This window comes from Leopardus geoffroyi, chromosome A3, assembly GCF_018350155.1.
Source record: "Leopardus geoffroyi isolate Oge1 chromosome A3, O.geoffroyi_Oge1_pat1.0, whole genome shotgun sequence".
NCBI lineage: Eukaryota > Metazoa > Chordata > Mammalia > Carnivora > Felidae > Leopardus > Leopardus geoffroyi.
In genome coordinates, this window is record NC_059336.1 from 89,817,124 (window position 1) to 90,068,737 (window position 251,614).

Here is a 251,614-nt window from a genome sequence, read left to right on the forward strand (position 1 = left end):
GTTTTGTTTTGTTTTGTTTTGTTTTTTTCAGCGAGAAAGGATATTTCAAGACTACACTCTGGGTGTTAAGGGATACTCAGTGCTATGTAGTTGGTCATTGTCTTTAGATTTTTCTCAGTGGCTAGAGCTAAATAATTCATGAATTCATACTAATATTTATAACTTTAATCCAGGACTATAGCACATTTACTTAACCTCTTTTCTATTAAGACTGCCTTCTTTATTTTATGTTGAGAATTCTGATTCTCAAGGATACAGGGGATGAAAATGACTCATTTGTTTTATCCCATATTACACATCAAGAGTGTCAGAATAGCTCTTCTAATACTACCATCAATATGATTGCTGAGAACATGTAAAAATTTGCCCATGTTTTCTCTGTTCTCTCTTACCATCTAAAAAAAGAGTTGTAGTACCAGGACAACTGGATACCACATACAAAAAAATGAAGTTGGACCCTTACTAGACACCATAGATACAAATGAACTCAACATGAATCAAAGACCAAAGCATAAAAGCTAAAATACTAAAACTCTTAGAAGGAAATATAGGTACAAATCTTTGTGACCTTGGATTGGGCAACAGTTTCTTAGCTATGCCATCAAGAGCACAAGCAACAAAAGAAAAAAATATATGAACTGGAGGTCATAAAAATTGAAAATGTGTGCGTTTCAAAGAATACCATCGAAAGAGTAAAAAGACAACCCACAGGATGGGAGAAAATATATGCAAATCAAATATTTGATAAGGGACTTGTATCTAGAATATATGAAAAGCAATTATAACTCAATGGTAAAAAGACAAATAATCCAGTTTAAAGATAGACAAAATATATGAATAGACATGTCTCCATAGAAGATCTATAAATGAAGAATAAGCACCTGAAAAATGTTCAGCATCGTTAGCTGTCAGAGAAATATAAATGAAAATCACAGTGAGATTGTGCCATTAGGATGGCTGTTACCAAAGAGGAAGTGGACAAATCAGAACCCTCATATATGCTAGTGGGATCACATATTGTGTAATTCCATTTATGTGAAATATAGAATAGGCAAATCTATAGGGTCAGAAAGCAGATCCTTGGATACGTAGGGCTGGGGGTGGGGAAGTTGGAAATGACAACTAAAAAGTATGAGATTTTCCTTGGGGGTAATGAAAATGTTCCAAAATTGAGGGTAGTGAGAGACGCACAGCTCTGTAAATATACCAAAAGGCACTGAATTGTACACTTTAAATGGGTGAACTGTATGGCCTGTGAATTATATCTCAACAAAGCTGTTTTTGAAAAATAAAAATAAAGAAGATAGTTGTATCACATTTACATTGCCAGAGTACACATCTGTTATATGTTAATGTTCTATCTCCTAGCTCTCATTTATTTGTAGTTTTACAGGTAATTATATATTGAATCCTCAACTTCTGTCCTTGTATCAATGCCTCTCTAATTATTTTGGTGGCCTGACACTGATGTATCTCTGATAGATTTTTCAGTAAAGGCTCATGAGAACAATATCCCCCAGTTTTTATATGTTGTTAATAGTTTGTCAGTGTCCTTTATATATGAAAGTTACCTTTCTGGATATAAAAATCCTTTCATACTTGTTTTTCCTTGAGTGTCTCTTATGTTATTCCTTTTCTCTCTTTCTCCTGGCCTAAAGCATTACTGTAAAAAATCCTGATGCAAATCTAATTTTCTTTTCCTTAAAAAAGTCACATATTCTTTTTTTCCCTAGATGTCAGAGAATTTTAATTTTTCTTTAAAGTCCAATAATTTTACGAGAATATGTTGGATTTTGTTGTTCTGGGTCAGTAATCTCAGCTATGTGGTATGCTCTTTCAATATTAAGTTTTAAATCTTTTTTTATTGAAAATTTTTGTTGTTGCTGTTTGTTTTGTTTCATTTTTAATCTGCAGGATGTAGCATTTGTTGTTTGTCTTTGCTTTGGTTTTCTCCTTTAAGAATTCCTACTACCTGTGTGTTTGATCTCCTTTACCTTTCTTTTGTTCTTTTTATTTCTCTTCATTTGTTGTTGATTTAAAATTTTTACTTCTTTTTTATTTGCTATTTTTCTTCAGCAGCATTAACTTTCTTGTGTGTTCTTTCTAGTTCAGCCTTCATTTCTGAAATGAGTTTTCCTTTCGATTCATGTTCTTTATTGAATTCTGTCACCTCATTTCTTTTAAAAAATTTTTTTCTAAAGCTTATTTATTTTTGAGAGAGAGACAGACAGAATGTGAGCCGGGGGAAAGGCAGAGAGAGAGGGAAACACATAATCTGAAGCAGGCTCCAGGCTTTGAGCTGTCAGCACAGAGCCCAATAGGGGGCCTAGGGGGCTTGAACTCTCAAACCTCAAGATCACGACTTGAGCCGAAGTCGGATGCTTAACAGACAACCACCCAGGTGCCTCTCTGTTACCTCACTTCTGAGATTTTCCTTTCTCTTTCTTTCTTTCTTTCTTTCTTCTTTCTTTCTTTCTTTCTTTCTTTCTTTCTTTCTTTCTTTCTTTCTTTCTTTCTTTCTTTCTTTCTTTTAGAGGGAGCGAGCCAGCAAGGGAGAGGGGCAGAGGGAGCGATAGAGAGAATCTTAAGCAGGCTCCATGCTCAGTGTGGAGCCCAATGCAGGGTTCAATCCCATGACCCTGGGATCGTGACCTGAGCCGAAATCAAGAGTCAGATGCTCAACCGACTGAGCACCCAGGCAACCCTCATTTCTGAGTTTTTCCTTTGTCTTCTTTTTTTCTTAACATATCTGAGTTTTTCTAATTCTGATTTGAACCAGGCTTTCTGTGTGTGTGTTTTCTATCATTTTCTTAATGATATCCATTCTGAAGTAGTAGGTTACGATTTTTACCTGTTTTGTGGGCAGGTCTTTTTGGCATGCTTTCATTGTCTTTGGGGATGTTATTGTCCTCCTTATTCTCTTTTTTCTTATAGTAATTTTGTGTGGGGTTTCACCTTGATACCCCTCTCTTTCTTTTTTTGTGTGTGAAATTAGTTTTCCTGGACTTAAAAAAAAGATGGAGTTCAGGAAAGCTTTTCTGATTTCATAGAGCTCCCTCTTCTGTTGTTTTTGTGTAGTGTCGAAAAATATGGTGGCTTGCTTTCTGGGATTTTTTCTGGCACGGTTACCCTCCCCCATTTAGGCCTCGTCTTTCTATTTTTATGCAATATTTGGGACATACTTATACCGAAAAATTATTCAATGTGTATCTGAAATTCAAATTTAACTGGGCATTCTGCATTTATTTGCTAAATCTGGCAACCTTAATTATGAATATTTTCCATGTGCTTTGGTTTTGCTATCTAGTTGTTCCTCTATTTTATCTGGAGATTTGTAGAGACTGAATAATCATGTTCGTGCTGCTGTTGCCACCTTCCCAGAATCCATCCTGTAATTTTCAAATGTAGTCTTCTACATTTCCCTTTCCCTTACACATATATTATTTCATATCTACTCAGATAACTCATGTTCCAAACCTAGTGTATATTTCTTCTATAGTTTTTATTATATTCATATAATAATATACACATATGCATTATATATACGTTTTTCTTTTAATTTTCTAAACATAAACAAGATCACATAATATACATTTGTCTTTATCTTGCTTTTCTCAGTCAACATCATCCTGAGGAAATCCCTCCTAGTCACCTTATAGAACTCTATTTTCTTCTTTATAATAATATATTATTGTATTAATATAATATTTATAATATAATAATATAATTTATAGTATTATAAATTATTATAATAATAGGTAATATTATTATAATGACAATACTTAGAGATATATATGGACTGTAATGAACTCTACCATGTTCTTAGTGTTGGGACTTCACCTTGTTTATGGATTTTCGTTGCTTATAAATGCATCTGTAATAAACATTCTTACATAGGTCTTTACCTAGGAGTGCTTTTGTGTCTGTGAGAGAGCCTTCCAGGAATATATTTACTGGGCAAAAAGTGTTCCTGATTGTTGCAGGAACGAAGATTGGGTCATCCAATATTCATTGCATCCCACTTCCAGAATGCTTTCCCATAAAGGAGAAGATGGAAAATTAAAAAAAAAAACAAAATCCCAGGCTTTGGTTAGTTCATTCAAGTAAACATACTTGTGCAGAATTAGATGCTAGGAGTGAGCTATATGGGAAGTAGCCATACAAAGCAGGTGGTGGAAGCATTTGTTTCTTTTGGGAGAAGCTGTATTGGAGATTCTTCCTGCTATCTTGTCCATAGCCTCATATATGTCTATAAAAGCTGTAGCGATAGCTGTAGAATTTCCATTGGGACCTTCCATGGTGAGGTCGGGTGTTTCTCCTGGCTGCATTATCACCCCAAATTCCTTGTCTATTCGTATCGATAATATTCTACAATAGATCTCTCTCCATTGAAACATGCTAGAATATATTCTGTTGGCTAAAACAAATAACTCTGACCAATACCAGCTGTGACTGCAGGCAATACTACCTTAATGAAATGAAAAGGTGGGATTGGTTACTTGACCCGGTTGTAGTTGAAAGCTGTGACAATCTGTTTACTATCAGAAGATGGTTTGCTGTCATGGTGCATGGTGCCCAGTGGTGAGCAATGACTTTAAATATCATCTGTGGTACCTGGAGTGAAGTCTATATTGAAGACAATGCCTTAGTGATCAAAGTGGCTACTGTGATCGGCCATGTGAAGGGCCTACGGAATACAAAGGCTGTGGCTTAGTCTGGCTATTTTCAAATGTGCTTAAAGAAAGAAAATGAAAGTCTTAGGGCTTTAAAGTCTTGCTTCAAGGCACGGTTAGAGAACCAGGGAGTTCCTGTGACTGCCCTAAAAGAATCTCTTCCTGTAGTCCCACGTGGCTGAGGTTAACTGGGTTGCTGGATTAACATAAACTGAACCCATAGTCTTGTCTAATCTTTTAGGTACAAGTTAGGGCATAGATTAGGAAACAGTGGCAACATGAAAATCCGAGTGGGGAAATTTGGGATCTGGTTGATACCAGGTGTCTGGAACCTCACTGAGCCTATCTTGATAGCAAAAGAATACCTTCTTCTTGCCTTTGTCTGCTGTACTTATTCTTCCTCTACTTGAAGCCTGTCTAATGAGTGACCTCGCCTGAGATAATTTCCTTGCAAGCAGAAGCCAATTCTCATACCCCTCCTACCCCCTCTCATTACATCCGGACATATGAGAAAAGTCATATTGTCCCATGTCCCAGGGGACCAATTAAAGTCAGATGGTACTGAGCAAAAAAAAAAAAAAAAAAAAAAAAAAAAAAAAAAAAAAAAAATTATAACATCTTGCTAATTTATTTAAATAAGACATGGATAATATATGTGGTCATGGAGTTCAAGAGATAAGGGACACAATTTTTCTTTGGCCTAAATTTGCTTAGTTTTAGAAGATCTAACTGCCTGATCAGCTGATTGAAACCTGATGTGGCGTATGCTGTATGAAGTTGAGATACCAGAAACTCTTTGATATGATATAGAAAAATCCAAGGACTTTAGTAGTTTGAAAGCTTTGAGTAGATTTATTAAATGTGGATTTATCATTCACTCACCCCTTTCCTGAGTTGAGAAGGCTCAGAGAACATTCCCCTTCATTGTGGTGTAGAAAAATAAAATGGTGAGAAGAGGCTTGTGTTTTCACAAGGAACAAGACACTGTCTTCTGTAGACTGAGGATGGGAGCAGGGGTGGATATTCGCTATTGAAATGTACACCTTGATTTCAATGGTGATAATCATATCCCAGAGTGGTAGAGGCCATGGAATGGCACTTACCCAACAGAGAAAGGTGAGTATGGCTACCATAAAAGGCAGCAGGGCTAGAGTGATAATCAGAATATTTTGACCTGTAGGAAATTTTGATGGTGGTTAACATGGGATACTCAGGGCCAAAACAGACAGCCCAATAGTGTTCTCCTTAAACTGTGTAAATGGGGGGAAAAAACCCCAACAACTTTAGGTGTACTTTAAAGAGAATCCTGACTTAAGCCATCACAATGAAGAGCCATGGCCTCTTTCCCTTTTTCCATTTCTGAGTCAGTTCAATGTCCCATGGCCCCTGGAAGGAAGGAGAGATCAGGAGCCCTTGAGGAAGGACCCTGTGAAAACTCTCATTCCTAGACTCCCCCAAAGAGACTCGTGCCTATTTGCCATGGTAACTTAGCCTGGGGAAAGAGAAACATATCCAGATCTCTCAGGAATTAATAGTTACTGGGATCTGAGTCAGAGTTAATCTCTAAGGAACCTGAATTCCATTGTGGTCCACCAGTAAGGGTGGGCTTATAAGAGCTAGGGGATGAAATTTTGGCTACCATTCTTCTCATAGGGGCCCAATGGATCATCAAATCCATCCTGTATTTATTTTCCTAGTTCTTGAGTGTATAATTGGAGTAGAAATATTCAGTTACGGTATAAAAATATACATATGCATTGCTCTCTTACCCATGAGATCCTATCGATTATGGTGGAAAAGACCAAATGGAAGTTCCTGGAGATTGCCTTCCCTACCCAAATTACAAGCTGAAGACAATATTGCAAAAGATTTGGGGGCATTTTTGTAATTAAGCACCATCAAAGACTTGAAATATTTATAAGTGGTGATTCTTATCACATCTCCATTTTGCTCACCTATTTGAAGTGGGTCTTGGATAATGTTATTGGATAACTATAAGCTTAAACAAGTGGTAACTTCAATTGTAGCTGCTGATTCAAATGTGATCTCTTTACTGGAGGAAAAATCAACCCAGCCCTGGTACCTGGTAGGCTGCTATAGATCTTTTTTTCCATCTCCCAGTAAGTAGAGACTAGGAGAGGCAATTGCTTTCACCTGGAAGGTCAGTTGTATATTTTCTTCGCTCAGGACTACTTCAGTGGCATTGGATCATAATTTGGTCATTATGATTACTCACCATCCTGCTGGCTATTGCTTTGACCTGATAAATTGATGACATTCTTTCTGACAGGACTAGAGAGCAGGAGGTTGCAGTTATCCTCAATTCTCTGATTATGTACTACAGAGTGGCTGGGAAATCCCACAAAGATTCCAAGGTGTCACCTCAAGGAAGTGTCCAGGGATATAGTGGCCTGGGGAATGTTGAGATGTTACCTTCAAAATAAAAAATAAGTAGCCAAAAAACCCCCAAAACCAAACGAAACCAAAACACCTTGCATCAATACCTTTAAGAAAAAGGTACAATGAACAGCAGATCATTCTGGGTTCTTGAGGCAACATATGCCACATTTACTGAGTTACCTGTGCCCCGACCCATTGACAAAATAATTTGGAAGGGTTACATGATTTGAGTCAAGTCCAGGATAAGAAAAAAACCTTCAGCTTGTTGAAACTGCTCTGGCATCTAGCCCTTATAACCCAAAGTATCCAGTGCTACTTGAAGTTCTGTGGCAGATTGAGAGGCGATATGCAGTTTGTGAAAAACCTAGATAGAAGAGTCACAGTGTAGCAACCCTCTAGGGGATCAGTAAGGTGAGATAGTAATTTTGGACTCACAGGAATAGAAACGAATTGCATATTCTGTGTTGTCCTCTCTGGTTTATCATATATAAATTTATTTTATTTGGATACACACACAGACAAACAGATGCATATATAAAACAAAGTTTCTGTCTCCATATGCCACATATTAACTTTTGTAATTTCTTTTTCTGATTATAAAAACATCACGAAAATGAAGCTATTAATGGATTAACTTACCCATCAGTGGAAATGACTCATCCTAAGGAAGAGCTTGCCATGAGGAGTCAACTACAGGTTATAGTCAGCTTCCAGAAGCCAGCTGGGAAAGGAAATTAAAGGTTCTCCAGTAGGCAGACATCTTTATCAGCATCAGTAAAACCAAATTTTTTCTGAAATTCTGTTTAGAATCTTTTGACCAGCCAATTCAACGCAATCTCCATTGATTTCATTCAACAATGTTTACCAAGCACCACCTTATAGGCCAGATAGTGTTTTAGGCACTAGGCACAGAGTGGTGTGCAAAACAGATAAAATCCATTACATCATGGAGCTTGTCCCTCCTAGTCAGGGGAAACAATAAACAAACACATACATGTTGGGTGGTGATAAGTTCTAAGAAATAAAATAAAGCATTGGTGAGTGTACTGGGTTATCAGAGAAGAGCCCTCTGATAAAGTTATCAGACTCTGTGGAAGTGTGTTCCAGGCCATGGGAACAACAGATGCAAGGGTTCTGAGGTGGGAGTGGGCTTGCATATTGAGGAACAGTGAGGAGGCCAGTGTGGCTCTAGTGGGTGAGCAGGAGGGACGGGCAGGAGTTTAGATCTGGAGGTATGAAGGTAGGAGCCAGATCATGCAGGCTCTTGTAGACCATGGTTAGGACTTTGGATTTTATTCTGAGTTAGACTGAAAGTCCTTGCAGGACTTTGAATAAAGACATGAAATGCTCTGATTAAATTTATTTTTTATTTTTTTAAAAAGCATTTTTAATGTTTTTATTTATTTACTTATTTTTGACAGAGAGAGAGAGAGAGAGAGAGAGAGAGAGAGAGAGAGAGAGAGAGAGAGTAGGGGAGGGGCAGAGAGAGACAGACAGAAACACAGAATTTGAAGCAGCTCCAGTCTCTGAGCTGTCAGCACAGAGCCTGATGCAGAGCTCAAACTCATGAACCGCGGTATTATGACCTGAGTCAAAGTTGGCAGCTTAACCAACTGAGCCACCCAGGCACCCCTCCGGTTAATTATTTAATTGGATCCCTCCTGTTCCCCCGTTGAGAATGGTCTATCACAGAAACTAGATCCATACCTTTAAATTTCATCCTCAGCCACATACAGGAATGCAAGCTCTTTTGATTTCTCCTTGATACAGGGCTTTCATCTGCATAGTTCTGCAAGTCTTTGGTTTGTCCTCTATGCTGACCTCCTTCCTCCAAACCTGTGCTATAATGGTAGACAAGCTTCCCCTCCCCCACAGCCTCTCACATCATCCCATCCTTAACTGACACCCAGCTTGCTCCTGAGGATACAGCTGTCCTTGCAGCTTCTGCAAGGGAGATTGACAGTTTCCTATGTTCCTCTTACAACAGGGCTTGCTGTGTGGCTTCTACACTGTATGGTTCAACAGGAAGAAGCATAGACCATGTAGTCAAGCATACTGGGCTTGAAGCTACCTTGCACCCCCTCTTAGTGGCTGGATTATATTGGGAAAATGATTTAACTTATCTGAACCTTGATGTCCTCATCTGTAAAATGCTTTGCTGAATTGTTGTGAAGATTAGAAGAGGCAATAATTATAATATACCCATCGTAGTCCCTGGCATTCAAAAAGCCTTAGTCTTCCCTTCCCTCCTGTCCCTTTGATGCCCACATGGCCCTCTTTGTGACTTACCTGGTTAGTGTGCAGGAAGAATGTGGCACTTGACTCACCTTCTTTTGCATTCAGCTATGTCTTCATCCCAGGGGTTTTTAATAATTACAAGGGGAGACTTGTTTCAGGAACTTAATCCTGTGGCCACACCTTGGGCCTTTTAAACTCCTATAGCCACATCTTGGACCTTTAAAACTCCAATATTTTGGTTTCCAGCCAAGACCTCCTATTTTTCCATTCATCCCTTTATTTGTCTAATCATCTTGTGCATATAGTCTCTACATGATTTTTCTCCAAGTCTGACAGCCACATCCTGGGGTTTTACCTTCTCCTGCATTTGGCCTAGACTTCCTTCCATGGATCAGTGGTAGGTTTTAGTTTCAAGCAGCAGAAGCTAGTGCTGGCTAACTTCAGCAGAAAAGGAATCTACTAGAAGGTTATTGTGGGGCCCTTAGAACCAGTGGGAAAACTAGAAACCAGGCTTGGAAAAGGGGTGACATTGTATGTTAGGTTCATCATTCGGTAAATATTTATTTCCTCTCTTCCATCAACCTCCATAGGAGGAATATGATGTTGGATTTATGCATGTGATGTGCTTTAGGCAATGATGTGTGGGGAAAGTGACAGGGTGACTGTGGCCTTAAGAGGCATTTGTATTTCCACTCACTTTTGAGAGCTTCCAAACTCCCTCATGGAAGAAGCATTCTTTGAGTAAGCCACTGGTCCCAAAAGAATGAAAGCCATATGTACTAAAGTCACCCCAGCCAACTCATCCACTGCAGCCTGAAACAGATATCCCCAGGCAGCCAGCTGGAGCATGAGCAAGAAACAGCATTATTTATTATCAGTTGCTGAGATTTTGTGATTGTTTGTTACCTGCACTGAGTAGCTGACCAAGAAAGGCAAGAATCAAGGAAGGCTGGGAAGAGAACCCAGGGCTGAGGTCATGCTACGTGTTCCATTGGCTATTGCTGCTGCAGAACTCTTGACTCTACCACTACAGATATGTTCTAAGCCAGTGCTTTTCAAACTTCAATGTGGCTTGGAGCCATCTGGATATCTTGTTAAAGTGCAGATTTAGTAGGTTTGGATGGGGCCTGAGAGTTTGCATTCCTAAGAAGCTCTCAGGTGATGCTACCAGTCCCATACTATGCTTTGTGTGGTAAGTTCTGAATTGTTTCTGCTTCACTCCCTTAAGAAACAAAGTCACAAATGGGAGCATCCAAAGGTGTAAATCTAGGTCACATGTCCATGCCTTGGCTGCTAGGTGGCAGGTAGAGGGATGACTTTCTATAGGGGGTGGGGAAACACTGTATTGTCCTTGATATTTCACAGAGAAAAAAAAGGAGTGGTTCTCAACCATTATGATGGATCAGCATTACTTGGGGGTTGGTACTTGTGCTAGTTTAAAGATCAGATTCCTGGGTGCCAACCCAGACTTCCTAAATCTTATTCTCTGGGTGATGGCAGCTGGGATTCTTCATAAAATAGATACCTCAGGTGATTCTGATCAACGTGGTCTGCAGACCACATTTCAATTAACATGGATAAAACCCAAGAAACATGAATTCAATCAACTTCTTGCTCCACTCACCTGAATAAAAGATTTTTATCGATACCTGTCTTTTCTGTGAGAAATCCATGTACTTCTGAGGATAATCCTTCCACCTGAACCCCCTGTCATCCTCTCTGCTTTTATCAATTGTCTTTTTGTCTTTCTTTCTATGTCTTTCTTTCCTTTGGGTCAATCTTCGCATACTAATAAACTCAAATGTCTTGCATTTTGAAAACAACAACAAACTCCCATGGTTCCTTTCCTGTTCTAGTGACCCCCTTATTCTTCTTTCCCCTTTTCATGGCCAAAATCCTCCTTTCTACATTCAACATTTCACCTTCCTCACCTTCAATCATTTCCCAACTGTTTCATCTGTAGTCTGCTCCCACCATTCCATCAAAATAATTTCTTGTGCAAGTTACCAATAATTTCATAAGGCCAAATTCATTAGACGCTTTTCAGTTCTTATTTTGTCTTTCTGTTGCATTTGATGCTTTTGACCTCTCCCATATTGAAAATATAGTTGGCCCTTGAAAAATGTGGGGGTTAGGGGAGTCTACCCCCAATGCAGTTGAAAATCCATATGTAACTTGACTTCTCAAAAACTTAACTGCTAATAGCCAACTATTGATCAGAAGAAGACTTACTGATCACCTAGTCAATTAACATGCACACACACATATTTTTAAATGTTTATTTTTTGAGGAGAAAGAGGGGGGAAGGGGTAGAGAGAGAGGGAGACAAAGGATCCAAACAGGCTCCATGCTCTCAGCCCTGACCCCCCTTCTCCCCTCCCCCCCACCCCGACACAGAGGGCTTGAACTCACGAACTGCAAAATCATGACCTGAGCCAAAGTGAGACTCCATCAACTGAGCCACCCAGGCGCCCCAACACATATTTTGTACATTATGTGTATTATGTATTGTGTTCTTACAATGAAGTAAGCTGGAGAATAGAAAGTGTTAACAAAAAAAATCATAAGGAAGAGAAACTGCTTCTGTAGTACTGTACTGTATTTACCGCCCCCCCCCCGCCCCCCAAAATCCATGTAGAAGTGCCTGTGCAGTTCAAACCTGTGTTGTTTGCCAACTGTATTTGATTTCCCATATTTTATATTACTGCTATTTTTGTGTTCTCTTCCTATCTCTGGTAGTTTCTTCTCAGTCTGTGTTCTCCTCTTCCTCTTTTGGAATGTGCATGTTATTCAGGGTTCCATTCGTGGCCCACTTCTGTTTTACACTGAGTTGTGACTTTCTCCAACACCTATGTGCTTGTTGTCAGCAACCCACCCCTCCCTCTTCCCCGAGTCCCAGTCTTGTATCTACAAGTCCTAACTGAACATCCTTAACTTGATATGTCTTAGGCTACTAAAACTCAATATGCTCCAAACCGAACTCATGACCTTTCCCTAAAGACCTGCATGTTCCTACTTCTGTATTTCCATCATCAGCTGGGCTGCCCAAACCAAAATGTGGGATTGATCTTATTCCTTCCTTCTACCTCTCCTTCCCATACCCAGTCACCAGGTCCTATGATGTCACCTCCATGTAGCTTTTGCATCTGTACTCTCCTCCCTCCCTCCCACTATCTGCACCTGCATTCATTATCTGAAGTACTGTTATTACTTCCTTATTGATCTCCTTTTCTCTACCAGTGCCGTCCTCCACATCATCTTGTGTTTGGGTTCCTAAGGAAAATGGGTGAAAAGATACAGGGATATATTGGTGGAACTCAAAGGTACAGCCATTTGTTTAAAGGCTGATGAGGTTGAAGGAGGACTCCAATTTCTTCTCTGGAAGGTTCAGACTCAGGGGACATCAGCTTATCTTTCAGACTACTGACTTGGAATGTGGAAGCTGCTGAAAAGACTGAAACATTTCAGCCATTAAATTAAGAGCAGTGGCTATGGCTTGAGAAAAACACATTAGAGCATATTGTTTTCTATCCTTTTCTTTCTTTTTTAAAATTGCTTTTTCATAAGTGGCAGAAGAGCACAGGGAGTCAAAAGTAACAGTATGAAGATCAAGGGGATCATATAGAGACATCATTTTGTTAGTTAAAAGGGTTGTCAAAGAACAATAATAGGCAAGATTAGTGGTAGGGTGAAGGATACTGAAGAATCAGAAAATCAATCTTGTTCTGTTGTAATGGGCATACGCTCTCCATTTCTGTAGTCAGCAGCTCTGGAGAATTCCTGAGAATCTTTGGTTTGAGGTCTTGCAATGAATGGATTAGACATCCAATATCCCAGAAAAAATAATGCATGTATTTTTTGTTGAGTAACATGAATCCAAGGATCAAAGCCTTGTAGTTTTACTGTTGGGTTGTCCTTAATGGTGCCTGATGAGATTTTTCCATTGAGGATCAAGGGAAAAAAAATTTTTTTTTTCTGATGCTTTTTTCAGAAATCTCTGGATTTCAGATCCTGCAGAAACTGCTTAGGTAGGTGCTTTGGAAATGCAGCTTCCACCTATTGTTGGTAAAGCAGGAGTTATAGTGTGGGTCCCCTGCAGCAATTAGTCATATCAGCTTGTTTTAAGGTAGAATCTATATTGGAAATAATTCCCAAGTACATGAGGCAGCCTGTTATGAACTCAGAAGGAGATAACTTGTGAAGCCTACAGTAGAATGATGTCCTTGCTATCAAGGCAAATGGAAGTACTTTGGGCCTTGGAGGTTGGAGAGTTTCCGAGAACTTTGATACTTAGTTTTAGAATTCCATTAGTTCCCTTCATTTTTCCTGAAATTTGTGGATGATAAGCATAGTGGAGTTTCTAAGTAAATGGTAAAGGTTTACAGAATTATTTAATAACAGTATCAGTGAAATGTGTGTCCCTGTTACTGGGTTTCTCCAGTCAGGAATACAAAATCAAGCAACTTTCTTTTTCTATCATTATATCCATAGCTCTCTAGCAAGGAAAAGCCTCAACTTGTCATAAGAAGAGTGGTGTTTGAATGTACTCATAGTCCATTTAGAGATGTTCACAGGAGCCCTGAGGCTTTGGGCTCCAGTCCATGTTCTATCTTTATAGTTTTGCTAGAATTGGGTCATAGAGAGATAGGACATACATCCTTGACAGTACTCCTAAAAATTACCTTGCCAATGTTGGTTTGATATCACTACCAATTTATCTCTGCAATTGTGGATAGGTACCATGAAGAACTTTTGCTGGATTCTAATTATGGCTGTCTCCTTAGGTAATAGCAAAGCATCTCAAGATTCTTTAATTTGCTATTTCTTTTATAGGGGTTCCTGAATTAATCAGGAAAGCTTTGTTTCCAAAGCATTTCAAAGTCATTGACTAGACTAAAATTGTATGTACTATCAGCACAAATACTTACTCTTTATTCTTTATTAGCTTATAGGTCTGGGCCAGGGCAATTTACTGGATTTACAGAAGACTTGGGATTGCATAGCCAGCCAATTACTAGGTAAGAGGCTTTGGGCACGTTATTTTTCTGAGCCTTAGATTCTTCAAATATGAAATGGTATTAATACTAATCTCACAGAACTGCGGGCATTTAATGAGTTACCGCACAATAATCAATGAATAATACCTACCACTAAGTCCTTTACGTTGGTTATCTGCTTTGATTATCACAACCTTCCTATGTGAAGGCCTCTTATCATTTTATAGAGGCTCAGTCACACCAATGTAAGTGGCGATGTCAGGATTCAAACTTCCATTTTTCTGGTACTAGCTTAACCCCTCTACCGCCCCACTTTTTCGCCGCTAGGTTCAAGTGCCCATCCTACAGCCTGTCGCATGGCAGGCACTCAACCTTTAAAAATTTGTAACTTGCAAGTTTGATTATCATAGGTTTATCCTAGAGTCTGATCTCCTCCCGGTGCAAGGGGAAAATTCAGTTTTGACTTGGTCCAACCGAGGACGAAATTCTCCCCTCCCTCGAGAAGACCCCAGTCCGAGTTTATTGTGAGCTTTCAGTACTGTGAGCAACGTCCCAGCGTGTGACGAGGGCTACGCCACTCCCTCGCCAGCTCCAGCCACACCTCGGGCCACCCCGCGGGGCGTCCTTAGCAACCCGCGCTCTCACTCCCTGCCCCGCCCCGTCCGCGCGTCGCGGCGCCGGGTGCGAGGCCGCGGCGGTCTTTGCGCCTGCGCGCGGCCGCAACCGCCAGTCAGCTCTCTTCCCCTACCCTTCCTCCCCTTTCCCCTCTCCCCCTCCTCCTCTGCCTCCTAGAGCGAGACGCCAACATGGAGCCTGAGGACCTGCCGTGGCCCGGCGAGCTCGAGGAGGAGGAGGAGGAGGAGGAAGAGGCGGAGGAGTCTGCGAACCAGGAAGAGGACGAGGTGGTCGAGGTAGTGGAGGTGGTGGAGGAGGTGGAGGAAGGGGAGGGGCGGGAGCTGGACTCGGACTTTAATTACGAGAGCCAGCCACGGGAGAGCACGGACGACGAGGACGACGAGGAGGCCAAGGCCTGGCTGCAGGCGCACCCCAGCGGGAGTTTGCTTTCGTCGTCGCGCCCGAGCCACCGCTTCTTGGAGGACGAGCGGACCGGCCCGGAGAAGGTGAGCCAGGCGGGGGAGAGATGTGGGCTGTCGTCGGGCAGGGTGACGGGTAGTCCCTGAGCGCTCCGCCTGCTTTCTACCCTGCTGCCTCCTGCTCGCTGCGGGTCACGGTGCCCGACAAATAATAAGCGCGCTTTTAGAGCCTTGTAGGGGCCATCTCGCGTCCTGGGCCCACACTCTTGTTCAGGTTCTGGTTGGCTACGCCAAGTTTCCCATTCTTGCTGGCAAAGACCTCTCTTGTTTACTCCTCTCGTTGGGTCCCGGGCTTTTTGAATTACACCAGACGTTCTGAGAGCCAGTATTCCCAGTGGGTGTGGTGAAGCAACGCTTTGGGAGGGAGGTGGGGCTCCTTGTGCCCTGCGGGAGGGGAAAACGGCGGTGTTGGAGTGGAGAGTAAGGTTGCCCAGGGACTGTTTTGTTGGGGAGACAATTAGATTAGTATGCCTGAAGGGCAGGAAGGACTCTTCTTGAGGGAGTAGTGTGGATTATGGACACTACATGATTAGTCTCTAGAGGCTCCTCGCCTATTGTACTTCACCGGACCCTCGTTTGTAGCAATAAAGGGGTCCCCAGTCGGTAGCAGGAGGTTTATGCGGCAGTTCCAAACAGTCTGGAAAGCTAGAAAGCACAAGGTATTACACAATGGAGAACTGATTTTATGGTTGGCTTCTGAAGACCGGTTTGAAAATAACTACATTTAATTCATTAGCTTCTCAGGGAGAAAAAGAAAGTTTGCTCTACAATTCAGATATCAAATCATCAGACATTTATTAAAGTTTCTGTTGTGTGCAGGGTATGTGTGAGGACCAAAAGAAGCCCAGGGGTTTATTGTCTAGGACTGCTCCATAGACAAGATGTATGTAAACTGTGCAGAGTGACAAAATGCAGCAAAGTACAACAGTTGAAAAGAGAAAAGACTTACATAGACTTGTGCTGTTCAGTACAGTCATTACTAGCCATATGCGGCTCTTTACATCTTATTTAGTTAATTTAAAAATTCAATGCCTCTGTTATACTAAGTGCTCAATAGCCACACTTGACTAGCGGCCACTATTGGAAAGTGCAGATACGGAATAGTTCCTTAATCATAGAAAGTTCTTTTGGACATTGATGCCTATAGACTGTTGATCATTAAAGAATTATTGTTTTGCCTGGTAAATATTCCAGTGGGCACTTACTCATTGAGCACTCATTAGGGCATTCACCTGTTGTGCTGGTTGGAACCTTGGTGAACCCAAACATTTTTTTTTTTTTTTTTTTTTAATCTCTGCCTCACTAGTGTTCACATACGAGGGAGGCAGACAAAATTCATTTGGCCACATGAATAAAAGTAAAACTGATATGTACTAACATGCTTTGAAAGCATACGGAAATGGAATCTGATCTTGTTAGTGAAGCTGGGGAAAGCTTCCCTGAGGAAGTTCTGATAGAGCTAAGATCTGAAGACAAATTAAAGTTAACTAGCAAAGAGAAAGCCTCTCAGTTGAGGGAAAGGCACATGGAAAGGTAATGTGGGAGAAAGCATGGCATTTCCAGGAAACTAAAGGCCAATATAGATAAAAGATTTATCTCTGGAGCTTTGGAAAGTCATTGAAAATGGGGTATATAGTAAAATTTGTGTTTCAGAAACATCACTTTGTAGCAGAGTGGAGAACAGCTTTGACAGCAGGATGGGGAAGGGGAAGTGGCAGTATGTCAGGGATGCTAATTAGTAAGCCATTGCAGTATTGCCAGGCAAAAGATGATCATATTTTGCAACAAGGAGGTGTTGGTGGATATAGAAAAAAAAAAACAGACCGATTGGAGAAATATTTAAGAGGTAAAATCATTGTACTTATCCATTAATTTTACATTATTATTACACTAATAATGGATTAGGTGTGGAACGTGGAGGCAAGAAGGTGTTTGGTGTTAGATTATTGGATGAATGATTGTGTCAAATATTGAGATATGGCCAGGTTAAAGGTGGGAGTGATGGGAGGGAGGGGTTGATGGGATTGGCTGAGATGAGTGTTAAGATTGTTTTTGGAGATCAAAGGAGAAGTCTGGATTGGAGATTTCAAGCTGTAAGTTATCTGCATATAGACCATAATTAAAGCTACACTTGTGGATGAGGTCTTCTAACTTTTATTTTGTTCTATGATTTCTTGTTTGAATCAAACTATTAGTATTTAAATTTATATCTCCAAGCCTAGAAGAGGAGTGTATTAAACCACTTTAACTCTTATTATAGACAATATGAAAAATTATTATCCCGTCTAATAGTGATCTATATATAATAGACAACCCTACTTCTTAGAGCCTAGTGTTTCTCCCCCACTCCCTCCAAAGAAGTGGGATTTTTTTTTGTTTTTGTTTTAAGAGAAATCAGGTATTTTACTGCTTACCTTGGAGAATATATGAAGGTATAGAAGGTGTTCAGTATTAAATGTAGTTTTAAGGGGCGCCTGGGTGGCTCAGTTGGTTAAGCATCTGACTTTGGCTCAGGTCATGATCTCATGGTTTGTGAGTTTGAGCCCTGCATCGGACTTTGTGCTGACAGCTCAGAGCCTGGAGCCTGCTTTGGATTCTGTTTCCCCTCTCTCTCTGCCCCTCCCCCACTCATGTTCTGACTCTCTGTCTCTCAAAAATGAATAAACATTAAAAAATTAAAGTAAAGGTGGTTTTAAGATGATATAAAGAGTATTATGATTTTTTCCCTTAGTTTGCTGACATTAAATTTTACTGGCATAAGTTGGAAGATGTTTAAAGGGGAAAGAGACTTTAGTGTTTCTTGCTAGAAATTTATGAACTATAAAGTTTTTTGAAGATAAGTTGTGTAGTATTTAATGCAGTGTATTAAAAGGATGAGACCAAATGATAGGAAACATTTAGTTCTGTCTAGTGTCAAGTTAAATGACAAAATTGTAAGAGTTTGATTCACTTATTTCTCTCTTATTAGATCATAAGGATGTACTAATGGTAATGTATAAGGTAGCAATTAAGTTTATAGTTGTGAGACTGAGCTAAGGCATGAGACTTTGTAAGTTCGGAGTGAAATGTGCCCAGCCTTACAACCAAGTCTTTTTAAGGAGTTTAGGAAGTGAGTGGTTCAGAGCTTTTACCGTGTTGGTCTTAACACTGGTTCTGCAGGCCGTTGAACATGGATCATTTCAAACACCTCTCCTTGTAATTCCTAAACTTAAATTTCTGAGCTGTGCTAGGGAAGATAATTCGGTTATATGGATTGGTATCACCAGAAATTCTTGGTCTCCATCTTTTAACTGGGTCATGAACAGTGTTTGGAAATCTTTGTGTTTCCTCCCTCCGCTTCTTGCACATCTTCACTCTTAGCCTCTAGCCCTCTCTTGATGTTCAACATCAGGCCTGAACCCCTTTTTCACTTTCCTGACCCCTGTCTCCAAATTTGTCTACAGTGTATAATTTATCTTTTTTGACCTATTGACACATATTTTATTCTTTTAAATTTTTTATAATATTTGTTTATTTTTGAAATAGAGAGAGAGAGAGAGAGCGCGCATGTGCGCGCATGAGTGGGGGAGGTGGGGAGAGAGAGAGACACAGACAGACAGACAGAATCCGAAGTAGGCTCCAGGCTCTGAGCTGTCAGCAGTGAGCCCGACACAGAACTTGAACTCACAAACCCGGAGCTTGAACTCACAAACTGGGAGATCATGAGCTGAGCCAATGTCGGAGGCTTAACCAGACTGAGCCACTCAGGTACCCCAATATATATTTTATTCTTAATATTAATCCTTGTTTTCTTAGCATAAAAACTGTGTCATAGTGTTTTCTCTTAAGGAACTGCTGGATTTTTTTTTTTTTTTAATTTTTTTTTTTTTTCAACGTTTATTTATTTTTGGGACAGAGAGAGACAGAGCATGAACGGGGGAGGGGCAGAGAGAGAGGGAGACACAGAATCAGAAACAGGCTCCAGGCTCTGAGCCATCAGCCCAGAGCCCGACGCGGGGCTCGAACTCACGGACCGCGAGATCGTGACCTGGCTGAAGTCGGACGCTTAACCGACTGCGCCACCCAGGCGCCCCAGGAACTGCTGGATTTTATTGGGATATTTTATAAATGATAATGGTTTTGCTTTTTTTTTTTTAAGCTTATTTTTGAGAGAGCGTGAGTAGGGGATGGGCAGAGAGCGAGAGCGAGAGAGAGAGAGAGAGAGAGAGAGAGTGAGTGTATCTCAAGCAGGCTCCGCACTGCCAGCGCAGAGCCCAGTGTGGGGCTCAAACTCATGAAACGGTGAGATCATGACCTGAGCTGAAACCAGGAGTCCAATGCTTAACCGACTGAGCCAGATTAAAATTTCATTGTATGGGTATACTATATTTGTTTTTCATTCATTGGTTGATAAACATTTGGTTTTTTTCCTACCTTTTGGCTGTTATGAAGAATGTTGCTATAAACATTTATGTACAAGTTTTTATGTGGACATGTTTTCATTTCTATTGGGTGTATATTTAGGAGTGGAATTGCTGCTGGACATGTGGTAAGTCCATATTTGTCCTTTGAGGAACTGTCCGATTGTTTCCCCAAATGGCTGCTGCACTCTTTTACATTCCTACAAGCAGTGTACTAAAATTCCAATCTCTTTACATCTTTGTCAACATTTGTTATTATTTGACTTTGATTATAACCATTGTGGTGGATGTGATGTGGTATCTCATTGTGGTTTTGACTTGGATTTCCCTGATGGCTTATGATATTGAGCATCTTTTCTTGTGCTTATTAGCCATTTGTATATCTTCTTTGGTGACATGCCCATTCAGATCCTTTGCTTATTTTTATTTTGGTCATTTGTCTATGTACTTTTGAGATGTAAGAATTATTTATTTATTCTTCATATTTTCCACAATGTGAATTTAATATTCTTTTTTAAGGTGTCTGCTTTGCAATATTTTTTCCCAGTCTGTGGGTTTTTCACATTCTTGATAGTGTTCTTTGAAGCACAATAGATTTTATTTTATTGTGTTGTGTTGTGTTGTGTTGTGTTATGTTATGTTATGTTATGTTATGTTATGTTATGTTATTTTTTAAAGTAGGCTCCATGCCCAGCATGGAGCCCAATGCAGGGGTTGAACTTACAACCCTGAGATGAAGACCTGAGCTGAGACCAAGAGTCAGATGTTTAACCACCTGAGCTACCCACATGCCCCAAAAAGTTTTTATTTTTGATGAAGTCTTATTTGTCTTTTTTTCTTTTGTTGCTCATGCTTTTGGTGTCCTAACTTAGAATCTGTTGCCGAATGTGAATTCATAAAGATTTACCTGTATGTTCCCTCTAAGAGTTTTATAATTTTTGCTCTTACATTAAGGTCTTTGATCAGGGTCTCAGCAGTGGGGTTAAAATGTTTATTAAACCATGTTATAAACAGACATAACTGTCTTCTAGGCTTTGTGTTTCCATTTATAGAGTACAGGCAGAGTATATAATTCTTAAGGGCCCCAGGATTTTCAGAATGATAAATGATCATTGGCTTCAATTTAAAGTCACCAGCTGCATTAGCCCCTAACAAGAGAGTAGCCTGTCCTTTGAAGCTTTGAAGCCAGGTGTTGACTTCTTTCTAGCTATGGAAACCCTAGACGGCGTCTTCTTCCAACATAAGGCTGTTTTGTCTACATTGAAAATCTGTTTAGTATAGCTGCCTTCATTAATTTTCTTAGCTGGGTCTTCTGGATAACTTGCTGCACCTTCTATATCAGCGCTTGCTGCTTCATGTTACACTTTTGTTATGGAGACCACTTTTTTCCTTAAATTCATGAACCAACCTCTGCTATCTGCTAGTCTCATAGTTTTCTGCAGTATCCTCACTTCTCTCAGCCTTCATACAATTGAGCAGGGTTGAGCCTTGCTCTGGATTAGGCTTTGGTTTAAGGGAATGCTAGATTGTATGCTAAGAGTGTGTTTAGTTTTGTAAGAAACTGCCAGAGTGTCTTCCAGAGTGATTGTACCATTTTGCGTTCCCATCATCATTGAGTAATGAATAAGAGTTCCTGTTGCTCTGTATTCTGAGCAGCATTTGGTATTGTCAGTGTTTTGGGTTTTGGCCCTTCTAGTAGGTGTGTAGTGGTGATCTCACTGTTTTAATTTGCATTTCCCTAATAATATATGATATTGAGCACCTTGTCGTGTTCTTGTTTTCCAGATATACATCTTTTTTGATGAAGCGTCTGTTCAGATCTATTACCCATTTTCTTTTTTTTTTTTAATGTATTTATTTAGTTTTGAGAGAGAGAGAGAGAGAGATAGCACACGTGGGGGAGGGGCAGAGAGAGAGGGAGACAGGATCCAAAGCAGGATCTGCACTGACAGCAGAGATCCCAGTGTGGGGCTTGAACTCATGAACACAAGATCATGACCTGAGCCGAAGTCAGATGCTTAACCAGCTGAGCCACTCAGGCGCCCCTATTACCCATTTTCTAATTGGGTTGTTTGTTTTTGTATCTTTGAATTTTAATAAGAGTTGTGTATTTTGGTTAATAGTCCGTATCGTCTTTTACAAATATTTTCTCCTGGTCTGTCGCTTGTCTTTTCATTCTTTTGACATTGTCTTTCACAGAACAGAAGTTTTTAATTTTAATTAGCCCAGTTTATTAATTATTTCTTTCAAGGATTGTGCTTTTGGTGCTATACCTAAAAACTCATCATCATACTCAAGGTCATCTAGGTTTTCTCTTATATTATCTTTTAGGTGTTTTATAGTTTTTATAGTTTTGCATTTTGTATTTATATCTGTGATCTGTTTTGAGTTAAATTTTGTGAAACATGTAAAATTAGTGTTTAGATTCATTTTTTTCATTAGATTCATTTTTTTGGATGTAGATGTCTAGTAGTTCCACTACCATTTGTTGAAAAGAACATCTTTGCTCCCTTATATTACCTTTGTTCCTCTGTCCAAGATGAGTTGACTGTATTTATGTGGGTCTGTTTCTGGGCTTTGTTCTGTTACAGTGATCTGTTTGTATGTTCTTGTGCCAATACTACACTTTTTTGATTGCTGTAGCTTTATAGTGAGTCGTGAAGTCAGATAGTATCAGCCCTCCCACTTTGTCTTCTTTAATTTTGTATTGGCTGTTCTGGTCTTTTGCCTTTTCTTATAAACTTTAAGAAAAATCTGTCAATACCCACAACATAATTTGCCTGGAATTTTGATTGTGATTGGAATCGTGTTGAATCTATACATCATATTACGAGGAGCTGACATGTTGACAGTATTGAGTCTGATAAACCATGAACATGGAATATCTGTCCATTTAATTAGCTCCTCTTTGATTTCTTTTACCAGAGGCTTATAGTTTCTTTCATATAGATTCTGTACATATTTGGTTAGATTTATACCTAAGTATTTTAATTTTGGAGTGTGCTACTGTAAATGGTATTGTTTTTTAAATTTCTAATTCCATTTGTTCTGCTCTCTTTTTAATGTTCAAGAATGATTCACAGAATCTCTATCCATCTACTTTTTTGAAAATGGGGTATTGAAGTCTAATTGTTGAATTGTCTATTTCTTCCTTCATTTCTTTCAGTTTTTCTTTCATTTTTTACTGGGGGCTCTGGTGTTAGGTGCATATAGATTTTTAATTATTATGCATTCTTGGTGGATTGACTTATTTTTTTTTAATTTTTAATTTTAACATTTATTTATTATTGAGAGACAGAGAGACACAGAGTGTGAGCAGGGGAGGGGTAGAGAGAGGGGAAGACACAGAATCTGAAGTAGGCTCCAGGCTCTGGGCTGTCAGCACAGAGCCCATTATGGGGCTCGTACTCACAAACCGTGAGATCATGACCTGAGCTGAAGTCAGTTGCCTAACCAACTGAGCCACCCAGGCACCCCTGACTGTTTTATTATTGTGAAACATTCCTGTTTGTATTGAGTAATTTTTTTTTGTTTTCATATTGTTTTTAAAAAATATTTTTAAATTTTAATTCCAGTATAGTTAATATACAGTATTACATTCATTTCAGGTGTACAATAAAGTGATTGAACAATTCTATACATTACTCAGTGCTCATCATGATTAGTAAGTATATTCTTAATCCCCTTTACCTATTTCACCCATCCCCCCCACCTACTTCCCGTCTGGTAACCATCAGTTTGTTCTCTATAGACAAGAGTCTTTTTTGGTTTGTCTCTTTTTTCTTTGTTTTGTTTCTTAAATTCCCCATATGAATGAAATCATATGGTATTTGTCTTTCCCTGATTGACTTCTTTCACTTAGCATTATACCCTCCAGATCCATCCATGTTATTGCAAACGGCAAGATTTCATCTTCTTTTATGGCTGAGTAATATTCTGGTGTGTGTGTGTGTGTGTGTGTGTGTGTGTGTGTGTATCTATACATCTTCTTTATCCATTTGTCTATCAATGAACACTTGGGCTGCTTCCATAATTTGTCTATTATAAATAATGCTGCAGTAAACATAGGGGCGCATTTATCTTCTCAAATTAATGTTTTCATATTTTGAGGGTAAATGCTCAGTAGTGAAATTACTGGATCATGTAGTAGTTCTATTTTTAATTTTTTTAAGAACCTTCATACTGTTTTCCATGGAGGCTGCATCAGTTTGCATTTCCACCAGCAGTGCCTGAGGGCTCCTTTTTCTCCACATTTGTTCACCAACATTTGTTTCTTGCGTTTTTGATTTTAGTCATTCTTAGAGATGTGAGGTGATACCTCATTGTGATTTTGATGTGTATTTCCTTCATGTTGAGCATCTTTTCTTGTGTCTCTTCACCATCTGATATCTTCTTTGGAGAAATGTCTGTTCATGTCTTTTGCCCATTTTTTAATTGGATTATTTGCTTTTTTGGTGTTGTGTAAGTTTTTTATATTTTTTGGGTACTAACCCTGTATTGGATGTGTCATTTGCAAATACCTTCTCCCATTCAGTAGGTTGTCTTTAGTTTTGTTGATTATTTACTTTGCTGTGCAGAAGCTTTTTATTTTGATGTAATCCCAAAGAGTTTAGTTTTGCTTTTGTTTCTCTTGACTCAGGAGACATATCTAGAAGAATGTTGTGTGGCCAGTGTCAGAGAAATTACTGACTGTGAGCCCTTCTAGGATTTTTATGGTTTCGGATCTCACATTTAGGTCCTTAATCCATCTTTTTTTTTTTTTTTTTTTTCCATTTTAAGTTTATTTTGGTATGTGGTATAAGAAAGTGGTCCAGTTTCATTCTTTTGCATGTAGCTGTTCACTTTTTCCAACACCATTTGTTGAAGGAAGGTACTATCTTCTATTACATATTCTTGCCTCCTTTGTCAAAGATTAATGGTCATATAATCAATTTATGTTATGTTAATATTATATTATTTCTGGGCTCTATTTTGTTCCATTTATATATATATTTGTGTGTGTGTGCCAGTACTATACTGTTTAAAAATAATTTTTTTTAATGTTTATTTATTTTTGAAGGAGACAGAGACAGAGCGTGAGTGGGGCAGGGGAGACACAGAATCTGAAGCAGGCTCCAGGCTCTGAGCTGTCAGCACCCAGCCCGGTGCGGGGCTGTAATTCACGAACTGTGAAATCATGACCTGAGCTGAAATTGGACACCTAACCGACTGAGTCATTCAGGCGCCCCTGTATTGTTTTGATATTGTAGCTTTGTAGTATATCTTGAGATCTGGGATTGTGATACCTCCAGTTTTGTTTTTGTTTTTGTTTTCTTCCTTTTTTTTTTTTTTTTTTATTTGAGAGAGTGCATGTACTCATGAGGGAGGGGCAAAAGGGGGGAGAGAGAGAGAGAGAGAGAGAGAATTTTTTTTTTTTTAATATTTATTGTCAAATTGGTTTACATACAACACCTGGTGCTCATCTCAACAAGTGCCCTCCTCAATGCCCATCACCCACTTTCCCCTCGTCCCCACCCCCCATCAACCCTCAGTTCTCTGCATTTAAGAGTCTCTTATGGTTTGCCTCCCTCCCTCTCTGTTTGTAACTTTTTTTTTTTTTTTTTTTTCCCTTCCCTTCCCCTATGGTCTTCTGTTAAGTTGAGAGAGAGAATCTTAAGCAGGCTTCATGTTCAGCCTGGACCCCAATGTGGGGCTCAGTCTCATAACTATGAGATCATGACCTGAGCTGAAATCAAGAGTCAGACGCTTAACTGACTGAGCCACCCAAGGACTCCTTTACTTTTCAAGATTGCTTTGGCTATTTGGGGTTTTTTGTGGTTCCATACAAGGATTAAGTGTTCCTGGCATTTTGATAGGGATTGTATTGAATCTGCAGATTGCTTTGGGTAGTATGGAAATTTTAACAATATTGGTTCTTCCATTCCATGAGCATGGAATACCTTTCCATTTGTGTTGTACTCAATTCTTTCATCAGTGTTTTATAGTTTTCAGAGTACAAGTCTTTCACCTCCTTGGTTAAATTTGTTCTTAGGTATTTCATTATGTTTTAATATGTTTTGTCTTGATATTACTATAGCCACTCTATCTATTTTATGATTGTTTGCATAGTAAATCTTTTTTATCTATTCTTTAACTTATAACCTGTTTGTCTTTTTGAGCCTAAAGTGTGTCTCCTTTTTTTTTAAAAAAAATTTTTTTTTTCAATGTTTATTTATTTTTGGGACAGAGAGAGACAGAGCATGAACAGGGGAGGGGCAGAGAGAGAGGGAGACACAGAATGGGAAACAGGCTCCAGGCTCTGAGCCATCAGCCCAGAGCCCGACGCGGGGCTCGAACTCACGGACCGCGAGATCGTGACCTGGCTGAAGTCGGACGCTTAACCGACTGCACCACCCAGGCGCCCCTAAAGTGTGTCTCCTATAGATAGCATACAGTTGAATCTTCTTTTTCATGCAGTCTAACACAATATATGCCTTTGATTGGATTGTTTGGTTCATTCACGTGTAGTGTTAATAATATGCTTGGATTTATTTCTGCTATTTAGCTTTTTATTTTCTGTATATCTTGTATCTGTTTTTTTCCTTTAGTCTTTATATTGCCACATAGAAACTTTATGCCCATACAGGTCCATTCCCTACCCCTTCTTTAATGCTGTTACTATTAGGCATATGTCTACATGTGTTATACTCAGCAATATGTTGTTATAGTTAAAACTTTATAAAATCTTAGGTTTTTTGAAGAATCTGGCAGAAGGTAGAATAACAAAGATATATTTGTAGTGATTGTTATATTAATCTACTTATCCCTTTTTTGTACTCTTCATTTCTTCCCTTTTTTTGAGTTACTATCTGGTGTCATTTTCTTTTTTCATTAAAAAAAATTTTTTTTTAATGTTTATTTTTGAGAGAGAGAGAGAGAACAAGAGAGAACGTGCCAGGAGGGGCAGAGATAGAGGGAGACGCAGAATCCAAGCAGGCTCCAGGCTCTGAGCTGTCAGCACAGAGCCTGATGCGGGCCAAACCCATGAACTGTGAGATCATGACCTGAGCTGAAGTTGGAAGCTCAACGGACTGAGCCACCCAGGCGCCCCATGGGGTCATTTTCCTGTTCCCTTGCACTCTGTTCCTGTTGATCTCCTTTGTGCTGTCATTTTCAAATACATTTCTATGTTATAGGCCCAACAATACAGTTAGATATATATTGTTTGATATAGTTGCTTTTTAAATCAGTGAAAGGAAGAAAGGAGAAGTATGCCATTATACTGTCTTTTGCAATTACCTGCAGTATTGCTTTGATTAGCCCTTTTTGTTGTTTTCTATAAGTTTGAATTACTCACTGGTGTCACTTGCTTTCATCCTGAAGAACATCCCTTAGTATTTTCTGTAAAACAGGTTTGTTATCAAGAAATTTTCTCTTTTGGGGCGCCTGGGTGGCGCAGTCGGTTAAGCGTCCAACTTCAGCCAGGTCATGATCTCGCGGTCCGGGAGTTCGAGCCCCGCGTCAGGCTCTGGGCTGGTGGCTCAGAGCCTGGAGCCTGTTTCCGATTCTGTGTCTCCCTCTGTCTCTGCCCCTCCCCTGTTCATGCTCTGTCTCTCTCTGTCCCAAAAATAAATAAACGTTGAAAAAAAAAATTTAAAAAAAAAATAAATAAATAAATAAATAAATCAGTGAAAGGAAGAAAGGAGAAGTATGCCATTATACTGTCTTTTGCAATTACCTGCAGTATTGCTTTGATTAGCCCTTTTTGTTGTTTTCTATAAGTTTGAATTACTCACTGGTGTCACTTGCTTTCATCCTGAAGAACATCCCTTAGTATTTTCTGTAAAACAGGTTTGTTATCAAGAAATTTTCTCTTTTGGGGCGCCTGGGTGGCGCAGTCGGTTAAGCGTCCAACTTCAGCCAGGTCACGATCTCGCGATCCGTGAGTTCGAGCCCCGCGTCGGGCTCTGGGCTGATGGCTCAGAGCCTGGAGCCTGTTTCCGATTCTGTGTCTCCCTCTCTCTCTGCCCCTCCCCTGTTCATGCTCTGTCTCTCTCTGTCCCAAAAATAAATTAAAAAAAAAAAAAAAAAAAAAGAAATTTTCTCTTTTGTTTATCTGGGGCTTGAATTATTTTTAATTGTGACAAAATAAATATAAAATTTACCATTTTAACCATTTTTAAGTGTGCAGTTTGATAATGTTAAATATATTAACATTGTTGTACAACCAATTTTCAGAACTCTTTTCATCTTGCAAAACTGAAGCTTTGTGCCCATTAAACACAACTTCCCATTCCTCTCACCCCAGCCTCTGGTAACCACCATGTTTATGTTTCTATGAATTTGACTACTTTAGTTACCTCATTTAAGCGGAATCTTAACAGTATATGTCATTTTGTGACTGGCTTACTTCACCTTAGCGTGATGTCTTCAAGGTTCACTCATACTATAGAATATGTAGAATTCCTTTGTAGGAATATCCTTCCCTTTTAATATTTAATTCCCTTAATAATATTCCATTGTATGCACTTACCATATTTTGCTAATCCATTTATTTATCAATGGATACTTGGGACTGCTGCCAGTTCTTTGGGGTATATACCCAGAAGTGGAATTGATGGATCATATGGTAATTTTATTTTTAATGTTTTGAGGAACTATCGCACTGTTTCCCACAGTGGCTTTACCTTTTGCAGCTCCATCAACAGTGCATGAGGGTTTCAGTGTTTCTACATTCTTACCAGCACTTATTTTCTGTTTCTTTTTTTTTTTTTTTTTTTTTTTTTGATAGTAGCCACCTTAAAGGGTATGAGGTGGTATCTTGTTGTAGTTTTGATTTCCATTTCCCTGATGTTTAGTGATGTTGAGCATTTTTTCATGTGGTTATTGGCCATTTGTATGTTTTCTTTGGTAAAGTGTCTATTCAGATCCTTTGCCTATTTTTTAATTGGGTTATTTGTCTTTTTATTATTGAGTTGTAATAGTTTTCATTATATATTCTAACTATGACTCTTTTATCAGATATATGACTTGCAAATACTTTTTTCTCCCATTCTGTGGTTTGTCTTTTTACTCTGTTGATAGTGTCTTTTGATGCGCAATTTTTTTTTCTTGTCATGAAGTCCAGTTAGTCTCTTTTTCCTTTTGTTACCTATACCAGGAAATCATTGCCAAATTCAGTGTCATGAAGCTTTTGTTCCATGTTTTCTTATAAGAGTTCTCTTGTTTTAGGTCTTACGTTTAAGTCTTTGATCCATTTTAGTTAATTTTTGTATGTCATTTTGGGTAAAGTAGTTTACACTGTATAAGATTTTCACCTTTTTGGTTAATTCCTAAATATTTTATTCTTTTTATTTTATTTTTTTAAATCACCGTTGAACCTTTTTTTTAATGTTTATTATTTTTGAGAGAGACTGTGTGAGCAGGGGAGGGGCAGAGAGAGAGAGAGGGAGACACAGAATCCGAAGCAGGCTCCGGGCTCTGAGCTGTCAACACAGGGCCCGATGTGGGGCTGGAACTCACAAACTGTGAAATCATGACCTGAGCTGAAGTCGGATGTTCAACTGACTCAACCACCCAGGAGCCCCCTAAGTTGTTTATTCTTTTTAATGCATTGTAAGTGGAATTGTTTTTGTAATTTCTTTTCAAATTGTTTACTGTGTATAGAAATGCAATGGATTTTTGTGTGTTGACTTTGTATTCTGATACTTTGATGAATTAGCTTATTCTAAGCGTGTGTGTAATCTTTAAAGTTTTCTCTATATAAGACTATATCATCTACAAATGAGATATTTTACTTTGTCCTTTCCAGTTTGGTTGCCTTTTATTTCCTTTTCTTGCTTAATGCTCTGGTTTGAACTTCCAGAACTATTTTGAATAGAAGTGGTGAAAGTCTTTATTCCTGATCTTACAGGAAATACTTTCAGTCTTTCACTATTGAATATGATGTTTGCTGTGGGTTTTTCATATCTGGTTCTTACTATGTTGAGGTAGTTTTCTTCTTTTTCTAGTTTGTTGAGTGTTTTTATTATGAAAGGGTGGTGAATATTGTCAAATGCTTTTTCTGCAGCAGTTGAAATAATCATTTTGTTTTATCCTTAATTCTGTTAATGTGAGCTATTATGTTGATTGGTTTTTATATGTTGAACCACCCTTGTGTCCTTGGGTTAAATCCCACTGGAATATGGTATACAATCCATTTAATGTGCTATGAATTCTGTGCTAGTAAGTTGTTATGGATTTTTGCTTCTGTGTTTATCAAGGATATTGATGTTAGTTTTCTTGTAGTGTCTTTGGCTGGCTGCTTCGTATCAAGGTAATACTAGCCTCATAGAATGAGTTAGGAAGTGTTCCTTCCTCTTCAATTTTTTGGGAATGTTCTAGGAAGATTGATGTTCATTCTTTTTTTTTTTATTAAAAAAATTTTTTTTAAATGTTTTATTCATTTTTAAGACAGAGAGACAGAGCGTGAGCAGGGGAGGGGCAGAGGGAAAGGGAGACCCAGAATCCGAAGCAGGCTCCAGGCTCCCAGCTGTCAGCACAGAGCCTGATGCGGGGCTCGAACCCACAAACCGCGAGATCATGACCTGAGCCGAAGTCGGACGCTCAACCGACTGAGCCACCCAGGTGCCCTTGTTCATTCTTTTCTAATTGTTTGGTAGAATTCTGTAGTGAAGCCATCTGGTCCTTGGCTTTTCCCTGTTGGGAGGTTTTTGATTACCAATTCAGTCTTCTTGCTAGTTACAGGTTTGTTCAGATTTTCTAATCTTTCATGATTCAGTGTTGGTAGAATGTGTGTTTCCAGGAATTCATGCATTTCTTCTTTGCTGTCCAATTTGTTGGTATAGAATTGTTCATACTGTTCTCTTATAAGCCTTATTTCTGTGCCATTCCTTGTAATTTTTCCTCTTTAATTTTCTGATTTTATTATCTTGAGTCTTTTTTCTTTTTTCTTAGTCAATCTAGTTAAGGGTTTGCCAATTTTGTTGGTCTTTAAAAAAACTCAGCTATTAGTTTCACTGATTTTTTTTTTTTTAATTTTCAGTATTTTGTTTATCTGTGCTCCATTGTTTATTATTTCTTTCCTTATGCTTGCTTTAGGTTTAGTTCATTGTTCCTTGAGGTGTAAGTTAGGCTATCGATTTGATATCATGATTTTTTTTTTTTTAATATACACATACTACCCTTTTAGCATTGCTTTTGCTGTATCACATAAGTTTTGGTATTTTGTGTCTTCATATTCAGTTGTGTCAAAGTATTTTTTATTTTCCCTTGTGACTTCTTGTTTGGCCCATTAATTTTTTGAATATGTGTTTAAATTATACATAATTTGGAAATTTACAGGTTTTTTTCTGTGCTATTGATTGCTAGTTTCATTCTGTTGTGATTGGGAAAAATACTGTATATTTCAGTCTCCTTGAATTTGTTAAGACTTGTTTTGTGGCCTAACATGTTCTGCCCTAAAGAATGTTTCATGTGTACTTGAGAAAAATGTATATTCTGCTGTTTTTAGGTGGAGTGTTCGGTATATGTGTGTTAGGTCCCATTGGTCTACAGTGTTACTCAGTTCCTCTGTTTCCTTATTGTTCTTCTGTATGGTTGTTTTATCTGTCCATTATTGAAAGTGAGGTATTGAAATCTCTTAATATTACTGTGTTGCTGTGTATTTCTCCCTTCAAGTCTTTAAAATTTTGCCCAATTGATTTAGCTCTTTAAAAATTTGCCCAATTGATTTAGTATTTGAGTGCATAAATACTTGTAATTTTTATATCTTCTTGGTGATTTGATTTGACCCTTTTATGATTATATAGTGTCCTTTGGCTTGTAATAGGTTTTTAAAAAAATATTTATTTATTTTGAAAGAGAAGGAGAGAACATGAGCAGGGGAGAGGCAGAGAAAGAGGGAGAGAAAAATCCCAGGTAGGCTCCATGCTGTGTGCAGAGCCAGACACGGGGCTTGAACCTACGAACCATGAAATCATAACCCAAGCCAAAATCAAGAGTCAGATGCTTAACCAACTAAACCACCCAGGTGCCCCTTGTCTTGTAACAATTTTTGATTTAAAATCTATTTTGTCTGAACTTAGTATAGTATACCACTCCTGTGCTTTTTTGGTTACCATTTGCATGGACTATCTTTTTCCATCCTTTCATTTTTCAACCTGTATGTGTCCTTAGATCTAAATTGTTATTTCATACACAGCATAAAGACTACTGCCTTTTAATATTAAAAACTTAGGGAGGGACTCTTTCAAACTTTAATTTATACCAAAATCATTTAATCTCAGAGGAAGAGTTGCTGATGACACTTGCTTAGTTTTGAAGCATTCATCTTTTAAATCCTTCAAGCATTTAGGTTATATTCAGAGGTAATGGGGGGAAGATTAATCAAACATATGGGAATATATTAAGAATGAGTTTTCTTGATGAAGTCTAAACAAGTAGGTGATAAGAATAGGAAAATCTGGGGAAGGGATTTTTTTTTTTTTTTTTTTTTTAATTTTTTTTTTTCAACGTTTATTTTTGGGACAGAGAGAGACAGAGCATGAACGGGAGAGGGGCAGAGAGAGAGGGAGACACAGAATCGGAAACAGGCTCCAGGCTCTGAGCCATCAGCCCAGAGCCCGACGCGGGGCTCGAACTCACGGACCGCGAGATCGTGACCTGGCTGAAGTTGGACGCTTAACCGACTGCGCCACCCAGGCGCCCCAAGGGGAAGGGATTTTTAATAAGAACTTTTCTTTTAGCATTTAATTTTGACTTTTAGGTTTTCTTTATACTGATAAAAGTGAGGGGGGAGTGTTTTTTTTCTCACACATTGGATCAGTTCTCAAAGTGCTGGTTTCTTAATATTGTATCATTAGTTTTCTACAAATATCCTAACGAATTGAACTCTCTTTATCAGCTGTTGTGAATCAGCTCTTTCCAAAGGTGATACATACACCATGGTCCACAACCAGCCTTATTGAGCTACAGTGAATAGCCATTTTGAACATTCATTTTGGCATTCTTCTTTCCTAGAAGGCTCAAAGAAGACTAACTGAGCCAAAACATTGGCTATATTGTTACATACTTAGGGATTTCAGATTGCCAGATTGCATTTGCAAAACAATTTTCTTTGCTTTTTATTCTTTGTCCCTTAAACATTGCCATTGAAGCAAGATGGGTATGTACCATGGTTCTTTACCTTTAGAGAAAAACCTCTTGGAATAGTTGATATCTTAGAAATCTCTGTAGTTCTTGAATAGATTTTAAATATGCTGGCCTTTTTGTGACCAAAAGCACATTCTTGTAAGTCCTCTGTAAAAATGTTTTGTTAATATAGTAACAGTGTTTTAATTCTGGAAAAAAATATGATAACTTGAGGTTTCCTTCAGAGGCTCTTTCACATTTGTGGTTAATATTTTGTTAGAATTCATCTTTTCTTGACTCATAACTGCCTGTTTTACTTTTATAACTTCTTCCCCTTTTATGGACATTGTATCTTTATTTTTTTGAGGATCTGACTTATTCATTTTCAAGTTTTTGAAAATATAGTTTATAATCGCATTTTTAGCAGGAGTGTTTTTTTGTTTTGTCTTTGGGTACACCCTTCTCTATCTGGTGTTCTTGTGGTTGTCTCTACCTTGGCCCTTGTGGCTGCTTTTTTAAAAGAGAGGTTTTTTTTTTTTTTCAATGTTCATTTCTTTTTTTTTTTTTTTTTTAATTTTTTTTTTAACGTTTATTTATTTTTGAGACAGAGAGAGACAGAGCATGAACAGGGGAGGGGCAGAGAGAGAGAGGGAGACACAGAATCTGAAACAGGCTCCAGGCTCTGAGCAGTCAGCACAGAGCCCGACGTGGGGCTTGAACTTACGGACCATGAGATCATGACCTGAGCCGAAGTCGGACGCTTAACCGACCAAGCCACCCAGGCGCCCCATAATGTTCATTTCTTTTTGAGAGAGAGAGTATGCGATAGTGGAGGAGGGGCAGAAAGAGAGAGGTGGGGGATCCAAAGCCAGCTCTGCGCTGACACGGGGTTCTAACTCAGGAACTGCGAGATCATGACCTGAGCCAAAGTCAGACACTTAACTGACTGAGCCACCCAGGCGCCCCAGAAGAAGAAGTCTTATATTGAAGCTTTGGGTTTTTATTGTCCAAGGATACTGGAGAAATCTCAGGAACCAGTCCCTGAGCCAGTTGGTGACTTTGACCTAAGTCATTTTTGTTTGATTGCCTTGGATCTGTTCCGTTTGCATTGCTTCAGCCTTGGGCTACAGTCACAGCTTTTATTGTCTTTCACAGGTGAGAGAGCCCTGCTGTAACCCCTGTCTCACAAAATGAGCCTTAAGTTTGTTCCCACCGTCCATACTATGAGTTGATTTTAGTCCCCATTTGTAGGGTTAATTTCTTAGGTGTCTTAAATAGTAAGATTTTAAAACCAATAACTTGCTTGTTTCTGCTTGCTGCTTTTACTTCTAGGACTATAGGAGGTTAAGGAACTGCTGTGGTTTATTGGAAAGTATGTTGAGTTCTAACTGGATAACCTTAAGACTTTTTGTAATTTTTTTTTTACTTAAAATTTTTTTTCATTTATTTATTTTTGAGAGACAGAGACAGAGAGTGGGTGGGGGCAGAAAGAGAGAGGGAGGCACAGAATCCAAAGCAGGCTCCAGGCTCTGAGCTGTCAGCATAGAGCCAGATGCGGGGCCTGAACCCACCAACCGCGAGATCATGACCTTAGCTGAAGTCAGATGCTTACCAACTGAACTTCCCAGGTGCCCTGTTTTTTTGTTTTTAAGTGAAAGTAGTAATTTGGACAGTGGTTGTGAAGTTGAAATGTTATATATATGAAAGTACTTTATAAACTTAGAAATATAGCTAAAGTTTAGATTTTATTATTGTTTAACAATAGTGATTGTTAATCACCATTGTTCATCACTATTTAAATCTGCTTTTGATTTTCAGGTTGTTCCATTGACCTGTCATGTATGGCAACAGTCACTATATCAAGACAATAGTGGTATACAGATTTCTGATGCTAATGTAGTCTCTGTGAAAAAAACAGCTCAGTGGGATTCTGGAGATGATCAGGTATGTCTTATGTAACTGGGAAATTATTTTTCTTTTCATAAGCTGCATGAGAAATTCTGATTCAGCTTTGAAGAATGGTAAGGGGTGAATTACTTTAATATTCCATTTTTCTAATAGATCTTTGATAATCTTAGTTATATAGGATAGCATTTCACTTTTTTTTTTTTTTGTCTCAGGACTCCTCTCCTTTATATTCTTCAAAAGTATTTTAAGTATCTTTTATTTATATGGACTATCCATATTGATATTTAGCTTACTAGAAATTAAAACATTTAAAAATATTTTTAAAATAAACCCATTATATATTAATATAAATAATGTATTTTAAAATGAAAAATAACTATTTTCCAGGACAAAGAATTAGTTGGGAGAGTGGCATTGTTTTATATTTTTGCATATCTATTTATTGTATATATTGTATGTATGTATATGTAAAATAACGAATTGGCTTTTATGACGGCTGAGAATTCTCAAGATTCACAACCTGGAGACCCAGGAATGCTGATAGTATAGTTGTAGTCTGAATCCAGAAGCCTGAGAACCAGGAGAATTAATGGTGTAAGTTCCAGTTTGAGTCTTGAAGGGCTGAGGACCAGGCCAGCTGATGGTGTAAGTTCTCTGAATCTGAGTTTAAAGGTAGGAGAATACCAATGTACTAGCTCAAAGACCCATCAGGCTGAGAGAGTGAATTCTCTCTTGTTTAGCCTTTTGTTCTGTTCGGGGCTTTAAATGGATTGGATGAGGCTTGGCCACATTGGGAAGGGCAATCTGCTTTACTTAGTCTGTGGATCAAATGTTAACCTCATCTAGACACACAGACATACAGAATAATGTTTAACCAAATATCTGGGCACCCGGTGGCTCAGCCAAGTTGACACGTAAAATTAACTATCACAACTGGATTCTGTTATCTGCTTCTGCATTTAGTCTGTTGGGATACGTTGAAGTATATGAAGAAAATCTGGCCTTACATAGATACATAGAAAAGGGAGGCCCACATAGATGCCTGAAAGAGCATCTATGACTTCCAGGTATCCTTGGACCACACTTTGAGAACCACTGATCTAGAGCATAGTTATAAATTTAGAAGAAATAGAAAAATTGTGAGCAGATAGGGAAAAAGTTCATACATGTTTGTTGGAGGAAAAATGCACCCTTACTCAAAATGGTTAAATATTTAAGGTTGATTATCTAATAAGTTGGGTATCAGATTTCTTCTGGTACCTTCAATTTCCCCTAAATTGCAGTGATTATTTATTTGATGCAAAATATGGAAGAAGGAGATTTGCTATCATCAATGGCAAGGGGTTAAAAGAAACCTTAACAGAAAATGCATAGCACTCGGGGCCATTAAATGGAACGGGGATTGCAGTGGATTAAATTGTGTGCCCCCAAATGTGCTGAAGTCCTAATCCCCAGTACCTTAGAATGTGTCCTTATTTGGAAATAGGGTGATTGCAGATATAACTTAGATGAGATCATACTGGAGTAGGGTGGACCCTTAATCCAATATGACTGTTACAAGAGACAAGAACAGTATGCGAAGAGAGAGACACCCAGGTAGAAGTTGGCCCTGTGAAGACAGAGGCAGAAGTTGGAGATAGACTTGCACAAGCCAAGGAATGCCTGGGGTTACCAGAGGGTAGAAGAGGTAAAGAAAGATGCTCCCCTAGAGGCTTTGGATGGAGCATGACCCTGCCAACCCTTGGTTTCAGACTGCCAGCCTCTAGAACTGTGAGAGAATAATGTTGTTTTGAGCCGTCCAGTTTGTGTAACTTTGTTATGGCAGCCCTAGGAAATGAATATAGGGATATACCCCCAAATAGTTTAATATTCTCTGAGGACATGTTTATGGTAGAGCATGGTTTAAAAATAGATATCCTACTTTTTGTTCCTGTCTTATGAAATCTATGCCATGAAAAAAAATACATACACAATGGATAGGTCCTGTAGCTCTTCATTTCTGCCTTTATGCCTGGATTCCTTAGCATAGCTGGAGCATTATGCCACTTTCTAATTTCCTCTCCTCTTTTGTCCTTTTTATTCTGCTCATTCACCTTTATTGCTCTTGTCTAAGTTAGTTTTCATTATTCATTAAAAACTATAGCTCTTGCTACACTGTTCTCAGTTTCTTTCACTTCAGCTTACATTACTCATGTAGTGCCTAAAACTCTTGGATCTTTGATCTAACCTGCAGAGATCTTTTCCTACATTCCTCCTCCTAAACCTCTCTTACCCCCATTAGGTTATTCATCTCATGTCACAGTCTAGACCATGTCACCTCCAGCAACTTGAATACAAATGTCTCATCCTCTCTTCTCCTCCAACTGCTGTTTGATTTAATATTCTGCTCCCTGTTAAATGAAATTTTTAAGAGTTTTCTCTCTATTTCCTGCTATGTTAACCTCATTGATGTATAATTTAATATAGTAAACTTCACTCTTAGATATACAGTTTGATGAGATTTCACAAATATATACAGTCATATAACCACTATCACATTTGAGATATACAAGACAGCCATCACCTCAAAAAAGTTCCCTTGTGCCACCTTGTAATCAGTTATCTTCCCCCATCCTTAGTCCTTGGCAACCACTGATCTGATTTCTGTCCCTATAGTTTTGCCTTTTCAGAATTACAGTGTATAGACTTTTGAATCTGGCTTCTTTCACTTAGCACATGCTTTTAAGATTTATCCATATTGTATGAATCAGTAGTTCTTTTTAATTTTATATTGCTGAGGAGTATTCCATACAGGTATAGGTTTTTGGGTAGACAAATGGTTTCATTTCTCTTGGGTAGATACTTAGGATTGGGATTGCTGGCTGGTAAAGTAATTGTATGTTTAATGTTATAAGAAAGTGCTAAACTATTTTCCAAAGTGGTTGTGCCATTTTGCTTTCCCCTACAGTGTGTGAGAGTTCTAGTTGATTTGTGTCCTTGCCAGCTCTTGGTATTATCAGTATGTGTGTACGTATATATGTATGTATGTATATATTTTAATTTAAATTCAAGTTAGTTAACATATGATGTAGTATTGGTTTCAGGAGTAGAAATTAGTGATTCATCACTTATGTACAACACCCAGTGCTCATCCCAACAAGTGCCCTCCTTGATATCCATCATCACCCATGTAGCACATCACCACCCCCCAGACCCTGCCACCTTCCCTCCAGCAACCCTCAGTTTGTTGTCTGTATTTAATAGTCTCTTATGGCTTGCCTTCCTCTCTGTTTTTTTTTTTTAATGTTTATTTAAAAAAATTTTTTTTAACGTTTATTTATTTTTGAGACAGAGACAGAGCACGAATGGGGGAGGGTCAGAGAGAGAGGGAGACACAGAATCTGAAACAGGCTCCAGGCTCTGAGCAGTCAGCACAGAGCCTGACGCGGGGCTCGAACTCACGGACCGCGAGATCATGACCTGAGCCGAAGTTGGACGCTTAACCGACTGAGCCACCCAGGCGCCCCTAATGTTTATTTATTTTTGAGAGAGAGAGAGACCGAGCATGAGCAGGGGAGAGGCAGAGAGAGAGGAGACACAGAATCTGAAGCAGGCTCCAGGCTCTGAGCTGTCAGCACAGAGCCTGATGCGGGGCTCAAACTCACAAACTGTGAGATCATGACCTGAGCCGAAGTCTGATGCTTAACCAACTGAGCCACCCAGGCGCCCCAGCCTTCCTCTCTGTTTTTATCTTATTTTATTTTTCCTTCCCTTCCCCCATGTTCATCTGTTTTGTTAAATTCTACATATGACTGAAGTTACACGATATTAGTCTTTCTCTGATGTATTTCACTCAACATAATACACTGTAGTTCCATCCACATTGTTGCAAATGGCAAGATTTCATTCTTTTTCATCACCAAGTAGTATTCCATTGTGTGTGTGTGTGTGTGTGTGTGTCCGTGTGTGTATATGTATGTGTATACCAGACACTCCATATCTTCTTTATCCATGCATCAGATGATGGACGTTTGGGCTTTTCCCATAATTTGGCTATTGTTGATAGCACTGCCATAAACATTGGGGTGCATATGCCCCTTTGAATTAGTGTTTTTATATCCTTTGGATAAATACCTAGTAGTGCAGTTTCTGGGTTATAGAGCAGTTCTATTTTTAATTTTTTGAGGAACTTCCATACTGTTTTCCAGAGTGGCTGCGCCAGTTTTTTTGTTTCAAATTTTTTTGCCATTCTAGATGCATTATGGTATCTCATTGTGGTTTTAATATGCATTTTCCTAATGACTAATGATATTGTGCATCTTTCTGTGTGTTATTTGCCACCCATGTTTCTTCTTTAACATAGGGTCTTTTAAGATCACTTCCCTTTTTTAAAATTTTTTTTTTTTTTTTTTTCAACGTTTATTTATTTTTGGGACAGAGAGAGACAGAGCATGAATGGGGGAGGGGCAGAGAGAGAGGGAGACACAGAATCGGAAACAGGCTTCAGGCTCTGAGCCATCAGCCCAGAGCCCGACGCGGGGCTCGAACTCACGGACCGCGAGATCGTGACCTGGCTGAAGTCGGACGCTTAACCGACTGCGCCACCCAGGCGCCCCTCACTTCCCTTTTTTTAATGGCTGATTTGTTCCACTTGTTGAATTTGGGAATTCTTTATAAATTCTAGATGCAAGACCTTTATCAAACATGTTTTGCAAGTATTTTCTCCCACTTTATGGTTTTTTCTCCAAATTGTATATATCTTTTAAGCGCAGAATCTTCAATTTTGATGAAGTTGGTGTATCGATTTTGTTTTTTTTATGGTTTATACTTCTTGTGTTCTGAGAAATACTGGCCTAATCCTATGTCACAAAGATTTTTTCCTGTCTATTTTTCCAGCACAAGATTTCTCAGCCTTGGCCCTTTTGACATTTTGGGCCAGATGGTTCCTTATTGTGCGGGGCTGTCCTGAATGTTGTAAGGTGTTTAGCAGCATCCTTGACCTTTCCCCATTAGACATCAATAATATTTCTCCATGTTATAAACATGAAAAATGTCTCCAAAAATTGCCAAGTGTCCCGTGGTAGAGGGGAGAGGGTGGTGTCAAAATTTTACTGAGTTGAGAACCACGGTTTCTGAAGTTTTATAGTTCTAGCCTTTATATTTACATCTCTGATCCATTTTGAGTTGGTTTTTGTATGTGATGTGAAGGATCCAGCTTCATTTTTTTACATATGAAAATCTAATTGTCATTCCACCACTGTTTGCTGTCAATATGGTCTTTTTCTCTAGTGCTTACTTGGCATCTTAATCAAAAATGGATTTGGGGCGCCTGGGTGGCTCAGTCAGTTGGGTGTCCGACTTTGGCTCAGGTCATGATCTCATGGTCCCTGAGTTCGAGCCCTGTGTCGGGCTCTGTGCTGACAGCTCAGAACCTGGAGCCTGCTTCAGATTCTGTGTCTCCCTCTCTCTCTGCCCCTCCCCTGCTCAAGCTCTGTCTCTGTCTCTCTTAAAAATAAAAATAAACCCCCCCAAAAAATTAAAAACAGATTGACTGTATATGTTGGTCTATTTCTGGACTCTCTATTCCATTGATTTATGTGTCTGTTATGCCAATCCCACATTCTTAATTATTGTACTGTCTTGAAATCAGGTGGTGTGAGTTCTCCCCCTTTGTTCCTCTTTTGAAAAATGGTTTTGTTTATGCTAGGTTTTTTTAAATTCCTATATAAATTTTAGAATCAGGTTGGTCATTAAAAAAACCTCAAATTTTGATTAAGATTGCTTTGAGTCTGTACATCAATTTGTAGAGAATTGACATCTTAATAATATTTGAGTTCTCTAATCCACAAACACAGCAGTTCTTTTAGTTTTAGTTAGGTGTTTAATTTTTTTCATTAGTGTTTTGTTGTTTTCGGTATACCCAGCTTAACACATGTTTGTGTTACACTTACTTTTTTTTAAAACATTGTTTTTATTGAAGGGTAATTTTACTGATGTTTTTAAAAATTTCAATTTCCTTTTCATTGCAAGTATATAGAAATATAAATGACTTTTTATATTGACCTTTTATCCTGTGACCTTGTTAATCACATTTACTGGTTTTAGTAGTAGCTCTTTTGTGGATTTTTAAAAGTAATATCAACTATATTTTTTTCCTTTTAAGTATATATGCCTTATGTCACTGGTTATTTACTTATTATTTTACTTAATCTCCTTTGTGTTCTCACCTCAACTCAGTGAAAGCAAGTTTTGCCAACATTTGTATAATTGAATACAGTGAGCACTTTTCTGTCCTCATCTTAGGTACAATAAATAGCATTTGACACTGTTAAACATTGCATAACTTAATTAAAATTATTTCCTTTCTTAGCTTCTACCGGTTTTCTTTCTACTCTTCTGCTATTCTATTTCCTTTGTTGCTTTATCTTCAGACAGAGAGACAGAGCACAAGCGGGGGAGGGGCAGAAAGAAGGGGAAACATGGAATTCAAAGTAGGCTCCAGGCCCTGAGCTGTCAGCACAGAGCCCAATATGGAACTTGAACTGTGAGATCATGACCTGAGCTGTAATCAAGAGTTGGATGCTCAACTGAGTCACCCAGGTGCCCTGAAAAAATATTTAAAAAAAAATTTTTTTTTTTTTTGAGCTAGAGAGAGAAGTGGGGGGGGGGTGTAGAGAGAGAGGGAGACATAGGATCTGAAGCAGGCTCCAAGCTCTAAGTGTCAGCACAGAGCCCAGTGTAGGCTTGAACCAACGAACCGCGAGATCATGATCTGAGCCGAAGCTGGATGCTTAACTGAGTTACCCAGGTGCCCTAGAAAAAAATTTTTTTGACACAGTGTTTTTAAAATTTCAAAATAGAACACTTTAAAGTGCATATGGAGTGCATATTTGGCCACAGGTGGATTCCCTAATTCCAGGTGGATTTACTCATTTCTGTTACCTCCCTCGCCCTGTATACATTTGAGTTTTTGACTTTTGCTTGAAGTGTTGGGATGTTTTGATTCTCATCTAGATCTGGGGGTTTAAATATACCTGTATACTTAAAAATCCCAAATTTGGGGGCACCTGGGTGGCTCAGTCGGTTGAGTGTCCGACTTCAGCTCAGGTCACAATCTTGCGGTCCGTGAGTTCGAGCCCTGCGTCAGGCTCTGGGCTGATGGCTCAGAGCCTGGAGCCTGCTTCCATTCTGTGTCTCCCCCTCTCTCTGCCCCTCCCCCGTTCATGCTCTGTCTCTCTCTGTCTCAAAAATAAATAAAATGTTAAAAAAAATTAAAAAAAAATCCCAAATTTGTATCTCTAATCTTCATTTCTCCCTCAAAATTTGTTTATATTCACTGCTTATTTGTTATCCCTACTCATATCTGTCAAAAACATTAGGGATTTGAGGGTCTTTTTATATTGATCAAAAAGGTATAACACAAGCAATCATTGTGTGATAGAAACATAACAACAGAGTATACAGAAGCTTGTGATGACCACTGGATGTTGTAGGTAAGTGTTGAATCACTAAATTGTACACCTCAAACTAATATTACACTGTATGTTAACTAACTGGAATTTAAAAACTAAAAAAAAAAAAAAAAAAAGAACCCGAAATATGCAGAAAGAAAAGGAATGTAGAAGAGGGATGTTTTAAAACTTTATTTTATGATGGGAAATTATAAGTACGTTTGGGGAGAGGTATGATTTAGTATAGAGGGAAAATGGATGAAGAAAAGCAGGAGAATCATTATAGGAAGGCAATCGAAAAGAATGAAGGGGTCCCTGGGAGGCTCAGTCGGTTCTGTGTCCAACTCTTGATTTTGGGTCATTATCAGGATCTCACAGTTTGTGAGCCTGAGCCCTGCATTGGGTTCTGCGCTGACAGCATAGAGCCTGCTTGGGATTCTCTCTCTCCCCCTCTCTCTCTGCCCCTCTGGCACTTGCACTTTCTCTCTCTCAAAATAAATAAACTTTAAAAAAGAAAAAAAGAATGGAATAAGATGGGAAGGTTGGTGACAGACTTCTTTTAAGTCACAGAATGAAAATGGGGTTGTAGATCTGGTGATAGGAAGATAAGGAAGTTCCATCTCATGCCGTTCACTTAATTGAAGTCGATGAGGTCATCATTTGAAAATGAGGAAGAAGGAGAGTTCAGTTCTGAGGAGAGACTCAGCTGATGTTACCTTTAGAATCTGTCTTTAGCAAGTCAGTTCACCCGGAAAATACAGTAGGATTTCCAGGCAACGCTGAGTGCCCTTGAGGTTTAATGTCATCAATTTAAAGGACAAACCATCTGGGTTTGTGCTTTACTCAGCAGTGTGCTGCTGCTTGGATTCAAATAAGGAGAAGGTTCGACTAGAATTGAGCTTTTGCTAGGCAAATAGGATGGTGGGAGAAAAGGGCAGGAAAGTTAAAGATGTTTGCAAGGCAGCGGTTATGAGGATAATATGAAGATGACTGTGAACTCTCAGAGTGGTAAAGAGGAAAATACAGCTCAGAAAGGAATTATAAAAAGTGTAAATGGGGGCGCCTGGGTGGCGCAGTCGGTTAAGCGTCCGACTTCGGCCAGGTCACGATCTCGCGGTCCGTGAGTTCGAGCCCCGCGTCGGGCTCTGGGCTGATGGCTCAGAGCCTGGAGCCTGTTTCCGATTCTGTGTCTCCCTCTCTCTCTGCCCCTCCCCCGTTCATGCTCTGTCTCTCTCTGTCCCAAAAATAAATAAACATTGAAAAAAAAAATTAAAAAAAAAAAAGTGTAAATGTGGTAGGATAGTTGTTTTAATGAGGTTAAAGAATTACTGAAGTGGAGCTAGAGTAGAGTAAGAGATCTGAGGAGGCCAGAGTGTGGGCGGGAGAACAAACAGATACCTCTCTTATAGGAGTGAGGAATAAACTATGGGACCAGGCTCAAACCAGGCTCAAGGAGGCTGAGAGATAAGTTAGGGACTAGAGATTTTGCTGTAGTGAGAGTCACACAATGACTAGAATTCCCCTGCTTTAAAACCCTTCTTTGGCCCACTATGTTCTATAGAATGGAGTATTCTCAAAAGAAAAAATTTAAAGTTAAACGCCTTTTATTTTTAAGTATTAAAAACATGTTTCCAGCAGTGATTTGGTGCTCTAGGTTGGTCGAATTTACTCAGCATGGAAGGGATTGAGATAGTTTGGAATGCTAAAGGTCTGTTACATAATCCCATAAATCACAGATGAGTAGTGTTAATATTTTAGAATCTTATGCCTTAATGTTTTTTTTTGCTGCATATATTTATATAATTGATAATAGGTAGTGGATAGTTGTGTATCTTTTTTTTTTAACATACTAAAAGAGCTTTTGATTAATGAATTTTAAATAATGGAATTAACTTCAAAGATGAAAATGTTGTTTGAGAAAATCATTCTAAATTATAATACATCTTCTTTTTGTAGATTCTAGGTCATTTTGGAGTGAAAACATTTATATTCTCTTTAAAAAACATTTGAATTGGTCAAGAAAGAAGAGTCCAGTAACAGACTACTTACAAAATCATGAAAATCAATAGATTATGTATCCAAGTATGTAGATTGCCATGATATAATGTCATTTTCTCATTTTCAAACAAACAAACAAATAAATAAATAAATACCAAATGAGTTTATTATTTGACCAAAGATTTTAGATAAAGGGTGAACAACTATAGGAAGAGGAAACATAATAAAAAGGAAAACCAATAAATTTAGAAAATATAATAAAATTGCTAAATTCAAGATAAAAACAATGGCTACATTTCTGAAAAATCCAGTCAAGAGAAAAAGCCCTAATGAAATAAGCTTAATACAAATGTATTAAAGCTTATAGAGTTGGACTAGTACTACTAAAGAGGTAACTGAGAAAGTTAAAATAATACCAGCTATCAAAAAGGTTTCTGGACCTAATAGGTTTACTGGTGAAATATTTTCTATTTTTAAAGAAAGTTTAATTTCCTTGTATAAAATAAATATAGAACGAAAGTATAGAACAAGGTTAGAAAACAAAGCAAGGCATTCTAAAATCCTGATTAAGACTATATATGAGTGAAAATGTTCAAGACCAGACTAGCAAATATGATTAAAAGTCTGATCTACCACTGCCAAGTAACCAATGTTGCAATTGAAAAAAATTTGTTGCAATATGTTATCAGACTTAATTGGAAAAAAAAGATAACTATAATATACTTTGATCAAAGTTGAGCTCATTCCTAATCAGATTAATTAAAAATGAAAATAAAAGTGTACTTTCATAGCCTGATAGGAAGAATATCTTTATTAACCAATACCAAATTTAAAAGGAAAATGCCGATAAAATTGTTTGCTATTAGTCTGTAATTCAGCATTGCTACTTAGTATAGTATGGCCTGTGGATTGGTGCCAATCCATGAATTGGTTGTTATTGGTCTGTCAAGAGATAAGTACAAGAATATAAAAGAAGTAGGGAAAACTGTTCCCTCCCATATATATTTTGAGAAGCGTTGCTCTCAATCATGCCTCTATTGTAAGAGTAAACATTTGAAAGAGACACATGTATCATTATTCATGGATGATGTGATAATGTTATATAATGAGAAGAGCCAAGAGTCCTCCAGAAACCAGCATAGCTAATTAAGAATTCAGTAAAGTGGTCACATATAGAGCATCTTGTAGCTTTTTTTCAGTTTTGTGATCAGATGGTAAGATTTCATCATGTAGAACCATATGTATTTATTGTTTTAGTGATGAGAACTGTTAAAGAATAGCAGAAATGCCAGTGATATAACGTGTTAAAAGATGGGTAGTAATGGGAAAAAGGTCTAATGTAGTTAATATTGTGAAAAACATATAGAAAGAACAGTTTTAATTTTTCCAAACATTGTGATGAGAATGTCATCATATAGGAAGCTATGTGCTACATGAGTGGATATTTAAAGCTAAATATTATATCTGTTTTTTAATATTTATCTTTGAAAGAGAGAGAGAGAGCGCGCGCACGAGCATGAGCCAGGGAGGGGCAGATTGAGGGAGACAGAGGATCCGAAGCAGCTCTGCACTGACAGCAGCAAGCCCGATGTAGGGCTTGAACTCACAAACTGCAAGATCATGACCTGAGCCGAGGTTGGATGCTCAACTGACTGAGCTACCCAGGGGCCCTTCTTTTATTTTTTTAATGCATGTTTATTTTTGAAAGAGAGAGAGAGAGAGAGAGAGAGAGAGACAGTGAGAGAGAGACAGTGCAAGCAGGGGAGGGGCAGAGAGAGAGGGAGACACAGAATCAGAAGCAGGTTCTAGGCTCCGAGCTGTCATCCCAGAGCCTGATGTGGGGCTCGAACTCACGAACTGCGAGATCATGACCTGAGCTGAAGTCGGACACTTAACCAACTGAGCCACCCAGGTGCCCCAAATCTAAATATTAACATATATGGTAACTCAGTTAATTACTTAGCATATTTTCCTTTAAAATTATTGTTTTAGAGAACAGAATCTTGGCATTGTCTTCCTCAAGAGATGGATTCTTCCCACACTTTGGATACAACCCACACCAGTTTTAATATGAGAGAGGAAAGGACCGAAGTGACAGGCTTCCCCTCTCTGGAGGAAGGTATATTGACCCAACCGGAAAATCAAGTAAAGGAACCCAAGAGAGATCTCTTATGTTCACCGCTGCTAGGTAACGCCTCTTTATTTTTAACTAGTAGTAATACCTCAAATTTGTAAAAATACTTTTGGAGGGGGGGCGGCTACAGGTCCTGTATCTAAATCCTTTCTTGAGTTGAGGAGCTTTATAGAGCCATCCTCAAGGGTATTAGCTTATTTCTGGTTTTCTACACTGGCCAGCTGGACTAGTTATGTTAAATGCGCACTCTCCCCTCATTTTGTTATGTTCTATTCCTCACAGAAGGCAGAAAGGTGATCATTTCCTCTCTAGTGGGTATACCTCCTCAGCCCAGAATTTGTGGATTTTTCCTTGGGGTAAACTGTATATTATCCTTTGACAACTTCTCTCAACAATGGAGACTCCATGATCCTTAAAAAAGCAAATGTTTGGGGCGCCTGGGTGGCGCAGTCGGTTAAGCGTCCGACTTCAGCCAGGTCACGATCTCGCGGACCGTGAGTTCGAGCCCCGCATCAGGCTCTGGGCTGATGGCTCAGAGCCTGGAGCCTGTTTCCGATTCTGTGTCTCCCTCTCTCTCTGCCCCTCCCCCGTTCATGCTCTGTCTCTCTCTGTCCCAAAAAGAAATAAAAACGTTGAAAAAAAAATTTAAAAAAAAAAAAAAAAAAAAAAAAAAAAAAAAAAAAGCAAATGTTTATGTTTACCTCATTAGATACCTAGGAGTACTTAAGGCATATGTTATTCTCAGTTTTCAGACCCCCAAATTAAGATTAAAAGGTTAAATGACTTGTTTGAGGTAGATCTTATTGGTTTCTTCCATTTAATGTGGAACTGACTTATTAGCTCTTTACAGAGGTAAATTTTTTTTTAAGTCTATTTATTTATTTTGAGAGAGTATGTGGGGAAGAAGCAGATAAAGAGGGAGAGAGAGAATCCCAGGCAGGCTGTGTGCTGTCAGTGTGAAACCTGACGTGAAGCTTGATCCCACAACCCTGGGATCATGACGTGAGCCAAAACCAAGAGTTGGATGCTTAACTGATTGAGCCACCTAGGTGCCCTTTACAAAAGGTAAACTTTAAATGCTTTTCAAATCATAAAGGTAGGAGGTAGAATTGTACTATTACTACTTTGGGTCAGAAGAATGTTTAATGAGTATGGTAATTTAAATTTTTTCATGCCTAAATGATACTCAGACAAACATTATTTTCTTCTTTCCTGCTTTATTCAGGTTTTTTTTTCAAAATTTGAGAAAAATGCATCAATCACATATTTTAAAATTAGCCTCTGACAGGGGAATGAGATTTAACCACGATGTTGTCTTGTGAGAGTTTTGTAGAGGAGCACAAATAGGAGTTAATTCAGCAAGTTCTTTTCAAACATAAGCCAAGGCTATCCAAATCAAAACATTGGCGCCAGTGTATTTTATGATGTGGATCATCAAAGTCAGTTTTAGTTTCACATTTTAAGAAAGATGTTGACAGCATTAGAATTCCTTTGTGAGAAGAGATGAGTATGACTGTAGATGAAAGAAGACTTTGCTATGATCAGGTGTTTGAAGCACTGTCAAGCTAAAGAGGAAGGAACTTACCGTTCATTCATTCATTCGTTGAACAAATATCTAAGTGCCTATGGTGTGTTTGATGCTAGGGGTATATAGATGAAAGCTACTTCTACTTATGGGAAGACAGTTTAGTAAACAGAAAAATAAGAGTACCATGGGATGAGTATTAGAATGGTCTAGAGCAGGGGTCTGATTTTGTACCTTCCGTGAGCTAAGAATAGTTTTTGTATTTTTATTTTATTTATTTATTTATTTTTTTAATTTTATTTTTTATTTTTAAAAATTTATGTCCAAATTAGTTAGCATATAGTGAAACAATGATTTCAGGAGTAGACTCCTTAATGCCCCTTACCCATTTAATAGTTTTTGTGTTTTTAAAAGTTTGTAAAAACAAACAAAAAGAAGTATGTGTGATGGAGACCACATGTGACCAAGAAAGTCTAAAATATTTATTAGTTGGCCTTTTATTAAAAACGTTTGCTAATTCCTAGTCAAGAGGTTAAAATGAGAATACATAACTTATAGGGAAGCTGTTTTCAATTTGATATAAGAAAGAACTTTTTTTTTTTTTTTTTTTTTTTTTTTTAATTTTTTTTTTTTCAACGTTTATTTATTTTTGGGACAGAGAGAGACAGAGCATGAACGGGGTAGGGGCAGAGAGAGAGGGAGACACAGAATCGGAAACAGGCTCCAGGCTCTGAGCCATCAGCCCAGAGCCCGACGCGGGGCTCGAACTCACAGACCGCGAGATCGTGACCTGGCTGAAGTCGGACGCTTAACCGACTGCGCCACCCAGGCGCCCCAAGAAAGAACTTTTTATTTAAAAAAAAAATTTTTTTTTTTCAACGTTTATTTATTTTTGGGACAGAGAGAGACAGAGCATGAACGGGGGAGGGGCAGAGAGAGAGGGAGACACAGAATCGGAAACAGGCTCCAGGCTCTGAGCCATCAGCCCAGAGCCTGATGCGGGGCTCGAACCCGCAGACCACGAGATCGTGACCTGGCTGAAGTCGGACGCTTAACCGACTGCGCCACCCAGGCGCCCCAAGAAAGAACTTTTTAATAGTGCCATTTAATAATGGAAAGACTATATAACAATAAAGTGAGCTTTATGTCACTGTAAAATGTCAAGCAGAATTCTCCAATAGAATTTCAGCATTGGGTAGGAGACTTTATGATGTGGCTTCTAAAATGTTTTGTAGGTAGAGTTTTTTAACTCCAGCTTGTGATTTATTGTAGAAAGTAGAACATCTTTAATTGTAGCAGATCTGTGGATCTGATAGCTAGAGGAAATTTCATCATTGCTGTTTTGTTACAACGGTCATGAATACAGTCATTGAGGGGTGTATTGGTCTCACCAGTGGCAAATGTCATGATGACTGGTGCCAGAACAGTTAGATGTCTTAAAAAAGTGATCCGGGATGCCTGGGTGGCTCAGTCGGTTAAGCAACTGACTTCGGCTCAGGTCATGATCTCACAGTTTGTGGGTTTGAGCCTCACGTCGGGCTCTGTGCTGACAGCTCAGAGCCTGGAGCCTGCTTTGGATTCTGTGTCTCCCTCTCTCTCTGCCCCTCCCCAACTTGTGCTCTGTCTCTCTCTGTCTCTCTCTCAAAAATAAATAAAATGTAAAAGAAAAAAAAAAAAAAGAGTGATCCAAGCCATCAGTAGTTGTCTAAATGTGAGGAAATGTGGGGTCTTTGTTAAAAACCTTCAGGATTCTTAGAGGGGTGAAGGACTTCTGTTACAAAGGTTTAAGAGCGAGCCTCTAAACCAGGGTCAAAGAGGAATTATACCAAGTAGTTCTTGGTAGTAAAGGTTATTGTTATCATTCTGCTTCTCAGTTAAAAAAACTATTTATTTTGAGAGAGAGCCTGGGAAAGAATCCATTCTGTTAGCGCAGAGCCTGATGAACCCATGAACTGTGAGATCATGACCTGAGCTGAAATCAAGAGTCGGGTGCTTAACTGGCAAAGCCACCCAGGTGCCTCTGCTTCTTATTTTTAATAAATTCATTCGGTAAATAAATAATTCTATTTTGAGTGCCTACTAAGTATAGCAAATACTTTGCTAGGCACTGAGGATATAGCTGTGAATAAAGTGGATGTGGAGTTGACAACGTAGGTGGGAAGCAGGCAGGCCAAAGATGAAAACAAGAGTATGACAGTTATGATAGGGAAGGTGTACAATGTGGTATTATAGGTATTCTGAAGTCAAGAAAGTATACTGTAGCAACAGTATTATATTCATGGTGAAAGAACAGTTGAGTTTTAGCAAAATATCATGTATCCAGTTAAATTAATATTAGATACAGTGCATTAGATAAATGTTGGTTTTATAGTTTTATTTTTACTACAACTTTATTCTTGTTTTATAGTTACATAAATGCTATAAAAAATAAGGAGTTTATACCTATTTTGTACATATTTAAGCACATTTAATAACAATTGTTTAAGTTGACCTTCAGAAATCCACAAGAATTATTTTTCCTTTTTTTTAAAAAAATTGTTTTTAAGTTGGAGAGAGAGAGGGAGAGAGAGGTAGCAAGCAGGGGAGGTGCAGAGAGAGAGAGGGAGAGAGAGAAAGAATCCAAAGCAGGCTCCGCTCTGTCAGCACAGAGCCTGACGCGGGCTTGAACTCATGAACTGGGAGATCATGACCTGAGCGGAAACCAAGAGCCGGACGCTTAACTGACTGAGCCACCCAGGTACCCCAAGAATTATTTTTCTTTTGAATCAGCAGTTCTCAAACTTTTTGGTCATAAGACTCCTTTACATACTTTAAAATTATTGAAGACTTCAAAGAGCTTTTGTTTATGTAGGTTATTGGTATTTTCCCATATTAGAAATTAAAACTGAGAAATTTCTGAAATATTTATTAACTCATTATAAAATAGCAGCTCCATTGCCGCATATGTGTTAAATTACATATTTTTTTAGAAAAATAACTTTTCTGGGGTGCCTGCGTGGCTCAGTCGGTTAAGCGTCCGACTTCGGCTCAGGTCGTGATCTCACAGTCTGTGAGTTCAAGCCCTGCGTCGGGCTCTGTGCTGACAGCTCAGAGCCTGGAGCCTGCTTCTGATTCTGTGTCTCCCTCTCTCTCTGACCCTCCCCCCTTCATGCTCTGTCTCTCTCTGTCTCAAAAACAAATAAACATTAAAAAAAATAAAAATAAAAAAAAAAAAAAAGAAAAATAACTTTTCTAAAACAAAAATATTTAGAAGAGTAACATTGTTTTACTTAAAACCCCTGTAATATTTGACCTCATGGAAGACAGGTAGATTCTGATACCTGCTTCTGCATTCAATATATTGCTATATCATAGATAATGTAGCTTCTGGAAAATTCTACAGTACCCTTGTGAGAGAATGAGAGTGAATAAGGCGAATGACATCTAAATATTATATTGAATATAATTTTGACTCTAGGCACCTCCTAAGAATATTTTTGGGATGCCCAGGAACCTGTGGACTACACTTTGTTATAAGATGGAAAGAAACACTTGTAATGGATAAGGGTACTTGCTAAGAAATTAGAGTGTTTAGGGCTAGTTTGGGCTAGAGCATCCAGTGAGGGAGGAGGGAGCCACAAGTTCTTTGCTAAGTGGGAAGACCAAAGAGTAGGTTGTAGGAAAAACAAATAGAGGTCATGTTTTGGAGACCTGTATTACAGGTATTTCATCAGTTTGTAAGATGTGAGTCTGCAATAGCTAGCAGCTTGGTTCTTGAAAGTTCTCTGAAGCGTGTGCAACTCCTTGGGCAAGTGGGTCAGGACCCCGTCATGAGACAGGTGGAAGGGAAAAACTCGGTCACGATATTTTCTCTAGCAGTGAATGAGATGTGGCGGTCAGGCGAGAGTGAAGTATACCAAATGGGTGATGTCAGTCAAAAGATGACATGGCACAGAATATCAGTATTCTGACCAGGCCTCAGAGATGTGGCGTATCGGTATGTGAAAAAGGGGTCCTGCATCTATGTGGAAGGGAAAGTTGACTATGGTGAATACACAGATAAAAACAATGTGAGGCGACAAGCGACAACGATCATAGCTGATAATATATTTCTGAGCGACCAGACCAAAGAAAAGGCATAGAGTGGACGATTCTTCTTTGGCCATTGTTTGGTACAGTCTCATTTCCAAATCAAGTGTAGTCTTATAGTTCCTAAGGACAAGAATTAAAATATTCTTTATAGATATAAAAAAAAGAAATTAGAGTGTTTAGGTTCAGTTCTCACTCTGACACTTAAGTTATTTGTGGACAAATTAATATTTCTTAAATTTTGTAATCATGTTTCCTCATCTGCGAGATGGGTATAATAATATCTATCCTTCAAGGTTTTCTTTTAAATGTACTTTAAATGCTGGGACCTTTTCAGGCTATGAATAAATGGTAGTTGCTGCTGCTGCTATGTTACCATTCTGATGCTTATAGAAACTTCCAGATGGTGGCATATTTAGGTTCTTTATTACATGGGTAAGCTAAGAAATTAACTTTCAGCATTCACAACATTTTTATACTTCAAACTTTGCAGTCATACAAGACAACTTTGCTTCTCCTGATTTGCCTTTGCTGACATGTTTGACACAAGATCAAGAGCTTGGGTCTGATTCCTTATTTCAACAAAGTGAACTAGATTTTGCACCTCTGAGGTAGGATGGTTTATTTTTTTATTTGCATGTAACCTTTTTACTCTTTCTTTTCTTATTTTAAGTTGTTGCTAATATAAGTGACTTCAGGCTAAGGTGAGACTTTGGAGTGGGGTTAGATATTCTGAGCACACACTCTGAAGGTAACAAGGCCCTAGGTTAAGACATGATGCATGTTAATTTGGTATAGTAACATATGTGTAAAAATGAGCCAGGCAACTGCAGCTTATTTAAAAATAATTTTTAATGTATTCTAGTATTTCAGGCATAGTTTATTTTTAAATTTTTATTATTGAAGTATAGTTGACATATAATGTTATATTAGCTTCAGGTGCACAACATAGTGATTTGACAGTTCTATTCATTATGCAGTGCTCACCATGATAAGTGTTGTACATCTGAAACTAATGTAATACTGTGTCAACTATAGTCAAACAAAAAAGTTAAAAAAAAAACTATAGATGTTTACAGAGTAAAAACCTTTGCCCTTCAGCTATGTAGTATCTTAAAATTACTTCTGTGAAAAGCGTTCTGTTTATAATAGTCAACCAGTAATTAGGTTACTGTTGTGTTTTAGGAGTAGATCACATCTTAAGGGATTTTTAAGAACACAGTACATGACTAGTAAAAGGATCAGTGAAAGTTAAATGAGTATTAAATTAAGGTAGGTGATAATAAACATTTAAAAAGTTATTTTTAATCTTTATTTTTGAGAGAGACAGAGTGTGAGTGGGAGAGGGGCAGAGAGAGAGGGAGACACAGAGACTGAAGCAGCCTCTAGGCTCTGAGCTGTCAGCACAGAGCCCGCTGCAGGGCTCGAACTCACGAACCATGAGATCAGGACCTGAGCTGAAGTTGGTCGCTCAACCGACTGAGCCACCTAGGTGCCCCGATAAATTAAACGTTTTAAATAGTAAAGTTTGAATTTTTTATTTAATCTTTTTTTGGCAGCATGAAAAAATTCCTAGTTTTTGGTAATAATTGTTTTAGGAGAAGGCTGAGAAAATATCAGGGTCATAAGGATGGGAGTTCATCTTCTGTTTATAAGAAGTTTGCCTTGTTCAGTCATTAGCCACTTTAAGGGAATTTAAAATTAGAACTTTGTTTTGCAACACACTTTTCAAATAATCTTGATTTCAGTATCATACTAGTTTTGTATTTTTCATGTTAGTATTTAAAAAAATGTTTTTAATGTGTTATTTATTTATTTTTAACTGTATATTTTCAGGGGGATTCCTGGTAAGTCTGAAGATACTGAATGGTTTTCTCGACCGTCGGAAGTTAGTGAAGCTGTATTCCAGGCAGCCTCAGAAGTAGCTTCAGACTTAGTTAACAGTTGCATTAGTGTATCTCAGCACTCACTTCTAGGTAGTGCAGCTGTTGGGTCTCAGCGCTCCTTTTTACCTCCTGAAGAAGGGACTAAAGAAGAGACTGTTTCGTCTGATACAGATGATGAACTGCAAACCTCCGAAGACTTCGATAGTTGTGATGCTCTGTGTTCATATGTGGCATGGAAGACACAAGAAGTTCAGGAGCCAGAAGCCAGTTTAGCTGATGAAGGTCAAGTTTCAGTTTCAGCTTCATCTGATACAAGCGATGAATACATGACTTCTAAACAAAGTGACAGTTTTGATGATTCTTACTCATATGTGCAGTATCGGAAACAGAAAGCTTTACAGCAGTCAGGAAAATATTTAACCAGTAAGGATCATGATTCTTACTCAGATTCATCTGACACAATTGATAAAAATAAAATTCCTGAGGGAAGTGACAATTTTAGTGCCCCCTTTTCATGTATGCCATGGAACAAACAGGAAACTTCACACCATCCAGAAACATATGTGATCAGTAAGGACCGTGTTTCTTTTCCACATGAAGTTGCTCCTCGTTTTAATAACAAAATGTCACATTCTGTATTGTGTTGTCTGTTGGAAAGAAGAGGAGAGGGCATTCCCTTGACAGCTAGTAGTCATTTTTTTGACAGTGTTTATTTAAAGGCTCCAGCTGAGAATGAGGTGAAAGACATGATAGATTCTTTGGAGGGGTGTGAAAGAAATGAAGAAGGTCAGGGGAAAGAATTATCTCAAGGTTTTGAACTGAAGGAGAGTAGAAGAACCTTAGTATTTTCAGAGGTGCATCCCAGATCTTCAGAAATACAGTCTATTGAGAGTGTTGTAGTTCCTGATAATTCTATACAAGTTTCAGAAATACATATACACTGTAGGGGACCAGGTACCTCTAAGATGGAGGTGTCTGGTGGTCCTCTTCAGACTCTTAAATCCAACTTGGATGAGACATCAGAACAACTTTATTTTCAAGGGGAAAGAGACCAAAAGGCAACTTCTGCTTTTAGTGGAAAAAGTGTTGATGCTTCCGAAAATGTAGCCTTTGAGGCAGTTATTGCCTCTATTGAGCCTTCCAAGAAAGAGAGTACAGTAAATGAAATCCAAACTGATATCAATAAGTCTTTAATAAATAATAGCCAAGAAAGTGAATCAAAAAATCCATATCTTTCCCTATTAAATTATAATGATGAAAGCTCTTTCTTTGATAAGCTTAGTCATCCATGTTATGAGTCCACTCCTAGGGTGTTTGAATTAGCAGCTTCAAAACCATTGTTGCTTAAAAAAGATAATGGTGATAGTTCCTTCTATTGGCATCCTAATTTAAAGTCACTCCCCAGTGCTCCTCAGGAAATGTTTATTAAGCCACTTTCTCTTATTCCAGAGTGGAAGTCATCTGCTTCTTTGTGTGAAAAATCTCACAGCCAGGCTGTTGGTCTTGGCAAAGCACAGTCAGCTTTATTTCAGTGTGATATAGGCAATGAACCGTTTCTTCCCATTGGGAAGATAGAGTCTGTTCCTGTTCTTGACCTTACAGAGAAGGTAGGATCTTCGAACATTTTTTATCCGTTGAAAGTATGGACTTCAGATTCGTTGGTTTTACAAGATTTAAAGCAGCAAACCTTGGAAGAAGTTGCAGATCCCTCAAACTATATTTTGGGTAAGAATATAAACTCTAGTAACATCATTGAAAGTCCATCTGCAGGATGGACTGTAGGAAGCAGCTTTTCAGCAAACTTGGTGACATGTGATGCAAAGTCACAAGGTACTTTACCAGTGACCAGTAACGCATCATTAGTTGCAGTTGGCCAAGAGACGTTGCTGAAAGCTGGTGTAGGCCAAGGTAAAATTCCTCGGCCTATGGGAGCCAAGTCCAGTTTCACTATACATACAATTATGCAAAATGACTCCTGTTTTCTAGAGGGGCTGCAGGTGAAGGCTGAATCTGACATCTGCACTCTGGATGATGATACTGAATCCTGTAACCTAGATGAAAATGCTGTTGTACGCAGTACAAGAGTTGCTGATCTACAAAGAGAGGTAAGACAATAAAATGATGGTTGGGGGAAATGTAGTCTTTTCTAGTATCATTTCAGGAAATGGTATTGTTACTTGTTTTTATTTTACTTCCTCTGTTGCCCAGGTATGTGACCAAGGTGACCTGACTGGAGAGTACATTGAGCTAGCAGGTTTAAAAAATGTGCTTGATGATCTAGAGGTTTGTGACAGCTTTCTGCACTGGCAATCTGCTTTACAACTGTCATCTAAGCAAGAAAGTGATTTTCAGGAGCTTGTAAGTTTTTCTGTTTGACTTTTCTTGTGGGGTAGGGAAGGAATATTTTAGTTGAAAAATGGGGATAAAAGTAAAGGGCCCATTTATATCTTCTGATACCAACATGTGGCTTGCAATCTGGTCTTCATCTGACATACAAGAATACGCTCCGTTAATTTGTTACAGGTTGGCATAAAAGAACTACTTGTGTTTTGTAGACCATATTAGTGAGTTCTGTGGTGTCTTAGGAAAGGCCATCCTTTGGAGCTCCCAGGCCTTTCATCTTGAAACGTGGTGGTTCATACCAGCAAGAACCTTTGGGACAGTGTTAAGATTAGACTCACTCATAGAGATAGTCGATTGTACATTTTTTTCATTCTTGCCTCAATGTACAAGCCTTGGAATAGACCCTGGAAGATTTAAACATTTCTGTTTAGAACCTCCTGAAAGATTTGACTTAGGAGGTGTTTTGAAAATTTTAAGAACCAGTGTTTCCTCAGGAAGGATACTGAGGTGCTTAATGTCCACACTAGCTAGTGTCCCCAAAGGGAACTAATGAGTTCCTTTCCAAATGAGTGACATACCTGTGCATACACACATTCCTTCCCTCTCTCTATATATATCATTATTATTGTTATGTGTGTTTATTAGAAAATAACTTTGAGGTGTTAAGAAAGTTCTGTGTCAGTCTTTCTTTTATACAGGGCTTCATTTCCTGGATTCTTGGATCCCTTGACTTTAATGTTCCATTGGTCCCATTGCCCATCCTCTTTTGTCTGATACTGTCAGCTTCCTTATAATCTATCCTTATATCTTGTTAGTCATTAAATATAGTTATACAAGAGATGTTGTATACTTTTAAAAAAATTTTTTTTTCTAACGTTTATTTATTTTGGGGAGCTAGAGAGAGCAGGGAAGGGGCAGAGAGAGAGGCAGACACAGAATCCAAAGCAGGTTCCAGGCTCTGAGCCTGTCAGCACAGAGCCTGGCGCGGGACTCGAACCCACAAAGTGTGGGATCATGACCTGGGCGGAAGTCATTCAACCGACTGAGCCACACAGGAGCCCCGAGATGTTGTATACTTAATGTTACTCTCCTTTTCCTATTTTTCCACGTATAAAATTAGTATGTCATTAGAAAGTTGCTAGTTTGGGGTGCAATCATTTTTAGACATTTAGGTTCAGGCATTTGATTAGAGAAAATGAAGAAAGTTATTGAGATAAACTTTTCCTTTTATTTATAATTATTGAATTTATTTAAAATTGAAATATAGAGAACCATGAGGCTAATTTTATTTTCTTTAACATTCTAAAGTAGGCATTGTTTAATTTTCAGTCTAACAATAGTGGGATTGAAAATGATAGCTAACACTGTGTGCTCAAATACTATGCTAAGAGATTTACCTATACCTCAATTTACTTAGTCCTTTGGTCAGTCCTGTCAGGTAGGATTGTTAATATCATCCCTATTTTACAATTGATACTTAGAGGAGCTTGCTCATGATTATTTAGCAAGTAGAGGAGCTAGTATTTGAAACTAATTGTATCTATGTATTTAACTATTATACCATAAACTGCCTTCCTGTTTATTCTTTAGTGAAACCAAAGCCAAGATTTTTCATTGTTTTGGCAAGAGTAAAGGTTTTGCTAGGGGATTGGTCTAAGTCAATTTCAGTAAGAATAAGAAATAAGTATGATCAATTTTAAACTTACAGTTTCTAATTTTTTTGATAGACTACCTATGTAACTTAAATCAACTTTTATCTGTCTGTCTGTCTATCTATCTATCTATCTATCTATTTATTTATATAGAGAGAGCACACATGAGTGGGGGAGGGGCAGAGAGAGAGAGGGTGAGAGAGAATCCCAAGCAGGCCCTGTGCTGTCAGCATAGAGCCTGACGTGGGGCTGAATCCCATGAACCATGAGATCATGACCTGAGCCGAAATCAAGAGTTGAATGCTTAACTGACCCAGCCACCCAGGTGCCCCAACTTTTTATCCACATAATATATATTTAAAGAAATGTAGATATGGGTTCAGTTAATAGTGATGTGCTAGGATTAACTCTGACCATTATTCCAAATTTTATTTGCCCCCTAGCTGTAGCCTTAAGTATAGTTTTTCAGTTTAGGGAGGATGTTCCCTGTATTGTCTTTCACTCTTAGCTCCATTCTATGATCTGGGAGTTGCATGATGCCAATATTAGGGAAACAAGGAGCTCGATATGGTAGTAATCTTCCTGCATGGCTCAGCTTGCTTTCAGAGGGTTTGCCTGCTCCTTGGTTTCTTTCTTATTCTCATCTGTGTCTCAGAAGAGTCATTCATACTTGTTTGCCTTACTTTGATACTTAACCATCATTTCTCTAAAGGATTATTTGGGCATCTACTTATGTATGATGTACCTTGGGGCCATGAAAGGAGTGGAGATTTGGAGTCAAAACTTTGAACAGTTATTTGTTAGCTTTGTGCCTTGGGCAGATGACTTTGGAGGATCATTCTACTTATCTACATAAAGAAATAGAAATAGTAATAACCTCATGCATTGTTACGTTGGATGGGGTAACATATATAGTAGCACTGCTTGGCTGTTTGTTCCCTTCACTTTACTGAAACTAGACTATTACACTCTCACCAGTGGTTTCCTCCTATCCGTCATTATTTTATTCTGTCTTTCTCGTTCCTAGTAGCAGCATATTACATTCTTTTAGCTACTGTGAAAAAATACTGTTTTAGTATTCCTTATTTTGGCCATGTAACTAAATATTATTTAAGGTTTACTCTTTAGATTTATTTTTGTTTTGTTGGTTTCCCCTCTTCCACCAAGGACCTGATTTCCTCTCAAGGTTTAAATGCTGTCCTCTGTGTGATGGTTATCACCTCTATTTTTAGACCCTAATATTTTTCCTGAGGTAGATCCATATGCAATCTTGGATGAAATTTTCTTGTGAACATTCTCATCACTTCAAACATAACTTGCCTATATCAAAAGAACTCAAAGTTTTTTTCTGAAATCAGATTGACTTGTAGATTTTCTTCGTTCTTATAGAGGAGTTAGCATTTCTTGGTTTCTTCATCATCTTCGATTCTTTCTTCATTATTGATTAAAAACTGGGAGATAAACCAATATAGATCTTTTTCTTTCTGATTCCTCCCATTTTCAATTAGTAATGGAGATCTCCTAATCTCTTAAATAAATATTTCTCATCTTTCTCATTCTACATTTTCTTTTGTATTACCTAGTCTAATATCTGTATGATTTGAAGCTTTGATATAATGAATTTTTAAAAAATTTATTTACTTAAGTTTAATTTCAGTATAGTTAACATACAGTGTTATATTAGTTTCAGGTATATAATATTCTGTACATTAGCAATTCTATACATTACTCAGTGCTCATTGTGATAAGTGTACTGTTAATTCCCTTCACCTATTTTACCCATCCCCCCAACCCCCTCCCCTCTGGTATACATCAGTTTGTTCCCTTTAGTTAAGAGTTTGTTTCTTGGTTTGTCTCTTTTTTTCTTTGTTCATTTGTTTTGTTTTGTAAATTCCACGTGAGTGAAATCATATGATATTGGTCTTTCTCTGACTTATTTCACTTAGCATTATACCTTTTAGAGCTATCCATGTTGTTGCAAATGGCCAGATTTCATTTTTTTTTTATGACTGAGCAATATTAATGAAATTTTACTGTAGTCAAGAGTGGAATAGAAATTTTTTCTTCTTATATTTGGAAGCTCTATATTTGGAATAGAAAAACTGCTGTTCAGTACATATATGTGCCTGGGGACACACACACACACACACACATGCACACACACACAGTCTCTATCATATGTGATATGTATGTTAATAAGGTATACTTCAAAAAGTCTCCTTTTAGAGTGGGGTAATTGAAAACTAAGAATTTTGTGCTATGTTTAGAGCAGAGTTTCTCTTACTATTGTCTTTTTTTTTTTTTTTAACTATATTCTTTGTTGTGGGGGGCTTTTCTGTATATTTTAGTATGCTGAGCAATATCCCTGGCTTCTGCTCACTAGATGCCAGTAGCACCCCCCCCCCCCCACGCCCAAAGTTATGACAGTGAAAAATGTCTCCAGGCCTTGCCAGATGTTCCTTGGTTGGGGAGAGGTGGGTGGGGGCAAAATCTCCCACAACTGAGAACCACTGGTCTAGAGAAATGTAGACCAGGGCAGAAGAAGTAGAATATTTTTATACCCTGCCAACTTCCTAAGACTGTGTTCATCATTATACAATGAAAAAACCTTGATAAAAGAGGATAGAACAAAATTTATGCTTATGTACATCTTTAGACTCTCCTGAGAGGGCATCAAAAAGAGGGAATAATATTTTTAGGAAAATAAAACTAAAAGTGGTATATTATTTTTATATGAGAGTGAATTTGATGGAAAATTTTGTATGTTTATATACTGACATCACCAATGATGGTTTCTAATTTCTAGTAAGGACTTGCTGGGATCTGATGAAACTTTGAGAACTTTTTCAGCATTTAACCTTTACTTCATTGTCAGTTTTGTTCACTGCTGCTTCTTCTCCTTTATTTTTGCTTCATTATTACTTTTGTTTAAAGAAATTTGAGGACATATGTTTTTTGGTATTTGATTGTAGACATAGTTCTTTGTTGCTTTAATTTCTTCTAAACATTTGTGGATTTCTGGAAAATATTCCTGTTTTCCTTCCTTTTCTCTTTCCTTTCACAATATATGTTTCCTTTAAAAAAAATCTTTGAGCTTGTCAAGAGGAATATACCAAAGTTCAGATTCTTCAGTGATCATATTATGATATGGAACAAACTTCGAGGCTTCCTATCTGTAATAATATTCTATGCAGACAGACTTCCAGACCCTCAGAATAATTTGTAGAGCCTTCGTAGAATTGACCAAACAGGATATGACTTGTATATGAATTCGGGAGGGTGGAGAATATGAACTTAAGGAACTGGCATAACTGTTTAGTATTCATTTTCATGAAAATTAGGTTTGTTTTTTTATCAGATGAAGTCTAAAATTAATGTTATTGTCTTAAAATTTTATCTCTTTTTATAGGTAGATCATTCCAATACGGGCATTAATCAGTCTTTTTCATCTGTATTGCCTCCATTTGTTCCTCATGAGCTAACCAAAGAGTTGGAGTATCACTATTCAGATCTCAGAATGTTGAGGGTATCTCCTGACACTGTGCAAAAGACTCTCAAACATTTAGCAGGTATGTAGAAGGGGAGATATTGGGTGTTCTTATGGCCATCTTGTTAAAAATATCATGCTATGGCTGATTTTTTAATTTTGAGCTCCTGCGATAATGTTAACTTTGAAATAGGTGTATTTAAATCCCCAGATCTTTTATTAGATGAACCATTTGATTTTTCATTGCATTCTTTATGACAGTGTTTAGAACTGAATTACACGGAGGAGTCTGATATTAGAGTCAGTTTATTTCTGTATTCCTTTTTGTGACTTGAAGGGAAAAAAGAAACTAATTGAGCACAAGAAAAGAGTGGATCCAAATAAGTTTGTAAAGAGGAAACTGAGAAATCACTTTTGAGGTAGAAAGCAAGATTATTTGCTGAGGGAAGCAGGAAGTGGTAAAGAAGGGTTGGAGGTTTGAGGTGGGTGGCTTGGTGCAGGTTCAGAATTTACATTAAAGTGAATAGGGGTTGGAGCTGACCAAGGGCAAGCAAAAGAATTGGCAGATAGTTCTGAGAAGTCAGCTGAGGTGGGAGATGATTTTGTGAAGTTGTCCGCCTTAATAGAATCTCTGATCTTTGTCTGCTAAAGGACTGCAGAAGGTGAGTTATAGGATTGATCCCTGGTTGAGGGATTTATTGATTGGGTGGATGTGATAGATGGAAAGCAGTGGAAGGGAATCAGTAAGAGTTGGTCACCTTGGTTTCAGCCTGCTTGGTGAGAGAGAGAAGAAAAACCACAAGAGTTATTGGAGAAAATAGAAGGTACAGTGATTTATTTATGAAGTTGAATAGATGAGGTGGATATATTTATGGAAAGAGCTAGAATAATAGGTAATTTTGGTCAGATTGAGGTGGTACATTTTATTTATTTATTTATTTATTTATTTATTTATTTATTTATTTATTTATATCCAAGTTAGCATATAGTCCAACAATGATTTCAGGAGTAGATTCCTTAATGCCCTTTACTTTACCCATTTAGCACACCCCCCCTCCCACAACCCATCCAGTAATCCTCTGTTTGTTCTCCATGTTTAAGAGTCTCATGTTTTGTCCCCCCCTGCCTGTTATTATGTTATTTTTGCTTCCCTTCCCTTATGTTCATCTGTTTTGTCTCTTAAAGTCCTCATATGAGTGAAGTCATATGATATTTGTCTTCCTCTAATTTCGCTCAGCATAATACCCTCTAGTTCCATCCATGTAGCTGCAAATGGCAAGATTTCATTCTTTTTGATTGCCGAGTAATACTCCATTGTGTGTGTGTGTGTGTGTGTGTGTGTGTGTGTGTGTGTGTGTGTGTGTGTACATATACCACATTTTCTTTATCCATTCATCCATCGATGGACATTTGGGCTCTTTCCATACTTTGGCTATTGTTGATAGTGCTGCTATAAACATGGGTGTCCATGTGTCCCTTCAAAACAGCACACCTATATTTTGTGGATAAATGCCTAGTAGTGCAATTGCTGGGTCGTAGGGTAGTTCTATTTTTAGTTTTTGAGGAACCTCCATACTATTTTCCAGAGTGGCTGCACCGGCTTGCATTCCCACCAGCAGTGCAAAAGAGATCCTTTTCACATCCTCACCAACATCTGTTGTTGCCTGAGTTGTTAATGTTAGCCATTCTGACAAGTGTGAGGTGGTATCTCATTGTGGTTTTGATTTGTATTTCCCTGATGATGAGTGATGTTGAGCATTTTTCATGTGTCAGTTGAAGACGTCTGGATGTCTTCTTTGGAGAAGTGTCTATTCATGTCTTTTGCTCATTTCTTCAGTGGATTATTTGTTTTTTGGGTGTTGAGTTTGATAAGTTCTTTATAGATTTTGGATACTAACCCTTTATCGGATATGTCATTTGCAAATATCTTCTCCCGTTCTGTCGGTTGCCTTTTAGTTTTGCTGATTGTTTCCTTCGCTGTGCAGAAGCTTTTTATTTTGATGAGGTCCCAGTAGTTCATTTTTGCTTTTGTTCCCCTTGCCTCCGGAGACGTATTGAGTAAGAAGTTGGATGCAGCCAAGATCAAAGAGGTTTTTGCCTGCTTTCTCCTCGAGGGTTTTGATGGCTTCCTGTCTGACATTGAGGTCTTTCATCCCTTTTGAGTTTATTTTTGTGTATGATGTAAGAAAGTGGTGCAGGTTCATTTTTCTGCATGTCGCTGTCCAGTTTTCCCAGCACCACTTGCTGAAGAGACTGTCTTTATTCCATTGGATATTCTTTCCTGCTTTGTCAAAGATTAGTTGGCCATACGTTTGTGAGTCCATTTCTGGGTTTTCTATTCTGTTCCCTTGATCTGAGTGTCTGTTTTTGTGCCATGAAGTGGTACATTTAAATGAGGATCAGTTTGAAGGGTGACTGGATCTGTTGCATGGCCCTGGGATTGGATAGTTGAAACTGAATAAAAATCACTAGGATAGAAAGTAGGTGATTTTGAGGCTAGCTTATTGAATTAGTTAGTTATGTTTAATTATTTTCTGGTTAATATGGGATTTGGTTATTAGGGAAAATCTGTGGACCTTGAAGTCTTCAAAAAATGAATGGGAGGGACTGGGAGTTGCAAGAAGAAAGTGATAGATGAAGGATGGTAGAGAAGTTGTGTGTAGCCTAAGCCTCAAAAAGAAGGTTTTCTTTTCTTTCTTTTTTTTTTTTTTATTTGAGAAATATAGAAAATAATAGTAAAGAAATCATTGTGACAAGTAGTTAAATGCCACTTCCATCTCTCCTTGTTTCCAGAGTCATGGTGTATGGAAGAGGGCTGAAATGGCATTAGTATTAACAAGGGGAAAATAAAGTTTCTTTTTTTTTTTTTTTTTTTTTTTTCAAGACAGAAAGTTGGAGAGTGTTCTATGAAAAATTTGAGAAAGATTGTTTCAAAGAGCACAGAAGAAAAATTGGGAGGGGAGGAATAAATAGTGAGAGGAACCAAGATAAGAAAATAGAGCAATAATAGAATGTGGGGACAGGAGACTGGCAATGTTGGCCTTTGTTTGGACCAGGGATTTTAGTGATGAGCATAGTTGAAATGACTGGCCTCAAATATCCTCTAATTTTATCAGCAATAATTGTGATGTCAGAACTATCTGAGTCCCAGATCATTTCTCTCCTGGTCTCAAACATGAGGACCACTATAGGATTTGAGAAGGGAATCATTTCTAAAAATGTCTTTTTGGGTTCTCTTTTACAGATTATAGCATGGTTTGGTAAAGCATTCTCAGGTTACAGTCTGTACCACCTCATTTTTGCCTTTATATCCTTTGAAATTGGCCTTAAGTTCTGTTAAGGACATTCTGTTCTGGGGTTGTTGTGTTTTTTTCTCCCCACTTTACATTTCAGTTTGGGAAGTTTCTATTGACCTACTGTTAAAAATCACTGATTCGTTCCTTGGCATATCCAGCCTACTGATGAGCCCATCAAAGGCATCCTTCATTTCTGTTATGCTGTTTTTGATTTCTGTCATTTCTTTTTTTAAAAAATTTTTAATAATTTTTTATGTTTACTTTTGAGAGAGAGAGGGAGACAGAGAATCTGAAGCAAGGTCTATCCTGTGAGAGCAAAGCTTGATGCGGGGCTTGAACCCACAAACTGTGAGATCGTGACCTGAGCTGAAGTCAGATGCTCAACCTGCCGAGGCACTCAGGCATCCCTGTCATGTCTTTTTGATTCTTTATTAGGGTTTCCATCTCTCTGCTTATATCACTCATCTCTTCTTGAATTTTGTCCACTTTTTCTATTAGAGCTTTCAGCATATTAGCTATAGTTATTTAAAATTCCTGGTCTCATAATTCCAAAATCTCTGCCATATCTGAGTCAGATTCTGTTGCTTGCTTAGTCTCTTCAGACTGTTTTTTGTCTTATAACATGCCTTATAATTTTTTGTTAAACACTGTGCTTGAGGTATTAGGGAAAAGAACTAAGGTAAATAGGCCTTAGATGTGAGGCTTTAGTTTACTGACTAAAAGTTAGGCAGTATTACTGTTTGCTGTAACTGTTGTCAGACAGTAAAATTTCCTCTGGTGTCTTTGTTTTTTGTCTCCTCTGTTGTCTTTTGGTTTCCTTTGACACTCCTTAAATAGAGTCTGAGCCTTGCTTTCATTCTATCATTTGTAATGTCTTGTTATTATAGAGGAGCCTTACTGATCTAGTGGTAAGGCGTGGAGGGGAGAGGTTTCATTATAATAATCCTATGATTAGGTGTCAGTCTTTTAGTGAGCCTATATCCCTAGGCTATTACTTTTACAAGTGCTATTCTTAGCATTTTTCCTCTCCTTAGGTGAAACAGGAAGGCTTGGGGGTGGGGTGGGGCTAGAGTTGGGTGTTTCCCTTCTTCCAGGTTGGTTTAACTCAGGTAAAACCTAGGCAGTCGGGCTCTGATAATATAGTTTCCCTTGAGATCCCTCTGTTTTGGAAAACAGAGGGCTCCAGGCTTTTTCTAAAATGGTTACTTTACCATTCCCTGTGCCAAGAGTATGAGGGTATTTTTGTCCCATCTTCATCTTGGGAACCTTGTGAGGCCCCTGGAAGTAAAGCTCATGAAAATATAGAGTCCTCCCTGGGCTTTGGAGTTTTGTTTTTTCGGTTTTGTTTGTTTGTTTGTTTGTTCGTTTTTTGTGTTTAATTGTTTGCTCTTCTTTTTGAGAGAGAGAGTGGGGGGAAAGGGGCAGAGAGAGGGGGAGACTGAGGCCGAAGTGGGCTCTGCACTGACTGCAGAGAGCCTGATGTGGTGCTTAAACCCACGAACCATGAGATCATGATCTGAGCTGACGTTGGACCTTAACCTAACCACCCAGACACCCTCCCCAAGGAGTTTTTCTCTCTAAAGTGAGTTCATGCTTAGCCTCTAGCAGTTGGTTAATTGCAGTTTAATTTTTCCTGCCCATTTTTGGTTCCAGTGCCTTCTGCTCCCTTAATATTAATCCCTCTCTGATTCTTTTTATTTGTCTCTCTGGTTTTCAGAACAGTTGTTTATCCTGTGAACTCAGTTCTCTGATGGATTTAAGAGTTTTGATTTTCAGTTTGTTCAGCTCTTTTCTGGTGCAGATGTGAGTGACTTCTAAGCTCTTTATGTGTTGGACAAGAAAATTCTCTTTTTTAAAAACTATTAAAATATATAATAAGAGCAACTAAGCTAGAGCTTTGGAAGGAGAAATGATATATTTAGAATGGAAATTGAAACCATCTGTCATTAGCTTTTTTTAAAAACAGCTTTTTTGAGATGTAATTCATATGCAATACATTTCACCCATTTAAGGTATCCAGTTCACTATGTTGTGCAAACATCACTACAGTCTAATTTTATTTTTATTTATTTTTTAAAGTTTTTATTTAAATTCCAGTTTGTTAACATACAGTGTATTGTTAGTTTCAGGTGCACAATATAGTGATTCAACACTGCATATATCATCCTGTGCTCATCACAAGTGCCCTGCTTGATCCCTTTCATCTCCCTACTTCATCTCTGGTAACCATCCTCACTACACTCTAATTTTCAAATATTTTTATACCCTAGGTACCCTGTACCTGTTTGTATTTACTCCCCATTCCACACCTCCCTCAGCCTTAGGCAATCTAGGCAACCACTAATTTACTGTGTCCATAAATTTGTCTATTCTGGACATTTTCATATAAATTAAATCATACAGCATGTGATCTTTTGTGAGAAACTTCTTTTGAGTATGTTTTTAAGCTGTATCCATTTAATAGTATGTATCGATACTCCTTTTTTATTATCAAGTAATTAATTACACAATTATATAGATAATGTCACATTTTGTTCACCCATTTATCAGTCGATGGGCATTTGGGTCTTTTTCCATTTTTGGCTGTTGTGAACAATACAGCTGTGAACATTCATGTACATGTTTTTGTGTATATGTATATTTTCCTTTCTCTTTGATATATATCTAGGAGTGGAATTACGGGTTTTATAGTAACAGTGTTTTAACATTTCAAAGAACTGCTGAACTGTTTTCCAAAATGTGCAACATATTACTTTGCCATTAGCATTATGAGGGTTCCAATTTCTCCACATCTTCAACAATACTTGTTATTTTCTGTCTTTTTGATTATAGCCATTCTGGTGGATATGAAGTGGTATCTTATTGTGATTTTGATTTACCTTTGCCTAGTTGTTAATGATATTGGGCATTTTTTTCTTGTGTTTATTACCCATTTGTATATTTTTGGAGAAGTGTCTATTCAGATACTTACTTTTTAACTGGGTTATTTATTTTTTTTAATATGAAGTTGTAAGAGTTCTTTATGTATTCTGGGTACAAGTCCTTTATCAGATATGTTATTTGCAAAAATTTCCTCCGACTCTGTGGGATGTCTGTTCACTTACTTGATGGTATTAATCACAGCATATAGTTTTGAATTTTGATGAAGTCCACTTTATTGGTTTTTTTTTCCTTTTAAAAAATTAATACTTTTAGTAGTGGTAAAATACACATAATATAAAATTTGCCATCTTAACCACTTTTAAGAATATAGTGCAATGGTGTTAAATATTCACATTGTATAAATATTACTGTCATCCATCCACAAAACTTGTAAAACTGAAACTGTTAGTATTAAACAGCAGTTCCCCCACTGTTAGTCAACTATCATTCTACTTTTTGTTTCTCAATTTGACTACTCTAGATACCTCATATAAGTGGACTCATACAGTATTTGTCTTTTTGTGACTGGCTTATTTTACTTAGAATAATGTTTTGAAAGTTCATCCATATTGTAGTAGAGTCAGATTGTGTTGAATGTGTAGATCTGGTTTGGGAGTATTGCCATCATAATAATACTAAATTTTTTGGTCTGTGAACATAGGTGGTCTTTCCTTTATTTGGGACTATGCCATCTTATATTAAATACTTTGACCTATTAATATGGGACCTCTTTCTGGGATTTAGGTTTTCTTCATTTCTTTCAACAATATTTGTAGTTTCCAGGGTACAAGTCTTGTACTTCTTTGTTAAATTAACTCTGTATTTTAATCTTTTTGTTGTTATTGAAAAATTGTTTTCTTAATTTCACTTTGGGAATATTCCTTGCTAGTGTTGAATTTTCTATGTTAATTTTATAGCTGCAATCTTGCTGAACTATTTGTTTATTATCTTTAATTTTTTTGTGTGTGGATTTCTTTATATACAAGACCATGTCATCTGCAAATGTAGTCTTCTTTCTTTCCATGTGTGCCTTTTATATATTTCATTTCCCAATTGCTCTGAACTTTCAGTACAATGTTGCATTGAAGTGGTAAGAACAGACATCCTTGTCTTGTCCTGGTCTTTGTGGAGAGGTATGAAGTCTTTTATCATTAAGTATGATGTTAGCTGTGGGATTTCTGTAGATGCTCTTTATCAGGTTGAGGAAGTTCCCTTTTATTTGAAGTTTTTAGAGCATATTTACCATGTTAAAGGTGTTAGATTTTGTCAAATGTTTTTCTGCCTCTTTTATGATGATCATATGGTTTTTGCCCTATATTCTAATAATAAGGTGCATCGGTAATTAATTTTCATATGTTGAACCAACCTTGCATTCTTGGTTATATGTGCCATTTGGGTTATGGCATACAATCCTTTTTACATATTTTTGGATTTGTTTTGTTAGTAATTTTTTTGAGGACTTTTGTGTTTATATTCATAGAGGTATTGGCGTATAGATTTTTTTGTGATTTTTGTTGTTAACTGGGTTTTGATACAAGGGTAATACTACTGTCACAAGTTGAGATGAGAAGCATTGTCTCCTCTAGTTTTTGGAAGAGTTTGTAAAGGGTTGGTATTAGTTTTCATTAGATGAAACTCAACTGTAAAGCTGCCTGGCCTAGTCACTCCTTTTTATTTTGTTAAATTGGTAGTAATATCCCTTCTTTCATTCCTGATTTTGATAATTTGAGTTTTCTTTTTCTTTCTCTTTTTTTGGTGAGTCTATCTAAATTTTGTCAATTATGTTCATCTTTTCAAGGAAATAAACTTTTGTTCCTCTACTTTTTCTGATCTGTTTTTCTCTATTTTTAAATCTCTGCTTCAGGGGCGCCTGGGTGTCTCAGTTGGTTAAGTGACCGACTTCAGCTCAGGTCATGATCACACAGCTCGTGGGTTTGAGCCTGCGTTGGTCCCTGTGCTGACAGCTCAGAGTCTGGAGCCTGCTTCGGATGCCATGCCTCCCTCTCTCTGCCTCCCCCCCCCCCCCCCCCAAATAAATTAAAAAAAAATTAAATCTCTGTTTCATTTATTTCCTTTTTGCCTTTATTTTTTCCTTCCTTTCACACTTCAGTTTTAGTTTGGGCTCTTTACTGTTTCTTAAGATAAAAGAATAGGTTACTGATTTGAGATCTTTCTTTTTTTTAAATTTTTTTTTTTTTTTTTTCAACGTTTATTTATTTTTGGGACAGAGAGAGACACAGCATGAACGGGGGAGGGGCAGAGAGAGAGGGAGACACAGAATCGGAAACAGGCTCCAGGCCCCGAGCCATCAGCCCAGAGCCTGACGCGGGGCTCGAACTCACGGACCGCGAGATCGTGACCTGGCTGAAGTCGGACGCTTAACCGACTGCGCCACCCAGGCGCCCCATAGATCTTTCTTTTTTTTAATTTTATTTTTTATTTTTTAAAATTTACATCCAAATTAGTTAGCATATAGTGCAACAGTGATTTCAGGAGTAGATTCCTTGATGCCCCTTACCCATTTATCCCATCCCCCCTCCCACAACCCCTCCAGTAACCCTCAGTTTGTTCTCCATATTTATGAGTCCCTTCTCTTTAGTCCTCCTCCCTGTTTTTATATTATTTTTGTTTCCCTTCCCTTATGTTCATCTGTTTTGTCTCTTAAAGTCCTCAGTGAGTAAAGTCATATGATATTTGTCTTTCTCTAATTTCGCTCAGCATAATACCCTCTAGTTCCATCCATGTAGCTGCAAATGGCAAGATTTCATTCTTTTTGATTGCCGAGTAATACTCCATTGTGTGTGTGTGTGTGTGTGTGTGTATACACACCACATTTTCTTTATCCATTCATCCATCGATGGACATTTGGGCTCTTTCCATACTTTGGCTATTGTTGATAGTGCTGCTATAAACATGGGGGTGCATGTGTCCCTTTGAAACAGCACACCTGTATTTCGTGGAAAAATGCCTAGTAGTGCAATTGCTGGGTCGTAGGGTAGTTCTATTTTTAGTTTTTTGAGGAACCTCCATACTATTTTCCAGAGTGGCTGCACCGGCTTGCATTCCCACCAGCAGTGCAAAAGAGATCCTCTTTCTCCACATCCTCACCAACATCTGTTGTTGCCTGAGTTGTTAATGTTAGCCATTCTGGCAGGTGTGAGGTGGTATCTCATTGTGGTATTGATTTGTATTTCCCTGGTGATGAGTGATGTTAAGCATTTTTTCATGTGTCAGTTGAAGACGTCTGGATGTCTTCTTTGGAGAAGTGTCTATTCATGTCTTTTGCTCATTTCTTCAGTGGATTATTTGTTTTTTGGGTGTTGAGTTTGTAAGTTCTTTGGATACTAACCCTTTATCAGATATGTCATTTGCAAATATCTTTTCCCATTCTGTCTGTTGCCTTTTAGTTTTGCTGATTGTTTCCTTCGCTGTGCAGAAGCTTTTTATTTTGATGAGGTCCCAGTAGTTCATTTTTGCTTTTGTTCCCCTTGTCTCCGGAGACGTATTGAGTAAGAAGTTGGATGCAGCCAAGATCAAAGAGGTTTTTGCCTGCTTTCTCCTCGAGGGTTTTGATGGCTTCCTGTCTGACATTGAGGTCTTTCATCCCTTTTGAGTTTATTTTTGTGTATGATGTAAGAAAGTGGTGCAGGTTCATTTTTCTGCATGTCGCTGTCCAGTTTTCCCAGCACCACTTGCTGAAGAGACTGTCTTTATTCCATTGAATATTCTTTCCTGCTTTGTCAAAGATTAGTTGGCCATATGTTTGTGGGTCCATTTCTGGGTTCTCTATTCTGTTCCGTTGATCTGAGTGTCTGTTCTTGTGCCAATACCATACTGTCTTGATGATTACAGCTTTGTAGGATGGCTTGAAGTCCAGGATTGTGATGCCACCTGCTTTGGTTTTCTTTCTCAAGATTGCTTTGGCTGTTCGGGGTCTTTTCTGGTTCCATACAAATTTTAGGATTATTTGTTCTAGCGCTGTGAAGAATGCTGGTGTTACTTTGATAGGGATTGCATTGAATATGTAGATTGCTTTGGGTGGTATCGACATTTTAACAATATTCTTCCTATCCAGGAGCATGGATTGAGATCTTTCTTTTTGATATAGGTGTTCACACTGATAAATTTCTAAGCACAACTTTAGCAATCTACTCATAGTTTTGGTTTGTTGTGTTTTTGTTTTAATTCATCTAAAATATGTTTAATTTCTATTGCAATTTGTTTTCATTGACCCCTTGGTTATTTGGGAATATCTCATTTCATTTCCATATATTTGTAAATTTCCTTTTGTTATTAATGTCTCATTTGATTCTATTTATGTTGGAGAACACATGTTTTACATGATTTCAGTTCATTTAAATTTTATTGAGGCTTGTTTTTATGTTTTAGTGTATAGGTTATTCTGTAGAATGTATGGTTACTCTTGAGAAGGATGTGCATTCTTCTATTGTTAGGTGGTATGTTCTATACATGTCTCTTAGTTCCAGGAGTTTATAGTGTTCAAGTCTTCTGTATCCTTGTTGATCTTCTGCCTAGTTGTTGTCTCCATTTTCAAAAGTAGGATACTGAAGTCTCTATTATTGTTTGTCTGTTTTATCATTTTTTCTGTCATATTTGCTTTATATATTTGAGACTATGATATTACGTGCATTTATGTTTATAATTGTTATACATTCCTTATGAATTGACCTTTTGTTGTTATAAATGGTCTTTCTTTAATTTTTGCAACATTTTTTGTTTTAAGGTCTATTTTGTCTTAGGTCAGTATAGGCATTTCAGTTCTCACACTTGCTGCTTGTACAGTAGATGTTTTTCATCTCTTCAGTACATTTGGATTTTTGGGTCTAAAGTCTATCTCTTGTAAACAGCTTGTAGTTGGATTGTGTGTGTGTGTGTGTGTTTAAATCTAGATCTGACAATCTTTGCCTTTTGATGTGATTGTTTAATCAATTTACATTCAGTGTCATGGATTAAGATTGGATGTGCATTTGTTGTGTTTACTTTTTGTTTTCCATGTTTCATGTCTTTTTGTTCTTTTCCACCTTTACTGCTTTTTATTACATTTAGTGAATATTTTCTAGTGTGACATGTAAATTTCTTTAATGATTTTCTAGCTAATTTTTAAATTTATGTTCTAGTGGTTGCTCTAGGGCTTATAAAATTTATCTTAGAATATATACCTGATTTCTACTAACTTAATTGTAGTGTGATACAGAGACATTACTCTCATATAGCTCTATTCCCTCTTTTCCCTCTGCTATAATTGCTATACATATTACACCTATATGTGTTACAAACACAAGAATACATTGTTATATTGTTATACCTACTTACATAATTTTATGTATTTTTAACAAGCTTAGAGAAGGGGAGCAAGTATTTATAGAGCTTATTAATTAATTTTCTAATTTACCATTTTTTATTCTCTTTATTTGTTCCTGTGGATTTGTTATCATCCAAACAAAGGAAAGTGTCCTTTCCTTACTCCACTCCAGCTTTGCTCCCACCTGCCTCCTTTTGATGTTGTCAGATATGTTACATTTCAATATATTACAGCCCCAATGCTAGAGTTATATGCATACTGCTTTGTGTAAAATTGCTTTTAAAATCAGCTAAGAGAAGAAGGGAAAAGAAATACGCAAATATGTTTTCTTTTTGAAATGACCTATATAATTATCTTTACTAGCATTGTTTTTGTTTTGTAAATTTAATTTACTGTCTGGTGTCAATTGGTTTCAGCCTGAAGAATTCCTTTAGTATTTCTTGTATGATGGTTTCTATCGACAGATTCTCTCAGTTTTTGTGTAACTGAAATTTTTTAATAAATTTAAATCCAAGTTAGTTAACATATAGTGTAGTATTTGTTTTAGGAATAGAATTTAGTGGTTCATCATTTAAATACAACAACCCAATGCTCATCCCAGCAAGTACCCTCCTCAATGCTCATCACCCATTTAGCCCATCTCCCCACCCAACACCCCACCAGCAAGCAACCCTTTGTTTTCTGTATTTAAGAGTCTCTTCTGGTTTGTCTCCCTCTCTGTTTTTATCTTACTTTATTTTTCCTTCCCTTCCCCTATGTTCATCTGTTTTGTTTCTTAAATTCCACATATGAGTGGAATATATTTGTCTTTCTCTGACTGACTTATTTAGCTTCGTATAATACACTCCAGTTCCGTCCATGTTGTTGCAGATGGTTGGATTTCATTCTTTTTGATCGCTGCATAATATTCCATTGTGTATATATACCACATCTTTTTTATCCATTCATCAGTTGATGGACATTTGGGCTCTTACTGTACTTTGGCTATTGCCAATAGTGCTGCTATAAACATTGGGGTGCATGTGCCCCTTTGAATCAGCATTTTTGTATCCTTTGGATAAATCTAGTAGTGTAATTTCTGGGTTGTATGGTAGTTCTATTTTAATTTTTTGAGAAACCTCCATACTGTTTTCCAGAGTGGTTGCACCAGTTTGCATTACCACCAGCAGTGCAAAAGGGTTCCTCTTTCTCCGCATCCTCGTGAACATCTGTTGTTGCCTGAGTTGTTACTTTTAGTCATTTTGAGGTGTGAGGTGGTTTCTCATTGTGTTTTGATTTGTATTTGCCTGATGATGGCATTTTTTATAGAATAAAATAGAAAAATGTTGAGCATTTTTTCATGTGTCTATTAGCCATCTGGATGTTTTCTTTGGAAAAGTGTGTGTTCATGCCTTTTGCCCAGTTCTTCACTGGATTATTTGCTTTTTTGGGTGTTGAGTTTGATAAGTTCTTTATAAATTTTGTGCAGTGTTTTATTTCATCCTTTTGAAAGGTAGTTTCCTGGGTTTAGAATCCTTGGTTGACAGTCTTTTTGTTTTTAGTACTCTGAATATGCCTTCAGTGTTCCGGCCTTTGTTGTTTCTGATGAGAAGTCAACTCTTAATTTTATTAGCATTCCCCTGTATGTGATTTGTTTTCTCTTGCTACTTTCAAGATATTCAGTCTTTCAACATTTTGATTATGTATTGGTGTGGATCTCTGTGTTTATCGTACATTGAGTTGATTGAGCTTCTCAGATGTGTAGATCTTTTCGCTTCTTTCATCAATGTCTTGTAGTTTGTAATGCATAGATCTTTCACCTCCCTGGTTAAATTTATTTCTAAGTAAATTTTTTTAAATGTAATTATAAATGGAATAGCGTTCTTAATTTCTCTAATAGTTCTTTGTTAATGTATAAAAACATAACCAATTTTGTATGTTAATTTTGTAACCTGCAACTTTACTGAATATATTAGTTTTAACAGTTTATTGATGAAGTCTTTAGGAGTTTCTATATGTAATAGCATGCCATCTACAAATAGAGACAGTTTTACTTCTTCCTTTCCTATTTGGATGCCTGTTTTTCTCTTCCATTTTATTGCCTAATTGCTCTGGCTAGGGTTTCCAATACTATGTTGAATAAAAGTGGTGAGAGTGGGAACCCTTATCTTGTCTTGATCTTAGAGGAAAAGCTTTCAGCTTTTCACTGTTGAGTATGCTGTTAGCTGTGGGCTTATTGTATGTGGCCTTTATAATGTTGAGGTATATTCTGTCTACACCTTCCTTATTGAGAATTTTTATCATGAATGGGTGTTGAATTTTGTCAGTTGCTTTTTATATCTATTGAGCTGGTTACATGATTTTTATCCTTCATTTTGTTAATATTGGTGTAGCATGTTGATTGATTTGCAGATGTTGAGCCATCCTTGCATTCCTGGAATAAATTCTACTTGATCTTGCCTATGATTCTTTTAGTGTATTATTGAATTTCGTCAGCTAATATTTTGTTGAGGATTTTTGCGTCTATGTTCATTAGGGATATTGGCTTGTAATTTTACTTTTTTGTAATTTCCTTATCTGGTTTTGGCATCAGAGTAATGCTGGCTTTCTAGAAGATGTTTGGAAAGGTTCCCTTTTATTTTTTGGAAGAGTTAGAGAAACATTGGTATTGATTGTTTGAATGTTCAGTAGAATTCACCAGTGAAGCCATCTGGTTCTGGCCTTTTTTTTGGTGTGACACTTTTGCAGTCAAATGCTCTACACCTGAGCTATACCCCCAGTTTGGACACTTTTGATTACTGATTCAATCTCTTACTAGTAATTAGTCTGTTCAGATTTCCTCCTTTGTCATGATTCAGTCTTGGTAGGTTATATGTTTCTTCTTGGTTGTCAGATTTGTTGGTGTAAAAGTGTAGAAAGTCATTTATGATTTTTTGTATTTCTGTGGTATAAGTTGTAATATTTCATTTTTCATTTTTTATTTTATTTATTTGTGTCCTCTCTGGTTTGTGGAGTGATGGTGGTGTCAGTTTGTTTGTCAATTTGTTAATCTTTTAAAATAACCAGATCTTAGTTTCATTGATTTTTGGGCTTTGTTCTTTTTCTGGTTCCTTAAGATGTAAAGTTAAGTTGTTTATTTGATGAGGTTTTCTTGTTTCTTGCTGTAGGCATTTATCACTATAACTATTTACTATTAACTTAAAATTTTTTTTAAGTGTTTTATTCTTGAGAGATAGAGAGCATGAGCGGGGGAGAAGCAGAGCAAGAGAGGGGCTGAGAATCTGAAGCAGGCTCTAAGCTGTCAGCACAGAGCCCCAGGTGGGGCTCAAACTCACAAGCCATGAGATCATGACCTGAGCTGAAGTTGGATGCTCAACCAACTGAGCCACCCAGGCGCCCCTTAACTTCCCTCTTAGAATGCTGCAACTGCATCCCATAAGTTTTGGTGTATGTATTTCCATTTTCATTTGTTTCAATGTTTTTGGTTTCCGTTTTGATTTCTTCTGTGAGCCATTGGTTGTTCACTTCATTAATCTGTTTGCTTTGTTAATTTCTGAGTCTTTTTTCACAAAACTTTCCGTAATTCATATTCCTTTTCAAGTTACTATACATATTACATCTTCCCTTCTCTTTTAGTTTTCTTGAAGAGTTAATACTTGATACTGTACTTCCGTACCTTATAATTTATTTCTCAACCCATTTAATTTTCTATTTAGCTTCTTTTTTGAAGCTTACCATTGGGTTTAGAACAGCAGTCAGCTTAGTGAAAAGAATTCAGAATTTGGAGTTAGAATTAAAAGGTTAAAGTGCCTGTTTTTGTTACTTACTCACTGTAGAACTCTGAAGAAGTTATTTATCTACCACTCAAAATGTCTGAGGACTGAAAATATTGGACATCACTGGGGAGCTTGTTACAAATGTAAAATTTCAGATCCCACCCTATACCTATTGATCAGATTCTGCAAGTTTACAAGATCTCCATATTGAGAAGCAGTCTTATATCTTCATCTTTGAAACTTAATTTCTTTATATGTAAAGTGCAGATGGTCCCCCACTTAGGATGCTTTGACTTAGGATTTTTCATCTTTATGACATGCATTCAGTAGAAAACATACTCCAAATAATGAATTTTGATCTTTTCTTAGGCTAGCCATATGTGATATGATATTCTTTTGTAATGTTGGGCAGTAGCAGTGAGCCACAGCTCCCAGTCAGCTATGTGATATAAGGGTAAAAAACTGATAATGCTTACAACCATTTTGGACCCATAAAACCATTCAGTTTTTCACTTTTAGTACAGTATTCAGTAAATTACACACCTATTATAAAATAGGTTTTGTGTTAGGTAATTTTGCCCAATTTTATGCCAATGTAAATGTTCTGAGCATGTTTAACTTAGGCTAGGCTAAGCTGTGATGTTTGGTAGATTAGATTATTGTATGTATTTTTGACTTGTTTTCAATTTCTGATGGGCTTATTGGGATGTAATCCCATTGTAAGGTGAAGAAGATCTGTGTAGATAATACTTGTTGTATATATCAACCATCTTGCCATCATCCAACATACCATATGTTTTACCATTTATTGTTTGTTTCCTACTGTTAGAATGTAAGTTTTGTGAAGCAGAATTAGAGTGTAAGCTTTGTCTATTTGTTTATTGCCCTATTTCCTATATCTAGAACAGTGATAGGCACAAAGTAAACATTAATTTTTTTGAATGAACAAATAAATAAATGCATTTGTTGTCAAATCTTGTTATTTCTATTGCAGTCATTTACTTTCTACTGCAGTTTAGAATTAGAATTACTGTACAAATGTAGAAATTACTGTTGTTGCAGAGAGTTCTGTTAGATAGTGCCACTTACACTTTTGCATTCCCTTTCCAACCATCTTGCATCTGTATTTCTGCAGTACAGTTCTGATCCAATCTATCAACAGTTCCCCATGTTATCTAGAATTAAGTTCAAAATCCTTAGTGTAATTTTTAGATACTTTATAGTTTCATATAGTTAAAAAATATTTATCTTTTTCAGGGTACATTTATTGGAAGAATCATTTAAACCCACTGCATGTATAGCATCCATCTGGGCCCTCCTAGGACTTGAGGGAAAGGGGAACCCATGAAAATAGGTTGATGATCCTTTGCTATGCCATGGAATAAAGTATTTTGTCTCTGACTGAGGAGTATCATGTCTTTTGCTGGCATGTATGACTAAATAACAGGCTAACTTACTAGCTTATAACTTAGGGTGAGATTAAGGCCTAGACTGGATAGCATTTTCCTATCACATTAAAAATTCTTGAAAAATCCAAATTTTAAGATCCACGTAATATTGTATAAAATGGATATGCTGCTATTTTTCTTAATGTTTATTTATTTTTGAGAGAGAGAGAGAGTGTGTGAGTGGGGGAGGGGTGTAGAGGGAGAGGGGGGGTGGGAGACACAGAATCTGAAGCAGGCTCCAGGCTCTGAGTTGTCAGCACAGAGCCCGACATGGGGCTTGAACTCCCGAATGATGAGATCATTACCTGAGCCAAAGTTGGACACTTAACCAACTGAACCACCCAGGCAGCCCGATACGCTGCTGTTTTTAAATGGTACTCTGTTGTTGAATATTTAAATCATTTCCACATTAGTCTGCTGTTGTAAATGGCTTTGTAATTAGTACCTTTATAAATATATGTCTCTTTGATGAGTGTTTCTTTAGGATTTGGATTCCTTACTAGAAGTGCAAAGGTCATAGGAAGGAAAGCTTACTTTATTTCTTTTATGCATAAAAGAAGTGTTTCTTAATTAAAAAAAAACATAATAGTATTAACAAATCTTTTTTAGGAGATACTTCTAAAGGAGGCACAGCTGAAGTTACTCAGTCCACCTTGAAACCAGGCATCAGAGATTCAGATATTGGATCTCATTTATCCTTGTTCCCTGAGGACTTTCCTCAGTTGGCTTTAAGGTTTCCTCAAGAGACTATTATTGGTCCACATACTGATATACTGAGCCAACAAGCATTGGATAGTCATACAACTGAAAAGACTCCAAAAGTTTCAACTGTTCATGAACTAGCTGACCAGAAGACTGGAATATCAACAGTGCCCTCTAGTTCCTACTCACAAAGAGGGAAGCCTGGTATTTTCTGTTTACAGTACTTGCCAGATCGTCATCTAACTGAAGAGGCTCCAAAAGTTTTGGCTGTTCCGGGACCTGCTGACCAGAAGACTGGCATACCGACAGTCTTTCCAAGTTCCTACCCACTTGGAGAGAAGCACAGTATTTTCTACTCGCAGGCCTTGCCAGACAGTTATGTAACTGAAGAGGCTCTGAAAGTTTCAGCTGTTCCTGTATCTACTGACCAGAGGACTGAGAAAATAACAGTACCTTCTACTTCCTATTTACAAAGAGAAAAGCATGTTAATTTTTCCCAGCAACAGTCGTCAGATAGTCATCTAACTGAACAGGCCTTGAAAGTTTCAGTTGTGTCTGGACCAGCTGGTGAAAACACTGGGATACCTATACTACCTTCAATTTCCTCCTCACTTGGAGAGAAGCCCAGTGTCTTTTACCAGCAGGCCTTGCCAGATAGTCATTTACTTGAACAGGCTCGGAAAGTTTCAGCTGTTCCTGGACCAGTTGATCAGAAGACTAGGATACCTGCAGCATCCTCTACTTACTACTCATATGGAGAAAGGCCCCAAATTTTCTATCAACAGACATTGCCAGAAAGTCATCTACCTGAACAGGCTCTGAAATTTTCAGCTGCTCCTGGATCTAATGAGCAGAAGACTGGGATACCAACCCTAACCTCTGCTTCCTATTCACATAGAGAAAAGCCCAATATTTTCTGCCAACAAGAGTTGCCAGATAGTTCTCTAACTGAACAGGCTCAGAAAGTGTCACCTGTTACTGGATCTGCTGAGCAGAAGACTGGGATACCAACCCTAACCTCTGCTTCCTATTCACTTGGAGAGAAGCCCAGTCTTTTCTATCAACAAGGCTCTGAAAGGCAACAGGAGTTGCCAGATAATCCTCTAACTGAACAGGCCCAGAAAGTTCTAGCTATTCCTGGACCAGATGACCAGAACACTGGGATATCAATAGGGTCCTCTAGGCCCTACTCACCTGGAGAGCAACCCAATATTTTCTCCCAGCAGGTATTACCAGATAGTCATCTAACTGAAGAGACTCTGAAAGCTTCATCTGCTCCTAGACCAGGTGACGCAAAGACCGGGGTACCAACAGTACCCTCTAGTTCTTACTCACCTAGGGAGAAGTCCGGTATTTTCTACCAACAGGTCTTACCAGGCTGTCATCTATCTGAAGAGGCTCTGAAAGTTTCAGTTGCTACTGTACCAGCTGAAATAAAGAGTGGGTTACCATCAGAAGCCTCTAATTTCTACACAGAGAGAGAGAAGACCAGTATTTTCTACCAACAGGAGTTGCCAGACAGTCATCTAACTGAACAGGCTCAGAAAGTGTCACCTGTTACTGGATCTGCTGAGCAGAAGACTGGGATACCAACCCTAACCTCTGCTTCCTATTCACATAGAGAGAAGCCCAATCTTTTCTGCCAACAGGAGTTGCCAGATAGTTCTCTAACTGAACAGGCTCAGAAAGTGTCACCTGTTCCTGGACCTGCTGAGCAGAAGACTGGGATACCAACCCTAACCTCTGCTTCCTATTCACATAGAGAGAAGCCCAATCTTTTCTGCCAACAGGAGTTGCCAGATAGTTCTCTAACTGAACAGGCTCAGAAAGTGTCACCTGTTCTTGGACCTGCTGAGCAGAAGACTGGGATACCAACCCTAACCTCTACTTCCTATTCACTTGGAGAGAAGCCCAGTCTTTTCTATCAACAAGGCTCTGAAAGGCAACAGGAGTTGCCAGATAATCCTCTAACTGAACAGGCCCAGAAAGTTCTAGCTATTCCTGGACCAGATGACCAGAACACTGGGATATCAATAGGGTCCTCTAGGCCCTACTCACTTGGAGAGCAACCCAATATTTTCTCCCAGCAGGTATTACCAGATAGTCATCTAACTGAAGAGACTCTGAAAGCTTCATCTGCTCCTAGACCAGGTGACGCAAAGACCGGGGTACCAACAGTACCCTCTAGTTCTTACTCACCTAGGGAGAAGTCCGGTATTTTCTACCAACAGGTCTTACCAGGCTGTCATCTATCTGAAGAGGCTCTGAAGGTTTCAGTTGCTACTGTACCAGCTGAAATAAAGAGTGGGTTACCATCAGAAGCCTCTAATATCTACACAGAGAGAGAGAAGACCAGTATTTTCTACCAACAGGAGTTGCCAGACAGTCATCTAACTGAACAGGCTCAGAAAGTATCACCTGTTCCTGGACCTGCTGACCAGAAGACTGAGATATCAACAGTAACCTCTGCTTCTTACTCACATATAGAAAAGCCCTTTATTTTCTACCCACAGGACTTGCCAGACAGTCATCTATCTCAAGAATCTCTAAAAGTTACAGCTGTTTCTGAACCAGTTGACAAGAAGACTGGAATACCAGTAGTCCCCTCCACTTCCTACTCACAGAGAGAGAAGCCCATTATTTTTTATCCACAGGCCATACCAGATATTCATCTCACTGAAGAGGCTCTGAAAGTTTCAGCCATATCTGGATCAGCTGACTGGAAGACTGGAATACCAACAGTATCCTCTGTTTCCTCCTCACATACAGAAGAGCCTGTTAGTTTTTCCCTACAGGCCTTGGCAGGCAGCCTTCTACTTGAAGAAGCTCTGAAAGTTTCAGTTCTTCCTGGACCAGCTGACCAGAAGGCTGGGTTATCATCAGAACCTCCTAGTTCCTACTCACATGGAAAGAAGCCCATTATCTTCTACCCACAGGGATTGACAGATAGCCAGGTACCTCAGGAGACTTTGGAAGTTTCAGCTGTTCCTGGACCAGCTGCCCAGAAGACTGGCTTGCCATCAGAACCTTCTAGCTGCTACTCACATAAAGAGAAGCCCATTATCTTCTGCCTACAGGGCTTGACAGACAGCCAGGTGCCTCAGGAGGCTCTGAAAGTTTCAACTGTTCCTGGGCGAGCTGACCAGAAGACTGGGTTGCCATCAGAACTTTCTAGCTCCTACTCACATAGAGAGAAGCCCATTATTTTCTCCTCACAGGGTTTGACAGATAGCCAGATACCTCAGGAGGCTCTGAAAGTTTCAGCTGTTCCTGGACGAGCTGACCAGAAGACTGGGTTGCCATCAGAATCTTCTAGTCCCTACTCACATAGAGAGAAGCCCATTATCTTCTACTCACAAGGCCTGACAGGTAGCCAGGTACCTCTGGAGGCTCTGAAAGCTTCAGCTGTTCCTGGACCAGCTGACCAGAAGACTGGGTTGCCATCAGAACCTTCTAGCTCCTACTCACATAGAGAGAAGCCCATTATCTTCTACCCACAGGACTTGACAGACAGCCAGGTGCCTCAGGAGGCTCTGAAAGTTTCAGCTGTTCCTGGACCAGCTGACCAGAAGACTGCGTTGCCATCAGAACCTTCTAGTTCCTACTCACTTGGAGGGAAGCCTATTATTTTCTACCAGCAGGCCTTATCAGATAGACATCTCACTGAAGAGGCTGTTAATATTTCAGCTTCTCCTGGACCAGCAGACCAAGAGACTGGGGTATCAACAGTACCTTCTATCTCTTACTCTCATATAGAGAAGCCAAGTGTTTTGTACCAACAGCCTTTGTCAGACAGTCAGCTCGCTGTAGAAGCTCTGAAAGTGTCAGCTGTTTCTGGGCCAGGTGACCAGAAGACCAGAAAACCAACAGTTACCTCCACTTCGTACTCACATAGAGAGAAAGAGAAGCCCATCATTTCTTATCAGCAAGAATTGCCAGATCTTACTCAAGAGGCTTTAAAAGTTTTAAAGGTTCCTGGACTAGGTGGCCAGAAGACTGGAATACCAGCAGTAACTTCTACTTTTTACTCACATAGAGAGAAGCCTATCATTTCTTACCATCAGGAGTTGTCAGATCCTAATGAAGGTGCTTTAAGAGTTTTAGGCACTCCTGGGCCAGCTGACCAGAAGACTGGGATACAAATTGGGCCCTCCACTTCCTATTCACATAGAGAGAGCCCCATCTTTTCTTACCAGAAGGAGTCGTCAGATATTACTGAAGAAACTTGGAAAGTTTCACCTGTTTCTGGACCAGCTAACCAGAAGACTGAGATACATATAATCCCCTCTAGTTCCTACTCATACAGAGAGAAGGACAGTATTCTTTACCAGCAGGAGCTTCCAGATGTTACTGAAAAAGTTTTAAAAGTTTTTGCTCTTCCTGGACCTGCTGACCAGAAGACTGAAATACCAACAGGACCTTCTAGCTCTTATTCACATAAAGAGAAACTCAAGATTTCACCTGTGATTTTACCAGATGTCCAGAAGACTGAGTTTCTAACAGCTCCCCCTAGTTCCTACTCAAAAAGAGAAAAACCCAAAATTTCAACTGTGAGTGGACCAGATGACCAGAAGACTCTGTTACCGACAGTTTTTCATAATTCCTGTTCTCAGAATTTTGAGATTGAGGATATTCTGAAGATTTCACCTGTCCCTGAGCCAATTGTTGTGAATTCTGGGATACCAATACCTCTTTCTAGTTCCTCTTCCCACAGAGAGAAATCTAATATTTTCTACCCACAGGAATTGCCAGACAAACATTTAGCTGAAGATGCACTGAACGTTTCATCAATTCCTGTACCAGCTGACCAGAAAAGTCTGTTACCAACAGCTCCTCCTCGTTCCTTTTCACACAGAGAGAAACCAAATATATTCTACCAACAAGATTTTCCAGATAGACTTCTACCTGAAGATTCTGTGATGTTCTCACGTGGTCTTGGGCAAGCTGATCAGATTACTGGTTTATCAACAGTTACTCCTGGTACTTATTCACATAGTGAGAAGCAGAAACTTGTTTCAGACCATGTTCAAATGCTAATAGATAATTTGGATTCTCCTAACTCCAGTATTATCTCAAGCAGTATGCCTTTAAGTTCTCAGGCTGATGGTAGAGTTATAATAAGTAAGCCAGAATCTTCAGGTTTTGAAGATGTTGGCTCTGTGGAAATTCAAGATACAAGCAATAGTTCCAAAACTCTTAAAGAGATTCGGACCCTTTTAATGGAGGCAGAAAATATAGCACTGAAACGATGCAATTTTCCTGCTCCTCTTGTCCCTTTCCGAGATGTTAGTGATATTTCAATTATACAATCTAAGAAGATGGTTTGCTTCAAAGAGCCCCTCACAGCTGCTGAATCTAATAGTGATTTGCCTCGGAGACAGCCATTTACAGAGGAAAGCCCAAGCAACAAGTGCATACAGAAAGATATTAGCACACAGACAAATCTGAAATGCCAGAGAGGCATTGAGAACTGGGAGTTTATTAGTTCAACCACACTTAGAAGTCCTCTACAAGAAGCAGAAAGCAAAGCCGGAGTGACGTTAGATGAAACCCTTCGACAGTATAGAGCAGCCCAATCCGTAATGAGATCTGAACCTGAAGGGTATAGTGGAACCATTGGCAATAAAATTGTTATCCCTATGATGACTATCATTAAAAGTGATTCAAGTAGTGATGCCAGTTCCTGCTCATGGGACAGTAATTCCTTGGAGTCAGTTTCTGATGTTCTTCTAAATTTCTTTCCATGTGCTTCAACCAAGACAAGTTTGACAGATAGCAGAGAAGAAGAAAGTGTGTCAGAGAGTGATGATTGTGGTGGTAGCAATGTAGATTCACTGGCTGCACATGTCAAAAACCTTCTCAAGTGTGAATCCTCATTGAATCATGCTAAACAAATACTCAGAAATGCAGAGGAAGAGGAATGTCGAGTACGAGCACGAGGTAGGAACTGATTGTTTGTCATCAAGTCAGGTCAGACTTATAAACATTATAGTTTAAGAATTTGTTTAAAGTTAAGTGTTTGGAACCTGAATTTATTTTCTTATAGAACTGTTAAATGATTACATTTTCCACCACTATTCAGAATAAGTCCATTTAACCAATAATGTAACTCGGTCACAGTATTAATAGTACTAGTCTGATTTTAGGTCTTAGGTAGGTTCTGAAGCCTGAAGGAGAATAAGGAGATAGCTTGGGTTTCCAGATTCCTAAAGTACTTATGTTTCCTTAATCCTCCTATTATAGGATTCTCTTTTGAAGGCAGAAAAAACAAATAAAAGTTTGCTCTGCTCTAAGTCACACTGTATCATAAAACTAAATATACTTCTCCATTTTTCTAATACAGTTCTTAGAGCATATTTTAGATATTAGAAAAAACTGAAGTACTTCACACTAAAACTTAGGTTAGAGGTTTAAAAGAGGATGTTTTAATCCCATTAATCTCTAATAATAGAATGCTATTAAACAAGAAATCTTTAAGACAAAATGGGGAATTAAAAATTTTTTTAAATATTCATTAAACATTTTTTTAATGTTCTTATTTATTTTTGAGACAGAGACACAGAGCATGAGAGGAGGAAGGGCAGAGAGAGAGGGAGACACAGAATCCTTAGCCGGCTCTAGGCTCTGAGCTGTCAGCACAGAGCCTGACGCGGGCTCAAACCTATGAACTGTGAGATCATTACCTGAGCCAAAGTTGGATGCTTAACCAACTGAGCCACCCAGGTGCCCCTGGGGAATATATTTTAGCAAGCAACTTATAAACACTTCAGGCCTCCTTGGGAATTTTGCCTTGAGATTAACTACTTGTGCCATTCCTTTTATCACTTATGCATATTTTGACTCTCCAGAAAACTCCCAAGTTTTATTTATTATTGTTAAATATCAGCTCTCATGGTAGTAGCAGTAACTGTAACAGGAACGTATAGGGGAGGCAAAGGGATTGTCCTTATTGGAAGGAAGATTAAGATAAAAATAATTGAAAATCATAGAAAGGTGGCATCTTTGGAGAAATACCTATAGAATGTGGTTTTTAAAAGTCACACTTTTCAGTGAGATGATTGTTCTTAAAGACTTCTAATAGTTTGTCATATAATGGAGAACACCTACTTTTTGCCAAGTATTGTGGGAGGCATTTAGTTGGATATATTGATGGTTTTCTGTGTTCTTATAATCACTGACAAATTATGATTTTTGCATTGCATTATCTCCAGTGTGTTTATGTTTTTCTTTTCAGCCTGGAATCTGAAATTTAATCTGGCTCATGAGTGTGGCTACTCCATTTCAGAATTAAATGAAGCTGACAGGAAAAAAGTAGAAGAGATCAAAGCAGAGTTGTTCAGTCATGGGAGAACAGCTGACTTGTCCAAGGTATAAAAGAAATCTAGCAATGAAGAAAGAAAATGTGATAAAAGGGTGGTGGAGTTTGTATCTCTTACTTGGGCATTGATGACACCAGCTGAGTCATTAATAGTCTTTGGCTAAAGTGTTAGGAGTCTTATTTCTTCAAAGTTCCTATTTAAGGATTAGACTCAGTAGATTTTGATTAATTGCAAATTCATCTATTGAAAAAACTTACATCCTTAGGAAAATAAGAATAGATTTGCTTTATCATTCGTATTTTCTCTTGAGGGTAATAGCTTGAAGTGCAGATAAAGTCCGGCCATTTTCAGATGTATATTATCTACTTAAGAACATAAAGCTATACTAGCTTAGGTAAAAATGATTTTCATTTTAATAGTATGTATTTTCATCCAATTATGAATTATTTCATACATAGTAAAGAATATATATGAAATGTATATAAAGAATAAAAGAAAAATATGAATAATTCCTGTCTATGGGCTAACTAGCTTGATAAATGGAATGTTACCAAATACCATAGAAGTCCTGTGTGTCCCCTCCCCAGTAACGTCTGTTACTTCCTATCCTGACATGTATTGATTTTTCTCTTGCTGTTCAGTATGGTTTTGAATTCTTTAATAGATGGAGTCAACATGGTGCATATTTTGAGAATTGCATTTTTCATATAGGCTTGGGTTTTTGAGATTCTTCTTTGTAGATGTAGGTAGTTTTAGTTTATTCATTTTTAGTGCTGTAAGTATTCTAGTGTATGAATATATCATAGTGTGTCCATTCTCTTGTGGATAGGGCATTTGGTCTGCTTTTATTTGGCTTATTTCTTTTTTGGAAAAGTTTTTTAAAAGGATAAATTACATTGGATTTTAGACTTATGTATATGTTTGAGCTCATCACCACCATCCATCTCCAGAAACTCTTTTCATCCTGCAGGACTGAAACTTTGTACTTATAAAGGTTTCTCTCTATGGTAAGAATATGTTCAGTTTTGTAAGAAACCACCAAGCTGTATATAACTTTGAAAAAAAATTTTTTTTAATGTTTATTTATTTTTGAGAGAGAGAGAGAGAGACGCAGCGCGAGAAGGGAAGGGGCAGAAAGGGAGGGAGACACAGAATCCCTCTGAGCTGTCAGCACAGAGCCCGATGCAGGCCTTGAACTCACGAACCGCAAGATTATGACCTGAGCCACCCAGGAGCCCCCAAACTGTATATAACTTTGTATGTCAACTATACTTCAGTTAACACACACACACACACACACACACACACACACACACACACACACTTAAATGGGAAAGAGAAAAAAAGAAACCACCAAACTGTCCCACAAAGTGGCTGTACCATTTTGTATTCCTGCCAACAATCAACAATGAATCAGGAGTTCCTGTTGCTCCACATCCTTGTTAGCATTTGGTATTGTTAGTATTCTGGATTTTGCCCATTCTCATAGGTGTATCCTACAACTTGCTATAATAACTTGTATCTTATAACTTGCTATAATTGCTTATTAGTTCTAGGTGTTTTTTTTTGTTGATTCTTTCAGATTTTCTACACAGATGATGAGGTCATTTACAAACAGTTTTATTTCTTCCTTCCCAATCTGTATACCTTTTATTTCCTTTACTTGTTTTATTGCATTAGCTAGAAATTCCATTTTGATGTTGAAAAAGAGTGGAGAGACGGAATATTCTTAACTTGTTTTTGGTCTTTGTGGGAAAGCTTCTAGTTTCTTACCATGAAATACGAGGTTAGCTGTAGGTTTTCTGCCAATATGTTTTATCAAGTTGAGGAAATTTCCTTCTGTTCTAGTTTACTAATAGTTTTTATCATGAATGGGTGTTGGATTTTGTCAAATTCTTTTTGAACATCTATTGATATAGTAGTCATTTTTCTTTTTTAGCCTGTTGATGTAATCATATTAATTGATTTTTGAATGATAAACCAGTCTTGCATACCTGGGATAAATTCCACTTGGTCATGGTGTATAATTCTTTTCATACTTTGTTGTATTCTATTTGTTAATATTTTATTGAGGATTTTTGCATTGATATTCATGAGAGATGAGTCTGTGTTTTGTTTTGGTTTTTTTTTCCCCTGTAGTGTCTTTGTCTGGTTGTGGTATTAGGGTAATGTTGGCCTCATAGAATGAATTGGGAAGTGTTTCTTCTGCTCCTGTCCTCTGAAAGAAATTATAAGGAATTGGTATAATTTTTTCCTTAAATGTTTGGTAGAGTTCACCACTGAACCCAGCTGGGCCTAGCTCTTTTCTCTTTTGGAAGATTATTATTGATTCAATGTCTTTAATAAATAGATGCCCATTCAGAATGTCTTTTTGTGTGAGTTTTGGCATATTGTGTCTCTCAAGAAATTGGTCCATTCCATCTAGGTTATCAAATCTATGGGTATGTGGTTGTTGATAGTATTCCTTTATTATCCTGTTAGTGTCAGTGGGATTTGCAGTGATATCACCTCTTTCCTTTATGATTTTAGTAATTTGTGTCTTCTGTTTTTCTTTCTGGCTAGAAGCTTGTTGATTTTATTGGTCTTTCAAAGAAACAGCTTTTTGTTTTGTTCATTTTTCTGATTTTTCTGTTTGCAATTTCCTTGATTTCTGCTTTCTTATTCTTTTTCTGTTTAATTTGGACTTAATTTGCTATTCTTTTTCTAGTTTCCTAATTTAGAAATGTGGGTTATTGATTTTAGATCTGTCTTCTTTTTTAGTATATACATTTAATGCTAAAAATTTCCTTCTATTCTGTGCTTTCCCTGCATCCCACAGGTTTTCCTAAGTTGTGTTTTCATCTTGAGTTAATATGTTTTTAAGTTTTAGGTTAATATGTTTTTAAATTTTTCTTGATTCATGCTTTATTTAGAAGTAGGCTGTTTAATTTCCATGTATTTAGGGATTTTCCTGTTACCTTTCTTGCTTTGATTTCTAATTTAATTCCATTGTGGTCTAAGAGCAGACTTTGTATGATTTTTATTCTTTTAAATTTGTTAAGGTATGTTTTATGGCCCAGAATGTGGTCTGTCTTTGTGAATGTTCCATGTGAGCTTGAGAAATTGTGTACTCTGTTGTTTTTGGCTGAAGTAATCTACAGATATCTATTATACCCAGTTGATTTATGGTGTTGAGCTTAACTGTGTCCTCACTGATTTGCTGATAGATGTGTTCTTTTTTTTTTTTTTTTTTTAAGTTTATTTTGAGAGAGAAAGAGAACATGCACACACATGTAAGCAGAGAGGGGCAGAGAGAGAGGAGAGAGAGAATCCCAAGCAGGCTCTGTGTTGTCAGGGCAGAGCCCAGTATGGGGTTCAGTCTCATGAATCATGAGATCATCACCTGAACTGAGATCAAGAATCAGATGCTCAACCAACTGAGCCACCCAGGCATCCCAACATCTGTTCATTTCTCATAGAGGATGTTGAAGTCTCCAACTATAATAATGGATTATATATTTCTATTTCTCCTTGCAGTTATGTCAGTTTTTGCCTTGTGTAGTCTAACACTCTGTTGTTTGGCACATATACATGAAAGATTGTTATGTCTTAGAGAAGTTTCCCCTTTGTCATTATGTAATGCCCTTCTTTATCTGTGATAACTTTCTTTGCTTTGACGTCTGTTCTGTTTGAAATGAATACAGTATTCCTACTTTCTTTTGCTTTATTTCAGAATGGTATATTTTTCTCCATCCATTTACTTTTAATCTAATTTGTCTTTATATTTAAAGTGGCTTTCCTATAGACAACATGTAGTTGGATCTTGGTTTTTGATTCACTCTGACAATCTGTCTTTTAATTAGTATATTTTCACTTGAAATAATTGATTTTCAAAGTGATTATTGGTATAGTTGGATTAATATCTGCCATATTCACTACTATTTTTTTATTTGTTGCCCTTGTTCTTCATTCCAATTTTTGTCTCCCAGTCTTTCTGCCTTTTGTGGTTTTAATTGAGTGTTTTTATATCATTATATTTTCTCTCATTTCTTAGCATATTAGTTACACTTTATTTTTTTTGTGGTTGCCTTAGAATTTCTAAAATATTTACAACTAATCCAAATTTATTTTCACATAACACTATACCACTTCAGGTAGTGTGAGTGCCTTCTAATAACAAAATACAGTTGATCCTTGAATAGTGCAGCGTTAGGGGAACCAACTCCCCACACAGTTGAAATTCTGCATATAACTTTGACTCCCCCAAAACTACTAATAGCCTACTGTTTACCAGAAACCTTATAGATAACATGGTTAACATATTTTGTATGGTATGTGTTTAATGTACTGTGTTTTTACAAGAAATGTAATCTAGAGAAAAGATCATTGTTACCATCATAAGGAAAATACATTTACAGTATTGTACTGTATTTATCAAAATCAGTGTGTAAGTGGACCCATGCAATTCAAGGGTTAAATGTATTCCTGATTTCTCCCTTTCATCTCTTGTATCATGCTGTCATTCATTCATACATATATATACACACACATACACAGGCAACATTTTGAACAAACTATTATCTGTGAGATCAGTTAAGAATAAGAGAAAAGTGCATATGTGTGTTCTTAACTGTGTCTTACTCCTTCTTTGATGTTCTTCCCTTTATGTAGATCCAAGTTTCTGATTTGTATTTTTCTTTTTTCTAAAGTACTTCTGTTAACATCTGTTGCGTGGCAGGTCTAATTTTTGTGTGTCTGGGAAAGCCTTTATTCCTCCTTCAGTTTCTTTTTCTTTTTGTTTTTCCTCAATTTTTAAATAGTCATTTATTTCCTAAATAACCCTTTGCTTTCTTTCTTTCTTTCTTTTTTTTTTTTTTGGTCTTTCCTATGTTAATATATATATTTTTTTAAATATGAAATTTATTGTCAAATTGGTTTCCGTGCAACACCCAGTGCTCATCCCAACAGGTGCCTCCTTCAGTTTCAGGGATGAGTTCATAGGGTATAGAATCCCAACTCTGTACTTTTTTTTCTTTAACACTTTAAATGTTTTATTCTTTTCTTGTTTGCATAATTTCCGAGGAGAAGTTAGATATAATTCTTTGTTCCTCTGTGGATAAGGTGGTTTTACCCTCTATCTTCTTTCAGTTTTTTTTATCTTTGATTTTCTGTACTTTGAAAATGTTTTACCTAGGTAATTTGGGGCGGCATTTTTCCTGCTTTGTGTTCTGTGAACTTCCTAGATCTGTACTTTGTTGCCTCACATTAATTGGGAGGAAATTTTTAGTCATTGTTATTTCAAATACTTCTTCTGTCCCTTTCCTTTTTTTCCTTCTGTTATTCCATTGCTCATATGTTATACCTGTGATAGTTGTCCCAGAGTCCTTTGATGTCCTATTGTGTTGTTTGTTTTTTAGTAAATTTTTTTAATGTTTTATTTTATTTTTGAGAGAGAGAGAGAGAGGGAGAGAGCGAGAATATGAATGAGTGGGGGAGGGTCAGAGAGAGAAGGAGACATAGAATCTGACGCAGGTTCCAGGGTCCAAGCTGTCAGCACAAAGCCTGATTTGGGGCTCAAACTCAAGAGCCACATGATCATGACCTGAGCCAAAGTCGAATGCTTAACTGACTGAGCCACCCAGGCACCTATATTGTTTACTTTTTTGAGTCTTTGTTTTCTTTGCTTTTTAGTTTTGGCAGTTTTTGTTGAGATATCCTTGTGCTCAAGATTCTTTCTTTAGCCATGTCTGGTCTAGTAATAAGCCCATCAAAGGCATTCTTCATTTCTGTTAAAGTATTCGATCTCTAACATTTCTTTTTCATTCTTTCTTAGGATTTCCATCTCCTTGCTTCTTACATTGTCCTTATGTTCTTGTGTATCCATCAGAGCTCTTAGCATATTATCATCATTGTTTTAAATTTCTGGTCTGATAATGCCAGCATCCCGACATGTCTGGTTTTGATGCTTGCTTTTTCTTTTCAACTAGTTTTTTTGCTTTGTAGTGTGCTGTGTTGTGGGGCCTATAGCTGGTGTATTACATTAAGAATATGCAGATTATGACCTATGAATAAAGAGACATTAGCCATGCTCACAGGGCTGGCAGATAGCTTCCTCGGCATCCAAATTTCCACTTTGGGGAAGTGAAAAATCCCAGGGTCATTTTGATTGAAGATGCAGTTTTGGTACACTCACACAAAGGAAGTAAGGTCACAATATTTATTACTTACTGATCCCAGAAGCAGGGGTAGTGGTGGGTGGGTGTGGGTCAGGGCCAGGGCCGCTCAGTGAGCTCTGAGGAAAAGGCAGTCCTCTGTCTAGGGTCATGAGCAAGCAGGAGATAGAGAACAGGGTAGCAAGCACCTATTACCTATGAGGTGGTTGGGGCAGAGGTCACTAACTTTTCATGGGCTCAACTCTTAAGTAATTGTTTCATAAAGATGCTTGAGGGAAACAAAGTGGGGACTTCTGAATTTCAAGTTCAGGTCCTTATCTAACTGTCCAGACTCTGGGTGTGAGCCGGGTTGTCATACTGTAAAATGCCTAGGCAGCAACTCAAAATAGCTTTTTTTCTCATCACAATTGACCCTGTGATGCCTAAGCATTAGTCTTTAGGGAAAACCATGGGCACTGTCCAGATGGTGGAGATGTTAAAAGCCACTGGCAGAGTTTTGGTCATCTAGCTCATGAAACATTTGAGCAAAGCAAAAATGCCGGTTAACAGTATCAGTAGACAAATGGTAATTTGAAATCCTGTCTGTAACCGTTCTCCCATTTGTTGGGGTCCGGTCAAGAAAATAAATCAAAGCCCATGGATAAGTTTAGGGTAAGTATTTGATTAAAAACTTGGGTAAGATTATGGAATACTTGTACCTGTTGGGCACCTTTTGTAAATTTGTCTAAATTTATCTGGAATTATTAATACATGTGCAGCAGGTGGTGCACTGTACAGTGCATACACCTTCCTTGACCAATAAGAAATTTAAAGCTAAATGCACATTCAAAACTCTGCACTAAAGAAGCATGTTGTTGTTGCATGAAGTCTAGGCTTTGGTGTAGCAGCCCAATGCATTCAGCCAGGGTGGCTGACAGATTGGTGTTTGCCTTAATGATTTGTTGTTGTGTGCCTAGTGGTGGTGTTTCCGCGAGGGATAGTAGCAGACCTATTTTCAGCATAATGAGGATGAATACTGAATGTTTTTGACATGAGAGGACAACGAGAGATGGTTTGGGGGTCCTATTTATTAGTTTGTAAGAGTTGTCCCAAGGTGACTGAGGTACATTGGTATGAACACATAGGACTCCCTGGGGACCAGCAAAGAGGCAAATGTGTTGGAGGTTGAGGGAAGAAATGCACGTATGGAGAACCATGTATGTGTGACAGCACCAGGGCACTGGACTTACAGTGGACACTCACTCTTTTATTGTGGAAGTTGGATCTTCCCCTGCATGACTGGGCTGCAAGGCCCAAGACTGTGGGGATTGTGCTCTTTGTGTCAGGGTATGTGTTGTATTCATTCTTGTGGTGTTGGTGCCTGTGCAGATATGGGGAATTACAAAGGGCACCTGTGGAGGCTCCTGCCAGGTGCTACATACTGTACTGCAAAGTGTCGTGCATGGGAGCAGTTGAGTGTGATAGAGAGTGGCCAGGCAAACTGCATACGTGTGTGGGATGTCTTTTGTTGGGCACATGAGGCAGGGGTCAGTAAATTAGTCGGCTAGGCTACTGGGGAAAAAGTCTTTGTTGAGTTCAGTAACATGCCAAGCAATTACACTGGCTCAAAAAACGAGCCCTGGTTTCTGCCCATGGAATAAAAACAGTAAGACTGTTGGAGAGCTCGAAGGGAGGGTTGTGGAAACCTGAGTGGTGATAATGGGAAAGGGTCTCCTTGGGGTGGTGTAGGGAAGTGACCGTATGGCTCTGGTCCTGTGAGAGTGTGTGTGGGGAGTGCTCTGGTGGTAGCATTTGCAGTCAGAGAGGGGTTCTTCCAACAGAAATTAAATTTCCTAACCCCCAGTAGGAAGCATAATGGGAACCAATCTAATGGGTGTGGTAAGGGCAAGGAACTAAGTGAAGTGTTTAAAGGAGCCTCTCTGTAAGTTTATGAGACTTGATAGATACCTTGACCTTTCAAGGTTCAACTGAGGGCAGCCTGGCAGTTATAGTACTGCCTCACACCCAAGCAGCAAGCATTGTAGTAAGCAGGGGAGCCTTGAGGTAAACACATAAAATTTAAGTCTACAAAATACCACTCAAGGAGGACTTACCTTCCCAGTTGTCATCTCTGCTGTTGTGGAAGATTGTGGAGTCATGTACTAAGGTGTCCCGTGTCATCATGTACTAAGGTGTTGTTGTTTCTAGTGTTGTTTCAGTGGAGAGAGCCATCCCAGAGGAGGTTGATTGTTCCAGGTATCCACCCAGGAGGGGAATCGGGCCACACGGGAGTCTAACAGGGTCACATAGATTTGAGATGCCCTGATTAAGTTTGCTTGCATCATCATGAGCAGTTACTGGTATCACAATTCTTAGTAGGCTTTGGGGGGTTCTTGGGGAAGTGTACCTCACAAATGATTAGGCAGTGCTATCCTCTGAGGCATAAGAGCTCTCCATCCATAAATAATAAAGGTGGGAGGCACATGTGTAGCCTTGGTTTAAAGAAAATTTAGTTGTGTGCTTCTGACAGTTTAATGTTTAGCCCTGTATTACTTAGAGATGAATCCGAACTGCATAAGCTTATCAGCCAGTTAGGGTTGAAATTAGGACAGTGTTAGGACTGGTGACCTTTAAGCATTTGTGCCTTTGGTGCTGTTTAAGATAGCAGGCTTCAACCTCCTAGCTCTTTCCCACGCTTGGTGGCATTTCAGGTGCAGCCACTCTTGGGCCGACTCCAACACCTGTTGTCTTCCATCCTGGGGTGCAGTTGTGGTTGAGTGTCATTCACTTCCAGCAGCTTTCTAGTGTTGCCTGTCTGGAGTCAAGGAGAAGCCTCATGATCCACGTGGTACAAAAGGCATAGAGTAAGGCCAATAGTAGCAAGCATCTGCATTTTATAGTTTTGTCCTTCTGACTGCTTCCTGAGAATATTATGGGGCCCTTGTGGATCAGCAGCTAATCGCTAGCCTCCTCCAGAGGGGGGTAGGGCCAGGTGTTAGGATCATATCACCTGGATGTCGTCTAATATTGCTACTGTCAACCAACTGGAGTGCCTCTTCCCCCACTTTGAGTGCCACGCCATTCCTTCAGTGGGCCCAGGTGCAATTACTTCCATTTCCTGTGGGGAGGTATGGTTAGGAGAAATGAACCATCTACTGAAGCCACTGTTTTTGGAATTTCAGTTGGAATTTGAATATCAAGTGGGTAAGTATGGTCTAGTGGCAACATACAACACATAGTCTGTGTTCTTCTGGGCCAGAACTGTCTGTGACCAGGGGAGGTAGCCATCTGTTCTCAGGTCACCAGTGAATACTGGATGGTGAGATGATTGACATTTTAAATCTGTAGTGTTGGAGAAAATGAAAACTATTGTTCTGTAAGATAAAGGTATCAGGTTACCCTGTGATGATAACCATAGGCAGCATGGCCTGGTAAGCCTAGCTGGTATAAGGAGAGTGGTGTTCATATGTTCTAGAGTTTAAAATGTTTTAAAGTGCCTATAATAGCAAGGAAGTCCATTTAGGAGTCCATCTGCTGCCTTATAACTTAAGGAGCAAGGATTTTAAAAGACCTTTGTGGTGTTGAATAATGACAGAGGTCTGTAGCTGCTATGGGAGATAAAAGTTTCATTAGATTCCCTGTTGGAAAGCCCAGTGCTATGTTGTATGGGCAGTAAAATGAGATCTGAGTCAGTGTTGTCTGGAGGGCTGAATGGGGGCAGGATAACTTAGAAAAGAAAGAGATTACATGCTCCACCATAGAGCTGTTCCTGGTGCCTGTAGCAAGCAGCAGGCTGGGAAAAGTATCTACACATGTAATAGCGAAGCGTGTAGTGCCTGCTGACAGAGAGCGTGGCCTGTGATACCTGTGAAATCACCCTGCTAACAGCTTAAAGAGGCTATCTCCTTGCAGAACTTAAGCATGGCAGGGCAGTTTTCAGTGTTTGGTTTGGGAGCATAATTCACAATTAAAAATAGTGTGTTTTGCATGGTGTTTTGCAGGGGCAGAGGGCCCAGGCCACGGTGGCAGCAGTTCCCTCATGACCCAAAGAGATACGGTACCATTCAGACAGAGAATAAGGAGTATGGAAGTGGCGACTAAGAAAGACTGGAATGGTTGACAGTGGGGAAACTTGTTTTGTGGTAGTGGGTGGAACTGACAGAATTGTTGGTAAAAAGTCAGTGGTTAAGAGCCTCAAACCAGTGGTTGACCTGGGTTTGATCAAGGGCATGTGCCTTGGAGTTAGATGACTCTGGTGTGGTAGTATTTATATGTGCTGAAACATGGGTAACCTTCATTGTGACTGATGCCAGGGCATTGACCCTCCAAATCTGGGGCATCCCAAATGAGACAGCCTTGAATGTGAAAATCACCTGTTGCCATTGGTCCAACCAAACTGCTAGCCTACTAGCAACTGCCCATTATTCAGTGAAAATATGGACAAGAGACTTGTCTGGGCAACTGTATGGCCATTTGTACCACCACAAGCTCCGTAAGCTAGCTAACCTTCACTTGCCATATTTGATAAGCACGGTACCACTGGCAGGGTGATACACTGCCACTCTTCCAACAGGCTCCATGGCATACGATGGTGGCGCTGTCACCCATGAAGAACACAGACTCCCATTCTCATTCCATCAGCTCTTCCCAGAGGCTGCCTCACATCACCAGAAGCTTAGTCAGTGGGAGCACTGTTACCAGTTCCTCAAGGTCCATGGGCAGTAGGGTGAGGATCCAGGAAGCCACATCCTCCTGTAATGTGGAAAGATTTGCCACGTCAGATTTTGCCCATTGTAGAAGCTACCGTTTCTATTTTAGCAAAGAGGCATCTGTGACCATGTGGGCCATTATGGGCATCCCTTATACATGATGTAATAGAAATGTGGGGTACACAGGAGAACAGGGTCTTCCTGTCGAGTTGCCTCTGTAACAAAGCCCAATAAGCAGTCAGAATTGATATTCTTTTTTTTTTTTTAATTTTTTTTTCAACGTTTATTCATTTTTGGGACAGAGAGAGACAGAGCATGAACGGGGGAGGGGCAGAGAGAGAGGGAGACACAGAATCGGAAACAGGCTCCAGGCTCTGAGCCATCAGCCCAGAGCCTGATGCGGGGCTCGAACTCACGGACCGCGAGATCGTGACCTGGCTGAAGTCGGACGCCTAACCGACTGCGCCACCCAGGCGCCCCAGAATTGATATTCTAAGGGGTGTAGCAGGCAGCTATGGAGGGCGGCCATCTGGTTTGGAAGCCAAAAGTAACCAGGAAAAGTCGTGTTTAGTCCATAGACTCCAGGATGCATAGTACATGCTGACTGTTGCCTCAACCTGGAAGGAAGAGCCAGGGGGAACCAGGGGTAGGTCTTGACAAATTGACCTTTGTGTCAATTGTGAAGCTTGTTGTAGGGTTTCTCCCTGATAAAATGTAGAGGATTTGTGTGTGGCTGCATAAATGGTGCTAAGTGTGGTGGATAAGTGTGATATGTGAGCTTCCAAAATGTGAAGAAAGCTAAGTCATGTTGGGCTTGCCATAGCAGGGTAGGAGGCTGAATTGTTAACACTTGATGTTTAACCACAAGTGGAATTCTTGGCCTTTAAGAGGCCAATTAATGCCAAGAAATTTAACAGTTGTGGCTAGCCCTTGAATTTTATGTGGTGTGGCAGCCCGACCTCCATGTTGGAGGTGGGTTACCAGCTGTTTTAGGACCTTGTGTGCCACGTCCTCCAAGGAATCCCAGATTAGAATGTCATCAGTATAGTGCCAGACAGTTCAAGGGGACACTGTAAGGGCATCCAGGCCTTGCTGGCAAAGATTGTATGTAATGGTTGGGCTGTTAAGATAGCTCATAGGCAGCAGTGTAAAGGTATATTGGGTGCCTGTGGCTGGGATTTCTCAGTGATCGATACTAAATAAAACATATTTAGATGCCTCTGTTTTGGGTTAGGGCTAACTCTCTAAACTCAACACTCTAACTACTGACACAGTAGACCAGCAGCTGGCCTTCCCTGTGGGCACGAACGTAGAGGAGTTCTCCTTGGCTCCCAGGTCCTGATAGCCTGTACTTTCAGTTCCTGTTTGGGGAAAAGAGGCAGAATCCTACCTTCCTGGTTAGCTCACCTTGGCTCAGTGCTGGGACTTTGCATGTGATTATAACAAATCACCCCCAGACCTGACACCCAGTGGAGTCTTCTTTAGAGACTAATGGGAAACTTACCGCCTCAGACTAGTGCCTGCTAGTTGGTCTCTGCAGGAGAGTCTGACCTTTTATAGCACTGACCATTTAGGGGGAGGATTCACAGCAATACCCAGCAGTGGCATAAAGCAGTGCTACAGACCACCAGCAAACAGTTGTTCCTTCCCAGAGAGACTGAGTAGTTTGGGAGAGGAAGTTAGTGACCAAGTCTCAGCTAAAAGGCTCTATATGGGAGTATAGATTGTACCCACAATTCCATCCTGGTTGCCAGTTGTAGCTGGTGTATTAAATTAAGAATATGCAGATTATGACCTGCCAAATGAGGAGGGACAAGCCATCAATATGGGGCGGCAGGCATCCTGAACTCCCACTTTGGGGAAATGAAAATCCCAGGGTCATTTTGATTGCATATGGCAGTTTTACACTCACACAAAAGAAGGAAGATTACACGATTTATTACTTAGAGATCCCAGAAGTGAGGGTGAGGATGGGGAAGGCACTCAGTGGGCTGGGGGGAAGGGCATTCCTCCATCCTGAATCATGAGTGAGCAGGAGATAGACAGGAGGGCAGTGGACACCTATTATTTATAAGGTAGTTGGAGCAGAGATCAATAACTTTTCATGAGCTCAACTATAAGTGGTTATTATAAAAGATGTCTGAGGGAAACACAGTGGTGACTTTTGGTGGAGAATCCTAAAGCTCCAGTCCTTGTTTGACTGTCCAGACTCTGGGCATGAGCAAGGTTGTCCTACTGTAAAATGCCTAGGCAGCAAGTCAAAATAGCTGTTTTCTCATCATATATGTCTTGTACTTTTTTCTTCATAGGTAGACATAATGTATCAGGTAAAAGAAACTGTTGTAAGTAGACCTTTAGTAATGCGTGGTAAGGCATGTGGAAAGGGTAAGCATTCTGTAGTTCTATGATGAGATTTAGTCTTTTAGTGAGCCTCTACTTCTGAACTGTGATTTAAACATTTCTCAGCTTTTTTTTTTTTTTTTTTTTTTTAATTCCTCTTATGTAGTACAGAATGGCCAGAGTGGTGTGGAGGGTGTATTCCTCTTCTCCCATGTGGAATACTTGAGCTTACTAGACCTGGGGATTTTGTTTTCACCCATGTCAGTTAGGCTCTGATGATACCAGCAGATTAAGCTCTGGTTCATTCTTCTGAGTGCAGGCCTTGTGAAGAACAGAATGGTCTGGCATATTTCAGAATGGTTCCTTTTCTCTTCTCGAAAAAAGGCAGGGATTTTTCTCCAATATTTGTTGTGAGAACCTGGTTAGTCTCCTGGCGGTAACACTCACAAAAGTGTTAAGGTATCTCTGTGCCTGGTTTCCCCTGGAGTTTTTAACTCTCAGACTTGTCCACACTGAGCCTCCAGCAATTCATCAGCTGTTCAGGTTTTCCTACCCCACCACTGGTTCCCACAGTGGTTTCTGCTCAGTGGTCTCTACTTCTGTAAGCCTGGACTCCCTGTATTTGCCTGTTTTCCTGGGGGCAGTAGTTTTTCTTATGTCAGTACTTTCCTTATGGATCCAAGAAGAGTTGTTTGTTTTTCAGTCTGTTGTTGGGACACAGTGGTGACTTTTAAGATTCTTACACTTGGAACCAAACACCAGAAGACCCTGAGATAACCTTCTATCAACCTTTTGGTATATTTATAACAAAAAGTTGGGGAAAACCATACCAGATTCATATGTTTAAATGGGTGAGTCTTTGAAACTATCAAATAATGGGCAGTTCCCATTCTCTAATGCATAAAATAAAATAAAAATTTTGCAGTTTACTTGAGAATACTGATACTTGGAAATGTTGACACAAAAATTTCAGACTCCTCAAAAAAGAAAATTATGAAAGAGTCTAGGACAGCAGTTGTAATGTCTCTTCTTTCGTTTCCAATCTTATTTACTTGAGTTTTCTCTTTTTTTCTGTAGTGTAGCTAAAGGTTTGTTAATTTTTTTTATCTTTTCAAATAGCCAACTGTTAGTTTCATTGATTTTTTTCTTTTGTTTTTGTGCTATTTGATTTATTTCTGCTCTAATTTTTATTAGTTTCATCCTTCTGCTAACTTTGGGATTTGTTGTTTTTTTCCTAGTTTCTTGAGGCACAAATTTAGGTTCTTTATTTGATAAAGAATAAATTCTTTATTTTTTTAAATATAGTCTTTTATAACTATAAACTTTCCTTTTAGTAATCCCATTCGTTTTAGTGTGTTGTGTTTTTGTTACTTGTTTCAAGATATTTTCTAATTTCTCTTTTGATTTCTTCTTTGACCCATTGAGTGTGCAGGAGTACATTGTTTAATTTCTACATATTTGTAAATTTTCTGGTTTTCCTTCTCTTATTGAGTTCTGGTTTCATTCCATTGTGGTCAGAAAAGATACTTGGTATGATATTAGTCTTCTTGAATTAGTTAAACCTTGTTAATTTGACCACATGTGTCATCTATCCTGAGGAATGTTCCATGTGCACTTGAGAAGTCGGTATTTTTGCTGCTACTGGGTTTAGTTATCTATACATGTCTATTAGGATCATTTAGTCTATGATATTGTTCAAGTCCTTTGTTTCTTTATTGAGTTTTCTGTCTGGATGTTCTGTCCATTATTAAAAGTGGGGTACTGAAGCTTGCTACTATTTTTACTACTATGTAATTCTTTTTTTTTTTTTTTTAATTTTTTTTTTTTTTTTCAACGTTTATTCATTTTTGGGACAGAGAGAGACAGAGCATGAACGGGGGAGGGGCAGAGAGAGAGGGAGACACAGAATCGGAAACAGGCTCCAGGCTCTGAGCCATCAGCCCAGAGCCCGACGCGGGGCTCGAACTCACGGACCGCGAGATCGTGACCTGGCTGAAGTCGGACGCTTAACCGACTGCGCCACCCAGGCGCCCCTACTACTATGTAATTCTTAAGCTCAATTCTTAAAATCTTTGCTTTATATATTTAAGTGCCTTATTGCTGTGTATATGTACATAATTTTTATTTTTTCTGCATGAATTGACCCTTTTGTCATTATATAATGACCTTCTTTGTCTCTTATGACAATTTTTGACTTAAACTCTGTTTTGTCTGATATTAGCATAGTTTCAATTATGTAAGATGAACAAGTTCTACAGATCTAGTTTACAACATAGTGCCTATAATTAACAATACTCTGTTGCACACTTAAAAAAGGGATGTACTTTTGTCAAGAGGGTACATCTCATATACCACAATAAAAAATGTATATATGAAAAAGAATTTTGTGTGAAAAATATAGATGTAAAAATGTTTAAAATAAGTATTAATATCTGGTTCAGTATCATGTTTTTTAAAATAGCATATCATGAGCAAGTAGGACTTAATCTAGCAAATCAGTATTAGGTAATTTATAAACATATGTTTACATTAGTAGGAAAATCACAATTATTTCATAGGCTCCAAATAGGTATTTGGGAATAAAAATAAAAAGTGAAAATCTGTTCCCAATTAAAAATATTTCTGTAAATTAGAGTAGAAGAACAATGCCTCAATATGATGAAGAATATGTATTTGAAATTAGCAGTTGGCATAATCAAAGGTCAAATACTTTTTTATGCACATAAAACATTTGTGAGTGATGTTACCAAAAATGGTGAACTAGGGAACTTTAGGGCTCCATTCCTGCACAGAAAAGTCTAATAGGCTAGGAACATTTGTCAGAGTCAACTTTTGCAGAACTCTTGACTCTAGTCAAAATTTTAGAAGTAAACCAGGAACAATTACTGAAGTAAAGAGCTGTTGCACTTCAGTACGAGAGTGTTGTGATATCTTAAATTGCCCATCTGCCATCCCTCAATTTAGGGTAGCTTTTAGTGTGGGTTAGTATTTACAAAGGACACAATACAAACCTTTCTCTTTCTTTCTTTTTTTTTTAATTTTTATTTTTGAGAGAGAGAGAGAGCAAGTGAGTGGGGGAGAAGGGGAGAGGGAGGGGGCAGAGAGAGAGAGAGAGAGAGAGAGAGAATCCCAAGCAGGCTCCATGCTCAGCATGGAGCCCGACACAGGGCTTGGTCCCACGACCCTGGGATCATGACCTGAACCACAATCAAGAGTCGGATGTTCAAATGACTGAACCACCCAGGTGCCCCATACAAACCTTTTTCTTTTTTTTAATTTTTTTTTTATGTTTTTATTTATTTTTGAGACAGAGAGCATGAGCAGGGGAGGGGCAGAGAGAGAGGGAGGCACAGAATCGAAGCAGGCTCCAGGCTCCGAGCTGTCAGCACAGAGCCCGACGTAGGGCTTGAACCACGAACCGTGAGATCATGACCTGAGCCGAAGTCGCACGCTTAACCGACTGAGCCACCCAGGCGCCCCCAAACCTTTTTCTTAAAAAATTATTGTGAAGTGTTTTAACCTGTCTGTCTCCCTGAAGGACCTAATTAAGAGCTTTCACAGGGCAGAGGCAGCTTCTCTGTCGATGTCTGTCAAAAACATCTGATGTCTGAGTATTGGCTGTAGCATCCTGGGCTTAGGGATATCTGGGTAAATAATAAGGCACACTGAAAAGCTTGGGAAGGAAGTACTTGACAAAGGGGAATACTTGTCGGGGGGGAAAGGACTTTTAAAGGCTCCCACTTATTTTGGGGAATTGAAAAGGCCATGTGTATGCCGAGGGCTGGACTCATTCTCAGAAAGGGCCTAAGAAGACCCTAAACTTTAATTTTTAGCTAACCTTCGGGCTTTGTGTTGTGCAAGAGAGAATTGGAGTGTGAAGCAGCATTGTAAATAACATGGCTAAGTATTGAAAACGTGCCCTAACATGGAGAAAATCAGAAAAGACTAGTAGAGGTTTTTCTCTCTTTCAGTTTTTTATTTTGAAGTCCAATTTATACTTCTCCTTTATTGCTTGTGCTTTTGGTGTCTTATTAAGAAATCATGGCATAACTCAGAACTACAAAGATTTGTTGTTTTCTTCAAAGATATTTAGTTTTAGTTCTTATATTTAGATCTCTGATATCTTTTGAGGCAATATAAAATTTATCTTTGAAACTTCTGGTAATATATATAATACAAAATTTGCCATCTTAACTATTTTTAAGTGTGCAATTGTGTTAGCAATAGTCACACTGTGGTACAACTAATCTCCAGAACTCTTCTTGTAAAACTGAAACTATATTCATTAAACCATAGCTCCTCATTCCCTTTTCTCCTCACCCGCTGGCAACTGCCATTCTAATTTCTGTCTCCATGAATTTGACTCCTTTAGGTATCTCATAGAAGTGTGATCATACAGTATTTGTTTGTGACTGGCTTATATCACTTAGCATTATATCTTCAAGCAAGGTTCATCCATGTTGTAGCATGTGTGAGTTTCTTTTTGAAGGCTGAATAATATTCCATTATATGGCTATACCACATTTTGTTTATCCATTTATCATCCATCAATGGACATTTGAGTTGCTTCCACCTTTTGGTTTTTATGAATAGTGCTGCTGTGAATATGAATGTACAAATATCTCCTTGAGACCCTGCATTTTAATTTTTTTGGGTATAGACCCAGAAGTAGAATTGCTGGGTCATATGGTCATTCTATTTTTAAGTTTTTGTGGAACTGTCATATTGTTTATCCACAGCAGCTACACCATTTTACATTCCCACCACCAGTGCATAAAGATCCTTGTTTTTCCACATCTTCTCCAACCCTTGTTAGTTTTTTTTTTTATTTTATTTTTGTTTTGTTTCCTACAGGTGTAAAGTGATATCTCATTGCTTTTGATTTGCATTTCTCTGATGATTAATTATGTTCAACGTATTTTCATGTACTTGTTGGCCAGTTGTATATCTTCTTTGGAACATTGTCTGTTCAAGATGTTTGCCCATTTTTGAAATGGCTTTTTTTCTTTTTGAGTTGGAAGAGTTCTTTGTATATTCTAGATGTTAACCTCTTATCAGATACATGATTTGAAAATATTTTATTCCATTTGGTAGGTTGCTATCTTATTGTGTTGATTGTATATTTTGATGCACAAAAGTTTTAAATTTAATATACATTTTATGTTTTATATAATTTATATATTTTATATAATTATATATTTATATTTTTATATATACAATTTATATACTTTTACTTGTGCTGCCTGTAGCTGTAGAGACCATTTTTTGGAGACCATTTTTATGTATGGAAGTGAAAAGACTATTATTTTCCCATGAATTTTCTTGGCCCCTTTGTTGAAGATCAGGTCACCATAAATATTAGTGTCTTTTTATGGACTACCAGTTCTTTTCCCTTGATCTCTATCCTGTGCCAGTACTACCCTGTTTTGCTTACTCTACCTGTATAGTAAGTTTGAAATCAGAAAATGAGTCCTCCTACTTTGCTCATCATTTTCAAGATTGGTTTGGCTACTAATGGAGTGTTCCATAAAATTGTAATGTATGGATTGTTGGGAGGTAGGAATGAATATCTTTTGGTAAGTATAAATCTAATCATGCTCAGTTTTAAGAGGCTGGACCAAATTTGTGTTTCTCAGAAGCTTAGAAAAATTTATTTCCTAATGATATGTCAGGTGGTGTCAGGGTTATAAGAAGCCATGGAATAGAAATAGCATTTTTTTTTTTTTTTTTCAACGTTTATTTATTTTTGGGACAGAGAGAGACAGAGCATGAATGGGGGAGGGGCAGAGAGAGAGGGAGACACAGAATCGGAAACAGGCTCCAGGCTCTGAGCCATCAGCCCAGAGCCTGACGCGGGGCTCGAACTCCCGGACCGCGAGATCGTGACCTGGCTGAAGTCGGACGCTTAACCGACTGCGCCACCCAGGCGCCCCGAAATAGCATTTTTAAAGTGTTAGTTTTGTCCAGTGGTGTTTAATTAATTTATGGGCATTTAAAAAATTTGAACATTTTATTTTGAAATAATTGTTGATTCACATGTAATAGTAAGAAATAATACAAAAATAATGCTTTTACCCTTTACCCAGTTTCCACCAATGGTAACATCTTGCATATCTGTAATAATACATCACAGCCAGATACTTAGTCAAGATACTTAACATTTACATCACCACAAGAGTCCCTTACATTGCCCTGTAATAGCTACATCCACTTCTCTCTTGCCCTCACCCCTTCCTTAACCCCTAGCAATCATTAATCTGGTTGCCATTTCTATAGTTTTGTCACTTCAACAGTGTTGTATAAATGAAATCACACAGTATGCAACCATTTAGTATTGGCTTTTTTCACTCAGCATAATTCTCTGGAGAATATCCAGGTTGTTGTGTTTATCAATAATCTATTCCTTTTTATTAATGTGTAGTATTCCATGATATGGATGTACCACAGTTTGTTTAAATATTTACCTATTGAATGATATCTTGGTTGTTTTCCACTTGTTGGCTCTTACAAATAAAGCTACTGTAAACGTTCATGTGCAGGTTTTTAGTGAAAATAAGTCTTTGTTTCTGTGGAATAAATGCCCAGAAGAGCTATTGCTGGGTCATATGGTAGTTATGGTAGTTATATGGTATGTTATATATGGTAGTTATATATATATATATATATATATATATATATATATATATATATATATATATATATATAGTAGTTATATATATATATATTCAGTTTTTTGAGAAACTGCCAGACCATGTCCCAGGGTGGTTGTACTCCCAACAGTATGTGTGAATAGTATGTGATACCTTGTTTGAGTATAGTTGACACAATGCTATATTAGTTAAAGGTGACAACATAGTGATTTAACAAGTTTAAATGTTATGCTATGCTCATCACAAGTATAGCTACCATCTGTCACCATACGTTATTACAGTGTCATTGACTATATTCCATATGCTGTACCTTTTATTCTTGTGACTTAATTCATTCCATAACTGGAAGCTAGTATCTCCTACCCCTCTTCATTCTGGCAACTATGAGTTTGTTCTCTGTGTTTATATGTCTGACTGCTTTTTGTCTATTCATTAATTTGTTTATTTTTAGATTCCACGTGTGAGTGAAACCATATGGTATTTATCTTTTTCAGCCTGACTTATTTCAGTTAGCATAATACCCTCTTGGTCTGTCCATGTTGTAAAGAATGGCATGATCTTGTCCATTTTTGTGGCTGCCTAATACTCGACTGTGGGTGTGTGGACACACACCACTTCTTCCTTATCCACTCGTCTATCAATGGATTTTTAAGTTGCTTGCATATCTGGGCTGTTGTAAATTCTGCAGTAAACATAGGGGTGCCTATATCTTTTCAAATTAGTGTTTCTATATTCTTTGGGTAAAGATTCAGTAGTGGAGTTATGGATCATATGGTAATTCTATTCTTAATTTTTTAAGGAACCTCTATACTCTTTTGTACAGTGGCTGCACCAATTTGCGTTCCCACCAGTAGTTCCCTTTTCTCCACATCCTTGCCAACATTTGTTGTTTCTTGTGTTTTTGATTTTAGCCATTCTGACAGGTATCTAGTGATATCTCCGTACGGTTTAAATTTGCATTTTCCTGATGATTAATGATGGTGAGTATCTTTTCATGTGTTTGCTGGCCATTTGTATGTCTTCTTTGGAAAAAATGGCTATTTAAGTCCTCTGCCTATTTTTTAATTGTATTATTTGTTTTTGTGTTGAATTGTATGTGTTCTTTATATTTTTTGGATATTAACCCCTTATCAGCTATGTCATTTGCAACTATCTTCTCCTATTCAGTAGGTGATTTTATTTGTTTTGTTGATGGTTTCCTTAGCTGTGTAAAATCTATATTTTGGTGTCATCTCAATAGTTTAATTTTGCTTTTATTTCCCTTGCCAGAGGAGACATATCTAGAAAAATGTTTCTATGGCCAGTGTCAAAGAAATTACTGCCTATGTTTTCTTCTAGGAATTTTATGGTTTAGGTCTAACAATTAGGTCTTTAATCCATTTTGAGTTTATCTTTGTGAATGGTATGAGAGTGTTTCAGTTTGATTTTTTTGCCTGTGGCTGTCCAGTTTTTCCAACATCAGTTGTTGAAGAAATTGTCTTTTCTCCATTGGATAGTCTGGCCTTCTTTGTTATAGATTAATTGACCTTGAAAGCACAGATTTATTTCTGGACTCTCTATTCTGTTCTATTTATCTGTGTGTGTCTTTTTTGTGCCAATACCACACTGTTTTGATTAGCATAGCTTTGTACTTATCTTGAGATCTGGGATTGTGATACCTCCAGCTTTGTTCTTTTTCAAGATTGATTTGGCTATTTGGGGTCTTTTGTGGTTACATACAAATTTTAGGATTGTTCTGTTTCTATGAAAAATGTTATTGGTATTTTGATAGGGATTGCATTAAATCTGTAAATTGCTTTGGGTAATATGGACATTTTAACAGTATTGGTACGTCTGATCTATGAATATGGAATACCTTTCCATTTGTGTCATCTTCAGTTTCTTTCAGTGTTTTTATAGCTTTCAGAATTTGGGTCTTGGGTAAGCAGAGAAATAGGGGGACTGGGATGTTCCTTCTCCCTCAAACACAACTGTATTGAGGTCAGAACACTTGGAACACCCAGGAAATCAATCTTGCAAGTGATAAAAATCTCCACAGGTGGAGGGAGACAGCTTGGTGGGACAGACGTGTATGTAGAATTGGGGGGTGATAAAACAGCATAGGCATGGAGAGGAGGGAACACCTGTGGAGAGACAAAAGGAAGAGAAAGACAGAGAGGCTGAGGATTGTGGTATTGTGTTCGTACAAGAGAAAAACCTCTCTGGCATGGACTGGGGAAAGAGAAATATGGAGAGTGCCAGTTTCTACTTTGCAAACAGCCTTAGGAACTGAAGATTGGAGCTTTCAAAAGTGCACGAATTTCTCTGGAGTGAAGCCGCTGCCTAGTGGGGAGGGAGGCAGCCCTAGGGCGTGGTAGTGATCTCAGGGGCACACTGGGAGAGAACAGTCCCCTTCCTTGAGTACTGTGTGAAGAGGGTTTATTGCCCCCACAACGGGCACCAGCCAAAAGCCCTTTATCAGCAAGGCGGAGTGCCCCTACCCCAGAACAGAATGCACGTGGTTCAGGACCCCTTAAAATGTTGGGTTTTGAATCCCAGCTGAGTGCCTAGGAGGCACGGGAGAACAGTGGAGGTGGGACCCACTTATACCAAACTGTGCCTCTCTGTGCCTGCTAACTGCTTATCTACCTGACACAGACTGACACTGAATAAACCAGATGGCCTCTCCTCCTGACCAGCACAGCCACTGGTCCCAGGCACCAACAGACAACTCTCCTGTGGTTTTGTATGTTAGTCGTTCTCTTTTTTTTCCCCTCTTCTTCTTTTTCTTTCTACCATCTTCTTTTTTTTCCTTTGGAAACAGGCTCATAGTTTCTGATTTGATTTTATATATATTTTCTTTCTTTCTTTCTTTCTTTCTTTCTTTCTTTCTTTCTTTCTTTCTCTGTTTAATCAAGCATTTTTTACTCTATTCTTTTTATACCTTTTCTGTATCTCCTTCTTTATTTTCCTCTCTCTCTCTGGATTAAGCCTTATAGTCTCTTTGATTCTCTGCTTGTCTTTTTTTTTTTTTTTACCCTTTCATTTTTCTCTTTGTATGGGATCAGGTTCTTTGCCCTTTTCTTTTTTTCAAGGTTACTTCAACAAACAAATCAAAACACACCCGATTGAAGGTCCAAACGATCCACTACTATGAGCAAGGAGGGGCTTTGTAGAGGACTGACCAGTGGGATAGAGAAGCCAGATATGCAGCAATAGAGGGCATTCAACATGTTCCAAAAACACATCCTGAAATGTCAGGGCCTTTTTAATATAGTAGTACTCACAGGTGCAGGACACGTAACAAAGTATTAAAGCACGTAAAAGACAGAAGCCTAGCCAAAATGATGAAATGGAAAATTTTCTCCTCAAAAGAAATTTTGGGAAGAAATGACAGAATTGCTCCAAAAAGATATAAACACTATATCTGAATGAGAATAACAGTCATAAGACTAATAGCTGGGCTTGACAAAAGCATAGAAGGGAATCTATTGCTACAGAGATCAAAGACCTAAGACATAGTCATGAGGAATTAAATGTTATAAATGAGATGCACAATAAACTAGATACAGCGACAGCAAGGATGGAAGAAGCAGAGGAGAGAATTGGTGAAATAGAAGATAAAATTATAGAAAATGATGAAGCTGAAAAAAGAGGGAAAGGAAATTACTAGATCACAAGGAGAATTAGAGACCTAAGTGATTCAATGAAACGAAATAATATGTGTATCATAGGAGTTCCAGAAAAAGAAGAGAGAAAGGGGCAGAAGATTTTATTTGAACAAATAATAGCTGAGAACTTAACTTCCCTGATCTGGCAAAGGAAATAGGCATCCAAGTCTAAGAGGCACAGAGAATTCCCTTCAAAATCAACAGAAACAGGTCAACACCATGACATATCATAGTGAAACTGGCAAAGTACAAAGATAGAGAATTCTGAAAGCAGCTTCAGGACAAATATGGTCCTTAACCTACAAGGGTAGTCAGGTAAGGGTAGTAGCAGACCTGTCCACTGAAACTTGGCAGGCCAGAAGAGAGTGGTAGGAAATATTCAATGTGATGAATAGGAAAAATATGCAGTGAAGACTCTTTTATCCAGCAAGGCTGTCATTCAGAAAAGAAGGAGAGATAAAGGCTTTCCCAGACAGACGAAACCTAAAAGAGTTCATGAGCACTAAACCAGCCCTGCAGGAGATCCTGAGAGGGAATCTTTGAGTGGAAAGGAGCAAAGACTGCAAAGGACCAGACTCATCACCACAAGTACAAAACCTACAGATAACACAATGACACTAAATTCATATCTTTCAATAATTACTCTGAATGTAAATGGACTAAATACCCCAACCAAAAGATGTAGGGTATCAGAATGGATAAAAAAAAACAAAAAACAAAAACAAGATCCATCTCTATGCTGCCTACAAGAGACTCATTTTAGACTTGAGGACACCTGGGAATTGAAAGTGAGGGGGTGGAGAACCATCTATCATGCTAATAGATGTCAAAACCAGAGTAGCCATACTTATATCAGACAAACTAGATTTTGAACCAAAGACTGTAACAAGAGATGATGAAGGGCATTACATCATAATTAAGGGGTCTATCAAGAAGAGCTAACAATTATAAATGCTTATGTCCCCAGTGTGGGAGCATCCAAATATATAAATCAGTTAATCACAAACATAAATATATAGATAATACTGTGACTGCAGGGACTTTAATAGTCCACTTACAGCAATGGACAGATCATCTAGGCAAAAAATCAATAAGGAAACAGTGGCTCTGAATGACACATTGGGCCTGATGGATTTATCAGATATATTCAGAACTTTTCATCCAAAAGCAGCAGAATACACATTCTTCTCTATTGCACATGGAACATTCTCCAAAACAGATCACATGCTGAGTCACAAAACAGCCCTCAACAAATATAAAAGGATTGAGATCATACCATGCATATTTTCAGATCACAATGCTATGAAACTTGAAATCAACCACAAGAAAAAATTTGGAAAGCCCCGAAATACATGGAGATTAAAGAACATCTTACTGAAGAATAACTGGGTACCAGGAAATTAAAGAAGAAATTTAAAAAAATATGGAAATAAATGAAAATGAAAACACGACAGTCCAAATCCTTTTGGGGTGCAGCAAAGGCAGTCCTAATAGGAAAATACATTGCAGTTCAGGCCTATCTCAAGAGGCAAGAAAGGTCCCAAATACACAACCTAACTTCACACCTAAAGGAACTAGAAAGGCAGCAACAAAGCCCGAAGCCGGCAGAAGAAGAGAAATAATAAGGATTAGAGCAGAAATAAACAATACAGAATCCAAAACGGTAGTAGAACAGATCAGTGAGTCTAAGAGCTGGTTTTTTGAAAGAATAGACAAAATTGATAAACCCCTAGCCAGACTTCTCAAAAAGAAAAGAGAGAGGACCCAAATAGATAAAATCATAAACGAAAGAGGAGAGATCACAGCAACACCAGAGAAATACAAACAATTATTAGAGACACTATGAAAAATTATATGCCAACAAACTGGGCAATTTGGAGGAAATGGACAAATTCCTAGACAGTCACACATTACCAAAGTGGGAAGAAATAGAAAATTTGACTAGACCCATACTCAGTGAAGAAATTGAATTGGTTATCAAAAATCTCCCAACAAATAAGAGTCTTGGACCAGATGGCTTCCCAGGGGAATTCCAACAGACATTTAAAGCAGAGTTAATACCTATTCTTCTCAAGCTATTCCAAAAATTAGAAATGGAAGGGAAGCTTCTGGACTCATTCTATGAAGCCAGCATTACCTTGATTCCCAAACCAAAGACCCCACTAAAAAGGTGAATTACGGGCCAATATCCCTGGTGAACGTGGATGTAAAAATTCTCAAAAGATACTAGCAAATCATATTCAACAGTATATTAAAATTATTCACCATCAAGTGGGATTCATTCCTGGGCTGCAAGGCTGGGCTCAGTATTCACAAATCAATCAATGTGATACATCACATTAATAGAAGAAAGGATAAGAACCATATGATCTTGTCAATAGATGCAGAAAAGGCATTTGACAAAATACAGCATCCTTTCTTAATAAAAACCCTCAAGAAAGTTGCATATAAGGAACATATATGAAAGGCCCACAGCTAATATCCTCAGTGGGAAAAAACTGATAGTTTTCCCTGTGAGATCAACAACACAACAGGGATGTCCACTTTCACCACTGTTGTTCAACGCAGTGTTGGAAGTCCTAGCCAATTAGACAACGAACAAAAGGCATCCAAATTGGCGAAGAAGAAGTGAAACTTTCACTTTTTGCCGGTTACATGATATTCTACATGAAAACCTGAAAGACTCCACCAAAAAACTGCTAAAGCTGATACATAAATTCAGCAAAGTCACAGGTTATAAAATGAATGTACAAAAATTGGTTGCATTTCTGTACGCCAATAATGAAGCAACAGAAAGGGATATCAAAGAATCGATCCCATTTGCAATTGCACCAAGAACCATAAGATACCTAGGAATAAACCTAACTAAAGAGGTAAGAGATCTGTACACTGAAAAGTATACAAAGGTTATGAAAGAAATTGAAGAAGCCACAAAGAAATGGAAAAACATTCCATGCTTATGGATTAGAAGAACAAATATTGTTGAATTGTCTATACTATCCAAAGCAATCTACGTGTTCAGTGCAATCCCAATCAAAATAGTACCAGCATTCTTCACAGAGCTAGAACAAACAATTCTAAAATTTGTATGGAACCAGAAAAGACTCTGCATAGCCAAAGTAATGTTGAAAAAGCAAAGCAAAGCTGGAGGCATCACAGCCCCAGACTTTAGCCTATATTACAAAGTTGTAATCAAGACAGTATGCTCTGGGCACAAAAACAGACACATAGACCAATGCAATAGAATAGAATACCCAGAAATGGACCTATAAGTGTATGGCCAACTAATCTTCAACAAAGCAGGAAAGAGTATCCGGTGGAAAAAAAGTCTCTTTAGCAAATGGTGTTGGGAGAACTGGACAGTAACATGCAGAAGAATGAAACTGGACCATTTTATTACAGCATATATAAAAATAAACTCAAAATGGACGAAAGACTTAAATGTGAGACAGGAAACCATCAAAATCCTACAGAAGAAAACAGGCAGCAACCTCTTTGACCTACGTTGCAGCAACTTCTTACTTGACATGTCTCCGAAGGCAAGGGAAAGAAAAGCAAAAATGAACTATTGGGACTCTGTCAAGATAAAAAGCTTCTGCACAGGGAAGAAAACAGCAAAACTAAAAGGCAACCTGTGGAATGGGAGAAAATACTTGCAAATGACATATTGGATAAAGGTTTAGTATCAGAAATCTATAAAGAACTTACAAACACGACACCTGAAAAACTATCCAGTAATGAAAAGGGCAGAACACATGAATAGACACGTTTCCAAAGATATCCAGATAGCAAACAGACACATGAAAAGATGCTCAACATCACTCATCATCAGGGAAATAGAAATCAAAACCATACTGAGATACCACCTCACACCAGTCAGAGTGGCTAAAATTAACAACTCAGGAAACCACAGATGTTGGCAAGGATGTAGGGAAAGGGAAGCACTTTTGCACTGTTAGTGGGAATGGAAACTGGTGCTGCCACTCTGGAAGACAGTTTGGACGTTCTTCAAAAAATTACGAATAGAATTATCCTATGACCCAGCAGAGTATGCAGGAGTGCTGATTCAAAAGGGCATGCACACCAATGTTTACAGCAGCGCTATCAGCAATATTCAAATTATGGAAAGAGCCCAAATGTCCATCAACCAATGAATGGATTAAGATGATCTGGCGTGTACACACACACACACACACACACACACACATACACACACACAATGGAATACTACTCAGTGATGAAAAAGAATGAAATCTTACCATTTGCAACAACATGGATGGAAGTGGAGGGTATCATGTTAAACAAAATAAGTCAGTCAGAAAGATACACGATTTCACTCCTGTAGAATTTGAGAAACTTAACAGATGATCATAGAGGAAGGGAAGGAAAAATAAGATACAAGCAGAGAGGGAGGCAAACCATAAAAGACTCCTAAATACAGAGAACAAACTGAGGGTTGATGGGGGTGGAGAAAATGGGTGATGGCCATTGAGGAGGGTACTTGTTGGGATGAGCACTGGGTGTTCTATGTAAGTGATAAATCACGGGAATCTACTCTTGAAGCCCTGACAATAAAAAAATAAAAAGAATTCAGGTCTTAATTACACCTCCTTGGTTAAGGTTAATCCTAGGAATTTTATTAATTTTTGTACAATTATAAATAGGATTGTTTTTTTAATATCTCTTTCTGCTACTTCATTTCTGCATGTAGAAATGGAACAGATTTCTGTATATTCTGTGTCCTGTGACTTTACTGAATTCATTTTTCAGTTCTAGTAGTTGTTTTGTGGAGTCTTTAGGATATTATGTCATCTGCAAATAGTGGAGGTTTTACTTTTTCCTTATCAGTTAGAAGCCTTTTATTTGCTTTTCTTGTATGATTTACTGTGGCTAGAACTTATGTACTAGGTTGCACTGGTGAGAGTGGATATCCTTATCTTGTTCCTGAACTTAGGGGAGAAGCTCTGTTTTTCACCATTGAGTATGATGGTATAGCTGTGGCTTTTTTTTTTTTTTTTTTGAGGTATGTTCTCTCTAAACCTGCCTTTTTAAGAGCTTTTATCATGAATGGATGTTGTACTTTATCAATTTTTTGTGTGTGAATTTATTGAGATACTCATACTGGTTTTACTCTTTCTCTTGTTAATATGATGGTACTAAACAATGAACGGGTCAACCAAGAAGTCAAAGAAGAAATAAAAAAAATACATGGAGACAAATGAAAGTGAAAACACAGTAGACCAAAACCTTTGGGATATAGCAAAAACAGTTCTCAGAGGGAAGATTATAGCAATATAGGCATACTTCCAGAAGCAAGAAAAATCTCAAATAATCTAACCTTACACCTAAAGATCTAGAAAAAGAACAAAGTCCAGAGCCAGAGGAAGGAAGGAAGTAACAATTAGAGTAGGAGTAAATGTGGGGTGCCTGGGTGGCTCAGTCGGTTAAGCATCCGACTTTGGCTCAGGTCATGATCTCACGGTTCATGAGTTCGAGCCTCGCGTCAGGTTGTGTGCTGACAGCTCAGAGCATGGAGTACAGAGCCTGGAGCACAGAGCCTGGAGCCTGCTTCTTATTCTCCATCTGCTCTTCTTTCTGCGCCTCCCCCACCGGTGCTCTGTCTCTTCCGCTCTCTCTCAAAGATAAATGAACATTAAAAAAAAATAAAAAACAACAACAAAAAAAAAAGGGTAAAAAAACAGAAGTGATCAGTGAAACCAGGAGCTGTCAAAAAATTAACAAAATTGATAAACCTTTAGGGGCGCCTGGGTGGCGCAGTCGGTTAAGCGTCCGACTTCAGCCAGGTCACGATCTCGCAGTCCGTGAGTTCGAGCCCCGCGTCAGGCTCTGGGCTGATGGCTCAGAGCCTGGAGCCTGTTTCTGATTCTGTGTCTCCCTCTTTCTCTGCCCCTCCCCCGTTCATGCTCTGTCTCTCTCTGTCCCAAAAATAAATAAACGTTGAAAAAAAAATTAAAAAAAAAAAAAAAAAAAAAAAAAAGAAATAAGGTGTCCAGAACAGTGAAAATATCAAAAAAAAAAAAAAAAAAAAAAAAAAATTGATAAACCTTTAGTGAGACTTATCAAGAAAAGAAGAGAGAGAGGACTCAAATAAAATTAGAAATGAAGGAGGGAAAATAACAACCAACACTGCAGAAATACAAAGGATTACAAGAATATTATTAAAAACTATATGCCAACAAATTGGACAACATGGAAGAAATGGATAAATTCCTTAGAAACATATCCCCTTTCAAAACTGAATTAGGAAAAAGAAGAAAATTTGAACAGACCAATTAGTAGTAATGAAATTGAATCAGTAATAAACTCTCAACAAACAAAAGCCCAGGACCAGATGGCTTCACAGGTAGAATTCTACCAAACATTTAAACATTTAAAGAAGAGTTAATAATCTATTCTCAAATTGTTCCAAAAAAATAGAAGTGGAAGGCAACTTCCAGATTCATTCTACGATGCCAGCATTACTTTGATACCAAATCATTTAAAGACATTATGAAAAAAGAATACTGTAGGCCAGTATCTCTGATTAACATAGATGCAAAAATCTTCAACAAAATATTAGCAACCTGAATCTAACAATACATTAAAAAGTCACCATGATCAAGTGGGATTTATTCCTGGGATATGAGGCTGGCTCCATATTTGCAAATCAATCAATGTGATTCATCACATTAACATGCAAAAGGATAAAAACCATATGATCATCTCAGTAGATGTAAAAGAATCATAATTTTAATTTGCATTTTCTTAATGTTAATGGTGTTGGACCTGTTATTGTGCCCCTGTTTTCCCATCTATTTTCTATTCATTGAAAAGTTTGGTTTTTGCCTATTTTTCTAATTGAGTTGTCTGTTTTGTTTTTGTTTTTTGGTAAGCTGTTGAGAGTTGAGATGTCTTTATACATTTTAGATACAAGTCTTTCATTGGTTATGAGATTTGCAAAATTTTCTTCCAGGCTAAAGATGGGAGAGAGAGGGGCATGTCGTTGCTGGAATGGGAAAGTACACTCTCCCTGTGTGGTCTCCACAGGGACTGATACCACAGGAAGTGGTAACTCATTACCAGATGTTAGGGTAAAAATAATTCCTGGGCTCCTGCTTGGTCATCTCTGTACCTTGGCTTGGATGTTGGGGTGACTTGTAATTGCTTAGCAAGAGTAGAGGTTTAGGCTCCTCACTTGGCTTTTGCTGGTGTCATAGAGGCAGTCTTTTTTCTGTGGTGATTGGCTGGAATAGAGCAGTTATGGCCTAAAAGTTTTCTGTCTTGCTAGACTTCACCTTTACTGTTTTTTTTTTTCCCCTAACGTTTATTCACTTTTTGAGAGACAGAGACAGAGTGTGAGCAGAGCAGGGGTAGAGAGAGAGGGAGACACAGAATCTGAAGCAGTCTCCAGGTTCTGAGCTGTCAGCACAGAGTCCGACGCAGGGCCTGAACTCAAACCGGGAGATCATGACCTGAGCCGAAGTCAGATGCTTAACTGACTGAGCCACCCAGGCGCCCCCCTTTACTGTTTTTTTTTTTAGCTAATGAGAGTGGGTTTTTATTAGAGCCTTTTTCTATGCCCTTTGTTCCTATGTTGCTGGCTTCTTCAGCTCCCAAATCTGGAATATATGATGTAAAAAGTAAATCCAGGGATTGCATTACCATGTCATTCCTTAGGTCCCAAGATCCCTGTCTTCTCTACATCTTTCAGATTCTTCTTTTTTTTTTTAATGTTTGTTTATTTTTGAGAGAGAGAGTGTGTGGAACAGAGCACAAGCAGGAGAGAGGCAGAGAGAGAGGGAGACACAGAATCCGAAGTAGGCTCCAAGCTCTGAGCTGTCAGCACAGAGCCTGATGCCGGGCTCAAACCCATGAACCGCGAGATCATGGGCCAAAGTCAGACGCTTAATCAACTAAGCCACCCAGGCACCCCTGTATCTTTCAGGTTATTCTTAAGTTTGTTTTATATATAATGTCTAGGACTTTTAGTTATGCTTATCAAATGGAATAGGGAAAAGTACAACTACTTCATTACATCAGAAGTGGCAGCAGAGGTGCCTGGGCGCTCAGTCAGTTGTGTCCTACTCTTCCATTTCAGCTCATGTCATGATCTCACGATTCATGAGATTGAGTCCCACGTCGGGCTCTCTGCTGACAGCGTGGAGCTTGCTTGTGATTTTTCTCTCTGCCCCTCCCTGGTCTCTTTCCCTTTCTCTCAAAATAAATAAACATAAAAAAAAGTGGCAGCATAATTTAAAGTATTTTTATTTGAAATCAAATGTGGCTGTTATCATCAAATAGGATTCTAAGTAATGATTTTATAGGTAAAGCACAGAAATCTCAAATTTTATATTTATGGTAGCTTTAGATTCTGATCATGTAGCCTAGGAAGAAGTACTAGTTCTTTTCCGTTTCTTAGGAATATTCCTTTCCTTATTCTTTTTGGTAAAAAGCATCTGTAGTGAAGAGACCCAAAAATACAATGGTCAAATAAGATAGAATTGTATTTTTCCTTTATATGATAGTCTAGGGCAGGAAAGGGAGCTCTGCTCTTTGAAGTTATCCAAAGACCCAGACTGGCTTGGCAGCTGAGCCATTTTTACACATGGCTTCTGATTGTTTTAGATACTATCATTTTTAGGTGGCAAGAGTAAATGGTGATGGTAGTGATGGTGGTAGTAAGGGAACATGGAGGTCAAGAATTTGCTTTTCTTTTTTATTTTATTTTTTAATTTTATTTTTAAGAGAGAGGGAGAGAGAGCCAGCAGGGGAGGGGCAGAAAGAGAGGGAGACACAGAATCCAAAGCAATCTCCAAAGCTGTCAGCACAGAGCCCAATGCTGGGCTCAAATTCACGGACCACAAGCTCATGCCCTGAGCCAAGGTCAGATGCTTAACTGACTGAGCTACCCAGGAGCCCCAAGAATTTGGTTTTCTAAAGACAGGAAGCAGAAGTTATACTTACTACTTTTGCTCATCTCCTATTGGCCTAAACCCAGTCATATGGTCTCACCTAGCTACAAAGGAAAGTGGAAAGGTCTCCAGTTTTGTGGCCATGTGACCAGCACATGGTTAGGGTAAGGGGCTTCTGTTACTAAAAGAAAAATGGTGAGAATACTGGGGGACACTTGAGGGTTTTATATTTGTTACTTTAGTGAAACATTTTTTAGAAGAAATTAACTGTGTCGTCCTAATTATCATGAGCTATTTTATTCTATAGTTAACTGTCTTTTTTTGTTGTATTCTTGTTTTATTGTAAAGATCAACAGGACCTTTGTGGTCCGTCTTAGCCTGGATATATAACTTATTTTTATATAACACTAACTATTTGGACTATTTCAAGTAAGAATTTGTTTATATCTTCCAGGGTTTGCCGAGTCCACAGGGAATAAGATGCAACCCAGAAGCTGTATGTGGTCACATCATTATTGAGAGCCATGAAAAAGGATGTTTCAGGACTGCCAAACAACCACAATTGGATAGCCACCCTTATGTTTTCAGACCTGCTGACCCCTCAGACGTTATCAGAGGACAACGGAGTCCATCATCATGGAAAACCAGACACATCAACCTTTCCAAATCATTAGACCAGAGTAACCCCCATTTCAAAGTTTGGAATTCCTTGCAGTTACGAAGTCCTTCCCCCTTTCAGAACTTTACAGCTGATGACTTCAGAATTAGCCACGGTCTTCGAATGCCTTTCCATGAAAAGATAGACCCTTGGCTATCAGAATTAGTAGAACCTGTGCCACCCGAAGAAATGGATTGTCATTCTTCATCACATATGCTTCCCCCAGAACCCATGAAAAAGTTTACTACTTCGATCACTTTTGCATCTCACCGACACTCTAAATGCTTTTCAGATTCCTCTGTTCTTAAAGTTGGTGTTACTGAAGGTAGCCAGTGTACTGGAGCATCTGTGGGGGTATTTAATTCTCATTTCACTGAAGAGCAAAATCCTCCCAGAGATCTAGAACAGAAAACCTCTTCCCCTTCATCATTTAAAATTGTTAGTCATTCGCCAGATACCGCTGTGACTATTTTAGCAGAAAGTAGTAGGCAAAGTCAAAAATTATCTATTGAACATTCTCAGCAAGAAGAAAAACTCTTAGAAAGATCAGATTTTAAAGGCAGTGATTCTGAGCCCAGTACCAGTGCAAAGTATAACAGTGTCAAGGAAGTTCATTTTTCTGATAACCATACCCTCATTAGCGTGAGCAGACCAAGTTCCACACTAGGAGTAAAAGAGAAGACTGTAGCTATAACTCCAAATCTTTCTTCACACGTTTTACTTGAACGACAAGAGCTTTTTGAACAAAGCAAAGCCCCACACACAGATCACCATGTGAGAAAATACCATTCTCCCCCTCCTCAACATCAGGATTACGTAGCTCCGAACCTTCCTTGTCGCATTTTTCTTGAAAAACGAGAACTCTTTGAACAAAGCAAAGCCCCACATTTAGATCATCAGATGAGAGAAAACCAATCTCCCTTTCCTCAAGGTCAGGATTATATAGCTTCAGACCTTCCTTCTTCCATTTTTCTTGAACAACGTCAGCTCTTTGAACAAAGCAAAGCCCCAGATGTAGATCACATGGGAAAATGCCATTCCCCCTTTCCTCAAGGTCAGGATTATGTAGTAGAAAAGAATAATCAACATAAGTTTAAGTCATACATTTCTAATATGATAAATGTTGAAGCCAAGTTCGATTCTGTGGTCTCCCAACCAGTCCCAAATCAGCGTACATTAGTAACATCTGCGTCTACTCCACCCTCAAATAGAAAAGCACTTTCTTGTGTTCGTATAACTCTTTATCCCAAGACTCCTTCCAAGGTGGATAGTGGAACCTTAGATAAAAGATTGCATTCATTGGATCCTGCTTCTAAAACAAGGATGAATAGTGAGTTTAACTCTGACCTACAGACTATATCTTCAAGATCATTGGAACCAACCTCCAAATTATTAGCCAGTAAACCTGTAGCACAGAATCAAGAATCTTTAGGTTTTCTAGGACTTAAATCTTCACCGGACTTCCAAGTTGTACAGTCTCCTCTTCCAGATAGTAATACTATTTCTCAGGACTTGAAAACCATACCTTTTCAGAATAGCCAGATAGTAACCTCAAGGCAAACACAAGTGAACATTTCAGATTTGGAAGGATATTCCAGTCCAGAAGGGATTCCAGTATCTGCAGATCGGTGAGTCTCATTGTGATGACAAGCAAGCTGATGGAATTTGTGATAAAGGGTTTTAAATACTTAAGCAAATGCAAGTTCTTGGGGGAAAGGCAGTATGATTTCTCTTAGGGGAGGTTGTATCTGACTAATCTAGGTATTCCAAGGCATAAATGCCTAAGTAAGAGAAAACACTTGAAAGTAATGTATTTATAATTTCAGAGGGCTTTTGACGAGACTTGACATCAAGTATTTCAAAACATTGAATTACTCTGAGAAAAGTCTTTGATCATCCATGGTACAATTTACTAATTATTGTATTGGAAGTGTGCTGAAGACCAGACTTTGGGATATGTGCATGAGCTTACTCACTTGCTTGTGTGTGCTCTCTCTCTCCCTTCTTTTAGTTTCCATTTCATGGTTCTCCTCAAATATTTAGTATTTACAATTAGAAAGTAACTTTCCAGTAGAGAATCTTGGCAGACATCATTTTAGCCAGTTATCAAGGCTAACATCACTGGTAATGCGTATCAATATAATGTGCTCTCTATTGTGATGTTCCACCTTAGAGTCTATTATAGGAAAGGAAACTGAGTTCAGGGCTAAATGCCTTAGATTTATATTATTTAGCCTAATTTAAGACTATCATTCATTCGCTTATACATTTTGAATAGAATTACCCTTTGTGTCTCATGTTCTACCACATAGTTGAGAAGGCAGCACATCATAGTGAAGAACCCTGGGCTTGGAAAGAAGGAAGGGAAATAATATTTATTCAGCATCCACATGTGGTAGTAATGACCATGAGGGACTTATATGTTATCTCATTTAATGATTGTAATAACCCTGTGAGGTGAGTGGTGGTATCTTTATTTACCCTCTGGGAAACTGAGACACTGATATTGCTACTTTGTACTTTTATTTATGTGAGATAATGCTGTTTATAAGCAAGAGAGTGGGCATTCTAGTGTGGTCTTTTTAATTAAAGCAAGTGCTTGTTCACTGCATGGTAGTGTCTGTCTGATCTTGAGTCCTGCTTTCAGCTCTTCTTTCAAGGTATTCTCTTGGACAAGTCATTTAATATCTTTGGCACTCCTATGGGGATGATGGTGGAAGGAAAGAATTGGAAAGCTAAACGTCCCTTGTAGCTCTAAAAGTTGGTGATTTAGAATTGGATTGGGCCTAAAAAACAGAGTCAGTCTCTGCTTTCAGTATTATAATACTGAATTAGAGTTGAATTCCTGGAATGAGAAGAAAATAGTAGATGATTGTAAATATGCACTAAATAATAATGCCATTTGTTCAAAATGTACTAAATGCCATCTGGTATAGTAGATGTAGGTATCATTTTAACCTTAATATAATCATCAGAGGTAGATATTATTACCTCAATTTATATATTTTAAAAACCTAATACTTGGAGAGGGGGAGGGGGTCCTGGGTGGCTCAGTCGGTTAAGTGTCCGACATTGGCTCAGGTCATGATCTTGGGGTTTGTGAGTTCAAGTGCTGCGTTAGGCTCTGTGCTGACAGCTCAGAGCCTGGAGCCTGCTTCCGATTCTGTGTCTCCCTCTCTCTCTGCCCCTCCCCTGTTCACGCTGTGTCTCTTAATAATAAATAAACATTAAAAAAATTTAAAAAAAACAACCTAATACTTAGAGAAATTAGACGTTTTGCCCAGGATCACATGTCTATTATTAAGTGTTAGAAATGGCATTCTAATCTAGGTTTGTCTGACTCCAAAGTTCATAATAATTCAAACTACATATATACACATACATACTCATCTGTATACGTGTGTGTATATAAAATGTGTAAGCATATATGCATTAAGTATTTTTAAAGCTTTTTATTTTGAGATTTTAAATTTAAAGAGTTACAAAAGTGGTAGAGTTCTTGTATGAATTATTTTTTCATGTGTATCCTATTACCCTGAAATGTAGCAGCTTAAAATAATAAATATTATCCCAATGTTAGTATGGTTTTCTATGGGTCAGAAATTTAGGTGAGGCTTAGCTGGGTGCTTTCGGCTCAGGGTCTCTTATGGGGTTGCAAACAAGGTATTGTCTGCAGCTCTGGTCCCATTTCAAGACTTGACTGAGACGATGTGCTTCCAGGCTTGTTCACATGACTGTTGGCCAGAGACATCACTCCCTTCCTTCCATAAGGCAGCTCAAATATGTCAGCTAAACTTCCCTCTGAGTGAGCATGTGACAGAACAAGAGAGGATGCCCAGGGCAAAAGTCATAGTCTTTGTAACCTAACCTGGTAAGGGAATCTCACCATTTGTGCTATATTCTGTTCAATAGAAGTGAATCAATATTTCCAGCTCACCCTCCATGGCTAGAGATACACAAGGGTATGAATTACCAAGAGGTAGAGATCATTGGGAAATATCTTGGAGGTTACCAGTATGTCCTTTACCAAATGTTCCCCTGTGTTAACATCTTACCGTAACATCATAACCATAAAACATATACCAAAACTAAGAAATTATCCTTCATATAAAATTATAACTAAAATGTAGACTGATTTGGATTTCATCTCATTTTTATGCACATGAACATTTTTTGCTTCAGATCCAACCCAAGATGCCACCTTACATTTTAGTGGTCCTGTCTCCTTTATTTTCAGTAATCTGTGTCAGTCCTTGTTTTTTTATGATCTTGACACTTTAAAGAGAATTGGCTATTTTGGAGAAAGTTTTTTTGTTTTTTTTATTTAACTTTATTTTTTGTTTTTTAAAATTTACATCCAAATGAGTATATAGAGAAGCAATGATTTCAGTAGATTCCTTAATGCCCCTTACCCATTTAGCCCATCCCCCCTCCCACAACCCCTCCAGCAACCCTGTTTGTTCTCCATATTTATGAGTCTCTTCTGTTTTGCCCCCTCCCTGTTTTTATATTATTTTTGTTTCCCTTCCCTTATGTTCATTTTTTTTGTCTCTTAAAGTCCTCATATGAGTGAAGTCATATGATTTTTGTCTTTCTCTGACTGACTAATTTCACTTAGTGGAGAAAGTTTTGATTTAGTTTTCTCTGATGTCTCAAGACTAGGTTGAGGTTATGCATTTTCAGTGCATTTCATTGGGGAGCACATTAAGTTGATATGCATTACTGGTGATGTTAACCTTGATCACTTGGCTAAAGTGATGTCTACCAAGGTTCTTCACTGTACAGTTACTGTTTTTCCTTTTTAAATACTAGATATTTGGGTAGAAACTGGTAGACTATGCAAATATCTTGTTTCTGCTTAAAACTTTGATCACTAATTTTAGGCTTCATCACTGGATCTTGCTTGTAGCAATTATCACTCTGGTATTCTGATGGAGTTTTTATACTTCTTTCATTCCTTCTACATGTATTAATTGGAATTTTTCTGCAAGCAAGAGCTGTTGTTCCTCCCTCATTTATTTATTCCTTTAGTTATTCATGTATATCAGTATGGATTCAATATAGGAGCTATACTCCTATTAGACAAAATAGACTTTAAGCCAAAACCAGTAACAGGAGACAGGGAAGGCCATTATATACCAATAAAGGGGTCAGATGATGTAACAAGATGATAAATAGTTGTAAATATGTACACAACCAACACTGGCGCATCTAAGTGTATTAAGCAAATACTAAACATACCTGAAGGGAGAAATAGATAACAATATATTAGTAAGGGACTTCAGTACCCTTCTTTCAACAATGGAGAATAGTACTTACAAACAAAGGTATAGCACCAGGTTAGCTCATTGTTACTAGGATGTCAGTGCTTCTAGCAGTTAATAAAGCTCAGGATTATATGTATGTATATTAACTCATGCATATACCTACTTCTCTGCTTGTTCTCATCTCTGTTAATGTGTATGTGTTTGTGTATATTTGTATATGTAAATATTTTTTTAAACTACAAGTCAGTGTTGATACCTTCAACTCATCTTGAACCACAGGGTTGATTATAAACTTTTACCCTTGTTTTTAACTTCTTTCTTCAGTAGTAATAAACCTGGCTCTCATTATCTACAATATATTTACCCTAGTATATAAATTAGATAGTTTTGGAATTCCCAGGTGAAAAACAAATTCTCCTACTTGAGTACAGTGTTTATATATACCTTTCTTTTGAATTTAGCGTTATGGTATCCAGTCAAAACACTGCTGACATTTCTTAGGTCGTGTTCTTTTTTTTTTTTCTTTTCTATACACAATGTGTCAGTACATGATTCATTTATAATACAGTTAGTTTCATTTGTCACATCCTGCATTCCATCTTTGCCCTTGGTTGATTTTGGTTAATTTTTAATAATTTACATAGTGCAAAACTTTTTGTGGTGTACAATTCTATCATTTGTGATAAATCTACCATCACAGTTTCATACAAAGCATTTCTATCCAAAAATTTCTGCATGTCATCTCCTTAGAGACAATTCCTCCTCTGACCCCTGGTAATTCCTGCTTTGTCCTTTTCTTAGCCTTTCTAGAGTGTCCTATAAATGAAATAATAAGATATGTAACAGCCTCTGGGTTTAGTTTCTTTTACTTTGAGAAGCACATTTAAGATTCATCCATCTTTTTTTATGAAGCAGATGTTTTACTTTTTATTGCTTTATTAAAAACAGTAATATTTTATTATTCCTTTATATGACAATTCTTTTGTACAGATTACCACAGTTTGTTAATCCATGCATTCATTCTTTGAAGAATATTTGTGTTGTTTCAATTTTGGGGTGTGATTACAGTTAGAGCCGCTATAAACATTTGTGTGTCAGTGTTTGTTTCTGTAGGGTAAATATTCAGGAGTGGGATTGCTGAGTCATGTGGTGTATGTGTGTGGTTAACCTTGCAAGAACTGTTTATCTTTGCATTTTCACTAGCAATAATACATGTTCCAGTTACTCTGTGTCTTTGTCAGCATTTTGTATTGTCCATATACTTTAGCCATTTTTATAGCTGTATAGTGATATTTCAATATAGTTTTCATTTGTATTTCCCTAATGGCTTTTCTTCACTTCATGTGATTTTTTTTTTACCATCCTTATTGGTGAAAATGATTTTATAATAGGGTTTTATTTTCTTACAGTTGAATTTTGCGAGTTCTGAGTATGTTTTGGATATACAACCTTTGCTGGATATGTTGCTGGCAAATACCTTCTTGTAGTATGTGACTTATCTTTTCATCTACTTAATGTATTGAGTCTGTCACAGAACAAAGGTTTTTAATTTCAATGAAGTCCAGTTTACTGATTTTTTTTTTTATGGCTTATGCAATTGGGGTGACAGTCCTTTTCTTTCCGTACTTTAAAAATATTTTGCTTTTTTCTAAATTCCATGGTTTCTGATGAGAACTCTACAGTTTTGGAATCATTATTCCCCTGTGCATTTGAAGCAATGTGTTATTTTATTTTTCCCTGGTTGCTTTCCTTTTTTTGTTTTGCTTTAAGTCAGTTGGTCATGATGTTTGTAGGCATGGATTTCTTTGGACCATCCTGTTTGGAGTTTGCTGTGCTAATGGTTTTTATCTTTCATCATATTTAGGCAGTTTTAGCCCTTATTTATTCAAGTATTTTTTCTGTACCACATTCTTTCTCTTCTCTTTCTACATCTCTGATGACACAAATGTTTTTGGTATTATCTTACAAGTCCCTGAAGCTCTGTTGATTTTTTTTTTTCCAATCTTTTTTTTCCCCCCTCTCTTGTTCAGATTGAATAATTTCTATTGTTCTGTCTTGGAGTTCACTAAGTCTTTCCTCTGACATTTCCATTCTGCCATTGAGCTCATCCAGTGAGTATTTTATTTCACTTGTATCATTTTTTAGTTTTAAAATATCTGCCATTTCGGGGTGCCTGGGTGGCTCAGTCAGTTAAGCATCTAGTTCTTGATTTCGGCTCAGGTCATGATCTCACAGTTTGTGAGGTCAAGACCCATGTTGGGCAGAGCCTGCTTGGGATTCTCTATCTCCTTCTCTCTGCCCCTTCTCAACTCATTCTCTCTTAAAAATAAACATTAAAAATTTTTTCTGCTATTTCTTCTCTTTATTTGCTGAGACCTTGTCTTATCATTACTTTTGAGGGTATCCACTCTTACATGTTCCGGGATTTTATAATAGCTTCCTTACAGTTTTTGTCAGATAATTCTAACACTTCTTTCATCCCAGCATTGGTGTCTGTTGATTTTCTTTTCCCACATGAGTTTAGATTTTTCTGGATCTTCATATGCTGAGTAATTTTGGATTGTATTTCATAATATTGTGAGATAAGTAGTCTCATTTAAATCCTATAGAAATTTTCGATATTTTTGTTTTAGCAGGCAATCAACCCATTTGCATTCAGGTTACAAATTAAAACCAGCCTTCTGTGGGTTCTAGTTCCATGTGAGTTCAATTTTCAGAGCTTTTGCACTGCTATCCACATTTGACCTGCATGTGTGTGTACCCAGTGGCCAGTCCGAGACTCGGGTAGTAGGCTATCCCATACTTCTGTTCTCAAAGTTTAGGTATGCTCTTTAGGTTCAGATCCACACACGCATGGCTCAGGGATAGGCCCGGGAGATTATAAACGTATGTTAAGGAGTTGATTTTCTTTCTACAGTTACCCCTTGAGCTCTCCTTTCTTGAGTCCCAGGACAGAAAGCAGGAACTTAATTTACCCCTCTCTTCTGTATACTTCCTGTGACTACTTTTTGTCCGTTTCAGGTGGCTCAGTACAGAGGGGAAAGATCAACAGAGGTTTGTCCCACACTCTTGAAACCAAACTTCCTATATTGGAAGAGAAAATTTTTCCTCTCTCAGAATTTTAAGCTCTTCCTGGCCCCTGTTACTGCTGTGCTACTGCCACCATGAGATTACTTGAGTGCTTGAGCTTACTAGAAGACACAGAAAAAAGATTTTCACACTATTTCAATTCCTGCTCCTCAGTCCTGACTAGAGGGCTTCTCGAGGTTTTGGTCTGTGCTAGGGCCCACCTCCAGGTTTCAAGCTATTTTGAGTTCAGACCCCAGTGGATGACAAAGGAAAGAATGGTAAACTTATCACCATTAAAAATTTTTTTAATGTTTATTTATTTTTGAGAAAGCAAGCAAGAGTGAATGAGGGAGGGACAGAGAAAGAAAGAGGGAAATAGAGGATCTGAAGCCGGCTCTGTGCTGACAGCAGACAGGCCGATGTGGAGCTCAAACTCAAGAACTGTCAGGTCATGACCTGAGCTGAAGTCAGGAACTTAACTGACTGAACCACCCAGGTGCCCCAAACTTACACCATTTTGATAGTGCTTCGAATGTTGATCATCTTCACCAATTTGCCTACTTCTGTTATTTTTCAGTCTTCTGAGAGGTGCTCTGTGTAGACTCTCTAGGTTTTATGTATACAGTTGAGAGAGACTGTGTCTGTTATGGTTACCCAGCACCGGAACCAAATATACCATTTCTTCATTGCCATCAAAGTGTATGCAAGTTCGAATTACTCCACATCTTTACCAACACTTGATATTTCCAGTTGTTTTTATTACGAGTCATTCTAAATGTGGATGTGAAAGAGTATGTTATTGTGGCTTTAATTTGTGTTTCACTGATGACTTATGATGCTAACCATCTTTTCTGTGTTTCCTTGATATTTGGATGTCTTTATGAAGTGTCCGTGGTCCCATTCGTTTATTTGATTGTCTCATTATTATGAAAGTTTTTTTCGTATATTTCAGATACAAATTATCTGTGTATTGCACGTACTTTTTTCACAGACTGTGGTTTGATTTTTGTTTTCTTTTTTTTTTTTTTTTCAATATATGAAGTTTATTGTCAAATTGGTTCCCATACTGATTTTTGTTTTCTTACTGGTACTTTTGAAGAAGAGAAAGTGTTAATTTTTACAAAAATTGTTAGTTTTTCATTTAAGGTTAGTACTTTTCATGTCTTCTCTAAGAAAATATTGCCTAACCCAATGTGTTGAAAATTTTCTACTATATTTTCATCTAGAAATATAGTTTTAACTTCATGTTTTAAGTCTGTAATATATGCAATTTGAGGATCATTTTCTTAGATATTACAGCACCATTTCTGAAATCTTGATTATTTCCTTAGTGAATTTAGTTGGCATCTTTGTCAGAAATCAGTTGGCCTCCTATGTGTGGGTTTATTTTTGAGTTCTTACTCTATTCCTTTAATTTATCTGTTTTTATACCAATACCATGATGTCTTGATTTATAGTAAGTCTTAAAATCAAGTTGTCCTGCAACTTTTTAAAACAAATTTTCAACATATTGTTATCTTAAGTCCTTTGCATTTCAATATAAATTTTAGAATAAGCTTCCTGATTTCTCTAAAAATACTTCTTGGGATTTTGTTTGGTATTGCATTAAATCTGTAGATCATTTTGTGAATGATTGATACCTTAATAATAACGAGTCTTCCCATGCATGAACATTTTTTTCTGCTTATTAGTGTCTCTCAGTAACATGTAATTTTCAGTGTGTAGGCCTTGCACATCTTTTGTTAAATTTATTCCTAAATATTTTATGTTTTTTTGATGCTATTATATATGGTATTTGAAAATTTTTATTTTCTAATTATTTTTTGCTTGTATAATAGAAATACTGTTGTTAAGCCAGCTTACAAATGTCAACAAATTAATTTTAATTTTAATTTTAATTTTAATTTTAATTTTAATTTTAATTTCTTACTTATGGGCCAGAGCTTCCTATGGGATAACTTAGGGCAATAGGTACTATGACCATAGAGTATTTAGATAAACTAATAGTTCCATTGTTTAAATTGAGGCATATCTGTTGTCCTCCTTTTTATGTTCAGTAACTCCCCTAAGATTTAGGGACTGTCTTGTTTAAATTTAATGAGTAACCCCAGGTATGATGTTTATTCTTCATAGAAAATCACATTGTCAGGGAGCAGACAGAGCAGTTTTACTCCTTTCTTTCCAGTCTTCAGGGCTTTGTTTCTTTTTCTTACCTAATACACTGGCTAGGACATTCAGTATAATATCAAGTAGAAGTAGTAAGAGCAGACATCTTGTGAATTTAGTTTTTCATCAAGTGTGATATTACCTGTAAATTTTTAATAGATGATCTTTATCAGATTAAGGATATCCTCTTTTGTTGTTAGTTTGCTATGAGTTTTTATTATGAGTGGGAATTGAATTTTGTCAAATGCTTTTAATGCTTTATTGAGGTGATCATATGTGTATTCTCCTGTTTTCATCGATGTGAATTACATTGATTAGATTTTGAATGTTAAATTTTATCTTACATTATTGGGATAAATATAAACTTTTTTATATTTATTACCGAATTCAATTTGCTAACATTGGTCTTTAATTTTTTTTTTTAGTTTATTAGAGAGAGAGAGAGAGGACATGAGTGGGGGAGGGAAAGAGAGGGAGAGAGAGAATCCCAAGCAGGCTCCACACTGACAGCATGGAGCCAGATGCAGGGTTTGACCTCACGAACCATGACATCATGGCTGGAGCAGAAATCAAGAGTCAAGAGGCTTAATCAACTGAGCCACCCAGCCACCCCTAGGGGTCTATAATCTTTTTGATTACAGAGCTATGGTGGCTTCCAAAAAAGAAAAATTGGGAAATATTCACTTTCATCATTTTCTGAAAGAGTACGTGTCAGATTGGTGTTGTTTGAATTAAATCTACCATATTACATTTTGTTTTCTATTTGTGTCATCTGGTTTTTGTCCCTTCTTTCCTGCCATCCTTTGTATTAATCATGCATCTTTTATTACTCTGTCTTATTTTCCGTTTTGGCTTTTTTATATACATATTTTTTTGATAAATGGGATGGATCCCACCCCAAATTTGGTTTAGATATGTAGGGTTATTACATTTTTCACACCAAGAGGATTTGAGAGGAAGTTTATTATTCACATAGGGACTCCTGGGGAGAGCTGGGTGGGCACAAACAGGTCCAGGCCATCTTGGACAGAGTGAGTGGATGGGCTTATAGTGGCTAGGAAGTAGAACTGGGAAAAGGGTTCTGAGTATGGGAGGTTTACATTTTCTGTTGGTGCCAAAGAAGGAGGTACTCACATTCAGCCTTTCTTACCAGCCTGTTCGGATGTAGGGCCATAGGTGATGCTTAAAAAGAAGTCAGTAGTGAAACATCAAAAATGGAATCAGACTTCCATTACAGTACATGTTATAGAGATTACCATATTCACCCTTAATTTATATATTATCCTTAATTGCTACCTAACATTTTATTTTTACATCTATGTAAAATATCTATGGAGATATTTACCCATAATTTTCTTTTCTTGTAATATCTTTTGGTATGAGCATTGGGCTGACCTCATAAATATATTGGGATACTTTGAAAGAGTTTGTCTAAGATTGGTATTCTTTCTTTCTTAGGTATTGGGCAGAATTCACCAGTGAATCCATCATGGCCTGGAGTTTTTATTATAGATTCAGTTTATTTAATAGATAGGACTATGTAAATTTGCTTTAGTTTTAAAATTTTTTAAAGTAATTTTTTCTATTTTAACTTGTCAAAATTTGTTGACATGAGTTATTTTCATAGTATCTTACCCTTTCAATTTCTCAATCTGTAGTGATATTAACTTTTTTATGTCTGATATTGGTAATTTTCATTTCCTCTTTTTTTACTTAATTTCTCTTTCTGGGGGTTAAACGATTTGGGTTTTGTTGATCCTCTAGTGTATGTTTTCTTTTTAAGGTTTTTGCTACTATGTTTATTTTTTTCCTTCTGTTTTGGATTTTAACCTAATGGTCTTTTTCTACCTTCTGAGAATATACAGTTTTTTTTTTCATATTCATTAATGTTTAGCCTTTTCCTTATACAGACAGATTTTTATGTAGTTTCTCATCATCATCTTTGTTCTAAGTATTTTCTCATTTTTTTCTTTCTAAAGTTTTATTTACATTCTAGTTAGTTAACATACAGTGCAATATTAGTTTCAGGAATAGAATTCAGGATGTGAGGGCGATCTGGCTGCAACATCTGTCACCGCATTGATTGCCGGGGTTGATTCGGCTGATCTGGCTGGCTAGACGGGTGGCCCCTTCCTCCCTCACCGCTCCATGTGTGTCCCTCCCGAAGCTGCCACTTGGTGGAAGAGGACGACCTTCCCCGATAGAGGCGGACCGTTTTTCGGTCAAGGGTATACGAGTAGCTGCGCTCCCCTGCTAGAACCTCCAAACAAGCTCTCAGGAATAGAATTCAGTGATTCATCACTTATGTACAAAACCCAGCGCTTATAACAAGTGCCCTGCCTAATACTATCACCCATCTAACCCATCCCCCACTAGCCTCCCTCTAAATATTTTCTCATTTGTTATAGTTTTTTGTTGTTGTTCTATGGGTTATGTAGAGATGTGTTTTTTTAATAAGTGTTCATTTATTTTGAGAGACATATACATATATATATATAGAGAGAGAGAGCAAGAGCGAGCACGTGTGTGCTAGCAAAGAGGGGAGGGGCAGAGAGAGGGGGAGAGAGAGAATCCCAAGCAGGCTCCATGCTGTCAGCACAGAGCCTGACGTAAGCCTTGATCCCATGAACCATAAGATCACAACCTGAGCCGAAAGCAAGCGTTGGACTCTTAACCGACTGAGCCACCCAGGCACCCTGAGATGTGTTTCTTAATTTCCAGTTATATGGGAACTTTCTAATTATTGCTTGTTTCTAGTTAGTTCCATTGTGGCCACTGAGATTGTATTCTGAATGATTTCAGTATATTTAAACTTACTATAATTGCTTCATCTTATGGTATATTTTTATTTTTATGTGCAGTTGAAAGGAGTATGTATTCTGTAGTTCCTATATGTGCTATTTTGTATATGTTACGTCAGTTTGGTCCAGTTGATCAACTGTCATGTTGAAATCTTTATTTTTACTGAATTGTTATCTGCTTTAGCATCTGAGAATATTGCGTTAATATCTCCTTTTTTTTATCCTTAACCATTTGGGAGTAAGTTTTTGACATGCTGCCCATCACTATATCATTTACTATATGAAAGAACATTTTCCTACATAACCCCAATAAAGCCATAAAAATCAGGAAATTAACATCAGTGCTGTATTTTATTATTATTATTATTTTTTTTAATGTTTATTTATTTTTGAGACAGAGAGAGACAGAGCGTGAGCAGGGGAAGGGCAGAGAGAGAGGGAGACAGAATCCAAAGTAGGCTCCAGGATCTGAGCTGTCAGTACTGAGCCCTGTGCGGGGCTCAAACTCATGAACTGCGAGATCGTGACCTGAGCTGAAGTCAGACACTTAACTCACTGAGCCACCCAGGCACTCCAACATCAGTGCTGTATTACAGATACTATTCAGGTTTTCTGGTTGTTCCCATAAGGATTTTTATAACAAGAGGAGGCAGTTCAAAATCACATGTTTCATTTAGTTGTCATGGCTTTAATTCTTTTCTAGAACATTGCTTTAGTCTTTCCTTCACTTTCTTGACCTTTGGGAGATTACAGATCATTTATTTTGTAGAATGTTTTTCGATTTGGATTTCTTTGATATTTCCTCATGATAAGGCTTGGGTTATGTATTTTTGGCAAGAATATGACAATTGTGACATTCAGTTCTCATGATATTTTATCAGATGTTGCATAATTTTCATTTGTCTCACTGACAACTATACATTAATTACTTAATAAGGTTTTGGCTGCTAGTTTCCTTCACTGGAAAGTTACTCTTTTCCCCTTTGTAATTAAGTCTCTTGTGGAAAATACTGTGAAATTATGTAACTATCTCATTCCTTTGTAAACTTTGAGTTTGTTTATTATATCCATATAGAAGCATGCTTTCTTATTTCATTCAGTGGGTCTTTTTTACTTTTTACTTTAAAAATATATAGACTCACAAGAGATTACAAAAATAGTTTAGAGAGTCCCAGGTACCCATCACTCAATGTAATATCTTACATAACTTTAGTACATTATCAAAACCAGGAAATTGACATTAATACAGTACAAATAGCTAGACTATAGACCTTCATCTGATTTCATCAGTTTTTGCATGCGCTTGTTTTTAAATGTATATATGTTTAATTCTGTGAAATTTAATCACATGGATTCATATAACCATCAAGATACAGAGTTCTGTCATCACGAAGGAATTCCCTCACACCTGTCCCTTTACAGTCACACTATTGTGCCCTGCCTTCTTTAACTCCTGCAAACCAGTGATCTGTTTTTCTACTGTATGCTTTTGTCATTTGGTGAAGGTTCTATAAATGGAGTCATATAGCATATAACCTTTTGAGATTAGCTCTCTTTACTCAGCCCACTGACCTAGAGATCCATCTGGGTTATTGTATGTATCAATATTTCTTTTTATTGCTAAGTAGTATTCAAATGTATGAATATATCACAGCTTATTCTGTAGAAGGACATTTGATTGTTGCTAGGTTTTTACTACTGCTGATATAGCTGCTGTGAAAATCCATGTACTTATTTTTACATGAACGTAAGTTTTATTTCTCTAGGATAGTGACTGTCAACCAGGGGTGATTTTGTCCCACGGAGACATTTGGCAATATCTGAAGACATTTTTGATTGTCACAACTAGGAAAGAATTTTCTGTTGGCATCAGGACTGCTGATGATAAGAACCTAGAATACACTGGACAGTCCCCACAAGGAATTACTTGGTTCAAAATGTCTGTTAGCTCCAAGGTTGAGAATCTGTGCTGTAGGATAAATGCCCAGGAGTGTGATTGTTGGGTTGTATAATGAGTATATGTATATTTTGTAAGAAACAGCCTAATTATTTTTCACAGTGGTTGTACCATTTTACATTTCTACTAGCAAAGTATGAGGGATCCAGTTTCTCTGTATCCTTATCAGCTTTTGGTACTCCCAATATTTTTTATTTTAGCCATCCTAATAAGTATATAGGGGTATTCCCTGTCATTCTGATTTGCATGTCCCTAAAAGGCTAATAATGATGATGAACATTTTTTCATGTGCTTGTTTTCCATCTGTATATTTTCTTTGATGAAGTGTGTTCAAGTTGTTTTGCCAGTTTCTAATTGCACTGTTGTGTTTTTTAACTGATTAATTTAGATTTTATATCTGGTCTGGATACATGTTTTTTTGTTGGATATGAGATTTGCAAATATTTTGCGTGATAAAAAAATCATATTTTCTTATTACGTTTAACGTTACTATTGTAATTTGTTTTCATTCTGAAAATGTCACTGATCTGATGGTCTGTGGCAGCCCCTTCAGGCAGGCTTCTGTATCCATTTTACATGTCTCTGTTATCTTTTGGACATGTCTTTGTTTCTGGCACGAGAAGATATTTCAGGCTCATCTTGTACTTTGCCATCCTCTGGAATTGGCCATTTCTCCAAGGATCCTGGTTTCTTCTAGTGGAAGGTGATATTTAGAAGCCAAGATTTGAGCACTAGGTGCTCATATGGCACATATGGCTATTGGACTGTTCCCAGCCCTCGCAGTGGATATGTGCATGCACACACACACACACACACACACACACTCATTTGCATTTATTTTTTCTTTATCTATTAAAAACCATAAGCTCACACCAGTATATGGAGTTCTAAATGAATTTCATTTTACTTTTTTTCTCTTTCTGTATTTGTAACTCCCTTATCCAATAGTGAGAAACCTCACTTCCTATATGTTTTATGTCTTTATTTGGTCAGTCTCCCATTCTATAATTAATGTCCCATCTCTCCTGCCGTCCTCTTCCCAACCAGGATTCTGACTCACTACTTGAATTCTGACCCTCCATTCAGGCTACCTTTTTGTGTGGTTGTGCTTCTCCCACTGCTTGGGCTTTGACATTCCATGCTAGACTACCCCTCAACATGGATAACCTCCCCACAATTTGGTCTCTGACTCTCTCCCCACCGCCCCCCCCCCATCACAATGCTCACCCCATTCATATAGATAACCTTTCTCACCCACTTTAGCCTCTGACTCCCCATGCTGGACTACCTCTTCACATGGGTGTCTTCCTTATCCTACTTAGGCTTTTGATTTCTCACAGTGGGCCTCTCTGCTTGGGTGTTTTATTCTGTTCAGGATCTGGCTCAAGATGTAGACACCCTCCTTACCCTGGCTCTAATAACCCAGGCCAGACTACCTTTCCTTACTCTGCTTGATCTCTGACTACCAAACTGGGCCACCTTCCATCCCTGGATGACACCCTTCTTCTGTAGGGGATCTGACTTCCCAATCCAGACTGCCTCTCCATGAAGATATTTTCTATACTCTGCTCCAGATCTTCCACTCTATGTCAGGCTGCTCCACCCTAGAGACACCTTCCGCATTCTGCTTGGGATCATCCCACATGTCAAGCTGGATCTGTGTCTCCATGGAAACTGTCCTCATCCTGATCAGGCTCTGATACTTATACCAGGCCACACCTCCACAGAGATTCTCTTCTTGCCCTGATTGGCTTACGATACCCTGTGTTAGGCTACTCTTTAAGCCGGGCACTCTCCTCAGAACTAATAATGTTCTGATACCTTACTCTGGGGTACTGTTGCCTTACTCCATGTAGGTGCCTACCTTATTTTGTCCATCTAATAGCTTTAAAATGTAATTGTTCTGGAAAGTGTAATTGTTCAGGAAGGAAAAGATAAAAGGAAGGGGGAGAATTTAAAAAATTATGTTTAAATTCTAGTTAGTTAACATACAGTGCAGTATTGGTTTCAGTGATTCATCACTTACTTATAATACATCACAGCAGGTACCCTCCTTAGTGCCCATCACCCATCCATCCCATCCCCCACACACCTCCCTCCATCAACCCTCAGTTCTCATTCATTAAGTCTCTTGTGGTTTGTTCCCCCTGGTCTCTTTTTTCCCCCTCTTCTTATATAGTCATCTGTTTTATCTTCTTAAATTCCACATATGAGTGAAATTATATTGGTAGTTGCCTTTCTCTGCCTGACTTAATTCACTTAGCATAATAAACTCTAGCTCCATCCACAATGTTGCATATGGCAAGATTTCATTCTTTTTGATGGCTGAGTAGTATTCCATTGTATATATATACCACATCTTCTTTATCCATCATCATTCAACGGACAATGGGGCTTTTTCCATTGTTTGACTATTGTTGATAATGCTGCTGTGAACATTGAGATACATGTACCCCTTTGAATCTAAATCTGTATCTTTGTGTCCTGTGGGTAAATACCTAGTAGTGCTTACAGGATTGGAGGGTAGGTCTACTTTTAACTTTTTAAGGCACCTCCACACTGTTGTCCAGAGTGGCTGCATCAGTTTGCATTCCCACCAGCAGTGCAAGAGGGTTCCCCTTTCTCTGCATCCTTGCCAACACCTGTTGTTTCTTGTGTTTTTAATTTTAGCCATTCTGACAGGTATGAGGTAGTATCTCCATGGTTTTGATTTGTATTTCCCTTATGATGAGTGATGTTGAGCATCTTATGTGTCTGTTAGCCATCTGGATGTCTTCTTTGAAAAAGTGTCTATTCATGTCTTCTGCCCGTTTCTTCACTGGATTATTTGTTTTTTATAGATTTTGGATACCAACCCTTTATCAGATAGGTCATTTGCAAATATCTTCTGCCATTGTATCAGTTACCTTTTAGTTTTGTTGATTATTTCCTTTGCTGTGCAGAAGCTTTTTATCTTGATGAAGTCCCAGTAGTTCATGTTTGCTTTTGTTTGTCTTCCCTTTGGTGACTTGTCTAGTAATAAGTTGCTATGGCCAAGATCAGAAGTTGCTGCCTGTGTTATCCTCTAGGATTTTGATGGTTTCCTGGCTCACGTTTAGGTCTTTCATCCATTTTGAATTTATTTTTGTGTATGGTGTAAGAAAGTGGTCCAGTTTCATTCTTCTGCATGTTGTTATCCACTTTCCCCAACCATTTGTTGAAGAGACTTGTCTTTTTTTTCCCTTGGATATTCTTTCCTGCTTCCGTGCAGGAAGCAGAAAGCAGGAAGCATTTCTCGGTTTTCTGTTCTATTCCCTTGATCTGTGTCTCGTTTTGTGCATCCTACTGTCTTAATGACTACAGCTTGGTAATACAGCTTGAAGTCTGGAAATATGATGTCTCCAGCTTCGCTTTGCTTTTTCAGGATTGTTTTAGCTATTTGAGGTCTTTTCTGGTTCCATATAAATTTTAGGATTGTTTGTTCTAGCTCTGTGAAAAATACTGTCGGTATTTTGATGGGGAGTGCATTAAATGTGTAGATTGTTTTGGTTAGTATAGACTTTAAAAATATCTGTTCTTCCAGTCTATGAGCATGAAATGTTTTTCCATTTTTTTGTGTCCTCTTGAATTTCTTTCTTAAGTAGTTTTCAGAATACAGATCTTTTACTTTTTTGGGTTATTCATAGGTATCCTACAGTTTTTAGTATAATTATAAATGGGATCGATTCCTTGATTTCCTTTCCTGCTGCTTTATTATTGTTGTAGAGAAATGCAACCAATTTCTGTATGTTGATTTTATAGCTTTGCTGAATTCATGTATTCGTTCTAGCTTACATTTCTTTTCTACATTTTTTAAAATTACCACAGGGCATTTTTGTTGCTTGCTTATTCCATTTCACGCATATGAAATATAGAACATAGAGGGATATGTGAAAAGCTGCATATGTGTGTGTGTGTATGTACTTGTATAAATTATACACAGACAAACACAGAGACTTTAGGTGCCTTCCTTCTTTCCTCTACGTCTGTACTATGTTGGGTTTTATTCGAGCGTAAAAAAAAATTATTATTATTATTTTTTTTTTTTCAACGTTTATTTATTTTTGGGACAGAGAGAGACAGAGCATGAACGGGGGAGGGGCAGAGAGAGAGGGAGACACAGAATCGGAAACAGGCTCCAGGCTCTGAGCCATCAGCCCAGAGCCTGACGCGGGGCTCGAACTCACGGACCGCGAGATCGTGACCTGGCTGAAGTCGGATGCTTAACCGACTGCGCCACCCAGGCGCCCCCCAAAAAAATTATTTTAGTATTTCCTGAGGTCTGCTAGGAATCTGTTCTGGTTGTTTTTGTTTTGTTTTGTTTTTGTCTACATTTGATTCTGAAAATTAGATTCTAATTTTGTTAAGATTCCCTATATTTTTATCTATTTAATCTTCCATATTTTGATCTCTTAATGTACTCACAGTCACTTTAAAGTCCTTTCTGCACTAATTCCAGTATCTGAATCCTTTGTAAATCAGCTTTTCTTGTTTTTTCTCTCAATTTTTAGTCACTTTTTCCTGCTTGACAGATTCTGTAACTTTTTATTATGTACTGGATGTTGTGAATTAAAACATTATAAGGACTGAAGGTGGTGTTACTTTCCACCAAAAGGATTTGCCCTTTCCTCTGTTAATCATACAAAATGAGAAGAAAGAGAGGAATTGCCAGAGAAGATGGCAGCGTAGGAGGACGCTGGGCTCACCTCGTCCTGCTGATCATTTAGATTCCACCCACACCTGTCTCAATAACCCAGAAAACCATCAGAAGATTAGCAGTATGGACTTTCCAGAGCCAAGTGTAGACAAGAGGCCCACGGAAGAGGGTAGGAAGGGCGGAGAGGCGGTGCGCTACACGGACTGGTGGGAGGGAGCCGGGGCAGTGGAGGGGCAGCTGGCCTGGCAAGGCGAAATCCCCAAGTCTGGCTTGCAAAAGCGGGGGGTGGGGGGGTGGGGGGGGCACACTGCATGAGTTCTGACAGCCAGTGGGATTTAACATCTGGAACGTTATAAGTCAACAGCTCTGCTCGGAGAGCGGAAGGGTGAGAGGACAACGGGAGGGAGAGTTGTTGAGCCCTGGAAGACAGAACTCAGCTCAGTGGGGAGCAAAGGCGCTGGCCAGCGCCATGTCCCTCTCCCATCTCCCAGCTGAAATCCCAAAGGGAACCAGTTCATTGAACTTGCTGGCACCATGCAAACACCCAACGCTGTGCTTCTGTGGATCCATCCCTCCGATGGGGTGGCCTCCCTCCCGGTGCTGCAGGGCCCCTCCTGCAGGGGACCACTGACTGCAAAGTGAGCTAGAGCCTGCCCCTCCCACCCCTGTGCACCTTACAGATCCACCCCGGCTAATATGCCAGATCCCATCAAACCAGCACCACAAGCCTGGCGGTGTGCAAGTAGCCCAGACAGGGGCCACACCACTGCACAGTGAGTCCTGCCCCTGGGGGAGGGGACGATAAGGTACACACCAGTCTGACTGTGGCCCCGCCCACCAACACAAGTTACTCCAGACAGCACAGGGAAAGTGCCCTGCAGTTCTGGGCCACCCCAGGGACTATCCAAAATGACGAAATGGAAGAATTCTCCTCAAAAGAAACTTCAGAAAGTAGAGACAGCTAACGAATTGATCAAAAACGATTTAACCAATATAACAGAACATGAATTTAGAATAATAGTCATAAAATTAATCACTGAGTTTGAAAAAAGTATAGAGGACAGCAGAGAATCTGTTGCTACAGAAATCAAGGGACTAAGAAATAGTCATGAGGAGCTAAAAAATGCTATAAATGAGGTGCAAAATAAAATGGAGGTGACCACAGCTCGGATTGAAGAGGCAGAGGAGAGAATAGGTGAATTAGAAGATAAAATTATGGAAAAAGAGGAAGCTGAGAAAAAGAGAGATAAAAAAATCCTGGAGTATGAGGGGAGAATTAGAGAACTAAGTGATGCAATCAAACCCAACAATATCTGTATAATAGGAATTCTAGAAGAGGAAGAGAGAGAGAAAGGGGCTGAAGGTATACTTGAACAAATCATAGCTGAGAACTTCCCTAATCTGGGTAAGGAAAAAGGCATTGAAATCCAAGAGGCACAGAGAACTCCCTTCAGACGTAACTTGAATCGATCTTCTGCACGACATATCATAGTGAAATTGACAAAATACAAGGAGAAAGAGAAAATTCGGAAAGCAGCTAGGGATAAACATGCTCTAACGTATAAAGGGAGAACGATAAGACTAGTGACAGACCTATCTAATGAAACTTGGCAGGCCAGAAAGGAATGGCAGGGAATGTTCAATGTGATGAACAGAAAAAATATGCAGCCAAGAATCCTTTATCCAGCAAGTCTGTCATTCAGAATAGAAGGGAAGATAAAGGTCTTCCCAAACAAACAAAAACTGAAGGAATTCATCACCACTAAACCAGCCCTACAAGAGATCCTAAGGGGGATTCTGTGAGTGAAATGGATCAGATGGACTTGACAGATATATTTAGAACTCTGCATTCCAAAGCAACAGAATATAGTTTCTGCTCGAGTGCACGTGGAACCTTCTCCAAGATCACATACTGGGTCACAAAACAGCCCTTCATAAGTATACAAGAATTGAGATCATACCATGCACACTTTCAGACCACAATGCTATGAAGCTTAAAATCAACCACAGGAAAAGTCTGGAAAGCCTCCAAAAGCATGGAGGTTAAAGAACACCCTACTAAAAAATGAATGGATCAACCAGGCAGTTAGAGAAGAAATTAAAAAATATATGGAAACAAATGAAAATGAAAATACAACAATCCAAAGGCTTTGGGATGCAGAGAAGGCATTCCTGAGAGGAAAATACATTGCAATCCAGACCTATCTCAAGAAACAAGAAAAATCCCAAATACAAAATCTAACAGCACACCTAAAGGAAATAGAAGCAGAACAGCAAAGACAGCCTAAACCCAGCAGAAGAAGAGAAATAATAAAGATCAGAGCAGAAATAAACAATATAGAATCTAAAAAACTGTAGAGCAGATCAATGAAACCAAGAGTTGGATTTTTGAAAAAATAAACAAAATTGATAAACCTCTAGCCAGGCTTCTCAAAAAGAAAAGGGGGATGACCCAAATGGATAAAATCATGAATGAAAATGGAATTATTACAACCAATCCCTCAGAAATACAAGCAATTATCAGGGAATACTATGAAAAACTATATGCCAACAAACTGGACAACCTGGAAGAAATGGACAAATTCCTAAGCACCCACACACTTCCAAAACTCAATCAGGAGGAAATAGAAAGCTTGAACAGACCCATAACCAGTGAAGAAATTGAATCAGTTATCAAAACTCTCCCAACAAACAAGAGTCCAGGACCAGATGGCTTCGCTGGGGAATTCTACCAGACATTTAAAGCAGAGATAATACCTATCCTTCTCAAGCTGTTCCAAAAAATAAAGGGAAGGAAAACTTCCAGACTCATTCTATGAAGCCAGCCTTACTTTGATTCCTAAACCAGACAGAGACCCAGCAAAAAAAGAGAACTACAGGCCAATATCCCTGATGGATATGAATGCAAAAATTCTCAAGATACTAACAAGTCGAATTCAACAGCATATTAAAAGAATTATTCAATATGATCAAGTGGGATTCATTCCTGGGCTGCAGGGCTAGTTCAACATTCACAAATCAATCAATGTGGTACATCACATTAATAAAAGAAAAGATAAGAACCATATGATCCTGTCAATCGATGCAGAAAAAGCATTTGACAAAATTCAGCATCCTTTCTTAATAAAAACCCTGAAGAAAGTAGGGATAGAAGGAACATAATTAAATATCATAAAAGCTATTTATGAATAGCCCACAGCTAATATCATCCTCAATGGGGAAAAACTGAGAGCTTTTCCCCTGAGATCAGGAACACGACAGGGATGTCCACTCTCACCATTGTTGTTTAATATAGTGTTGGAAGTGCTAGCATCAGCAGTCCAGACAACAAAAGGAAATCAAAGGCATCAAAATTGGCAAAGATGAAGTTAAGCTTTCACTTTTTGCAGATGACATGATATTATACATGGAAAACCCGATAGACTCTACCAGAAGTCTGCTAGAACTGATACATGAATTCAGCAAAGTCGCAGGATACAAAATTAATGTACAGAAATCAGTTCATTCTTATACACTAATAATGAAACAGTGGAAAGACAAATAAAAAAACTGATCATATTCACAATTGCACCAAGAAGCATAAAATACCTAGGAATAAACCTAACCAAAGATGTAAAAGATCTGTATGCTGAAAACTATAGAAAGCTTATGAAGGAAATTGAAGAAGATACAAAGAAATGGAAAAACATTCCGTGCTCATAGATGGGAAGAATAAATACTGTTAAAATGTCAATACTACCCAAAGCTATCTACACTCAATCGAATCCCAATCAAAATTGCACCAGCATTCTTCTCGAAGCTAGAACAAGCAATCCTAAAATTCATATGGAACCACAAAAGGCCCTGAATAGCCAAAGTAATTTTGAAGAAGACCAAAGCAGGAGGCATCACAATCCCTGACTTTCGCCTCTACTACAAAGCTGTAATCATCAAGACATCATGGTATTGGCACAAACACAGACACATAGACCAATGGAATAGAATAGAAACCCCAGAATTAGACCCACAAAAGTATGGCCAACTAATCTTTGACAAAGCAGGAAAGAATATCCAATGGAAAAAAGACAGTCTCTGTAACAAATGGTGCTGGGAGAACTGGACAGAAACAAGCAGAAGGATGAAACTAGACCACTTTCTTACACCATACACAAAAATAAATTCAAAATGGATGAAGGACCTGAATGTGAGACAGGAAACCATCAAAACCCTAGAGGAGAAAGCAGAAAACCTCTCTGACCTCAGCCGTAGCAATTTCTTACTTGACACATCCCCAAAGGCAGGGGAATTAAAAGCAAAAGTGAACTATTGGGACCTCATGAAGATAAAAAGCTTCTGCACTGCAAAGGAAACAATCAACACAACTAAAAGGCAACCAACAGAATGGGAAAAGATATTTGCAAATGACATATCGGACAAAGGGCTAGTATCCAAAATCTATAAAGGGCTCACCAAACTCCACACACAAAAAACAAATAACCCAGTGAAGAAATGGGCAGAAAACATGAATAGACACTTCTCTAAAGAAGACATCCGGATGGCCAACAGGCACATGAAAAGATGCTCAATGTCACTCCTCATCAGGGAAATACAAATCAAAACCACACTCTGATACCACCTCATGCCAGTCAGAGTGGCTAAAATGAACAAATCAGGAGACTGTAGATGCTGGCGAAGATGTGGAGAAATGGGAACCTTCTTGCACTGTTGGTGGGAATGCAAAGTGGTGCAGCCGCTATGGAAAACAGTGTGGAGGTTCCTCAAAAAATTAAAAATAGATCTATCTTAGGCCCAGCAATAGCACTGCTAGGAATTTACCCAAGGGATACAGGAGTACTGATGCATAGGGGCACTTGTACCCCAATGTTTATAGCAGCAGTTTCAACAATAGCCAAATTATGAAAAGAGCCTCAATGTCCATCAACTGATGAATGGATAAAGAAATTGTGGTTTATATACACAATGGAATACTACTTGGCAATGAGAAAGAATGAGATATGGCCTTTTGTAGCAACGTGGATGGAACTGAAGAGTGTTATGCTAAGTGAAATAAGTCATACAGAGAAAGACAGATACCATATGGTTTCACTCTTATGTGGATCCTGAGAAACTTAACAGAAGACCATGGGGGAAGAGAAGGGAAAAAAAAGGTTAGGGAAGGAGGGAGCCAAAACATAAGAGACTGTTAAAAACTGAGAACAAACTGAGGGTTGATGGGGTGTGGGAGGGAGGAGAGGGTGGGTGATGGGTATTGAGGAGGGCACCTTTGGGGCTGAGCCCTGGGTGTTGTATGGAAACCAATTTGACAATAAATTTCATATTTTAAAAAAATTAATAAAAAATAAATCCTAAAAAATGACTGATCACTTCAGTCATGTCAGGTATTTTACTGAGTAAGCAGTGGGATGAAGCTGTAGTTGACTCATTATGCTTTTGATTTTTCCGGATTTGTGGCCTTCCTGGATTTTTGCTTTAATCCTGACAGATCTTTGATTCTGCAGTAAGTAAATACAGTGAGATAGTGTCTCAGATGTTTGAGTTCTTCTGTTTAGACTCTCAGCCCTTGCAGGTTTGAATGTGGCAAATATAAGGGCAGCCCAGCTAGGTTGTAGTTACACTTTCTTTTTCATATATTTTTTTAATGTTTATTTATTTTTGAGAGAGAGACAGACAGAGCATGACTGGGGGGAGGGGCAAAGAGAGAGGGAGACACAGAATCCGAAGCAGGCTCCAGGCTCTGAGCTATCAGCATCAGCTATCAGCCTGACAGAGGGCTTGAACTCATGAACTGCGAGATCATGGCCTGAGTTGAAGTCGGACGCCCAATTGACTGAGCCACCCAGGCACCTCTGTAGTTACACTTTCTTAATGGAAATTTGTCTCATAAGAACCCAAACATTGCAAGTGATTTTACTTTTTTTGGCTCAGCCCCTTTCTTGGGAATGGCACTTCTGGTTTTTTTCTCTCGAGTCTGGAATGTGTCCTCAGATTTGAAAGTTCTCTCACTCAGGCAGTAGTTATTTAGCTTCCTGCCTTATTCAGGTTCAAAATTTGGCAAATGTCTTGAGGAGGAGACCTGATGTTTGTTAAAGGCCCCTCTGTCTAATGGGACTTGGTTTGTTATTAATGCCTTGACTATGAAGCAGAATTCACTCTGCTTCTCTGACTCAATTTCACATTCTCCCATACCATCCTGATACTAAGAAAATGTCCTGGGGGGAAATTGGCTTGGCATTTTGCTAGATTTCACTCTATGGTAGCCCATGAGTTCCTCAAAAGCTCAGGTGATTTCTCTTTCCCAGGGGAGTATGTCTGCCTATACTCAGTCCCTGCCCATAATCTCCAAAATCCCAAAATCCCTAGCATATTAGATGATATTATTTCCTGATTGCTTCCATAGCTCTCTGATACCTTTTACCTATGATTTTTGTAATTTATTCAATTTTATTTCCTTGTTGTAACAGGAATGATGGCCTGTGGCTATGTACTGTATTCTACCTGGAAATGGAAGTCCTATTTAGGTTACCTTTAATTTCTCTAATGAATAGCTTCCTACTTAGAGTTCTTACATTTTTAATTATACTATTAGGTATTTGATATTTGCGATCATATTACAGATGGCATATTTTTTAGCCTTTAATTTTATAATTTTTCTGATACCAAAAGTGGATTTTTAAAAATTTCTATCTCCTATCTGTCAACTTTTATAAAAATTTATATTTTAATTAGTTATGTTTAGATTGTTTTAGGTTTTCTCTGTACCTAATTATGTAAAATATGTATTATTATTTCTTCTTTCTTCTTTCTTCTTTCTCCTTACTGCTAATGCCATTTAAGACCTTTACTAAAGTTGAACAGAAATGGTGAGAATTGACATCCTTATTTTGTTCCTAATCTAACAGTGAGCATTTTCTACATTTCAGTATGAATAGGATGGTTGCTCTAAAGTTTTTTGTGATTTCCCTTTGCTACAAGTTTTTATCATACATAATTCTTAAGCTTTATCAAATGCTTTATTTAGCTATATTTATGTGGTCATAAACATTTTGTCTATTTTTTTGACGTGGTGAATCATATTGATTGATTTTTGAGTGTTAACTCACCTTACATTCCTGGAGTAAACCATCTTGGTATGAATTTGCATACATACAGCGTTTGGTTTTCTAATATTTCACTTAGTATTCTTGCTTGCATATTCATAAGGAAGATTGACCTATTATTTTCTTTTCTCATAATTTTCCTCTTCAGTTTTCCTATTCAATTGAATAGTAGACAGAGGGTAGAAATTCAAGGGTTCTTCTGTTTTGTAATACATTATTACTGTGTCTAATACAATATTAATACAGTATTACTCTGTTTTTAAAAAATATTTTTGAGGGGCGCCTGGGTGGCGCAGTCGGTTAAGCGTCCGACTTCAGCCAGGTCACGATCTCGCAGTCCGTGAGGTCGGGCTCTGGGCTGATGGCTCAGAGCCTGGAGCCTGTTTCCGATTCTGTGTCTCCCTCTCTCTCTGCCCCTCCCCCGTTCATGCTCTGTCTCTCTCTGTCCCAAAAATAAATAAACGTTGAAAAAAAAATTAAAAAAAAATATTTTTGAGTAAGTTTATTTTTTTTTAAGTTTATTTAAAGAGAAAGCATGAGTCGGGAGGTGCAGAGGGAGAGGAAGAGAAAATCCCAAGCAGGCTCTGCGCTATCAGTCAAAGCCTCATGCAGGGCTACATTTCAGGAACTATGAGATCATGGCCTGAGCTGAAATCAAGAGCTGGATGCCTGATAGACTGAGCCACCAGGTGCCCCTTGAGTACTTTTAGGTCTACAGAAAAGACAGACATAATAGAGTTCCCTGTACCCATCTGCCAGCTTTTCCTATTAACATTCTACATTACGGGTGTGAACATTTGTCAAAATTAAGAAGGCAACATTTTTACGTTACCATTAACCACACTCCCAATTTTATTTATATTTCATATTTTTTCCATTAATGGCCTTTTTTTTGTTCCAGGACCCAGTTCAGTATTTACAATTCCCTTTAGATAGTTGTCATGTCTCTTTAGTCTTCTCTTTTCAATGACAGTGCCTCATTCCTTCCTTTTTTTCATGATTTTGACAGTTTTGACAAATATTGGTTAGATATTTTGTAGAATGTCCCTCAGTCTGGGTTTGGCTGATGTTTTTCACATGATTAGACTTGAATTAGGAGTTTTGGCAAAGAATACTGTAAGAAGGAAATGCCCATTGCTTCACATCATAGCATAGAGAATGTGACATCTACATGACAACATTGGTGATATGAACCTTCATCACCATGGTGTTCGCTGGGTTTCTACACTATAAAGTTACTATTTATCCCTTTTTATTACTCTGTTCTTTGGAGTCCAGTTGCTTAATCCAGCCCACTCAAAGGAGAAGGGAGAGATTAATCTTCACCTCCTTGGATGGGGAAGTATCTACATATATTATTTGGAATTCTGTAAACAAGATTTATCTTCTTTCATTTTGTGTTTATTCAGTAATTTCTTTATTATGTTTTAATATTAATTCTCTAAAATCATAATACATAATTACAATTTTGAAAATCTCTGGTTCCCCCACTAACATATAAACTTATTTATGCAAGTCATTATTTCTCGTTTATTTTTGTACACTATGTATTTAATTTATAGTGGACTTCTAGTAATTTTTTGAAATGAATATATTTTTACTTCAACTGAAAAGTACTATTACTCAGCTAAATTGTATGATAGCATTCTAAATTGAAGTTTAAAGTAGATTTTAAAATGAATAAAAGTAAACTCATGCTACAATTGGATTATAAGTATCTCAGATGGCAAAGGGTACTGTAGAAATAACCATTTGAAGTTGATGTATCTCCACAAAATATTCCTTGAAGCTACCTTTAGAAAGAGATTACAGTATTTGATAAGCCACGGATATGACCTGCTGTGTCCTTTCTCTTTTTTGTTCAGACCGTCAGAGGAGATTAAGACCCCATTTTCTGCCTTTTCTGGAAAATTATCATCTGATGCAGTCACTCAGATAACAACAGAAAGTCCAGGAAAAACCATGTTTTCATCTGAAATTTTTATTAATGCTAAAGATCATGGATTTGAAAGTCCAGAGCCCAGTACCCAGAACCTGGACAAAGTTCCTGTCAAGTTTGTGTCATCATCTTCAGTTCAACAGATTACTCATCCTCATGGCACGGATGGTAAGAGAATGTGATTACATTTTAGGTCATAATACCAACTTTTATATGCAGTGATCTCAGAAATTTGTGAGAAGATCTTTCTAGTGAGAAAACGAAATTTTTGTTTCATGCATTAGGATCCAAGCGATTCTATCCATCTTTTATTTACACAGCTATGAAGAGAGTGTGATTATGTTTTTGCCTTAATTTCTAGTGGAATTACAACTTAGGTGGAAGTTGGTGTGACTGGGTGGCTCAGTTGGTTAAGTGTCTGACTCTTGGTTTCGGTTCAGGTCATGATCTCATGGTTCGTGAGTTCCAGCCCCGCATTGGGCTCTGTGCTGGCAATGAAGAGCCTTCTTAGGATTCTCTGTCTTCCTCTCTCTCTGCCACTACCCCCACCTCAAAATAAATAAATAAACTTAAAAAAAAAAACTTATGTGGAACTCATGCTGCTTGTGATTGATATATTTTTATCTCATGATACTTACAATAATGCAACTAGTTCATAAAAATTTAAAAACTGTGGAGGTCTAGTTTTAGGCTGGCAGGTGAATTATTGGCATTTTGTATTATATTAAATGTTACATATAATACAATGTTAAATAGTAGCAAAAATATGTAATAGTACAAATACAATACCAATCTGTTTCTTATAAAATAATGACCAAGGACCTAGGTTGACTTGCTGTCTTCAAAACATGGATCCCACAGTTACCTTGGATTCACCACCACAATCAGCTAGAAGGGACAGAAAAAGCATAGAGAAGCACTTGTGGAGGCACCTGGGTGGCTCAGTTGGTTAAGCATCCAACCCAATGGATTGGCTCAGGTCACGCTCTCACGGTGTTCAGGTTCAAGCCCTATGTCAGGCTCTGCGCTGACAGCATGGAGCCTGCTTGGAGTCTCTCACTCCCTCTTTCTCTGCCCCTCCTCTGCTTTCTCTCTCAAAATAAATAAATAAACTTTAAAAAGAGAGAGAAGCACATGTACTAGGCCTAGAAGTGGCTCGGATCATTTTCTCGTAGCTAGGAATAGTTTAGCTGTGTTTTTCAGGATGAAGAGTGGATTTTGATGAACAGCTAGCAGTCTCTACCATAGGGTCTACATTTAGAGTGTTCATATTGCTATTGTCACAGTGATATTTCAATAGTGCTTATACAGTATAACATTCAAATTAGAGTGTTATTTCCTCTTTCAGACCAATAACAGGAAAATTAACAATTAAATTTCCGTTCTTCCCTCAAATGAGGGTGGGAACTTTAAGTTACTAATTTTAAAGTATTTAGTAGTTAGCACAGGTCTACTCAAAATGTTACTTTAAGTTTTTCTCCTTATGCAAAAAGGTTATCTATCTGTAGATAAGATGGGATACACCTAAATATATAAAGAGAATTTCTTGGTTCAGCATTTAACTTTCAGTGAATTTAATTTGAACAAGTGCATTTATATGTTAAGATGGTTATACTTCTTAAACATTTTCATTGTGAAAAAAATGCCCCCCAAATCTACAGTTTAATAAATATCACAAAGAACACCTTTCTGTCTATATCAGTTACCTAGTACTATACAGTGATACTATTAAACAACCTTGAAAATCTCAGTGCTTTATAAAATAAACATTTGCTTTTTTCACTCATGGGCTTTGTGGGTCAATTGGAGTTTGGCTTTAGGCTACAGAAATGGTTTGGGTCTGTTCCATATGCCTTGTTCTGAAACCAAGGCTAATGCGACAATACGTACTTTGGCTTATGTTGTTCTCATGGTGGTGGGAGAAGCACAAGAGGGGAAATCCAACTGTGAGAGTGTGGTTTAAACTTCTGCTCACATCAAATGCATACATTTATATAGAGACCATAATTTATGGTTTTACCTTTGTATACAGGACCTGGAAGGATTTCTTTAAAGGATTAATATTATTGGATTACTAATAAAATATTATGTTTAATACTGTGGATTTAAAAGTAAAATTTGGTGGGGGTTTTTTTGTATGAAAACATTTTAAATTTCAAAGAATCGTATGTTAAACACATGACTGTGTGGTCACTATTCTGAATTTTAAAATTCAGAATAATATACTATATGTTTATATTTGGTTTGTTTTCAAATTTTTTGAAGAAATTTATTTTATAGTTGAACTTTCTTCTTTACTCTTCTCCAGTCTTTTTATTCTTTCCCAACAGCAACCATTATTTTCTTTATTTACATTTATTCATTAGATATTTGATATTATATTTTTCTTTCATGACACTGTATGTAGTATTTTTCCTATGTGGTTTTGCTGGTGTATAGAAACACAATTGTGTTTTTTAATACCAATGTTGTGCACAGTGACTGTGCTAATAAATTCACTATTATTCCTACCAGTTTAAATTTTATGACAATAATCACATGAAAAGATTCTAAACATAATTACTGGGGAAATGCAAATGTTTACCATAATGATATGCCATTACACACCCACCAAATAGCTAAAATTAACTAACAACAACAAAACTATACCAATTTTTATGTATTTTCTTAAAATTGGGAATTTATACTTCTATAATTGAAACTTTATTTTGAAAAGAAGAAATTTATTTTGGAGATCTTTCACATAGAAGTGAATTAGACTTGTTTTCTATGGCTCTGGGGGACAGAATAAGACCATAAGATCAGTAGTAAGGGGTTAACAATTTGGGGTTCAATGTAAGATAAAGTGGGTTTTAGTTAGAGCCATCTGTACATGGACTAGATTGCTAAAAAACTGATCTCAATGAAACCTACCCCTACCACTCTATTTTTTTTAATGTTTGTTTATTTTTGAGACCGAGAGAGACAGAGCATGAATGGGGGAGGGTCAGAGAGAGAGGGAGACACAGAATCCGGAGCAGGCTCCAGGCTCTGAGCTGTAAGCACAGAGCCGACGCGGGGCTCGAACTCACGGACCGCGAGATCATGACCTGAGCCAAAGTCGGACGCTTAACCGACTGAGCCACCCAGGCGCCCCCCTACCACTCTATTTAAACTGCATCTTGCCCTGGTTTCCCTAGTAGTCCTACTAATAATCCTCAGCATTTTCTAGTTTCTTTTTCATGTAACTTATAATTTATTAAAATAATAAATAAGTTACTTATTTAATGTGTTATTACTGTATATCTCCTTCCTCTAGAATGCTAGCTCTTCTTGAAGGCAGAGATTTTTTGTTTTAGTTCATATATGCCAAGAATCCTTTTTTTTTTTTTAAAGTTTATTTGTTTGTTTATTTTTAAAGAGAACGAGCACAAGTGGCAGGGGTGGGGGGAATCTTGAGCAGGCTGCATGCTCTGTGTGGAGCCCAACACGAGACTCAATCCTATGACCTTGGGATCATGATCTGAGCCAAAATCAAGAATCAGACACTCAACCAACTGAGCCACCCAGGCAGACCTAAAGTTTATTTTTTTAGGTCATCTCTACACCCAGTATGGAGCTCACACTCACAACCCTGAGATCAAGAGTTGCATGCTCTTCCAACTGAGCCAGCCCGGTGCCCTGATATATGTCACAAATCTTGTACACTGCATGGCACATTAAAGGCACTAAATATTTGTTCAGTGAATTTTAACAAATCTTCTTATTAATTGTTCTCATCTTTATCTCCTTAGCCCAGCCTTCACTGTTGCCATATAAGCCTCCTGGTAGTACCAGGATGTACTATGTTCCACAATTAAAACAGATTCCTTCTTATCTGGATTCCAGATCAGATACCACCATTGAGAGCTCTCACTCAGGTAATCTGCATAATTTAATCAAATTTTTATTTTTTGAAATTTTATTTGTGGTTTAGCTGGTTAATTCTAGAGTGACATGTGAAAATTCAGTGATATTTAAGCCTTTAATGAAATATGGAGCTTTTCATGAGCCAGTCTATGGTTCAGAAAAGTAAATTATTTGGCAAGATGTGTTTAATGAAGAAAATTGTATGGATAATTGTTTGGTTTAGTGGACTCCTTTTCAGACAAAGGTTTCCAAGTTTTCTGTTCACAGTGCCCTTAGTGTTTTGGTGATTTTTTTTTTCTCATTATTATATGGAATGCATGTAAAAACAAGAAGTATTTTTAGAAACAGCTATAAGTTTATTAGGACATAAATATTTGCTGTTTTGATTTAGCAACTTAATAAAAATATTAGGTATTTCCTTTTGGTTTTGGGTTTTGAAAGAAAATATTTTACTTTGTTCATAAATAACCACAGTTATTTACTAATGAGATATGTGCAGCTATTAGAACACTTGTACAACTTTTCAGACCTTGATATGAAATTGAACACAACCACAGTTATTTGCTGCTTTTACTATAGAAACCCAAAAATCTAGCTTTGCAAAGATACAACATCATTGAAAGGAATATGGCATTATCTAATATTGAAATTTAATGTTTATTTGTTTTGTGAAAGAGCATGAGCGGGGGGCGGGGGAGGGGTAAAGAGAGAGGGAAAGAAAGAAAGAATCCAAAGCAGGTTCCGCACTACCAGCGTAGAGCCTGACATGGGGCTCAAACCCACGAACTGTGAGACTATGACCAGAGCCAAAATCAAGAGTCAGATGCTTAACCAACTGAGCCTCCCAGGCGCCCCTAATATTGAAAATCGAAAGTACTTTGAGCTAGTAGTTTGTGTAGTGTACACTAGATACCAGGTATTAGTGTTGTTTCTGTAGAGTTTTAAAATAGCCCACAGCATCCCTGTGAGATCGCCACCGGCAAATTGCAGATTTAGAAGATGAGTAGCACCCCATGCAGGAACTCAGTAAATATTTCCTGTGGGGATTTTAAGATAAGGATACTGAAGTGGTGTGGTGTGGGGTTTGGATTGATGGGATAACATTTTGAGATGACTTGGTTCAGTTCAGATATAAATTTTTTTTTCACACTTTGCCAATAGACATCTTTATATGTATAAGAATTGTACATGACGCATTTTCCCTAGTCTTAGGCATATTTTTTGGTTAACTTTAAGAGGACCGAACAAGTATCTAATGGTAACGAAAAGCACCTGGTATAACTGCTCCTAATTCCCCACTGTGATGCTACTAAAAAAAAAAAAGACCAACAAAAATGCTCTTATTACCAAATGTTAAGATTAATTATTAAGCCTATAACCAGAAACTGGAAGAAATTTTCACTATATGCAAGGCTATGACACTTGGGGCGCCTAGGTGGCTCAGTCAATTGAGCATCTGACTCTTGAGTTTAGCTTGGATCATGATCCCAGGGTAGTGGGATGGAGTCCTGCATCTCGCTTTGTGCTGAGCATGGAGCCTGCTTTAGATTCTCTCTACCCCTCTGCCCCTCTCCCCTGCTCATGCACTCTCTTATAAAATAAAAAAAAAAAAAAATAATAATAATAAATAAAAAGTAAAATAATAAAAATAAAAACACACAGTGGGGATTTATTCCTGGGTTGCAAGGATGGTTCAGTATTTTCAAATGAATCAACACAATACATCTGATCTTTTTCAATGGATACACAGAAAGCATTTGATAAAGTACAACATCCATTCGTGATTTAAAAAAAAAAAAACCGTCAATAAAGTAAGTTTAGATTAAGCATACCTCAACATAATAAAAGCCATATATGAAAAACGCACAGTTAGCATCATCCTAAGTGGGGAAAAACAGAGGGCTTTTCCTCTAGGGTTAGGAATAAGACAGGGCTGTCCACTCTCACCACTTATATTCAACATACTATTGGAAGTCCTAGTCATAGCAATCAGACAACTAAAAGAAATAAAAGGCATCCAAATCACCAAGGAAGAAGTAAAACGTTCACTGTTTGCAGATGATGTGATACTATATATAGAAAACCCAAAAGGCTCCACCAAAAACCTGCTAGAACTGATAAATGAATTCAGTAAAGTTGCAGGATACAAAATCAACATTCAGAAATTGTTGAATTTCTATACACCAATAATGAAGCAGCAGAAAGAAATTAAGGAAGCAGTCTCATTTACAATTACACCAAAAACAATAAAATACCTAGGAATAAACCTAACCAAAGAGATGAAAGACCTGTACTCTGAAAAATATAGAATACTGATGAACGAAATTAAAGATGACACAAAGAAATGGAAAGACATTCCATGCTCATAGATTGAAAGAACAAATATTGTTAAAATGTCTATACTACCCAAAGCAGTCTACACATTTAATGCAATGCTTCTGAAAATACCCACAGCATTTTTCACAGAGCTTGAACAAACAATCCTAAAATTTATATGGAACCACAAAAGACCCCCGAATAGCCAAAGCAACCTTGAAAAAGAAAAAACTGGAGACATCACAATTCCAGACTTCAAATTATATTACAAAGCGATAGTAATCAAAACAGTATGGTCCTAGCACAAAAATAAACCCATAGATCAGTGGAACAGAATAGAAAACCCAGAAATGAACCCACAGTTATATGGTCAGTTAATCTTCAACAAAGCAGGAAAGAATGTCCAATGGAAAAAAAGACAGTCTGTTCAACAATGGTGTTGGGAAAACTGGACAGCATACAAAAGAATGAAACTGGACCACTTTCTTACACCATACACAAAGATAAAGTCAAAATAGATTAAAGACCTAAATGTGAGGCGTGAAACCATAATCCTAGACAAGAACACAGGCAGTAAATTCTTTGACTTCAGTTATAGCACTTTCTTTCTAGATATGTCTCCTGAGACAAGGGAAACAAATTCAAAAATAAACTATTGGGACTTTGTCAAAATAGAAAACTTCTGCACAGGGAAGGAAACAATAAAGCTAAAAGGCAACCTATGGAATAGGAGAAGATATTTGCAAATGACATCTGATAAAGGGTTAGTATCCAAACTATATAAAGAACTTATAAAACCCATTACCTTAATAATGACTAATCCAGTTAAAAAATGGGCACTATACCTCCCCCCACTCATGTTCTCTCTCTCTCGAAAACTAAAAAATAAAAATGGGCAGAATATATGAGTTAGACATTTTTCCAAAGAAGACATCCAGATAGCAAACAGATACATGAAAAGATGCTCAATGTCATTGATTATCAGGGAAATGCAAATCAGAACTACAATGAGAGATCACATCACACCTGTTAGAATAGCTAAAATCAACAACATAAGAAACAACAGGTTGTCAAGGATATGGAGAAAGGTGAACCCTCATGCACATTTGGTGAGAATGCAAACTGGTGTAGTCACTCTGGAAAACCATATGGAGGTGCCTCAAAAAGTGAAAAATAGAACTACTCTGTGATCTAGTAATTGCACTACTGGGTGTTTACCCAAAGTATACAAAAATACTAACTCAAAGTTACACATGCATATGCGTCCCAGTGTATCTACACCAGTACTATCTACCACAGCCAAATTGTGGAAACAGTCCCAGTGTCCATCATTTGATGAATGGATAAAGAAGAGGATGTATATATACACGTATATACAATGGAACATTACTCAGCCATAAAAGAGAATGAAATCTTGTCATTTGAAATGACATGGATGGAGCTAGAGAGTATTATGCTAAGCAAAATAAGTCAGAGAAAGACAAATACCATATGATTTCATTTATGTGGAAATTAAGAAACAAAACAAATGAGCAAAGGGAAGAAGAAGAGAGAGAGGCAAATCAAGAAACAGACTCTTAACTAGAGAACAAACTGATGGTTACCAGAGGGGAAAAGGGTGGGGGGATGGGTTAAATAGGCGATGGGGAGTGCACTTGCTGTGATGAGCACTGGGTAACATATGGAAGTGTTGAATTACTATATTGTATCCTGAAACTCCTATTACACTGGATATTAACTGGAATTTAAATACAAACTTTAAAAAAATAGCACACTTAATGGAAAACACACACACACACACACACACACACACACACACACACGCACACACAATGGCTACCAGCAAGAGAACAATTGGACAGGAAAACTTTGATCAGTCTTTTACTTTCAGGCCCCAGGTCAGAAGACGGAATGTCTACCAATAAAAATCTGATCTGATGTCTTAATACTTTTTGAGGCCCATAGTGTCCTGCTATTTGTTTATGTCCTTCTTTCATATAGTTGGAGACATTAATTTTAAGAAATATTGGACAGTGGTGGGAGGAGAAAATAATTCAGTGATGGTACATTGTGTCCTGAGAAATATTGTCCCTGTGAGTAAAGTATTGAATACATCAATAAGACAACAGGGGATCTAATAACTATATTATACTTGAGATTATAATTTTCATGTTCTCCATCTGTTCGCAGAGTGAGAAAGTCGATAGTAGGAAAATCCTTTCTTAAACCAGCAGAGCTACTCTAGGATGAAAGCCTAGGAATTATTCTAATAGCTGTTGTCAATTAACATATCATGCATCAGTAGATATGAGAAAGATCCACTTAGCATTTTGGGCCAAGGGCAAGTCGTATACCATTAGTGGTAAACATATGGGCCAAATAGATTTTTCCTCAACTGAGAATGAATAAACATTTGAATTAATTAAATCCATAAAATATAAATAAGATAAAGGTAACAACTCCCCAAAGAAGAGATAGTTGTTAGACATTTACTTATTATGCCCAGTAACATTCTTAAGATTCCTAAGTAGAACAGGATTCTATTTATAATAGATAGTAAGTTCTGAGACCTGACTTTTTTTGGTAAGCAATTTTATTCCTTATACCTGTGCTCATTATAGACATTCAAATATTTATATATTAATAATCATGGTCAATAGGAGCAAAAAGCTATGGGGAGAGAACTGGTTGGAACATTTTAAAGGAAGTGGGGCATTATAGCAGGGAAAATGATAAAGACCTAAGAATTTGTCTCTTGATAAAAGCAACAAAAAATTGGCAAAACTTTTCAGAAAACTTTTTCAAAACTTGCCCTAATCTCATCCCCAGACTGAGTTCTGTAATAACCTTGAAAAGTATCAGCCTGCTTTCCCAGGACTAGAGGGAACAGAACAGAGCTAGACCTGTTTCAAAACTTCATTCCCAAAGAATTGTCAATATTTGATCTGTCATTCAAAAGACTTGTCCTTATTTAATCTCATTCAGAGATATTCATTCGTTGTAAAAAGCCTGTGTGTGTGTGTGTGTGTGTGTGTGTGTGTGTGTGTGCGCGCGCGCGCGTGCGCATGCATGTGCACATGCTTGGGATACAAGAATGTTTATAGGCAAGTGTTTTAATGTTATAATGCCTGATGCAAACAATAGAGTAACCAAAAACTTAAATGTAAAACCAGGGATTTATGCCCATAGACGTTTAAAAGCTTTGACTTATTCCTGGGACTCTAGAAGAGTGTCCATGTGCATATAGCCGTGTGTATTCTCAGGAAAGACCTGAAAAGACCCTACCCTTTACCTACAGCTCCCCTTGAGTCTCTGTGCAAGAAGAAAAGGAAGGCTAAGGCAGAGTTGACAACTGCATAGCTCAAAGTTGAAGGTATACCCTGACATGCACACAAAGTCCCTTTGTAAATCTCCCATATTTACTGGTTCTAGGTGTTTGAGGATGTCTCAGTCTAGGCATTAACTGACCACCAAGCTATTTGAGTAGAAACTTCAATAGATTTTACATAATTTGTTCAGAAAAGTTACTTAAAAAAAAAAAAAAAAAACATAAAGCAACAACAGCAAACTTTGGGAAGTGGATAGAATCTGATTTCCAGGATTACCAATTTTATTATTTAAGATGTTTCATTTTCAACAAAAAAATACAAGCTATGGAAATTAAAACCAAAAAAAATACGGTTTATACACAAGAAAAATAACAGTTTAGAAACTGTCTGTGGGAAATTCCAGACATTAGACTTAACTAAAGACTTAACTACTTAAAATATGTTTGAAGAGCTAAATGAAACCATATCAAAGAACTAAAGGAAAGTATGAGAACAGTGTCTTAATCAAATAGAGAATTTCAATGAAAAGTTAGAAATTACAAAAAAAGAGAGCCAAATAGAAACTCTGGAGCTAAAAAGCACAAAAGGTAGAATTAAAAATTCACTAGAGGAGCTCAGCAAGCAGAAGAAAGAATCAGTGAATGTGAAGATAGGCCAATTGAGATTATCCAGTGTGAGAAACAGAAAGAATAAAGAATGAAGAAAGAGGAACGGAATCTTAGAATCCTCTGGAACACCACCAGGAGTACTATTTTATACATAATAGGAGTTACAGAAGGAGAGAAAAAAAAATGGGATTGAAAGAATATTTGGAGAAAAACTTCCCAAATTTTATGGTTACTATGAATCTGTACATCTGATGAACTGAAGGAAATCCAAGCAGGATAAACTTAAAAATATCCACATTTAGACACACCATAATCAAACTGTTAAAAATATAAAGAGAATGTTAAAACCAGCAAGAGAGAAGTTACTTATTGTGTACAAAGGATCCTCAATAAGATTAATAGCTGATTTCTCATCAGAAACCTTGGAGGCCAAAAGGCATTGCAATCACATATTCAAAGAACTGAAAGAAAAAAAACGTGTCAACCAAGAATTCTGTATTTGGCAGAACTACCCTTCAAAAATGGAGAAATTAAGACATTTCCAGATAAACTGAGTTGATTGCTAGCATGCTGACCTATGGGAAACACTAAGGGATTCATCAGGATGAAATGAGTAGACATGAGACAGTAACCTGAATCCATATGAAAAAATAGAGAGTGCTGGTAAAGATAACTACATAGGTTAACTATAAAAGTATAAACATATTTTTGTTTCTAATTCCATTTTCTTTCATATGATTTCAAAAGACATGCATAGAGCAATAATAATAATTCTTATTTTACAAAAACGTATAGAGATATAACTTGTGGAAATAACAGCATAAAGAAAGGAGGAGAGAGAGCTATACAGTAGAAAAGTTTTTATATACTGTTGAAATTCAGTTTTAACCCAAATAGATTGTTAATTTATATTAAAACATGGATGGCAATTCCAAGAACAACCACTAAGAAAAATAACTAAAAATATATATAGTAAAAGTGTCACCATAGGAATTAAAATGCTACACTAGTAAATATCTATTTAACACCAAAAAAAAATGTACTAGTAGAGAAACTGAGGAACAAAAAAGACATAATACTAGAGAAAAAAGTAGAAAAATAGCAGACCTAAATCCTCCATTATCTGCAACTGCATTAAATGTAAATGAAGGTTATACTCCCATTAAAAAGGCAGAGATTGGCAAGGTAGATAAAAAGACATCCAACTCTGTATGCTGTCTACAGAAAATTTTATTTAGTTTCAAAGACAAACTGGCTGAAAGTTAAAAGATATAAAAAGATATGTCATGTAAACAGTAACCAAAGAGGGCTATAGTGTCTATTATTAGACATTATAGACTTTAAAATTTATTAGTAAAGACAAAGTTCATTTTGTAATGATAAAAGCATTAATAAATCAAGAAGATAAATTATAAATGTATATGCACCTAACAACAGAGTCCCAAATACATAAAGAAAACTGGCAGAATAAAGAAAGAAAGAAAGAAAGAAAGAAAGAAAGAAAGAAAGAAAAGAAAGAAAGAAAAGAAAGAAAGGAAAGAAAGAAAGAAAGAAAGAAAGAAAGGAAAGAAAGACACCTGATGCTATTAAAGGGAGAAATACACAATTCAAGCCAGTTGAAAAGTCACATATTGTATAATTCCATTTATATGAAATGTCCAGAACAAGGAAATCTATATAGACAGAATGTAGATTAGTGGTTGCCAGCAGCTGTGGGAGAGGGGGAAATGGAGGGTAATTGCTAATGTGTCTATTTCTTTTGGGGGTGACAAAAATGTTCTGGAATTAGATAGCAGTGGTGGTTGTAAATACACTAAAAATTACTCGTTTGTACACTTGTTAAATTTGTGGATGTTATGTTATTTGAATTGTATCATCAATTTTTTTTATTATTTATTTTTAATGTTTATTTTGAGAGAGCAAGCGAGCAAGCCAGTGGGGACGAGCAGAGAGAGAGGGAGATACAGAATCTGAAGTAGGATCCAGACTCTGAGCTGTCAGGCTTCATGACCTGAGCCAAAGTTGGACACTCAACTAACTGAGCCACTCAGGCACCCCTATTTTTAATTTTTTCTTTAAATGTTTGTTTATTTTGAGAAAAAGAGAGCACATGAGCTGGAGGGGCAGAGAGGCAGAGCAGGAATCCCAAGCAGGTTCTGCACTGTCAGGCTCTGTATTGTGGCTTGATCTCACAAACCATGCACAAGGCTTGATCTCACTAACCATGAGATCATGACCTGATCCAGAATCAAGAGTTGGATGCTTAATCAACTGAGCCACCCAGACACCCCTGTATCTCAATTTTTTAAAAGGGAGGGGTAGGGAGTTGCCAGGGAAGATGGCAGAGTAGGAGGATCCTACTCACCTCATCTCACAGATACACCTCGATAACATTTACATCAGTGTAAATAACCCAGAAAACGACCCAAAGACTGGCAGAGCAGATGCTCCACAGCTAATTGTAGTGAAGAGGTCACAAGAAAAATGGCAGGAAGAGCAGAGAGAATCAGGGACCAAACTGATCTACAAGACTGACCATGAGAGGAAGGGACACCACAAGCACAGAGAAGGGAAAAGAACAGATTCCACACCAGGCACCCCTGGCACAGGGGACCTGCACTGGGAAGATAAATCCCCATAATATTTGGCTTTGAAAACCAGAGGGGCTAGGGACACCTGGGTGGCTCAGTCAGTTAAGCATCCTACCTCGGCTCAGGTCATGATTTCACACTTCGTGAGTTTGAGCCCCGTGTCAGGCTCTGTGCTGACAGCTTAAAGCCTGGAGCCTGCTTCAGATTGTGTGTCCCGCGCACCCCCCCCGCCGCCTCTCTCTGCCCCTTCCCTCCTCACGTGCTCTCTCTCTCTCTCTCTCTCAAAAATAAACATTAAAAATTTTTTTAAAAAAGATAAACCAGAGGGGCTTAACTTTTTTTTTTTTATTTCTTTAAAAAAAATTTTTTTTTTCAACGTTTATTTATTTTTGGGACAGAGAGAGACAGAGCATGAACGGGGGAGGGGCAGAGAGAGAGGGAGACACAGAATCGGAAACAGGCTCCAGGCTCTGAGCCATCAGCCCAGAGCCTGACGCGGGGCTCGAACTCACAGACCGAGAGATCGTGACCTGGCTGAAGTCGGACGCTTAACCGACTGCGCCACCCAGGCGCCCCGGGGCTTAACTTTTAACTTCTTAAGTTTTTTCAGTCTGTAGGACTTAACACCAGGAACTTGTGCATGGTCTACACTTAATGAACATATTATCATGATGGAATTTGAAATGGGAGATGGGAACAATGTGGCCGGATACTTACTTCATCAGGTGCTCAGAAGCAGGCACAGTGATTTGTTGCAAGCCAGGAGGGAAAAGTGCACTCTGGTGGATTCGTTGAACAGACAGAATGTCAGTTTCAACATAGTGCCTTAAGGAACCCTCCAGAGTGATTTCCACCCTGTATGGTTTTTCATCTTATATGCTAACTTTAAACTCTAAATTCCATTTAAAATTTATCTCGAATTGAGTGAAAAAAATAGATAAGAAACTATGTACATTGCAGTCCCAGTATGTGTTCATTCCAAAGCATGTATAACCAAAGTTGGTTTTTTGTTTTTTTTTTCTTAAGTTGACAAAAAGCTTTCAGTTCACATTCATTTTTTTTATTCAACTAAAAATTATTAAAGCTCTTACCGTGTTCCTGCCAGATACTATACTAGGTGCTACATTTACAGTAGTGTGCAGAATGAACATGCTCCGTAAGATTGTGGAGTGTGTGGAATGTTGTTATAGTTAGTAAATAAATAGACCACAAATAAGTACATAATTACAAATAATAAGTGTTAAGAAAATAAAGTAGAATTGGAAGAGAATAATTGGAACAGAGTTTTAGGAGCTCCTGAAAGCCTTTCCAAGGAAAAAACTTGAGAGACAAGATTTAGAGGGTAAAGGTAGGTTAAGTGGGCAGAGAGTGGGGAATGACAGTGTTCTGCCCAGAGGGAGCAGTCTGGGAAAAACTCCTGAAAGAGGAGAGAGTTGGATGCATTTGACAGATGAGAATTTAGTGTGGTTAGAGCAGAATAGTGACTAGATATGGTTAGATAGGTAAGTCCAAGATCATGCAGGGTCTTGTAAACCATATTAAAACATTTGAATTTTATTCTGGTAGACAACTGTGGTTTCATTTACATTTGTAAGATTTATTTGGCTGCTAGATAAAATTTATCACTTCATGGGTCAAAAGACAGGGAGCCAACTCTAGAAGTGGAAGCAAGGACAGCAGTAGTTAGAAGGCTATTGACTGTTGAGTTGGTTTACACATTTAAGGTTGTTTGTAAGGGTGCCGTGTAGAAGGTGGCACTGTTCACATCATATAGACAGACATACAGTATTTTTTATGAAAATACACAGGTGGGCCTGAAGGTTTGAGTTCTGGAGCAGTGTTAACTCTCTTCCTGCGCCAGACAAAAATCTATACTTACACACCCTGCAGCTGTGCGTGGATGCCAGAAAATACAAGTGCACACACGCTTGTTGGCATATACACATGCATCAGGCTACACTGTCTTTCAACTGCTCTCAGCTCCACTGAGTTGATTGTCTTGCTCATCTACCCACTGCTTTCCGGGACTACCTGACTGTGAGTGAACCTGACACAGTCACCTTTCTTGGAGAACCAAGGGTGGTGCCGAAGAGTATGCATGTGCTTGCTGCTGGTGATGTGTGTTGTCTAGTATCTGGAAGTATTTGTGAGGAGAATGATCCCATGTGCAATTGTTATATTATGCCATAAAATATAATATCTTAATTTTTTAATTAAGGAAGGGACACCTTTTTCTAATTTCTTCAAAAGATGCTGTAAGGGCTAGCTGTGTCCTGAATGCTAGAATCTGAATCTCAGAAGAAAGGTCCCAGGCAGAGATAATATATTTGTTGGTCATCAGCATGTAGATAGATAGTATTCCATCCATTGGTAGCTGGTGAGTTCACTCAGGAAGAGAAGAGTTCTGACCCCTTGAGGAACTCCAGCATTGAGAGATTTGGTAGTAGTAGGGATACTAAGGATTTGCAAGAGACATGGGGAGCAAATAAGAGAAAGTGATGCCACAGAAGTTGAGAAAAGCGTAATTTAATCTGTACATATGACCCAGAAGACTTAGTAGGGTCCTTGCAATCTATCCTTAAAAAATCCTCATGACTTACTTATATTTGCACCATACTAATGAGACTGCTTTCTCATCTCTTACTGGCATATATATTTTAGGTACTCAGAAAATGCATGAAGTGCAGAATCCCAGATTAGAAAGAAAAAACATTTTTATAGAAGATCCTGTTCTAGTTGCTAAAAACTCTCGTATGTCCAGAGATATTCTTCACCTCTTTTTTGTGGCATCAATGAACTTCTCTTACCAGTGGACATGGGAATATTGAAATGTATTTAAAAAAAATAAAAATTACCTTCAAATCTTGTATTTATCACACAAGATTTTCCTTTGAATGTTTTCTATCTTGTATTATCATCAGATTAATCTTCCTAAAACATAGCTGATTACATTTTCCCTTTATTAGAAATGTACAGTGATGTTGCATTTCATATACAAAGAGTACAATTTGTACTCTTTAGCTTGGGATTCCATACCCTGCTGAATTTTGTCCCAAACAATTATGTTTTAATATTTCCCATCATTTTCTTTAATATATTGTATGATCTGGCCTGACCCCAAAGTGACTGTGGTTCTTATACACTCTTTGCTTTCCTGCCTTCTTGTCTTTGCTCATGTTTCACCTCTGCCTAAAATGTCTTTCTTCCTTCCTTTGCATATTTCAAAAAGCCTACTTATTTTTCAGGTTACAGTCTATAATATTCTCCTCTCTTTGAAAATCTTCCTGACTGGAAATTGTCTCTCTTCTGAACTGATACTCTATTATCTTCTGTCATTTGCTTCTCCACCTTGTATTGTTGCAATTTATTGTACATGTCTGACATCCCCTTCTGATCACACTGCAACACTCCTATTGTATCTTTTTAATAGAAGCGGTTTAAGAGGTAAGTTTTTTGTCTCTGTTCAACTTCATGTCTATATATTTGTTAATTGTACTACTTTCCCACTTTGCTGTAGGATCCAATGATGCCATCGCTCCAGACTTCCCAGCTGAGGTGCTAGGCACCAGGGATGATGACCTGTCCATCCCTGCTGACACTAAACACAAAGAGGGGATCTACAGTAAGAGGGCCGTGGCTAAGCCATCCTTCTCAGTGGGGAAAAACCCCCCTCAGAAAGATAATGCAGGTAATTGTATTCACTTTTTATATTTTGTGGCCTTTTTTTCCCTGGTCATCCAAAATGAGAATATTTTCCAGTCTTCATCTTATTTCTGGTGTTATGCAAACTTTTCTGTTAGCTGTTTTATTGGGTGTATATAAGAAGGTAAAATATTTATGAAATCTTTCAAAATGCTTCACAGGCTTCTTAAAACTGTAAGCTGTATTTTCACTGTGGGAAATAAAATAGATTGCAACTTTTGGAATAAAAAAATATCCAATCAGGTATATTTTACAAACTGAAATCCAGAAAATCCTGATTAAATTTGCCTCATGAATTTATCTGTCAGATGGTACAAACTAATATTTTCATAGGTTGGAAGTATATGGCTCACATGGTATTTTAAATTTTCTTTTCAGTTTGCTGCTGACATTTAAAAATAAGATTTAGGTCTTCCCTGGAAAAATCAGAATATCTGGTTGCCCTCAGCTTGCATTCCTTCATGGCAATGATCACCTGCCCGAGTCATGGCTGTTACTTGCGGAGAAGATGTACATTCTCCTGTTTGCTTTAATTCTCCACACTTCTCAGAGCCAGTCTGCTTCATTCATCTACCTTATCTGTCTGGTCACTGTGGCTATTTGAATTTTCAGTTTTATCCCCAGATAAAGGCCTTACTATTTTATAAGAGCTTTTAATATTTAGGGACCTGCTTGATTTTTTTTCCTCTGCATCCTTGGTACTATACTTCTTTAGTTGATACATGGTAGTATTTATTAAATGGAGACTCCAGGGGCCACTAAAAATTCTACATGTGTAACTGTGTTGCTTTGTTCCATTTACAGTTTTTTATTCCTGTGCATAGCTATTAGCCAAATAGGTGCTACTGATCCCAGGGCAGATTTTAAGCATAGGGTAGTTCTATGTTCCAGTTTGGGCATGTTTTGTTTTTTTGTTTGCTTATTTGTTTTAATGTTTATTTTTGAGAGAGAGAGGGCGCATGCACGTTGTGTGCTCATGAGCAAGCAGGAGAGAGGAAGAGAGAGGGTGACAGACGATCCAAAGCAGGCTCCACGCTGACAGCAGAGAGCCTGATGTGGGGCTCGAACTCTTGAACCACTAGATCATGACCTTAGCTGAGGTCAGACGCTTAACCAACTGAGCCACCAAGGGTGCCCCGTGTATTGTGGATAATACATGCAATATAGTAAAAACATCAGAAACATCAGAGATTGATAAACTCTAAATTCAGCATCAAGGTTGCTGCTGAAAAGGCAGAGAATGGTATCACGGCTTTACAACAGGAAATCATATCTGTAATATTTCATTTCTTAAGCTCTTTGGGAGACACATTATGTTATGTCTTTAGTAATGTCCACTGCTTTTCTGATTTTTTTGTTGTTGTTGTTGAAAAATATCCATACTTAGCAATAAGAGATGTATCTCTTTTCAGCCCATTGTAAAAACATATAACCTTGGAGTACCTGGTTGGTTCATTTGGTTGAGCATCCAACTCTTGATTTTGGCTCAGGTCATGATCCCAGGGTCATGGGATCGAGCCCCACATTTGACTCTGCGGTGAACATGGAGCTTGCCTAAGATTCTCTCTCTCTCTCTCTCTCTCTCTCTCTCTCTCTCTCCCCCCCCCCCCCCCCGCCCCTTTCAGAGCCCACTCATGCGTACTGTCTCTCTCTAAAATAAAATGGGGCACCTGGGTAGCTTAGTTGGTTAAGTATCTGACTCTTGGTTTTGGCTCAGGTCATGATCTCATGGTTTGTGGGTTCAAGCCCCATGTGTGCAGAACACCCAGGTGGGATTCTCTCTCTCTCTGCTCTCTCTCTCTGCTCTCTCCTCCCTCCCTCTCTCTTTCTCTAAAAAATAAACATTTAAAAATAAAATAGTTTAAAAAATATATAAACGTTATTAACTGTATGATGACTGTTTTCCTAGTTGTTGCATTGGTGATTTTAATATATTTAATAACACTGTTTTATACTTGGGTTTTCTCATATAATAAAAAAGAAAAGAGCTGATTAAAAAAGACCAATAAGATAGATAAATCTCTAGCAAGTATGACCAAGAAAGAAAGTAGAAAGTATTAGACAATTTTAAAAGGATATAATTTCAGGAGATCTTAAAAAATCATATGAGTATTATACATAAAATCTAAATGGTGGGGCGCCTGGGTGGCGCAGTTGGTTAAGCGTCCGACTTCAGCCAGGTCACGATCTCGCGGTCCGTGAGTTCGAGCCCCGCGTCAGGCTCTGGGCTGATGGCTCAGAGCCTGGAGCCTGTTTCCGATTCTGTGTCTCCCTCTCTCTCTGCCCCTCCCCCGTTCATGCTCTGTCTCTCTCTCTGTCCCAAAAATAAATAAAACGTTGAAAAAAAAAAAAAATCTAAATGGTGCTTTTCTGGATGCTTTTCTAGGATTATATGAAATATCAAAATTGCCTCAACAAAGTGACAAAAACTTGGAATAGACCAAAGAACTCAAAAGAGGAGTTCAAATTTACTTTTCTACTTTGAAAAAATACCTGATCTTTTTTTTTTTAACTGTTGTGTCAAATCAGCAAAGAACAGATTTAATTTAAAATGGTATTTTACTTAAACCATCGTCGTATACAGAAAAATATGGAAAACTTTCCAATTCATATTGTAAACCCACCATAATCGTCATAGCTTTTATATGGTGGGGCCTAGGCGATGCTTTTTTTCTTGATGTATGAAGAGGTTTGGGTTTTTGTTTGAGGCTTATTTTTTTGAGTGGGGGGTTACTTGCCTATTGTGTTTATTGTCTTTTCCTTTGTCCTGTTGTCTTTTCACATGATGTCATTATTCCAGATGCTGAAGTTCAAGTTTCTGTCAGTGGGGATGAGAGCCTTTCAGACAAAAACCAGAAAAAGGAGATCTACAGTAAAAAGGCAGTGGCTAAGGCTGCCCAACCTGAAGAGAAAGAATTCTTGGAGACAGCCACTGCAGGTAACTAACTGGATTATCTGCATATTATTTTCTTCTAGCCTTCTAAAATGAGTATAAACAGCCAAGTATTCTCTATTCCCTTGCTGTCTTCAGCTTTTCTCTGTGTTGCTCATATGTGAAATAGGATATTAGCTGCAAGTTTTTGGTATAGATTAACTGGTGAAATTAATATTTTTAAAGCTCTTTAAGACATTTCTGGAGAACTTTGGAAAGATAGTACACAAGTTAATCTCATTGCCAGAAATTCACTTAATGGACTTTTAAAAACTTTACTGATAAAAAAAAAATTAGTTCTAGGAGATGCTCACTCTCTAATACCATTGTTGTACATAAGCCTTTTATTCTTTAGGAATTCAGCTTGTTTACTTCTAACTACCTATCCTGTTAATTTAGTTCAATGGGATTATGCTAATTAAAAATGCCTATAATAGTGTGTTTAAGTTAGGATTCATTTTGGCTCTGAGAGATGAAAACAAAAACAAAATAGCATTGGCTTAAAAGAACACAGGGAATTTTTTCTCTTTCTTGTAAACATCCAGATATAGACATCCATGGATGACCTGGTACTCCACTGTATCAAGGAACAAAGCTCTGTTTCTCCTGTTGTTCCAACACTTTTAGCCTCCATTCTCATATGGTAGCCATCAGGTCCATATTCCAGCCAACAGAAAACAGAAAGGAAGAAACGAAAAGAAAAAAATATATTCCTTCTTTTAAATATTTCTCAAAAGTTACATGTACCATTCCCCTTCCATTCTATTGGCCAGACTTAGTCACACGCTCACATCAAGCTGTGTTGCCAGGGTGGCTGGGAAATATAATCTTTATTCTGGTAACCATATGCCCAATTAAACCAAGTTTCTATTTTTAAAAAAAAAAACAAAAACAAAAATCTTCATTTTAACATTTTAAAAAAAGAATCACATGTTCATTCTGAAGCTTTTCCAGACTTGGCCACCCAGTAAGATACACACAGCCTCTCAGGTACTTGGAAGGTTATTGCACAGCTCTTTAAGTGATCACGTAAGAACAAAGCGGTCACTTTCCCATAGCCAGACCCTGACTTCATCTTCCACAAGGACGCCTTACTCAAAACAGGCTGTGGGGTAGCTGCAATTCAACCTTGCCCTCATATTATGAAACCAGTGAAGTTAGCACAGGTCTTGTGGCTTCTTTCATTTCAGAGTGTCATCTTTACTGAAGTAAAACTTTCTGAATAGGAGACCAAAGTACTACCTGCTCAGCAAAAAAAAAAAAAAAAAAAATCTGTAATGCTCTAGATTGGAGGCAGGCAGTCAGCAATAAGATGAATGTCAGTAGCTGGTTCTTGACAGATTCTACAGCAGCCCTGGCATCATAGGGATTTCTCTCCCTGAGAGGTTCCTTTTTTTTTTTTTTTTTTTAAAGTAATCTCTACACCCAGTGTGGGGCTTGAATTTACAAACCTGAAATCAAGAGTCACATGTTCTACCGGCTGAGCCACTCAGGCACTCTTCCCTGTAAGGTTCTTAAGATGGAAAGATTCAAAGTTGAATCTTTGCTTTTTTTGGCTACTAGATGGTTTTGATGAATTTGCTGTGATCCAGGAGTGTTCAGGTACTTTTTTGAAAATCAGGCTTTGGCTAGGGTTATGCTTTAGCTGCCTAGAAAAGAAGTCCCTGACTCCCCCTGGTACAAAGTCAGGGAATGTGAATTCAGCTCACGGGTTGTTGTTTTTTTATAGATCTCTTGGTATGTGTTTGTCTCAGCAGGAGGCTTCCCAACTAGAAATTTATAGCAAAGAACCCCAGGGCTCCAGAGATTCACCTTCTCAGCATGCATTCAGCCTTTAATCATCTCAGGGGGCAAGTAGTCCATGGTGCCGCAGTGGGTGGTTCTGGAGGATGAGGCCATATACCGTAATATACCGTAATCTTAAATTCTCAGTTCATTTAAGGAGCAGGTTCTCTGGTTTAATGTCTCCATGAAAACTCTCTTTAAACTATGGTAAGACAGGGCATTTGCGAATCCTGTGGTCTAAGAGTTGCAGTCCTCTGCTCATCAGACTGACAGTTCGTGAGGTTCTCCATAGACAAGTCCAAGGGGTACATATTCTAGAATTAGGTAAATTCTGGTGGCATCATGGGAGTAACCATATAGTCTGAAAATACTTGGATATCTAAGGTGGGATTGGATTTGTACTTCTCAACTAATGCTTACCTCTTACTTCTTCAGTTGAGCTTTAAATAATACTTCAAGAGCCAGGATAAACTTGCTTTTTCTTTCCCCAAATAAACATTTAGGGAAAGTTTCTTTTACCCAGCAGGCGGCCAAATCAAAATCTTCCAAGCCCATTGTTTTTCTTTTTTTGATGCCAGTTCCTTTTCAGAATTGTTTCCAAGGGCTGATGGCTAGGGCTGCTCTTTAGTAACCTAGGGACAGGACTAGGGACACTGGTTGCCTGCAGTTGCTTCTGCCTTGGATTCTAAACCAGTATATGGCTGCAGATGGATTTTGTGCTCATGAAGGCACTCACTGGGAGGAATATGAAGGACACAAGATCTACCGAGCCTTGCCACTCTGTTGTCAGCGATTTATTTTGGAGGAAAGGAAAATGGATTTCAGAGGACAGCTGGTAGTCTCTGCCACGACTGTAAATAGAAACATTTTGGAGCATAATTAGCCACTTCTCTTTTTGTGTATTGCTTTTTTTCACAAGTTATGTTGTGTTCTGGGCAACGCTTCAAAATTTTACCCCCCTTTTTGCTGTTGCTAAATGAATGTTCCAGAAATAGATCACGTTAATCTCATAATCAAAAAGTTTTCATTGTCCTTAAGAGTAAAATCTAAACCCTTTTACCACAGTCTTTCAGAACAGTATAATCAACTACCAAACAACTTTTCAGACACCTCTTTTCTTTATAAATTGTATACTCAAATAAACCATATACTTGCTCTATTTCTTAGATGTTCAGTTGCTTTCCTGACTTTATTGTTTTTATATGTAGTTACCTTTGCCTAAAATGCCTTTCTTTTTCTATCTCAATGTGTATTCTAACACATTCCCAAATCAGTATTTTATTTTAGAGTTCTTTCGTGATCCTCCTAGCTAGAGGTAGTTTCTCTTCCTTTGAGTACATATATTTCTTTATCTGTCATTCTCTTATGCTATAATTCTCTTATTTTGTATGACAGTTGTTTTTGTACATTTTTAAACTCCAATTTGGATTAAGAGTTTCTTTTTTTTTTTAATTTTTTTTTTTTTAATGTTTATTTATTTTTGAGACAGAGAGAGACAAAGCATGAACAGGGGAGGGGCAGAGAGAGAGGGAGACACAGAATCTGAAATGGGCTCCAGGCTCTGAGCTGTCAGCACAGAGCCCGACGCGGGGCTCGAACTCACGAACCGTAAGATCATGACCTGAGCCGAAGTCGGACGCTCAACCGACTGAGCCACCCAGGCGCCCCTGGATTAAGAGTTTCTAAACACATTTCTAAATGGTCTTTTTATTTTTTTCTAAAATATCAGTAACAGTGCCTTTCACATATTAGATGCTTGAGAGGCATTTAAAAATATTTTTTGTCAACTTCCAGGTCTGGATACTGTGTTAATTTACCTCTCTTAGGTTCTAGTGGTGCTGCTGCTGCAGAGCCCTCAGCTCGACTACAAAACATAAAGATTGAAAGTCCACCAGACACTGAAGCCATTAAACAGAATGAAGAGATCCATAGTAAGAGGACAGTTCCTAAGGAAGCCTGGACAGAAGATCAAGAATCCTTGCAGATAGATATTTCAGGTAATGGGATTGGGGCAGGGGAGTTGTGGATTGGGGATTGGGAGTTGGCGGGGAGGACGAGGAGGAGTGACAGAGAATGAGAGAGAGACAGAGCCTGTGTCTGTGTGTTTCCATTTTATTCTGATAATATTGCCTCATGATTTAAATAGAGATCCATTTTTCCTTTTCTTTTTTTTTTTTGGCTTTCTCATGAAAATCACATCAGTGCTATGTGTGTTAGATGTATATATTGATTTGTAAGATAATTGTTACCATTGGGAAAAGATGTTGTGAACTTAGAAACAGGATCACAAACAAATACTTTAAGGCTGATAGTACTAGAAATCAAGGATCATGTCTCATTACTGAAATAGGGAAAACCTAAAATCTGAAGGCATTCCAGAAGACTATGATAAAGACGGAAAGAGCCTCAATACAAACTTTTAAAAAATTACAGTAAAAAAAAGCCAGGATCAGATTTATGTTTACCCATGCCCCCCTACTTCTTTTTCTTTGTTTTTTTTTGTTTGTTTTGTTTTGTTTTTTTTAATTCAAGTTAGTTAACATACAGTGTTGGTTTTAGGAGTAGAACCCAGTGACTCCTCACTTAAATATAACTCCTAGTGCTCATCCCAACAAGTGCCCTCCTCAATGTCCGTCACCCATTTAGCCCAGCCTGCCACCCATATCCCCTCCAGCAACCCTCAGTTTGTTCTCTGTATTAAAGAGTCTCTTAGGGTGTACCTTCCTCTCTTTTTTATCTTATTTTTTTTACCCATGGCCCCCTGTTTCTAACATAAAAGAATATATAGAACATAAGTTCTTTATAGATTTTGGATGCTAACTTTTATCCGAAATCTTATTTGCAAATATCATTTCCTATTTCGTTGGTTGCCTTTTAGTTTTGCTGATTATTTCCTTCACTGTGCAGAAGCTTTTTATCTTGATGAGGTCCCAGTAGTTCATGTTTGCTTTTGTTTGCCTTGCCTCGGGAGACATGTCAAGTAAGAAGTTGCTGCGTCCTAGGTCAGTGAGGCTGTTCCCTGTTTTCTCCTGTAGGGTTTTGATGGTTTCCTATCTTACATTTAGGTCTTTTATCCATTTTGAGTTATTTTTGTCTATGGTGTAAGAAAGTGGTCCAGGTTCATTCTTCTGCACATTGCTGTCTAGTTTTCCCAAACCATTTGCTAAAGAGACTGTATTTTTTCCATTGGATATTCTTTCCTGCTTTGTCAAAAATTAGTTGGCCATACATTTGTAGGTCCATTTCTGGGTTCTCTATTTTGTTCCATTGATCTCTGTGTCATTTTTTGATGATTATAGCTTCGTAATATAGGCTAAAGTCCAGAATTGTGATGCTTCCAGCTTTGGTTTTCTTTTTCAACATTACTTTGGCTATTTGGGGTCTGTTTTGGTTCTATACAAATTTTAGAATTGTTTGTTCAAGCTATGAAGAATGCTGGTGTTATTGTGATAGGGATTGAATGTGTAGATTACTTTGGGTGGTATCGACATTTTAACAATATGTATTCTTCCAATCCATGAGCATAAAATGTTTTTCCATTTCATTGTGTCTTCAGTTTCTTTCATAAGCTTTATAAGTTACAGTATTTAAAATTATAAAAGTTACTTCTAAACGAGTTAAAATCAAACTATAAAACATCCAAACTATTTAGAAAAATGCTAAGAGTAACAGGAAAATAAAGGGAGGAAAAAAGAAAAAAGTAAGTTTGTAACAAAAGAAAATACCATAAAATCGATAATGGAAGACGTATATAAGACAATATAAACATTTATGGGATAAATTGATCTATTAAAAAAAAAACTTCTCAAATCAGGTTAAAAAACAAGCTGAGGTCCATGCTATATAGCATACACATTGAAAATAAAATGACACAGAATGGTTGAAAATAAAGGAAAACTAGATATATATTAAAAAGAAATATGGAGACATGATATTAATATAGACAACACCCAGACTGTTGCAGGAATTAAGGAGGAATATTTTTTTTGATATAATTTATTGTCAAGTTGGCTAACATAGAGTGTATATGGTGTGTTCTTGGTTTTGGGGATGGATTCCCGTGATTCATCGCTTACATACAACACCCAGTGCTCATTCCACCAAGTGCCTTCCTCAATACCCATCACCTATTTTCCCTCTCCCCTGCACCCCCAATCAACCCTCAGTTTGTTCTCTGTATTTAAGAGTCTCTTATGGTTTGCCTCCCTCCCTCTCTTAAGGAGGAGTATTTTTATACTGATTTGCAATCCACAAAGAGGCTATTACACATAACTCTTTAACCATGAATTAGCATAAAAATATATGTAACATGAGAAAAAGATGCTTAACTGGGGAAAAGGAATTTTGCTTGGCGATGGGAGGAATGCAGAACAGACCATACACTAGCAGAAAACTCTAGAGAACCTTCAAGGAGAAATGGACAATACAGAATAGCAGTAGACAAGTTGAATATACATGCTTGGCTCATGAGAGATCATAGAAATGAAATTATTTATAAAAAGCATAGTTGAAAATACATCCTGGAATAATGCAAATAATGAGGTTGATCATAGATATGTAGAAATGTTTCTATGCCTTAAAAAAAACTTTAAAACTTTTCAAGTGCCCATAGAACATTTATAAAGAGCTTTATTGACATATAATGCACATACGGTACGGTTCACCCATTTAAAGTATGCAGTTCAGTGGTTTTTACCCTATTCTTAGGAATGTGCAGCCATCAACACAGTTGATTTTAGAATGTTTTCATCACCTCAGGAACAAATCCTATACTCTTAGCTATCATCCCTCTACCTCCTCATCACCTACCACTGATCTACTTTGTCTCTGTAGATTTTTCTATTCTGGACCTTAATACAATAATTAGTTATTATGGAATCATGTAAAGCTTAGCTGGTGTTTTTAGGTTCATATAAGTAATAAAATGTATCAAAAATTTATACATTTTAGTGGCTGAATAATATTCCATTGTATGTATATGCCACTTTTTGTTTTTGTTTCTTTTCAATATATGAAATTTATTGTCAAATTGGTTTCCATACAACACCCAGTGCTCATCCCAAAAGGTGCCCTCCTCAATACCCATCACCCACCCTCCCCTCCCTCCCACCCCCCATCAACCCTCAGTTTGTTCTCAGTTTTTAAGAGTCTCTTATGCTTTGGCTCTCTCCCACTCTAACCTTTTTTTTTTTCCTTCCCCTCCCCCATGGGTTTCTGTTAAGTTTCTCAGGATCCACATAAGAGTGAAACCATATGGTATCTGTCTTTCTCTGTATGACTTATTTCACTTAGCATCACACTCTCCAGTTCCATCCACGTTGCTACAAAGGGCCATATTTCATTCTTTCTCATTGCCACGTAGTACTCCATTGGGTATATAAACCACAATTTCTTTATCCATTCATCAGTTGATGGACATTTAGGCTCTTTTCATAATTTGGCTATTGTTGAGAGTGCTGCTATAAACATTGGGGTACAAGTGCCCCTATGCATCAGTACTCCTGTATCCCTTGGGTAAATTCCTAGCAGTGCTACTGCTGGGCCATAGGATAGATGTATTTTTAATTTTTTGAGGAACCTCCACACTGTTTTACTGAGTGGCTGCACTAATTTGCATTCCCACCAACAGTGCAGGAGGGTTCCCATTTCTCCACATCCTCTCCAGCATCTATAGTCTCCTGATTTGTTTATTTTGGCCACTCTGACTGTCGTGAGGTGATATATCTGAGTGTGGTTTTCATTTGTATTTCCCTGATGAGGAGCGACATTGAGCATCTTTTCATGTGCCTGTTGGCCATCCGGATGTCTTCTTTAGAGAAGTGTCTATTCATGTTTTCTGCCCATTTCCTCACTGGGTTATTTGTTTTTTGTGTGTGGAGTTTGGTGAGCTCTTTATAGATTTTGGATACTAGCCCTTTGTCCAATATGTCATTTGCAAATATCTTTTCCCATTCTGTTGGTTGCCTTTTAGTTGTGTTGGTTGTTTCCTTTGCTGTGCAGAAGCTTTTTATCTTCATAAGGTCCCAGTAGTTCATTTTTGCTTTTAATTCCCTTGCCTTTGGGGATGTGTCAAGTAAGAAATTGCTACGGCTGAGGTCAGAGAGGTCTTTTCCTGCTTTCTCCTCTAGGGTTTTGATGGTTTCCTGTCTCACATTCAGATCCTTTATCCATTTTGAATTTATTTTTGTGAATGGTGTGAGAAAGTGGTCTAGTTTCAATCTTCTGCATGTTGCTGTCCAGTTCTCCCAGCACCATTTGTTAAAGAGACTGTCTTTTTTCCATTGGATATTCTTTCCTGCTTTGTCAAAGATTAGTTGGCCATACGTTTGTGGGTCTAGTTCAGGGGTTTCTATTCTATTCCATTGGTCTATGTGTCTGTGTTTGTGCCAATTCCATGCTGTCTTGATGATTACAGCTTTGTAGTAGAGGCGAAAGTCAGGGATTGTGATGCCTCCTGCTTTGGTCTTCTTCAAAATTACTTTGGCTACTCAGGGCCTTTTGTGGTTCCATATGAATTTTAGGATTGCTTGTTCTAGCTTCAAGAAGAGTGCTGGTGCAATTTTGATTGGGATTCGATTGAATGTGTAGATAGCTTTGGGTAGTATTGACATTTTGACAATATTTATTCTTCCAATCCATGAGCATGGAATGTTTTTCCATTTCTTTATATCTTCTTCAATTTCCTTCATAAGCTTTCTATAGTTTTCAGCATACAGATCTTTTACATCTTTGATTAGGTTTATTCCTAGGTATTTTATGCTTCTTGGTGCAATTGTGAATGGGATCAGTTTCTTTATTTGTCTTTCTATTGCTTCATTATTAGTGTATAAGAGTACAACTGATTTCTGTACATTAATTTTGTATCCTGCAACTTTGCTAAATTCATGTATCAGTTCTAGCAGACTTTTGATGGAGTCTATCGGGTTTTGCATGTATAAGATCACGTCATCTGCAAAAAGTGAAAGCTTAACTTCATCTTTGCCAATTTTGATGCCTTTGATTTCCTTTTGTTGTCTGATTGCTAATGCTAGCACTTCCAACACTATGTTAAACAACAGTGGTGAGAGTGGACATCCCTGTCGTGTTCCTGATCTCAGGGAAAAAGCTCTCAGTTTTTCCCCATTGAGGATGATGTTAGCTGTGGGCTTTTCATAAATGGCTTTTATAATGTTTAAGTATGTTCCTTCTATCCTGACTTTCTCGAGGGTTTTTATTAAGAAAGTTGCTGAATTTTGTCAAATGCCTTTTCTGCATCGATTGACAGGATCATATGGTTCTTATCTTTTCTTTTATTAATGTGATGTATCACGTTGATTGATTTGCAAATGTTGAACCAGCCCTGCATCCCACGAATGAATCCCACTTGATCATGGTGAATAATTCTTTTTATATGCTGTTGAATTCAATTTGCTAGTATCTTATTGAGAATTTTTGCATCCATATTCATCAGGGATACTGGCCTGTAGTTCTCTTTTTTTACTGGATCTCTGTCTGGTTTAGGAATCAAAGTAAGGCTGGCTTCATAGAATGAGTCTGGAAGTTTTCCTTCCCTTTCTATTTTTTGGAATAGCTTGAGAAGGATAGATATTATCTCTGCTTTAAACGTCTGGTAGAACTCCCCTTGGAAGCCATCTGGTCCTGGACTCTTGTTTGTTGGGAGAGTTCTGATAACTGATTCAATTTCTTCACTGGTTATGGGTCTGCTCAAGTTTTCTATTTCCTCCTGTTTGAGTTTTGGAAGTGTGTGGGTGTTTAGGAATTTGTCCATTTCTTCCAGGTTGTCCAGTTTGTTGGCATATAATTTTTCATAGTATTCCCTGATAATTGCTTGTATCTCTGAGGGATTGGTTGTAATAATTCCATTTTCATTCATGATTTTATCCATTTGGGTCATCTCCCTTTTCTTTTTGAGAAACCTGGCTAGAGGTTTATCAATTTTGTTTATTTTTTCAAAAAACCAACTCTTGGTTTCGTTGGTCTGCTCTACAGTTTTTTTAGATTCTATATTGTTTATTTCTGCTCTGATCTTTATTATTTCTCTTCTTCTGCTGGGTTTAGGTTGTCTTTGCTGTTCTGCTTCTATTTCCTTTAGGTGTGCTGTTAGATTTTGTATTTGGGATTTTTCTTGTTTGTTGAGATAGGCCTGGATTGCAATGTATTTTCCTCTCAGGACTGCCTTCTCTGCATCCCAAAGCCTTTTGATTGTTGTATTTTCATTTTCATTTGTTTCCATATATTTTTTAATTTCTTCTCTAATTGCCTGGTTGACCCACTCATTCTTTAGTAGGGTGTTCTTTAACCTCCATGCTTTTGGAGGTTTTCCAGACTTTTTCCTGTGGTTGATTTCAAGCTTCATAGCATTGTGGTCTGAAAGTTTGCATGGTATGATCTCAATTCTTGTATACTTATGAAGGGCTGTTTTGTGACCCAGTATGTGATCTATCTTGGAGAAGGTACCATGTGCACTTGAAAAGAAAGTATATTCTGTTGCTTTGGGATGCAGAGTTCTAAATATATCTGTCAAGTCCATCTAATCCAATGTATCATTCAGGGCCCTTGTTTCTTTACTGACCGTGTGTCTAGATGATCTATCCATTTCTGTAAGTGGAGTGTTAAAGTCCCCTGCAGTTACCACATTCTTATCAATAAGGTTGCTTATGTTTGTGAGTAATTGTTTTATATATTTGGGGGCTCCCGTATTCGGCGCATAGACATTTATAATTGTTAGCTCTTCCTGATGGATAGACCCTGTAATTATTATATAATGCCCTTCTTCATCTCTTGTTACAACCTTTAATTTGAAGTCTAGTTTGTCTGATATAAGTATGGCTACTCCAGCTTTCTTTTGACTTCCAGTAGCATGATAAATAGTTCTCCATCCCCTCACTTTCCATCTGAAGGTGTCCTCAGGTCTAAAATGAGTCTCTTGTAGACAGCAAATAGATGGGTCTTGTTTTTTTATCCATTCTGATACCCTATGTCTTTGGGTTGGCGTATTTAGTCTATTTATGTTCAGTGTTATTATAGAAAGATATGGGTTTAGAGTTGTTGTGATGTCTGTAGGTTTCATGCTTGGAGCAATGTCTCTGGTACTTTGTCTCACAGGATCCCCTTAGGATCTCTTGTAGGGCTGGTTTAGTGGTGATGAATTCCTTCAGTTTTTGTTTGTTTGGGAAGACCTTTATCTCTCCTTCTATTCTAAATGACAGACTTGCTGGATAAAGGATTCTCGGCTGCATATTTTTTCTGTTCATCACATTGAAGATTTCCTGCCATTCCTTTTTGGCCTGCCAAGTTTCAGAAGAGAGATCGGTCATGAGTCTTATAGGTCTCCCTTTATATGTTAGAGCACGTTTATCCCTAGCTGCTGTCAGAATTTTCTCTTTATCCTTGTATTTTGCCAGTTTCACTATGATATGTTGTGCAGATCGATTCAAGTTACGTCTGAAGAGAGTTCTCTGTGCCTCTTGGATTTAATGCCTTTTTCCTTCCCCAGATCAGGGAAGTTCTCAGCTATTATGTCTTCAGGTACACCTTCAGCACCTTTCCCTCTCTCTTCCTCCTCTGGAATACCAATTATGCATAGATTATTTCTCTTTAGTGCATCACTTAGTTCTCTAATATTCGCCTCATACTCCTGGATTTTTTTATTTCTCTTTTCTCAGCTTCCTCTTTTTCCATAATTTTATCTTCTAGTTCACCTATTCTCTTCTCTGCCTCTTCTGTCCAAGCCGTGGTTGTTTCCATTTTATTTTGCAGCTCGCTTATAGCATTTTTTTAGCTCCTCCTGACTGTTCCTTAGTCCCTTGATCTCTGTAGCAATAGATTCTCTGCTGTCCTACTATACTGTTTTCAAGCCCTGCAATTAATGTTATGACTATTATTCTAAATTCACTTTCTGTTATATTGTTCAAATCCTTTTTGATCAGTTCGTTAGCTCTTGTTATTTCCTGGAGATTCTTTTGAGGGGAATTCTTCCGTTTCGTCATTTTTGATAGTCCCTAGAGTGGTGCAGAACTGCAGGACACTTCCCCTGTGCTGTCTTGAATAACTCGCATTGGTGGGCGGGGCCGCAGTCAGACCTGATGTCTGCCTCCAGCCCACCGCTGGGGCCACAGTCAGACTGGTGTGTGCCTTCTCTTCCCCTCTCCTAGGGGCGGGATTCGCTGTGGGGTGGCATGGCCCGTCTGGGCTACTTGCACACTGCCAGGCTTGTGGTGCTGGGGATCTGGCATATTAGCTGGAGTGGATTGGCAAGGTGCACAGGGGCGGGAGGGGTAGGCTCAGCTCGCTTATCCTTCGGTGATCCGATTCAGGAGGGGCCCTCTGGCACCGGAGGGAGTCAGACCCACCACTGGAGGGATGGATCCGCAGAAGCACAGCGTTGGGTGTTTGCGCGGTGCAAGCAAGTTCCCTGGCAGGAACTGGTTCCCTTTGGGATTTTGGCTGGGGGATGGGCGAGGGAGATGGGGATGGGCGAGGGAGATGGGGATGGGCGAGGGAGATGGGGATGGGCGAGGGAGATGGCGCTGGCGAGCGCCTTTGTTCCCCGCCAAGCTGAGCTCTGTCGTCCAGGGCTCAACAACTCTCCCTCCTGTTGTCCTCCAGCCTTCCCGCTCTCTAAGCAGAGCTATTAACTTATAACCTTCCAGATGTTAAGTCCCGCTTGCTGTCAGAACACACTCCGTCCGGCCCCTCCGCTTTTGCAAGCCAGACTCAGGGTCTCTGCTTGGCCAACGAGCTGCCCCTCCACCCCGGGCTCCCTCCCGCCCGCCAGTCCGTGTTACGCGCACCGTCTCTCCGCCCTTCCTACTCTCTTCCATGGGCCTCTCGTCTGCGCTTCGCTCCAGAGAATCTGTTCTGCTAGTCTTTTGGCGGTTTTCTGGGTTATTTAGGCAGGTGTAGGTGGAATCTAAGTGATCAGCAAGACGCAGTGAGCCCAGCATCCTCCTACGCCGCCATCTTCCCTCAATCTTCCACATTTTGTTTATCCACTTACCCATTGATGGACATTTGGGTTGTTTCTACTCTTTGGCTGTTATGAATAATGCTTCTATACAAATATTTATGTACAAGTTTTTGTATGGATATATGTTTTCATTTCTCTTGAGTATATACCTAGGAGTAGAATTACTGGGTCATGTGATAACTTTATATTTAATCATTTAAGGAATTCTCAGACTATATGCCAAAGTTGCTGCCTTACTTTACATTCCCACCAGCAGTGTATGAGGATTCCAGTCTCAACAACACTTCTTATTATCTCACTTTTTGATTGTACCCATTCTAGTCGGCATAAACTGGTTTCTCATTTTGCTTTTGATTTGCATTTTCCTCTTGACTAAGGATGTTGAACATCTTTTTGTGTGCTCATTGACCAGTTGTACATCTTATTTGGAGAAATATTTATTCAGAACTTGGTATGGTTTTTATTTGGGTTATTTCTCTTTTTATTGAGTCCTAAGATTTATTTATGTGTTTTAGACACATTTTTTTTCTATCAAAATTTTGACTTGCGAACATGTTCTCCCATTTTGTGGGTTGTCTTTTCACTTGATGATATCCCTTAAAGTGGAAAAGTTCTTAATTTTGATGAAGTCTATCTCTTTTGTCTTTTGTTGCTCACATTCTTGGTGGCATACCTAACCATCCTTTGCCAAATCCAAGGTCATGAAGATTTATCCTTATGTTTTCTTCTAAAAGTTTTATAGTTTTAGTTTTACTTTTATGTCTTTGATCCATTTTAAGTTAATTTTTGTATATGGTGTGAGATAAGGGTCCAACTTCATTCTTTTCCATGTGGCTCTACAATTGTCCCACCACCATTTGTTAAAACGACTTCTTCTTCCTTCATTAAGTGGGCTTGGCACCCTTATCAAAAATCAGTTGACCATAGATGCCTGGATTTTTTTCTGGGCTCTCAATTCTATTCCATTGATCTTTATGTCTCTCCCTGTGTCAGTGCCACACTGTGGTGATAACTATAGCTTTGTAGTTAAGTTTTGAAATTGGGAAGTTTGAGTCCTCCAACTTTGTCTTTTCAGAACTGTGTTTGCTGTTTTAGTTCTATATGAATTTTGGAATCAGCTTGGCAATTTCTATAAAGAAATCAGCTTGGATTCTGGTATGGATTGTATTGAATCTGTGGTCATTTTGGGAACTATTGCCTTCTATTTTTTTTTAATTATTTTTTTTATTTCTTTTTTATTTTTTAATCTACATCCAAGTTACTTAGCATATAGTGCAACAACGACTTCAGAAGTAGATTCCTTAATGTCCCTCACCCATTTAGCCTATTCCCCCTCCCACAACCCCTCCAGTAACCCTCTGTTGTTCTCCATATTTAAGAGTCTTTTGTGTCTTGTTCCCCTCCCTGTTTTTATATTAGTTTTGCTTCCCCTCCCTTATGTTCAGCTGTTTTGTATCTTAAAGTTCTCATATGAGTGAAGTCATATGATATTTGTCTTTCTCTGACTAATTTCGCTTAGCATAATACTCTCTAGTTCCACTCACGTAGTTGCAAATGGCAACATTTCGTTCTTTTTGATTGCCGAGTAATACTCCTTTGTATATGTATACCATATCATCTTTATCCATTCATCCATTGATGGAACATTTGGTCTCTTTCCATAATTCGGCTATTGTTGATATTGCTGCTATAAACATTGGGGTGCATGTGCCCCTTTGTAACAGCACACCTGTATCCCTTGAATAAATACCTAGTAGTGCAATTGCTGGGTTGTAGGGTAGTTCTATTTTTAATTTTGTGAGGAACCTCCATACTGTTTTCCAGAGTGGCTGCACCAGCTTGCATTCCCACCAGCAGTGCAAACGGGATCCTCTTTCTCCGCATCCTCGCCAACATCTGTTATTGCTTGAGTTGTTAATGTTAGCCATTCTGACAGGTATAAGGTAGTATCTCCTTGTGGTTTTGATTTGTATTTCCCTGATAATGAGTGATGTTGAGCATTTTTTCATGTGTTGGTTGGCCATATGGATGTCTTCTTTGGAGATGTGTCTATTCATGTCTTTTGCCCATTTCTTCACTGGATTATTTGTTTTTTGGGGGGTGTTGAGTTTGAAAAGTTCTTTATAGATTTTGGATTCTAACCTTTATTGGATATGTCATTTGCAACTATCTTCTCCCATTCCGTCAGTTGTCTTTTAGTTGTGCTAATTGTTTCCTTTGTTGTGCAGAAGATTTTGTTTTGATGAGGTCCCAATATTTCATTTTTGCTTTTGTTCCCCTTGCCTCCGGAGACGTGTTGAGTAAGAAGTTGCTGTGGCCAAGGTCAAAGAGGTTTTTGCCTGCTTTCTCCTCGAGGATTTTGGTGGCTTCCTGTCTCACATTTAGGTCTTTCATCCATTTTGAGTTTATTTTTGTGTATGGTGTAAGAAGGTAGTCCAGGTTCATTTTTCTGCATGTCGCTGTCCAGTTTTCCCAGCACCACTTGCTGAAGAGACTGTCGTTATTCCATTGGATATTCTTTCCTGCTTTGTCAAAGATTAGTTGGCTATACGTTTGTGGGTCCATTTCTGGGTTCTCTATTCTGTTCCATTGATCTGAGTGTCTGTTCTTGTGCCAGTACCATACTGTCTTGATGATTACAGCTTTATAATACAGCTTAAAGTCCACGATTGTGATACCTCCAGCTTTGGTTTTATTTTCTAAGATTGCTTTGGCTATTTGGGGTCTTTTCTGGTTCCATACAAATTTTAGAATTGTTTGTTCTAGCTCTGTGAAGAATGCTGGTGTTATTTTGTTAGGGATTGCATTGAATATGTAGATTGCTTTCAGTAGTATTGACGTTTTAACAATATTTGTTCTTCCTATCCAGGAGCATTGAATCTTTTTCCATTTTTTTTGTGTCTTCTTCAGTTTTTTTCATAAGCTTTCTATAGTTTTCAGTGTATAGATTTTTCACCTCTTTGGTGTGATTTATTCCTAGGTATTTTATGGTTTTGGGTGCAATTGTAAATGGGATTCGATTCCTTGATTTCTCTTTCTGTTACTTCATTGTTGGTGAATAGGATTGCAACTGATTTCTGTGCATTGATTTTATATCCTGCAACTTTGCTGAATTCATGAATCAGTTCTAGCAGTTTTTTGATGGAATCTTTTGGGTTTTCCACATAGAGTATCATGTCATCTGCTAAGAGTGAAAGTTTGACCTCCTCCTGGCCGATTTGGATGCCTTTTATTTCTTTGTGTTGTCTGATTGCAGAGGCTAAGACTTCCAATACTATGTTGAATAACAGTGGCGAGAGTGGACATCCGTGTCTAGTTCCTGACCTTAGGGGGAAAGCTGTCAGTTTTTCCCCATTGAGGATGATATTAGCGTTGGGTCGTTCATATCTGGCTTTTGTGATCTTGAGGTATGATCCTCCTATCCCTAATTTCTTGAGAGTTTTTTTTTTTTTTTAATTTTTTTTTTTTTTTCAACGTTTATTTATTTTTGGGACAGAGAGAGACAGAGCATGAACGGGGGAGGGGCAGAGAGAGAGGGAGACACAGAATCGGAAACAGGCTCCAGGCTCTGAGCTGTCAGCCCAGAGCCCGACGCGGGGCTCGAACTCACGGACCGCGAGATCGTGACCTGGCTGAAGTCGGACGCTTAACCGACTGCGCCACCCAGGCGCCCCATTGAGGGTTTTTATCAAGAAAGGATGCTGTATTTTGTCAAATGCTTTCTTTGTACCTATTGAGAGCATCATAAGGTTCTTATCATTTCTTTTATTGATGTGATGAATCACCTTAATTGTTTTGCAGATATTGAGCCAGGCTTGCATCCCAGGTATAAACCCCACGTGGTCGTGGTGAATGATTTTTTTAATGTAGTGTTGGATCCAGTTGGCTAATATCTTGTTGAGGATTTTTGCATCCATGTTCATCAGGGAAATTGGTCTATAGTTCTCCTTTTTAGTGGGGTCTTTGTCTGGTTTTGGAATCAAGGTAATGCTGGCTTCATAGAGTTTGGAAGTGTTCCTTCCATTTCTGTTTTTTGGAACAGCTTCAAGAGAATAGGTGTTAACTCTTCTTTAAATGTTTGGTAGAATTCCCCTGGAAAGCTGTCTGGCCCTGGGCTCTTGTTTTTTGGGAGATTTTTGATTACTAATTTGATTTCTTTACTGATTATGGGTCTGTTCAAATTATCTGTTTCTTCCTGTTTCAGTTTTGGTAGTTTATATGCTTCTAGGAATTTGTCCATTTCTTCCAGATTGCCCATTTTTTTTTTTTGCGTATAATTGCTCATAGTGTTCTCTTATTATTGTTTTTTTTTTTCTGTTGTGTTGGTTGTGATCTCTCCTCTTTCATTCTTGATTTTATTTATTTGGGTCCTTTCCTTTTTCATTTTGATCAAACTGGCTAGTGGTTTATCAATTTTGTTAATTCTTTCAAAGAACCAGCTTCTGGTTTCATTGATCTGTTCTACTGTTGTTTTGGTTTCGATAGCATTAATTTCTGCTCTAATCTTTATTATTTCCCGTCTTCTACTGGTTTTGGGTTTTATTTGCTGTTCTTTTTTCTAGCTCTTTAAGATGTAGAGTTAGGTTGTATATCTGAGACCTTTCTACCTTCCGTACGAAGGCCTGGATTGCTGGGAACAATTGCCTTTTAAACAATGTTAAGCCTTCCAATCCATAAAAATGGGATATTTCCCATTTATTTAGATTTTATTTAATTTCTGTCCACAACATTTTATAGTTTTAAGAATACGAGTTTGCTCTTTTTCATTAAGTTTATTCCTGAATATTTTAATTTTGTTTGATGCTATTGCAATAGAATTGTTTTCTTAATTTGTTTTTTGTTTATTAGTTGTAAATGTGCAACAATAGAATCGATTTTTTATATTTACTTTTTATCCCACAGCCATTCTGAACTCATTTAGTAGTTCTAATATAAAACTTTTTTATTGCTTATTTATTTTTGAGAGAGAGATAGCATTCACTAGTGGGAGAGGAGCAGAGAGAGAACAGAAGATCCGAAGTGGGCTCTGCACTGACAACAGCAAGCCCAATGAGAAGCTCAGACTCATAAACCATGAGATCATGACCTGACTTGAAGTCAGGTGCCCCTAGTAGTTCTAATGTAAAATTTTTTATGTATTCCAGAGGACTTTCTAGATGCAAGATCTTGTCATCTGCAAATGTAGTTTTACTACTTCCTTTGCAATCTGCATGTCCTCCCCACACCCCTCCTAATTACTCTGACTAGTACCTCCAGCAGTATGTTACATAGAAGTGGCATAGTAGACATCCTTATGTTCCTGTCTAGGGAGCCAACATCCTGTCTTTAAATATTGAGTATGATTTTAGCTGTGGGTTTTCCATAGATGCTCTTTATCAGATTGAGGAAGTTCCCCTCTATTCCTAGTTTGTTGGGCATTTTTATCAAGAAAAGGGTTGGGTGTTGTCACATGCTTTTTCTGTGTCTTTTGTGATGAAGAAGTGAGTTTTGCTTTTTATTCTTTTGATTTTTGGATGTTGAACCAACCTTATATTTGTGGAATAAATCTCACTTGGTGAAGGTGTATAATATTTTTTATATATTGCTAGATTTTAGTTTGCTGGTATTTTGTGGAGGCTTTTTGTGTCTGTATTCATAAGAGATACTGGTCTGTAGTTTTCTTGTGATGTCTTTGTTGGGTTTTATTATCACGGTGACACTAGCCTCATACAATGAATTGGCAAGTGTCCCCTTCTCTTTATTTTTTGGAAGAACTTGTGAAAAATTAGTGTTAAAACTTTAAATATTTGGTAGAATTCAAGGATGAAGCCGTCTGTGTCTGGACTTTACTTTGTAGGTAATTTTTTTATTATTATTAACTCAAACTCCTCACTTGCTTTTGGTCTGTTCAAATTGTCTATTACTTTTTGAGTCATTTTTAGTGGTTTATGACTTTCTAGGAATTTGTCCATTTCCTTTAAGTTATTTAATTTGTTGGTGTACATAGTTCATAGTATTCCTTTATAAACCTTTTTATTTCTTCAAATAAAATAAATTTATTAGTAATAGATTGGTAGTAAAGTTTTTTTCTTTAATTTTTGATGTGAGTCTTCTCAGTTTTTTTTCTTGCTTAAACTAGCTAAAGTTTATTTTGTTGATCTTTTTTGTTGCTATTGATCTTTTGTGAGAACCAACCTTTGGTTTCAATTATTTTTTCCTTTTTTATTTTCTTTTTGATTAGTTTCCACTCTGATCTTTATAATTTCCTCTTTCTGTTTGCGTTAGTTTTAATTTGCTCTTTTTCCAATGCTTATGGTGAAAGTTTAGGGTTTTTTACTTGAGATCTTTCTACTTTCTTGATACAGGTACTTATAAGTATAAATTTTCCTCTTAAGATTTGGCTGTATACCGTAAGTTTTTGTCATTTATAAAAATATTTTCCTTTTTTTGGATCCCATTTTATTTTTTGTATGTATGTATGTATTTTTAAATATCAGGTAACATACAGTGTAGTATTGGTTTCCCAAGTAGAACCCAGTGATTCTTCGCTTCCATATAACACCCAGTGCTTATCCCATCATGCGCCCTCCTTAACACCTATCACCCGTTTAGCTCATCCCCCCTTGAACCTCCCCTCCAGCAACCTTCAGTTCTCTGTATTTAGGGATCTCTTATGGTTGGCTCCCTGTTTTTATCTTATCTTTCCTTCCCTTCCCCTATGTTCATCTGTTGAGTTTCTCAAATTTCACGTATGAATGAAATCATATGATGTTTTCCTCTGACTTATTTTTCTTAGCGTGATACATTCTAGTTCCATCCACATTGTTGTAAATGGCAAGATTTCAGTCTTTTTGATCACCAAGTAATGTTCCATTGTATAATATGTCACATCTTCTTTATCCATTCATCAGCTGATGGACATTGAGCTCTTTCCATAATTTGGCTATTGTTGATAGCACTGCTGTAAACATTGGAGTGCATGTGCCCCTTTGAATCAGCATTTTTGTATCCTTTGGATAAATACCTAATAGTGCAATTGCTGGGTCATAGGGTAGCTCTATTTTTAATTTTGTAGGAACCTTTCTACTGTTACTCAGAGTGGCTGCACCAGTTTGCATTCCCACCAACAGTGCAAAAATGTCCCCCTTCCTCCACATCCTGGCCAACATTTATTGTTTCCTGAGTTGTTTGTTTTAGCCATGCTGACAGGTGTGAGGTAGTTTCTCAGTGTGATTGAAGCTTCTGCACAGTGAAGGAAACAATCAACAAAACTAAAAGGCAACCACTGGAATGGGAGAAGATAGTTGCAAATGACATATCGTATAAAGGATTATTATCCAGAATCTATAAAGAACTTACCAAACTCAATACCCAAAAAAACAAATAATCCAGTGAAGAAGTAGGCAGAAGACATGAATAGACACTTTTCCAAAGAAGGCATCCAGATGACTAACAGACACATGAAAAGATACTCATACTCATCATCAGAGAAATATTAAAAGTATTTTCTGATTTCTCGGGGTTTTTTCCGCATAGGTTATTTAGGAATGTTTTGTTTAATTTCAGCATATTTGAGCTTCCCAAGTCTCATTCTCCTGTTGATTTCAGATTTCATTCTACTGTGGTTGGAGAACGTACTTTGTATTATTTCTATCCTTTTAAGTTTACTGAGGTTTGTTATGTGGCCTAGCATGTGGTCTGTCCTGGCAAACATTCCATATGCACTTTAGAGGAATGTACATTTTGCTCTTGTTAGGTAGAATGTTCTATAGATAAGTATTAGGTCTAGTTGGTTTATAGTATTGTTCAAGTCTTCTGTTTCCTTGTTACTTTTCTGTCTAGTTGTTTTATCCATTTTTTTAAATGCCATATTGAGGTCTCCAACTTTTTTTCTTTCATTGTCTCTTCCTCCTTTTTGTTAGTTTTTGCTTCCTGTATTTTACTGCTCTGTTACCATAGTAGATACGTGTTTATAATTCTTTTCTTTTTGATACGTGTTTATAATTCTTATATTTTCCTCACACATGACCTTATTTCATTAGGAAATATCCCTCTTTATCTGTAGGAACATTTTTTATTTTAGAATCTGTTTTTTATGATATTAATATAGCCACTTCAGCTTTCTCATCATTGCTGTTTACATGGTACATGTTTTTCCATCCTTATGTTTTCAATCTATTTGTATCTTTATATGTAAAATATGTGTCTTGGGGTGCCTTGGTTGCTCAGTCAGTTAAGCGTCCGGCTTCAGCTTAGGTCATGATCTCTCGGTTTGTGGGTTCAAGCCCCATGTCAGGCTCTGTGCTAACAGCTTGGAGCCTGGAGCCTGCTTCAGGTTCTGTGTCTCCCTCTCTCTCTGCCTCTCCCCCACTCACACTGTGTCTCTCAAAACTGAATAAACATTTTAAAAAAAATTTTTTTAATAAAATATGTGTTTTGTAGACAGCTTATAATTGGATCATGTTTAAAAAAAATAACAGTTTCTACCTTTTTATTGAATTGCTTAATCCATATTTGTTATTGATATAGTTGGATTTATATCTTCCATTTTGCTTTTTGTTTTCTATATATCTATACCTGGAAAGGTGGTGGATTAGCTATCCTGAAAAACTCCCTTGAAGAAAATAACTAAAATGCTAGATAAAAATATCAAAACTATCTTCTAAAACTTAAGAGTTGACATAACATTTAAACATCTTCAGGTCCCAAAAAATAAAGTGAAGGCAGGAACCCACCCTAGGCATAATTAAGCACTAACACAGATTGTCACCCTAAGGGTTTCACTGAAGTCTATAGATCTGGAATTTATTTTTAAGGTCTACGTGAAGTTGTGAACAAAATATAGAACTTACGGCACACCCATAGTGAAAAAGCCCTGCTTAAAGCTGGGTTTCCAGTAGGCTGCAATCTAGTAAAAGAATAATAAGAAATAAACACATCCATCCGGAAGAGTAAAGCAAGGAAACTTGCCTGTCTTTTTTTTTTTTAATTTTTTTTTTTTCAACATTTTTATTTATTTTTTTTGGGACAGAGAGAGTCAGAGCATGAACGGGGGAGGGGCAGAGAGAGAGAGGGAGACACAGAATCAGAAACAGGCTCCAGGCTCTGAGCCATCAGCCCAGAGCCCAACGCGGGGCTCGAACTCACGGACCGCGAGATCGTGACCTGGCTGAAGTCGGACGCTTAACCGACTGCGCCACCCAGGCGCCCCAATAATTAATTGCCTGTCTTAACCTCAGTAGCAGGTCTGGGGAAAGAAGGCAGTAACAAATTCATCCTCAGAATTTGTAACTACAGAGCAGCTCTCACATAGGTTTATAGTTGTGAAGTTTGCACTGGTACAGTTTATCAGTGCAGTAAACTACATGTGTATCTGAAAATTCTGCAACCCAGAATTTTATTTAAAATGGCCCTAGTAAAAGGGGCACCTGGGTGGCTCAGTCGGTTAAGTGTCCGACTTCAGCTCAGGTCATGATCCACAGTTCATGGGTTTGAGCCCCGTGTTGGGCTCTGCGCTAACAGCTCAGAGCCTGGAGCCTGTTTCAGATTCTGTGTCTCCCTCTCTCTCTGCCCCTCCCCAGCTCACACTCTGTCTCTTTCTCTCAAAAATAAACACTTAAAAAAAAAATTTTTTTAATAGCCCAAGTAGTGCCAACTCATGCCAACTCATGCCAACTCATGCCAGGCTGAAGCAAATGCACATCTCTTTAAAGGAATTTCAACCCAGACCTCAGAATATGCCCCCAAATGCCAAACTCATAGACACCATGAGTGAAAAAGTATAAAAAATAGAAGTAACAAGCAAAAATGAGACCCACAAAGACAATTTTTCAGGGCTTTCTGGAAAAATGGCTGATTCTGCGATTGGAACAGGAAATACAGAAAATGAGCCTGGAGCATCTTGTAGTGCTAGAAAGTAAGGAGAAAACCTTAAAGTGATGGAGAGTATGTCAAAGGGACACAAGAACCAAGTAAAAGAGCTCCTAGTGACCAAAGTTCCAGCAATTTGAGCAATATAGTAGTATTGAATTATAACCAAAGAATAAACATTCATGGATCCATAATGATATAAATAAATGATTGAATAAATAAATGGGAGCAAATAGACAGTTCTGTGCAGAATCCCAAATGTCTGAGTATGTGTGGAGTATGTAGACACTTTACCCTTAAGGAGGTAGAACATAATTCCCTAGTCTTTAAGAATGGATTGCGCATAATAACTGCCTTCCAAAGAGTTTAATATGGGAAGAAAAAAGAGAGTAAGTTTACAGTGAAGAACCCTGACGAAAACACTACCTCAACCAGGTGGTCAAAGTCCACACCAACAGTGATAAGTCATGCTGACGGTATGTACCCTTAATATGTAATGAGAATGGCACTTTAAAGTCTTCCTCCCCCAAACCTGTAACACAGTCTATTCATGAGAAAAACAAATGAACAACATTCTGCAAAATATTTGATTGGTACTTCTCGAAACTGTCAAGGCCAGGGGTCCTGGGTGGCTCGGTCGGTTAAGTGTCTGACTTTGGCTCAGGTCATGATCTTGCAGTTTGTGAGTTCAAGCCCCACGTCGGGCTCTGTGCTGACAACTGGGAGCCTGGGGCCTGCTTCAGATTCTGTGTCTCCCTCTCTCTCTGCGCCTCCCCTACTTGCACTCACTCTCCCTCTCTCTCTCAGAAATAAACGTTAATTTTTTTTTTAACGTAGGTGTCATAAAGGACAAAAGCTGAGGAACTATTCTAGATCAAAGGAGACTAATGAGGCATGGCAGCTAAATGCAGTCATGATTCTAGATTGGACTGTAGCCCCGGGGGAAAAATTACTATAAAGGACAATTTTGGGAAAGTTGCTGAAATTTGAACATAATCTTCACATTAGTATCATATCAATGTTAAATGTATTTGGTAATTATACCATGGTACATAAGAGAATGCCTTTCCTTTTAGGGTATATACACTGTAGTATCCCAGGATGAAAGGACATGATATTTATAACTTATTCTCTGATGGTTCAGATAAAATGTAAGTAATATACATATGCTTGCAGGTTGTGATAGAGAGATAAGCCAGTGTAACAAAATGTTAACAATTGGTGAATCTACCAGAAATGTATGGAAGTTTATTCTATTTTGCTGCCTTTTGGTAGGATTGGAATTTTCTTTTCTACAAAATAATATAAATAATAATATATTATTTATAATATTAATAATATATAAATATTATAAATGATATAAATACATTACAAAATATATTTGTAAATATAAATTTTACAAAATAATAATAAAATTTTCTCTTTACCAGAAAGAGTCTGAAAAAGATGATGGAGATGGTGTAGGATTTAGCTATACAAGGTATTAAAATAAACTATACAGCAGTAACCATTAAAAGGATGCTATTGTGGGGGGCGCGTGGGTGGCTAAGTCAGTTAAGCATCTGACTTCTGCTCAGGTCATGATCTTGCAGTTCGTGAGTTCAAGCCCCACGTTGGACTCTGTGCTGACAGCTCAGAGCCTGGATCCTGCTTCAGATTCTGTATCCCCCTCTCTCTCTGCCCCACCCCTGCTTGTGCTCTCTCTCTCTCTGTCCTTCAGACATGAATAAACATTAAAAAAAAAATTAAAAAACAAAAGGATGCTATTGGGTCAAGAGACTGAGAGTGGGTACCTCAATGGAAATAAATACAGTGAGAATCTACTGTTTTAAAAGTGCCATTTCACATCAGTTTGGAATAGATGGATTATTCAACACATTATACCAAGATGCTTAGCTAGCGTTTGGGGACGTGTGGGAGTAGATTTCTCCTTACCCCTGTTACCAAGACTCGTATATTTCAGAGATGTAAGTAATAAAAGAGAGCATGAGATCATAAAAGTTCTGGATGAAGGTGTGGATTATTATTTCTTATAAAGTAAGGTGACAAAATCTAAAAGTCCTAAAAGCAAATATTTGATAAATTTGTCTGCATATTTTAAATTTCTGCATGGTAGAAAAATACTATATGCAAAGTCAATTTATAAATGCAAAGTAGGAAAACAATTTTAAAAAGATAAACTTGAGAAAAGGGGGCTAATTTTCTTAATATGCAAAGAGCTTTTTTATAAATCAAAGACAGTCTAATAGAAAAACAAAGAACATGAGCAGGAATTTTATGGTAAAAGAAATACACATGGCCATGAAAGATATGAAACAATACTTAGCCTTTTTCATAATTAAAGAAATATAGTAAACCACAGATTTTTTTTTAATATTCATTTTGAGAGAGAGAAATTGGGGGGAGGGGCAGAGAGAAGGGAAGAGACAGAATCCCAAGTAGGCACCACCCTGTCAGCGCAGAGCCCTATGTGGGGCTCAATCCCACTAAACATGAGATCATGACCTGAACCGAAATCAAGAGTCAGACTCTTAGCCAATTGAGCCACCCAGGCACCCCTAAAACACAAATTTTTTAAACCCTTTAGAATAGCACAGATGAAAAGATTTGATGCTGATTATAAAAATATTGTTGGAACTTAGGATCCCAAGCCTGCTTGGGATGCTCTCTCTCCCTCTCTCTGCCCCTCCCCTACTTACATGCGCTCTCTCTGTCTCTCTCTCAAAATAAATAAATAAACTTAAAAAAAAAAGTATTGTTGAGATATGGGGAAATGTACATACATCTTCATAATACTATTGTTAGAAGTGCAAGTTTATTGCAACATTTTTAAAGAATAGAGCAATTTGACAATGTCTAACCGTTGTGACTTTATTAACATTTGTTAAGTAGAGCTCTGGGATGTCCAATGGCTCAACAAAAGAGTACAAGGGAAATTGATATAGAGAACTGTATTACTCACAGGTCCTGGAGGAGGTACACAGCATGCTTTGAGGGGACACACGGGGCAAGAGAATGGCAAAACCTGGGGTACATGCCTTTATTAGGGTCTATAGGTGGATTGGTTCCCAAGATAAGGGTGAACTGGTGAATTCAAAACCAGAAAGGGCAGTATTTTGTTAAGCTTGGCAAGGGTCTTGTGTAAGCGGTGCACAAAGGGTAAGGCCCAGGAGGTGGGGAGACTGTGTATCACAAGGACTTTTGGGGAGGTCATATGAGGAACTTAAATACTTAAGATTCTGCGTGCTGTTCTCTAGGGCATGCATTCGAAGGAGGGGCTAGTGTTAGTTCAAGGCCCCTGCAGTCCGCTTCCCTACACAAAATGGATGCTGAAGCAGCAATATTTTGGACCCCTTTATCTAAACTCTCAACATGGACTAAAATTGAAATAAATGTTCCTTTCATCCAGCATTTCCACTTGCAGGAGTTATACACATAAAGTTGTATCAAACATAAAATCTCACACGCACACACACACACATGCACAGATATCCAGTGCAGCATTCTTCAGGAGAGTAAACATTTGGAAACAACCTAAACATGTAGTTAAATTATATATCAAATCAGTAAATATAAAATGTTTACATATGCATAAAATATTTTTTTCATTGAACAAATATTTTTGCAGCACTTGGCAGCATTTTATCTAAATGGGTATATAAAACCTGGTTAATAGTTGTTATTCTTAGAAAGTGGCTTAGGGGTTGAGGGATGGCAGGGAGACTTTTTCACCTTAAATTCTCTACATTATTTGAATATTTTACAATGAGCATATTTAACTTTAATTTTTAAAAGTAGTAAATCATAGTTTAATATACTTTGATATATTTGGGGAGAATTTTACAAATGCTGTGTGTAAAACTAATGTATTATCAGAATAGACATCCATCTCAACTGATTTGACCTTTACTCAATGAAGTACCATGAGATAGGGTTGTGTAGTCTCATTGCTCATAGAGCTCTTTATACTCAACGGATTCAGCTTGCTCATTTTCTACTCTTTACCATGTATTTTACTTCAGCCCCAAGTCAGTGGGACTGCGTTGTTTGAAAATACTGATATTGGAAAACAAATACATTTTCCAGTAATGTTATCTATTTCCTCATTCTTTTGCTTTTGCTTTATTTTTTAATGTACTCTCGTTAGCCCTTTGACATTTTGCTGCTTTTATCCTGTTGCTATGGTATCCTTCCTGAAGTATAGCCATAATCTTGTTTTTCCTCTGCTCAAATGGTATACTGGTGCTTAATTTCCATTAAGAATAAATTTTAAAGTCCTTAGCCTAGTGTTCTAGGCTTCACATAATTTGTCCTCAAATTCCTACCTCCTCTCCTTTCCTTTCCTTTCCTTTCCTTTCCTTTCCTTTCCTTTCCTTTCCTTTCCTTTCCCTTCCCTTCCTTTCCCTTCCTTTCCCTTCCTTTCCCTTCCTTTCCCTTCCTTTCCCTTTCCTTCTTTCCTTCCTTCCTTTCTTCCTTCCTTCCTTCCTTCCTTCCTTCCTTCCTTCCTTCCTTCCTTCCTTCCCATAATTTTATCATGGAAAGAACACTGAACATGAGATCTACCCTCTTAACAAAATTTTAAGTGTACGGAATATTCTTGACTATAGGTGCAATGTTACACAGCAGGTCTCTAGAACTTACTCATCTTGCTTTGACTGAAACTCTATGCCCATTGATTAGTAACTCCCCATTTCCTACCCTTCCCCCCAATCCCCTGGCAGCCACTATTCCATTCTTTGATTCTGTGAATTTGACTATTTTAGATCTCTCATAAAAGTGAAATCCATCTTATTTCACTTAACATAATGTCCTCAAGGTTCATCCATTATGTCACATATAGCAGAATTTCCTTCTTTTTATGGATATACCATATTTTCTTTATTCTTAGATATGTTGGTGGATATTTAGTTTGCTTCTACATTTTGACTGTTGTGAATAGTGCTGCAGTGAACTTAGGAGTGCTAATATTCCTTTGAGATCTTCATTTCGATTCTTTTGGATAAATACCCATAACTGGGATTGCTGAACCGTATGGTAGTTCTAATTTGAATTTTTTTAGGAACCTTCGTACTGTTTTCCACAGCAGCTACAACATTTTGCATTCTTACCAACATTTGTTTTTTGGGTTTTTTTGATAGTAGCCATCTTGACAGATGTAGATGATAATTCATTGTGGTTTTGATTTGCATTTCCTTGATAAGATTAGTGAGTGATGTTGAGCCTTTTTTTCATCTACCTATTGTCCATTTATATATCTTGAGGAAATGGCTGTTCAAGTTATATGCCTAGGTTTTCAATTGGGTTATTATTTTACTATTGAGTTGTATGAATTCTTTATATATTTTGGAGATTAACCTCTTATCAGACATATAGTATACACTTCTTTTCTCTTATTTCATACATTGCCCTTTCTCTTTGTCAGTTGTTTCCTTTGCTGTATAGAAACTTTTTTTAAAAAAATAGTTTTTTAATGATGGGTATTTTTCTTTTTTTGTTTTTTAAGTTTATTTATTTTGAGAAAGATAGAGAGTAGGGGAGGGGCAGAGAGAGGGTGAGAGAGAGAATCCCAAGCAGACTCCGCACTGTCAGCACTGTAGCCTGATGCGGGGCTCAAACTCATGAACTGCGAGATCATGACCTGAGTCAAAATTGGACGCTTAACCAGCTGAGCCACCCAGGCGTCCCTAAGTGTGAATACTATTTCTTTTTTTTTTTAATTTTTTTTTTCAATGTTTATTTATTTTTGGGACAGAGAGAGACAGAGCATGAACGGGGGAGGGGCAGAGAGAGAGGGAGACACAGAATCAGAAACAGGCTCCAGGCTCTGAGCCATCAGCCCAGAGCCCGACGCGGGGCTCGAACTCACGGACCGCAAGATTGTGACCTGGCTGAAGTCGGACGCTTAACCGACTGCGCCACCCAGGCGCCCCAGTGAATACTATTTCTAAAGGGAATACAAATATTTTGAAAATCCTTCAAAATCTTTTTCTTTCTCCCTTTCAGAGTCCAGATGTCATTCAGAATTTGAAAATACTACCCATTCTGTCTTCAGGTCAGCCAAGTTTTACTTTCATCATCCAGTCCACCTACCAACTGATCAAGATGTTTGCCATGAATCCTTGGGGAGGAGTGTTTTCATGAGGCATTCTTGGAAAGATTTCTTTCAGCGTCATCCAGACAAACAAAGAGAACATACTTGTCTTCCTTGCCCTGATGAAAATGTGGAAAAGACCAAGGCAGATTATACCAGAATAGAGAGCCTCAGTATCAATGTAAACTTGGAAAACAAAGAAGTGATGCATTCCGCTAAAAGTCAGGCTAGAGATTATCCAAAAAGTGACAAACAAATTAGTGATCCAAAAAGGGATCGTAAGGTCACCCCAGAGCTAACAACTCAGCACACTGTGAGTTTGAATGAACTCTGGAACAAGTATCAGGAGCGACAGAAACAAAAGAAACCTCCCGAGTTTAGTGACAGAAAAGAACTATCCTTGGTGGAGCGACTTGATCGTTTGGCTAAACTTCTTCAGAATCCCATCACATATTCTCTCTGGGCCTCTGAAAGCACACAGGATGATAGCAGAGGGGAACGGGATATTAAGCAACAGCAGAAAATCAAGCTTCAGAAAAAGAAGCGGTATAAGACCCTGGAGAAATGCCATAAAAACACAGGAGAGCTTAAAAAAAGCAAGGCGCTTTCTACTCATCAAGCTGGGAAGTCCAACCAGATTAAAATTGAACAGATTAAATTTGATAAGTATATCCTGAGAAAACAGCCAGGTTTTCATTATATAAACAACACTTCCTCAGATTCTAGACCATCTGACGAAAGTGAGCTGCTCACAGACACTGCTACCAACATCCTTTCCACAACCAATTCTCCTGTGGAATCTGATATCTTGACCCAAACAGATAAAGAGGTGACTTTGCAGGAGAGAAGCAGCTCTATTTCCACCATTGACACTGCCCGACTGATCCAAGCTTTTGGCCATGAAAGAGTTTGTCTGTCACCCAGGCGAATTAAATTATACAGCAGCATTACCGACCACCAGAGGAGATACCTTGAGAGGCGAAGCAAGAAGAATAAGAAAGCTTTGAATACAAGTCATCCCCAAATGACTTCTGAGCACACCAGAAGGAAACACATCCAGGTACATGGCTACAAATTCCGTCTGGCAATGTGACTGCCTTTTTCATGGACTATTTAGTTAAGCTTTGCACACAGGTGAAAAAAAGCCAATTGCCCTTTCCTCACTATAATATTTCTTACCAACTTTCGGAAAAGAGTGAGAAAGTGTAGTACAGTGCTATTGTGAGTTGTCATTCTTTTCTTCAACACTCAGTTACGACGAAGGGCTTTGCTGCTAAATGCTTCAGAATCTGCAAAGTGTACCCCTGGCACGGGGGAGCTTCCAGTTTAGGATGACCTCCATTCTGAACATTAGTGCCTGGCCGTTTCTGTTTGTTTGGGGTTTTTTTGCTTATTCATTCCTCCCTGTCTTTCAAGAAGTTTTGAGACGTTCTTAAACACATACACAGATATACACAGACACAAATATCCAGACACATACTTATGTAAGTAATACAATAATGATTTTCTTGAGTAAATGAAGAATTAGAATGATAGAAAATTAAAGCCAGGAAGGGATGAGCTACAACATGATTTTTAAAGATAAGTAAATGAAGAATTGTGAGTGTTGGTAAGACAGGTTGAAGCCAGAGGGGAGATAAATAAATACACCTTGTGGATATGGTTGCTAGAAGTGAGCCACAAATTTTGCTCTATGTTTTCTAGCACGTGGTGTGGCTACAACTTTGTGATCAATTACACAAGTCTATAATATAAAAACTAGGTTTTCAAAAGCATTATAAATACTTCTGATACTGAGACCTAAGAGAAATTTCTCTCGTCTATTCTCATAAAGAAGGCACCACAGTGTATGTAAGAGTCCTCAACAGCATCCTTACAAGGAATTCAGTAACAACACCCATAAGGTTAATATGACCTTATGTTAGGTAGTTTCAGTAAAGGCAGACTTCAAGGGGGCAGCAAATGCAGACTAATACTTTAACCCAAGAATAAAATTTAGGGTATCTAGAGGAGTGTTCTCCAAAGAGGGATGCTTACAGAATGGGGCACTGGAGTACAGACAAAAAAAAAAAAAAAAAAAAAGATACTTATTTTTCTCAGCCTTTTAAAATTTATATTTCTGTATATGTTTTATAATATATGAATAGAGCCATAATTTATAACATAAATAAATATCTACTTTGGTAATTTGTGCTCAGAAATATTTTATCAGTAGGACTGCATGATCAAAAAAACTTAGAGACCACTAGTCTAGAGGCAAGGAGACACAAGACATTGAGACAATTCATAAATATTATTTCTCATAATTGAGTTTTTGGTAGGTATTAAATGATAGTGATTACATGTATAAATAGAACAATATGACTTTTTAAAGTAGGAGAAGAATTGGGAATGATAACAGATTAAGGCTTTTTGTTCCATGGAGGAGATAGGGAAAAAAGATCTCAGTAGAGGGTGTGTGTGTGTGTGTGTGTGTGTGTGTGTGTGTGTGTGTGGTAAAATCCATACACTTTACACACATAAAGTTTATAGTTTTAACCATCTTAAAGTGTACAGTCTAATGGCACTGAGTATATTCACAGTGTTTTACATATCACCACTATCCAGTTTGTGTACTTTTTCATCACTCCAGTAGAAACTTCCTAACCATTAAGCAGTCACTCTCTATTCCCCCTCCCACCAGCCCCTGACAACCATGAAGCTACTTTCTGCCTCTGTTGCCTTTTCTGTATATTTCATATAAATGGAATCATACGGATGCGACCAAGTCAGACATCTGTCACTTTAACATTATTTTTGAGGTTCATCCATGCCCTAGCATGTATCAGTACTTTATTGCTTTATATGGGTGAATAATATTCCTTTGCATGTATATACTATATTTATTCTTCTGTTTGTGGACATTTAGGTTGTTTCCATCTTTTGGCTACTGTAAAAGGAGCAGATATGAACATCTGTACACAAGTTTTTATTTGAACACTTGTGTACAGTTCTTTTGGTTATATACTTAGGAGTGGAAGTTCTAGGTCATATGATAATTCTGTGTTTAGCTTATTGAGTAACCACCAAACTGTTTTCCACAATGGATATACCATTTATATTCCCACCAGCAATGTCTGAGCGCCCCATTCTCTCCACATTGACCAGCACTTTTTATTTACCTTGTTTTATGGTTTGTTTGTCTGTTTGGGTTTTTCTTGCCATGCTAGTAGGTGTGAAGGGTATCTCATACTCATTGTCATTTTGATTGTGGTTTTGATTTGCTTTCCCCTTTCCTAATGACAGTAAGCATCTTTTCCTGTGCTTGTTGGCCTTATGTGTGTGTGTGTGTGTGTGTGTGTGTGTGTGTTTGTGTATACATATATATATCTTCTTTGGAGAAATGTCTATTCAGGTTTTTGCCCACTTGTAATTAAGTTGTTTGTTATTTTGAATTGCAAGAGTTCTTTATTTATTCTGGATTGTAGATTCTTATTGGGTGTGTAATTTGTAAATATTTGCTCCCCTCCCCCCGCCCCCCGGGTTGTCTTTTCACTCGCTTATTACCATCCTTTGATGCACAATAGTTTACTTTTGATGAAGTCTATTTTTTTCTTTTGTTGCTTGTGTTTTTGGTATCCTATCTAAGAAACCACTGCCAAATCCAGTCTTGTCCCTATATTCTTTTAAGAATTTTATACTATTAATTCTTTCAGTTACCTATTTGATATATATTGGGTTAATATTTGTATGTAATATAAAGTAAGGGTGAAATGTCATTCTTTTCCACGTGGATACCCAGTTGTCCTAGTACCAGTCTTTGAAGAGACTATTCTTTCCCCATTGAATGGTCTTGACACTTTTGTCAAAAATCAACTGACAGTAGATGCGAAGGTTTATTTCTGGGCCTTCAATTGCATTCCTTAGATCTACATGCCTAGTCATACTCCATTACTACAGTATTTTTGATTACTCTAGCTTTGTAATGAGTTTTAAAATTGAGAAGCATGAGTTTTCCAATTTTGTTCTTTTTCAAGACTACTTCGCTATTCAAGCCCCTTGTATTTGAATATGAATTTTAGGATCAGCTTTTCCATTTCTGCCAAAAAGGTCATTGGGATTTTGATATTAATTGCATTAAATCTACAGATTGGTTTGGAGTTTATTGCAATCTTAATATTAAGTCTTCAGGCTGTGAACACGGAATGTCTTTCAATTTATTTAGGTTTTTAATTTCTTCCAGGAATGTTTTGTAGCTTTCATTTTACAAGTCTTAGACCTTCTTAAATTTATTCTTGATTTTCTTTTTTTTTTTAAATATGAAGTTTATTGTCAAATTGGTTTCCATACAACACCCAGTGCTCATCCCAACAGGTGCCCTCCTCAATGCCCATCACCCACTTTCCCCTCCCTCCCACCCCCCTTCAACCCATAGTTTATTCTCAGTTTTTATAGTCTCTTATGGTTTGCCTCCCTCCCTCTCTAACTTTTTTTTTCCTCCTTCTCCTCCCCCATGGTCTTCTGTTAAGTTTCTCGGGATCCACATGAGAGTGAAAACATATGGTATCTGTCTTTCTCTGTATGACTTATTTCACTTAGCATAACACTCTCCAGTTCCATGTTGCTACACAAGGCCATATTACATTCTTTCTCATTGCCAAGTAGTATTCCATTGTATATATGAACCACAACTTCTTTATCCATTCATCAGTTGATGGACATTTAGACTCTTTCCATAATTTGGTTATTGTTGAAGGTGCTGCTATAAACATTGGGGTGAAAGTGCCCCTATGCATCAACACTGCTGTATTTATTTGATTTTCTTGTTCTCTCTCTTTTTTTTTTTTATTCTTAAGTGTGGTAAAATCCATATAACAAAATTTTTCATCTTACCCATTGTTAAATGTGCAGCTTGGTGCATTCATATCATTTTGTAGACATCACTATCATCCATCTTAGGAACTTTTGTCATCCTGTAGACCTGAAATTCTATACCCACTCAACCAACTCCTCGTTCCACTTGATGCTCAGCCTCTGGCAACTACCAGTCTACTTTCTATCTCTATAAATTTGACTACTCTAGGTACCTCATATAAGTAGAATCATGTATCATTTGTCTTTTAGTAATAGGCTGATTTCATTTAGCAAAATATCCTTAAGGTTCATCCATGTTGTAGCATGTAACATGATTTTCTTATTTTTTAAAGGTGAATGATATTCCATTGTATGTATATAGCACATTTTACTTATCCATTCATCTCTTAATAGACTCTTGGGTTACTCTTTCTTTTGACTATTGTGAATAATTTTGCTGTGGATATAGGTGTACAAATATCTCTTCAAGAACCTGCTTTCAATTGGCGGGGGAGGTAATAAAACCAGAAGTAGAAGGCAGAATCATGTGGTAATTCTATTTTTAATTATTTGAGGAGCTGCCATGCTGTTTTCTATACCATTTTTAGTCCCACCACCAGTGCACAGGGGTTCCAGTTTCTCCACATCCTTGCCAACCCCTGTTTTGTTTTGTTTTGTTTAATAAAAATAGTCATCCTAATGAGTGTGAAGTGGTATGTCATTGTGCTTTGATTTGTAGTTCCCTAATGATTAGTGATATTGAACATCTTTATTTGCTTATTAGTTATTTGTATGTGATCTCTAGAGAAATATCTATTCAAGTCCTTTGCCTGTTTCTTAATCAAGTTTTTTGTTGTTCATTTGTAGGATTTCTTTAAATGTTCTGGATATTAACCTCTTCTACTTAATTTTCAGTATTCTTTCTGATTCCATGGGTTGCCTTTTCATTCTGTTGATTTTGTCCTCAGAGGCACAGATTTTTAATTTAGATGTAATCCAGTTTATCTGTTTTTGCTTTTGGTGTCATATCCAGGAAATCATTGCCAAATGCAATGTCTTTAAGGTTTTCTCCTATTTTCTTCTAAGAGTTTTATGGTTTTAGGTCTCATGTTTAAGGTTTTTGATCTAAGTTTTTGTATATGGTGCAAAGTAAGGCTCCAAGTTCATTCTTTTCCATGTGGATATCTAGTCCCAGCACCATTTGTTGAAAAAAGACTGTCTTTTCTCCATTGAATGGTCTTGGCACCCTTGACAAAAATCAGTTGACAATATATATATGAGGGTTTATTTCAGGCTTTCTATTCTATTCTATTCTATTCTATTCTATTCTATTCTATTCTATTCTATTCTATTCTATTGGTCTTTATGTCCTTCTTTATGCCAGTCCCACACTAGTTTTGGTTTGTTGTATCTTTGTAATAAATTTTCAAATCAAGTATAGAACCTCCAATTTATTCTTTTTTTCCAAGACTGTTCTGGCTATTCAAGGTCCCTTGAAATTCCATATTAATTTGTGTAAGTTTTTCTTTTTGATGCTATGTAATTGTTTTCTTAATTTCATGTTTGCATTGTTTATTGCTAGTGTAGAGATACACAGCTAATTTTTGTATATTGGTTTTGTACTCTATAACTTTACTGAATTTATTTGTTAACTCTTAACAGTTTTCTTGTGGATTCCTTAGGATTTTCTACATATAAGATCATGTCATCTGTGAATAGAAATAGTCTTACTTCCTCCTTTCCAATTTGGGTGCCCTTTATTTACTTTCTGGCTAGAACTTCCAGATCAACAGTGTCAAACAGAAGTGGCAAAAGTGTCTTGTTCATGTTCTTAGAAGGAAAACATTTAGTCTTTCACCATTGAGAATGATGTGAGCTTGAGTATTCATACATGACTTTTATCGTGTTAAGGAAGTTCCCTTTCTTTCTTGATGAGTATCTTTACCATGAAAGTGTTGTGTTTTTTGCCAGATGCATTAGCATTTATTGGGATGATCATCTGGGTCTTTTTTTTTCTTTTATTCTGTTAATATGGTATAGATTGATAATCATGTATTGAACCAACCTTGCATTCCTGGGATAAATCCTTAAATATTCCTTAGTCTTGATACATAATTCTTTTCATATGCTGCTAGATTCACTTTGCTAGAATTTTGAAAAGGTCTTTTGCATCTCTGTAAAGGATATTGATCTATGTTTTGTTTTTTTTTTTAAATACCTTTCTTTGTCTGCCTGTGGTATCAGGATAATACTGGCTTCATAGAATGAGTTAGGACATTGTCCCTCCTCTTTGATTTTTTTGGATGAGTTTGAGAAGAATTGGTGTTAATGATTGATACTTTCTTTAAATGTTTGGTAGAATTCATCAGTGAAGCCACTAGTCATGGGTTTTTCTTTGGGGGAAAAGTTTATTACTGATTCAGTCTTTTTACTGTAACTCTACTCAGATTTTCTATTTCTTCTTGAGTCATTTTTTTGTAGTTTGTGTGTTTATAAGAATTAATTCATCTCTTTGTTTTTCTAGTCACTACTCTGTTTATCTTCACTCTAATCTTTATTATTTACTTCTGCTTGCTTTGGTCTTAGTTTGCTCTTTTTTTACCCCTAATTCCTTACAGTTTAAAGTTATTGATTTTAAGTTATTATTCTGTGTAAGTGATGAATCACTAAATCCTACACCTGAAACTAATCTTACACTGTCAACTAACCGGAATTTAAATAAAAACTGGGAAGGAGGGGCACGTGGGTGACTTAGTCATTTAAGTGTCCCGCTCTGGCTTAGGTTCTGATCTCACAGTTCGTGAGTTCGAGCCCCGCATCGGGCTCTGTGCTGACAGCTCAAAGCCTGGAGCCTGCTTGGGATTCTGTGTCTCCCTTGCTCTCTGCCCCTTCCCCACTCACTCGCACTCACTCTCTCTGAAAAATAAACAAAAATTTTTTTTAATTTAAAAATTTTTTAAAAACTGGGAAGGAAAAAAATGAAAAAAAAATTTTTTATGCTTATTCATTTTTGAGAGACAGAGACAGAGAGAGACAGAGCACGAGGTAGGAGGGGCAGAGAAAGAGAAGGAAACACAGAATCTGAAACAGGCTCCAGACTCCAAGCTGTCAGCACAGAGCCTGACTTGGGGCTAGATCTCATGAACTGCGAGATCATGACCTGAGCTGAAATTGGACACTTAACCAACTGAGCTACCCAGGTGCCCCTATTATTCTTTTTTTTTTTTTTTAATGTTTATTTATTTTGGGGGGAGGGGGGCACGGGGGAGGGGCAGAGAGAGAGGGAGACACAGAATTGGAAGCAGGCTCCAGGCTCTGAGCTGTCAGCACAGAGCCCGACGTGGGGCTCTAACTCACAAACCGTGAGATCATGACCTGGGCTGAGGTCAGACATTTAACCGAGTGAGCCACCCAGGTGCCCTCTTATTATTCTTTTTTAATATAGGTATTTACCACTATAAATTTCCTCTGAGCCCCACTTTTGCAAATATAAATTTTTTTCTAAACTCTGCCTTCACTGCATTCCAAAGTTTTTGTATGTGTTTTCATTTTCATTCATCTTAAAGTATTTTCTAATTTTCCTTGTAATTTCTTTTTTAACTATTAATAGTTTGTTTAATTGCCACATTTTTGTTTATTTTCCAAATTTCTTTTATTATTTCTAGTTTCATTCCATTGTGGTCAAAGAGTATATTTGGATATATAATTCAAAGTATTTGAGTCCTTTTAAATTTATAATGACTTGTTTTTTTACTGTGTTATATAATCTCTTGTGAAGAATTTTCATGTGCACTTGAGAATTATGCTGTTGTTTAGAGTGTTCTGTTTATGTCTATTAAGTCTATTTGGTTTATAGTGTTATTCAAGTCCTCTGTTTTCTTACTGGTCTTTTATCTAGTATTTCTATCATATTGGAAGTCATGTGTTGAAGTCTGCAACTATTAATGTGGAACTGTTTCTCCATTCAGTTCTGTCCATTTTTGCTTCATATATTTTGAAGCTCTGTTATCGGGTATGCATATGTTCCTAATTGTTATACTTCTTCATGAGTTGACCGTCTTATCAATAAATAATCCCCTTCTTTATGTCTTATAATAATTTTTAATTCAAATTCTCTTTTGTTTGATATTAGTAGAGCTACCCAGCTTTCTTTTCATTGCTACTGTTTGTGTGGAATATCTTTCCCATCCTCTTCCTTCCTTCCTTCCTTCCTTCCTTCCTTCCTTCCTTCCTTTCTCTCTCTCTCTCTCTTTCTTTCTCTCTCTCTCTTTCTTTCTCTCTCTCTCGCTCTTTCTCTCTCTTTCTTTCTTTCTTTTTTCATCCTTTTACTGTGTTTTTGTATCTAAAGTCAGTGTCTTTCAAAATGGAGTGCGGAATGGGGGACAGTGAGGGGATGGCAGTTTGGGCTCTATATCTTTCTGTGGGTTGGTTGAAGACCCTGTCCTTCTCTGGTGAGTGCTGTGGAGGAGACCAGAGCAGAATGATTTCATTCCATTAATAACATCTGGTAAAAACAGTATGGCACCAATAACATTTCCAATACCAGCTGCCACACACTGAAAATAATAAGTGGACATTTGCCAGGATGGACTTTGTAATAAGGATAGGATTGGGGTCAGCCTTTCCTGAGCATGGATTTCTTTCTCAGATAAAAGCCCTGTCTACATGAGTTCTGGAAGCAATGGTCTGGAATTGTAGGGTGTATTACCAGAACAATGTGCATATCTGACCCCTTCTGATGAAAGGAACTAGAGTGGCAGCAACAACAAATCCTGTTCTTGAATATATGACACTGAATCTAATTGAAATGGGCCAAAGCATCAATTCCACTCTGTGTCTTCATGTTATTTTAAATTACACTTGAGGGGCGCCTGGGTGGCGCAGTCGGTTAGGCGTCCGACTTCAGCCAGGTCACGATCTTGCGGTCCGTGAGTTCAAGCCCCGCGTCGGGCTCTGGGCTGATGGCTCAGAACCTGGAGCCTGTTTCCGATTCTGTGTCTCCCTCTCTCTCTCTGCCCCTCCCCCGTTCATGCTCTGTCTCTCTCTGTCCCAAAAAAAATGAATAAATGTTGAAAAAAAAAAATTAAAAAAAAAAAATAAATAAATAAATTACACTTGAGCCTTGAACAATAAGAATGTGAGCAACATAGGTGTGAAATATCTACTTATATGCAGATTTGATGAATACAGTACTATATTTTCTCTTAATGATTTTTTAAGAAATATTTTTATTTTTTAACATTTGTTTGTTTTAGAGAGAGCAAGCATGTGTATGCACACGCACTGGGAAGGGACAGAATGGGGGGTGGGGGAGTGAATCTCAAGCAGGCTCAGAGCCAGAACAGAGCCTGATGTGGGGCTCAATCTCACGACTGTGAGATCCTGACCTGAGCTGAAATCAAGAGTCAGATGCTTAACCAACTGAGCCACTGAGGTGCCCCTCTTATGATTTTCTTAATAATATTTTCTTCTCTGGGCACCTGGGTGGCTCAGTCAGTTAAGTGTCTGGCTTCAGCTCAAGTCATGATCTCGCAGTTCGTGAGTTTGAGCCCCACATTGGGCTGTCTGCTGTCAGCAGCCTGCTTTGGATCCTCTGGTCCCCCTTTCTCTCTGCCCTTCCCCTGCTCATGCTCTCCCTCTCTCAAAAATAAATAAACATTAAGAAAAATTTATGAAAAGGGAAAGCTTCTTTAACAAAATATTTTCTTTTCTCTAGCTTACTTTATTATAAGAAGGTAGTGTGTAATATGTATAACATACAAAATATGTGTTAATCAACTATTTATGTTATAAGGCTTCTGTGTCAGCAGTTAATTTTGGGGGGAGTCAAAGTTACACATGGATTTTCTACCACCTTTAGGGGTCAGCACCCCTTTTTCCTGTGTTCAGGGGTCAACTGTATAAGAAAACAGCCTCAGTGCAGGTGTTTGTATGATCTTATTAAATTTGCCTTAGTTTGGGGTGCCTTGTATGGCTCAGTCGGTTAAGCATCCAACTTCGGTTCAGGTCATGATCTCGCAGTTTGTGAGTTCGAGCCTCGTGTCGGGCTCTGTGCTGACAGCTCAGAGCCTGGAGCCTGCTTCGGATTCTGTGTCTCCCTCTCTCTCTCTGCCTGTACCTGACCCCCCCTCAAAAATAAATAAACATTTTAAAAAAATTAAATTAGCCTTAGATTTAAAAAGGAATGAATGAAGTCTTTTTTAGACAACATACAAGTGGATTATGATTTTTTAAAATTCATTCTGCCATCTCTACCTTTGAATTCGAGTGTTTAATCTATTTACATTTAAAGCAATTACTGAAAGGAAAGGACTTAACTTAGACAATTTTGCCATTTCTTTGTCTAACAGTTTTTCTTTTTCAATTCCTCTATCACTGCCTTCTTTTGTATTTAATTGATTTCCTATAATGAACCTATAATGAACTGTTTTGATTCCCATCTCATTTCCTCTCTTTTATATTTTTTAGTTATTTTTGGGGGATTACAGTTAACTCTTACACATATAACAACATATATGAAATGATGCCAATCTAGCCCCAGTAATATACAAAGCTCTGCTTCTATACCTCTCTGCCTCTCATTCTTTGTTTATAGTCACATATTACATCTTTATACTTTCTGTGACCATTAACATAGATTTTTAATTATCTTTATGCATGTCTTTTAAATCTTACAGGAAGAGAAAGAGAAGTTAAAACCAGAAATATATTACTGACTTTTATATTTACCTATATATTTACATTTACCAGTGTTATTTCTTCATATGGCTTCATATGGTTTTATTTATTTCTTCACATGGCTTCACTTGTTGCCTCGTGTTCTTTCATGCTGAAGGAGTCCCTGTAGCATTTCTTGTAGGGAAAGACATCCAGTTATGAATTCTTTCAACTTTTGTTTATCTGGGAATGTCTTAATTTCACCTTCATTCTTGAAAGATAATTTTGCCAGATACAGATTTCTTTTTTTCAGTTTTTCACATCACTTTAAATACCATCCTACTGCCTGTTGGCCTCCATCATTTCTTATGAGAAATTGGCAGTTAATCTTACTGATGATCCTTTGTACGTTCTGAGTCTCTTCATTCTTACTGCTTCAAGATTCTGTCTTTATCTTTGTCAGTTAACAGTTTGGTTATTGTGTGTCTTGGTGTGGAACTTGTTTTAACTAGAAGTTCATTGAACTTCTTCAATTTTAGGTTCGTGTCTTTAATCAAGTTTGAGAAGTTTCCAACCATTATTTCTTCAAATATTTTTTCTGACTCTTTCTCTCTTCTTTTGACACTCCCACCATGCATATGTTGTAAGCTTGATGGTGTCCTATAAGTGTCTGAGACTCTGTCCATTTTCTTTGTTCTGTTTCCTTTTTGTCCCTCAGACTGGATAATTTCATTTATGCTGTCTTCAGGTTCACAGATTTCATCAAATCTACTGTGAATTTTTTAGTTACTTTACTTTTCAGCTTCATAATTTTCTATTTGTTTCCTTTTTATTTTTCTTTATTTATTGATAGTCTGTATTTGGTGAGACATCATTCTCATTGTTTATTTGTCCATATGCCCTTCAAGCATATTTAGGATAGTTGATTTAAAGTCTCCATTTTCTTTTTCTTTTAAGTGACCCATACTTTCTTGTTTGTTTGGATGCCTTGTAATTTCTTCTTGGAAGTTAGACATTTTGAATATCATAATATGTTGACTTTGGAAATCAGATTATTCTCCCCCCTCCCTAGGATTTTGTTGGTACTGCTTATTGTGGTTTAAAATTGTTGGTATGTTTAGTGATTTTTCTAAACTATTTTTGTACAGACTGTGTTTCTGGTCTCTGATGTCTCTCTTTCTTTAGCTCATTAGTCAGCTAGTTGTTTGACTGATTGCCTTATGTGCCTGGAACCAAAAAAGAGAAAGCAAAAAAGAAAGAAGGAAAGGAAAGGGGAAAAAATTACCCAGTTCCTTGTAGATTTTTTTGTGTATTAGGGAAGCCAATGCTTAGGTAGGCTATTTACAACTCTACCTTAGCAAATTTCTAGCTTGCACTGAACCTACAGATCAGCCAGTTATGAAACATTATGGTCTTCTTGGGTCTTTTCTGAACACGCGGCCTGCCCTGTGCATGAGCTTTCTAGTTCCCCTTAGGTACATCGGAGATTTTCAAAGCCCCGTTTCCCCAAAATTCTCACTGCTTTTTTCCCTGGCTTTCCATTTGCCTAGTGTTTCAACCAGCTGTTTTCTTTGTTTTTGTTTTTGCATCTAGCTTTCAATGTTTTCAAGGAAATTCCATCCTCTGAAATGCCCTAAGAGAGTTCCATGTTTAGTGAAACAAGATAGGCCTCTTGTGTCAGTTCTTCAGAGAATACTTAGGGAGGTTCAATGAAACAATTCCTTGGGAACAAGATACTACTCTGTGCTTCCTGTGGAAGCAAATACCTACAATGTGAATGCAGGCAACTGCCAGAGAAGGGTAAATTAAAAACCTCGAAGCTCTCCTACCTTGTTTAGGTGGCTTTGCTCCTACTTAAGTTTTCACTTAGTTGCCGTAAACCTTTGACTCTCTTCCACACTTGATGAGGTTGATTTTTTGACAGTTCTTGCCAGGTTTTTGTTTGTTTGTGTTTGTTTGTTTTGGTGTTTCTAGGGAAGGGACAGGTCCCTGGAGGTCCTTTTTCTACCAACTTGATGACATCCCTCCAAGGTAGAGTTTTGTACCCTTCCCACAACAGCTACTGTTCCTTTTTCCTGGGTCTGCACTGTAATAGACACTTCCATAAAACTCTTCAATCTTTTTTCTGGTGGAGTTTGTGGAGAAATAGCAGCACGAAGGTGTGGAGTTCTCCAATTTCAGTAGCCCTCAAGGGCTTCACACTCTTACCAGTTTATACTTGGCCTCTACCACTTAATCCAGTCTCCATCCTTCTTGAGGGTTTCCAGTGGTATCTCCTCCAGATGATCTGGTGCTCATGTTTCATATCTCCCTGCAGATAACATTTGCTCTTTAGATTTTGGGCTAACATTGACCTGACCTCAACCTCCTAATGGCTTCAAGAAAAGTCATGAACTTAAACTTGATATACTTTTGGTGGTGGTGTTATAAGGATGGGAGGGCTGCTTTATTCAACTCTTTAGATCCCCAAGTGGAAATGAGGTATACACATCCAGTAGATTTGTGGTATTTTTATTAGATTTATATTTGTGGTATTTTTATTAGTAGTACTTTCTAAATGTTCTGTAATTATACCTTTGGATTTGCTGTTTCAACCAAGAGAAAAGTTTAGGGGATAATTTTTTTTTTTGTATTTTTGTAAGATTGACTTTATTATCACTACATATGAACTTATAATTTTAATGTATTATGATCAGAGATTATACTCAGTTCTATTTCTGTTTTAAGGATATATACAGATTTTCTTTGTGGCTTAATGTATGAACAAGTACTCCAAGGGTGTTATAAAGGAGGTGGAGTCTCCATATAGATTATGACATTTTAATTATATCTAGTAATTCACCTTTACTGATTATATTCTTTCCAAATGTTGGTTTCCTTGGTCTGTTAAGCACTTCAAAGGGTATATAGAGGTGCCTAGCTGACTCATTTGGTACAACATGATCTTGATCTTGGGATCTTGAGTTCAAGGCCCACATTGGGTGTAGAGCTTACTTTTAAAAAAAAGCTATGGTATTGTCATGCACAAGAGTTGCATAGACACATAAGGTTAAAATATTGATGGCAAATAAATGGGAAATGGAAAATAAGTTAAAAGAACATATTCGAAGGTTGATTTATCTTTGTGGTAATTAAAGGTTTACATGTAGATGTTTATCTTATGTCTGGCACATAAACATTCATGATACGTTTGTTTTTTTTTTTTCATTTTTTTTTTAATGTTTATTTATTTTTGAAGCAGAGAGAGACAGAGCATGAACAGGGGAGGGTCAGAGAGAGAGGGAGACACAGAATCTGAAGCAGGCTCCAAGCTCTGAGCTGTCAGCACAGAGCCCGACGCGGGGCTTGAACTCACGGACCGTGAGATCATGACCTGAGCCGAAGTCGGACGCTTAACCGACTGAGCCACCCAGGCGCCCCATGATACGTTTTTATTCACTGTGAATTGTACCATACAGCATTCAAAGTAAGTTTTATTTTCCATTTTTAATATGTTTGTCTTTGATTCTACTTCATCCAATGCAATTTTTAGAACTTTATATTTGCACAGTTTCTCTTTGCCCATCCTTCTACTTTTAGCTTTACTGGGTCACTTTGCTCAAGTGTAAGTAGCATCTAGTTGCATTTAACTTTTTTCTCCCCACTGAATTTGAGCGTTTTTCTTTTGGAGTGAATTTATTCTACCTAACTCTGAAGTTATAACAAATATGTTTGGTTTAAATTTTATTATTATTTTTTCTTGTTCTGATAAATTTATTAAGTAAAAGTTTATTATACAAAATTCCATTTCAGACTGAGGCAAGTGAACTTTTTATGTGGTGAAAAAAAGAAAAGAAACATGACCAAAATTTTATCATCTTAACCATTTTTAAATGTAAGGTTCTGTACTGTTAAGTATATTCGCATTCTTGTGAAATAGTTTCCAGAACTTTTCATCTTATGATACAGAAACTCTGTACCCATTAAACCCAACAACTCCCTGTTTCCCTGAGCCCCTTGTTCTACTTGATTTTAGATAGTTTCATATAAGTGGAATCATACATTATTCATCTTTTAGTAACAGGCTTATTTTACTCAGCATAATGTCTTCAAGGGTCATCTATGTTGTACTGTATGACATGATTTTCTTTTTAAGGCTGAATAATATTCCATTCCAATAATATTCCACTTTTGGTTTATCCATTCATCCCTCAATGGACCTTTACGTTGCTTCCACTTCTTGATTATTGTGAATAATGCTACTGTGAACATGGTTGTGCAAATAGGCCTTCAAGACCTTGCTTCCAATTCTTTTGGATATATGTCTGCAAGTGGAATGGCTGGATTATATGGTAATTCTATTTTTAATTTTTTGAGGAACCCCCATACTTTTTTTATAGCAGCTGTACCATTTTATAGTCCCACCAACAATGTGCAGTAGTTTCAGTTTCTCCATATCCTTGCCAACACTTATGTTTTTGTTGTTGTTTAGTAGCCATCCAAGTAAGTATGTAGTGGTATTTCATTGTGTTTTTGATTTGCATTTCTGTGACGATTAGTGATATTGGGCATCTTTTCATATGCTTATTGGCCATTATTATATCATTGTTGGAGAAATGTCTATTCAAGTCCTTTGCCCATTCTTGAAACAGGTTAAAAAAATGTTGTCATTGAGTTGTAGTTCTTTATGTATTCTGGACACTAACCCCTTATCAAATATATAATTTATAGGTTTTTCTACCAGTCAGTGGGTTGTCTTTTCACTCTATTGATTGTGTCCTTTGATGCACAGATGTATCTAATATTGATGCAGTCCCTGTTGTCTTTTTTTTTTTTTTTTGTCTTTTTTTTTGGCTGACATATCCAAGAAATCATTACCAAGTCCAGTGCCATGAAACTTTTCCCCTATGTGTTCTTGTAAGAGTTTTATGGTTTTAGGTCTTATGTTTAGGCCTTCACTCCATTTTGAGTTAATTTGGATGGTGTAAAGTAAGGCTCAACTTCATTCTTTGCAAGTAAATATCTAGTTGTGCCAGCACCATTTGTTGAAGAGAAATTTCCCCTTTGAGTAGTCTTGGCATTTTATCAAGAGTCAAAGATCGTTTGAGGATAGATCAAGGGTTTATTTCTAGGCCCTCTATTCTAGTCCACTGATCTAGTTGTCTGCTTTTTTGCCAGTACTAACTGTAGTACTGTAGTATGTTTTGAAATCAAGAAGTGTGAGTCCTTCAACTTTGTTCTTCTTTTTCAAAATTATTTTGGTTTTTCAGGGTGTTTTATCATTTTTAAGGATTTCCTGCTGTTTCCAGTCTTTTTTGTTCATTGCTGTATGATTTTCTTTGAGTTGAATTGTTTTTCTGACAACTTAGCAGCCATGTAATCTCATTAAATACTCTGCTGAAACCACTCTCTCATCACTCTCGGGTATGAAATAATATCTGTTGACTCCATCATATGAAAAATTAAACAATTGGTTGGACTTGTCCAGTTTCTCCTCACCTGCACTCACACACACACATACTTCCCCCAACTTGCCAATATTGTATTTTGTGAATTTTGTCTCAGTTCATTATGGTAATATTAACTACTCTGTTGACCAGCTTTATTTTTAAGAATTGTAACATACAACTTCCATATTGTAAGCAAAATCACCATGTTATATTAGTTATGTTTTTAAACACAGGATCAGCATTTACCATGAATCTTTTCATAGAACTGTTTATGAGTTTGTTAGTTTAAATTGTTCTGTTGTTAGGCTAGATTTTTAAACAGTTGTTCAGGACTGAGCATCTCTTCAGTTCTTACAAATTTGAGACTATCTCTTTATGTAAGAACAGACAACTTGGTTGGATATAAAACTTTTGGATAATAATCCTTAATTCAAAATCTGTCAATTTTACTCCCCTTTTTCAGGGCACAAGATTGAATGTTTCTGTGTCAGAGGCAACCCTGATACATTTTTCCTGTGGGGTCCTGGATTCCTATCATTTTTTTTGAATTTAGTTTACTTTCCCAGGGTATGTCTCAGTATTGGTTAGTGTCTCCTGATTTTTTTTATTTTATTTTTTTATTTGTATTCAAGTTATAATATATAGGAGTAAAACCCAGTGATTCATCTCTCACATAGGACACCCTGTGCTCATCCCAAAAAGTTCCCTCCTTACTGCCTATTACTCATTTAACCCACTCCCTCACCCACCTCCAGCAACCCTCAGTTCATTCTCTGTATTTAAGAGCCTCTTATAGTTTGCCTCCCTGTCTGTTTTTATCTTATTTTTCCTTCCCTTCCCCTGTGTTCATCTGTTGAATTTCTCAAATTCCACCTATGAGTAAAATCATATGATACCTGTCTTTCTCTGACTTACTTTGCTTAGCATAATACCCTCCAGTTCCATCCACATTGTTGCATATGGCAAGATTTCATTCTTTTTTGTCACCAAGTAGTATTCCATTGTATGTATATGTATACATTGTGTGTATATTACATATTCTTAATCCATTCATCAGTTGATGGACATTTGGGCTCTTTCCATAATTTGGCTATTGTTGATAGCACTGCTGTAAACATTGGGGTATATGTGCCCCTTCAAATCAGCACTCCTTTGAATAAATAGCTAGTAGTACAGTTGCTGGGTTGTAAGGTAGTTCTACTTTTAATTTTTTTAGGAACCTCCACACTGTTTTCCAGAGTGGCTGTACCAGTTTGCATTCCCACCAACAGTGCATGAGGGTTCCCCTTTTCCCACATCCTGGCCAACATCTGTTGTTTCCTGAATTGTTAATTTTAGCCATTCTCACAGGTGTGAGGTGATATTTCATTGCAGTTTTGATTTGTATTTCCCTGATGATGAGTGATGTTGAGCATCTTTTCATGTGTCTGTTTGCCATCTGGATATCTTCTTTGGAAAAGTGTCTGTGCATGTCTTCTGCCCATTTCTTCACTGGATTATTTGTTTTTCGGGTGTTGAGTTTGGTAAGTTCTTTATAGATTTTGGATACTAACCCTTTATCTGATACGTCATTTGCAAATATCTTCTCCCATTCTGTCGGTTGCCTTTTAGTTTGGTTGATTGTTTCCTTTGCTGTACAGAAGCTTTTTATCTTGATGAGGTCCCAATAGTTCGTATTTGCTTTTGTTTCCTTTTCCTTGGGAGACGTCAAGTAAGAAGTTGCCGCAGCTGAAGTCAAAGAGGTAGGTTACTACTTGTCTTCTGTAGGATTTGATGGTTTCCTCTCTCACATTTAGGTCTTTCATGCATTTTGAATTTATTTTTGTGTTCGGTGTTAAGAAGGTGGCCCAGTTTCATTCTTCTGCGCGTTGCTGTCCAGTTCTCCCAGCTCCATTTGCTAAAGAGGCTGTATTTTTTCCATTGAATACTCTTTCCTGCTTTGTTGAAAGTTTTTTTAAATCGAATTCACATCCCATGCAGTTTACTCTTTCAAATATATAATTCATCGGTGTTTGGTAAATTCAGAGAAGGTTGTACAACCATCGCCACTAAATCCAGAACGTATTTGTCACACCAAAAAGAAACCCTATGTCCATTAACAGTCATTTTTCAGCCTCTTTTACCTCTTTCCACTCTCTAGCCATTAATCTACTTTCTGTCTCTGTGGATTTGCCTTTTCAGGACATTTCATACAAATGAATCATGTAATATGTGGCCTTTTGTGTCTGGCTTTCACTTAACATAGTATTTTCATGGTTCATCATTTTGTAGCATGAATCAATACCCCTTGCTTCTTACAGGTGAATAATATTCCACAAACATATAAAACATTTTGTTTATTCATGAATTGATGGACATTTAGGTTGTTTCTGCTTTTTGACCATTATGAAAAATGCTGCTATAAGCATTAATATACAAGTGTTTGTGTGGAACTGTGTTTTCGGTTTTCTTAGGTATATACCTAATAGAATTGCTGGACCATGTTTAACCTTTTGAGTGGCTGCACCATTTTACATTCCCACCAGGATCATATTCCAATTTCTCTATATTCTTGTCAACACTTGGTATTGTCTGTCTTTTGATTATAATCATTCTAATGGATATGAAATGGTATCCCATTGTAGTTTTAATTTGCATTTCCCTAATAACTATTGATTAACATCTTTTCATATACCTTTTGGCCATTTGTATATCTTCTTCAGAGATATGTCTATTCAGATCTTTAAAAGGACTATTAGATTTTTAAATTGGGTTGTCATTTTAGTACCGAGTTATATTTCTTTATATATATATATTTTTTAAGTTTTTATTTAAATTCTAGTTAGTTAACATACAATATAATATTGGTTGCAGGTGTACAGTATAATGATTCAACACTTTTTTTTTAAGTTTATTTATTTATTGGAGGGGGGCGGTGTGAGCAGGGGAGGGACAGAGAGAAAGGGAGAGAGAGAATCCCAAGCAGGCTCCACACCAGCAGTGCCGAGCCTGGTGCAGACCTCAAACTCACGAACCATGAGATCATGACCTGAGCCAAAACCCAGAGTTGGGACACTTACCTGACTGAGCCACCCAGGCACCCTGTGACTCAGCACTTCTGTACATCACCTGGTACTCATCACAGTACACTCCTTAATCCCCATCACCTATTTAACCCATCCCCCCACTCACCTCCCCTCTGGTAACCATCAGTTTGTTCTCTATAGTTAAGGGTCCGTTTCTTGGTTTACCTCTCTTTTTCCCTTTGCTCATTTGTTTTGTTAATTAACTTCCACGTATGAGTGATACCATATGGCATTTGTCTTTCTCTGACTGACTTATTTATTTAGCATAATACTTACCAGCTCCATGTACATCATTGCAAATGGCAAGATTGCATTCTTTTTATGGTTGAGTAATATTCCCTTTAAAAGTTTATTATTTGAGTTGAGAGAGAGAGAGAGAGAGAGAGAGAGAGAGAGTGCAAGTGGGGGAGGGGCAGAGAGAGAGGTAGAAAGAATCCCAAGCAGACTTCAGACAGAGCCCAGTGCAGGGCTCGATCTCACGAACCGTGAGATCATAACCTGAAATCAAGAGTCGAACATTAACCGAGGCACCCAGGCGCCCGAGTAATATTCCATTGTGTGTTTATATATACACCACATCTTTATCCTTTCATCATTTGATGGACACTGGGCTGTTTCCATAATTTGGCTATTGTAGATAATGCTGCTGTAAACATTGGGGTGCATGTATCCCTTTGAATTAGTGTTTTTATAATTTAGGGGGTAAAAACCCTGTAGCACAATTACTAGGGTATTTCTGTTTTTAACTTTCTGAGGAACTTCTTTACTGTTTTCCACAGTGGCTGTGCCAGTTTGCATTCTCACCAGCAGTGCAAGAGGTTTCTTTTTCTCCACATGCTGGACAATACCTGTTGTTTCTTGTGTTGTTGACTTCAGCCATTCTGACAGATGTGAGGTGATCGCTTATGTCTATTCATGTCTTCTGTTTTTCATTTCAAAAGACTTCTTCAATCTGTAATCTACTGGCTAAGTTCTCTTAATTTTTTATAAAATTTCTGTTTTCTATTGTAGTAGTTTAATGCTATTATTTTTGTCCTCGGTTTTCTTCTTTAGTGACTGTCTTTTGTTCTCCAACACAAAGAAGATACTCATTAATTGACAAATTGTGTTAATTTTATCAGCTGCCTCTTAATCTCCTTCTGTTATTTTAGTTTATCTTGGATCTATTTCATTAGGTCCATATTCTTTTTAATTTTGTCTAGAGTGAGAGCACAAATTATTTATTGGCTGAAATGGGTAAACCTTGCAGAATTAGTTCTTTCTCTTTTTTTTCCCTTTCTAATGCTTTAATGCTATAAAATATTTACATATATCTTTGTCTTTTGTTTTCCTATTACCTGTCTTTGTCAGCAGTTCTGTGGGAACCATTAATGTACCCACAAAGAATGTGGTTGAAATCTCTGTACTGTTTTATTACCGGTTTGCAAGATACTGCTTCAAATCCTCTTCCCAGGACACGAACTTGAAGACTAATTGTGTATGGCTTTTGTTTCTTTTGCCTCTCAGAGTTTGGGAAAGCAAGGGGATAGTAGATAATTCTCGGACTCAGCTATGGTAGGTGACATTTTTCTTTGCCATTGTTAAAAAAGTTGGAAACTGGTGGCCACTTTACCAAGTATGGAAGTAAGGAAAGTATCTAGCTCTATAGGACATGCCCTTGGGGTTTTATTATTGTACTGTTTTAGAGTCAGCTGGTGACTGCTTTCATGGCATTGTCATGTGGTCAGTGAAATGGCTGGGCCTTATTTTTTTCTAGTAAATGTTAGTAATGCAACTAAGATATTTAGACTGAGGAGATTATTTCCCATACCTTTTTCTGACTTGGCCAGAAGAAGGTATTTGGTAAATCATTCTGGCTATGGCAGAAGGTGCTATTTTTTTTTTTTTTTTTCCACTAGAAGCTTGTCTCCAATTGGGGTATTTCTCTTTTTTCTCTTTCTTCTGAGCAACTTACTGCCTCAGTTCCTTCCCTGAGAGATCAGTGCAGTATTTTGAATGTAATGGACTTTCCTTTTACCCTTTTGCATGATCCTTTGTGTAGGAAGAGCTTTGTGATGGCTTCTTAATTTTAGTCCCAGTTTTTTCTATAGACTTTACTTCTGCAATTTTGTGATATGAGTTGAGTCCTTTCCCTAGATCTGAATATTCTTTTCATTTTTTGCTTTTGTGTTTCAGTTATGGAAGAAGAGGTTCATTAAGCCTGTCAGTGTGCTATCATATTTTCTAAAATCCATTCATCTGTTTTCTCCGTGTCTCTCTGTGTCTCCTATATTCAGTTTCTTCCTTTTCTGTAGGCTCCTTCCTCTCAACTAGAACCATGCTTATGTTTTTCCTCATTATAGACTGTGGAGGACTTGCCAGTCAGGATAGTTTCTGTGGATGCTTCTACCACTTTATATCTTGCTCTTATTACCAAATATCTTGTCAAAAAGATATCTCTTTATTTCTTTGGAATATAAAGGTAAAAAGGTAACTAAATATGAAGAATTCAGATAATATAAAGACCTTGGAAATCATAAGTCTCATCATTCTGAAAGAGTCATGTTTAACATTTTCACAAATGAGCTTCCAGGTTTATATTTTATGATTCACACACCCACTGCTGATCCTGGATATATTTAATTAGGCCCATGCTGTACTGTAGCTAAATAACAAAAGAAGAGGTCTCCATGAGAGAATAAAACAAGAGCTTTATTAGTGTTTGATTACATATTAACCAATATTTCTTACATTTTATAGTTTTTACAATCATGCTTATATATAGAAACAAGAATCAAAAAACTGAAATCACAGTATGTATGTTGTTTTGAAGCTGTACACTTAATATATCATAGACATCATTTTATTTTTTAATTATTTTAATAAACAGACATGTAGTCATTTTAATGACTTTATGAGTTCCATTGTATAAATATAGTATTTGTCTAATTAGTTCCCTAATGACAGGCATTTAAATTGCTTTGAATTTTTCTTTATCATAACCTGCACTTTGATGAGTAGTCCTCTTATATCTTTATGAATTTTTCTATTTCCTCAAGATACATTTCTAAACTTGGAGTTTCTGGGCATTAAAAGTGTTTAATCCACACTACTAAATTGTCCTCCTTAAATATTGAATCAATTATTTGTTCACCAGTAGTGAATAACTATAGCTTGGTCAATACCTACAAGTAACATTAATATCTGCCAATCAGGCCTGTTCTTGTTTATATTTCTTTAACTACATCCACTAAGTTTTTATTTTTGTGTGTGTGTTTATTGACCATTTATACTTCTTATTTTATGAGCTACCTACCATGTCTTTAACCTAGGTTTCCTTAGGGTAATTTTTTCTCTTAAGCATGTGTACCCAGGATATTTTTTAATTCTTTGTACAGATAAGGGTTTAGGAGTCCATATAAGGGGATAACAGCAGCTGCCTGCCCATCCTTCCCCTCTTCCTTTGATGACCCGTCTCCTTTCTGTGACTCACTTCCTCTGTGCCTCTCTCCACTGTGTGCAATCTGTCTCAGTCTCTGAAGTTCATGTTTCCCTCTCACTACTGTATCTTTGTACTCTGTCTGCTTCTCTCTTCTTTCTTTCTGCCTCTGTGCACCCACGCTCCATACACTTGTTCTCCCCACCCCCATGCTGTCTGTTGTCCTATTGTCTCTGCTGTGTGTGTCTTGTTTCTGTGGTTACTCCCCTCCTCCTCCCTCTCTGTCATGTTCCTGCTATGTCTCTTTGCACATACATGCTCTTCCTCTCCCTCTCTCTCCTCTTTTTCTTTCTCCCTTCTTTCCCCATCTATTTTTCTCAATATCTGGTTGTGCACTTGAGTCCAAGAAGAGGGGTAGTTTACTACTGCCCATACAAAAAAAGAAAAGTCAAATTATCAAGTGAATATGAATTATTTCTCTGTTTTTGACCTCTCATTACCTCCAGTTGCCCATGTTTCCAGCAGTTGGGCAAATGAACAACACAAACTACCAAAGAGGCCTCCATGAGAGAATGAAATGAGAGCTTTTATAATATTTAGTAAATGTTTACCAATGATTAATAGATTTTTATAAAACAGGCTGATTTTACACCAGTCTTTACAATCACACTCATATATGGAAAGAAACAAAAGTCAAAAGCAGTTTCTTGGAACCAAAAATAAGTGTCATTATACATTAAGAGATCAAAAGCAAGATATAAAGCCATATATTTAATATATACTTGTATGTGTGTGACTGGAACAAAAATTAAACTATTTAAAATTGTGGCATTATAAATGTTTTCCTTTATAATGTTCTGTGCCTTTTGATATAATTTTTACAAGAAACATATTTTCTAATAAAGCACCATAAAAATTGTTTTTGTTTGACATTAATAAAAAAGTGAGGTAAGCCAGTCCAATCAAACAAACACAGAAAGTTACAAGCGGGAAAGGAGGATTCTCAAGCTTTTCATTTTGTTCTAGTGTCTGCCTAAAATACCTATTTGTACCTCCAATCTAGTCATAATAAATCTTTCTAGAAGCAGAGTAGAAGAATAGGATCAGAAAAGTATTACATACCATAATATGGCAAGATAAAGTAAAACAAATTTTTAACCTTAAGTTCTGAGGGTTGAGTTGAATATGCTCCTAGGGTCATGGCTTCACTTTAAAAATTTTATCCCCACATTGCGTCCTCATTCCTATTTTTCCATAGGCAACTGGTCTTGTTATATAAATATATTTTGGCTTACAAGAGCTTTTACAAAATGTGTATTCTTTATGTGCGTATGTGTCTTCATTTTCTATAAAAGCCATATCATTTTTTTCTTATTTTCAATAAGCATTATATTTTTTATTTTTTTAACATTTATCTACATTGCTATATGGACATCTAATCAGGTTTCTGATCATTGCATAATACTCCATTGAGTGCATCTACCAGTTTACTGATGCATTTTCCCTGTGATGGGCACCCAGGTTGCTGCTGACTCCCAGCACCACAGAAAAATGGGAGTGCACACCCTTGTCCATACCCCCCCCCCATTGGATCTGTGTGAGACTGTCTTTGGAATATATATCCAGAAGTGGAATTCTTGGATCATAAGCTATATAACTTTCCTACATTAGTACCAAATTGCTTTCCAGTTCATATCCTAACTGCAATGCATGGAAATCCCTATATTTCCACTTCTCTGCCAGTAATTTCTAGTTTGGCCAGAAGATTTAGAAATACAAATTTCTAGGGGCACCTGGGCGGCTCAGTCGGTTAAGCAGCCGACTTCATCTCAGGTCATGATCTCGCAGTTTACAAGTTTGAGCCCTGCATCTGGTTCTGTGCTGACAGCTCAGAGCCTGGAGTCTGCTTTGGATTCTGTGTCTCCCTCTCTTTCTCTGCCCCTCCCCCACTCAAGCTCTGTCTCTCTCTGTTTCAAAAATAAACGTTAAAAATATTTAATAAAAAGTATATATATAAATTTCTATACCAAGGATCTTTCCCCCCCATTTTTAACTAAATGTTACTTGTCTTGAGAATCTACCCTATCCCCGCTGTAAATGTCAAAGGAGGAAAGAGTCTTTTAGAGACTTCCAGAATTACTGCCATACTTTCAACCAGAATACATTTGTTCATTCAGCCAAATGCAGTTATAAGATAGAATGTGACAAGTACAAAAGTGGGATACTTTGATTTTTTCAGCTATTGACATGTAACAGATATGAAAGATTACTAGCAATATTAACAAGTGTGATTTAGAATATCTATATAAAACTTCATTCCCAAAACACAGCATCCACACTTGTTCCAAATGCCCATGGAATATTTCCAAAAATTAATTTTACTTAGGCAAAATGTTGATAAAGCCCCAAAGTAGAAGACTAATAACTATGCTCATATTTTCTAACCACAATGCAATAAAGTTGGAATTTAACAACTATATATTTTTTCATTAAATAGATAATTCTAAAACATTCTAAATAAGTTCAATTAGGAAATAATTGAAATAAGTCTTCTAGTATGGAAGAATAACAAACAAGGAACTCAAGAAGTAATTAATAAGGTGGGAAATATATTTTAAGGAGGGCACTTGTGATGAGCACTGGATGTTATATGTCAATGATGAATCCCTAAATTCTACTCCTGAAATTAATATTATGCTGTATGTTAACTAACTGGAATTTAAATAAAAACTTGAAACAAACAAAAAATCTAAATAAAAATATATAAGTAAATGAAAATTTTGAAAAAGTTTTAATAATTATAATAAATATGGGGTGTCTGGATGGCTCAGTCAGTTAAGCATCTGACTCTTGGTTTTGGCTCAGATTATTATCTTGCAGTTTGTGGATTTGGGCTCCATGTCTGGCTCTGTGCTGGCAGCACAGAGCCTGCTTAGGATTCTCTCTCTCCCTCTCTCTCTGTCCCTCCCCACTTGCACTCTCTCTCTCTCTCTCTCTCTCTCAAAATAAATAAACTTTAAAAAATAATAAAATAGGGACGCCTGGGTGGCTCAGTTGGTTAAGTGTCCAACTTCGGCTCAGGTCACGATCTCACAGTTCATGGGTTCAGGCCCCACGCCTGGCTCTGTGTTGACAGCTTGGAGCCTGGAGCCTGCTTTGGATTCTGTGTCTCCCTCTCTCTCTCTCTCTGCTCCCTCCTCTGCTCATGCTCTGTCTTTCTCTGTCTTAAAAATAAATAAAACATTTAAAAATAATAATAATAATAATAAAATAAATATAAAAATGAGAACAAAAAAAAAAGAGAAAATATATAAATTAATGTCAATCCCCAAAACTGATCAATATAACCAAGATCTGGGGCGCCTGGGTGGCGCAGTCGGTTGAGCGTCCGACTTCAGCCAGGTCACGATCTCGCGGTCCGGGAGTTCGAGCCCCGCGTCGGGCTCTGGGCTGATGGCTCAGAGCCTGGAGCCTGTTTCCGATTCTGTGTCTCCCTCTCTCTCTGCCCCTCCCCCGTTCATGCTCTGTCTCTCTCTGTCCCAAAAATAAAATAAAAACGTAAAAAAAAAAAATAAAATATATATATATATATATATATATAACCAAGATCTAATTCTTTGGAAAAAACCAGTAGACCAAATCTCTGGTTATCCTGACCATGGCAAACATAAGCGAGATGGAAGGGTGTAACCACAGACTGAGGTGGTTTCCTTCAAAAAGACTACTGTATGTAACTTTAGGCTGATATATATCTAAATTTAGATGGATGATTTTCTAGGAGACTATAAATTAAGAAAATTGATCAAGAAGTTTTAAATCAGGAAGCCTGGGTGGCTCAGTCAATGAAGATTTGGCTCAGGTCATGATCTCATGGTTCGTGAGGTAGAACTCCGTGAAGACTCTCTGCAATCTAAAGCCCTCTGCATGCGCTCTAGAAATTTGTCACAATATATGTTCCCACCAAAAAGTATAAGCATATGTGTCTCTTCACTCTCTTGCCAACTACGGGTAGTATCAGTCTTTTTAATATTTGCTAATCTGATGTGTGGAAAAACTCATTACTTTAAAATGCATTTTTTTAACATTAGGTTTCAAGGATTGCCATTTACATTTCTTATTTTGAGGGCTACTTTTTTATATCCCTTGTCCATTTTTCTTCGAAGATTTTTTTCCTATTCTCAAGATTAGTTATATTTTATTAATATCGTAATAGTATTATGTATTCAACTTATTTCTTTGTTCCATTCTATGAAAGATCTTCCCAACCTCAAGATTATTTAAAAAAATAATTCTTCTGGTTTTTAAAAATATTTTTTAATGCATTTAAATCTTTAATCTACATGGAATTTATTCTGTGAATATAATTTTACTTCCAGATGTTTAGCTAATTGTCAGATATTTTTAAATAAGTAAGTGATATTCACAATTTATTGTAAAAATCTAATATCCTTTTGTTAAGCTGGACTCTAATCAGTTGGACTTGGTAATTAATAGCCATGTTTCTTCTGAAATTTTTACCCAGAACAACTGAAATAATATGTGAACACTCTATCAAAATGGAGAGCTCTGAAAAAGGAAACTAATTCTGATCGAAATATGAAGGAATTTCATTTATTAAACTTGAAGTTAGATCAGAACATCCAAGTGAAAATAACAAATACAGATATATCTGACCTCATGAGTATGTCATGAGTGAAATAAAGATTTTAGAATCATTTATGTAAAGGTGATCATAATCCTCATGAGTATTAAATCCAAGAGGAAAGATACTTGAGAGAATGCAGAGAAGAAAAAGAGGGCCACTTCCAGACTGTAAGTTTTCAAGCCTAATAGAAAATTCTTTGGGACCCCTGTCCTCTTGCTCTACGGCCCTGCACAAGACTTTCATAATCATTTGTTAACCTTCTAGGTTTTCCCCTACATTAATTGAGGACTTTAGCTCTGTTCGTTTTCTTTCTTTCTAGCCCAAGTCTTGCCATTATCTGGGGAACTTTACTATGCTGTTAGAGTTTCTTGACCTCAGTTCTAATGACTGGTACTTCCATTATATTTTAACCATCAAGTCTCATGGCCATTTTTTGAATTTGGGTATAATGCAGAATCATTCTGGCTCTGCAACCTTTACTCACTCATGTACCAAAAAAAAAACTTTCTGGGGATCTATTAGCCAGGCACAGTGCCTTTTTAATTTTCTAAGGAGGATTTTTCATAGTTACCATCTGCCAGACTTGCAGAAATAAATGACCTGTTCTGATTCTCTAAAGGTGACTAACAGACAGTTATCACCTGAATTCCTGTTTTTGTACACTTTAATCTTGTCTCTAGAAATTAAATCTATATCAAAATGTTGTGTTTTACACAGACACTTTGTGATTGTGTCACCCTATCCTGGTTGGTAAATTTTATTATTGAAACTACAGTTGACAGTTTGATCTGCACATACCTAAAAAACACTTCACAAGAAAAGACTGTCCTTTGGTACCATAGACTATAGTTCTGACTTTGACTCTGTCTTATCAGTATGTACCTCTGGTTCTAAACTTCAGTGGTTGCAAATTAACTAGCATAAACCCATTCCTCTGAAAGAAAAGCATCTCCTAGCAGTCATCTGACTGGCAGAATGTCAACAGGAACAAGTTGCCTATATGAAGAATAGCCATATAGAGTCATGAAAGAAGACATGGCCTTCCTCCTATATTGGATATGTTTTGCCAAGCTCAATTTCCACCTAAAAAAAGTAATTTTGGTGGGTGCCTGGGTGGTTCAGTTGGGTTAAACGTCTGACTCGATTTCAGCCTAGGTGGTGATCTCACAGTCATGGGATCAAGCCATGATTCTCTTGCTCTCCCTCTGCCTCTCCCCCCTCTAAAAAAATGGTAAATTTTTAATTAAAAAGCTTTTTTGAAGAGGGTCTATCTGAAGATGTCTCTGATCAATAAATGTGGGAACGAATCCCACCTAGATTTTAATTAAACTGAAAAGTATTACAAAAAGCCTGACACATCTCTGAGATGGTAGCAGTTCCTGTTGTGGAATAAGACATCAGCAGGTGAGTTTGCTATCATAATAATAGAAATTAAAACAGAAGCAGGCAGCCAGACAGCATGTATCTCCTTCTGAGACTCTCTGCGACAGAAAGCATAAACCATGGTGGTTGATAATGTCAGTTGATTTGTAGTCACTTAAATCTTTTCATTGTAAGCCTCACTGTAGAGGACTGAGTGGGCTGATTCACACGCAGGCGCTGAGGGATGATGGAATCATCTGAGGAGATGCCTGAGACTCTCCCGTGGACTAAGGAGAATAACTGTTGTGGTTTACCAACAGCATCTGTAAATGAATTCAGCAAAAATGATGTTCAGTCCCTTGGTAGGTCATCAGCACAGATTGTGAGACACAGTGAGACCTGTGCATGTGATGATTGTTGTGACTCAGTGTGGAAGTCAACATGGCATGATTGCATGATTCTGACAGTTTGCACTGGCCCTCACCATAGCGTGTGTAGTGCTACATCATGCCTACAACATCCAGTGCCCACATTTTTGTTGGGTTTGTTCATGCTTTGTTGTATGATAATGACACTGTTGCTCCCCTTTCATTGCTCTTGTATCACTGCTTTAGTAACAGGATGTGGAACCATAAAACATGAGAAGCTTTTTCCTCCAAGTAAGGCTTCATAATCTACATTATTTCAGTTTGCATAGTGAATAAACATTTTACAGCTTTTTTTGAGATCTTTCACATACCATAAAATTCACTTATGTAAAGTGTACAGTTTAGTGGGTTTTAGTATTATTCATGGGGTTGTGCAACCATCACCCCAATCTAATATTAAAACGTTTTCAACACCCTCTAAAAACACCCTGTACTCATTAGCAAAGTCACCCTGCATTTCTCCCAACCTCTTACCCCTGCCCCAGCCCCTGGCTGTGGTTACTAATCTACTTTCTCTAGATTATTCTGGACATTGCATATAATAGAATCATACAATACGTGTATGTATTGTATGTATGACTGGCTTGTATGTATTGTATGTGTATGTATTTTGTGACTGGCTTCTTTCGCTTAATGTTTTTAAGGTTCATCTACATTGTAGCAGTGTATTCATTACTTTTTATTGCCAAATAATATTCCATTGTATGAATATTCCATTACATGTTTTATTCATCCACGTAGTAAAAAAAATATTTGGCTTTCTTCTATTTTTTGGGGTATTATTAACAAGGCTGCTGTGAACATTCATGTACAAGTTTTTGTGTGGACGTATGTTCTCTTTTCTTTTGGGCATGTGCCCGGGAGCGGATATATGCTGGAGCATATGGTAACTCCACATTTAACCATTTGAGGAACTGCCAGGGTGTTACCTAAAGTATTGTCACCATTTTGCGTTCCCACCAGCAGTGTATGAGGGTTCCAATTTCTCCCCATCCTTGAAAACACTTGTCTTTTTCTGTCCTTTTGATTTTCACCATCCTAGAGGTCTAACTAAATCTATTTTGTTGAGAGGGAATATTTTTTAGACTATTTTCTATTTTTAAATATTTTACTTTTTATAGGCAGGAATTAACATGAAAGAGATTTGAACTAGAAACACACACACACCAAGGCTCGCCATTGAACCCGATGTAGATGTGTTTTTTACACCCATTGGTGCATACCATGACTGGTTGTATACTATGGATGTTGAAGAGACTGGGGCTTGAAGGGACCGTCATCTCTGCTGCATTTGCACCACAGGGCACTCCAGCATTTACTTGCGGACAGCTCCACCGCTCCCTGACTGCGCATGAGCAGCTTGTCCATGTGTATGAGACTCTATTATTGAAGGTCTTAACTTCTAGAGACCCAAAACCTGCAATCATTGCACTCCCTGGCTCTGTTCCTGGCTCTGTTTTCAGAAGGCACAGAAAATAGGTCTAATTTTCTTCCTCTCAGGTTCCTGCTTCCTTCCCAAAAGTGTTTTCTCTCAGGTCTTCACTCTGAACCATTTTTCACAGGTCATGCTTCCTTACCCCACCTCACTTCCTATAAATTGTCAGCTTTCCTGGGTCTACTAAGTTTGCTGATATCTTATTTTTAAACATGTCTCTTTGAACTAAGCGTGTTGTGCTTCAGATGGTGAGAGCATGTTGACAGAGCAGATTTATCACCTTCCTTTCTGTGGCTAGAACATTTCTATGTCCTAACATATGTTTTACTTCTATTGAGCTCACCAGAGCCATGAAACTTCTATTGCCACACTCTTCTCGGTTTTATTTTCACTATTTTTGTTTTATTTTCGCTTCTTAAACTGATAATACAATCACATGATACAAAATTTTGAATGTATAAAAGAGTATTTGATAGTGTCCTTCCCACTCCTGTTCCTTGGACACCTAGCTCTCCTTTCCAGAGCTACTCAGTGTTACCAGGTCTTGCGTGTCTTCACAGAGATTTTTTTTTTTTTTTTTAAGCAGCTTAGTTGAACCTGCATGGCTCAGAAGGTTAAGCATCCGACTTCGGCTCAGGTCATGATCTCACGGATTGTGAGTTCAAGTCCCACATAGGGCTCTGTGCTGAGAGCTTAGAGCCTAGAGCCTGCTTCAGATTCTGTGCCCATCCCTGCTCGTGCTCGCTCGCTCGCTCTCAAATGAAGAAACATTAAAAAAAATTTTTTTCAAATAAAATAAAAATAAAACAGCTTGGTTGAAGTATAATTTACATAGCATAGAATTCATCCATTTTAAGTGTACAGTTATTTTTAGTGAAGTTACAGAATTGTGTAGTCATCACCATAACCCAGTTTCAGAACATTTCTGTCACTCCAAAAAGGTCGTTTGTACCTGCTTGTTATCAATCCACATTCCCAGACCCAGACAACCTCTAATATGCCTTCTGCCTTTTCTGGACATTTCATGTAAATAGAATCATATAATATGTAGTCTTTTGCATCTGGCTTCTTTGGCTTAGCACGATGTTTTCAAGGTTCATTCATGTTGTAGCATGTATCAGTAGTTCCTTTTTATTGCTGATTAGTATTCCATTGTATGGATATACCACATTTTGTTTACCCAGTTCCCAGTTGGACATTTGGATTGTTTCATATTTTGGATAAGAATAATGCTGCTATGAATGTTTGTGTAAAAGTTATTGTATGGACATATGTTTTCTTTTGGAATTAGAAAATTAGAATTACCAGGTCATGTGTGAAGTTTATGTTTAAGAAAATGCCAAAGTGTTTTCCAAAGTGGCTGTATGTTTTTACATTCCCACCTGCAGTATATAAAGTTTCTTATTTCTCCACTTCCTTGTCTACACTTAGTATTAGCCATCTTTTTTATTATAGCCATAGTAGTGGGTGTGAAGTGTATCTTATTATGATTTTAATTTGTATTTTCCTTATGACTGATGATGTTGAACATCTTTTCGTATACTGATGAAAAGTATACTTTTCTGTCTTCTTTGGTGAAATATCTATTCAAGTCTTTAGCCCATTTTTAAATTACATATATGGAATGTCTCACTATTTATTTAGATCTTTAATTTCTTCCACCAGTGTTTCCAGCATGTAAGCCTTGCACTTCTGTTGTTAAATTTATTCCTAAATATTTCGTTCTTTTTGATGTTGTTGTGAATGGAATTGTTTCCTTAATTTTTATTTTCAGATTGCTTATTGCTAGAATATAGAAATACAGTTGATTTTTTATCTTGTCTTATATCTATAATCTGGCTAAACTTATTAGTTCTAATACTTCTTTATGGATTCCTTAGTATTTTATTTGGACAGAATCATGTCATTTGCAAATAAAAACAGTTGTACTTCTTCCTTTCCAATTTAGATTCTTTTCTTTCACGGGTATTTTATCAATAAGAAAGCCAATACCTGCATATGTTTTTGACCTTTTTTTTTTTTTTTCCCCACAGACCTGGCAGCATACTTTGCTTTTTATACTTAATCTTTCCTGAAAGTCAGTCCATTTCAGTACCTCCTACAGCTGCAGAGAAGGTGTAGTATATTGCCAGTCAGTCATATCTTCCTCACCACATATTCATACGTTTTGGTTTTTTTTGACATCACAATAGTCTCAGTTTTATATGACTTTTATATTTTTTTTACAACTTATATTCTAAATCATTTGTTCTTTCTAACACTTCTGTAATTTCAGAAATGCAAGTGCTCCCTTTTTGAGCTGGGTAAACTGGCACAGAGAGTGCAGTGATTATGCAGGTAGAGACAGCTAATAAAGGGAAGATCTGAGACTGGCTTAGGCCTTTTGGACTTCAGATGCACAGCTTTTCCTACTGTATCAAAGTTGCTGCCATTCCTCCTGCCTGATGTATAGGGCTTTAAAATGATCCCTTGTTGGATTTGGCCCATCATTCCTGTTTATTATTTTGGATCTTGACAGTCATTTAGGCCCTCCCAGATATGCATTGTACAAGAAATCTCCTGCTTCCCATATCTCCAAGACATTGATATATAAAATGTTAAGAAGGAATAGCCGGAGCAAACCAAGCAACTGGACACAATAGGTGCTTAGTAAATATTTGCTGTTGAATGCAAGACATACCACTCATTAATAAAGGCCTCTCTCTGTTTTCATAATATTTGGGTAAGAAGGCTTCAGCCACCTGTGGTTCTACCAACTTATTTTATCATTTAACCCACATAACTCCGTCTTGCCCTCAAAGATGTCAGGAGAAGTCTCGTCATTTTAATCAACTCTAGCTGTCCTTGACCACACATTCTTTTGGTCTACCCGTCAGTGACCATATCTACTAGAAAAACCAGGCTAATCTGGCAAGGCTCGTTCTTCCTGCTCTTGAGCACTGCCTGAAATGTGCTTATCTCTTCTTTGACCTCTAAATGCTTGTAAATGATTAGATTGGTGATCCATTCTAGCACTTTATATGTCATCATTCTTAAACCCACCAGTTTGCAATGCTTATCTTTTTGAAAATCAAAACATTTCCTGTCCCGGGTCATTTAACTTAACGTGCTCTGTATCAAGTTTCTGAAAGAAACTGTTTCAAGTCTCCTGAAGGCCCTGGGATATAGTTTATTTAGTTCAGAGGAATAGACACCCTGTTTCCTTTCCTGAGTTGGCTGTCAATTCACCTTTACCAAAATTGCTTAAGTAGACAAGCATCTGGCATTTATTCAAAATATAGATGCCCAGACCCCTCCCCTCGAGACTCCAATTCATTGTTCTGAGTTTGGACCCATCCTCCAGAAGATTGTTGTGACGAGCAAGCTTAAGAAATACTGTTTTATACTACATTTTAATAATCTTTCTGTCATTCACTAGCATTCCACCATCCACTTTAATCCATGAAGTTACCCTTCTTTGCTCTATTTGCTCTGAACCTAACTTAAAAGCCTTTTGGGCTCTTTTAAAAAAAATTTTTTTTTTTTTAATGTTTGTTTATTTCTGAGACAGAGAGAGACAGAGCATGAACGGGGGAGGGTCAGAGAGAGGGAGACACAGAATCTGAAACAGGCTCCAGGCTCTGAGCTGTCAGCCCAGAGCCCGACGCGGGGCTCGAACTCAGACTGCGAGATCGTGACCTGAGCCGAAGCCGGACGCCTAACCGACTGAGCCACCCAGGCGCCCCCCTTTTGGGCTCTTTAATAATTTTTGCAATACTCCAGTTATTCAGGACTTCTCATGGGGCCTTTCAGCTCTTTGTATATTTACCCATGTATAAGTATCTGAGTCTGATCTTACTGGACAGCACCTCTTTAGTCATTCCTGGCCCTCTTTATCTCTCATCAAAATTGTTTTGCACGTTTCAAGTTAGAATTTCATTCTGAAAACCCACCAGGCTAATCTTTGGCTAGCATCCTCTTTGGAGTTTCTTCAAGTCTTGTGAACATATCCACTCTTTTTTTTTTTTTTTTAATTTTATTTTTTCAATTCACATCCAAATTAGTTACCATATAGTGCAACAGTGATTTCAGGAGTAGATTTCTTAATGCCCCTTGCCCATTTAGCCCATCCCTCCTCCCACAACCCCACCAGTAACCCTGTTTGTTCTCCACATTTAAGAGTCTCTTATGTTTTGTCCGCTTCCCTGTTTTTATATTATTTTTGCTTCCCTTCCCTTATGTTCATATATTCTGTGTCTTAAAGCCCTCATATGAGTGAAGTCAAATGATATTTGTCTTTCCCTGACTGGCTGATTTTACTTAACATAATACCCTCTAGTTCCAGCCACGTAGTTGCAAATGGCAAGATTTCATTCTTTTTTTTTTTTTTTTTTTTTTTTTTTTCAGCGTTTATTTATTTTTGGGACAGAGAGAGACAGAGCATGAACGGGGGAGGGGCAGAGAGAGAGGGAGACACAGAATCGGAAGCAGGCTCCAGGCTCTGAGCCATCAGCCCAGAGCCCGACGCGGGGCTCGAACTCACAGACCGCGAGATCGTGACCTGGCTGAAGTCGGACGCTTAACCGACTGCGCCACCCAGGCGCCCCGAGATTTCATTCTTTTTGATTGCTGACTAATACTCCATTGTCTGTGTCTGTGTGTGTGTGTGTGTGTGTGTGTGTGTGTGTGTGTGTGTATACCACTTCTTTATCCATTCATCCATCGATGGACATTTGGGCTCTTTCCATACTTTGGCTATTGTCGATAGCGCTGCTATAAACACTGGGGTGCGTGTGCCCCTTCAAAACAGCACACCTGTATCCCTTGGATAAATACCTAGAGGTGCAATTTCTGGGTTGTAGGGTAGTTGCATTTTTAATTTTTTGAGGAACCTCCATACTGTTTTCCAAAGTGACTGCTCCAGTTTGCATTCCCACCAGCAGGGCAAAAGAGATCCTCTTTCTCCGCATCTTCACCAGCATCTGTTGTTGCCTGAGTTGTTAATGTTAGCCATTCTGACAGGTGTAAGTGGTATCTCGTTGTGGTTTTGATTCGTATTTCCTGAACATACCCACTCTTTATGGCTTACCTTCTTAAGACAGCTCAGGCCCTTATCCAACCATAGCAGCATTCACCTCCCTATCATAAAGTATATGGTAACATGTTCACATTGTCACAAGCTTTCTGGAGAGCAACTTTATCCCAACAAGTAGAACTGAATTAAAAAGGGCTCTTGGTAGCTTGTATGTGTTCTTTATCCTGTAGGTGACTATGCCATTGACTGCAGGTAATGCTAACAGGGTCTCTTTTGTTTTTCCAGGTGGCAAACCATGTGATTTCTTCTGATTCTATTTCATCTTCTACCAGTAGTTTCTGGAGCTCAAGCCCCACCCTTTGCAACAAGCAAAATGTACATATGTTAAACAAGGGTGTACAAGCAGGTAAATTACTTGAATTTAAACATTTCCATTGAAATACAAGTAGACCTTAAACATATGTTAAGATATTCAACCTCACAATAAAATAAGTGAAGATTAAAACTATACTCAAATGCCATTTGCCACCTGTCAGGCTGGCAAAAATCTAAGTTCGGTAGTAAGTTTCTGGGCACAAGTGTAAAGGAATAGGTTCTCATACATGTAAGTTGGGAGTACAACCCCCATGAGGCACTTTGGCAGTTTCTATTCAAATTACTTTGATCTAGCACTTTTACTTTTGGAATTTAGCCTATAGATATATTGTGCATATGTGCAAAATAACAAGTGGACAGAATTAATCATTGAAGTATTGTTTATTATAACAGAAAATTTAAATTGACTTAGATGTTCATCAATAGCCAAATGTTTAAATAAATTATCATACATCCATATAATAAGACATAGGATGAGGAAACTCTCTCTCTGCTAATATGGCAAGATCTCCCACAGAGATAATTAAAAAGAAAACACAAAGTGCTTTAAAAATAAAGGAAGAAAATTGCTTGAATGTGTGCAAAAAATTCTCTGGAACCAGGGGGTTGCAAATTGAATGAATGGAGAACAGGAGTGGGAAGGAGGCTTTTCACTTATGTTTTTCTATATCTTTTGATTTTATATAAGAGAAGTAAACTCCCTTGATTTTTTTCCCCCTCCAGTCTTGTCTTTGTGTCTGTAAACCTCTTTCTTACCTGGGTGACTGCCAGGAGGACTATAAGCATTTAATGTCTTTCTCACTTTGGATCAGAACTAAAATCCTTTACCCATTGAATCCATGTGAGTGATTTTTTTCCCTCTAATATCTAAACTGACTTGGGGCGCCTGGGTGGCGCAGTCAGTTAAGCGTCCGACTTCAGCCAGGTCACGATCTCGCGGTCCGTGAGTTCGAGCCCCGCGTCGGGCTCTGGGCTGATGGCTCAGAGCCTGGAGCCTGTTTCCGATTCTGTGTCTCCCTCTCTCTCTGCCCCTCCCCCGTTCATGCTCTGTCTCTCTCTGTCCCAAAAATAAATAAACGTTGAAAAAAAAAAAAATTTAAACTGACTAAGAAATAAAAACCTTCCTTTCTTCTTCCACTTGCCCTCCCTCCTTCTCCTTCCCTCCCCTCCTGTCTGTCTCTGTCCCTCATACCCCTCTACACCACCCAGAGGAGGCAGTAGCTTGCATTTTTGAAGACTTAAAAAGTATTTGTTTACTGAATTGAATACACATGCCAACTAAGTCTCAAGGCTGCTCCCAGGATATCTGTGGATCTTTCCCCTCAGGTAACTTGGAGATCGTGAATGGTGTCAAAAAACACACTCGAGATGTTGGGATGACTTTCCCAACTCCAAGCTCTAGCGAGGCTAGAGTAGAAGAGTACAGCGATGTGACTTCTTGGTCAGAAGAAAAAATAGAAGAGAAAAGTCTTCTCACCGGTTATCTTGGGGATAAAAAGTTAAGGAAGAACAAGCAGAGTTGCAGTGAAGGTCAGTTTTTAATTCCAGTGTTGTAGCAGAAGAACTAGTGAATTTCAAGTCTCTTGTGATGCTAAGATTCTTTATTTCTAATGACTCTGTGTTGACCCCATCTCCCCACACCCCCAGCACCACCTTGGCAAATTTTCAAAGTATCTAGCACTATAATTACAATCATACCTGCAGTTATGCAAACTCCAGGGCATCGCAATGGTCTCTGACGGCTGAGTCCCCTGAGAGCCTATGCTATGCACATGTCTTTGGTGAGAAGAACGAAAAATCTTTTTTCTTTCTTAAAAATATTTCCCATAGGAGTTTCATGGTTTGTTCCTGTGGAAAATGTGAAGTGTGGTCCTAAGAAGGAAAACCTGCCCAAACTTTATGGCCCTGGTATCTGCTGGTTTGCACCAATAACCAACACCAAACCATGGAGAGAGCCACTGCGGGAACAGAACTGGCAGGGACAGCACATGGACAGCCACGGGTCACTAGCAGGCCCAGGCAGAGATCCCCCGAGGCCATTTGTGAAAGCAACCCTACAGGTGCAGCGACACTGAGTTCATTTTAGCCATGTTTAAGGTGGGGGTTCGGGGGGGGGGTGCTGGAGGGGAGATACAAAGAAGTTAAATGTGTGATTTGGCCTTCTGAAGAATAGTCTCCTAACCCTCATTTCTGGCACTTCTAGAATTTCATCTGTTCCCACTGTCATCATTAAACAAAGGCTGACTTACTGTTAACCATTCTAAACTGTGCATTGCCCTCTGAACCTGGGACGAGGCAATAGAAGGGAGGGTGCCGTGATGCTGCCCACTGGGCTCATAGACATCTGCATGTGGAGTGCTCTGGAGGCCTGATGTTTGTTCCTCCATTTACATAACTCCCATTCCTGCTTAGCACAGGATTTAAAAGGCAGGAAGTCCCTTCTTTATATGTACCTTGGGAGCTGAACGAAATGTTACTTAATAATATATTTGTTTGAAGGGAAAATTTAAAATAGCACAATGGGCTGGGCTCTAGCCCATCAACATTTGGAAGAGTTATAATTGCCACAGTCTTAGTTCTTGGTTTATTCCAAAGGCATCCTTTGATCCCTCTGATTTACCTACTGGAGCTCTCCCCCGCAGAAAGTTGTTAGATTATTCTTCAACTCTAGGTATTTTCTGCACTTTAGAAACAGGCTCTTCAAACCACTGTTGGGCAGGTACTGTTTTCTAGGCCCTTAGAGAGCAAACTGCATCATTAATGTGAGGTTCGGGGGCCTTTTCTCCTCCTCAGGAATCTCTTCAGCTTCACAGACCCGACTTCATCTCCCGCTCTGGGGAGAGAATAAAGCGTCTGAAGTTAATAGTGCAGGAGAGGAAACTACAGAACATGTTACAGAGTGAGCGGGAGGCGCTGTTCAACACTGTCAGAGAATGGCAAGGCTGCCAGGACCCAACACGCCGGCTCCTGAAGAGAGGTACACTCTGCCTGTTCACTTTCCTGTTACTGGCTGGAGAGGGCAAAGTCCACTTCACTCCGGGGGAACACGGCTCAAGGCCAGCCCAGTTACGGGGACAGAAATGGACTTTTTGTTTGCTGAGACTCAACTCTCCTTAGGTAGCAGAACCTGCCCGGTTTAGCTGTCAGCACTCTGTGATCCAGAGAAACCCAGGTACTCTTGCCCTGCCACTGCAGCTTGGAAACCAAAGAGTGCCACGAGAATGGGGTTTTTGTAAGTCAGCTGTGTGTCTGGGAGCAAGTTAGTTCCAAAAGTATAATGTTGGGGGGCGCCTGGGTGGCGCAGTCGGTTAAGCGTCCGACTTCAGCCAGGTCACGATCTCGCGGTCCGTGAGTTCGAGCCCCGCGTCGGGCTCTGGGCTGATGGCTCAGAGCCTGGAGCCTGTTTCCGATTCTGTGTCTCCCTCTCTCTCTGCCCCTCCCCCGTTCATGCTCTGTCTCTCTCTGTCCCAAAAAAAATAAATAAACGTTGAAAAAAAAAAATTAAAAAAAAAAAAAAAAGTATAATGTTGGTTTCTTCGGCTTTGGCGCTGATTCCAGGATTGCCTACCTCGTAGCGGGGTACTGGTGGTGGTGGTGATGATGATGCCATGTAAACTTTATGTGTTTTGCCCAGGCACTGTTCTTCTTTAAGCTTATAACACCTCTCTGAGGTACATGCTATTAATATCCCTATTTTACAGATGAGAAAACAGACAAAGAAAGCCTAAGTCCCTTGCTCAAGATGATACACCTGATACTGGGATTTGAACCCAAATGGGCTGGCTTCCAACTGTGTGCTCTGACAATTCTGCTAGGTGTAAGACCTCAGGAATATAATACATGAAAGCTGTGAAAACTACAAAGTGCTACCTAATGCTTTCATCACAGCCTTACCTATAAACCAGCCAGTGTCTAGTCTGTGCCACAGAGTGTTGTGTCTTCAGGAGCCTCTGGCTGCTGTCACAGTCCCCATAGTCTAACCCTGGCCTTGGCCTTGGCCCTTGCTCCCCACCCATTGCTGTCAAGCTCAAGGTAGAGGCACAGAGTCCTAGCAGCAACTTCTCCCAGTTCTTGAGCAACACACTCTTCCTTATTAAGACACTACCCACTGAAAACCCCTTCTTCTCTTGCTTAGGCTTCCTGGATGCCCAAAAGAACAGGCCTATTGGAAAGAAGGAAATGATTCAGAGGTCTAAACGGTAAGGCCAAAAGAATAAGAGTAATTATATAAAAGTACAAATCCGGCCAAATGATCAGGAGCTGTGGCTGCCCCCAGAATAAGGGCATTATGCTCAAACATTACGAGGGGCACCTGGGAGGCTCAGGCAGTTAAGTGTCCAGCTTTTGGTTCTGGCTCAGGTCATGATCTCATGGTCGTAAGATCGAGCCCCAAGTCAGTCTCTACACTGAGTGTGGAGCTTGCTTAAGATTCTCTTTCTCTCTGCTTCTCCCTCTGCCCCTTCGCCACTCGCATGTGCATGTACACTCTTCCTCTCCTCAAAAAAAAAAAAAAGAAAGAAAATTAGTTGTGAAAGTAGTTTCTCACCAATGGCACTAAAAAAGGAAAGAAAAATAGATAGCAGATTGGTATGGATGAGTCAGATCCAAAAGATACAAAGAATCCCCACTAATTCGCATGCCTTAATCAGGCTTGTCCTTGATAGAAACCTAAATATAAATAAAGATATCTAAAATCTAAGATATGAATATTTGAAATAAAATATTTATTTGGGGCATTACCCTTTATCCATGAAATCCCATCTGTAGGAATTTATACAATACAGTGAGAAATGATGGAATACTCTCCAAGATATATTAAGTTAAGCTTAAAAAAAAGTCAAGTTTCAGGGGCCCCTGGGTGGCTCAGTTGGTTAAGCGTCTGACTTCAGCTCAGGTCATGATCTCACAGTTGGTGAGTTTGAGCCCCGCATCAGTCTCTGTGTTGACAGCTCAGAGCCTGGAGCCTGCTTCAGAGTCTTTCTCTCTGCCCCTCCCCTGCTCATGCTTTGTCTGTCTGTCTGTCTCTCTCTCTTTTTCTCTCAAAAATAAATAAACATTAAAAAAAATTTTTTTTTAAGTCAAGTTTCGGAAGCATGTGTACACTGCTCCCATTTGCAGTGTTTAAAAAGTATTAGTGTCTGTATAGATGCATATACTTTTATATGCATAGAATATCTCTGGAAGGATACTCAAAAAAACTGGTAATAGCAGTTGCCTTTAGGAAAAAGAGCTGAGTCACTGGAGTACAGAGGTAAGACAAAGACTAACTTTTTTGCCTTTTTATACTTGTTGAATTTTGGGCCACTGCATGCATTAGCAATTAGTTAATCAGAGATGTGCTTATACTGATCATGAGAATGCCATGGATTTAATTGACATAAAACATTGTATAAGTTTAAGGTATATAATGTGATGATTGGACACATGTATATACGGCAGTATGTTCACTACGCTAAGGTTGGTTAACACATCCTCCACCTCATATTATTTCTATTTTGGTGGTGGTGGTGGTGGTGGTGGCAGTGTTCTTATTGTTCTGGTGAGAACATTAAAAGTCTTCTCTCAGAGCAGCGTTGAAGTATCCAATACAGTGTTGCTGACTAGAGCCCCCCTGCTGTACCTTAGATCCCCAGAACTTATTCCTCTTATAACTGGATGTTATTACCCTTTAACTAACATCTCCTCATTCCCTGGCCCCCAGCCCCTGGCAACCATCATCCTAGTCTCTATTTCAATGAGTTTGATGTTTTTAGATTCCACATGTTAAATGAGATCCTACAGTTTTGTCTTTCTCTGACTTATTTCACTTAACATAATGTCCTCAAGATCCATCTATGTTGTTGCAGATGGAAAAATTTCCTTCTTTTTTATGACTGAATAATAATATAATAATATATTACATTTTCTTTATCCATTCATCTGTTGATGGACACTTAGGTTGCTTATGGTCGTTGTATTTTTCATTGTTTAAGGAACCACCATACTGTTTCCCATACTGGCTGTACCAATTTACATTCCCACCAGCAGTGTACAAGGGTTCCCTTTTCTCTGCACCCTCACCAACATGTGTTATCTCTTGTTTTTTTTGTTGTTGTTGTTGTTGTTTTTTTTTATAATAACTATTCTAACAGGTGTGAGGTGATATCACATTGTGGTTTTCATCAACAGTGACTTTTAAAAATGTATGTTTGTTCCTCTTTGGTCTCATTCCTGCCCTCCACTACTGTGTTTGCAGTTAGTGATCATCTCCACCACATCCAAAACAGACCTCCCCATTCTCCACTCCCACACTTGCTTGGGCCAGCCACTCATCCAACTAGAAAGCTAGCTAGCAGTCACCGCTAGCTGTGTCACCCACTGCTCCACATGTAGCCTGTTTGCACATCCTAGAGACCTGGCTCTTGTTGCTCTAGGACCTGCTCTAGCCTCCGCTCTCAGGGGACTGCTGTTCTTCCTAGTTCTGCTCTTGATTTTTTTCTCACTTACTTTCCACAAAGCCTCTACATCATTTTCAATGATATTTTTTCAAATTATAGAAAACTTTGGAAAGTATTGAGAAAATTAGAATGAAGGAAATAAATATCACTGATAGTCCTTCCATCTAAACTGAACTGACACCAGTCCTATTTCTTGGCAGGAGTGGGGGTTTTGCAGAAACCCGTATTAACACACTTGTTTTTTCTCAAATTGTCGATCATACAATATATACAGGTTTGTAATCTACTTTGCTTTGTAAAGCATCAAATTGTGAACATTTTCCCATATCATTAAAAGTTTTTTGAAACATCTTTTTTATGCTTTGTAATAATTTCATTATATTCCATAATCTGTTTAACTGTTCTTTTGTTACAAATTCACATTATTTCCAGTTAGAGCATATTTATCAAATGCATGTTCGATCATGTTCCTCCCTACTTAAAGTCAGTGGAACCCAGGAGCACCTGGGTGGCAGAGTCGGTTAAGCGTCTGACTCTTGATTTTAGCTCAGGTCACGATCTTATGGTTCGTGGGATCGAGCCCCACACCAGGCTCTGCACTGACAGCATAGACCCTGCTTGGGATTCTCTCTCTCCCTCTCTCTCTCTGTCCCTCCCCTGTTCTCACTCTCTCTCAAAATAAATAAATAAAACTTAAAATCAGTGGCACCCAGTCCCTGATAGGACAGAGCCCAAGGTTTTCACATGGCTACGTGGCCTCCACAGCCCACCTCCCCTTCACCTCGCCTGATTCCCATCTGCTCCCCTGCACACCTCTCTGTGAGGCCTTGACTCCTTACCAGTATTCCCTTCTCTTGTCCTCCCTCTGCTATCTTTAAGACCCACCTTTCATTTCTTGGAACTCTGTGTAACATTTTGTACATGGGACCATTATTGTACTTTTCTTTCCCATTTTTTCCCCTGTGTTTAAAAATATACTAGTTAGTACATGTTTGTTATCTCATATCGAAAATGTACACTTTTGCATATAGAGTAAAAAGCTGTCATCTCCACCCTTTTATCCCACTCCTTTCTCAAAAACAAGTAGCCCCTATAAGCAGGATTTCTTAATGTTTTTATTCATCTTTTCCCCTAACAGATCATGAGCACCCCTAGTCAGGGTTCTTCGTGTCCAGGTGTCTAACAGGAAGCAGGCCCACAAGGCCAAATGCCCTGGAAGCAGCAGAACTTAGGGAGATGGGGGAGAAGAGATCATGTCCCTCCATGGTCGGGTAACCTCACTGCTTTTTGTCTTCCCACTGGCACCATTCCTAAGGATTTATGAGCAGCTTCCAGAAGTGCAGAGAAAGAGAGAAGAAGAGAAGAGAAGATTGGAATATAAGTCATACCGGCTACGAGCTCAGCTATTCAAGAAGGTCAGTCAGTCCTTGAGCAGCATCCATCAGGTTTATCAGGGGAAAGAGAAATTGAGAGAAACACATCTGACCTATTTGAATTAACTACATCTGGGGAGTAGCCTTAAGCTTGTAATGTATTGTACCACTGCTGAGGTTTGGAAGGTAAAGGCATCTGTGACTAGATTTCAAATCTAAAAATCTAAAAAGGCAAATCTAAAAGAGGCACCTTCCAGGCATACGTTTGGAATGAAACTAAATTCCATACTTAGGACTAATGGTGGAAATGTCCAAATCTATCAGTATTGTTGAATTTTCATTTTAGAGCCCCCAGTGGTAGTTTTGTGCCCCTTATTGGTAAATCAGATACCTCTAAAGCTTGTAAAATAAACTGGAAAATGTCCAAGTGTGGCATAAGAGTTGACAACTTGGGTAGTCGGAGCCTGGAAGCCACCACCATTTCCTGCCCATGGCCCCAGTGGAATCAGTGGTAATGCAAATCCCAGACCCTCAGAGGCGGGGGGACTTGCTACCAATATATTCCTTGAGAAGCTAGGGAGCTACCGTACCCGAAGGTCTGTATCCTTCACTATTCTCATTTCCTTCCCAACCCCTTCACTTCACGCCAGAAGACTCTGAAAGTCAGAATCCAAAAGACGAGTTTATGCCAGACCGATGTGGGATTGGAGAACTGCTTCTGGAACATACCTGGAGCTGGGCCGGGCAGGGCCCCTCGAGGAGGGGGGCCCCAGGCACCGCATGGCCCAGCCAGTGTGTCAGCGTCACAGGCCAGGCCTCTCATTGTACTTGTATGTTTGAACTGATGGATGGATGAGTCTATCCAGATCATAAATGATCTGTATCTATATAGACATAATAGATACTGATTATATACATCATGTTTCCTTAACACTTCAGGAAAATTTTTTTTTTGCATAATTACCATAGTTTCTGTAGCTGGGGAAGATAAATGAGATTTGGGTAGAACCTCACTGGTCTCTCAGCAACATGTCTGGGGTGGCTGTCTGCCTCTGATGGCAAGAGTATCTAACTTCTCTTTCTTTTCTTCCACAGAAAGTGACCAATCAGCTCTTGGGGAGAAAAGTTCCCTGGAACTGACATAAGAATATTTTCCTGGAATTTTATTTTGTCAACCCGGAGAAGCACAATCCTTACTTTTATGAGTCTGGTTTAATAAAACTTAACTCTTTTTCCATGTATAATTTAGAAGTAGTAACAATGGTGAGTAGGATTATGAATGGTTTGGAAGCAATACTTTGTCCGCTGTGAGCTTGCCACAGGGATGTTTGTCACAATGGTATCATTTCTGAATTCTAGCCAGGAATGAGTCCCCTTTTGTATGTGTTTTTGTACTTTTAGAAAATAAATAACTTCTGATTGAGTCATAGTAAAGCAAGCAGCGAAGAGTCATTTTTTTACCATCTAGAAATGTGCAGGGAGCTATGCATTGTCTCTCCTGGGGTAGATGGGGGTCTCAATCTAAAAGCATCAGTCAAGGGAGATAGACTGCGGGAATGAAATGTGGCCTTTCTTTACACACACAGCAGGATGTGACAAGACTCTGCTGTGGGCTTTGTGGAGAGGGTGTCTGGTTAGGGTACCTGTTGGACATGCCCAGACACTCCCAGCAGACCAGGCACCTCGGGTCCAAAGCCACCTCGTAGCCTCACTCCGGCTTCCCAGGGGCCTCTAGCCTTTGGTGGATTTTCCCTCCAGCTCCAGCCACCCACTTTTCAGGATTGAAGCCTCAGATCACTTATCATCACACGTGGAACCAACGTTTATAACCTGGATCACCACTTCTGAAAAGCATGAGTTAATAAGTGTGGTAATGTACATAAAGCATTTAATTAATCCTATGGCCTGGAATTACAGCTAAGGCCCAGAGTTGAGGGGGAGAAGGTACTAATCGGCCTCATTCTAAGTTCAGGGAAGTCCCAGCAGGGCAGTAAGGAGCCAGCTGCCGCCAAAGCCGAGGTAAAGAGCAGACCCTGCCACCGAGCACAGCTCAACTGGTGCCTCCAAGGCTCCCTTCCTAACCCAGAAGGAGGCGATGAAGAAGGCTCAAGGTTATTAAGCTCTCTGGGCCAGTTTACCTGTAAAATGAGAGGGTTAATAACCTCCAAGCCCCCTTTCAGCCCTCAAATATTGTGACTGTTTTATGTCTTGTTGGAAGTTATTATTCAGAATACAAACAGAAAGTGATTGTTGCCTAGAAACCTGGGTCTGCAGGGAAACCGGGCAGGATGGAGCCTGCTTAGAAATAATGAGTGGGATTCTCTTACGGCCTCAAGCTGTGTCATCCAGGTACCTTCCCAAAGTATTTAGGTTCAGGGCCTGGGAAGCCACTGGTGGCAGCTGGCCACCAGCTCCTCACCCCCTGCCGCCAGCCCCAGCCCCAGAACACACCTGCTTGGAATTGCTACTACAAGTGCCCTGGGGAGAGCCTGTTAGCATCTCCACTAGATTCCACAGACTTGCTTTCACATTAAAATGGTAGTTCCCAGGCCACCAGGCCCTGCATGGTCAGGGTGCAGAATCAAAGCCCTGCATGGGGCAGGGGTGCTGAGAGTTCTCCCAGTGCAGTTTTCCTTGGCTGAGTGCTGCCTGCAGAACCCAAGCATTGGCCTCATAGGTAATCCTGGTGCCTCTCCCAGCATCTGTTCTGCCCCCAGAGCTCAGGGTGGTTTCCCCCCACCCCCACCATTCTGCCTTCATCAGTACAGGCTGAGCACCTGGTAGAGGCCACAGTCACTGGTAGAGGCCAGAGTCCCTACTTTGTGCTGCCACACTATGGCTATGCTCTGCTCCTACCCTCCACCAGCTACCCATACCCCAGTCCCCATACCAGGAACTTGTTCTGAAAGTGCTTTTTTTCCCATGCCTGGGAGGACATTAAGCCTCTTGTTTTGTTTTTTCTTCCTGCATAGGTACAAGAAGGCAAGGCCCAGGTTGAACCTATGCCCCAGCTCTGACCTGTCATGGGGATTCATTCTTGAATTGCTTCTTCCTAGATCTGGTTCATGCCTAACCTGAGAACCCACTTGCCCTCCTTCCTCCTAGAGGGTAAGCCTCCTCAGCCACTTCTCTTCTCTGAGGGCACCTTCTGTTGCTGCCCTCCCCAAGCAGAGGCCTCCCATGACCATCAGCACATGCAGTGTGGGGTGACAGAGTGTATGAAGAAGGCAGAATGTTTTACCTATAAATCACAATGCACTTTTGTGTCCCAAATGATTGTTCTGGCCAGTCATTAAAGAGTTAGGCCACCCTGAACTGTTAACGTGATCTTCATCTTTACCTGTTGGGGTGTTTGGGTGATTTTAATCTACAGTGTTAGTTTTATTTTTACTGGCTGTGAAGCCTCACTTATAATAGTTTCCAAATTTCTCACTAAATACTCATGAATACTGGTGGTATTCTGGAGTTGCAGAGTGGTTCTGAATACTATCAAAAATTAAAGCTAACATTATTGGCCTCTAGGGGGCACTCTTATCTCCATAAGTCTTGCCCCTTGGCAACTGCCCCGATGAAGTTCCTGGTCTAAGGAAACTTACTACCACCCCCAAGGCAGGGTCATTTTCCAAATATGACTGGGCTACATGTTAAGGGTATTACAGTCACAAGGTACATAGGTGTGGGCGCTTCATTTTCTTGGTCCTTGGCCCTAGCCCTATCGCCTCTCTTCTGCATCTTTCGGAGAGCCATAGTTGGCAAGAAAATATCAGATAACCCAAGCCAACTCCTCCTTAAACACTGGAGTAAATTCCCCCCTGTCTCCTTCCCTGTGTGTGTGGTGTATTTCTCACTCTCTGTCCCTGGACTTGTTTGCTCTGAGGCTTTGATGTTGGTGCCTTTACTCTGGGTAGTCTTATTATTGCTATGCATGGGGTTTGGGGTCCAGCATATCTCCAGGGAGGCATGGCTAGATTCACATATTCCTAGGATCCCTGACCCATTCTCATCTCTGTGAACCAAAGTTCATCCAGCCTCATCCACTGCTCCCCACACAAGACAGTTTAACAATAGGATCTAAGTCCAGAACCTCAACTAGCCATGGGGCAGATGGAGCTAGACTAAAAAATGCCCACTCTATGGAACACCTGGGTGGCTCAGTCAGTTAAGTGTCTGACTCTTTTTAAAAAAAAAATTTTATGTTTATTTATTTTTGAGACAGAAACGGAGCATGAGTGGGGGAGGGGAAGAGAGAGAGGGAGACACAGAATCTGAAGCAGGCTCCAGACTCTGAGCTGTTAGCACAGAGCCCGACACAGGGCTTGAACCCACAAACTATGAGATGATGACCTGAGCCGAAGTCAGATGCTTAACCAACTGAGCCACCCAGGTGCCCTGAGTGTCTGACTCTTGATTTCGGCTCAGGTCATGATCTCACAGTTCATGAGAATTAGCACCACGTTGGTCTCTGTGCTGACAACATGGAGCCTGCTTGGGATTCTCTCTCTTTTCTCTCTCTGCCTCTCCCCTGCTCACACTCTGTCTCTCTCTCAAAATAAATAAACATTTTTTTTTTTAAATTTTTTTTTTTCAACGTTTATTTATTTTTGGGACAGAGAGAGACAGAGCATGAACGGGGGAGGGGCAGAGAGAGAGGGAGACACAGAATCGGAAACAGGCTCCAGGCTCTGAGCCATCAGCCCAGAGCCCGACGCGGGGCTCGAACTCACGGACCGCGAGATCGTGACCTGGCTGAAGTTGGACGCTTAACCGACTGCGCCACCCAGGCGCCCCAACATTTTTTTTTTTAAATACCCACTCTGGCTTCATTTAATGAGACAGGGACCAGTTGAGAAAAGGTGGGAATGTGTTCATATAGTTCCCACTGTTGATCCCTAACTTAGAAGCTGAGAGCTTTGGGAGGGAGGAAACTGGTGAGCAAGAGACATACTCAGGAGACACACACCTGGTGCTATGTTTTGACAGGCAGGCTTTAGCTCCAGACCCCAGAAAATAACCAGGAATAGAAAACAATGGGCACAGAGTTTGTTTCCTGAATCATCTACTAAATAGTAAGCTCTGGGAAGGCAGGAATCAGCACTGCCTGATCAATTTATTTTGCCAGGCCTAAAGCAATGCGTAGCATGTGTTTGACTCAATAAAGGTTTGTTGAATGGCACATCAGGTCATCAGTCCAGATTTGAGGCCAGGGCCTCTCGGAAAGGCTTCAGGAAGATCTAACTGATAGGTTACCTGAGGCACCTTGATGTCATAGGGATCTATTTGAACATCTGATAGAGTTTGGGGCTGGCTGAATAGGTGATGCTATATAGAAAACTAAACAACAAAAAAAATATTAATTCCAAGGAAAAGAAAAGAAAACAAAAATCTATATAAAAGGACAAGCAATCATAGTTTTACTATGTAGCTTAGCTTAAAATAAACAGAATATTGATGTTCCCCGACTGGTGGTCTAACCACTTTGGGGGGCTGGGAAGGGGAAAATTGCATATGCATGGTGTCAACATGACCTCAATTCCCTATAACTAGTCCACAGACAAGCCTAAAACTGAGCAATGGAGAAGGAGCCACGCAAGTCTATTAAAACCATGGAAGTGAGACCTGAAACCACAAAAATCCTGGAAGAGAGCACAGGCAGTGATTTTTCTGACATCAGCCATAACATTTTTCTAGATATGTCTCCTGAGGCAAAGGAAACAAAAGCAAAAGTAAACTATTGGGACTACATCAAAATCAAAAGCTTCTGCACAGCAAAGGAAACAATTGACAAAACAAAAAAACCTACAGAATGGGAGAAGATATTTGCAAATAACATATCCCATAAGGGGTTAGTATACAAATATATAAAGAACTTACGCGACTCAACATCAAAAAACCTCACAAATAATCCAGGGCACCTGAGTGACTCAGTTGGTTAAACGTCCAATTCTTGATTTTAACTTAGGTCATGATCTCAGAGTTGTGAAATGGAGCCCCGAGTCAGGCTCTGCACTGGGGTGGAGCCTGCTTAAGATTCTCTCTCTCCCTCGCCCTCTACCCACACCACCCGCCCTCACACATGCACACATGCACATACTCCCTAAAAAACAAAACAAAAAACACCAAAAACTCCAATTAAAAATGGGCAGAAGACGTGAACAGACATTTCTCCAAAGAAGACATTCAGATGGTAAACAGATACATGAAAAGATGCTCAACATCACTCATCATTAGGTAAATCAAAAGCTTCAGGTTCTGCTCTCCCCTATGGGCCTTCTCTAACCATAGCTCTAGGTGACTTGGCCTGCAGTGGTAGTGCCCCTGTTTAATTTCCTCTAATGCTCAAAGTCGATGCCATTTTGTCCGGTCAGCTGCTGGCTTTAAAACCCCAGTCTGCCACCTGATCACAAGTATGTATTTCCTGCATAGTTGTTCTAAAATAAACTTTGTAGGGGTGTCTGGGTGGCTCAGTCATTTGAGCAGACGTCTGACTTCCGTTCAGGTCATATCTCACGGTTCATGAGTTGGAGCCCCGCATTGGGCTAGCTGCTGTCAGCCCAGAACCCGCTTCAGATCCTCTGTCTCCCTCTCTCTGTCTGCCTTACTTGTGTTCTCTTGCTCAAAAATAAACATTTAAAAAACTGAAATAAAATAAAACTTCATATAACAAGACTCACATCAAAAATCTAAATTAGGTTATCCCCAGTATACAGAGCTGAGCATTTTCATACTGATTTTGTTCAGATGGTAACCACCTGGCTTGTAATACATGTAAATTTTATTTGTGAACCTCCCTGATGCTCATGATGCCGCCACCACCCCCACCCCCCCCGTAGATTAAATGTTGTTTTTTCCTGCGTGGTTTTAAAAACAAATTAACTCTGGTTAAAAGGTGGAAACAACCCTAATGCCCATCAACAGATGAATGGATGAATAAAATGTGTGTGTGTACACACACACACACACACACACACACACATTACTCAGCCTTCAAAAGGTAGTGAAAATCTCATACATGCTACAATATGGATGAATCTTAAAAACATGATAAGTGAAATAAGCCACACACAAGAGGACAAATACTGTACGATTTCACTGAAATGAGGCACCTAGAATAGACAAATTCCTAGGGACAGAAAGTGGAATAGTGGTTGCTAGGGATTGGGAGGGGGGTGGGGAATTATTGCTCAATGGGTACAGGGTTTCTCTCCTGGGTATTGAAGAAAGTCTGCAAATAGTGATGATAATTGCACATTTTGAATATAGTTAATGCTACTGAACTACACATTTAAATTTTTTTTTTTTTTTTTTTGAACGTTTATTTATTTTTGGGACAGAGAGAGACAGAGCATGAACGGGGGAGGGGCAGAGAGAGAGGGAGACACAGAATCGGAAACAGGCTCCAGGCTCTGAGCCATCAGCCCAGAGCCCGACGCGGGGCTCGAACTCACGGACCGCGAGATCGTGACCTGGCTGAAGTCGGACGCTTAACCGACTGCGCCACCCAGGCGCCCCTGAACTACACATTTAAAAATGGTTAAAATGGTAAATTTTATGTAATGCATATTCTGTCACAATATTAAAAAGACGAGAAGGAGAGGGGGAAGGAACACAGGCCGGCAGACCTTCCCGCATGTTCTCAACTCACATGTGCACATGTGCATGTGCCAGGCAGAGGCATGTGTATGGCAGGCAAAACCAAAAAACAAATTTACCTACTTTGACCAAACTCATGTCAGTAGCTCCACTGTTACATAAAAGGAAACCTTGATGTCCTTAAAATTTTACTGAGTTCAGAATAAAACCTCATCCTTCAGATTGAACAAATAACTCATTAGCTGAAAAAAGGTGAAGGGAAGTTTAGAGTCAGCATTCTAGGGGTTTTTGTTGCTGCTGGGTCCAAGTCACTGACCTGTAAAACTATCTTGGACCACACGCTCCCTCCTTCCTACTTACTACAAACCCACACTTGCCCAAAGGGGTCCCTGCACAAGTCACAAATCTGTACTTTGCAATTCCCTGTAAGCCATGGCCTCAACTCTGCCTGCATTCCCATTGGCCCAGTTCAGGAAAAGCACTTTCCCTTCCTCCTTCTCTTCCTGCCACTTCTTCTCCCCTCTCCCTCCTCTTCCTCTTTCCCCTCCTCCTTCTCCCACTCCCCTTGCCCTCCTCCTCCCTCCTCCTCTGTCTCACCGACAGAGTCAGCAACATCATATTATCTCCACCAGAGTTCCAGGCCCATAGGCACTGACTGTGACTTTTAGATTCCTCAGGGAAGTGTCAACCATCAGCTCTTTCTCCAGCAGAAGGGCACATAGGTGTCAAGCCTTCTCCGTCAGTGGGCTTGGGGTCGCAGGTGGCTCCTTGCCCACCCTTGGCTTGGTTGGGGCAGACTCACTGCTGGCTAGCCATAACTTCCATAATGACCTTTCAGCGTCTCTGCTCTCTCCAATCTTTTGTATCTTCCCTTTGGGTTTTAGAGCCATCTAAACTCTTCCTTTTTTTTTTTTTTTTTTTTTTTTTTTTTATCTCTCAAACTTCTTTACAAGTGAATTTCACATAACATAAAATTAATCATTTTAAAGTGTACAAGTCAGTGGCATTTAGTACATTCACAATGTTGCCCAACAACCACCTATATCGAGACTCAAAACATTTTCATTGCCCCAAAAGAAAATTGGCAGCCATTAAGCCATCACTCTCCATTTCGCCTTCCCCCCCAACTCCTGCTAACCCCCTAAACTGTCTTGGTAACCCCTTTGGAATTTCCACATTTGGGTCTCAGATCTTATTTCTTATCTGTCATATCTGGTGCTTGGTCTGAAACTCCAGTTTAACTTCCCATTATCCTTAGCCCACTATCTTGACCTAAATACCCTCCCTGCAATTCACAAATGCAGACACATTCACTTCTACGGCTTTGAGGCCCTTTCCTGAACTCTGCAGAAAAGCACTGCTTAAAACTCCACTGACCGTGAGTGTGGATCCTGTCTGGGGAAGATGAGCAAAGGCGTTATCATCCAGGGAGGGCCTGGCTTCTGTTCCTGGCTGTTAGAGCACCCTCTGTGAAACAGGCAATAGGGAGCAGAGGGGTCTCCTGACTTCCTCCGCCTGAGGTGGAGCCAGAGGCTCATGGGAGGGTGACCACCATGTTGCATTAATACTGATGTGCTAATACCAATCTAGTGTGCGTAATAAGCTTTGTATTCACACTTTCTTTTAACAGGCTTCCAGGCAATGTCCTGCTGATCTGGGGACCACCCTTTGAGTAACAGGGACTAAACAGCGATAATTGCCAGAATAAAAGTAGGATGAACTGCTTCTTACCTGCTCAGAAGTTATCTTTCCAACCCAATTACCCCTGCCACTCGGCTGAAAAGTGGAGAAGCACTTTTCAAACAAAGAGGATAGGTGGGAGAGGTGGAAGGCAGAGGAAGCATGTGTGGAGGCCTTAAGCAGAAAGACAGCTTTGGTTTATTGAAAGAACTGAAAGAACCTCAGGGTGATTGGGATAGTGAGTGCAGGGAATTGGAGCAAGTGATGGGCAAGCTCCATTCCTGGTTCCAAATTTTCAGGGGCACAAGCCCTGTCCCCTCTGGGAGACCCTCCCCCAGTCTGTGGGGTAGGTGTCCTTTTGATATTCTTTGTCCACTATTTCCACCATCCCCACGCTTATGACAACATCGCTGCACTTGCTCCTTCCTTGGTCTCTCAGCATCCATCCCCTGGCCTGTAAGCCCCTGGAGGGCATGGACCATGTCTACCTGCGATGAGCAAAACCATTTAATTGTCACTTAAGAAAACTTTCAAGGCATTGGGACCACTGTGGACCTCCCCCATCTCCAGCACCAGCTGGTGCCCACTTGGGAACTCCTCCTGAAGGGCTACATGGCTGAGCCTAGGACAGCTGGTGAGGGCTGGTGCCCTCCTCTTCCTACCCCTCAGAGAGGCTGGGCCCAAGGCCCTGCCATTAACTAGAAGCTGGAACACAACTGAGAGGAAACAGAAGCTTGATTTAAAACGGGGTGGGGGGCACAATGTAACAGGAGATTCTGACGGTCCAGTCTTCTGAGAAACACACAGGGAAGGTACAAAGGCAGCAGGCCTGGAGGAGGTAGAATGCCTGGCAGAAGGGACTGAGCGTGACCCAAGGCCAGAGAGGAAAGAGACTGAATGGAGGGCAACACAGTTGAGGCCCACAGTCTTGGGCAATAAAACATGAGTATTTGCAGTCACCCCACTCATTTGATGGAAGGTCCCCAGTTAGGTAAAATGTGCCTGTAACAATGCCAGTTGGCAGGTTCAGGCCTGATTTGTGGCCTGACTGACCCTTCACAGGGGATAAGCTATGAGCAGGCACCTTGCCAGAATGGGAGATGCCCCCAAATACCGCTGTGTCACAAGATCCAGACTGAAAGGGTGCCTGGACTTTCTGGGTCATCAGGGGACTCGCTGGCTCCCTGGACTCAGCCTCTGGGTTGGGGGAGACCGGTGCCAATGATAGGCTAGCTGGGCAAAGTGCATAGGGCTGCATGCATAGTGCAGGGCCCAGCATGGGGCCTAAGCCCCACTTTGCCACTGTATCACAGGCTTGGGGAGAAAAGGGTCATACCTGGGGCTTCTGTGAAAATCTTGAGTCTCTGAGCACTTGGGGACAGGAGGCAGGGTCCCAGGTGTGGTAGGTCTGGGAAACTCAGCAATCCCATTTCCTCTTGGCCAGACACACACATTCTCAGTTTCCCTTCAGGCCTGTTCAGGACATGTGACTGGGGCCTGGCCAGTGGGCTGGCCCATTTTAAAATCCCACTCTCTGTCCCAGGCTGTCTTCTTCCCTTTCAGTGTAGATGATGGGTGGGGGCCAAAGCAGACTGATGGCACCGTCGGCCCCAGTCCCTCTCACAGAATTATCCTCTCCGTCTTCCTCGGCCCTTTGCTGTGTGCCTGCAGCTCCTCTCACTAA

At 38.3% G+C, this 251,614-nt stretch overlaps 1 protein-coding gene and 1 pseudogene across 7 annotated transcripts; both read left to right on the forward strand.

Annotated features, from left to right (window-relative positions):
- Window positions 1-15,009: 15,009 nt before the first annotated feature.
- ALMS1 (ALMS1 centrosome and basal body associated protein) lies at window positions 15,010-242,094 on the forward strand. Of its 7 annotated transcripts, XM_045446480.1 has the most exons (25): window positions 15,010-15,429; window positions 34,731-34,856; window positions 46,241-46,436; window positions 52,469-52,586; window positions 53,812-53,822; window positions 55,311-55,586; window positions 55,848-55,966; window positions 56,070-56,219; window positions 61,266-61,425; window positions 78,697-84,729; window positions 86,024-86,157; window positions 118,955-120,786; window positions 148,056-148,297; window positions 151,903-152,028; window positions 164,379-164,549; window positions 167,364-167,501; window positions 171,107-171,277; window positions 196,102-197,249; window positions 232,761-232,881; window positions 234,177-234,380; window positions 234,681-234,910; window positions 235,644-235,827; window positions 236,986-237,049; window positions 240,603-240,702; window positions 241,311-241,739. In XM_045446480.1, the coding sequence occupies exons 1-25, from the start codon at window positions 15,115-15,117 to the stop codon at window positions 241,503-241,505; spliced, it is 12,564 nt and encodes a 4,187-aa protein (XP_045302436.1). In that variant the 5' UTR covers window positions 15,010-15,114; the 3' UTR covers window positions 241,506-241,739. The 7 variants fall into 7 exon arrangements, with proteins under 7 accessions (XP_045302436.1, XP_045302432.1, XP_045302437.1 ...); XM_045446476.1 differs by having other exon boundaries at window positions 53,812-55,586; window positions 241,311-241,741; XM_045446481.1 differs by lacking the exon at window positions 55,311-55,586.
- On the forward strand, window positions 51,069-52,462 carry LOC123580971 (annotated as a pseudogene).
- Window positions 242,095-251,614: the final 9,520 nt, after the last annotated feature.

Excerpts from the sequence above, each read along its gene's own strand:
- ALMS1 (XM_045446474.1), top strand. The coding sequence starts at position 15,115 with ATGGAGCCTGAGGACCTGCCGTGGCCCGGCGAGCTCGAGGAGGAGGAG. Across the intron at positions 86,158-118,954 it reads GAACAGCTGACTTGTCCAAG|GGTTTGCCGAGTCCACAGGG; the intron begins GTATAAAAGAAA and ends TATATCTTCCAG. Across the intron at positions 234,381-234,680 it reads CAAGCAGAGTTGCAGTGAAG|GAGTTTCATGGTTTGTTCCT; the intron begins GTCAGTTTTTAA and ends TATTTCCCATAG.